Genomic DNA, 288358 nt, shown 5'->3' on the forward strand with positions numbered 1-288358 from the left:
TGGCAATGAATGCAGGAGATACATTTTGTGAATCAACAACATAATATTCAGCAGCTAGCGAAGCTTTAGAGTCACATAAACTGTAGTTATTGCACGGCACAGAGTATCCTGATTTTCCATTCTAGCTGGGAAGTAGATAATAGTCTGCAATATCCTAGTTTTTCAGTTCCTACCAAGAGAAAATGGAGAATGGAATTGGAATATGTGATAAGGAAGGGAAATAGAAGGAGCATACATCCTCCAAGTACTTTAGTATAGCCAAGCCAGACTACTGAATCAGTCTTACTCACCTTGACCTTTTGAAAATCTCACTAAAAGTGCCTGTTTTTCTATTATCTCCTGGATTCTTTCATATTCATTCTTTGCCAGCATTTTCTTCCTACCATCCTTAAGATGGGTCTATTCTAGTTGCATTTGATACCATGCACTTCTTTTTTTTTCCTTTTTTTTGCAGAAAAGAGCTTGCATATAATCAGGGTGAACTTCTAAACTCTGTATTTTTTTCCCCAGTGAACTCATTTTTATGGACCAGAATTTGAAATGCTGAAAACAGCTTTATGTTGGTTAGAGAAATGGCTTAAACAGTCTGCTTGGGAGGAAAAAAATCTATAATCATAGCTTGCTAAAACATGTAATACAATCCAAACATCTTTTTCAGCATGGAAAGGATGTTGAATCAATTTATCTGACCAATCTCAAACAATGAGCACTTTAATTCATGCCTTTCTAGCTTCTGTTCATTATTTCAGTTGGACATAATATTAGTCATTTCCTAGCCAGGGCTGTTAAAGAGAATTAACTGGGCACTATTCAGCAGCTGCTCCCTTTTGCCTCAATAACAGGTATAAATAATTCCGAGATTTATTTAGTTCTTGTCTTATTAGCATTCAAGAAAAAAATGAGAATGGCACTTTCTTTAAAATTAGTTGCTCCATTTCTACCTCTCCTCCAACACGGTGAGTACTATGTGCCAGCACTAATTTTACTGATGATGTTGGCTTATTTCAGAGGAAAGGAGTACAGGTGAAAACATCTTTTTATTTAATGGTTGGCAGATATATAGACAAATATAATTTTTCATGCAAGAATTGATTTTGCTTTCAATGTCCAACAAGCTAAAGATGGCGAACAAGAGGAGGAGTACCATATCATGTTTCCTGGATGGCAGGATGTTTATGGCTTCTATTACTCATAATATTAAGTCCTTTAAACCAAAAAGGCATTGGGTTTAATATGGGAATCTGGAGTTAATATGCTTGGGAAATCTCTGAAAACATTATGGTTTCCATCCCTGCCTTTTAACTCATGGACATCATACTGCCAAATAAAGCAGTAAAGCAGTTCCTCCTTTAAATTTCCTCTCTAGAGCTATGTACAGTGCCATACCAATTATTGTAGCATCATAAATATCATTAGGAGGAAAAGCTTGAGCTGTCTCTCTTGAATTTTTATTTGAGCTCTTGATTACATCATTTGCCTGACACTCCGTTTTCGCTGAACACATTATGAACTTCTCCAGGGATAAGAAAATGTGTTATTTAAGTAAGCACAAAATGCTCTGGTAAATCAAAACATTTGAATGAGCTTGCTGTTGGGAAGAGAAGCCTATTTTCTTTTTCTTTTAGTATGAAACAATTTTTTGTTCTGAAAGTAATTGTAATACAAATGGCCTTCCCCAAAGTCTAGGCTGAATTTGATATCCATTGCCTTATAGCAGGGATGGCTAGCATTTTTGGTGCCGAGTGCCCAAAGCGCAGGCCTGCAACCTCAAAATGCAATGTGACCACACACACCCATGCAGGTGCCCTACCCTGTGTATGCTGCATGTTCCCCGTGTCTGCACCCCCCCCCCCCGCACCCTATTTTGGCTTCCAGGTTGGGGCAGGAGGCTTTCCAAGCCCAAAACAGGGCATGTGGGGGGCATGAGCACAAACCCCTCAAATGCAATGTGGATGCCCTTGAATATGTGCCCTATCCCCGCACATGTGTGCCAGAGACCTGGGTGGCACATGCACGCTATAGCTGGGCTGAGGCAATGGCTGGTATGCCCGCAGAGAGGGCTCTATGTGCCACTGGTGGCATGTGTGCCATAGATTTGCCATCACGGTCTTATAGTATACTATAAGATACTTCAAGAGTGAAATATTAGGTCCATGTGAAGGTCCAATTAAACTGATTTATTGCTAATAATTCCTATGCATAGGAATCTTCTGAACTACCAGTTAGCACCTGCTTGGAGTTAGATAAGGATCAACAGAATTTAAGGGAGGTTGGACTTAGTTTGTTTGTGACTATATAGAGATTCTAGGCTGATCCCTCTTTTAACTCTGCCCCCAGGTTCTGCCACTTCTTACACATACAAACTTTTTGCAAACCTACTTGTCATAAACAAGTGCACATTATTTTAAAATAATTTTAAAAAATATTGAATTGGTCTGAAATACAAACCTTAGCATTTACAGCCAACCAGAAAATATTGTTTGTATTTTATAGTATAATGTATATTACATTGTATAATGTAACCTCATACTATTTTACATTGATTGCCAGGTATCTAAAACCAATATAATATAGATGTAATGAGGCAAACAGAAATATGGTTATAATCTTCTCTTGCAGATTGGATAAGCTTTGCACCGCCCACAGCTGACCCAAGAAATCTGGCTGTTTGAAGCAAAGGTGACAGTCTTGTTATCAGGGTTCCAAATAGCATCCAAAAGTAAATCAGAGTCTGAGGCAAAGGATTCCTAAAAGTTCCAATTTATTTAGAGAGCCATGTTGGCACATCTGGGAAAACCAGGATCTGAAAGCTTTCAGGTTTTTCCATCCAATTGAAAGTTCAAGATCCTGCCCCTACATCCACAAGTCCATCACATGGTCCAATCTTCCACTGCCACACTGGCAGCTTCCACCCATCCAGATCTGGTCAGGTGCAGAGACAAAGGATGACCTTGGCTTTCTAGATAGAATGTTGTTATGGCTACATGTCACCCAACCCTGTATAATCCCCTCTCCCATTTTCCCACAACAGAAAAATGCATAGTAGAATAATAGAAAGTGTGATAAGCCAGAAGTCCAAAAGAAAAGATGGCTTGCAAAGATGACACTTGTCACAACTAACATACAGAAAATATCTACATTTGCAATTTACTCTTACCTCCCCTGTGATTATAGTTCTTTACTGCTCTCTAGGACAGAGTTAGAGAACATAGAACAAGCCCCATAGCTTGTATTCTTTACTCATTAACATTTGGTACTTGACAGTGGTGGGATTCAGCCAGTTCACACCACTTCGGGAGAACCGGTTGTTAATTTTCTGTGCAGTTTGGTGAACTGGTTGTTGGAAGAAATCATTAGAGCAGAGAACCGGTTGTTAAATTATTTGAATCCCACTAGTGGTACTTGAGTCATCTGTTTTGGTCTATGTTATTTTTAAAATAATAATTTTATTAAAGTGTACAATAAAAAAATAAAAGACTAATGTAAACTAAGAAAATATAAAAAGTGAAGAAAAAGAGAAGAGTGATGAGATGGAAAAGCTAAAATTAACAAACAAAACAAAACAAAAATAAGATTAAAAGATATAAAAAATGATTTCCCCTTCCTCCAGGCAAGTATAAACAACTTCAATCACTTAGCACTTTCTCTAATACTTCACTAAAAATATTCTTCCCAAATCTCGCCCTTTATCAATAATCAAATTATAAAAACTCATCATTCAGGCCTAACCAGCAAAAGTCTATTAAGAGCTATAAGAAATAGAAATAAATGTTTTGACCTTAATCATATAAATCCATTTTGTATTCCAATTTATCACTTTCTCTAAGAAATAAATCAAAAGAAATATCTTCTTATTTATACAAAGTTCATTAAAGCCTTATTATTCAGTCATGAGCAAAAATAAATTCTATTAATAGATATCACGAACCAAAACATATGTCCTTTAAGCCTGCTTATATGAATTTACTTTATATTCTTTCCGTTTTACAAAGCTTGATCTTTAATCCCATCAAATAATGTTCCACAAGTTGACTTCTTATCATTTTTTCTTTGCCTCTTTTTGGGGACAGCTTTAATAGTTTAACATGTCCCTTTTGCAAATTCAAAATAATAAAGCTTTTCCAATCATTTTTCTGATTCATATAGTATTTGTATACCCTATTTAATTATTAAGATATCGGTTGGTTTCAAGTGTAAATTCATTGTGGCAATCTTTAAAAGTTAATATTTCTCCCTTTAATTCTTAAATTTACAGCAAACTTTAGACTTAATTTAACCTTTCAACTAGGGTAGAAGTAAACTCACACAGTGTGATAAAACTTGCCCTTTTGAAGATTATTAACAACCAGAAAATTATTCTTAACAACTTCCTAAATTAAGAGAGGAAGTTGACAAATCCAGTGTCTGTTTGAAGACACCAAATCACAGTTAGGCAAGTTGATATTCCCCTGGCTTCCACAGCTCTCAAACCTGCTGGAGATCACTATTTCAGATCTCTTTGCAAGGAGTCTCTGTGTGGAGCAAATCTGTGGGTAATCCAGTCCTCTCCTTGATCTGAAGAAGAGTTCCAAGGAATCAATCCATTCATTGCCCCGTGGCCATCAGCCTCGCTTTCATGGAGCCTTCTTCATCCCACAAGTCCAATACTGTTGCTTTAGCCTATGTCATGACCGCAGATACACAAACATTAGGGTCAGATGGAGAGATCTTGTTAAAGTTTTGGGGCATGCAGTTGAGGTCCTCCTATGCTGATTGGAAACTATGGAATCTATAAATGTTATTTCATTCTTTCTGTTTCCAAGAAAGGCTCTTTAGCTAAGCTTTTTCTTTTGAACCTGATTTTAATAATAACTTCAGTTGCTTTTATGGAAGTTTGAGTGTTCATGTTTTCATTTTTTATTATCTGCCATCTTGAGTAACTTAAGGATAGGAAGGAAGGATACAACTAATATATTCCATGCCTACATAAATAACTGTTTAAAATAACATTTATTTCCTGGGAAAGTGCAGAACACATCAGTTCTAACTTCACACTCCTAGTGATGTAGAAGCAAAAGCTTATATGGGTACATCTTTCTTAACGTACTTCAAGAACATGAGATTTAATGTTGACATGTGCTATTTGCAGCTCTATAGGTTTGAGATTTGTAATTCAATCATTTAGTGGAAAACATCCACACCTTTTCATGGGTAGATTAATACTCTTTCATGGAAGAGAGAGAGAAAGCAGGAGAGATGCAAAGGAGATGCTAAAGAACACTTTCCAGACTTTACTACATGCATGGCTAGATGCTATCAGGGAAACATTCATTATTACTTGCAACTGGAGTTTAAGACATATATACCTTTTAGGCTGGTTCAAAGATAAGGGAGATTAAGTATAATCAAAGCTGAAATGCCATCTGAAAGCAAGCAGCCACTATAAGTTAAAGAACAATTTTTCCCCTGCAAAGGCTACTTGTAATGGATGATTGTGTTAGGAGCCACAGAGTTGTCTCCAGTTAACTCTAATTTATTGTTGCAATCGCTCATGTACTTCAATAGCCTAAAGAGCATTTCCCACAGATCAGTTAATAAGATGCAGCCCAGAGAAAGGCCCACAAATCTGTTTGTTATAGCCTATTTTAGGGAAGCTTTGCTTACAAAGACATGATGCCGAAGTCAGGGAAAGGCACCTGAAGGGGAGGGTATCCAGATCCAAGAAGAATACAAGCAGATAATAGTGCAATAGAGATACTCCATTTAGAGATAGTAGAAACATCTGGATATTTTTAATAAACAGACAAATAAATCAATAAAAGCAAACAAGATGAGAGGATTTCATAAAATAACCTGGGAATCATTACAAACTAACATGAGAGCACTTTCTGACTGTGTAAAAAAAAGCACACATTTCAAGGTAAAGATCTTGACAAAAATTCAGTGCCTTAGTGGCATGACACATTTGATAGATACTCAGCCCATAAACACACACACACAAACACATGCACGCACGCACACATCTATTACTCATTGACTCCAGTCCAGTAATTTTTATTTGGAAAATAATACAGTGGTTTTTTTTTTTTAATTGCAGGAAGTGAGCGACTCTTGTTGGAAGATACTGGTGTGTTCTGACCTTCTCCCTTTCACCCCTTTGTTGATAAAGATGCTAATGTAATAGGCAGTATTCTAAATCCTAAAGACAATCTATCAAGGCTATATTTATTTATTTATTTTTATTTGTATATTTATTTGTCAACAAGTACAATGAAAACACATGAAAAAATGGCACAAATAAATGGATCTAAATAAGCAAAACATAGCCATAAACACATAAAAAGAGTACATATAGCAATAGCAATAGCAGTTAGACTTATATACTGCTTCATAGGGCTTTCAGCCCTCTCTAAGCGGTTTACAGAGTCAGCATATCGCCCCCAAAGTCTGGGTCCTCATTTTACCCACCTCGGAAGGATGGAAGGCTGAGTCAACCTTGAGCCGGTGAGATTAGAACCGCCAAACTGCAGATAACAGTCAGCTGAAGTGGCCTGCAGTACTGCACTCTAACCACTGCGCCCATATAAATGGGACAGTAGGACAGGGATGGTAGGCACGCTGGTATATATATGTCCACTCCTTCACATTCTCCTTCTCCATATTGTTTTTGCTTTTTGTGATTGCTTACTCAGTTTGGTGATCTTGTCTAGGGTTTGGAAAATGTATACCCCTGCCTCCTCAGGGTCCGTCCATATGGATATTTCTGAGTCTCAGAATTTGCATGAGCGATTCAAACATAAGCACAGACCATATGATTGGGACAATAATGTGTGTCTCCAATCATTAGTCAAAGTGTCTGCCAATTCTTGTGCTATCTCTTGATTGGGGAGCTGCTCCTCTTGAAAAGCGGTCCACAAGTTGGGTATCTTTTTGGACTCACAGCTTCTGATGGATGGCCAAATGGAGGCTTGGCCAGAAAAGCTTTTGCCCAGATTTGCCTTGTGTACCAATTGCATCCCTACCAGGACATTCCGGACATTGCAATAGTAAGTTATGCTCTCATCAATACTAGTTTGGACTACAGCAGTGTGATCTACTTAGGGCTGTCGCTGATGACCATCAAAAAGCTGCAGTGGGAAAATGCAGTGGTTACTTGTTTCATTGGTACTCACCACTTTGATCATATAACATTGATGGTGCAAACCCTGCACTGGCTTCCGATAAACGTCTGATGTACTGTGTAATCCAAAGAGGTTGTTGGGACATCTAAAGTTCTACATGGCTTAACTCCTAGGTATTTTCAGGGATGCCTCTTTGAAACAGAATCAACACACCCAAATTTCTCTTTCTGGAATAAGATACTAGCAATTCCCTGTTATTCATCTCCCTAAACTGAGGAGGGCCAGGGTGTGTGGCCCAGAAATACTGTTTTTCAATAGCTGCACCTGTTCTCTGTAACTGCGTCACACTCTGATTGTTTTATAGAAGGCTGAAGAAACTTGGAAAGTTGACTTCTGGAGGAAGAAATGACAGACCCAAGATGGCTTTGTGAAAAGTGGACTGATTGATTAAAACTTTGGTCTTAGAAGGTTATGAATGAACTAAAGGTCAAAATATTTGAAATGAGATTTTAAAATTAGTTATAAAGAATCCTTCCCATGGGAAAATCCTATTATTTTGATATTTTTTAAAAAATAAGATTTTAAAAAATTGGATACTGGGGGGAATTAATGATTACAAGTAAAGGAGAGAAACACAAAAACTCAACTTACAATTACAGAATGAAGCAAAAATTCTAACATTAGATATATAGAAAAGTATGTTTGAAAAATGGACATTCTTAGTAGAGTCAGCAGAGATATTTTACTATATTCTTATTTTTTCTTTTCCATTTCTTTTCCTGTTTTTCCCTATTCTTTCCTTTTCCCCTTTTTTCACTTTCTATTCTTTCTTTTTATGCTTCTATCTTTTTTTAGTTTGCATTAGATTGTACTGTTGTGATTATAATCTTTGATAACATTATATCATGTTTCTGTTTTTGTATTTTTTGCCCTTATTTCTGCTGATTCTCTGCACCAAAATAATGTGAAATAAAATAAAACCATATGTAGTTGAAAATTAAAACAGAAGTGATGTCTTTACATTGTAAGAGCAGTCAGGCAATTTACAAGCAGATAGTACTAGCAAAAGAATGTAGAAATGATATTTTATGCTCTCAAAATAATTTAAGTATCTTTCTTTTGTAACTTGTATTTTCCAATTGATTCTGATGTTCATTCTGATTTAGTACCATTGCAGAGAATCATTTCTGCACATTGTCCCTATATAAAGAAAATATACTGTATATTTACTGTATTGAAAACATTGCTAAAGTAAGAATGAAGAACATTGCGGATGTTGCTAACTACAACTTTTTGGGATTGATCAAGTTCATACCTTCCCATCCCAGCTTTAAAATAAACAGGTCTCCCTTCCTTCCTTCTTTCTTTCTTTCTTTCTTTCTTTCTTTCTTTCTACTTATAAAATTGATTTAGCTGCCCATCTTCCCTTAAGGGTGGCTTTATAGTAACTGTATAAAACCTAATGATATAAATAATGTAAAAAATCCAAATAATTTGAGATGTTGCAGTGTAATTGTAATTCAGATGCTTGGCTACCGGTTCACATTTATGACAGTGACAGCATCCTGTGATCACAGGATCACCATTTGTGACCTTCACAGCTGGCTTCCATCAAGCAAAGTCAGGGAGAAGCCAGCAGGAAGTCACACCTTGCAATCCTGTGATGTCATGCTTCACCCTCCATATGCATTTAAGGGTATATATACCCTATATATAGCCTTCTCCATTTTCTGCTGAATTCCCTAGCTTTACCAACTATTTGCTTCTAAGTGTTATATTTTGAAGATTTTCTTTTACAAATATAAAAATTGAAGACCATCAATGAAAATACGGGTTAAAAGAGTTCGGGACATGTGCTCTTAAATTGGAAGTTCTGAGACAATTTCTTGAATATAATTATAAAAGATAAATGTTCCTTTTGCATATATGTGCTAGTTGTTCCTGACTCTAGGGGGTAGTGCTCATCTCCATTGCAAAGCCGAAGAGCCAGCGTTGTCTGAAGATTTCTCCATGGTCATGTGGCCGGCATGACTAAATGCCAAAGGTAAACAGAATGCTGTTACCTTCCCACCAAATGTGGTCCCTATTTTTCTACTTGCATTTTTATATGCTTTCAAACTGCTAGGTTGGCAGAAGCTTGGACAAGTAACAGGAGCTCACTCCATTATGCGCGCTAGGGATCCAAACTGCCGACCTTTCTGATCAACAAGCTCAGCTTCTTAGCCACCGAGCCACTACCGCATCCCTATATCCCATATGCATAGAAGTATATTTAGCTCAAAAAAAGAAAAGGCATCTATCATTATAGGTTTCAGGTGGTTTTATGTATAGGCAGAAATTTGTACTGAATTGCTTTTGTGACTGCAACTTCCGAAGTGGGTTAATAGTTGTTTTGACAGGAAAGGATGCATGTTTTTATTTGCATCTTCCCTGACATCCTGCAACATTGGTTTCAAGGTGTTGGGCAGAACACTCAGATGAAGTTAAAGTGATTAAAAAAAAGTCCTATATCAAAACATTTGACCAAAAAGGTAATCTTAAAGACCATCTGTATTAGGAATTCCAGACCTTTTCTTTCCTTCGAGAAACACTGATTTAATCTTCAGAGCCCCTTGGTTTCCTATGGCAAATACTGGGCTAGATGCAACAGCTTGTGATTTCGCACCACAAACACTATTTTAAATGGTAGAGCCTTGTGATTTCATACCATAAATACTAATTTAGCTCACAGAGGCTTGTGATTTCACGAGTGCAGCTTCGGTGGCAGAGATTTGTAATTTCTTACCAGAAATGCCAACATTGGTCATGGAGGCTTTTGATTACGCACAATAAACACAGATTTAAATTGCAGAGACTTGTGGGGCCGTACCAGAATCATTGGTTTAAATCATACAAACTTTGGGTTTTACTCAGTCTGCGCTAGGTTAGTGGCAGAAGACTGTGATCTCATACCAGAGGTATTAATTTCACTCAGAGGCATCTGTCATCAGACCTCGTAAGAAGCAGCTTTGGTGGAGATGGGAGAGTTCATACAAGAACTCCTGATCTAAATGGCAGAGTTGTTGTTACTGTGGATGTTACAGCTGGAGTGTCTGAGGCTTATGATTTTGTAATACTGTATATACTCGAGTATAAGCCTAGTTTTTCAGCCCACTTTTTGGGCTGAAAAAAGCCGCCTCGGCTTATACTCAAGTCAGTGAAAAATTTGCCCGAAATGGAGGAGAAAAAGGGGAGGGGCCATGCCGCTGGGTGACACTCGTGAATGGCCCAGTGCCCCTGTGAGTTTCCCCTCCCTCTGTGTCAGTTTGCCGCGCAGCGCGCACCGCACCATCCCCCCTCCTCACGTTCTAATGTAATGCAGGGCTGTCTTACGATTCCCCTTCCTCCCCCTCCTGCCGCTCTGCAACGATGTCCCACCTCCTCCTTGTTATGGCAAGCAGCCACATAGCGATGTCCCACCTCCTCTGGTACAGTGATCCAATGATAGGAATCACTGTGCCATGTGTCATAGGAGGCGGGACATCGCTCCCGCGGCTGCACGGGACATCATCATCACAGCGGGACATCAGCATCATGAGGTGAGTGAAGTATTTCATTGAATACACCGCTAGTTTACTGTTTTTCTTTGAAATAAATATTCAAAAACATTATTGGTATCTATTTTTATTTTTGAAATTTACCGGTAGCTGCTGCATTTCCCACCCTAGGCTTATACTCGAGTCAATAACTTTTCCAGTTTTTTGTGGTAAAATTAGGTGCCTCGGCTTATATTCGGGTCGGCCTATACTCGAGTATATACGGTAAGCATTCATCTCTAAGTGGCAGGAACTTTTAATTTTGAAACAGAGGGATCACGGCAAGGGTGAAATTCAGGAGGTTCTGACAGGTTCTGGAGAACCAGTAGTGGAAATTTTGAGTAATTCGGAGAACCGGCAAATACCACCTCTGGCTGGCCCCCGAGTGGGTTGGGGATGGAGATTTTGCAGTATCCTTCCCCTGCCACGCCCACCAAGCCACAACCACTGAACCAGTAGTAAAAAAAATTGAATTTCCCCACTAGATTATGGTAATGTCCACGGTTGCACAATCAAAACTGTGCCCATTTTGTAACATGTGGTGCATGTATAATTTATGTAAAATGGTGTGTGGCTTTAACTATGCAGTCACAGCTTTTGTTTTGATATTTTTCACACACACACATACACAAACACACACTACCCCATAGTCACCTTTGATTTTCAAAGACTTTTTCAGGCCCAATTACTTCTGGTAGCAGGGACAAAAGGAAGGCACCAAAACGTACCCAATAAGCTATTCATAATTTCATTCTGGAGAAAGGATAACAAATAAAAATAGTAACTTGTGTGTGACAAGGAATGAATGGAATGTTATATAAAAGCCTTTCCCCCCCAGAGTGTTCTCTTTTTCAAAAGTTGAAATATAGTGCATTTTATATTGCATTTGACTGTTCTTTGGGTGGTACTGGAGACATACGTCTCCAGTGAACTTTGTATAAACTGAAGTTTTCAGACTGTGTACAGAGGCAGCCGTTTGCAATCCTTGGAACCTGTTACTCTTATTGATTGATATCAGAATGTTCTTAGTGTGCTGACATTTATTTAATTATTGGTGTCCCTGCATTGACAAATGAAACTACAATTGCATAATAGCAGCCTTAACAAATGCCCTGAGCCTCTGCACATGTGCAATATGCCATTGGGATGAGACAATGCTTTAATTTGGAGAGCATCATTCATAAGGTGTCATCCTGAGACACACACACACAAAATAACATTGCCTAATGATATTGGTGTCAGTTCCCATATAGAAAAGTTTAATTTTGCTAGCATTGTTTCTGCTATGAACAGGGTGCTTATATGTTTAGACATGTTTCTAGGCATCCACATGTTCGAATCTTGTAGACATGCTTCTCTAACTCTGCTCTCTATTAAAGACTCACTCCTCCCTAAATCAAATGCCTCTAATTATCTGGTACATTCAGTAGATGTGTTGTCTTAAAGCAAATACTTTTGTTCCCGGCGTCTCCTGTGAAGATGACTTGAGAGGTCATAGTTAGAGACCTGGAGATGTCTTGCCAGCCCAAATAGGCATTTGGAGGAACAAATGAAGAAATACAGTAGATCACCTTCATTTACAGCATCTTTTCAAGAGACAGACATCTCAGGGATTTTAGCTCTTTTTATAACACTGTTTTACGAAACATAACTTTTTACTCTCGGCTGTTAAAATCTCTTCCACCAATCAATAGTCATAGTTTAGTAACTCTGTGGCTTAGCAAAGAATTTCTGGAAAAACACACACACACACACACACACACACACACACACACACACATATATGCATGCTGGGCCGGGCGAGGCTGGTTGGGGGAGACGGCACCGGGGCTGTCGGCCTCGTGGAAGTTGTTGAGCATCTCCTCAGAGGAGTTGCGCTCCTGCTCTACCAAGTTGGTGGCCCAGGAGCGTGAGACCTCCGGGATCTCGGAGGAGGAGAAGTCCTCGGTGTGCCACCTCATGGGGCACCCAGGGTCGCCTCAGGCCCACTGCACCTTAGGCTGACACCGCCGCTGACATCCTGTCGGAGTCACCTTGGCGAGGCCATAGCTGGCTCGCTGTGAGGGGGGCGGAGAGTGCGCGTGGCCGGCCAGGCTGAGGAGACGGTCCACCTCTGCCTCCTCTGGAGCTCTGCTGGGCTGGTTAGGGGTAGGCAGGCTTAAGGGCAGGGGGAGGTGGCTGAGGGATGGTGTAGGTGGCGCCCCGCCGCAGACAGTAAAGGCCTGGCAGGAGGGGAGGGGAGAGAGGGGAGGGGGAGGCCGAAGGGCTTCAGCTCCCCTTGGCAGAAATGGCCGAAGCTCGTCAGAGGAGGGGCGCAAAGGGGAAAGGGTGCGGCCGAAGCCCAGTCACAGATATAAAGGGACCGTCGGGACAAAGCTGGAGAGAGGCCAAACTGTTCCGAATATACTATACTCACTAAATGAATGCTATGGTAAATGACACAGCTCAGTTCCAATGCAATGTCACACAAAATAATTAAATCAAAATGAAAATAAATCAAAATCTACAAAAATTCAATATAACAATACAACTGGAAACATTGAAATGGAATCATGAAATATTTAGTATAGTGTGTGTTGCTTTTACGTCCACCAGATGCCGCTGGAAACATTGAAATGAGCATAGAGCATAGAGCATAGAACATAGATCATAGAGCATAGAGCATAGAGCAATAGCACTTAGACTTATATACCACTTCACAGTGCTTTTACAGCCCTCTCTAAGCAGTTTACAGAGTCAGCATATTGCCCGCAACAATCTGGGTCCACATTTTATTGATCTCAGAAGGATGGATAGTTGAGTCAACCTTGAGCCTGGAGAGATTCGATCTGCCAAATTACAGTCAGCTGGCAGTCAGCAGAAGTAGCCTGCAGTACTGCATTCTAACCACTGTACCACCGCAGCTCTTATGTAGATTAACAAAGGGGCTGCAATGGCTCAGCAGGTAAGGAGGCTGAGATTGTCAATTGGAAAACTGACAGCCTGGGTTTGAATCCCGAGGAACAGGAGCAAGCTCCTGCTCTTCCCCCAGATTCTGCTCACTGACAAGTTTGAAAGCATACAAATATGAGTAAATAAATAGGTACTACTTCAAGAATGCCCTCTCAGCACATTTGCATCTCACATACTGTGCTTTTCTATTGATGAGGCTTTAGGGCATGGGTGGGCAACTATAGCCCCTTTATGACCTGTGGACTTCAACTGATTCAGAAATTCTGATTTCTTGTCATGGTAGGTCGAAGGGCCATGGATGCCATCCCGGCTTTAGGCTAAAATCCATTGGTATAAATGGTGGTAGCTTATTGCAAAATGGGCTTGTTTTTGATGGGCTCTGAGAATTGGGAAGGAGAGGGTCAGCTTGAAATTCTTCCATCATGACAAGAAGACTTTCAAAAAGCCTCCATCAATATCACTGGCCCGCTGCAGCCTTGAGGGAACATGATGAGTGATTTTTCAAGGAGGAATTAACAATGTTGAAGTTGAAAAGTAAGTTCTTGTTTTTCCAGTAGCTGTACCGTTCAAAAAATGCCTCTAGGCAGTGATGGGCTTTTGAAATAGCCTCCACTGAGCACAATGGAGACTATTTTGCAGTTTTGTAGAGGCAGGAAGTTCTTATTATCTTCAGCTGCTAACTGGGACATACATTTTTCTCTTTCCCATATGAATAGAGGAGGGTGGAATTGCATGGGAAAGGGCTAAAGACTTGGAAAAAATGAAGTTGGTGGGTTTGGAAACTTGGGGGAAGGGTCTGTCCCTCAGTGGAGGGAAGATATTTTTCAAATTTCTTGTGGACTAGATGGAAATTTTCAATGGACCATTTTAGGCCTGCAATTCCTAAGAATATCTTACTGTCTCCCACTGAAGATGACAGGAACCAATGAGAGGGAACAAGAAAGACAGAGTGAGGGAGAGAGAGAGAGGGAGAGAGATGATTGAGTGAAATCACCATTATATTCCCTGGGCCTATCTGGACTTATTCTTAAGACTTATTTGTATTAAGTTAAGTAGCATCTGGAATAGTGTGCCTATTATTTGTGATTGCAGTTTCTGACTTTTCGTTTTGCAGTCTTTTAATTCCCCATTAATTAATTTATGGCTTCTCAGTTTGCAGTTCTTGACTTCATAATTTGTACTTCAAAAATTGTGATGTGGTGGCTTATTAATTAGCAAATTAACCTTTGCAGTGTGGATTTGAAATACTGAAATAAATTGCTATCTAATATGTGATACATAGCTGGTCATGAACTACAAAATGTCAATTAAATTATTAAAGTATGACTTCATGACTCACCAGTAGTAATGTGGCCCTGAGTGCTGTTTTATTCCTCTTATAATATGACTGAATGATGAGATAAAATAGGCATAATGTTTAAATAGTTATGGATGTACTAAGTGCATCTACCAGGTGCGGAATATTAAAAGAAAATGTGCCAGGTTACAATATCTGCAGACAGTGGCAGAATAAGGCTCACTGGTGCCCTAAGCAGTGACAAACCTTGGTGCTCCCCTCCTTTGTACATACTAGACAAACCTTCATTGGTTTTTTTTTTTTCTTTCTCAATTTTGTGGTACCCCCTTTGGGCCTGGTGCCCTAAGCACATGCCTAGTCTGCTTAATGGTTAATACACCACTGTCTGCAGGAATAAGGAACTGTTAGGACTGCTTCATTCAGTTACTACATTACTAAAACTTTGTCTCCCTATACAGTTATACTAATTTCTGCAATTTCTCACGTGTCTCTCTCCTTGCAAAGCTTGTGTAAAACCTCAGGATGGGACATTTCTGAATTGGAGCTTTTTCGGATGAAGTTTTTGACTTGATTGTAATCTTATGAAGTAGTAGATTCTGCCCACTCCCTGGTTGCTTACACTTTCTGATATGACAAAGCCACAGCAAAGGACTTTTCTCATGATTCACTCTTGGAAATGACTGGAATGGAACCGAATAAAAGGCAGGATGGTTGCAGACCGAGGAGGAGATGGTTGTGTGATAAAAGGCATGACACTCAAACACATCTCTCAGCCAACTCATAACCGAGGTGAATGCCAAGGCGCTGCACCCCACCCACGAACATTTCTCAGCAACATTCTTCTACTCTGAAAAAACAAATGACTTACAAATTAATGTTAAGTCATGGTACAATGAGACTGCTTAAAGTGTGTGATTATATTCATATCAAAGGCAGGCAACCTGGTGCCTTCTAGCTGCTCTAGACTTTTGGAGCCAAAGTCCAAAAGATCTCAAGAGTTCCTGAATTTCCCTTGACGGACGGACACACACACACACGCACGCACACACACATATTTTGAACTACTAAATCGAGGTTGCAAAACTATGGATAACCACTAAGTGAGGGAGGAGATTTAGATTACTCTTTGCTGCCCTCTAGTGATCATCTGGATTTCTGTTGCCCAGAATTGGTATACCCCTTGGTGTTTGGGGGGGGGGGGTGGAGTGGGGGAGGGGAGGGGAGAATGCTTTGAGTCAGCCTTCACTCCTGGCAACTCTCTGAACTGGTCCATGCAGTTTTCTTGGCAAGATTTCACAAGTGGTTTGCCATTGTCTACTTCCTAAGTCTGAGAAGGCAGGCCCAAGGTCACCCAGCTGGCTTTGTGCCTAATGAAGAATTAAATTCCCAGTCTCCCAGATTCTAGCCTAGTACCTTAACCACTATGCCAAACTGGCTCACTTCTGTGTCTAATGGTACCCTAGGGGTTAATGAAACCAAAAGGTTCTTTCTTCCAGCTCACTAGTCTTCCAAATGAGTCTCCTCTGATCTACCCCTAATTGGGACTTTGGTCTGTCAAAATAAACTTCTAAGGTTACCCAAGTATTAGATGAGCAAGGGACTGTTAAGAAAACACGGCAGACACATGGTGGGCAGGAATCGTCAAGTCGTTCAAGGAATAAGAAGCCTCTCCTTCGATTCCTATACTTTAGGTTGCCTCTGCTTGAAATAAGTAACCCTTTGGAATGTGTAATGAAGTCCTGGAGGCAAACACTCCTCTTATAGTTAGGCGATGAAGGGAGTTGTCTCCTCATAGGCAGCATTTGAACATTGGTAGGGTTTGCATTAATGGGAAGAAAAAAAAGGCTTTGCTGTGGGAGTATTACTGCTGTTGCCAAAAGTACTAATTACTCAGATATACAAGAGTTAGGAATCCACACCCTCAATTATTGTATTGCATGAAGTAACTGCTTACTTTGTGTGTCTCGACTTGCCAAAGCCCAGTTGTGGGACACTGTAATTAGGATCAGTTGGCAAATAACAATGCAGGAAGCTTTCAGCAAGACAGGGCTTTGCTGCTTCCAGGCTTGCTTGTTTCATGCCTTCCCAACAGTTCTCAGGTTAATGACTTACATTAAAAGTATATGACAGCTGGCTGAAAATGAGACTTTGACACCTGAGAGATCTTCCCCCAAATCCTCGGCTGAGCGCTAAAATGACAGAAATCGAATTTTATAGGGTGGCTTGGAGAGAACGAGAATCCCAGTTCAACTCACATTTAAGCTCTAAACTATTTTATGCTCCTGTTTCTGTTTCTGTTTCAGAGCTGCCATTTCAAGGCTGCAGAAAGGTTAGCGTGGGCTAGGTGTACATTAGAAATCCCTAGGTCGTTTATTTTATTTTATTTTTTGCAACAGCTATTTCAAATTCTGGAATCAATTTATCAGAAAGCCACTGAGTCAGTGACTCTGGAATTCTCCATATGCTTCTCAGGGGAGCATTTAGATCAGGGGTGTCCAACCTTGGTAACTTTAAGACTGGTGGACTTCAACTTCCAGAACTCTCCAGCCAGCACGCTTTCTGAAAGTTGAAATCCACCAGTCTTAAAGTTATCAAGGTTGGACAACCCTGATGTTAATGTTATTCATAATCTGGGATCACAGAATGCAATGTAACCAGAGGTGGTATTCTGCCAGTTCAGACCGGTTCACCCGAATTGGTAGCCGAAATCGTAGGTGGGCCTGCCCACCTGCCCCTGCTCTATGCCGTCCCATTTAGGCACTTTTTTTAACCAAGGCGCATGTGCGGAAGGCTGAGCGTGCACACTCACATTTGGGAACCAGTATGGAAGATAAGTGAATACCATCTCTGAATGTAACCATGCTCATTCCATTGCAAAATTCAAACAATGTTTATCTTGTGGGACCTCAAAGTTGTGCCTTTTCAGGAGCAGTGCCTGCCATATGGAATAGCATTTTTCAACTATTTGGATGGCCCTAACCTTTCTCAAGGCACTGAAGATCTGACTGCTTTCTCTCTAGGCAGGTGGGTCATGGCTAAATAAGCTCTATTGTTGTGGGTGTGCTTTTGTCCCCACCTGTGAGCGACATCACGGTTTATTCTTGGATGCCAGAGTTATACATTGCAGTGGTGATAGTGGTGGAGGGTTCCACATTTTTAATTCTTTTACACTGTCCAAACTTACTTGTGTGAGAGAAGCAGGTCTACCAACCTTTTCAATAAATAAAACAAGTAAACTTCTTGGTTACCTTAACCTTTAGATTGCAAATATTGTTGGAACCCATCTGAATTCAGCAAGAATTGACGAGGTATCAGCAATGTCTCTGCCCAGTGACTCATTCCATGCAAATCAAGACACAGACACAGAGTCTGCCTAGTAAACCTAGTTTACCCATAAAGAAAGAAGATTAAATGCTGGATTGGGTCACTGGGCTTCCAGGATACTTATCCCAATTTCTAGCTATATCAAGATCCACTACAATGTGGTCTTCATTTGAGAAGACTAAGCATTTTTTTCTTATAGGTGGAGGCTTTTCTCCAATGCTATTCCATGTTTCATCAGTTTCAATTGATGGTACCCAGCCCCAAAACTCCCATGATTGCATGGTGGGTACAAGTAAAATTGATCAATCACCATTTCCCCCCCTCTCATCAATAAAGGACTTTTAGAAAAAGTTGAGATGTCTTTTCATAGCTCAGTTCTTCCTACTCCCAGCTTTTGAAAACCAATTGCTTGACAGCAAGTTAAATTACAGGTAGAATTTTCAAAAGCTTTTTGGCCTGGACTATTTTTTAAAATTTGTTCCTATCTATTGATATTTCAGCAATTGACAGTCATTAAAAGTTAGTCAAATGATAAGTTTTCTTTGTATTTTGGCCCCATCTATTATGCTAAAGTGCAGTCTTTTGCATGCCACTGAAAAGCCACTGTGGCACTCAATGGGCAGAAACCAATGGCTACGGAATCTTATTGAAACTAGCCTGCCAATCTTACAACTCCATTGGAATGGTGTTGTATGTAGCTGAGTTTTTAGTCTTTACCTAACAGCATGGGTGTGCATGAACAAACTGTTGATCTCAAAAGGAGGCATCCACGGAGTCAAAAGTCAAAAGGGCAGCCACAACAGTGTGCTTGAAAGCCCCCCCCCTTTTTTTTCCCTACAAGCATTGTATGTGTGGTGTGTTTTAAAGAGTGGGCCTTTGATTGTACAGCCAGGATCATCATGTAGAATTGTTTGACCCTCTCCTTCCTTCTGACTTCTTACTAGAAATCAGATTAATTTCAAGTGTTCAACAAGCAATCATTTCAAAGCCCTGGCAAAATGTTATATGTTCCAATTGCTTGCAGAGAAAGAGAGAAGAGGGAATGAAAGAGAGGAAGATGTAAAAAAAAAGGGATGGATTTGTGTACTGGTAGTTCCCTACATCTTTGGTTCCACCACAAAACCGCGATGCCCTTATCCGCGCTGACATAAGTGCGGAGGCAAATCCGCGGCGTCTGAAGCGCTAAGAAAAAAACGACCCTACCGCCGCGACAACAGCGCGGTGACAGAAGGGCGTTCTACATGCTTCGTTCTTTGCCTCCAAAGGTAGCCCTCCTCCTCCAGCTGACAGCGGCAGCGGGCACGGGGCAAAGCGGGCTGCCCAGCAGCAGCAGCCCGCGGGAGGGTCCAGCTCAGCCGCGGGGGGCAGCAGGAAGCGGAGGAGGACGCGGCAGCGGCGGCGGCTGAGGCTCTCCCGGGCCGGCGAAGCGGGCTTGCCCGGCGGAGGCAGGCTGCCCTCTTCTTCCTCAACAACATCTCCTTGGACGGGCGGCCTCCGCCGCCGGCGCCTCCCCCGGAGGAAGAGGCAGGGCGGGCGGCGGCGGCTGAGGCTCTCCCGGGGCCGGCGAAGCGGGCTTGCCCGGTGGCTGTGGCCGCCCATCCAAGGAGATGTTGTTGAGGAAGAAGAGGGCGGCCTGCCTGCCGGGCAAGCCCGCTTCGCCGGCCCCGGGAGAGCCTCAGCCGCTGCCGCTGCTGCATCCTCTTCCGCCGCCAGCATCGGCGGCCCTGCTCGGGCCCCCCGCGGGCTTCCTGCTGCCCCCCGCGGCTAAGCTGGACCCTTCCCGCGGGCTGCTGCTGCTGGGCAGCCCGCTTTGCCCCATGCCTGCTGCCGCTGTCAGCTGGAGGAGGAGGGCTACCTTTGGAGGCAAAGAACGAAGCATGTAGAATGCCCTTCTGTCACCGTGCTGTTGTCCCCGCGGTGATGACGCACGATGATGACGTCGCGACTTTAGTGACGCGATTTAATCTCCGCTATTTTGCGTAGCGCGGTTTTGTCGTGCCACGACATCTTTAACTCAGACCTGCCTGTCCCATTGCTATCATATGACCACAAAAAGATTGGAATTCAACTTTCAATGGAGGAAAAATTGGCCACTGATGTTATACATTAGTAGAATAAAAGTTTAAAAGAATGACTCTGCCCTATACTCTATCTAGTTTGTCCCCCAGCCATTTAGAAAGCTGTTTTTCAGGTGAACATGAATTTCAGGGCCTTCCAGTGGTTGGAGACTTATCTTGATTCTTTACAAGTTAGTTGGACTGAAATTATACCCAGCAGTAATCACTATGTATAAAGTTATTTACATCTGCTGAACAAGAAATGTTGGAATATTTTCATGAAGCTTATTAGGGTCAAAAGCTGTGGTACATTAAAGTCTTACCCTGATAAAAATGCCAAGTAACCCTAAATTTTAAAACAATGTCACCAGGACAAAAAACTTAATCATGTTTGATTTTATTCTAAAGGCAACATTTAGTTTCTTGTCATTCCGGACTGCTTCCTAGAATTCATAAAATAAAGTATGAAATAATTACCAGGAAGTGTTGATTTGGTGGGAAAGTAGATCAACAGTGCTATTTAATCGTTTGTACACTTCCCATGAAGTACTAAAACAGTTCTTGTTTTCTACCCAGAGCGTGTGGCTCTGGCGCTGGCTTGTATGCACACTACATGAGCTGTACAGGGTTACAATGTTCTCTTTGTTCGGATTCTGTTGTGAGGCTGCAAGCACACTGATTCAGACAACAGAAGTACCTTCACAATGAGCTGGAGACACTCTTTTTGGGCTGTATTGATTTTTGAGGCACAAATCAAGAGACAGACTTTAGAGGTAGCATTTGCTAGCTGACCTGGGTTACTGCCCACAGCTTGCGATACATTTTATTTTTCCACTACCCTTTTTCCTGTATTGTCAACCTGCACGAGGACACTGAAGTAGCAATCTGGGCAGCATATAGATCTGTTTACCAGGCAGCATACAAAGCTCAGGTTATTTTAGAAAAGAAGAATGTCTATTGAACAGCATGAAATGTTTTTCAGATGAAAGTGGGAACGGGTTACTTGATCACAAGGAGATATTAAGCATATTAATGTTGTTTTAATGTTGTTTTCCAATTTGGGGGCAAGGTGTGTCATGCCAATCATTGCAGCGATTGGCATGACACATCTTGTCCCCAAATTGGAAAACAACATTAATGCAGCTTATTTCGTCATACAGTGTGATGAGTTTCAGAAGTCATCTTGGCTAGAAAATCTAGGAATTGCAGTCCAACGTATGTGGAAGATGCTAAATTGGGAAAAGTTGTGACTGGTATCCTGATACACAATATTGATTTTCTCTTTGAAAGTAACCATTTCAGGTTATAAGCAAAATAATGAGATTTAGGGGTAATGCTCTGATTAAAACAGCAGGATTCTTGTGTGAGGAGTGAACTACAAAGTAGTGTTCTGGCTTACATTTATTAAATTTCTGGGTGGATGAGTTTGATTTCTCTCTTTGCAGCCTTTAGTAGACACAATGTGGAAAATGTTCATGCTTAACCTCAAGCTTTCCCATCCACCCCCCCCCCCCCATATTTAAAGGGTAGATTGCCACTCATCAGTGGTAACTCCCTTGCCACATCACTACTCAATGGCACCATGCTTGCATGCCACATAACTCGGGCAACACAGTACAGCTATGGCTTGACCCAACACAAAATAAACCTCTCAGTGGGCAAGTGATTTTCTTCCTCATATTAGCAAATGTCAGGCTTTGAAAGAGGGGCTTCTGCCTGTTCTACAACTCAAAAGATAGGAAGAAAAGAGGCAGAGAGAATAAATAAAATAATAAGCAAAACAACTTCCCCCCTCAAGATGATCAAACCGGATTCACATCCACCTTTGTTTGCGTCCTAGCAAGCCTTAGTTAGCTGCCAAGGTCCCTTTATAACGCTGCAATGATTCCAAACGCCCCCCCAGCCGCGCAAGCCAGCTTCCTTTCCAGCTGGTTGGTGTATATAAGAAGCAAAAGTGCCAGCTTTCCCGCGGGGAGCGATTCGCAGAAACCCGAGGGGGTTAAACCGAAGAGCCCCGGTCTTCTTTTCTGTCTCTTTCACTTCCCTTTTGACGAGGCAAGCTAAAAGGCATCTCGGACTCGGCCCGTTTTGGACAATCTCCGAGTAAAGGGCAGCCCAGGTCTCCACGTTGGCGGGGGAACGAAGCAAAGGCTTCCCGATCCGAATCCATCCCGCCGAAGCTTTTCCCATCCCGGAGGAAGCCCAGCCTCTCTCTTTTTACCCCATGTTCGCTTGCGCCTCTTTCTGTCTACACACTCCATGTTAGCTTGCGCCTCTCTCTTTACCCCAGGTTAGCTTGGCGCCTCTCTTTATCCCATGTTAGCTTGCGCCGCTTTCTCTCCACACACTCCCCATGTTAGGTTGAGCCTCTCTCTCTCCACCCCCCTCCATGTTAGCTTGCCGCCCCGATGGACGGAGGTCACAGGCGCGGAGTATAAATTAGCTCCGGATAAAATCCTTCCATTCGCCCGGCTTTCCTCCCCCCCCCCTCACCCCATTCGGCCGGCTCTCCCTTTCAGTGCCAGGCGTCTTTGTGCCCAATTAACAAGCAGCTCTTTTATAACCTGGGGAAATCCTGCCTTTCCTCCCTAAATGGGAGAAAATGAAAAGATCCCAATCTCTCCCTCCGAGTCTAAGCCCCCCTCTCTCCCCCTTCTCCCTCCCCACAACCTCCTCCCGCTCTCCCCGAGAGTCTAGCCCCCCTCTCCCCCCCCCGCTCTCACTCGGCGGAGCGCTTCAGTCCCGTTCACATGAAAATTATGCCAGCTCCAGTGGCGCGTAAAATTGATGTGAACTGAAAGAAGAAGCGGGATCGGCGCGATCTTCCATCTCTCTCTCTCTCTCCCTTTCTCGTCTCAACAGGGGGTTCGGCACGTTACACAAGGCCGAACTTGTCTCTTTAAGGAGACATTGGCCCCTAATTAGTCCGCATTCCTCCCGGTGTGGGTGATACAGCGGCGGTGAGTGGCACTGGCTGGGGGTGGGACGCAGCAAGGTTCAATGGAGGCCTTCTCCTCCTCTCCTCCTCCAGCCACACACCTCCCTCATCGCGCCACCACCCAGCAGACAAGCGGCAGCAGCGGCGGCGGCAGCAGCAACAGCCGTCCCACGTTACTTTGATTGACAGCTGAACAAATGTTTCCCCTGTTCGAACGCCGGCGCAATCGAACGTCAGCAATCTCAAAGCTCCACCTCGGGCAGAGGGAAGAAGGGAGGGTTGGAGGAGGGCCCCTTCAAACAGATTCTTCGGATTGGCCACCGCTCAGGACGCGTCACTTCCCCACGTGGGGAGGTCGGCGAGACTCGTCTCTCCTCCCCCCTCTCCCCCCGCGCCGTCGAGCCGTAAGCCCATTTGTCAGAGGCGAAATGATGGGCATTAATACAGAACGGCGATTAATGAGTGGCCGCCGCTGATTGGTCGTTGTTGACGCCCTCTGTGGGAGGAGCGGTTGGGGGGAACTAGACAGGAGGCTAAAAAGGTTTTGTGCATCCTGACGGGAATGGTAGTTTTTTATTGGCGTATGTCGCCGGTGTCAGTGCGAACGAATGCTTGGAAGGAGACTACGTGTCCCAGGATGCTCTGCGACAGTCTCGTCTTCCGATTGTTGTGAATATGTATCAGAATGTTAATGATTCGCTGCTGCTAAATTTGGTCAAAGGAGTCACCTCGCCAGAGCGTGTTGTTAGAGCTGGTCAGAGCGGTGGGTTTGGGCTGCTGTTGCGGTTTCGCGTTATATTGTTGCGATTTGCCAGAGTTGGAAAGGAAAAGGAGAGGATTTTTTTTAAAAAAAGGGAAAATAAAAACTCGTTTGATCAAGACCGTGTTTCTTCATTTTTAATTTTTAATTTTTTTTTTACAAAAGGGGAGGGAGAACCAGAACCATTTAAAGGGGAAGGAAGAAGGAAAAAAAAAACCACAACAAAAGGTTATTGCACGTAGCTATTTGAGGACGCGCATAATTGCTAGGGAGAAAAGACGGGAATAACAAGCGATTCTTTTTCATCTCGGGAGTTCTGAAAGAGGAGGTTGGTTGTTTTTTCTTCTCCTCCTCCTCCTCCTCCCTTACCGCGCTCCTCTCTCCTTCGTTGCGAAGGGCCAAGCAACTAAGATCGATAAAAGTTTTCAAACGGAAGAGGCGGCTGCGAGAGGGATCTTGGCGAGAGGATCCGATCTGGTATGAACGGAGTTGTCCTTTGCTTTTCCTTTGCTTGCCGTTTAGGGGGACGGAGAGAGGGGCAGCCGCAGTGAAGGCAAGAGCCGACCCGGGAATCGAAAGCGAGCCGAGGGAGCTGGCGCCGCCGGGAGCCGCCAGCAAGAAGCCTTCCGAAAGCCGAGAGCTCACCGCGGAAGCGGTCCGCGCGCGGGGCGAGAGGAGCGCCGAGGCCCTGGGCGTGGGAGCGCAGCAACCGGGAGAATCGACCGGGGCCTCACCGGCGATCATGCAAGCCGGGCAGTGACAGCCTCTGTGGAATGTTGTTCGGCTTCCCTTTCGCCGGGGAGAGAACCGCCGCCACTTCCACCTCCACCTCTTGTGTCTTCTTCTTCTCCTTCTTCACGCGTGTCCGCGGGGTGGAAGAGCCCGGGCAGAGCCGGAGGCGCTCTCCCAAGCGCCAGTGTCGGGCAGCTCCGTCTCCCTCCTCCATCTCCTTTGCATTGTTGCCGTTCAAATCAATGAACCGAGTTTCCCGGCTGGCCCAGAGCACCCACTAAATCGGTTTGGATGATTCGCGATCTGAGCAAGATGTACCCTCAAAGCAGACACCCGGTGAGTAGCGGCGAGGCAGGGCGAAAGGGGGGGGGTGGGGGGGTGAAGGAGCCCCCCCCCCGGTGGCGACTGATGGCTCCCGTGGGGAGACGACACCCACCCACCCCCACCCGCGAAAGTCTTGTTTACGAAATGGGAGGGGCGGAACCGGGAGCTGGCGGCGGGGGACCGGCGAGAGAAAACAGATTAGGGACGATCCGCAAGAATAAAGAACAAATCTCTTTCCTCCACCACCCCCTCCGCCTCCCCGTTTGCCTCCTGCTTTGAGACCGCAAACGAGGGGAAGGGGGGGGGGAAGCGACGGGGAGGGAGAGTTGGGTGAAACAATTGAGTTGTAGCCATTTTCTTATTGTTGTCTTTTTGGCTTTCCAGGCTTACGCGATGTCAGGGAATTATGTTTACATTACTTCCGTCTTGCTAGCCTTTGCAAAGCTTCAGAGGCGATCTGGAGTTGGGAGCGCGGAGCTTGCTTAAATTTGAATTCGGTTTCTGTTTCTGGGTGCGCTGTCCATTTTTTGCCCTTTGCCCTTCCCGTTCCCTCCTCCTCCTCCTCCTCCTCCTTTTTATCCTGATTAATAACCCCCTCCCCCCAGGGGCAACTGTTGTCTACTTTCACCTTACTCAGCTTTGTGATTGTGGGTGCTTTTGTTGGCACTGGAAAGATGAGCAATCAAAGGCAAGGCGCTCCCTCAATTAGAGAGGCTTACTTGAGGTGTGGACAAGACTTAGACTTTGTGCTTGTGTAGGGCAAGGGCAGCTCTTGTGATGAGGAAAGGGAGGGGAAAACATGTGTGTGTATGTGCGTGCACACACCTTTCCCAAAGTGAGTTTTAATCGCTTTTTCCCATCGGTGGCGGGTGAGGTGACTTCACTGGGTGTGTTGATAATGTGTTATGTGCACACCAGCAGGCTGGCTTAAACACAGGAGTAATTAAAATATTTTATATTCTGATGACCGCTTCTAGGCACCGCATCAGCCTGCTCAACCCTTCAAATTCACCATTTCTGAATCCTGTGATCGGATTAAGGAGGAGTTTCAGTTTTTACAGGCTCAGTACCACAGGTAATTAAATTGTGTTTACTTTCTCTGATCTTGCAACTTGTTTCCAGTTCGGCTTTCTTGCATCCTGTTTCCCCCTAAAATTCATGGACGTGTATGGGAGTGTTCTTTACACAAATTGTACACCTATCAGTATGAAGAAAAGAAGGTAGCTTTTTCAGTCTAAAGACTTTTGTAGCCTTGAAGGCTGTTCTTTTCAGTCTTGCTTGGGATGCATCTCTCCCCTTTTAAAATTGTTCTTTTCAAAAGGTAACAGCCCCACCAGAAAAAAAGACCTTCTCCTACTTTCTGAGGTCTTAGCTTTTATCAACCTGTTTTATCTTGTTGTCACAGACTGACTTAAACTGCGTCCTCTCTTAGCATAACAAGGTTCCCAAATATGACAAGTGTGCTTTTAAACATGGTCCCGAATATATTTGAAAACCCTTTATCCAGAGCACTTTACATGTCTCCCTGAATTTACCCAAACAGAAGAAATCTTTTTTTCCTCCCTGAAGCTTAGCCTTGGCAGATCTGTTACCAACCTATAAATAAAAGAGCTCTTATGAGTTCAACAAAGCACGATCAGAGAAGCTGTTTCAGAAATGGGAGCTTTGGAAAGGAGGAGACTAACATTTCCCACCACCTGCTCCTCAAGTTAGGATTGCAAAGGGGGAAAGAAAAAAAGGAGTGTGCTTTTTGCCCCCCCCCCCTTTTCTCCTGGTTGCATTTTGGTTTAAATATTGTTTGGGTGGTGCATTTGTTATTGCTCATTTTCTTCATTGGTGATGTGACAGTGGATGGTATCAAGTGCTGATTAATTAGACCTGGAGCTGGAGTGTTTGCTCATTATCCTTGGGGGGGGAGAGACTTTATACTTATTTTTTTTTTACAAGCAAGATCCCCCACCCCGTGTGGTTTGGTTTATTATTTTTTCTTAAGTGGGAAGAGTGCAAGAAAGGGTTTATTGCTCACAAGATGTCGCTTGTGGATGCTGTTGTGCTGCTTTCTTTGAAAACTGAAAACCTTTCAACTCTTTTTGTCTTCGAGTGGTTTAAGTTACATTGTCTGTTTGAGGGCAAGCAAGATCACACGGAAAAACCAGTTTAGTGGTCTTTTTGAAAGATATTTTTACAGTAGCACACAATGTTACGCTTTGGACACAATCAGCTTTCTCAGTTTTGGTGTTTAAATATTTTTTGCCCTCTCTTCCCCCCCCCCCCCCTGCCACCCTGAAGATGATTTGTTTTGCTCTTTTTCCACTCTCCTCCCAAATACCTTGTCCATTTGCTTCAAAAAGTTTTCTTATATCTTGTCTGAGAAAAGACCAGTGTAATTGTCAACAAAGGACACAAAAGGGATGTTCAAAATTTTTTTTTAAATAAAATTTATCAACGTTACATAGGTGACTTTCAGGGAATTATTATATATATATATATATATATATATATATATATATATATATATATATATATATATATATATATATATATATATATATATATATATATATATATGATATTTTAAAAGGGATGTTTTCTTATATATTCAGAGATGGTTGTCTTTTGTCTCTCTTTCTCCCTCTCCTCCCCCTCCCAACAGTTTAAAGCTAGAATGTGAAAAACTGGCCAGTGAAAAGACAGAGATGCAGCGACATTATGTCATGGTAAGCAGCATAACCAGTTTCAGAGTGTCTGTTTTATTAGTTTGGTCTTTGAACAGATCCAAATGTTCCAGTTGCTGCAGGCAGCTAGCTAGGATGCTGTCAAGAACGAAGGTGCCAGGATAAAAGGCTGGGTTTGAAACCCCTTTTTTGTATGCTTAATGTTGATAGTCCAGGTGTGAAATTTCCCTTTTATGGCTGCTCAGAGTCCTCTTGGACCTTTTTATGATCAAGCTTCTCTTGAAAGAGATAGATGCCCTCCATGGGTCCTGCAAGGCTGAGAGTCCTTTAAGATTGCACTCTGTATTTAAAGTGTACAGAATCATTGCACCCCTTTATCTATTGACTGATGGGAGTGATGTCTGCATTTTCATACAGTTTCAAAGGGAAAGCTGACAGGTTTATGCTATTCCCTTCCCTTGAGATGTGGAATAGTCCTTTATCTGTGTGTCAAAGGAAGAAATGTACATTAATAGACGTAAGGGAACCGTTTGCTCACATCTTAATCAGGTTTTCATTCTTAAACCTGTTGCTTATAAGCAGGCTTCATGTTTAATTGGAGATGTCAGCTATCAGAAGGTTGGAAAATATTTAGATACTGTTTTTATTTGCCGGCTTGTCCAAATTCCCTTTATCGGTAATTGGCAGATGATGGTGTTTCCATACCTAATTTTTCTGATAGATCCTGGTAACACCCAAAGAGCTGTTTTTTAAAAAAATCTGTTCCTCTGTAGTTAGATGGGAAAATAATTGCTTTTTTATGTGATGGAGTGACTCAGTTTTAAGGAGGACAGTAACCTTGAGAGATATGCTGCCTTCTAGCCAAAGCAAAGCTATCCATCAAAGCTTATATTCTGGCTTTCTCTTATCTAATGTGATTCGTACATATGGTGCTATCTGGCAAAATTGAGCAACCATTTGGTGCAAGAAAATACAATGATGTAATGCGGTAGCTTTGCCTGTGTGTTGGTTTCATAAACAATATAATATAATATAATATAGATGCAGCTATTCTATTTTTAAATATAAAATATAGGGCTTCTATTATTGCTTAATTTTAATGCATTTTAATGTCTGCTTTTTAGCATTTTCAACATTTTAGCATTTTTATACTGAAAATGTGTATATGTGGTTATCTAATACTTAATAATTGGATTTGCCCGCTTGCCAGTATTTAAGTGAATACTTTCCTTTTTTGGAAATTTGATCAGTGTAGAATTAAAATAGACAACAATTAGATGTGTTATGATAGGAAAGACGGAACATTTAACTTTTAGCACAATTCTTCAAAAGTCTACATGTTGGTCGCTATTGTGTCCTTGCCAATTCTAACATAAATCAATGTTCTTTTTTCCCCTTAGTATTACGAAATGTCGTATGGGTTGAATATAGAGATGCATAAACAGGTAGGCAAACTAGATTTTTGACTCTTGCCTTGTGGTTAAAAAAATTGCTTGTTGTGTTTTACTCAATTCTGCAAAATGTGATTGTTTCAGCAGACTGAGGGAGCCAGTTTTAATTATTTTATGAGACAAACCCTTCTAGCCATGCCTAAGAGAAACTGTTGTTTTATACTAACAGCTGTCTAACTAATGCCTTCTTTCAAGTATTTGTTGCTTGCAAAATCAGGATTGTAGCTTAAAGTTGTTTATTGTCAATTGCTGCCTTTTGATGCATATACCAACTCCCACCCTAAAGTAAATCTATCGTGAATGAGTAGTTGTCTTTATTTTAAGTGAAACTATATGTAAGTAGATAAGCTTATCAGGATACATAGATTAAAATGTTGCAAAAATGAATTGTTGCTTCTTCCTTTCTTCTTTCCTTCCATTCATTAATTTATTTACTCAATCAATCGTGCCTGAATCTGTCTCTTTTAGAACCAGATATTGTTCATGTAAATGATTCCATGCTGAAGTTTAGCATTGGGTTTCAGTCTAGCAGTTTGGCTAAGTTTAATAAGTTGTTAACTGATTAATAAGCATAGCCTCATTGATAAACAAAGGGAAAAATTTCCTGACATAGACCCAAATATTTTGATTAGTTTTACAATAAGAAATTTTTCAGTTTCTATATTACCATGATTTCATTTTAAAAGCATTCCTAAATAAAGTTACTTTTTAAAATCCTCCTAAAACAAAGTGTGGCAAGGGAAACATCAGATTTATTTGATCAGTAGGGAATTCTAAACTTGAGAACATTTAACTTGAAATTCTACTTGTGAGTTCATCCTATAATTGCACAATTTATGAGGATAGTGTAATTAGAAACTTGCTACACTGGCCAAAATATCAGTGTATTTCATAATGCGTTTTATTTCAAATCACTGTCTTGTGATATAATGAACTGTGTACTATCAATATTTAATTGTCTCTAGTTCAGTGTTGGAAATATGCACAGCTTTTGAAATTAATACTTAAGTCAACAAATGGGTACTGTAAGTGACAGTCAGGTGTATAACCTTTTATGAACCTTGTCTTTAACAAAGGGAAACTTTTTGCTGAAATTAATTCCAAGTTCAGCTTTTTATCCTTTTAATGCACTAGAATAAATTACTATAACTTGTATAAATAGGATGATCGCCAAAACTCATATGTATCATCCATGTATAGAGTTTCCCACAGGTGTTCCCAATCAGCCACCAGCCAGTTGTTCCACGTCTCATATTTACACCGAGTAGTTAAATAAGTGTACTGATACTTTCTTTAACATATATGTTAGAAATAAAAGGTTTGGTTGAAAAGTCACTGAGGATTCTGGAGGCAGGGTGGAAAAATAATAGCACTTTGTAACTTTTATTTCCAAAATCTTACTTTGTAAACAATCTGTATTAGGGGATTGAGAAACTTCTCCATTTTATACCTAAGATGGTTTTGATGGAGTGGGTTAAAATGAGGCTACCATTTCCTCCACTTACTCTCCTTTCTATAAGATTAGTGATATAAATGCTACATCTTCACAAAACATATCTTAATACTTTTTCCATCACATGCTATAGATGAATGGAATGCTTCATGGAAGGATATTTTTTTTAAAAAAAAAATCTTTGTCCTCCTCTCTCTGCTGTTCAACAAGAGGGATTGGTGATGTGGATTCAAATATGTTTTTCCATCCAAGCTTCGGCTGTAACATTCTTTTCCGACCCTTTTCATCTGATATTACAGAAATACTGAAGGCCGCCCTTTCAAAACCTTCAAACCTCCACCTTAAATCCTTCCATCTTGTTCTTCCTCTCCTGATCCCTCCCCACCCCCCTCCTCCACCTCCTACAACCCAGTTCAGACTGACTGATCTGCTTTGGGGATTATTTGTGGGTTTTGTTTTTCAATTCAATCACATAAAAAAAAATCCTGAGGGCAGTTTATCACATTATGGAATCCTTGCAGCTCGGCAAACCACCAACTTATTATATTTTCTTTCTCCGTGCCCCTCCTCCACCTCCCCACGCCCCAACACAAAGCCGAGAGACCTATCCATCTTTATTTGTTTTCCTAGGCAGATAGCCTTGGTTTCTTTCAGCTTCTTTTCCAGATGTAGTGGCTGGATGCCCTTGTAATGGAAAGCAGGCAATAATGCGTCTGAGTTGCCCTGCGGCATAATTGGGTCTAGTTCTCTAGATAAGGTTAGGCTTATTCGCTTATTGGATTTGCGTCTCAAAAGTGGGGCTCCCTGGAGTCCCTGGAAGTACCCTAGTAATTGGTGACCCTGATATTTGAAACCTTTGTGTGTGTTTTTTTTTTCTGTTGAGGCATCTGTTCTTCTTGGCTGCTCCCGGCCACAGAGTATTTATTTTTAGAGAAATTTTTCATTGGAACCGAAAATGATTGCTGTGCTGGTGTCAAATCTCTGTGATTTACCAGATTGATCAAAGGATAAATGCATAGAGCATTTTCTCTCTCTCTCTCTTCCCCCTCCCTCTCTCTCTCTCTCCCTCCTCCCTCTCTCTCTCTCTCTCTCTCTCTCTCCCCACATGGACTTCAGGGTGGGGTGAAAAGGATGTGGTATGGTTGCTTGCGTCCCCCATCTCTTTTGCTAGGCTGATCATCAGTCATCCCGTGTTGGTTTTGATAGAAGACTATTAAAGTGAAACCTATGGGGAATTTGTCATTCTGAAAGGAAAGCTAATGTAATTAGTACCAATTAAAGTACATTTAGTAAATTGGATTTAATCTTAATTAAGCCTGCATAATGTTGCCAATTTTTAACAATTATGTTTGAGAACATAATTAATTTAGATTTTGGTAACTGGGTAAATAGCATTAGACTGATAAAATGAGTTCTCTGAATTATTTTGGTCTTTTTAAAAATAATAACAATAATAATAGAAACTAACAACCTGGTGTGTGGTATAAAAGCCTAAGTGTTTAATTTGTGTTTAATTTTTGCTTTCCACAATGTCTGCTGATACCAGTAAGCTGCCCTAGAGGCATTTCAGGGTCTCAGATTGGGGCACGGGGTGGGGGAGGGAGGAGATAGCATGCTTTTGCTCCAGAATTGGGCAGAGAATGCCACTGTTTCTCCTTCTGACTGGATACTGTTGAAGCTATGAATATATTTATCTCTGTTGATAGTACCTTGAAAATTCTCTGGATCTCTCCCCTCCCCAATATTTTATGCCTTATGAATGTAAAAAGCAATGTGTAAATGTGGTTTTCCAGGATAGAAAGGTATAAAAAAATAAATGGTGTGGGATACGCTATAGATTTTTGCTACATTTTCTTCCTTTTTTCTTCTTACATGTCTGAATTCCTTTGGCTCATCATTCTTCCCCCCTCAATTTCTGAGCTTTGCATAATGGTGCTTACCCCAAAAGGGAATAATGTGTGATGGGCATGCATATATGTGTGCCATATATTATAGTTTTTTAAAAAAATCAGGATTTTGTTGCATAAATTTGAATGTTATTTTTGTTATGCTAAGTAGATTGTCATACTGCATAAAAATATTCTAAATCAGAGTTTGTGGGTTATTCCCTTATAATGAGAATCAGCACTTGGCTACAGATAAGACACTTGCAAATAGGACTGGTGGGAAGTCAGTTAAATTCATTAGACTTGAAGGAAATCTCAAACAAATCTCTTTCCCTTTATTTTGTCTTTGAAGAAATCAGAACTTGAAGCTAGGCATATTTTGAAAAAATCGTTTCGAAGGGAATTTCAATCCATTCTTTGCTCCTTTCCCCCCCTTTTGCTCCAATCTATGTAAATTTTCTTCCAGGTCTTAGGCAACAACCTTTGGAGTGCTACTAAAATATTAATTAGGCTGAAATGAAAGGGCTCTGGCCGGCTGATAGGATATCATAATCGTAGCTGCCGTAGTTGATGGTAAATGATGATAAATGGCATTAGGAACCTTTTAGCAAACTGTAATAACTACACAGAGGGAAGTGGTATGGATTTGCATTATATCTGATACCCTCTGGTACCAAGTGGATTGCCAATACTGCTTGTTTAGCATTTTCTAAGGGCAATAGGATATTGATTTCTGACTTACAAGGAACAGCTCTATTTTCACCATTGAAAAGTATTGCGGGTTGTTAAGACGAAATAGACTTGAGGAGGCCTGACTGCTGCCCATCATGGAGCGAATAAAGCAAAACTGCCAAAGCATGGCGGTGCAGTGAGATGGGGCCCTCAGCAATTTGTTGCTATTAATTTACCATGCTCGACAGCAAATCAATCGGCATCTACTTCATCTGCTGGAGAAAATGCTGTCCAGGGCAGATAAAAGGCCCCGGCAGTAGTACAGGGAATAGGCTGGATTGGCCGAGCGGAGGCGGCAGTTAATGTGTAAATAAGTGAAATCAAGGCTGCTGTTGCTGCAGAGGAAGCTGTTTTTAATTAGGTTGGGGGCTTTTATATGGAGCTATTTAAGAAAAGAGCAGAGTAGAGCTGTGGAGGGTTGAGGTGGGGGGGAGAGAGGAGATTTATTGCTGACGGCAGTTAATATATGGTTTGTATGACAACCTAGCCTTGAGTCCACTTACTGCTTGGGCTTGGGTGAATTATTGCATCCAAGACTTAGATGGGAATCCATTTGTTTAATTTAGAACCAACCAACCCCTCTTATTCAGCCCTGAAGTTATAGGAGGCTGGTTATTGAGAGCAGCTAGTACACAGGTAGTCCTTGACTTACAACTATTTGCTTTACTGACTGTCTGAAATTACAACAGCACTTGAAAAAAATGACTTATGAGCAGTTTTCACATGAATGTTCCCTCCCCACAGTCAGGTGATCAAACTCCAGGTGCTTGGCAACTGGCATGTATTTATGATTGTTGCACTGGCCTGGGGTCATGTGATCATTTGTAAACTTCCCAGTCAGTTTACGAAAGCAGTGTCGATAGTAGAAGCCAGATTTGCTTAATGACCACATGGTTCACTTAACAATGGCAGTGATTTCCTTAACAATTATGGCTCGTTAAGATCGGAAAATGGAGCAAAGCTCACTTAACAACTGCCTTGCTTAGCGATGGAAATTTAAGGCTCAATTGTGGTTGTAGGTGAAGAGTTACCTATATTCTGTGGGATATCTAAGAAAGACTGATAAAAGGTTAGCAAGGTTGGGTGAATGCAGGACCTCTGTAAGGGCTCATCCCCTGATCCATCCAGTGTGGGTCTAGGACAACTTGGCATGGAGAGCTTATCACAGCCAGCTCACTGCCGCTAGCTTGCCACTGCCAAGTTATCTTGGTCAACTCACTACCACCAAGTCGCCACAGGACAACTCCACATGGCCACTTTGCCATGAAGATAATTTGCTGCAGATGAACAAGGGAACAGGTGGGCAGAGCACAGAGTGCTGGTGGCAGCTGGGGGTTCCCATTTTCACACTCCTGCTGCCGCCCCTGCTGCCAAACTTTGAAGAGACTGGGGACGGTGGCAGTGGTGGTTGGCAGGGCAAATGGTGGGGATGTGATTGCCACCACATACTGTACCCAGCCTCTTTGGCCTGGAATTTGGTGCAATGGAAGCAGCGGCAGCATCAGGGTGTGTGAAAATGGGATGCTCCCGGTTGCTGCTGCTTCACCACTGTCCATCCCGCCTACTGCCACCATCCCTAGCTTCTTTGACCTGAAGCTTCGCAGCAAGAGGTATATGTGTGTGAAATAGTAATGCTTTTCTCTTACCTTCGCTACCGGTTCGCAGCTGGGAGAGCGCATGCATGCTCATTTCGCTCGTGCGTGGTGCTTTTGCACTTTTGCGCATGCGCAGAGCATCTGTGATGACATCTGGGCGGTTGGGCGGAGACTCCCTCCGCTGCCGCTACCGGTTCACCTGAACTGGGGTGAACCAGCAGAATACCACCTCTGGTGTGAACATGGGAAGCCCATCTGGTTAGTCAACTGTTCAGCATTCCCTCCATGGTGGATTGTCTGCATGGCGAGTTGGCCATGTGGAGTTGTCCTGCAGCAACTCGACAGTGATGAGTTGGCAGAGGTGTCTTGGTGGCGGCAAGCGGGAAGCAGTGAATGGGTGATGCCGAGCTGTCCATGCTGAGTTGTCCCATTCCACCCAGAGTAGCCCACTGCTATTTTTCAGTCGATTTGGCATACCTGCTAGTCCAGTGGTCTCCAAACCTTGCAATTTTAAAACTTGTGGACTTCAACTTCCAGAATTCCTCAGTCAAGTTCGGAGACCCCCATCTTAGTCCATCATGGAAAATGCTTGCTTATTTTCTCCCCCGCTTTCCCTACCAAATTAATAGGAATGCCTGGGGCTACTTCCTTGTCTGTGAGTACATTGTGAAAGGTGCTTTATATGCTAGCAACTGTTCCAAGTCACTATTATTATTTGCTTACTTGTCACAGTACAGGTAGTCCTTGACTTACAAACAGAATTGAGCCCAAAATTTCTGTTACTAAGAAAGACAGTAGCTAAGCGAGTTTTGCTGCATCAGTAACACAGATGTTTAAAAAAAATCTGGTTTTGCTTCTTACAAGGCCACAAAAGGTGATTGCATGATCATGGGGCACTGTAACCATCATAATATGAGCCAGTTGACAAGCATTCAAATTTTTATCATGTGTCCATAGACATGCTGCAGCTGTCACGAGTGTGAAAAATGGTCATAAGTCATTTTTTTTTCCAGTGGCATTTTCACTTCGAAGAATCACTAAACAAAAGGTTGTAAGTGGAGAACTACCTGTAGAAATGACAACTTGCTCTCCATCCTAGAAATGCCACATATTGATCAATGTAATGAGTAATTTCTCTTATTGATAAGACTCTTTTTACATTTGTGCAAATTTTGTAAAGCCTACAAATAACTCCAGAAAGGAGGAGAGGCTTTTTTTTATGTGAAGAGATGATCACGGTGTGAAGGCTGCACTGTTGGTTGTAACTCAAGGGTTTAGAGGAGTGTTTCTCAATTTCTTCAGCAACTTTAAGATATATGGACTTCAACTCCCAGCATGCTGGCTGTGGAATTTTGGGAACTGAAGTCCATGCCTCTTAAAGGTTGAGAAATACTGCTGTAGAGAGCAGACACTCTTTTGTAAGCATTAATGTGTGCTTGCTTTCAAGAAGCTATTGTATCGGAAAGTTTCTGTTCCTCTATCTATTCTCATAAACATCTCAATGATCGCTGGAGATTAAAACAAGATCACTTTGTAATGTTCTGTTTATTTGACCGGCTATTTAGCCAGATGTTTTGGATTGTAAATGGGACTGTATGTGCGAGTAGAACTACAAAAAGTACATGTTCAGTATTGATTTCTGGTTGGAGATGTATTGTTTTCTATTTGAGAAGAAGCTGGAAAACCAGCTAAAATTACAGTGTTAAAATTTGCTCCCCATTTTTAAACTTTAAGAAAGATTTATTCAAGTTATAAGCAATGAGAGACGAGTACTGTAGGACTGTAAAGCAAAGAGGAAGTAGATTAGAAATGCAAAGGTAAACACCAATGACAAAACTTACTTATCTAATTGAAAAATATAAAGCAAGAGCTAATGAGCAAAAATGACATTCAGAATTTCCTCATTTAAGAAGATCTATCCTCCACCTTAAAATTGGTATGGTCAAACTGTATCTGACTTTGAACTCAGGCAGGTCTCCTATTGATTCAGCTTTTTTAAATAATAATAATATGGAAATATTAATGGCAGTGGAGCAATGGCATAAGCAAACTTGCAGACACCTACATAGGAGAGGAGGAAATTATTATTGGAGATTAGATCATCCAATCACTTCCAATCAAAGGTGTAGAATTTTAGATTAGATTTTTTAAATCTAATCAATAATTTTTAGGTATGCCTTCAGCATCCAAACAGTGTAAAAAGCAACCCTATGGAGTAATAACTCTTAGGAGAAGAATATTTCAACAATAGAGTTAGAGTTACTGCATACACATTCTTAAATATAAATTATTCAAATACTTTTTTTTTATGGGGAAGGAGCCTTTTAATTTCACTGCTGCCTCTCTGTCTCTCCCTTTTTAGCATGAGCCTCATTTTCCTGCTTCTAGAGAGAAGAACCATTTGAATAATTACATTTTCTTTTAATTGGGAAGAATGTTTATATAAGGTTACATTGTCCCACAGGGATGCATAGTGAAGAAGGTATCTAGTTTGCATAATTGGGGATGGGCTGTACTGCATGCATACATGCTGTTTGATCATAGGCTCCGTGATATATTTTTTTTCTTAGCATGGATTTCTGGCTGCCTTTTAAATGCATACAAATGTTGGCACTGCGTTATCTGTTGAGTGCTCATGATTGCTTTGTTTCTCAAACCAGAAACAACCTACGGTTGACATGCCCACATCTTTAAATACCAGTGCTACAATTCTACAGTGATATGCATAAGCAGCGTATAAACATGAAAGTATCTTATTATCTTTTCATGACAACCAATTAAAATGGGGGAGGCAACATTAGACCAATATTAATTTATCAATAGCAATTGTTATTTGCCATCTAAGAAATGGGAGTAATTCCAGTAGTGGCGTTTTCTATAGTAAATACTGCAAGTGGAAAAATAAGATTATGCACAGAGAGTGTTGCAGTTTGAATATACTTTTGCCAAATGCGGTTGTTTTATTCAGCGTTGGCTGATCTTAAGCATACAAGTTCCCACCACATTGTAGCTAAAAGTTCCACTTAACTCCCATCAAATAACTCGGGATGATTTGCGTTTGCATTTAGGGAATGATTTAAACGTTCCGTTTCCAGATGAAATAAATTGCCATGGATGAATTTGTTTGTTAGAAACCGAGTACACTTTTATGGAGCCTAAATGCACAGCTTGTTGCGGACAATCATTTAGCTATACAGCATTCAGAGGTAGTTTGGCTACTGGTTCTCCCAAACATGTAATCGATCGTGTTTGCAATTTCTTGCCGACTGCTAAGCAGAACCGGAATCAGTTGGACTCAGTGGTGGGATGCTTCATGCATGCGAGCGCACCTGACGTGTGCTCGGCGCTTATGCTCAGTTTTCACAAAACTTACCTTTCACTTTACTTCTGGGGAGTAACACAGCTGAGGTGTGGCAATCTGCTCTGCCGTGCCAATCAGCTGAGAGGATATAGGTAAGTAAAGCGGAGGGGCGGGCAGGTGGGTCCATCTTATCGTCGGAGTGAACCGGTTCTCTCCCCAGCTGATCGTTGGAGCTACCAGTCCGCCCGAGCCAGTCCAAGCCAGCTGAATCCCACCCCTGGTTGGACTGCTTCTAATTGAAAACATGCCTCAGCTTATGATAGCAAACCTATAATATATACTTAACTGAAGTGGGTAAACCCAAGACCGGTTGTCGGTATGTTATAGTGTAAATCAGCAGCCCCCAACCTTTCTGGGGACCTGTTCTGAGGAGAAAGGATAGGAAGGGGCATGATTTTGTGTGCTTCCTGTATCCCGTGGATGGGGCTTTGCTTGTTTGTGTGGCCCAGTTTCTGGCATGTCCACGGACCGGGGATTGCGGACCCCTGGCATAGACCTATTTATTTATATTGCAATCACAATGATACAAGAAGAAAGCTTCATGTGTCTGAAGTAGCACTGATGATGCCTGTGCAATGGATTAAAAGCAAGCTCCTTTCCCAACATACGTTGTATGTATGTTGTGCAACATTGGAGTGGAATCCAAAATTCATGACTACAAAAGTGATCTTTGGAAAAGCCTGTTATTTTTGTTTGGTAGGTTTCATATATTGTGCTCCCTTAACCATGAAAAAGTACATGTGTTCTCTGTGTGGTTCAGTTTAAAACAATTTACATAATAGATTTTGAACAGATATTTTATTATTCTGTCTCCTCCCACCTCTTCACATTTCCAAACTTGCGGGCTGGAACTCGTCAGCTTCAATGGAGTGAAACTGGAGCAGAACGATCAACTATGGTAGTAGTTTATGGGTTGCGGTGTAGCTTTCTCTTCCTTTCACAATCTCTGAACATTTTTGTTAATGGATAGATAAGATATTTTTTACATTTTAATTCAATGGGATAATTTGTTGTTTTTAAAATATCCGTGCAGCTGAAGAGGTTATTTGTAGCTTAGGTGTTGAACTGTGCTCTCTGAGTTTGATGGTTTTCTTGCAGACATTTCATTACCAAACTAGTTAACATTATTATTGTGGCAAGAGAGCAGTGCAGTAACAGCATCAGTGCTGCAAACCCCTCCCCTTCAAGCTCAGAAAGCACCAAGGATCCCACAAGTATTTGTATCCCTGAGACAGAGAAGGGGGGGGGAGGATGGAACAAGGGAGAGAAATTGAAAACATTTGGGCTTTTTATATAATGTTATGGATTAACTTGAGTAGATACCCCTCTAGTAACAGTGAAGACTTAGGCCTTTTCCTTACAGCCATGTCAATTCTTGAGATCAATTTGACGTGGGCTGTCCTGCAGGTTCTGTTTACATGCCTCATTACTAAAGCCAGATAGTGTTACTGCTCTTGTGTAGTTTAACCTAGTGTAGTTTCAGGGCATCAGTTAGTAGTTTCCCTGGCATCTTTGATGCTGCCATCTAAAGACCTTCTGGATTATTACAGATTGGATATGGTTATGGATATATGTATGTATGTATGTATGTATGTATGTATGTATGTATGTATGTATGTTTGTGTGTGTGTGTGTGTGTGTGTGTGTGTGTGTGTGTGTTCGTTCGTCCGTCCGTTCGTTCCAGCAAAACTCTGGAACGCCTCAAGCAATTGCAATCAAACTTGGAACACAGATGTCTTAGTCTCTGCAAAATTGCTGTAGAAGTAAGACACCTCTAACACTCCTCAGAGTGTGTGTTCGGTTAAGATACAGCTTGTTGTGCCTTAAAATGACTTCTACTATACTGCTGTAAAATGGCTTCTACTGTACAGCGCAGTTAAGTTTCCACGCTAATGGCTTCACAGTACTCCACAAGGGGACTCCCTCTGTTAAGGGAGAAAATCCATCATAGAAATTACATTTGGTCTGACATTTCCCCCCTATAAAGAAATATCTGGGCAAAGCCAGGTTATCAGTTAGTAGAAAATATATTTCCAATCTGCAGAAATCCTTCCATTCTCCACCATTCATTCAGAACAGAAGAAACGTCTTGGATGAGAAATTCCAGTTGCCTTTTGAAAAAGCAGCTTTGAATGTAGGGAATCAGAAAGTTCTGATTCCAACCTGCCGATAATCTCTATATTTCTGTATCTGTGAACTTATTTCAGAGAAATAGTGATCTTCTGGGAAATTGATAACCCTGCTAGACCACTATACCTAGGTCAGCTCCTCCAAATCCCTAACCCATATGTGTATATATGTGTAAATTGGTGCTGAGTTGGTCACTATTCCAGATTATCATTCTTTTAGATCAGTGTCAAATGGGTGGCCGGTGGGCCAGATGCAACACACACAGGCCATAGCCATCCCAGTTCTGCAAAGAGAAAAATGTCGCAAAACATCACGTGACAGCAACATGATGCCGCGAGTTTGATACCCGTGCTTTAAATGGTCTAGACGAGTGGCAAATATGGCAACTTTATCCAGCTCAGGACTTCTGGGAATTTAATTAGGTTGTAAATTTGCCATAGTTGCATGCCCCTGGTTTAGATTACCCACATGGGAAAAATTAGGGGTAGAAGTAGAAGACTAAGGGTGTTTCAAACTGCAATAACTAAGAATAATTCTAGGCCACTTTAACAGTGGATGGGGATGAGATGGCAGCTAAGTCATGAGGATGAGTGCAAATAGTTGTGGGCAAGCAGGATGTGAGAAAGCAAAGCAGGTTGTGGGAACTCTGGAGGCAAGCCAGTTGGCTGTCTAGCTCAAAAGGTAGCTGCTGAGAAAGATGGGAAAAAGCACTTCAAAGAGTCTCCAACTTAATTAACTCACTACAGTATAACTGAGGCTGGGAAGTTCCAATTATGGTTTTTAAGATTCTATATTTACTCCAGACTAGCATTAAAGAGGCCTGACAAAATTTCTGTTGTTCTTGCTCCCTTGGCCTTGATGGCTAGGTGAGGTTTGACGGGATGAATTGTTAAAATACTAGTTATCTCCAAACTGGCTATGGGTGTTGCAATGTACTGTAAGACCAATTTGGAGGGAGGGGTTGAGAGTTGCATTGGGTATAGGGGGTTACAGGACCTGTACTACCTCTGCTTTAATCTGGGTGAAGTCATCAAACGGGCCAACCTAGAAATGGGCACGAGGCTGACTATAAAATGAGGAATAGCCCGCTAAGTAAGCCTACTAGAGTCTTTTTGCGCTATCAGGCATAACTCTTAATTCAGTGGTTAAGACACTGAACTTGTTGATCAGAAAGGTCGGCAGTTTGGAAGTTCAAATTCTAGTGCCATGTAACGGAGTTAGCTCCCCTTACTTGTCCCAGCTTCTGCCAACCTAGCAGTTCGAAAGCATGTAAAAATGCAAGTAGAAAAAATAGGAACCACCTTTGGTGGGAAGGTAACAGTGTTCTGTGCCCCTTCGGTGTTTAGTCATGCTGGCCACATGATCATGGAGATGTCGGTGGAAAGCACTGGCTTTTCGGCTTTGAAACAGAGATGAGCACCATCCCCTGGAGCTGGGAAAGACTAGCACATATGTGCAAGGAGAACCTTTACCTTTTATTTCACTTGCATTCTAAGCCAGAGATGTAGAAGACTATTTGAGAAAAGTACAGAGAAGAAAACTGAATTTACTTTGCTCTTTCTATGTTTCTGCTGTGAAAACTACCAACCTCAGTTGCAACAAGACCAACGTGTGTCCTCTACCGAAGCTTAATAAAAGTATTTTGCTACTTGGAGGCAGTGTCGGGGTAACACTCTTGTAGTAGAGGGATTGTGGAATAGAAATAGATCTCTCTCCCCCCCCCCCCTTCTTCTCACACACACACACGGATGGGGGTGAGTTGAAAAGGAAGCGGAAGGAGGGGGAGAGAGATAGTAACAGTAGTACTTATTTGAGCAATTCACCAGCTTTAGAATGAAGGTCTGTACTGAAGATAGAAATGAAAGCATTGTGAACCACAATTGCTACCTATTGAAGGAAGGAAAGATTCAGCCAAGGTTGTGGGCCAGATTTGGGTTGTTTGTTTGTTTGTTTTGTGTGTGTATGTGTGTGTGTGTGTGTGTGTACTTGTTATACTGATAAAATGGGCAATAGAAGTTTGGCAGCCCTGTCTGGAGGCTGTGAGTTGTTCAGATTAATGAATTTTACCTTCTGCAACACCTTGGGTGCTCTTTCCTTCACAGTGGGGTGGGTAGAAGTCCAGCATACATAGTTTTTCTTAGCCTTGCACAGTAGTGATTACTCCCGTGTCCTGGCGCAGAATATAAATATTGAATAAGTGGTGCACTTGCTGAGTCTTTCACAGCTATAAATGGTACTTCTTTTGGTCAGGAGTTCATTGCCTTGTAAGATTGAAATTAACACCATTGATGTGTTGTGCTTTTAATCATCAGGTTAGTTAATGTTGTGATTTTTGGAATACAAGCAGTTTAGAGAAACCAAGCTAAAAGTCTGTAAAATCTAGTATTTTCCTTAAAATCATACTCTGTCCAAAATTTAAAAGCAAGTAAAATGAGTCTTGTTCATCTAATGCAGAATTCTATCTGATTAATTTCTTTCAAAGTAAGAAATCCTACTTTTCTGATTTAGATGAAATCAGATATAATGGCTGACTGGAGACTTTTGCATTTTGTTCAGGCAAAGGTACCAGGAGCTTAAATGTGCAGGCAAAAAGTCTCATTCATAGTTATTAAACAGAAATATGCAATGCAGCTATAGCTTTTGCCAGCAGTGAGAGAAAAATATCTTATGTGGTCTTAACTTGTTTTAATGTTGAATGGAACGGGCTCCTCACTTTATCCAAATGCGCGCAGTACATTAAAATGCACTGGGTACGCTACTTGTAAACAAATCTTTCTTTTGAATTACGCTTTGGGCTTTCAGGTGAGATTTATCTGTGCCTATCCATTGGTGGCATATCATTTATGAGGAAAATGGATTCCTCCTGCCACTTTGAGCTCTGCTCCAGAGGAAAGATTGCAGGCAGAAAAAAAGGAAGTCTCTACTCTACCCAGGCTATGTTGAATGTCACGTTTTAGGCTTTCTTGTTTTCCGGCTGACAACAGGAAAGAGATTTAGCATGCATAGTAGAATTCCAGCTCCTAGTTATTGTCCCCACTGAATGCATTAATCCTTTGAGGAACTCCTTTGGTAGACCAGCAAAACACCAGAGAATGCAGCAGTGTGTTATGGTTCAAAAAACATAGAAATTGCAACTGGATTTAGTAAGTGTGGAGAAAAGCACTTGGGGGAATGGCTTGGCAAGAACAGAGGATGTGATCGGGAAGAATATTGAAGCTTTGATGGTTGTGAATGAAAGGATAAAAATAACCTATCATTGAAATAACAAGGATGAGGGAGTCTCGGCTGATGTGAAAAGTAGGAGTGCTAAGTGATACCACTCAAGCTTAAAACAAGATCTTTGAAACAAACATTGGCAGAGATCTTTGATAAATTAGAGTTTTTATTCAAGTAAATGAATATTATGACTCTCTTGAGTGAAAAGCACTGTTTGCTTTATCCCTACAATTAAAATAGCATGTGTGGAACTTGTCTGCAATAAGTGAGTCTCTGCAGCAGACTGTTCCCTTACATGTAGCTACTTTAGATCACTGCATATTTGTATATATCTTTTATATTTAAGGTAAAGGTTCCCCTCGGACATATGTGCTAGTCGTTCCTGACTCTAGGGGGCGGTGCTCATCTCCATTTCAAAGCTGAAGAGCTGTCCAAAGATGTCTCCATGGTCATGTGGTTCGCATGACCAAACACTGAAGGCGCATGAAACGCTGTGGTGGTCCTTATTTTTCTACTTGCATTTTTACATGTTTTCAAACTGCTAGGTTGGGAGAAGCTGGGACAAGTAATGGGAGCTCACTCCATTATGTGCGAAGGGAACCTTTACCTTTGCCTATATAGTTTGTTTTAAAAAATGGTTTTTTGGTCCAGCTTCAAATGTTGCTCTCACAGACTAAACACTCAATGCAATATTTTCCACATCACCCAATATGCAGATAGTTAGGGAATTGATTTGGAGAGCACGATGGGAGGTCTAAAATTAGGAAATGGTTTTTCATTAGACAAAGGGATCACCCAACCGGCAACCTTAATCTAAGTGAGTTGAACTGTCGAACATGTTTGAGTGACATGCTATGCTTTCAACTAATAAGTGAGAAAGGACAAACACTACATTATATTTAACATAATTCAAACTTAAGTTTAATGGCAGTTAATTCATGTAACTATAATAACATCATTATTGCCCCAGAGTATGCTTTTTTTTGCTCTGTAATATTAAAGATTACAGTTCAGTGGCAACATTTGGGAGTCTCTGGAGGAGCTGCATCCTAGCTTTTGACAGGAAAAAATGCCTTTAAAACAGGATTAACAACTCGCGGCTCTGGAGCTGCATGTGGTTCTTTCATACCTTTTCTGCAGCTCCCTGTTGCTGGTTGGTAAAAGGAAAAAGGATGTCACACTAAAAGGAAACTCTATGGTAGGGGAACCAGACTTCTGGTCAGCTCCAGAATCGACTGGGAGGGCTTCCAGTTAGGAACTTTGTGGCTCTTTGAGTGTTTAAGGTTGCTGACCCTTGCTTTAGAACATTGAAGAACTCTTGACTACTTATTATGTAAACATAGGAGAAGATTGGAAAGGGTTGGGGATGGAGTTAAGCATGTCATCAATTTGGAAACATTGTGTTGCCACAAAGAGTTCAGGTCCAACCCCTCTTGAATTCCATTGACCCTTACAGTCTCTGGTGCCAACTTAGTATTGAACTTTAATTGACTAGGTTCTTTTGTGTAAGCTTGAGCAATAAATCCTTTTTGAATTGCAACTTTTGATGTATAGTCTTGATCCTTTGTGACTGACAGTAAGTGTTCTTGGGAATGTTGTATTCCTGCTTTCTCCAATTTGCTCTCTTCACAGATGTGTTAAATTTCAGATTTTTGGGCATTGATAATGTTAGATGAGGATTATGGGAGTCAGAAGTGCAGTGCATCTGATAGGCTGCTTGTTTGGAAAAGACAATTATAGTCATTATTCACTGCTTTTATGCTTCAGTGATATTCTTGATTAGAATAAGGAAAGGGGAAGAGAGAAAGGATTATAAACATATGCAAAAGGAAAAGATAGAGTGGAAAAGAATAAGAGTGATCAGATAGGAGGGCACTGGAAGAAGTGGGAGAGGGGAGACACTGTTTAGAGCAGGGGTGTCCAACCTTGGCAACTTTAAGACTGGTGGACTTCAACTCTCAGAATTCCCCAGCAAGCAATGAACCACCAGTCTTAAAGTTGCCAATGTTGGACCCCTTTGCTCTAGAGTGCACAGTAGATTTCCAAATGTTTGCATCCCATATATCATAGACCTAACCATGTTGACTGGAAATTCTAGGAGTTAACTCCTACATAACTCTAGGCGTTATCATGGAATCAGTTGATCAGAAATGTCTGAGCCAATGTCATTGGAATTCTCCCTATGGTTCTCAGGGAAACAGATCAATAATTTCCAACTCTGGCGAATTTAAGACTTGTGGATTTCAACTTCCAGAATTCCCTAGCTAGAATTTTGCCAAGGTTGGACACCCGTAGTGTAGAGGATATCCAAACTTTCCCTTATTGTTGTTTCATGAACAATATGAAATAAATTGCTAGTATCTCTTCTTTGTACATTACTCTGCTGTAAACTTTGCTTCCCTTTGACTAATTCTATGTTAATAAGTATCTGAGAATAGGATGGACTTGTTCCTGCATGAATGCAGGAGAAATTCTGTTTCTTCCTTTCCTCTTCTATTATGTGGGTTGTTTTGGCAAACTGGCCAATGCAGTTGTCCTGGCACAAAAGGTATCGTGCACATCAGGCACAAGTCAATCAAAGTCTACATTAAAGCCTTAGTCTGAGGAAACCTTGCAGAGAAAAGGAACAATGGGAAGAAATTACTTAATTAGTTTTCTCTACACGTCTCTGATTTCCCTGCAGTACCATTCACTCTGTATGACAGCCTTCCCATTTCACAGTACTTTCTTTGAAAGATGGCAATGTATTAGCATGTAAGACAACTAGATGGAAAGGGGAGAGAATCAACCACAGCAATAAACACTGTCTCCAGTTCTTGAAAGAGGGTAGAATGTTAAAAGAAAGTGTGTGCCAGACGCATACAAAGACAACTGTTTTTGAGAGAAGAAGCTAAGATTCCTTCCTTCCTTCCGTCCGTCCGTCTGTCCGTCTTCCCTCCCTCCCTCAAATGCAGTTTACTAGTGAAAGGATATATCTCTTTACATTTTGTCTTTTAGGGTGATTTATTATCGTCAATTTCTAAAGTTGTAAAGTTAATTGTATGCCTTTTAAATAACTGATTAATTATGTATATGTATAGAAACTGTTAAGAGCCAGTTTGATGTAACGATTAAAGCATCAGATTAGAAAATGGTCCTGGATTAGACATGAAACTAGCAGGGTGACTCTGGGTCTGTCACTCTTTACCAGTCCTAAAAACCCAAAGCCACTTAGTCTTGCCGGTGTTTAGCTGAGGCCTGCGGTTCTTCATCCAATACCCCAAAGCATCAGGATAAGATGGCCATGCCATTGCTTAATTTGCCAGGGGTAGAGATGTATAATTGAGTAACATCAGCATATCAATGATACCTCACCCTATGATGATGGATGAGTTGACCCAGAAGTCTCAGGTAGATGCTAAAAAGGAGAGGAGAAAGCACTGAATCCTGTGGCACCCCACATAGCAGGGCCTGAGGGTAGTACCTCTCCTCTCATCACTGACTGATTTAATCCTGAAGGAAGGCAATGAACAGGCACAATAACGTGCCACCTATCCTCGACCTCTGAGTTCATGCAGAAGGATACTATGGTCAGTGATATCGAAAGCCACTGAGAGGTCAAGTAGAGTAGCGGTCCCCAACCTTTGCGGGAACCGGGCAGCGTGAGCAGCGGGCTGGTACACATGCACAGCTCGACTCGCACGAGCAGCCTGATGGTGCACATGTATATGCACGCGCAGCTTGACTGCAAGTGTGTGTGCCAGCCTGCTGCTTGTGTGAGTTGAGCTGTGTGTGTGGGCTGGCCCTTGACCCAGTTTGAAATAGGCTACAGCCTGGTAGTTGGCTGCAGCCCAGGGTTTGGGGAACCCGATGTAAAGCAAGGATGGATGCAGTAACCCCATCCTCCCATGCCAGAGGCCATCCAGAAGTGCAGCCAATGTCCTTCTTCCTTTAGCTGGGTCTGAATTCTGATTCAAAAGGATTCAGTTAATCTGCTTCCTCCAAGATTTAGATTTAGATTTTATTAAGTTTGTATATCGCCCTATTCCCGAGAGACTTAGGGCGGCTAACAATAAAAAGGGAGGGGATACAATAAAATAAAATAAAAAACAGCAATTTAAAATTCTACAACAGCCATAACCTCGAATGGGGCTGGATAGTTCAGCAGCCCCAGGCCTGCCAGAACAGCCAGGTCTTAACTGCTTTGCGGAAGGCTGGGAGGGTAGTGAGGGTCCGGATCTCCATGGGGAGATCGTTCCAGAGGGCCGGAGCAGCCACAGAGAATGCCCTCCCCCGAGGAGTCGCCAGCCGACATTGGCTGGCAGATGGAATTCGGAGGAGGCCTAGTCTGTGGGATCTAATAGGTCTTTGGGAGATGACTGGCAGGAGGTGGTCTCTCAAGTACCCAGGTCCGATACCATGTAGGGCTTTAAAAGTAACGACTAGCACCTTGAAGCGTGTCCGGAGACCAATGGCAGCCAGTGCAGCTCGCGGAGGATAGGTGTGACGTGGGCATACCGAGGTGCACCCACAATCACTCGCGTGGCTGCATTCTGGACAAGCTGAAGTCTTCGAACACTCTTCAAGGGCAGCCCCATGTAGAGCGTGTTACAGTAGTCATTACAGTACAGTAGTCCAGTCTTGAGGTGACGATGGCATGAGTGACTATCCTATAAAGCCTCTGGAGCCTGGGTAGGACAAAAAGATACTTTGAAGTTCTTCTGTCATCTTCTCTACCATCTTTTCCCAAAATGGGAGATTGGAGATTAGATACTGGACAAAAATTGTTCATATAATTGGGTCCAGTGATGGCTTCTTGAGGAAGGGGAGAACTGCAGCCTTTTTGAGAAGCAAAGGAACAACCTGGTCGCACAGAGAAGATGCTATATATCCGGGATGGTCAACTTATGGCACGCGTGCCACAGGTGGCACATGGATCCGTTTGTCAGGGAAGCCTCCTGAAGGTCTCTGAAGGCTCCGGAGGACTAAAAATGGCACTACAAGCAAACTGGAAGTCTGTTCCCAAACTCCTGGTTTGCCCATAGGACCATTTTTTTGCACTCCAGAGGCTTCAGGGAAGCTCCAGAAGCCTCTAGAGGGCCTCCAGGAAGTCAGGGGGAGGGGCTGTTTGCACCCTTCACAGGCTCCTATAAAGCCTCTGGAGCCTGGGTAGGACAAAAAAGCATGCAAAAAATGGGGCGGGGGAGCGCTGGTCATGTGTGCATGTGTGCTGGGGTTGCACATTGCATTATGGGTGTGGCATGCCTGCGCATGACCCCCCTGTGCTCGCCCTGCTTTTGGCACGCAAGCCAAAAAGGTTTCCCCATCACTGCTATAGATGATACTCAATTGTACATCTCTACTCATCTCCAGAGCCCACTTGCCTAACACCATCCAGATAATTTCAACAAGCCAGGAGGAGCATGGATCCAAAAAGCAGTGACTATGCTCATTGTCTGAGACCTTGTCTGTTTCCTCAGGTCCAACAGGTTCAAACTATTCCCAGATAATCAGGCAAGACTCTTCTAAATATCTCCTCTGGCCCTGTGACAAAGTCAGAGTCCAACTGGGAACAAATCCAAATGACTTTATCCAACAGATGTTGGGCAAATCCCTTTGTACATCCCTGTAAGAAGATTTGTTCACCCGTCTTACCCAGGAGGACTCATGTTCCAAGTAGAAACCAAAGCTTCAGATGCAGAGGACCAACAGTGATAACTCCCCCCTCCCCCCAGCTCCCACTGAAACCACATGTTCTGTATACAGTGATTAAGGACAAAACTAGTAAGGAAAAATATTATTTGTTCCCAGTTTTAGGGATACACTAGGACTGTGTTGGTGAATCTTTTCGGGACTGAGTGCCGAAACGGGAGTGTGTGTGTGTATGTGTGCCAGAAACCAGAAGAGCAGCCACCCAGTGCGCATGCACGTGCCAGGAAGATGATCTTTTCAATTTTCAGCACGCGTATGCGCGGTGGCCACCTGGTTTTCTGGTTTCTGGTGCACTTGCACACATGGAAACCAGCTGGCCAATGCATATGTGTGTGCTGTAAATGGGAAGAGGAGCCACCCAGTGCACATGCACATGCCGGGAAGATGAACTTCTGGTTTCCGGTGCGCGCATGTGCACCAGGCAGCTGCTCTTCCAATTTCCTGTGCTGCTGCGCATGTGAAGACCAGCTGACCATGCCGGAACCCAGAAGAGCAGTGGGAGACATCTCGCCTGCCCACTCTGCATGCCACTTCCGGCATGCATGCCATAGGTTCACCATCACGGCGCTAGGATATTCATTGCACCTAAAGTAGGACTACAACCCTCTGTCTCCTGGTTCTAACGTAGTGCCTTTAGCCACTACATCAAACTGGCTCTCATATTAGGCTATAAATCTATATTAACATTAAAGTAAAGGTGTGCTGAGTCCAAAGTATTAAGGATTCTGTAATTATTCATTTGTTGAAATTAGGAGATATTCTACAGATCTAGATGAAATGCTTATTTGTAGAGTTACTGCTATGAATCCCTTTACACTGTGGTTCCCAAACTTTTTTTGGCTATCCTCCACCTTAGCATGTCTAAAATCCTGATGCCCCCCCCCCGCCCATGACACATAATTATTACTTTATTCAAAAAGTGAACTCTATTCACGTGGAGGGAGCCTAAAAGGACATTAACTAGGTTTAAACAAGGTTCGAATTGCCCCCATTAAAAATCAAATTGCACAAAATGTGGGGCGTGGGCCCCATGTTGGGAACCACTGCTTTACACCCTCATCCACAGCAGCAGAATGTAGGGTTGCTGTCTTCCATTAGCAGTATACAAAATTGGGTGACAACATTAATATGGGAAGAAGTTCAAAGAGTAGTGATGTTGCCAATCAAGCGTATGGAAATTGTAGGGCTCACAGGCCTACAGAAAGCTCCAGTTTTGCTCAGTGGCAGCAAAACCACAAAGATTATTTTTTAAAAAAATAAGAATATTAAGGAAGCAAAGATGTGGTTTTCTCTCGATATGTCTTGTCACCGGATGACTTATGGTTAGCTTTCACAAATCTGACCCGTGTTATTTTTTTTCTTCCTTCACATACCGCCATCTATTTTATCACCATCTAAGTACTTTAAAAGTACTTGTAATTTTTTTGCTATTCACTTCTAAATTATAATGGGAATGAGTTACTATATTGCTATGTCATCTGTTTCCAGACTGAAGACCTTATTCATTAATTTAAAGTATTTTTATATTACTTATACTTACATTACCAGATTATTGATTTCAGCAGCATGATAGGGCCTGTTCACCAAGAAATTAATGTGGCCAGGATAAAGAATATTTTATTTTAATTATATGTTACTAAATATGGCTAATATTACCTTCCCAATTATGGAATAATCCCCCCCTGTCCCATTACAAATCGTAAGTCTTCTGGTAAGATTTGATTGTGAAGGCACTGTATGTGGGACACAAAAGATCATGGGATCAGAAATATTACAACACTTATTTAAATAGGATTTGGAGGAGGAACAAATAGAAAATCAACGTTTTTACGCCTGACCTTTGTTTGAAAAAGGCATTTGGGGGGAACTTATTTGAGATTTTGTTTGGTGTAATTTGTAAAAGTGGGATTCACACATTTCTGCTGCAAAGATGTCAGTCTATCTTGTTCAGTGATAGCTGGAAACACGATCGGATTTGCACGTTCTTTGACACCAGTTCTCTGAATATCACTACTTGCCCTGAGCGAACGACTAAAGGAATCTGTCATCTCCTGCCTCAAGAGACTTAGAATGCTTTAGTAGTTATGGTGAATGGGTAGTGTGTTTGAAAACGAGAGGTTTGCTTGAGTCACTTTTGTCTGTGAACTTCACTGGGTAGTCTTACACAAGTGCCTGATTCTTGGGCAGCATTTTTAATAGGGTTCTGGGTGCATCTGGGTGCAAGAAATGAGAATAGTGGCTGAACGAACAAACTTTTCTAAAATGATTACACAGGCTTACAGGTTGTGTGATTCTCTCCACCTTCTCTTTTTTTGGGGAAAAAGAAACAAGTGTCCAAATCTCATCAATCAAATGCTGAAGGCTTTGAAATGAGGTGCAGTTTAATATATGTTACATTGAATAACTATGTAAACACACACACACACACACACACACACACACACACACTTTACAGTTCCCACGATTTCCTGTGGCTAATTGTGCCATAGTTCTCCATCTCTTCATAACTCGACTTTGTTTCAATCCAAGCTGTGCCTTATTTTCTCTGTATATTGTGAGCCTTAAATGGAAAACCCAATTGATTTAAACCTTAATTGTTATTTGGAAAGGGGAATTAAATTTCTCACACCTACAATTTCTCACACTTATAATATCTCTTACACCCAAAAGACCCTCCTTTAAAAAAAAAAAGGATGATGTGTGGTGGAATCTCCAGCCAGAATGGAGGAAGTGTTAAGAGGGAACTGAGTTTAGAGTCTTTGCACTGAAGCAAGCGGCCCAGGCCTGACCTACCCCAGAATCCCTGAAGCCTTATCTGATGTAAGGAAATGCAGTCAGTCTGGTGAGATTCTTGTTACAAGGTGACTAGAAATAAAGCATCTGTTTGGGACTACCCTGCTTCCCTGAAAATAAGACCTCCCCAGATAATAAGCCCAATCGGGCTTTTGAGTGCATGCGCTAAAATAAGCCCTCCCCCCAAAATAAGTCCTCCCTGAAAATATTTAAACGCATGCTGAGCCGATGCCTGCCATTTCCTCTGGTTGGTTGTTGTGCAAACAACATGAGGTGAGGCTGGAGTGGGGGGGGGGAAAGGGAGGCCAAAACATGCCCCATGCCCCCCACATGCCCTTACCTAACAGCCACTCCCATTCTTTAAGCTTTGAGAAACAAGGTAATATTTGAAAATGCCTCAGGCAGACAGATCCCTGGTTCATTAGGTTATCAGAAGAGAAGAGGTACAACACTACTATCAGGCTGGCAGGATTATGTTATTATGTTATCTCAAGAATGTATAGTTCTAATTTTGGGGGATATTGATTTGTTTGATTTGGCCTACTACCAGTAGTAGGGCTGCAACCAGTGGATACCATTAGAAAGTGGCTTCTCCTTTACCCTTTGCTCATTTCTTGCCAGTCTTTGGTTACAAGACAAACCATGGTTGGCTGTCACTGAGTTCAACACCAATCACTTTTGAAAAATATTCTGTTTATCAGTATATGTGTTTATATATATTAATCAATCATGAGATTTTTGGATAGTAGCATAAACTCTGCTCAAGTGCCTAAAATGTCAGACTAGATGAGGCATGCAGTTCTCCTGCCTCATTGTAGAGGGCACTTCTTAAGAGGCTTTTTTAAACAGGCAGTCCTTCACAGTGTGGCACCAGCTAGCTAGCCTAACCTCAGCACTCGCCTTTTCCCATTTACATTTTTTTCCTTTTCATGATTGACAGTGGTGAGGCTGTGCCTCCCCTGCCTCCCCTGACTGCACGTCACTGATTATGGATATTGAGTATGATGGACAGAGAGAATCCTGAGCATTAAATACTAGTAGAGAGATATCACCCCCATCATCTCTTCTGTAAAGAATTCAAAGATTCCTTTTCTTCTTCTGGTCTGTTTGAAAGATAGTTGAAAGCAGCTTCACCCACAATATGGCTTCCACAAATTGTTAAGAGGGGTAGAGTTTCATGTCTTTGCCTTTGTGAAGATGAACAGTGTTGGGTATATTTAACTCTGTCAAGTCTGGTCAGGGTGCATAAGAACAAGTATTGTATGCATTTGCCAATTCTTCTTGTAATAAAATCTAATTAGAGTATATTTCCAGATAATTTATAAGATACATATTTCACAGTCTACAAAGATGGCTTTATTGAGATATTATTACGTGGTATTTTCTTTAATTATTTTTTTGCACATTTTCCTCTCAAAGGTGTAAGTATAAGAAAGTGTTTGTGTGGTCTGTCTTTAAATGAATGGATTATGGCCAAATTCTACCCCCCCCCCCAACTTAGTTGTATCGTTTTCTTCTGAATAACAGGAGGATTACATCTTCAGTAGATTACTTTTCTCTGAATTGAAGTTGGATAGCACTTGTAGACTAGGGGATATAATACTTTGGTAATTATACTTAACACACTGGCAGGTTAGACATGCAGAGCAACTTACAAGCAACACAGTACCTTGTTGAGTGTCTAACCTTATCATTAGTATCTGAGATCATTTGGCTGCTGCAAGTGTTGTGATATATTGTGCTGCTCAGTTTCAGTCAAAAGCATTTGCTTTCGTAATTCCCTGTATTGTATGATGCAGGTTTAAACGCTTTGAATAGAATCTGGCCATTGACAGAACTATATACTGCAAATTCAAATTGAGATCACATAAGAATTGAAACTGAAGCACAAACCATAACAGCAACCTTGTACAGGGAGACCAAATTTTCAAACTATAGTCAACCTGATCATTTGCATAACATTTGTTTAAAGCTTTGCATATTCTACATTCATTTCATGAATTTCTGAATTTCATATTATTACTAACATGGCTATTTTTATCTGGCTTTGGATGTGCATACAGCTGTAAACATACAAATATATTTATAGGAGGCATGCTTTGGTATTTAACCAGCAGTGATTTGCTATATGGCAAATTTTTAAAATTATTATTATTATTATTATAGATTTGGGGACTAAAAGGAAAAATTTCCTTGAGCTCTAGCATACTTTTCATGGATGGAACAAGCCTATATGTTAATCACCATATCTAGAAATTCAAAAGTAATTAAAATTTGCTTTCAATTTTACTTGTAAAATAAACTACATTTATATTAATAAAGTACAGCAGGGAAGATAGTGCCAAAGAAAAACTGCTTTAAAATGCCAGTTTCCTAGCCTGCTGTCTTCCAAAATTGTTAGATCTTCAACTCCCAATATTCTCAGTTAACATCTGGAGGGCATCAGGAAACTGTTTTGAAGACAATTATTCTGACACATTTACTTGGAATATAATCCCCATATTCAGACCCACCAGGGTGCTTAGTTAATTTACCAACTGTGCATATTTGGATAGAGAGCTCTAATACCAATACTTTGGGAGGACAAGCCGCTTAGGTTCAAGTCTGTGTAAGCCAATATAATTGGGGTTTGGTAAAATTGCCCAAATAGTTAAAGGAAAAAGAGCTCAAGATTGTAGGAACAAAGGGAAATACGCTGCATGCAGATGGTTTCCAGAGAGGTATTAATGCTTCCAAAAACCTTCTGCCTAGTTATGTAGCTGATACAATATGGTACTGTAAAGAATTATATGCTAATAAAACATTATATGATATTTTAGGTTTTTTTTTGTAATAGTGAAACCAAACATCAATATAAACATTGATAGATCCAGTTTGGTCTAGTCTAGTACTTAAGACACCAGGCTAGAAACCAGGAAACTCAGTGGTGGGATTCAATTTTTTTTACTACTGGTTCTGTGGGCGTGACTTGATGGGCGTGGCAAGGGAAGGATACTGTAAAATCTCCATTCCCTCCCCCCTCCAGAGGAGGGTTAGTACAAAATCCCCATTTCCTCCCGATCTGCTGGGTCTCCGGAGGCAGAGAATAGATGGTGACAGGACCAGTCAGAGGTGGCATTTACCGGTTCTCCGAACTACTCAAAACTTTCGCTAGTGGTTTTTCAGAAGCTGGTCAGAAACTGCTGAATACCACTTCTGAGGAGACTGTGAGTTCTAGTCCTGCCATAACCATGAAAGCTGGCTAATGACCTTGGGCCAGACACTCATTCTCAGCCCAACCCACCTCAGTGGGTTGTTTTTGTGGGGATAATAGGATTTAAAAAGTTTAAAGCTATTTGTAAAAATAGTAAAGGTGGGATACAAACAAAGAAATAAAAAATATTGAAACCAGACCAATCGGTTGGTGAATTTGAGATGCATTTTGATTTTGGAAGCTGGCTGGCTTAACACCTGCAATAATGTGATGCCTCAACTAAATCTGTTTTTTTTTAAAAAAACAATAGTTTCATACTGAGTAATGTGACTATCACCCAACCTTCTGTGATTCCAGAGAAGGAAGTGGGCTGGGAGGGGAGGGTGGAGAGAGAGATATGTGAAGTCTTGGTGCAGGTCCATGTCCTTAAGTCTGTCAATCTCACAATGCCGAGAACAAAGGAGATAAAAAAGAAAGAAAGAAAGAAATCATTGTCCCCTTTCCAGTTGCTGCAGGTCCTGTAGCAAGAGCATTATCAACAACATCTCAGTCTCACTCTATGCTAAAGGGAAGAAATAAATTACTTGCACCCTCCCTCCTTCATGTTGCATTCATTTGTCTGACTGTCTGCAGAAAGAGCCCCACAGCAGATCCTGTTGGGATGGGCTGAAAACCCATCGGTCACCTTCCCTCTCAAAAGAGCAGCTGCAACTAGTACTTGAAGCCTAGGAGATGGGGTGAAGACGGTCTCTGTGCAACTCAGGAATCAGTTCAGCCTTAGCAGTGACAGAATCACTCCATCTCATCAAAAATAAACTACCAGTTTATCAGAACTTTCAAGTGCACCTCAGCCGAGCAGGAAATCAAATGGTTCAGCTGCCATAAAGAGACAATATAATGGAATAATTGAGGTTCAGGGCCAATTCTGGAGCAGCATATTTTACAGGTGGCTATTGCCTAAGGCAGGGGTCTCTTTAAACTTGGCAACTTTAAGAACTGTGGACTTCAACTCCCAGAATCCCTGGGCCTAAGATAAGGGATTAAAGACAAAGTCACTTTCTGTGAATAAGTGTGTTCAGAAAACACACTTGCGTGTTACTTAATACTTAAACATCTTAATACTTAAACATTCTTTCCTGAGCCATTCCTGAATATTGTCCGGAGAAAGAGAACCTACAGCCCTCTAGAAGTTGTTAAGCTACTAGTAAAATTGAATGGCTTGAGCAAAATAAGAAATATGTAGGAAGGCTGGGATTGAAATTTAACAACCAGAGGGTCACTTATTTACCAGGTGGTTTATCTACTCCTATACATATATTTATGGATCAGTAGAAACATAAAGGGACATGATGGTTTAGTGCTGAGCTTGAAAGGTTGGCAGTTTTGTGGTTCAAATCCCTAGACAACTCCCGTTACTTGTTCCAACTTCTGTCAACCTAGCAGTTCAAAAGCATGTAAAAATGCAAATAGAAAAGTAGGGAAGGTAACAGCGTCCCATGCTCCTTCGGTGTTTAGTCATGCAGGCCACATGACCACGGAGACGTTTTCAGACAGTTATGGTTCTTTGGCTTTGAAATGGAGATGAGCGCAACCCCCTAGAGTCGGGAACAACTAGCACATATGTGCAAGGGGAACCTTTACCTTTAGGAACATAAAATCCATCTGAATAAATTTGTTGTTTCTGTGATTGACAATTCCCAATTCATAAAATTGATAGAAAAATGGGTGGAGCATAGGCAACCTCAACTGTAGGTTCAATTACATTTGGCGCTATTGTAGTCTAGAGAAGTAATTAGAATACTGAAGTAGGATTGGGTTAGAATTGTGGAGAACCTAAATTCAAACCAAGCTTCCATTTGACTATGAATCTTACCAAAATGTGACTCAATCATTCTCTCCCAAACAAGTAGTTATTTTGAGAATAGACAATATACTTGTTAGTTCACTACCTTTAGCTAGCAGAGGGAGGGGAAAAAAAGGAATATAAATGCCATGACAGGCAGTTAGGTGTTGTAGGTAAGGGGCTAGACTAGGAATGGGAAGATGTGAGTTCTAGTTCTGCCTTAGATACAAAACTAGGTGACTTTCCATTACTCTTGGGCCGCAGGGAACATAGGAAGAAGGCAATAGGAAACCATTTCCAAAAATATTGCATGGACTTGTCATGCAGTTCCCAGGACTTGTTTTAACCCCCAAAAAGTATTTCAAAAATCAGGGGGGGGGGTCATCTTATACGTTGGGTATACAAAAAATCAAAACAAAAGAAAAAGCAACACCACCAAGCAAAAAGGCGCGCTCCCACCAGCGTAGACGGCGGCCTTTCAGTCGATAACCTCGGCGCTCCTCACCTGGGCACATGGATCGATGAGCGCTGGGATGGCTTAGTAAGGTCTGGCTGGATGTCTGGAGGAGGAAGGCACTGATCTCAAACTACGAAAGCCCAGCAGCGCGGAGGCCTTCAGCCAGCTCGCTGGTGCCTGAAAGTAGGGGGTCTTCTTATATGCCCAGGTGCCTTATACAGTGGAATATACGGTACTTTGTAATGGTGGGTGGAACCAAACCCCCTCACTCTGAATTCTTGTGAGGAATGTACATGCAATATGAATAAAGGTAGTGAGATAGATACAGGGGGCGATGGCTCAGCGGTTAAAGAGCCTGAATTCAAGACTCGAGCGCTGCACAACAAAATGAGCTCCTATTACTTGCACCAGATCCTGCCAACCTACCTGTTTGAAAGCATACAAATGCAAATAGATAAATAGGTTCCGCTACGATGGGAAGGTAACAGCATTCCATATGTCTTGGTGTATAGTCATGCTAGCCACATGACCTTGAAAGTCTCTGGCTCCCTTGATTAAGAAACGGGTGTGAACACAGCCCCCTAGAGGTGGACATGACTGGACAAGGGAAACTTACTTTAATTAAGCTACACACACGCATACCTGAATACATATATCTTTCTAGAAAACTTAAAAAAATAATATCATGGCTATGCTAATGCTGCTTTTCAAAAGTGATTTTGTGAAAAGATACTTTTTAAAATGCCCCCATCATTTGATTGTCAGTAAATAGTACTTTAAGAAAATGAAACCGTTTGTGTTCTCTGGTCATCACCAGAGTGTTTTTAATGCCTGTAAAATGCTTTTAACTGTTAAGAGAAAGAAGTCACAGACATGTCAGTATTTGTTAATGTTTCTGACAATGTATGGCAAGCCCGGCTATCCTTTTTAGGGTTTGGCATGAACAATCACCCTTTTATTGGGCCATTAATGCGCTTTCAGAACATTGTGCCATGTCCACAGGCCATAATTTAGCAGCTGTTTATCAGAAGCTTTCATAAAGCACTGAATAGTCTCCTTACATCCAGTGGCGCTCACATCAGCCTTTGAGAATCTGCCTGCTTCTAAATGGGAGATCTGTGCATTTAGTTGTTCAGAGATGTGTGTGACCCACATAACCTATAAATTTGATTGGAAGTTACAGCTCTGGCATAGGCTGATGGATAGCAGATTAGAACTCTGATTAACCATGTGATTCTCAGGCTGGCAATATATTGTCTAAACAAGATTCATCAGACGCAATCAGAATTTCAAGTGGTCAGATGAAATTCAAATGGGCTAGGCAGCTTCTTCCCCTCTACCCTTGCCAACCCCTTCCTTTTCTTCAGAGGGGATATTGTCTTTATATCCCCCTCCCACCCACCCCCAACCCCTCACCCCATTCCATTTCCATTGCTGAAAATACAACTTTGATGAATCTGCTCCTCGCCCTAAAGCTGTCTGTCTGTTGTTCATCAGAAAGCAGGTCGCAGTTCAGTGAGCAGAAGAAAAGATTTTAATAGAAGTTCTGCCAAGGGCTGTAATGCATCATTTTAGAGCCCTAATTACATTACAATGACAAATATCAATGGTGACAACAGCAATAACCTACATCCTTTAATGGCTGTGCTGAAAAAAAAAAAGGGAGTTTGGGCGCTGCGCCATTAGATTAGACTCGGTTTCAAAACAGAGGCCATTAGAAGTGTGTGTCCACAGTATTATTGGCCGATAACTGAAGTCCACTGGAAAGGCTTGTAAATAAATGCCTCTCTAAAGCATGGCCCCCTGGGACAAAAGGAGCAAAAATTAGATGACCATGGAATCAGCAGTGTTTCCGAGGCAACTTTAGCTTTCAAAGTGAAGAATTGCGTACTTAATTTTGTGAAATCCTGCTGCTCCCCCCCCATCTCTGCCTCGCTGTGCCCTTTCCACCCCCTCCACCAATGCCTCCTCCTGCCAATTAGGAAGGATCATAAAAACTCTATCGGCAAAGCCCTTGAATGAAGAAAAAGAGCATCTTAAGCAAAAGTCACTTCCTTGAAACAGGGTGCAGAACATAGGAGAACATTTTGCCCTAGCTTTTAAAAAGAAAATCAATGCAGATAAGTTTGTATGCGGTATTAAAGGCCAGCTTCTATCTTCAGGAAATCTTATTATAAATATTTAGCTCCAGAGGAAGGCTTGTTTTTCTCCTTCTCTCTCTGTTTTCTTAATTCTTTGTGCAAAATAAATTAAATTAAGTCATGCTGGATACTTCTATAGCTGTTGGAAGAGTCAGGCTTTAATGGTATATCCTGTAAAAACAGAACACATCGCCACTGTGTGTTATAGTATATGGTTCCCGACTTTTAATAGCTACTGGTACTGATAGAAAAATAGGAACACTCCCCCTTTCATATTAGAATTTCTTACAGTCTTAAGCCTTCCCTACTTTAATGCTAAACCGTAAATGTGCAGTCACAAATAAAGCTACATTTAGAATTATGATATAGGCTTGTGATGGCGAACCTATGGCACACATGTGCACGCGCTTCCCACCAACCAACTGGTTTTGGGGTTTCTGTCATGCATGCGGGGGTTGCACGCATGTGTGTGGGGATGAGGGGGGGGCAGAGGGAGCATGGAAGGTAAGACAACCACAGGAGTCACATATGCATGCACGGGGGTTGTGTGTGCATGAGTGGGGGTGGGGTGCATATGTGAGGGTTGTGTGCACAAGGGCGGGGGGGAACACAGGACTTCAACATCTAGAATTCCCCAGCCAGCATGGGAGTTGAAGTCCTCAAGTATTAAAAGTTGCCAATATTGGACACCCCTGCTGTAGAATGCCTAGTAGCCCCCCAGATGTTTTCATCCTATACCACAGGCCTAACTGTGTTGTCTGGAAATTCTAAGAGTTGTCGTTTTAACAGATCTTAAGGAAACATTGCTAAACCAGCGGTTCAGGATTTCCTTTGCGGCAATGTTTTTAGCAAAGGTCAGGAGAGGAAAAAATTAGAAATTAGAAGAGTGCAGTAAAGTAAAGGAGAGCAAAGAAGAGTTACATGGGCTTTTAATAGAAATAGAGGTCTCATAGAAAGGCATATGAGCATCTTGACTACCCCAGTTAAAAAGTTGTAGAGTCCTGTTTCAACTGTGAATGTTCAGTTTCTCTCTGCCCTGTTTGTTATGCTTCCTGTGGTCTGAACCTCAGTGCTGTTGACGCCTCTCAGGAGATCGCACGTGTGAGGGTGGTTGTTGAAGACACCTGTAGTTGCACACCCGTGCGTACAAACAGACTCAAAGGCAAGTGATTCCTAGGAGGAATTGCAAACTGACTAAAACAAATCAACCAGGCAGCCTAGGGGTCTCTCTCTCTCTCTCTGTGTGTGTGTGTGTGTGTGTGTGTGTGTGTGTGTGTCTGGCCATCTGCCAGCAAAGCAAGATGTAAAGCTGCCTTTTTTCCTCGCCCCATTGCTGCTTTTGTCTCTTTGTGCATCATAACTGAATGGATGGCTTGTGCTACCAACCACCACTAGTACTTCATCCTTGGATTCACTCTGGCCTTCGGCCTTTGGCTCTTTCCCAGCACTCATTGCCTTCCCTAAATGGTTCGTTATATGTTTTATTAAGTCCTTTAAAAATCAAAACAAGAAGACGTTCCACAAATCCAGGATGGGGCTTTCTTTAAAAAAAAAACAACATACAGGGACAATTGCAAACACACACAATCTGCATGATTTATGTAAAAATCCAAACCTTTATCGGTAACTGTGGGTTGATAGTTAGGCCTTGAAGCAAATATTCTTAAAATTTAAGAGGATTTGTCTGGAATTTCAGCTAGGTAATGTAGAGCTTAGAGCGTTGCCTTAGGTGTAGTAGACCGGGATTCAAATCTTGGATGCTAATCTTTTTTGATAGTAAGTTTGGTCTATTGCAGTGTTTTCCAACCATAACAACTTGAAGATGTTTGGACTTCAACTCCCAGAATCCCGCAGCAACCATTGGTCTAGTGGTTAAGGTACCACGCTAAAAAGTGGGAGACTGAGTTCTAGTGCCACCTTAGACATGAAAACCAGCTGGGTGACTTTGGGCCAGTCACTCTCTTTCAGCTCAATTCACCTCACAGGGTGGTTGTTGTGGGGAAAATAGGAAGAAGAAGCTGTGTGGAATAAGATTACCGCCTTGAGTTATTTGTAACAACAATAAAGGTGGAGTGTAAATAATCAAATAAATAAACATGCTACAAAGTCAGATTGTCATTATGGAAAATTACAATGGAGTGCAACATCTTCATTGCCAAACTGTGGTATGTTGCTATTCTGTTACTGTCTTTAATAGGAAATAACTACAGGTAATCCTCCATTTATAACCATAATAATTGAGACCGGAACCTCCATGACTAAGTAGTATAGTCATTATGTGAGTCTTGCTTTATTTTATGACCTTTTTGGTTGATCGTAAGTGAATCCAGTTTCCTTGATTGACTTAGCTTGACAGAAGCCACCTCTTGCAAATGGCAATTTCATGACTCCGGGGTACCACAATCATAGTAAATATATGCTGGTTGCCAAGTGCCCACAGTTTGATCCATGCCGCTATGGGGAAGTAGTGATAGTCATATATGTGAAAATCACTATGGGGAATAAGTGATTTCATAAGTTGCTTTTAGCCCTGTCATAATTTTAAACGGTGAATAAATGAATGGTTATAAATTGAGAACCCTCTGTATAAAAGAAAGGATTGAAGAACAGTTTCAAGAAGCCCGGTGACCAGAATAATCATTCTACCACTAATAATATCTTTGAACAGGTTCTGCAGATAGAACAAATGGTTTTTCTCATGCATGGAATGTTATATAATCCCACTGTCATTTTTTATAGGGTACTTATAATACAGTATCCGGGTATTTTAATTTCAGGTGTCTCTGTGTGTGTCCTCTTAGAGTATGATTTCTTCTTCGCAGTAAGGGAGAGATATCGTGAATTCTCCTTTTGTCCAAATCTCCTCTTACAATTATCTGGTTTAACAGGTGGCAGGTTATAGCAAGCTGTGGGTGAATACCTCAAACAACCCAATTATTTGCCATAGATGTTTATTTGATGGTTAAGATAAATCTCTGGCTTTGAGGAAAAGATTTAGATAGACTTCTGGGTGGCCAGCCCCAAGTCTTGTAAAAACAATGAGTCAACTGTTCTGTTTAATCACTGTTTAATCATGAGAACATTAAAATAAACCTTGGTTCTCACTTCATTTTCTAGCATTCTTTAGGTCTTTTATTGTTTGCTTTCATACATCAGAAAACATCAGAAAAACAGGAATAGCAAAAGTGCACACCTCATCACTAGACGTTGCATATGTAGCTCTTCAAATGTTTTACATTGGAGTATCCAACCTTGACAACTTTAAGATTTGTGGACTTCAACTCCCAGAATTCCCCAGCCAGTATGTAATTGCCCCATGGCTAGCTGGGGAATTCTGGGAGTTGAAGTCCACAAGTAATAAAATTGCTAAGGTTGGACACCCCTGTTTAAGATCCTTCTTAGTTGTTGCTCTTAAATTACATGGTGTTCTACGATGCAAAATGTGGCAGTGATGACTAAGTGTAATTGCACAGGGCAGGCAAGAGCAGCCTTTCCTCCCCTGACACATTTCCAGTGTATGTTCTGGTGAAATACTTTACTTTTCATTTCACCCCCTAGTAGGTACTATCATTGCATTTGTCTTCTTGACACTTTCACTTCATTCCACTTGTTCTTTCCATTTGTTCTCTTCACCTGATTTTCCAATTGTTTTTTTTATCTTATACTTATGTTTGTTTTCTTTTTGCAGGCAGGTTGCTGACTATTGATGTGAAAACCCTATCTCTTTAAGTAGATTTACTAATGGGTGTTAAGTTGTCTAGATACAGAGAATTTTATTTTCAAAAATGGAATGATATTCATACTACGTTCTGGCTCTATGGAAGATTTATGTTTTATACAGGAAATCAAAGAAGGTTGTACTAGTCTCTCTCTCCCTCTCCCTCTCCCTCTCCCTCTCCCTCTCTCTTCACCATATATTCTTTGAATTTCATGGGGAAACAGACCACTTCTTAAAATATTCTAGTTAGTACAACACTGAATTTTGTTCATGGGGCAGATGTTTGTACCATTTCAAAACTATCATCCAAACAAAATTCTTCCTAATCACTTATTGCGTAATAATATTTTAATGATATCTCATTTTATTTATTCAATTTTTTTTGTTGCCCATCCCTCCTCAAGGTTTTATGACAATTGGAGTAGAAGATGAGATTTAGTGGATGTAAATATTTTAGGAGCTCAATCTATGTACTACTTATTTTCTTAAATCTTTTCTTTCTTGGTGTCAGCTTACGTGCTTTCATGAAGTTCTTTTTAAGTCAAAAGAAATAATAGTGTTTTTCAAGAAGGATTGAGGACCAAGAGTAAGACTGCTGCTTATGATCACTCTTAACTTAGATATCTCCTATAATGCGCTGTATAGGATTGCTGTTGTAAGACCATTCAGAGATTGTAGCTGGTCCAGAATGCAGTGATGTAGGAAGTTGTGGCATGTCTATAATGCACATCACTGTTTCATGGGCTTCACTGGCTCCTAATTTGCTTCTGGATGCAATTAAAGATGCCAATCCTGTAAAACTCTTCATAGCATGGGGCTGGGTTATCTGTGGGATCATCCCTCCCTGATAGTTTCTACCCAGTTTCTAGGTTCAACAAATGAGGCATACTCCAGATCCCTTCAGTTAAAAAAATATCATCTTATGGGACCTTGGAAGTGTCTTTTGTGTTGCAGTGCCTGCCTGTTGGAACACCATAGTCCAGGAGATCAGTTTGGCCCCAACCCCGCTGGCATGTTGTAAAATGTTGAACATCTGGATATGCTGCAGGGCTTGGGAGTCAGAAGGTTAGATGGCCTGTTGAGAGGTTTTGTTAATTGTTTTGTTGGGGATTATCCTCAGTGACCATTGTAAATTTTTACTCTATGCTAATATTGTTTCAACATGTTTTTATCCTTCCAGAGTTAAAATTTACAAGATAGACAGGCTCATAAGTCAAATAAATAAATAATATGATTTAAATCTTTGTTTTATTTGGCCTACTAGCTGGATACCCATGTGCTACAAAACTATGTGATTGCGCTTGCTAAACTGACACAGCTTGAAAATTAATGAGTAGTTACAATTGGCCTGTTAATAATAATAATATAACAAATACTAATGATCTGATGGTCATTTCGAAAAATCTTTTCTTATCAAGCACCTAGAAGCCAAGAGAAACATACATACCAAATTTCAAGTTTATAGGCTTTACGGTTCTGGATATTTTGTGATGTTGCGTGAGTGGCATTTCACTTTATATATATAGGTTATAGTTTTGTTCTCTTATCATTTATATTAAAAACTGATGTTTAGTCTCAAACCATGGTAGAAATGATAGTTTGAGAGCAGTAGTATTGTTATTACAACTTAATCAATGATTTTTGTAACTCTTGCTTTTCATCAAGCAGAACATAATTCATAATTATTTATACATAAAATATGCTTAAGGACATCACATTCTTTTCACCCAAGGCACTATAAGCAGCTTCACTGGAGCTTGGGAACATTCCAGTTTCAGCAAGTTCTTGAGCCTTCAGGTAGTTATTTTTAGAAAAAGTTTTCATTTTTCAAGATTTTCATTCTCAAGTTAGCACTATAAAAATATTTTAATTTAAATAAGATCTATTGCTCTACTTATATTTGATTTCTGTGTATCTGAAGATTTTCTATATTTATTTGGAAATAGTTATAGTGCATTGCAGTCCTAATGGACCCTGAACAATGAACAACAATACTACCCTCTTTCTCGGGATTTTCTTCTGGAAGTACCCACTACTGTTAATAATTCACCTACTTCTCTCCAAGATCAAGATTACATCAATTCAACAACTTTAAAATTAATGTTATTTTACACTAAGAGAGTTGTTCCACTAGCAGTATAGCCACATTATTTTGTACCAGCTGAGGTTTCTGACTTGTTTTCAAGGGTCAGCCACATGTAGTGTGTATTAGGGTATGTAGTGGATGGTGTGAATAACCTTGAGGAAGAGGGTGGGGGAGAGAGGCAGTCAAGACAACAGTCAAGAAATCTGTATTCAAAGCAGGAATGTAATTTGAGAAATGTTTGAGACTTGGCTCTCTAGTTCTCTTTAGGATAAAGGCAGGGAAGGGGAAGGCACATTCAAACTTGCAAGATTGTGGTGCAGTGGTTAGAATGCAGCATTGCAGGCTACTTCTGTTGGCTGCTGGCTGCCTGCAATTTGGCAGGTCGAATCTCACAAATCTCAAGATTAACTCAGCCTTCCATCTTCCTGAGGTTGGTAAAATGACTCAGATTGTTGGGGGCAATATGCTGAGTCTGCAAACTGCTTAGAGAGGGTTGTAAAATCACAATGAAGTGGTATATAAGTCTTAAGTGCTATTGATATTCTGGTGCTATAATACGGTAATAAAAGTAGTTTTAGTATTTATAGCTTTGGTTTTCAAGTTTGGTCCTCACCGAAAAGCTGATATAGTAGCTCAACTTGATGATGATCAGTTGTGAGTTACCATCACCAGAGTTCACTGGTCCAGACTGAGTTATAAGTTGGAGACTGGCTGAATCTGGATGTCAACACCCCCGCTCCGACTTTTCTAGTTTCCCACTTGCTGTATGAGCAGGACTGAAGAATCCAGGAGGTCTTTCAAGTCATGAATTACCTCCTTTTTTGGGGGGTGGGGTGGGCAGCAATATGACCTCATCCTGAGTCATTGCTAGGGCCAATGTTATAGTATTTCTCCATTTGTTGCCCACAAACAGCAACTGCAACTTCATCAGGTTTATTTCAGCTTGCTTCAGCCCATTCAGTTCCTCTTAGCTTCCAGACATCAGTTAAAGATTTTGGCTAAGGGAAATTATGTAGAACTGGATGTCATCAACATGTTGATGAAAGTCATCCTGAACTGATGGTTGGCCTTTCTCAGCAGCTTCCTATACTTATTGAATATTTGGGTGGGGGATTGCCTCAAGGCCTTTCCCCCATGATCATTGATTACTCAATTTAAAAAAAAAAAACAATCCAGAAACATACCACCATTCATGATATCAAATGCCATGAAGAAGACTGATAGAACCAGAAGGGCAAATTCTTACAAAGTTTATCTAACTTGGTCTAGTGATTAAGGCACCCAACTAGAAACTGGGAGACTGTGAGTTCTAGTCCCACCTTAGCCATGAGAGCCAACTGGATAACTTTGGACCAGCCCTTCTCTCTCAGTCCAACTTCATAGGGTTGTTGTTCATAGGGTTGTTGTAGGGAAAATAAGAGAAGGAAAGTATGTTGAAAAGAGGACATAGATAATTTAAAAAGATATAAATGGAAGGACAAGGAAACCTGTTTAATTTTCTTGGTGTCTTCAATAAAAATTGCAGAAAAAACTAGCAACCCCTCCCAAAAAAAAAACTTAGCCTACTTCCATATGAAGTTGTTTTTCTAGCATCAGAAAGATTGATTATTTAATTGCAATAATTTCTTCACAAATCTTTATTTTTAAGAACATATGCCAATGATAATATAGAATGACCAACAACACTCTTTTCAAACTTCACCTTGGAAATCTATGTTGAGTCATGTGATCTACAGAGAACAGTGATCAATAGAGAACAGTGATCATGGATTGGAAGGAGATGGACTGAATCAGGAAATAAATTTAGTCTATTGATGGACAAGGGAAAAGGAGGAGATAATTTTCAAGGCCACAATACGGAAACATTTGAATGGCTTCTGTTGTGAAAAGAATCCATTTTATTTTTCTAAAAAATAAAATAAAGGCACTTAAAAAGTCAGACAATATTTGGTTTTAAGACTATGCCTTCTAATCCATAGCTGACGCAATTCAAATTACACAACTCCACCATCCACTTACTTCCTTTGAGGTCCATAAACCAGAAGAACCCCATATTGCAACATCAGATGCTTGCTCACCACAGCAGACTCTGCCTAATTGCTTAGTTGCATCCATCTTTCCTTCAAAGAGCCTTGGACATCTACTGTTATATAGGAGTTTGTGGATGCAGTAAACACAGGGAAGAATGAGTGTTTTGCCACTCTTAATGTTACCCCAAAGGCTCAGACGTGAACTCTTGCCAGTGCTCAGTCATGTCCATTTGTGCTTTTCTACTATCTTCTCTCCAAACATCTTTTCAGGCAGCTAACCAAGAAGCTGTTTGGGATGCAATTGGGGGAGAGAGAGAGTGCAAGCAAACACCACAGGAGCAGTGTCTGCTATTTAATTGTGCTGCTAGTATTCTTTGCTCTTCCACAATTTACACAAGCTTAATGGTGAAGTATGGAGGCTCTTTTGTCATGCACAAGCTTAGACCTAAGTTACCCTTGATTTCTTTGAACTTTACAATTCTCTAGTTTGTATGCACCCTTCAGCAGGAAATAAAATGCAAGGAACAGCAGCAGACCAAGATCAGCAATTAGGAAGTGAATAATGGTCAACTATAATCACTCGCTGCTCTGAGAGCTCCTTGCAAACAGCATGTGCCTGAGATTCAGTGCAGGGTAGAAAATTAATTTCCATCACTGAACCAGTCTGTCTACAAAGACTTCCTGAGACTTTAACGACACCCTAACAAGCTATTGTTCATACACTTTCCTTTTTCTTAAAATATTTTTTTCTAAAAAAAAACCCAAACCCAGATCATTTCTTTAAGCTTCATGTCACAGGGGTGAAAAATATATTTTTCTTCAAAATAATAAAAGATGGTCTAGATAACATTTCATATTTACATTACTCCCCTCTTAGTGAATAATACTCTAATTAAATAATATTCCATCTTCTTTTGATCTACTAATATATATTTGACCTAAATTTCCTCAAGCTGGAAATTGTTCCAATATTTCTTTAACATGTTCATATATTCTGATTTTTACAGGATTGAACATCTTTTCAATATGCTGCATATGATCAAAGGATAAAAAAATCTGTAGAGTATTCGAAACGGAAGGGGGAAAGAATATTATGATTAATGACAAACAATTTTGTGCCTCTGCTTCAGTTTGGAATATCTGACTCTGCAAACAAAGGCATAATTGCAGAACGGGCATATGTAAGAATTGGAGAACAAGATATGATCTGGAAATAACCTAATAGCAACAGTAAGGGAATAGAGCAAAGGGCCCAGAATTCACTACAACAACTGGCACAGTGTTACAAAGAGGTAAATTGTAGATTTAGTCTGAATTGCCCAAGTATGTAGTAAATGACTTGATCTCCTTCAGAAAGAAAGGATGTGGGGGAGGGGGGGATGATATACTAGAGCAAGACCTTTTAAATTAGGTCCATAGTAGAAGAGAGTTACACAGATTGCTTTCTGTTTTACTAGTACTGGATGCAGTTTTTTTTAAAAAAAAATGCCAGAATGAATTCTGTCAAAACATTTGGACTCTATTGTGTACACAAGCTTGCGTGCTGATAAACCACAGCCTTGATCAACAGGTGTACATTGGCCTACAGCACTCCGACCTAACCTACTTGAGTAAATAAAAACAAGGATGTTGAAGTCCCAAATTAAATAGCTCTGCAATGAACCTTGTATCACGGTCACTTCAGACAATTGTTGTGATATTTGCTTGATATTCCTGCTTTGGTTGGCTCATCAAGCACAGCTTCCTTTCACACAGGATTAAAATTTTATGCCATTGTAAACATACATGTACATATTGGCTACATACACTCAGTTGGCTATTGGCCAAGAGCCAGGATGCATAGGCATTTGGAGCAGTTAACATCACTCTGAAATCATGTAAACTGCCGTTCCTTGCTGATTTGTAAACAGTTTATATTCGGACAAAGGCCTCTTCCTACAGACTTCCCCTTCAGCCTTTATACAATTAAATCTATACATTTTAATGTTTATATTTCTTCAGTTTCTCTCAGTTTCTCTTTCACATGTACTCTGTTCAGTTGCCTTCATATTTCTTCTTATGAATATTATCTAACTTTTAAACACTTGAGGGCACAGACGCGTTTGACCGGTGAAAGTTACAATGACACTGAAAAACATGACAAATGACCATTTTTTTAAACTCTTGTAACCATTGCATCATCCCAGCAGTCATGTGACCAAAATTTGAATGCTTGGCCCCTGGTGTGTATTTATGACATTTGAATTGTCGCAGGCTGTTTGTAACCTTCCAAAGACAGACTCTGACAAAGTCTATGAGGAAAGGCAGATTTGATTAACAACCATGATTCACTTAACAATTGTAGCGATTCACTTAATGACTGTGGCAAAAAAGTCATAAAATGGCGCAAAACACTGCCTTGCTTAGCAACAGAAATTGTTGGCCTCAATTGTGATCCTAAGTCGAGAAATGCCTGGAGTTTCTTGATTTGAGCATCACCTGTCAGTAGGAAATATGGACTTTGATAATTAATAAGTTTTGTCCAAAATTAGAACTACAAAATAAAAAGAATGCTGTTGAATCATACTGAAAGCCTGTGAATCTATCCTTCTGTTTCTACAGTGCCTCACCAAACACCTATCAGCAGCAGAAGAAAAACCTCAAAAAAAAAATGCTGACAAGTGTATTTTCCCCGAAACTTATATTCAAAAGCAAAATGCCTCTGGTGCATCTTACTTACAATTCTTGTGAAGAACAGCAATTGGTAACCTTATTCGCCATGGACCTAGCTCATGTTAAAGCACATCTCAATGAAGGTCATTGCTTTATCTTCAGGCAGCAAGCTTCACCTTTGAACTATTCTAGATTGCCTCTCATTCATTGGATTATGAGAGAAAGGGAGAGTTGTGTATATGTGCGTTTAAAAAAAATAATCTTCCTCTGCTTTTTCTACACCATCCATCATTTTAGACCTTCCCTCAGCATGCTTCCAATTTAGAGCCAAATTCCAGAACAGTAGCTCCATTAGTCTATTGTATTATAAATACAAAGTATTTTGTTTCCCAAGGTTTCCTAGGTAAAAGCTTTCTTTTCAGTTAACAATGCATGCTGATGAAAGATATTCTCATATGTAAATGCAGACCCTCTTAACATTTCTTAGCATTAGATCCAGAGATTTGTAAGTCAAAATCCACACAGTGGGGTGCTCCTTTGCAATCCTTCTACTCCTAAAAAGGATTAACTAAAATGGTTAAAATGGGGCCACAATACGCTCTTTACATCTACTGTAAAGAGAGCATTGGATAGAAATTGTGAAAGATGCTATTCATGCAGGGAGACTGCATCGGAATCCACAAGTTGATTGCCTTATTAAAATATTTATAAAATGCCTTCCTACACAGCGGGACCATCACTGCTTTGTTTTCTCCAGCCTTTTCATCTGAAAGTAGTGGCCATAAGAAGTCCTATCATTACCCAGAAACCTCACTGATTCTCTTAAGCTACCAGATCCCATTATTACCTATAGTTTAGGTTCCTAATCCCATACTTAAGACCATTTTCTCAACCTCAGTAACTTTTAAGTAGTGTAGACTTCAGCTCCCAGAATGCCACACAGCCAGCATGGGAAACTTTAGCAGTTGAAGTTGCTAACTACTAGACCAAACTGGCTCTACACTGCTTTGAACCCCAGTTTCTGTGTCAGAAAGTGTCAGTCTAGGGCACACTGTTGTGGCATAGTTTGGTGCAAAGTGTTGGGTTTAGCAGCTAAATCCCTGCTGTCACAGGCAGTCACAGAGAACTGGAGTCCTTTTAAATTGGGAAGGGAAAATGGCAGTAGCAATGAACGAGAATGTTGAGTGAGAAAGTGCAGAAAGGGGCTGACAAAGAAGGTACTGAAGACCAATTTGAAGGGGAGATTGAATAATTGAGTAATGATTTTAATATTGTTTCTTTTGGGTTAACCAGGATTAAAGAAGAGAAGACCTAAGGAGAAAAATCAAGCAACTCTGTAAACAGAAGGATATATATATATATATATATATATATATATATATATATATATATATATATATATATATATATATATATATATATATATATATATATATATATATGGTTTTTTTAAAGAATGAAGTTCCCTCTCTCCAGTGCTTTTAGTTTTGCATTATAATACCCCCTTTTTAAGATTAGTCTTTGAAAATGTGCAAGATGAAGTCATGTATAGCATTAGAAACTAATTCCATACATTATCAAGTTTTAAACTAATAGGCAGCTATGCTGCTAGACTTTAATATGTTTTTAATGGTGCCATATAATAAAAAATTGGCTTGAGCAATCAGTTTTCTTTTTGGCAAGTGCATCATTGGTGGGATTTATTTCCAACTTCTAAAATATTTTTGTAGCAAGATAGCTGAAATCTTATTAAACCTTTAGCTGATGTCATAACTCATTGCCTCAATATGGATGTCTCTTTCTCATTGATTTTTTATATGTTTTTCCTCAGATTTTTTTATATTACACAACTGCTTAAATAAGATGCCACTTTTCTCCCCTCTTTCGCTAGCATTAAGTATCGTCCTAGCTTTGCTTTTACAATACTAATGCTTTCTTAAAGAAATAGAAAACCAAAGCTACAATCAGCTTACCTGAGAAGTCTGGCTGAACTCAGCAAAACTTTTGAATAGAAATGCAGGCATTTCACTGGGAATTACTGAAAATAAGCTCTGTTGTAATGGTAGGAATGAGGCTTACTTCTAATTAAAAACAAGTCAGGTTATTTTATATAGGGCACCTTATAAAACATTGCCTAGGAAAAAAAAGATTTTAAAAAATGCCAAATAGTGCACTTTCATATGCCAATATATAAATGACCCTTTCTGTTTTGTTAAAACAATACAATAATCTGTAATTCTCAAAAAAGGGGGAAAGCATATTCTCCATTACTGTACACATTACATTTTACACTTTTTGTACTGTACTTTATACTTTTCATAGTTCCATGTGTTTTTTTTAACTGGAGATTTATTGAGATAGCTACATTGATCTTAATATCAAAAATTCTCCCTTTTACTCTTTTTTTTTAACAATATGATGCTTTTTATTATGAAATGTTTTCATGTTTGTTTGTTTATGGTTGTTTTTTTAATTGTTTGCTGACCTTTGTAAGATGGGGATCCGGATAAATATGAGGAATGAATGAATGAATTTTATATACCAGTAAAGATTGCTTATTCAAGATTCAGAATTTTCTTAAGCAGGATATAAAACTGAATCATTCTACTTACGTAAATATTCCTTTAAAAGTCACAAAGAAAGAAAATGGAGTTGCTGGACATTGGTTACCTCTATCTCTCTCATCCTACTTCAGCAGAATTCCCATACCCTTTAATATATTTTTCTCAGAAAACCACCAGTTATTTGTGGAGTGTAAAGTATTGCTGAAATTTAGTCTGTTAAAAATGAGAGCAAACTCTTTTAAGGTAGTTCACATAAAATAAAAGGCGCCCTTTCACTTTGTAAACTTCCCTCTGTATTTGACTTAAATAACATGGGGAATTACCTGTAAAGGTATATTTTCACATTGTTTTCTACTTTTGGACAGTTTGCAATTACTTTTGGGGGCAGAATGCTCTTTCATGCAAAATCATGACCCAGATGATAGATGCACTTGTACTTGTGCAATTTTGATTTTCTCCTTTGGCTGCAACCCCTTGTTCTTTTTGGTGTGCAATCTTATGAAATCCTTTCCAATCAATTAAAAAAATAATACTGTACTAGTAAGTAACTTGACATTCTTGACAAGTATATAATAGATGGTACCTGGATATCTTGCTGAAAGCAATTGAGATTTACATTTTGAATTATACTGTATCTGTTTCTAGCCTTGCATGTTGAACTTCAGGGTACTTCTCTATTCAGTCCAATCTGAAAGACTTTTCTCAAGGGCAGCAATTCTCTTAAATAGATGAAGGTAATCTGATTCTTGGTTCTACTGAGAGTTTGTTGCTCTGTAGCAACATGTGTTTTTTAGAATGGTTATACTCGTGTTTCCCTGAAAATAAGACAGGATCTTATTTTCTTTTGACCCCCGAAATTTTTGCAGAGGTCTTATTATTTTTGAGTTGCAGGAGGCAGCAAGCTTGGTCACTTCATGGCTGCTGCTGTGTTGCAATATTTTCAGGGGAGGGCTTATTTTCAGGGGAGGGCTTATTTTAGCACATGCGCTCAAAAGCCCAATTGGGTTTATTGTCTGGGGAGGTCTTATTTACAGGAAAACAGGGTCGTGCAAGAAAATAAAATAGATTTAGTAGCGTTCATCTGCTAATAAAACTTCAAAAATCTTTTCATTCTTAGAATTATCTGAAATTAGTTTCTTATTTCTGACCGTTATCCTCCTCTCTTGTCATAAGTATTTAGGTGTAATATTAGTCCTCTCATTCAATCATTCATTCAATGACTGTTTGAACTTGTGATGGCCCAGAATGTGAGGCATCTATGACCAGACCTTAAAATTCTCTTGGTCACAGCACTTCGGTGACAACATGATAGCAATTTGGGTGTTTGAGTGGTTGCAGTGCCCCATGGTCACATGATCACTATTTGTGACCTTCCCTGTCAGTTTCTGTCATGTAAAGTTAATGGAGAAGCCAGCACAGAAAATCACAAGTCGATGTGGTATTTTCTTCCAGTCCTTTTATGTCCTGCCACATCATCTGTACCCTTTCTGCACTTGGATGTGGCCTTAACAAGCCCTCCCTGGCACCCCAAGTACCTGCACCAGTCCCCCAGAGCTCTTGGGGACAACCCCTCATCCCACACAACACTGTAGTGTTTCTTATCTGGGACTCTTACTACTACCTGATTAACCTACATATCTCGTGGTTTCAAAGGCAAACAAGAACTGGGATTTTCACTAAGCGATATGGTCATGTGACATCACAATCCCAAATGGTGTTGTAATCTGAGGACTATCTATATATGCTTATTTCCTTAATGGGCTGAATGGAGTTTTATTTTGCAATCCTATTTCTCTTATTGATCCCTTGTTTTTGAATCTATGATTTGTTGCTCCTGCAGTGATTTACCATCCTTGTAGTTGGTTCTTACCCGCAATGTTTTTGATAAAAATCTTCAGCCTACATCAGAGGTCTTCGAACTTTGCAACCTCAAACTTTGGGGACTTCAACTCTGGCTGGAGAATTATGGGAGCTGAAGTCTCCAAGTCTTAAAGTTTCCAAGTTTGGGGACCCTTGGCCTACATCAACATTTTTTAGTACAATTTTGGCTTACTTTCTTTTCTCAGGTTCTTTCTATAGACCATTTTATTTTTCAAATTCTTTTATTACTTTTGCAATTGTTAAGCCTTCTCATTTGGTTGATTCTTTGTACTTGTACCCCTTTGAACTTTGTTCATGTTTTTCTTAATGACAACTCTATATTGTCTTTCATTTGCCGTTTCTGTCATTTGAGTCTTTATTACTTTTCTTTGGTTTTTCCAAATAATCTCTGCCATCCTCAAAGCTTTGTTCTTCATTTATTTTTATCCAACTACCTGGAATGATTTCTTTATTTTGCCTCCTAAAATGATTACTTATGGCCTTAAACTTGATTTGATATATTTATATATATAGGGTGTATCTTTTAAGCAAATTGTTTTTCTGTCTTGAATTTGTGCACATTCACTGAGTTCTAATATTTTTTCTATTCTAAATCTCATTTAGTTCTGCTAAGTTTGTTTTGATTTTAAAACTGATTCTTGCGTGTAATCATTAGTTTTCTCTTCTGTGGTTTCTAAATTGAACATTTTTCCTCCACCATTTGAATTCTTTTTTATACAACTATTTTACCAAGGGAATATTTTATTTTATTTTTGCTTGGTATCAATTTTTTGAAGTAGTTGGTATTTTTCTCTCTCCACCAATCCTCAGCTACTTGTATTTATATTTATATATCTGTATATTAATTTTAATCATAGTTGTCCATATTGTTGTCTCTTGTACTTTTCGTAAATGTTTTCAGGTAACTGTAACTGGTGTCTTATGCTGTTGTAAAGGATTCACTCATAAATAATGTGTGTGTGTGTGTTTTCGCGCACACCTGTGTGTGTAGATGGTTCCTTAAAATATTGTATCTAGCATTTTGGGATTTTTATGTTATTGTCCAATGGAATAATGCAATTATATTATTTTCATCATTTATTTCTTTTCATTATTGGATTTATATCACACGTTTTAAAAAAATTAAGAGAGCTTTCATAGTTTCCTTCATCCCATTTTTATCCCACAAGACTACCTTGTGATATACGTTAGTCGAGAAAGAGCGCCTGGTGCAAAAACATCCAATAAGATATTATGGGAAAGGGTCAACTTGAACCTGAGTCACCACAGTGCCAGTCCAGAAATTTTCAGAACTATGTCTCACTGTGTCAGATTCTGCCTTGCTGTTGCTTCAGCTGCCATGAAACGGGGAGGGAGGGCTGGTATTTGGGAGGGGTTAATTGATGTGCTGGAGGAATCTTCTAGGATGTTCGAGATGCTCGGATGGCGCATGCGTGAGAGCTTCCCGCGTAGATTAACGGCCTCGACATTCCATCTTCGTGATGCCAGTTTGAAGTTATCTCACACCTGACACTTGAAGGACTTATGATTGGCCTGGAGCTATGATCCTAAGGGGTGGAGAATGGACTATTCTATATATCAATCGCTTTCGCGCCTAATTGAGTAGACTTTGCTTCGCAACTGCTTGCTTACCATTTATAATTAGTAAAAGTACTTTGGATTTCCAATCCATGGAGTCTCTTAGTCTTTCTTTCCTAATTATGTAATGGAGTGACGCTGACAAGAAGCAAAGTCTACTCAATTAGGCGCGAAAGCGATTGATATATAGAATAGTCCATTCTCCACCCCTTAGGATCCAGCCAGGGTGGAAAAATTGGGCCTCAAATTGCGCACTTTGAAAACCCCAATTGTGTTTTGCCAAATAGATGGATCTATTGCAGGGGGGGGGGGCGCCCATTTTTTTACGGAGCCTTTGGAGATGAAGATGGGTACCCATACTGAACTAATTTCCTTTGTGGTCGCACCTGGCATGGACAGGCCACTCATTTTGGGCATCCCGTGGCTCCGAAAGTGGAACCCTCACATAAATTGGCGGACAGGCCGCTTACGCGTTCGCTCCAAGGAGCCTCCAGTGGGGGAGGGCTCTCCGGACCAACCTATAACTGACATTCCTGAAGTGGCCGCTAGAGGGCAGGAGAGGATTGCAGGAGAGGAGAAAATTCCGAAAGAGTATTGGGATCTTAAGGAGGTCTTCAGCGAAAAATCTTCAGACAATCTGCCCCCCCCACAGGCCTACTGATTGCTCCATAGACATTTTACCCGGGGTTAAACTGCCTAAACCCCAAATTTACTCCATGTCACCCAGGGAAATGGAGGAAATGCGTTCTTTCATTGACAAAAATTTGAAACGTGGTTTCATTGAACCGGCTCGACCCAAAGTGGCTGCCCCTGTACTTTTTCGTGAAAAAAAAGATGGTTCTCTTCGTTTATGCTGTAATTTTAAAAACCTTAACGCTGTATCAACTCAGAATCTCTACCCACTCCCGTTGATGAAAGACTTGTTGGCACAGCTAGGGAAGGGCCGCATTTTTACTAAATTGGACCTCTGAGAAGCTTACTATAGAGTCCGCATAAAGGAAGGAGACGAATGGAAGACTGCTTTCAACTGCCCTCTTGGTTGCTTCCAGTTCCGGGTCATGCCTTTTGGCCTACAGGGGGCTCCTGCTGTTTTCATGCAACTTATTAATGAAATCTTGCACGATCATCTGTACAAAGGAGTTATCGTATATTTGGACGATATCCTTATCTATACTCGCACCTATGACCACCACGTCGCTCTGGTGCGCACTGTTTTGAAAAAACTCTGTGCCACTGACCTCTATGCCAAATTGTCTAAGTGTGAGTTTCACCAAACTAAAATTGACTATCTTGGATATCGCATCTTTACCGTTTGCATGGAGTGCCCGACCGTATTATCTCCGATCGTGGTGTCCAATTTACATCTAATTTTTGGAAAGAATTTCTCAAACGAATTGGCTCCGCCCAGGGCCTTAGCTCCGCCTACCATCCTCAGACTAATGGCGGCTGTGAACGTACAAATTCCGTTCTTGAGCAATATTTACGTTGTTTCATCAATTATCAACAACACGATTGGGTGGACTTGTTACCACATGCTGAGGTGGCCTACAACAACTCGGTTCACTCCAGCACGGGTTTCACCCCTTTTCGGGTCGTTTACGGTCAGGATTTTGTTCCTATTCCCGAATTGCCTAGTGACCAACCGCAAGTCCCTTCAATTGCGGACTGGAGTGAGCGTCTCAGTTGAATTTGGCCATTGACCCTCTCCACTTTGGATGCTGCACATAAAGCCCATAAGAAGCAAGCAGATAAAAAGCGCTCTCAGCCCTATGAATACCGGCCTGGAGATTTGGTATATTTGTCCACGAAATTCCTGCACACTACGCAGAAGTCAAAGAAATTGGGACCCAAATATGTTGGCCCTTTTCCTATTGTAAAGGTCATCAGTCCTGTTTCTGTTCGTTTACAATTGCCAAAACACCTCAACCGAATCCACCCGGTGTTCCACATTAACCTCATCAAACCTGTTCGGGTTTCCCACTTGCATCCCCCTGATGATCCTCCGCCTTGCTGTTGCTTCAGCTGCCATGAAACGGGGAGGGAGGGCTGGTATTTGGGAGGGGTTAATTGATGTGCTGGAGGAATCTTCTAGGATGTTCGAGATGCTCGGATGGCGCATGCGTGAGAGCTTCCCGCGTAGATTAACGGCCTCGACATTCCATCTTCATGATGCCTGTTTGAAGTTATCTCACACCTGACACTTGAAGGACTTATGATTGGCCTGGAGCTATGATCCTAAGGGGTGGAGAATGGACTATTCTATATATCAATCGCTTTCGCGCCTGAGTAGACTTTGCTTCACAACTGCTTGCTTACCATTTATAATTAGTAAAAGTACTTTGGATTTCCAATCCATGGAGTCTCTTAGTCTTTCTTTCCTAATTATGTAATGGAGTGACGCTGACACACTGTCTTCAATACAGATTGCCTTATGCTACAAATAGACTCAAAGAAATCAGTGACGTTTTGGTCATAACTTATTTTGTTTTTGTGATGGCAATGCCTCTACTGTTCTTGTTTCCCATAATGACCACCTCATCACTGTCTCCTCATATTTTCAAACTATATCTTTTCCAGATACGTTTTTTTCTTGTTTTTCCTTCTAGCTTTGTTATTTTTAAAATGTTATTACAACACCTGCTTTATATTTTGTATTAGGTGTACTTTTTTGGACAGTTTCCAAAATTACTTTCATCAGTAGAGCACATTATAGCACAGTTATCAAAACATGAGGCAGTTAAAGCATACAATGACTGTGGCCAGCTCTACACTCCAGACCTGACCTTCCAAAAATATAGGTCTTTGTCTCCAGACCACCCAAATTGCATGTCTGGCCTTTTAAGAGAATGCTACTACAGTTTGAAGAGAAAGAAATACCACCTGAGCAGTGCCTCAGTCTATCATGCCTGGATCAAGTATCAAGTGGTGCAATGAAGTTTGGTTTCTTATAGGTCCTGTAAGATTTCTAGGACTTACATGTCCATCTTGGTATCTAGTATCCTTTTTTTGAGATAGAGAGGGAGGCCGGTTGGGGTGGGGTTAAGACTGATAGTTATGTGGGTATCTTGTACCTTGCTATCATATGTCATTTCTAATACCATTGTAATCGTTGTATATTTTTATAATTTTCACTTGTCAAATTTATAAAAGTTGTATTAGTTTGAATTCTACACATGGGGGTCTGGAAAAAATTATTCCTGTGCTATCCTAGAAGTAAAAAGGTTCAATGGGCAGTTATAAGCTTCCTACCATTTGTGTGTGTGTGTGTGTGTATGTGTGTGTGTGTAATTGCCCTATTGTATATATAGCTCCACTAGAGAGGTGTAGCTAAGAGATCTCAGATGTGTTGGGAAGAGAAAAGAGGTTATACTGATAGTATAGAATGTAAAGTATAGAAGGAAAGTTCCTTAAATGAAGTCTAAAGGAAAATTAATAGGAGTTAGATTGCATCCAATTCTGGAAAAAATGTTTCAGGAAATTAAAAAAACAGGGTAAAGACATGTTCCATTTATATTAAAGGAAGGAAAATTCTATACAGGTACTATTTGACTTATGACCATAAATTAGGCCAAAAGTTAGCTAAGCTGTTGAGTGAACTTTGCCCCACTTTATGACCTTTCTTGTCAGAGTTGTTAAGTGAATCACTGCAGTTGTTAAGTTAATAACATGGTTGATAAGTGAATCTGACTTCCCCATTGACTTGCTGGTCAGAAGGTCACAAAAGGTGATCACATGATTCTGAGACAATGCTAGCGTCAAATATATGAACCAATTGCCAAGCCACACAATCTGAATTTTGATTGTATGACCACAGAAAATGCTGCAATGGTCATAAGTGTGAAAAATGGTCATAAGTCACTTTTTACAGGGCCATTGTAACTTTGAATTGTCACTAAGCAAATGATGGTAAGTTGAGGACTACCTGGTACCTGAAAATGTCTGTGATGCTGAGAAAAGCTACATAGAACTAGCTGATGCAGGATTCAGTATGGAATGTCAGAATGTTTTTGAATCTTTTGGAAATAAGTCTCATACCCATCATATTTAATATGTAAGAAAAGAGCAAAGGAAGGCCCTACACACATTTGACTTCAAAAGAGAAGACAATTGAAAGACGACGGATCTGTAAAAAATAACATTGAAAAGGGGAAGTAAGCACAGTCATATCTCTTCAGAATATTTGGAGTCACTTAAAAACATAGTGGCAGAAACTTAACTAGAATACATTCCACAGAGCAGAAAATAAACCACCAAGTTGAAACTCTCAGCTGTGTCGTAACATAAAGAAAGAAAATAACAGGAAAAAGAAACACTTTCAAGGGGACTCGAAGAGAGATTTTACTTAGATAAAAGAGATATAAAAAATGGTATACATTTGCACAGAAGACATTATAGACATGAAATAAGGGTTTCAAACATTGATGTTGAGGAATAAATTGTTGATAATATAATGTCTAAAAAAAACCAAATTACTCAAAAATTAGGTATAGAAGAGGGAGACAGAAAGCTGAACAATTCCAGAGATGAACAGCCATGAAATCTCAGAATTTTCTTTTTCAGAAAAAATTTAAAATATATTTTCCCCTTTTAAAATAGCAAGAAATTATGTCACAAAGCATGATCAGAATAATTCTGGAGTCTATAGAAAATAGATGGTTGATGGCCTTTGGTCTTTGGTTACTTACCCTAGCCCCTTGATGGCAAATGTATTGCATGCCTGCCAGAGGTGGCACACAGAGCCCTCTCTGTGGGCACATGTGCTGTCGCCAGCTGCTCTTCTGATTTCTGGCACACGCATGCATGCTGGCCAGCTGATCTTTGCGCGTGCGCGCTGGATCACCAGATACCCGAAGAGCAGCTCTCCGGTGCACATGTGCATGCAGGAAACCCATAGACCAGCTGGCCGGTGTTCACATACACACCAGTTAGCTGGTTTTTGGGTTTCCAGTGCATTTGCTGGTTTGGGCACTTGGTGCCAAAAAGGTTCGCCATCACTGCCCTAGCCATTTATTTATTGCTTTGATTTGTATGGCTGCCCATCTCGCCTGAGCAACTGCGCAACTCACAATTTGGATAATGAATCTCTGTTCTTGATCTAACAGTAAGGCCAAGCTTTCTATTCTGAGGTAGTAGAATCCCCTGAAGCTAGACTTGTTCCTACTTTTCAAGAGGTATGAAGTCAAGTACAATTAGACTCCTATGGGAACTGTAAATATCGGAAGAAACCTCAGCTACTGTTATTGTATACCAGTAGCAGGTAACTGGGTTTTTTTTTCTGCTAGAGAAAAGAAACACTTTCTCTCCCCCCTGCCCCCCCCCCCCAGTTGTTTAGACTCCAAGGATGTGTCTGGAAACAGAGTAATATGATCAGGGATGGGATCAAGTGTTTTCAGTCAGTTTTGTTTGATTAGGGGTTTCAAAGGGAGAAAGGGTTTATGAAGCCCTTTTGAAGGTTAAAATGCTCATGTGAAAAATCACTAAAATTTCTGCAGCTGGAAGTCAGCGGTTTTGCCACCAGCATTTAATGACACAGTCTGTGGGTGTTTGGGGGATTAGGAGCTTGCATGTGACCCATAAACTGCAGATTACCCACCCGTTCTGAACTGAACGGGGATTTTTATTGCAAATGTGGAAGATACCACATACCTCAAACCGCTGGTGGTTCTTTTTTCTCAAGCATGCAAGCTACTGTAGCTGCTATAGTGCAAACTGAAAAGTATGCCATTATAATATCTGGAGTCAGTCCAAAGAGCTGAGCTGTCTTTGTCCAAATCACCACTTTAAATGCACTTTCTTTTTATATTTTGACCACAATTATATGCTTGCAACTTGTTGCTCACTAACTTTTTCTTTCTCATCCATAGGCGGAAATTGTCAAGAGGCTGAATGCCATCTGTGCCCAGGTCATCCCGTTCTTATCCCAGGAGGTAAGGGTGATTGTTTACATGTGCTGACCTCAAATTATAGGGAATTGCTTTAACTAAAGAGGAGCCAAGGGCTACGGGGCAACACAAAGCTTGAAAGTCTTTACATTTCCCTTTCCTGTGGGTTTCACTCTTTGTCCGCCCCATTGGGTTAATATTAACTTGGTCATTCTGTGGACGCATGAAGCAATTTTTAAATTGTGATCTACCTTATTTGTGCCAGCAGCATCTCCGCCTTTAGTACTTAGCACAAAAGCAAAAGCAAGCAGGACTCGGGATTCAGTTTGTGACAGCAGCCAGCTGGGTGGCTCTGGAAGCTGCAGGCTGGACAAGAAAATTATAGGCAATCTTTTTACAGGAGTTGTTGACCTGGTGCCCTTCAGATGTTTTGGATTACAACTTCCACCAGCCCTCGTCAGCAATGCCAATGGTTTGGGATAGTAGGAGTTGCAATCTTAAAACATACCCTCTGCCTTCCCCCCCACCCTTGACAAGAATTAAGTGGAGCTATACTGATAAGCAAGACTGTATCAAGCTATATAGGAAAAAGCCACCGACAAAGCTGTCCTACTTGCATAGATCTAGTCTTTGTTCTCTTTCCTTTAAATCTGCCTTAGTTGCTAAAATCATAATATGAGAAGGCCAATTTTGACTTGTAAAACCAGTTGAGACAGCTGCATCCCATAGTGCTCCATCCTGCAGCAATGCCAGTTAGGTCCGGGCTACTTTATACAAATGTTTGCCTGTCATGCCAGTACATTGGTGCTCAAAAATATGAGCCTGTCAAGCTGGTATCTAATAGGAGATATTGAAAAATTGCTAGAAAGCTGTGATTTATGCAGCTTTCTTGGCAGAAAATATGATGCTCTAGGCAATAAGCAGATTAATACAGGTGTGTCCTTCTCTATTCACCTCCTCCCCAAAGCCCTCCCCTCTTCCCCTTCCACCCACAATTCTTCATATCAAGAAAAAGTTTTGCTTTGGGGAGGGGGAAAGAAGCAAGAGTAATTTTTTCGGGCCAGGAGTGCTGAATACTCAGTTTTGATGCTAAATGAAACTTCTTAGTGCACGTTTCTTGGAACTTAGTTTACTCATAATATCTATCCTGAGTCAGTATTTTTTATCTGTTTCCAATTAATAGAGCTTGAGTTTCTAGTAAAAAAGGCTAATAGTCCTCTGAATGAGTTTGTGTCTAGTTTGTAATGTGAAACATGCTAGTAGTTAAGAATACTAAACATTCTCTTCTAGATTTGTAGTTTCTTTACTTACATTGGTCATTGCAGCTTTTGAATGTTTCTCTTTGGAATTCTGAGGATATATCTCTGCCCATTTTTATGTAGTATCCCAATTTACAACCAGTTTTTCTTCCACGTATAAGCAACAGAGCAAACTCTGAAAATAGAGGTGGGCAGTATTTATTGATTTATCCACTAAAATTACAAATACACCTGCAGCAGTTGATCAACAATACAAAGTGCCTTCTTGTATTGCTTGATCTTATTGATTTCTTAAACAGGTATTTAAGGATAAATCTCTGCATCTTGGGAATCTCTTGGGTGCTAATTATATAAGCAATGCTGTGCTTCTCTCTCCCCCCCCTCAATTTTCGTACATCCTGTCACATACTTGCCCAATTGGGATAACGTGACTCTGAAATGGGCACATATGAGATTTTCTAATAGATTTTAGGTTGAATTCTAGAAGGAAAACATTAACTGAAGGGTTATATTAGTCTCTCCCCTCTGCTGTACACATAGGCATGTTCCCAGTACTGAGAACAAGGAATTCATACTGGAAACTAAACTAGAATATTCTCCTTTTCAGTGCTACCACCCTGCTCTCTCCTTTCACCATCAAACATCTGGTGTCCACAGGAAACATATTTTTAAATGGCAATAACCACAGACTTTCGTTTAAGCAATGTCTTCCTAGAATTGTGCTACTCATTGCTGAAATGTGTCAAATTCTCCCACTTCTCTTTCTAAAAAGGTTTTTAAAAATCATATCTACAAATGAACTCTACTTAGAGTGGAACACAGTTGAAAAATGCAAAATATTGAATCTCTAACATTGATTTCTTAGCTTATTAGTCCCTCTACTATTTCACAGCTCTACCTTGCATGGGTAAAGGTTTATTTAGTAATTTACCAGATTTGAACTGGAGGTGGAGTTGACAACTAGGCCAGCCACACACATCCAGGCTAAGTGTTCCCTTTATTAGGCTATGTTAGCGTTATTCTGTTGTAAATGAATGCAAACATATGGTCCATTTGAAGAGCATTTGGGCAGTATCTAGTTACAAGCTGTAATTAAAGAGAGAGAGCCAACAAATAATGGATGCTACCAGGCACAACACTGCCATGCAGAAGAGTGAAGAGATAGGTGGCATCTGACCATGATAGATAAAGACATGGCTTTTTTAATCTAAAAGATGCAGGAGCTGTTTTAAAACAATGGGCTTAGCTAGTGGCAAGGTGGCACTGGTATCATTATTTTGGCTCTGATCTTTGGTTGACACATTCATGGAATAGGATGAGGGGATATGGGATTCTTATAAAGGGGGAAATGGGGGTTGAAATGTGATATCTCATGAAATTTCCATATCTGTTTTTGTATTTCCATGAAGCCAAAATGTTAAGTCTGTGTTCTTCTTAAATTATATATTTGGGATTTTCTCTTAATGCGGAATAGATGTCTGAGAGATAATTTTTATGTACTTTTGGGTCAGAAACTCTTTGCTTTATTCCAAAATCCAAATTTCATAATGATTCTTTGTTATCCTTGTTAACTTGACAAATTAACCTCCCCAAGGATTATAGATGGCCATATAAATTTGATATAGATAAAAATATAAAATGATGTCTTGTGTACTTCATGCTTTTGAAACTTTTAATGATGACCTTTTGACATGTTTATCGTTTTATATCTTTGTTGTATGCCACCCAGAGTCAGTTCTTGTGAAATGGGTGGCTATATAAATTTTGTGTATATGTATATTTGTGTGCCTATGTATGTAGTTATCTATATCTAAATATAATATCACATGTTCATTTTGCTATGTGCTATAAAAATCAGTTGATAGTCCTGTTAGATGACAGACCAGAATGAAAAAAGTGGGAGTTCAGGCAAAGTTGAGAATTTAACAAAAGTTCAGAATCAGTATCTAAGGTTTTTTTAAAAAATTATTAGTATCAAATTTATTTGCCACTCATTTCATAGTTCAAAGTGACTCCAAGCATCTTATATCCAAATATTTAAACAATGTACACATATCAAAACAATTTTTAAATATAACAACAAATTTAAAACTACATTTATTAAAGCAAACTAAAAACATGGATTTGGAGTGGAAAGGTGAAGGACATTCTCTATTAGTGCACCAACCATCTCCAGCCAACAGCTTCTTCTTCAGGACCTCATGCCAGCTGGCATAGCCAGGTTTTAAGGCTTTTCCTGGAAATTAAAGAGTGGGGGTGGATCTTACCTCCTATGGCAGATATTCCAGAGGGCAGGGGTCTTCAAAAATTTCAGCAATGGGTTCTCTGCCTGGTTGCTGGGCGGGCATGGCCAAGGGGGGCATGGCCTGGTCAGCCTCCTGCACGGTGACTTGTTTGGTGGGGACATTTTCGCCTTCCCCAGGCTCTGGAGGCTTTCCTCAAACTTCTGGGAAGGCGGAAACTGCTTCCCCTGGGGTTCCGGAGGCTTCCGGGAGGCTCCTTTCCCCCCCTCCTCGAGCCTCCATGTATGCCCTGCACTTACCTCACATCCAAACAGGCCGCGTGGAGACTCCTGGGAGGGGAGGGATGGGTGGGGCCATCTAGGGGTGGGATTTGGAGGTTCTCTGAACCAGCCATAATGTTAGCTATGTGTTCTCCCTTAGGGACCATGGCAGACAAGTCTCTTTTCCTGGATTCCACTAGCTGATATTTCTTGGCCAATGGGATCTGCCAAGCATGCGTGGGGCATGTTTTCCATTGGCGAAAGATGGTTCCATTGATATCCTGGATATGTGCCCTAAAGAATTTACTACATACGTTTTTGGAAGGGGCACTTGTAAAGATTATGTTAGGTAGTTTTTACTTCCTATTGTCACTTTCAGCATTAATACAGGTACAAATGTTTACTTAGTGACTGTTTAAAGTTACAATGGCATTGAAAAAAGTGACTTATGACCAGGGGTGTGCTTCAAAAATTTTAGCAAGGGGTTCTCTGCCCAGTTGTTGTGTGTGGGTGCCATGGTGGGCATGGCCTAGTCGCCTCCTACACCACCAGGGAGGGGGCATTTTTGCCCCCCCGGGCTTTGAAGTCTTTCTTTGAGCCTCCAGGAGGGCAAAAACATCCTCCACAAGCACCGGAGGCCCTCTGGAGGCCAGAAATGGCGCTGTTTCTGGCTTTCCTGAACTTCCGGTAGGCCTGTTTTTCACCCTCCCAGAGCCTCCGCATGCACCCTGCACTTACCTGCATCCAAAACTGGCCGTATGGGGATGCCTGGGATGAGTTGGGCAGGGTGGGCAGGGCCAGCCAGGGGTGGGATTTTTGGGGAGGTCTCCAAAGTGATGTTTTGAGAAAGGTTACTACCCAGTGCATGCTCAAGATGGATCCCCTGTGCAGAAAATTACAGGTAGTCATGGACTTTTTTTTAACCATAATTGATCCTAGAATTATGGTCATAAATCAATAATTAAGTGGATCACCATGTAACCATGCTCAATTTTACTACCTTTTTTGCAGCAGTCGTTAAGCAAGCACTATGATTATTAAGTGAAACCATTTTCCCCAATGGATATTTTTGTGAGATTGTACAATGCTGCAAATGTCGGTAAATGTAAGCCATTTACCAGTGCCCAAAATGTGGGGGAGACCATCAGAACTTCAAAAAGTAGGTCATAAGCAGCTCTAGGGAGATCTGTCATTGTTAAGGGAGACCTACCAGTAGAAGCAGCTATCATAGGGATGAATTTATCACAGCTTTTCCTAACTGCTTTAAGGATTACTTCAAGTTAAGTTTCTGGTCAATAGGGTGGATATGTGCAAGTAGCTGTCTAAACTAAAATGGTTTCTATTATGTTCTTCCTGGATTTTCCCCATCTAGTTTGTAGTCCTGGGATTTCTCAGTGACCCCCCCCCCCCCGCCCCTGTGTATTTACTAGCCAGATTTTAGGTCTCTTAACAAGGTCATCCATTTGCTGCCATCTGCCATGATGATACTGGAACTGTAATCTCTCAGAAACCCCAACCAACTAAATGGGACTTGTAGGCATATCTACTCCACAAACAAACCAGAGAACGTTAGGTTAGAAAAGGGAAAATTTCTTCATCATTATCATGAATTTGTTTATTTGTTTGCATGTTTCTTAATTAAATGAATTGATGTCTTGATTGTGAGTGGTCTGTAGGGAGGGGAAGGAGAGAGGCAAATGATTAAATGTGTATAGTGGCATCATGCAGATGCGACATCGGGATTCAAGGAACCAATTGCAGGATTGGTATAATGATGCCACTGTGCACCAATGTCCATTGGCTCCATTGCTATTGATGCTGCTAGCTTCAATAGTGTTTAAGTAGCACATTTAATGGAATATTAAAGTTCCTCAGGGTGTTTGTTCCCTCCTCAATCTTAGAAGCATTGATGTTCCAGTATAGAAAGTATTAGATATCTTAGAAAGGAATGCAATGCTTAGAAATCCTTTTAAAAGGTTTTGTAAGAAATTGAAAAGGACAAAACAGCATGTGGTATGGTTTTGAAAAATGAAAGATTCTACAGCAAACAAGAAAATAAATGTTATGATATGGAATTTAACTGCTTACTGTTTTTACTTGAATTGTCAATAGATTTTCTGTGCTGAAGAGAGAACTATGAAAGGGTTTTTTTCACCAATATAAGAACAATGCTAACATTTGCTGGTTCAAATAAGTAAATGACATAACTTGTGTCTTTTATATGTTACAATATTTATTCTCAAATGTTAAATAATAAGAAAAATAATCATGCATATATTGGTTTCCTTTTTTCTTTTACTTTGGTGGAATTGCTATTTAACTCTGACAGATTCAATGGTATCATTTTCTCTGCTAGTTTGTTTGCATTTTTAATTAAAAGTTGAAGATTCCACTTTGGTCACTAAATTTTTGTAAGTTAACCTTATGCAATAGTCATATTCAATGGAACTCTTTCCAGATACAGTATTTTGGTGGGTAGCTTTTTATAAGTGAATATTTAAGAATGGAGACTTTAGGAAGAGAATTAACTCATTTGAGTACAAATAATATAAAAAGATGATAGGTCATGGCTATAAACAATCCATAGATGATAATTTTAAGGCTTGCACTATCTGTACATTACTGGATAATTTGTCCCTCTGAGGTATACAATATATAGTAAATTGGGCTTTGCAGTGCTTCTAATTGGTAGTCAATAAGCTGCTTAAAAGTGCACCAGAGCACACACTTAGCTGTCTCTGCAACTTCATCTTTGCCTAGCTTCTTTGTGCAAAGCCTGTGGTTGCCAATGATACAATCCCTGAAGGAGCTGCAGCAGTTTTGAAGAAGGGAAGGCAAGCTTTTGCACCTGAAATATCTTTTTGAGTTTTGAATCCAAATCACTGTGTAGCTTTTCTTGGCAAATGGAGTAAGGAGAAGCACATTCCAAAAATTCAAGTACAGAAGAATTATGAGATGGTATCTTAGGCTTCTTTGATGCTTTTGTCTTCTAAGGACTATTTTGGAAGAGATCAAAGTGCCTGCAAGCCTGGTCCTTCTTCTGGACAAGCTGGAGGAGAAGGGAGAGCTAGGGCAGAACTAATTGTTTCTACCAGGTGACTGCCTAGCCTCTGTTCATACACCATGAGTTCATCACTTGCTCATTGGAGAAGTTGTAGCTACCCAATTGACTCACAGTAAAAACCAGAAGAAAGGGTGTGTTCATATGTCATAGTGAGCCTAACTGAAATCACAATGGCTTAATATTCTCCATGAGCACTTTATGGACAAAAGATCTGAAAAAGTAATGTATCTTTTTCACTTGATGGGCTATTTTATTTGTGACTATCAGAATAGAAGCAGCTTAAAGAAATTGTTTTTGAAGCCTGTAGTTCAGAAGATGGAAGCATTATGGTCTGGTGAAAACACTCCCTGAGGTTTGGTTTTTCTTTTTTTCCCCTTTTTTTTAGTATAAAGTATAATTGCAAAGGATTTTAAAAGAGGCTGGAAATATTATCATTCATTTCTTTATTGTGCCTGTTGGAAAAATGAACAAAATGCTGTGACTGCATGCACTGATAATAGTGCCAGGTTAACTCGTTGCACTGCTTGTTAACTTTGTAAGAGATCAGTGGCTTGTTTGATGCAAGAGATCATCATCAAATTCACCAGGGGTTTCTTGCTAAGGTTGAACTCCTACTATGTGACTATTGTACAAACTATTTTCAGGGCAATTTAACCAGTAATCTGTAGAACCTTTCAAGAATATAAATGACGTTGAAGACAAATTAGTTATGACAGTGGACAGTTTGATCAGCTTCTTACATTTTATTATTTAGTACTTTATATTTTATTTTTCTACATTATGTTATTGTTCTAAAGTTGTTTTAATTTTGCACTTTAGAACCAAACTAAAAGTTAGGGTAAATACTTGGTTGTCCTACTGAATGGCAGTAGTTACTGAAAACAGTATTTCTTTCTTCAATTCTACCTTCTAGAGAGGGAGTGTTTGTGTTTAGATGCTGCTCTTGTTACCATTTTTGTCAGAGTGGTGCTATAGGTAGAGCAGGGTTATTAAACTTTGTAAATGTCTTCTTTGTGAGATCACATTAAAAACATGTAATGCCAGAAATAATGCAGAAGGAATAATAATTTTGCTGTTGCACCTGAGTTGGAATGATATAGTGTAAGTGTTGATTACATTTCATCCAGAACCATCTTTAAGATGATTTTCTTCTCTCTGGGGAGCCTCATTTGCTATGTTACCATTTAATTGCTTGCCACAAAGGAAACTGGTAGAAGCAGTTACTTTTTATTCATACTGATGCTATCACTTTCATGATTTCCCTTGCCATAATATGGGTGAAGAAAAAGAACAGAAAGATCATGATGTCATTAGCAGTAGATCTTCTAGGTCTGGACCAGGAGTGGGCCTCATGCTGGCTGGGGAATTCTGGGAGTTGAAGTTCACAGGTTGTAAAGGGGCCATTGTTGCCTACTTCTGATCTAAACGTGTGATGGTGAACCTATGGCACACATGCCACAGTTGGCACACAGAGCCCTCTCTATGGGCACACCAGCCATTGCCCCAGCCCAGTTCCACTGTGCATGTGCGCATGCCTCCCTCCAGCCATCTGGTCTTCAAGTTCCTGCTGTGCATATGGGGGGTGCTTGTATTGCATTTTTGAGGCCTGTGCAACACCCTTCCACCCCATTTTGGTTTTCAGGTGGGTGAAGGAGGCCTTCTAGGCCCAAAACGGGGTCCAAGGGGTTGCACATGCTTGCATGGGGGCACGGGGGTAGTCATTCCTGCATTGCATTATGGGTGTTTCGGCACATGACGACAAAAAGGTTAGCCATCACTGGTCTAGACCATACCTGTGAGGAAGGACCTAAAGTGATATTCCTAACATACTGCCTTCCAACTATAGGAATCTTCTATAAATCCCAAAATTCTTAGCCAAGGCATTTTCAACAACTATTCCAAGGGATATCTCTGAGACATAGTATTATTATTATTATTTTGGTGTATAGATATCATAGACTTGTTTTGAGAAACTATAGCCTAATACTTCATTCTGCCTCTTGTATATTGTATGAAATGATGTGTTTGTGTGTGTGTGTGTGTGTGTGTGTATTCCGTAGGATTGTTTGATTCATCCCATTCATTCATTCATTTATTCATTCATTTATTATATTTATATGCCGCCCTTTTCCCCCGAAGGGAACTCAGGGCGGCTGACAAATCAAATCTGGGAAGGGGGGGGGGGTACAGACAAAAAATAAAAACAAACATGACAAAACACAATTTAAAACACACAACAGTCATTCTTTAGCTTGTGAGATGTTTCTAAAGAATAAACAAATCAGTGTATGGCATATAGTTACAATAGCATGTTTAAGGGCCACTGGCAGGATGTCCTATCATGGTTTCCTGTTGTTTTTTCATCCTGCCTGGAGAAAGGACAGCTTTGCTGTTAAAGCTTTATTGTGAAAAGATAGATGTCTATGGAGATTCTCAGTCAGGCAGGTCACGGTCGTCCCAAAGGTGCTTTTTCAAAAAGCAACTAGACATTGTTTTTCTTTAAAGACGTTTTTGCTTCTGATCCAAGAAGCGGGCATGATGAATAAACAACAGGAAACCATGATAGGACACTATGAAAAAGCATGGTGAAAAGAGGGAGTTTCTATATTTACATTTGCAAGAGACCCATCTGAGATTGGATTTAAAATATTACATTAAATGTAACACAATAATACAGGATACATTTATTTGATGGATGTTTGAAAAGTGTTGAATGTACTATTTAATAGAGTCCAGAGACTGTTTCTCTTTTTGTCAACTTTTTGTAAACCTATATAATTGTGTTGGGAAAAGCGTAGTTATTTCCTATTAAGAATATGCCATGCTTTGTTAGGAAAATGTATTTTACTCCTCTTTTATCAAATCTTTTTAATTCAGATTTGAGGCACACAATACAAAGTAATAGCAAACTGACATCCTTTTTATTAGAGTATAAATTGGCTAAAATTTCTGAGATTGTCTCTTAGTTTTTTACATTTTGCATCTTCCTTTTATCTATTTTCCACTTCGTTTTTATCAATACAGTAATAATCAGGAATGTAAAATCTCCATTCTCTTTTTCAGAAATGTTGTTTTAGAAATTTATCAGCATATGGAAATCTTGAAGACTTTCAGAATATCTGGCCTGGTTTTCTTTGCCAAACATGGCTTCCAGTATGTTTGATGTCAATTTATGTGTGACTGAGAAATAACTGTCATAATTCTCTTCAGGATGCCCAGAATAGTAGATGAGTGTTACAGGCGTTCTGAAATTTTTTTTAAAGGCTAATATTTAGTTTGCAGATGAATATGTTGATACCAAAATATCCCTATACATTGTTGCATTATCTTCTTTTCCATATTGTTCTTTTTCACTTGGAGATGCTGCAGTTTCTACTCTGAGCAATTACCCTGATTGTAAAAATATTTTTGCAACTGTGTCCTAATGGTAAGTTTACTATGATTAGCTGGCCTATTATGGGCATAGTGTAGCATTAGCCTTTGGCCAATACTCAACATGAAATCTGAGAAATGCTTTATAAGGTAAAAGAAAAGCTCAACAATTTCATATCTTGTTGTTAGTATGGTATATTGCATATTTGTCATAGAAGTGATGTGAATATTATAGAATGAGAACTCTAGTCTTCCAGGAGTTATAATGCAGAGTAAGAAGGGCATACCCCACACATTAGCATTAATAAAGTGCAGATTTGACATAAATATTTATGAGAACTTATTTGTGGTGCATTTTTCCAGAGTCATTCTGTAATACAGCATTGGGCAGAAAGTAGGTTATGGTGTAATTGTGGCACTCTACATGATTTATTGTGGTCCAGTTTGTGCCTGATTTCTTGCAAAAGCTTGTAATCTCATTAGGTATTTATTTTAAAGGAAGGAGACTTAGACAACAATTTAATGTTGAATAATTATAGTTTATCAAGCTATTCAAAGCATTCTTATTTATATATTTAAAATATATTGGAAGATTGAGGAGAATTTAATAAGAACATGAGTTAGAACACTACTATGAAACTAAATAGTTCATGAATGAGAGTATGTATGTGTCTCTATAACTTGCAATATAGCAACATTACCAATAGATACAAATTAAATCTTTCCTGTTGGTATATAGGTAGAATGGATGATAATAAATTCCCTCTGCAAGTAACAAGTATCTTGATTTCATTCCTATCCATCTTCCTTAATTATGATATTATTATTTTTTTGGATCATTTGCATTTATGATAACAAAGAATTGGTGATTGGTGACAATTACGACGATTGCAGCTTCCCAGGAGTCATGTGATCAAAATTCAGGTGCTTGGCAACTGATTCGTATTTATGACTGTTACAGTGTCCTAGGGTCATGTGATCCCCTTTTGTGACTTTCTGAGAAGCAAAGTCAATGGAAAAGCCAGTTTCACTTAACAACCATGTCATTAACTTAACAACTACAGTGATTCACTTAACAGCTATGGCAAGAAACATATTAAAATGGTGTGATATTTGATTAGCAAATGTCTCACATAGCAACAGAAATTTTGGGCTCAGTTGTGGGTATAAGTCAAGGACTATCTGTATTTTGCTACTGTCTTGCCTATCAGTACTCTTAGGAAGGAAAGACTAACTTTGCTACGGCTTCATTCACTTTCTCAGCACAGTTAAACTTTTTCAGCAAAATGATTTTTTTTAAAGATAATCTGGCCAGTCTGTCAAAAGTTTGTGAAATGTTTTGTGATCGCCTCCCCCTTCTCTTGCCTATGGCACATTTTATAGGTGTTTTTCCCCTTATTTTCAGATTGAATCTTGAAACAGGCTCATATTAAATTAGTTTCTTTTCAGGTTGCAGACTCAAGAAAAAAATAATGCCTTCTCTCAATCTCTGATTCAGAATCAGAATTAATTTATGCAGGGCTACTTTTTTTCTAAACATACACATCCACATTCATTAAATTTATCTGTATATTTTATCATGTGATAGAATAAAGATGTTCTTTACTTTTCATGTGCTTATTAATACAATGTCTTTGATTTCTCTTTATCCAGTTCTTTATAATTGATTTCATGTCTCTTACTATATTTATAACCTGCTTTTCCTCCATATCCTCTAACTTACCCATTTCCCATCAGCATAAAATAAATCCCTTAGTTCCTAAATCTTTTCTTCTGCCACTATGTAGTATTAAGGTATTTTTTTTAAAAAAGAAATAAATGAATAAATTGGCTAACTCTTTGTGGAGTACTAGTGATATTTTTGGTTACATCTATTTTTCTAAATATTTAAAATTATTTTCAAAATATGTGCAAAGTCAGACGGATTCCAAAATGACTAAATTGCCTTGAAGACTAAACAAGTACTCAAAAATGCATACATTAATGCCTAGCAATAATTGCTTAAAGTGTAAGAATTGTGTACCTTTCTATTATTGCCCAAATACTGAAAGGAGACCTCAGATTTGGAAAGAGGATGCGATTAAACCTTCCTTATGCTTCTCAGCTTTTGGATTATCTGGGAATTAATGTAGTCCCAACCTATTAGCGTTGCCCTGAGTGGTGCTGATATATTGTGTCAGATGGAAGTTTCTGTTGTCTAATATACCAAACATTGATTAGAAGTAATCTTATTAGGCTAAGCTTTCCTAAACATATTAAGCCCTGTTTGAACTCCTATGCTATTATGAGCAGGAAAGTACTCCTTGGCTTCATCTCCACATAACCTCCCTCCCAATTCTCTGCAGAGATTGGTCCCTCATATTGTCTCTCAGATCTAGAACCCAGCATTCAATCTGAGCTCTGAGTTGTGTAGGGACTTAACATTTTATTGATGGACTTCTACAAGAAGGCTTTGACTTTTTATTTATATCCCACCTTTATTAGTTTTAGAAAGATGGAAAATTTATTTAATACTCTTTCCTCCTTCGATTTCCCACGCAACAATAACCAGTTGAGTTGATCTGAGCTGAGCTGAGAGATATTCACCAGTGGTGGGGTTCAATTTTTTTTACTACCAGTTCTGTGGGTGTGGCTTGGTGGGCATGGCAGGGGAAGGATACTGCAAAATCCCCATTTCCTCCCAATCAGCTGGGACTCGGGAGGAAGAGAATAGATGGAGGTGGGACAGTCAGAGGTGGTATTTACCGGTTCTCCAAACTACTCAAAAAATCCACTACCGGTTCTCCAGAACTGGTTGGACCTTCTGAATACCACCTTTGATACTGACCCAAGGACACCCAACCAGATTTCATGTCTAAGGAAGTACTAGAACTCACAATCTCCTCGTTTCCAGGAGGGGGCCTTAAACACTAGACCAAGCTGCAGGGGTAAAGTGCTACCGTTCGCGGTACTATAGGGACGATTGTTGTTGGTTCTGTGAACCAATAGTAAAGAAAAAAAGCTTCCGAGGATCGCGCGGCTCAGCTGTGAGCTGCATGATCATTGGAAGCTTTTTTCCCCACTTTTTAAAGCATTTTTTTCCTGCTTGTTTGGGCGATTAGACAGAAAAAAAAATGCTCTAAAAACTGAAAAAAAGGTTCCATGACAATCAGCTGCGCTGTCCGATCATGGGAATCTGTTTTTTTTTTAACTTTTTAAAGATTTTTCTTTCTACCTATTTGCCCAAACCGGTAAAAAAAAGTGCTTTAAAAAGTGGGGGGAGAGGTTCAGCTGTGCTGTGCGATCATGGGAACTTTTTTTTTTCACTTTTGAAAGCATTTTTTACTACTGGTTCAGGCGAATAGATAGTAAAAAATGCTATTTTTTTTTAAAGTTGGCCACACTTACCCAGTCACATGACCTCCCCTCCCACCAAGCCACACCCAAAGAACTGGTGGCAATTGTTTTTAAATTTCATCACTGCCACACTGTCTTATTTTCTAAGTGTGGACGTAACCAGTAGTAGGTGAGGACAAGCTAGGGAGGACAAGATGAAGGAATCAGCAATTACAGTATTTATAATAATAGGGATCATTTTGGGCACTATGATTACAGGGAATGCCTGGCCACCATCTTACAATAGCAAAATCAAATAATGCATTTCCATTTCCTTTGTTTTTATCTTCCAGCGATGGTGGTAAATATGTGTTAAAGAAACAAAGAAATGTTATGCAATAGCAAATATTTATATGAAGATTTTTGTTTGTATTAAACTAGTTGTTCTAATTTTCATAAGCTTAGAATTTCCAGAATCGGCAAGATGTCTTCAGCTTAAATGTGCCTGTCTTCTTACTATTTAACCTTCACTGGCAATTGGTTGCATTTGTTCATGCTTTATGGAATTCCATTCTGCATAAACACGTTCTGTATGCATGTAGTCTTACATCAGTTCTTTGAAATTGCATGTGATTAAATAGATCTTAATTTGTACCGGGAAGTTTTGTATTTTAATTATATTTTAAGCTCAACATGACTCAGAATAACTATGAACATTCATGGTGATGTCTTGGATATATTCATGTAATATTCTAGGCAACAGAAATGGCAATATATTCATTGCCTTTTTCAGGATGTTATCATCCCCCCCCCCCTTCCAATTTCCCAGTCTAGTTTACATTTCTGTTATTCCCTGGTCGTGTTCTGCCTAAATAGACTTAGGCCTAGATCAGTGATGGTTAACCTTTTTGTTGTTGGGTGCCAAAAATGCGACAGTGCAAGTGCAATAGTGCACGTGCTGGCACCCATAATGCAAAGGACACCCCCCCATGCACATGCATGCACAACATTCGCCCCATGCTCCCCCCCCATGCTCGCTACACTACTTGCCGCCAAGCTGAGTTTGGTATTTCATCCGGGGGGCTGGGGGAGGCCGTTTTTGCACTCCCTGGGCTCCAGGAAAGCCTCCGGAGCCTGGGGAGAGGGAAAAGCGGGCTGAACATAGCCCATTGAGCCTGTTTTTCACCCTCCACAGGCTCCCGAGACTTTCCTGAAGCCTGGGGAGGGTTAAAATAGCCTCTCCTAGCCCTCCGAAAATCAGCTGGCTCATGTGCCAACAGATACAACTCTGCTTGCCACCTCTGGCAGATGCGCCACAGGTTCGCCATCACGAGCCTAGATCAACTTTAGTTTAGCTTTAGACCCATCATTGTTTTCCTATTTCCTACTTTTTCTTTCTTTTTAACCTTATTTGGAAACAAAGAAAACAATACTTAATGAGGCATAATTGTATAAGCCTATTAATATATGCTTTTTTGTGGGGATTGTCCTCAAGAATTCTTTTGGATAAATATATTTCCTGTAAGGTAGTTACTTTTGATATACAGTGTAATGCTCCTGCAATAGATCTATTCTACTAATGCAATCTATTCTGGAATAATAGCATTTCATTGTTTTTCATTATTCAACCAGATTTCTCATTTGTCTGCTGTATCTATATTAATTTATTTGCAGAGACTCAATAATTATTGGTTTATAAGCTCTATCCATTGGCTTATTTGTACAAATAACTGTTACATGCTGTGTCTACTTATTGTTCATGCAAGTAGACTGCTTGAGGGCATTTATTTGTGTGAATGAATTAGCCGATATATTACTGAAGAATCTCTGTTTTGTTCTTTCGGCATTTGCATACAATACTCTTTTCTCCCTGATTTTGTTTGTTTAACTATTCCTTATCTGAAAAGAAATATTCCTATTTTTTAGCATTTACCAATTCCATATGAAGTACATTGGGTTTTCTAGCTGACCGAGATTAATCTTATTTTTTTCTGAACTCTGCCTTAATTTCTAACAATTTTCTCCAGTTTAGAATATGGAAATATAGAGGAGAAACTCTTATTTTATCATTTTAAATATGATGGAGAGAAATAGACTTGCCATGCACTGCATCTTAGGACACTGTATCTGGAAATTGTTTCTCATCCTTGGCAACTTCAAGATGCCTGCCGGCTGGAGAATTCTGGAAATTGAAGTCCATGCATCTTAAAGCTCCCAATGTATCTGGGAATACACTAGGAGCTTTAAGAAGTGTGGTCTTCAACTTCCAGAATTCCTGAGCCAACAGGCATCTTGAAATTGCCAAGGATGAGAAACATAGCCTTAGGACAGCAGTGGGCAACTATGGCCCCTTTAAGATCTATGAACTTCAACTTCCAAAATTTCTGAACCAGCATGGCTGGCTTAGGAATTCTGGGAGTTGAAGTCTACAGATCATAAAGAGGCCATAGTTGCCCACCTTTGCCTTAGGAGGTACTGGTCATGAAACATCCATTAGATTTAGAATTACATTTGCTTACTTTTGCGTCTTAAACGGCTTTTAGACAAGCATTGCCTTCTCTTGGAACATCTATAATTTTTTTTAGATAAGTTATATATCTTCAGTTTTATTTCTATATTTTGTATCTCTATTCCTTTCTATCTCCTTAGCTTGGAGCTGGGGACAGAAAGCGGAAGAGAACTATTTGCCACAGTGGTGGGATACGACCGGTATGCCCCGGTACAGGTGTACCGGTGCCTGCTGGGAGCACCAGGTACCATTCTGGTTTGGTGCTCAAGAGGGCCCACCCACCCACCTGTGCTCCTTACTTGTATTGTTCGGGGGCTTCCACTCATGGAGCATACGGCGCCTGCGCAATGCTCTGCTGAGCAGCTAGGGTGTCGCAGGGGCGTCGCAGAGCATCGCAGGCGGTAAGTACGCATGCGCGTGCTGCCCACGTGTGTGTGCGCGTGCTGCACGTGTTCATGTGGTGGATGCCCGGCCCTGTTGAACCGTACCGGTTGCAACGGAATCCAGAACCTACCACTGATTTGCCAGTAGGTGTTTGGAAGTCAGAATCTTTGTTAGGGTCTGAGGATGTCTACATCTTTTCCATTTATGGGCCTGTATTGAAATACAGTCAACTGTTAAACCAATTTCCCAGCTTTGACTAATGTGTAACTGGAGATTTGTTCCTCACAGTAAGATAAAAATAATAACAAAAACAATACACACAATTATTAAACTAAAAGGTGGAAATTAGAGACAAAAATAGTGCCAAGATTAGAAAGGAATACAAATACAAAGAGAAGATCTGAAGAAGAAAATGAGAGTAAATAAAATAAGACACCAAGAAAGAATAAAAATCGAAGGGACAGTCTTAAAAAAAAATAGAATGCTTTCCAACCAATCTACTATCATCACTACTAACAAAATGACAATTCATGGCAACAATGTGTAGGTCTTAATTTGCCATGTCACCCTGGCAGGAGTTTACATAGTATTTTGTCAGTCCTTTTTGTGGTTTTCTTATTTTATGCTTTTAACAATTTGTGTTTATACATAAAATTGACTAATTTGACAACTAAAAACATTACACACACACACACACACACACACACACACATATTACATTTTATAGTACAAGAATTGAAGTAGCTGATGTGGGGGGGAGTAAGTAAAGAGATCTAAGAAGTAATACATTATAATTAGAAACCTCAGAAAGCTGAATATGTAAAAATCAATACAATAGTGCAGAAATTAGATGCTGAATGAACAAGAAATAAATAGAAGCAGGACCTAAGATGTAGAAATACCTCATGAGAAAGAGAAGTGGTTCCTTCTGCCTCTTTGGCAAAGTAGGCAATCAACAACAGGCTCAGTATTTCTATTAAGATCTTGGAGGTAGTAAAGCTGTAGACTTTTGTAGTGCTTTGGTCTGATGGATAGATCCCTCACATATAAAGCAGTTCCTCATTCCTCATCTCAGCATGTCTGATAAGGATGCCATATGCCCAGTTGCTTCTTTTCTTAAAAGATTTAAACATTCTTACCCTTCTTTTCTTCTGGCGGTGATAGTAGGGCAAAACTGGAATTATCCTAGCATCTGGCTAGGATGGAAAAAAATGTTTCTTTTATATGTTTAGCTAGCACCCTCGTTCTTTTTGAAGCATCGTTCCCTAGATGAAAATAATTGGTTGTTCTGGTCTTATAAGGCTCTGAATCTGTTTTGTGAAATACTCTTCTTAGCTGTTGGATGAATATTGAGCATCAAATCACATTTTCTAACTGAACATATGGTCTTTCCAACTGATCCTTTCTGAAACAAACTCTGTATGTCTGTTATGGCTCTTAACCATAGTTGAGAGGAAACTGTAGTTCTTTCGTGGAACTAACATTATTTATCCCCAAAATTATCAAACTCCTTACAAAACTGTAGTTTCTGCAGTTCTTTGAAGGTAGAACTCATAAGAGTTAAAGCAACACAATATTTTATAATCCCACATCAATTCAATTTTAGATTACTTATTACTTTTTAATGCTAATTCCCAGATGGAGAAAGAGAGAATTTTGAGCATTTCATGTTCAAAACATTTTGAACATCTGAACATTTTATTTGGTTAGTAACTGTACACATTTCAGGGAAACATGTTTAAAATGGATATCTTAAGCTTTACGGAGACCAAAACAATTGAAAGATGAGCAAAAAAATCTATGTGTAAATTCCTGTGGCTGAGCTTCTTTAAAAAGTGTCCAATAGCTGTGTTTTGAGTTAGATTTACCGTTGTAATAATCTTAAATATAGAAAGCTTTACGTTCAGAATAATGTCAGTATGTTTAAGCTATGCTCTCTTGCTCTTCCACTTCTTTCTATTTTTCTTGCCTTTCAGTTGCTTTAGCTCTTGATTAATTCCTTTGTTGCATAAATAATAGAAAGTCTGGAACAAATTGAATAATATTAAAGCTAAAGAAGGAAATCTGAATAGCAGAGAATAAGACCGAATATTTGGGGGTTTTTTGGGGGGGGAGGGTTGTTTTCCTAATCATGAACTGGTGGTGAAGTTCTAACACACACCTTCCTTTCCAAACATATTGTTTTGTTCACAGTATTCTGTTGTCTTCAACCCAGGCAGCTGTTCTTGCAACCCAAGACAATTATTTTTGGAGTAAAGGATTGATTGCTGTTGCTTCTATTGAGTTAGCTGAGTTTTCTGTCTGGGAAGTAAAATGGATATTGAATTCCAGTTATAATCCCTTAATTTAGATAAAATAAACCTTCACTTTGACCTATCTGATTAGTCCACCTAGAATTCTTGCTGTTTAAGGCACATATTATTTCAAGCCTGCATGCAGTTTTTAGTTTATTTTTAGAGGAGGGAAAAAGAATTAGGAAAATCTATGCTTAATTCACTAGAAAGCAAATAATTTTATTCTGTTTCTGATCTTCATTTATAGCACCAGCAACAAGTGGTGCAGGCTGTGGAACGTGCCAAGCAAGTGACCATGGCAGAACTGAACGCAATCATTGGGGTATGTGGTCTTTCCATTTTAGTCTTTTAAAAATTAGCTCACATTCCTTTTTTTTTTTTTTTACCCAAACAATGTTTTTGTTGTTAGTCCTCCTAGATAATAGTAGTAATAATAATAATAACACATTGGAAACCATTAGACTTAATAATTTGGTTATATTGCACTGTTGCACTTGCAACAAATTGGCCTTTTGTTCAAACATAGCCTGGACAGTGGAGACTTCCTGACTTCCACTTTGCAATCAGGTCTGCCATTGTCCATGACTCACTTTCATTTCCCCAAGCTGCACTCTATAAATGAGTATAAATTCAGAAAATGATTATTAATTTGATATTGATCTGTAACATTGAGGTTGTTGGCTAGATGTATATCTGAAATAAGGTAACAAAGGTAACAAAGGCAACAGTAAAAATATTGGGTTTCTGTCTGGATGGTCTCTTGTGACGAGCCGATAGACAGAGATAGGAAGCAGTAGGCTTCCTCCCATATTTGGGCATACCAGGGGTTGTGACACTAAATACATACCTATTTCCCTGGCTCAGCTGATAAAGGAGGGGAACCTTGTGGCTTAGTGGTTAACACAACTGCCTAATATGTAATACAGCCCAGGTTCGAATCCCAGTAAGGGTAAGGCCAGCTGATGAGAGCTAAATAGCTTGAAATAGATCTATACTAGTCTCCCTTTATTTATGTATCAGCACAAATACAACACACACACACACACACACACACATATAATCTCCACTTTTATTTACCCGAGGTATCCACTTCCATGAGCAGTTTACAGCATCCGTTGTGATATCAATCTGGAATGTAGTAATGCGAACATGGAGAGGCATCCACAGTGGAAAATCATGTATAAGATAAGAGGATTTGCAGAAGCCTTGTGTCTCTCATGTTCTGCATTTAATCATCCATTTATTTTTCAAATTGTAATCTATTGCTCAAGCCAAAACTCTCAGGGTGGCTAACTGTAAAAATTCCATGTCAAAGCATGATAAATCGTTAATGCAAGACAACATCTCCTAAGAGGAACAAACTATCAGCTACAGCAAATGCATCTGTGTATTTTGGCCCTCAGATCAGACTGGTTTTTTTTTTCTTCGCCCGCACAAGTTGTTTATGGTTGTGGATGCCTTTGGTGAATGAAGAAAAAAGTCCAAAAATAACATCTGTGGAGGATCTTTAATGCATTTCAGACAAGGTTTCCCAAACATGTCATATTCTGTGTGTCTAACAGTTTTCACAAGGTGCATTAAACACACAGAGAGGAAGAATTAGAACATGGACCTTAGAAGAAGAGTTTGATGTGGCAAAAAAGCCCAGGGCAATGCTTCTAACCCATTAGGCTATAAATGGCTGGGCTGCCTTATCAGGGTATTGCAGGAAAACATATTGCAACTTTGAATTGTATTCTTTTATTTATCTAGAATCATACAATTAAGTACTTTAACTTATCCCCCATTACAATGAGGCCTTGATGGCCTCTTGTAATTTGGCATGATAGCAGTCTTTCTGTATAAGTGGGTTATATTGCAGTAAAGTAATTATATTTTGGACTGTGTAGTCATATCTAGTGAGCTTTAGATTGGAGGAGTGTGTGAGAGAGAGAGGGGGAAGGAGAGAGAGAGGGGGGAGGGCGCTTGCAAATTCAGCTACTTGCATTTGAAAATTACATCCAAATCACCGGCATTCCCGTGAAAGGGCCACATCTAATTTTATGCAACAGGTTGAAGGAATTGCACTCCTAAAATGACTGGAAAGTGAGATGTTTAAAGAGTAAAAAGGGTTTCTTGAATGACTGAAAATCTTAAAGCACCTATTTTGTTCCTTTAAATGTCTTCAGAGCCAAAAAGTGCAAATCAACAAAAAAAAGGCCAAACATCCATTATGGAGGTATTCTAGGGATCCCTAAAGAGGATCTTGAAAGACTATATGAGTCCTAGAGGTTGAAAAGACTTACACAGTATGTTCAATACAGCACAAAAAGCCATAGATCCCAGGGGGAAATCAGTTTGTACACGACATTGTTCAAACTGTAACCAGAACTTTAGCAACAGCTTGGGCATTTCATTGAAAATCATCAGTTTTCCTCTGAAGTAAGTGGTCTTCAGAACTGACATATCATGCACATTTGCCATTATATTTAGATTGACTTTTGATTGTTTAAGAACTGGCATGTTTAACTTTAGGATCAACTGGGATGAGATTTTTAATCTTATATATTAACTTTATTGTGAAATATTATTGTTCATATATGGCCAAAAAAGCTTCCTTCTCTATATGGAGCATGAGAAATAGTATTTAGTTAATACTAAATATTAAGTCCTTGCTTAATGGCCATTCATCTAGTAATTGTTCGAAATTATTGATGGTGCTGAAAAATATGACTTATGACCAGTTCTTATATTTATGATTGTTGCAACATCCTCATATGAATGTGTTTTGGATGCTTGGCAGCCATCACACATTTATAATGTTTCCCACAGTCATATGATTTCTATTTGCAGTCTTCCTAGCCAGCTTCTGATGAACAAAGTCAGTGAGAAAGTCAGCAGGAAGTCACAAGTCATGATCACATGATGTCTTGCTTAATGACTGCATGGTTCCCTTAACAACTGGGACAGCTGTAATATGTTCAACAGAGTGATCACATGATATTTCACTTAATAACCACTTTGTTTTGGGATGGACTTCCTGGTCCTAGTTAGGGTCATTAAGCAATGTTGAATACTCCTTTATGATTTTCTTAGGGTTTTTATTTTCATTATATTGTATGACTCACTAGTAACAAATTATTTAAAAAAAAACCTTATTTAGAAGAATTATAAAATACAGGTGGAGAAAAAGTCAATAATAGTCCATGATTGATGTCTGTAATTATTCAATTAGGGCTGGCTGTTTAAGTTAGTGTAATGAAGACCATAGCATTGTGCCTTTGTTTTTTCTCCCACTTGTAAGTGTCTTTTTCCTTTTCTATACAGAATGTACAGAAAAGTCACTCTTTTAGAAAATGCAGCATATCAAACACACTTTGAAATGCTAATTATTCCATTTACTTTCATTAAAATTCAAATTGTTGAGTGAAGATGTGGATAAGAGTTGGTGAATAATCAATCTGTTGTGAAGATATTCCTTCATTTATGCGTCTTACGTTTAACAAGAACATAGGAGTGCTCGATAATCATGGCCAACAGTACTGTGAAAGCAAGACTTGTTTTTCTTAATAAGCTGTTTGAAGGAGTTTTTCCTATCCTGACCACAAGAAAATATCAGCAATCAATTAAAAAATATAAACGAGGGGGAAAGTAACCTTTATGTCCTCTGAAGTGACCCTTAGAAAGAAGGGGGGAATCAGACAGAGTAGATTACATGGAATCATGAACAAGTTTTGCTGTATGTCTTTACATTCCAATAGGGAGACCAGAAGATGAATAATTTTCCAATTAGTTTTCATTATCTGATAAACTACCCCTATCCAAATATTAGTTGGATAAAGTAAATTGTTAAATGTCACTGTAATGTAATTCTTTTCAGGATAAGTTATGAAAGTGCAAGCTTAGCTTCACTCTACTTTTTAGGCATTAAAATAACTGGGCATTGTTTTTAATCTGGGAGTCTGTAGTGTATGATCTTGGGTGTATATAGCTTGGTATGTTTTGATGTGAAAATTATACTTTAGAATCCGTTACTATCTTCTCTAATCTTTTATATCTGTAAATCTATCTATTCTAGTGGATATCTCCAAAACTGATTTTAGAAATAGTGAGGTTTTAGATTATCTAACTAAGGGGTTCTTCCATAACCCATTGCCCTTCAAACTCCTCGCTGTTATCTGAAAAATCATGGTAGTTGAAATCCAGCATATCTACCGTGTTTTCCCTAAAATAAGACAGAGTCTTATTTTCTTTTGACCCCTGAAATTTTCAGGGAGGTTTTATTATTTTTGAGGCGCAGGAGGCAGCAACCGTGGTCACCTCATGGCTGTTGCTGTGTTGCAATATTTTCGGGGAGGGTAATTGGGCTCATTATTCAGGGAGGTCTTATTTTCAGGGGAACAGGGTACTCAGAATTGGAGAAAACTTTCTACTTAGCATGTATATTTAAACCAAGAAAAAAAGAGCCCTAAAGGATATCTAATTATGCTATGAATTTTCCTAAATATCTATAACCAATAATATTATATTTATACATTGCTTTGAGCGTATTTTCTTTATCCAGGAAAACAAGACGTAAAAGATATTAGAAGTGTGAGTAAATTTTTAAAAAGTGTAGTTCTATATAGTTAAAAGATACAGAGCTAATCAAGAATTTGTTTAAAGGAATTCAATCCTGTTTGAATGCTCATGCTATCGATCCTTCATAGTCTGATGTTAAAATTTCATGAAATTCAATGAAACACCTTGTTAACTTTACAATATTCTCCCTTCATTGATAAATGAAGCAAACCACTGATCCATGCTATTTAAATGCGGAATGCTAAAGTGAACTTGAAATATGGAGAGATGGGTTGTTCACTTGACAGTAAACTAGTTGTGTTTAATGGAATGAAACACTTATAATGACTTCTTTCTCAGGTTATGTTCTGTTGAAAATTACTGACAGATTGACACAAGTTAAATATTAGCTGTTCTTATTCTTTTTTTGGAGGGGAAGAAAAATGATTGGACGCTGGCTTTAAGATGAAGGCAACAATTATTGGTGAAAACATAGCAATTGTTATTACTGCAGAAGCTATTTTGCTCTATTGTCTGTAGAGTCATCTGGAATAGACCTCAACTTGAGGCAGTTTTCATGATCAGATTAGATGCTTAATCTTAGCATTCTTCTTTTGTTTCTTCACATTTTCAGAACAGCTTATATATAATTATTTGGTTTTGAGTTTTTCTTGATATAGAAAGATTATTTCTATTCACAAAACAAGTTGACCATGCAGGAGACTTGCTCAGGATAAATTTGGAAAGACTTTTTATTTTTAATTCACTCCAGTCCCATCGTTTCCTCCTTTCTGATGAGTTCCATAAATCCGGAGTAAATTTGTAGGGGCTATGGGGCAGTCTGAAAAGAGAACTATGGAAATTAATTAGACTTGTAATTATAATATTGCTGTAGATCCCATTATAGCATGTTAATTGATTGCAGTAAAACATTAGTAAAGTGTTACACTCATTAAAAGCAATGAGATCAGCTAGCCTTATCTGTATGATTATGGCGTAGGAATGGAAAGGTCACACACTATTGGAACAATACACATTATATAGTTTTAAATCAGTTTTTTTAAAAGAAAAATTAAATATTGTGGGCTAGTATATATGTGTGTTTATTGTTTTCCACAGAAATCTGGCTTGGGAACTGGCTGCACAAAGGTGCAATTTGTCAACCTAGGGTAGAAGATAAGCAGAAGACTGATGAGAATGAATAGGATTCCCTTTGTTATTGAAGGAAACAAATGCTTTCAAGTATTTTTTTTTTCAAATTTCTGCAAAGTATACCACATACAGACACACAAACACACAGACACACATAGACAGACACAAACAGATGCACACACTTTTACACGGTGCACTACACACACACACAAACACACATATAGGTGGTCCTCAAAATCCCCATATTTATAGGTAATCCTCAACTTACAACCATTTTTTTAGTGATTGTTCGAAGCTGAACTGGCACTGAAAAAAGTGACTATGACCAGTTTTCATATTTACCACCATTGCAGCATCCCCATGGTCGGTCATGAGATCAAAATTTGGACACTTGGCAGCTGGCAGGTATTTATCACGGTTGCTCTATCCTGGGGTCACGTAGTCACCTTTGGAATCTTCTGACAAACAAAGTCAATGAGCAAGCCAAATTCACTTAACAGCCATATGACTAACTTAACAACTACAGTGATTCAGTTAAAAACAGTGGCAAGAAAGGTCGTAAAATGGGATAAAACTGACTTAACAGCTGTTTTGCTCAGCAACAAAAATGTTGGGCTCAATTGGGGTTCTAAGTCAAGAACTATCTGTAAATATGGAGATTATTCTCCTTGGAGAGAGCAATCTAAATATGTAAAAGGTGTTTTCTTACTGAAGTTGCATCTTGCTTTCTTAATTTTGAGGCTGTAATGACTCCAGGAGGAAGGTATCAAAATATCTATTCCTTTTATTTATTCAACTAATTAAATCATGACTAAAGATGTGTGGGTTTGGTTTTTTTTTTTCATGTGGGTATATTTTCTAATTGGTCTTGATTCTTGGGAATTGCCCTGCAGTTTTCTTGGAAAGATTTCGGAAGTGGTTTGCTATTTATTGCCTGCTTGTTAGGGCAAGATCAGAATTCACAATACAGTCTATTCTAACTTGGTGCTTTACCCACTACACCAAAACTGCTCTCAAATCAGTTTTGAACTATTGAGAAAAATTAAAATTAGGGAGAATGTTTGCCTGATGAAAAATTGTAGCAGACTGATACAATTGTGTTTCTTCTCCAGCGAATTAAGCTGGAAGCAAGAAGCTGCAGTTCATATCCTCTATAAATATTAAAATTAACTCTTACAGCATTTGGCAAATTTATTATGATGATTTCTGAAATCATACATTATTACCCCAGTTACCTTGAATGGTGTTTGAATGTGTGATTTATTCAAAGGTTAAAAAAAGAAAATTAACAATAAATAATGAAATATGAAGTAAGGTACCTTTTTTTGCAGGAGGCGGGTCTTTGAGTTACTCTTGACTCTTGTCAATTGCCCAGACGGGTCTCTTTAGTTTTGGGTCATTTTTGGAAGTGGTTTACAACATGAGCTTTAATAGATGGTTGAAAGAGAAAGAGATATGGGAGATGACACTCTTATCTTTGGAGATTGTCACTCTGCCCTTTTCCCATCAATAATTACCCTCACAAAACAAAGACTGACTTTTCCCCCTTCAGGGTGGTTTCATTTCACAGGGTCCCCCCCCCCCCCCCGTCTTGTGGTGTAATTTTTTTTTATTGGTTTTATTCTTGTATTTTTATGGCTTTAAAAATATGTTAAAACAACAACACGGAACTGCCCAGATTGGGTGGGACTACAAATATTGTGTTATATATTCAGGGACAGAATATTCTAGTTGCCACTAGATTCAGTCAAAGCAGCAAAGTCTCCTAGATCAGCCATAACGCTATTTCTTAACGAGATCATTTATTTATTTATTTGGCAACATCAAAAGAGAGTCTGGGTGGCTTACATTTTAAAACAAAGCAATGATTTGTAATGTACAAAACACAATGGAAAGTATACAAAAGCAGTGAAATACCCACAATAGAAGAGTCATGTCAGGGTTCCAAGTAATACACCCATAGCAAACAGGACTCCAAGGCAGATAGTTTCCTCAAAGAATAGGGGTGTTTTTTTTTTGGACACATCATATTGGCACAAGCTGGTGAAAACTGACTGAATGTTACTGTGATTTTCACCTAATTAAAAATAAAAGTTTTCCCCTTTTTCCAAACAATCAGGCACATGGTCCTATCAAGGAACCATCTGGTTGCCTGGTAACTTTACTCCTCCTCTCCAGCCACCTGTGGGAATGTCCTTGGGGTTCCAGGAGAAAGTATTTTGTTTTGGCTACAAAACTCCAGCTATTTCTATTCCTCTCACCCTATCCCTCAGCTCCAGTGTGGCAACACTGAAGCTTCAATGGCTTCGGTCAGGTCAGCTTCATGGTTGACAAATGGATTATAAAATTAACTAAATTTGCAGAAATGGCAAAACTCACCAATTCGGTGAGAAAAAAAATGACAAAAATCATTTTGAAAGACCTATGGATTTTGGGGTTGAAAGAAGAAAATATTGAATTTATTATTTTGGGATTTGGAGACTAGAAAGGCATGAACTGGATGGGAAAAACTTTATGGTGATAATTATTTGATAGGGCGAACAGTGGGAGGCATAATTCTATTTTGTTTTTATCTCATTTCTTTTTGCATTCTTTTTTTTCTTTCTACCTTTTTCTTTCTTAATTTTTACTATACAGTGTTTTAAAATTATACACACATGTACAATATAAAATATTCAAATTTATTTCTTTACAAAACTTGATAATTCTTTACCACATTTGGTATCTATTGATTTTGATTTCCTCCTGTATGCATGCTACTGGTAACATGTACATGTAATTATATATATATGTCTGACATACAAATAGACACTTCCAGTTTTTACTATTTATATTACAGCCCACAAATGAAGACAAGTATTTCTGCACCTGTTTATCACTGAGAGAAACATAGCTAAAATGTAAGAACCAGGTATGCAGTGATGTTCCAAAAAATACAATTTAGCACCAGAAGTGCTGAACCTCAATTTTTAGCAGTGACACTTTAATGATAGGAAGCCTGCAAAATTATTTGCTATCAATTGTGAAGGCAATAACAAGCCTTGGTGGTTTTTCACACTCTCTGTATTAAGTGCTTTCAGAATGACAGCGTAAACTGTGTTAGAGAACTCCAAGGAAGTAAAACTGATTAAAATGTTCATGCTTGAATGGTGCTGATGGAATAGTTCATTTGGACTTTCTCTACCTCCTGCAGCTCAAGCTGAAATATTAAAATTCAGTGGATTTAAATCTCTCTCCCCTAAGCTCAGGGAAAAAAACATTACATTTTAATAGGTTTTAAACTCATAATTCACTGGTTTGGAGCAGTGCTATTAAATCTATTTAAATATTACTTGTATTACTAAGGAAATTATTTAAATGATTTTGCCTGTACTATTTCTGATTCTTATATGAATATGAAATATATACATAAACATATACATACACATATACATACACACATACACACACATACATAATATATACATACACACCCACCACGTATGAATGTATCATTTTAAAAAACATCATTCTGGCTAGGGTACTTTTTTTAAGTGTTTTGCTTTATGAATTTAAAATATAACAATTTGGAATATGTTTAAGAATTGCTAAAAACTTTATAATAATTCCCCTTCATATTGCACAATGATTAGCTGAAGGAATTTATATTTCTTTAGTTGTCAACATACCAGATTCATGCAAGAGAAAGCAATGACCCCCCTCCCCATTTTGTAAGGTTTTCTGCTTTTTTAACAAATAGCCATCGGTCATAGCTTTCACCAGGCTGGGTTAAGAGTGACAGTCAAACGGACAATACATTATCTTAGCTTGATAAATTTGAGCTTTGGGAGGGAATAGAAACCTTTGGATGGTCATGTGGGATAGATAAGTGCATAGACATTCTAATAAAAATTTAGCATCAGTGCATGCTATTATCCCCACGGTGCCATTGGTCCGTGGCTCATGCTGCTAAATGCTAATGCATTTTTGTACCGGTGCTTAACACAGGAAGGGATTTCTGTCTCTCTGTGTGAAAGGGTTGCCTTCTGCTTTTCAAATGAGTTTACTCTTTGGGTCTCTGGTCTGAAACAAAGGTTAAGAAATAAAGGCTAGGCTTTCGGTTGGCATAATTTGGCATAGCTCCATTGATTTCATTTGATTTCTCCCGGTTGAGAGTGTCTGCTCCTGAATCTGTACTAGGGCAGAGAATTTGATTGTGCCCGCTGATTCAGAACATTTTGATTTAATGTGGAAGGGAAGGAAGGGAACGCCACATTTTTTCCCCTCTCCTTCAAATATGGATGGTTAAACCTGACTCTGTTTAGTGAAGTCATTCTCACCAAATGTGTGTGGTTTTAGAGCTGCCACTTCTCCGAATCAGAGAAGATGTAGGGTAAATTAGTAATAGACTATGACCTCTGTGCAGTGATTACTTATTTTCCTAGCTTTTTATTGTTTCATCAAAGACTCTACTTATATTACACTGTGCTTGGAGCTTTAAAGCTGAACAATAAACTGGCCACCTGTTGTATACTGCACACAGATTGCTGTGATGGGAAGTTCGAAAAGAGGCTTGGCTTAATGAGGTACCTACTTCATGTTATTGTTGTTTTACATTGTAAGCAATGACAAAATATATCTTATTTAATCATAATACTATGCATGGAACAGGAATGATAACTTGGCTCAGATTTGCCTTGGGATTGGTTATTATGTGATTCGGTACCTATTTCTGTTAATTCTGTTTCTTTCTATGCAGCGTAAATCGGCTTAATACATTCTTAATGAATCCCATTTTTCTTCAGTGAGTTTTATTTATCCTCTGTTTCATTCGTATTAACTTGAAAGCAATGATTGTTGGGCAGTGAAGCCCTCTGAAACTGCTTCATTTGTGGTGACACTAATACAATGTACAGAGTGTACAGGTTCTCAGTAATTTAGTTCCTGGTCTTGTAGTATTGTCTGTGTGGATTAATATTATCCAGAACAGAGTTGTCCAACCTTAGTAACTTTGAGACTTGTAGACTTCAACTCCTGGAATTCCCCAGCCAATCATGCTTTTCAAATGAGTGAAATGCTGGCTGCAGAATTTTGGAAGGTGAAGTCTATAAGTCTTAAAATTACCAAGGTTAGACATCCTTGATCTAGTACATTTTTTACAAATGTACTTTTATTTTTCCACAGTTTGAATATGCTTTATTTTTCCTAGTGATTTGTATTTTAATCCTTATCTGATTTAATTTATATGTTTTATCTTGCTTTTGTTTTACATGTGAGTCATTGGGAAACTTGGTTATGGAAAGGAGTGCCTGTAGTTACATTTAAAAACCAAACAAACAAAGATATGCCTACTTTTATTGATTTTTTCACTTACCCTTTGCTTACTTTAAGCAAACTTTGCCAGTGAGTTTCTTTTCTCTCTATTGTATAAAAAGAAATAGAAGTAAAACCATCTGTTTTGGGGGATCTTTTTTCTCAAAAATTCAGTCCTACTGAAAAAAATAAGTAACATAAAAACTAAAAATGATCCATTTAGATTCATAAGGAAAGCAAACAATTGGGAAAAAAACTATTTAGCTCAATTACTTCAATAAACCCAAAGGGGTTCAGCACAATATTTTTTCCCCAGAACTTATCTTTCCAGATACAAGCTTTCATACATACATGCTCAATATTCAAGTTTTTGTTCCATGATGATCTTGTATTTGTTATCATTGGCTTTAAAACTGCAACATGTATTTCTTTATCATGATTTTTTCCCATTCCAGACTGAAATATTATTTTTTTAAATAATGCATAATAATTCCACTTTGAATGGAGAAGAAAGTTCGTAGGATAAGCATCACATGAAATTGTAGGGAGCCATAACAGCTCTCTGTGAATCCCCCCCCTTTTTTTGCAAGATTTGATTTATTAATACAAGGCTGGCGATGGGTTCCAACATCTTGTAGTCAGAGATTTGAAGTAAAGAGGTAATGTCAGCTTTGTTTGGGATAGTTTTAGGGGAACAGGAGAATTCTTGGCCAATTCTACATATAGTATGTAATACAAAAACTCAGATTATTTATCTATGACAAATTTTGGTAGTAAGATGAACTATGGCATTATAGCAACAGCAATAGCACTTAGACTTATATACTGCTTCACGGTGCTTTATAGTCCTCTCTAAGAGTTGGCATATTACCCCCAACAATCTGGCTCTTCATTTTACTGACTTCGGAAGGATGAAGGCTGAGTCAGCCTTCAGCTAGTGAGAATTGAACTGCTAGCATTCGGCAGAATTAGTCTGCAATACTGCATTCTAACCACTGTGTCAGCTTCTGCTTTGCTGCTGCTTCGGCTGCCATTGAAACGGGGAGGGGGGGCATGGTATTTGGGAGGGGATTACTAATTGTGCTGGAGGAAGATTCTGGAGTTTTGCTGCCTGTCGGACTGCGCATGAGGAGGAGGTTCCCGCCAAGGCCAACGGCACCGACATTCCATCTTGGTGATGCCTTTCGAAGTTATCTCACACCTGACACTTGGGAGAATTATGATTGGACTGCAACTGGGATGCCAAGGGGTGGGGAATGGGTTATTTTATATATCACTCGCTTTCGCGCCTAAATAATCAGTCTTCGCTTTGCTACGCTTCTGATCATTTATAATTAGTAAAAGTACACTTGATTTCTATCAATGGAGTCTTGTGGTTTTCTTTCCTAATTACTCAATGAAGGAGTGCTGACACACTGTGCCACCACAACTCTTTGACCAAACTAGTGATCAAATTATGTCCTTCCTAAAGTAAATGATTCACAGTTCCTAATGCCAGGCAGTACTAGCCTAATTATATTGTTTTTCTGTACTTCTCTAAAAACAATAATCACATTGATTGTGTCAAAGATAAGGGAACTGGATCGACTTTGTTCTCCTATATGTAAATCTCTGACAACTTTTAATTAAGTTCGTATTGGACAGAGGAGCCAGATGGCCCAAACAAATTTGCCAAGCTGTATCATAGATGAGAGAAAAATTAGTCATCCAACAACACATCTTCTTGGTTGAAGAAAACCCAATCAGGCATTTCTTAGTTTAACATGTGAGAAAAGGATAAAACAGTCCGACACAGATTTACATACTCCTTTATTTTCTATATGCTGACGTTGAGCATCTGCAGTGATGAACCTTTCCCATTCATATAGATTTTCCCATATAATTTTAAAAGTAGAAAGCTAAGGTTATAACTTCTGAAAAGTGAAAAGCAGCCCAGACTTGCAGTGTCAGTAGGAACTATATATTAAAACATTGCCTGGAGCAAGACTAAAGTATTGTTAGCTAAGTGTTCCCCCCCCCCCCCCACGAAACTCATGCACAGAAGTTGTCTTTGTGTTTTTCCATAGATAAAGTCTGTGTTGTGCAACTTGACTGTTGCATTGTGTTTGAGATTGGGATATGTACTTATCTAGAAATATTACCAGAAATAGTCATTTGATGATTTTTTTTTAATGCTACTGAGCTCTGCCAGGAATGATTTTGGGAAAGATGTGATAATTTACTTCTAATATCTGAAGGGGGCATTGCATTGGAGGCCATGACCTGTTCTCTGTCATGCCAAAGAGCAAGACATGAAATCATTTCTCACATTGCAAAAGACCAAATTCCGATTGAATGTTCAGAAATCTTTTTAATGATAAGAGCATATTGATAGTGGAACCAACTCCTTAACAAGGTAGTAGATTTCATCCAATACGGGTATCCCTTGATTTATGACTACAATTGAGCCCAACATTTTTATTGCTAAACGAGACAACTGTTGACTGAATTTTGCCCCATTTTGCAACCTTTCTTGCCCTGGTTGTTAAATGAATCAGTTGTTACGGTTTATGGTTGTAAAGTGAATCTGGATTCCCCATTGACTTTGCTTGTCAGAAGGTTGCTTAAATGTTAATCACCGGGACAGTGCAGATGTCATAACTATTAGTCAATTGCCAAGCATCTGAATTTTGATCACGTGACCATATGAAAAATGGCCATAAGTCACTTTTTTCAGAGCCGACATAACTTTGAACAGTCACTAAATGAAATGTTGTAAGTCGAGGACTACCTTTATATGCCATCAGAGATTAGACAGTCATGTGTTGGGGATGTCTTATATGGAAACCTCTCTGTACTGAGCTTTGGGGGAGTGTTGGAGTTTGTTGGTCTAAATATCCCCATTCAATTTGTGATTGTAAGAATGCATAATTTGTGCTGATAGGGTTTTGATTCAGTGTTCCAGAATTAAAGTGCATCTAGTGTTCTAGACTTACTTTGCCTTGCTGTTTCTATAACACACTTTCCAGGTTTCCTTATTATTCCGCCTTACCCATCTAATACTCATACTCCTCCCCTCCCTTTGTAGCTGTTTTCATATGCAGCGTGATTTGAATCACAATACCGTTGAGAATATTTTTAATTGGATGTTGCTCCTCTTTTTTTCCCAGCAGTGAGGAAAGGATGTACATACAGCATGTATGTGGGTTGAGATATGAAGTGAGGGTCTTTGCGAGATTAATTTGTCAGTTAACACTAAAGTGTCTTTGAGTTGGAAGAGGATGTTAGGACTGTTTGGATAATGGCAGTAAGCTTTCAGGGTCTGTAAGGGAAAAAGCACTAGATTACTCTGGCATGGTGCTGGCTGGAAAATATCCAGTAGAAACCTGAATACTTTCCAGGAAAATTGGCTTCTGAATGTGCTGACTCCAACTAGAGAACATTATCAGCTAATTTGTCCACAGGATATATGCACATTTTTTAAAAAATTCGCCAACTTTTTAGATACGGGCAGAAGGCATCCTCCAAACTTCCGTTATCAATATTTCAGATTTCACATTAGGAAATGACAGTGAAATCAATGTTAAAAACTTTTAAAGATTCTTTTCCCCTTCGTATGCTTTTCCTTCAAATATACCAAATGTCAGCCTGGTTTATTATTTCTAGATTTTTGTACCTAGGGATGGAATGAATTGCATGCCATGTACTGATACTTAGATATTTATGAATGCATTTAAGTTCTCTTGTCAAATATGAAAGTTGCACAGGGGGAAAATTGGACATATTTCTTTTAAAATACTTCAAAATATTTATTATTTATTGAAAACATAGTGTAACTGCTCATCTTATATTGAATTTTGGGTGTCTCCCAATCAACGAAAAAACAACAACAATGTAATTCATATATCTACTAAAAACATGAGCATTAAAAAACTGGCATGGAAGTTAAGCTTCCCAAATCCTTGTTAAAGCCTTTCATCCAATTCACCCTTTCCTATCACTTGGAGGTAAAGCCAGATCTTAAGTAGTTTCTGGAAGGCTAGGAGAATAGAGGGCTGCCAAACTTTAAGGGAAAGGGTATTTCGCAGAGCAGGGTCTGTCATGGAAAAGATACACTTCCTGGATCCCATAAGGTAGCAGTATTTAAGGGAAGGGGCTAGGAACATGCCCTCCTATCTGGCCCAATAGGATGAATTGATGCCTTTAGGGAGAGGTGGCCCCTGGCCTTGTGCCACATAGGGCATTATAGGCAAAACCAGCACCTTGAATTGTATCCATAGGGAAACTGGGAACTAGTGCAACTCACACAACAGAGATGTCATATGAGTAAACTTCATACCAGTGGTGGGATTCAAAATATTTTACTACCGGTTCTGTGGGCGTGGCTTGGTGGGTGTGGCAGAGGAAGGATACTGTAAATTCTCCATTCCCTCCCCACTCCAGTGAAATGTTACTGCAAAATCCCCATTTCCTCCCAATCAGCTGGAATTTTTGGAGGCAGATAACAGATGGGGGTGGGGCCAGTCAGAGGTGGTATTTACCGGTTCTCCAAACTACTCAAAATTTCCGCTACCGGTTCTCCACAACTGGTCAGAACCTGCTGAATACCACCTCTGCTTCACACACTGCCTCATTCTGGGCCAGTTGTAGCTCTCATGTATCTTCAAAGTTAGCCCCATGTAAACCATGTTGCAGTAATCCAACCTGGAATAGCCATCCAGGTTTTTTTTTATAAGATAAAATGTGCCATGCTTAATGTGCCCCTTGGTTTAAAGATATTACTTAAAACATTTGATTCCAGAAAATAAAGCCATAAATGATTGCCTTAATTATAAAGCATTTAATTATCTTGTTGAATGCATTTATTCTACAAGAATAACAGAGGGATGGGGGAGGAACAATTCAAATGTTGCTCATGATGATGATTATGATCAGTCCATCAAAATGGTACAGTGATGAATTCTGGGAAGAATAAAGTGAAATTCTTTAGTCAGTAAATGCGGAAAAACCGCCCTTGGGCTGCAATTAGGTGAAGGCTTGGAAAAGCCCAATATAATATTTATGCATTATTGACTAGAGCAGAGGAGAGTGGAATGTATTGTTTTGCATTGATAGTAGGACGGGCTGATTTAACGGAGCAGAAATGCTTGAATTAAATACTTAAATTCATATCTTTGAAATATTGGCCTGGTAATTCTGCGGGTGTTTTAAGATTTAATATTAATTTGAACAGATGCCCACTGTTGGCTAACTTTAGGAAATTTGGCTTGAATTTATTTCTTTGGCTAAAGCATACGTTTTCATTTAAACAAAAACTAAGCACTGATTAATCTTTCCCAAACTTTAGAATAATGTTGGTTTGACAGATTGTAAACCCAATTAGGAGGGGTTAAAAAATGAATTCGTGGGGAAAATTGGAAGAGTTTTGAAGCAAAGGAGTGGGTGTATTTTTTTAATGTATAGCAAGACAGTTGTTGGCCCGCCCTCTTTTGAAAACAGGAAGGAAGGAAGGAAGGAAGGAAAAGGAAGGAAGGAAGGAAGGAAGGAAGGAAGGAAGGAAGGAAGGAAGGAAGAAAGGAGAGACAGCAAAATGAGAGTTCTTTTGTTTAAATAGCATGATTTGGGAAAGCGAAAGCCGATTTTTAAAGTCATCTTACGAATTATTATAGGTGCAAGTATGAGGTGAAAAAGTTCCCTGTTCGGGGAGATTGAGTGTGACATAAACCCTCCCTCAACCCACTTTCCTTCCCTTCCTCCCACCTTCCTCTCCTTCAGCAGCGACATCAACAAACCATCTAGGCCACAATGGTTAGTACAGCAGAGAGCTTGAAGCAGCTTGGGCTGAGGTCAAGCACTCCAATTCTAACCTCTCAAGGGCTTTCTCTATGTGTTGCCAGTGTACTGGTAAAAATGACTTTAAACTCTTGTCAGCGCAGCTACTGGTGCATGCATCGCAGTCCCACTCAAATAAACCTGTCACAACACAGAGTCAGCAGCTAGAGAAGAGTACAAGGGCAGGCCTCTAGCTTTTCATTCGAGCATCACTAAACGTGCACAGAGTGCCCAATTATTTCAGCATTATTGAGCAAGCCTACAGGAGGACCCAAGCCTTGCTACATTAGATTTTCTTTAGTAATTTGCTCAAGTACCGCTGAGGACACTTAAAGGACTTTAAACGGTGGCTGCAACCAGTTTCCTTTTCTGGATTGTTAATTCAGGTTTCCTTTTTTTCAAATGAACTCTTGCTGCATGCTGGGTGGCTGCTTGGGGAGAACAGCTTAATGCTTGCTTTCTCAATTTTCAGCTTTCTTTTCCTTCGATAAATAAATAAATTAAAAGCAAAACCTAATGGCTGCCTTGATAGTCAACTTGTGCATTTTATTAGACTTTCAATGTCCTTACAAAACTGCTTCTGAAATAATAAGATTGAAGGAGTTTCACTTCAGATAGCAAGGTGTTATTTTCCTTTTGAATATATACCCCAAAAAATAATATCATAGAGTGAATAATGTTGCAGCGTCTTCTCCCTAATCTTGACTTGAGCCAGAGTTGTTGTTTAAGGCAGGCGTTGCATTAAGCTTTGGTTATAAGCATCCATTCGTTATTCTCATGTACACCTTGTTTCTGCCCCTTTTGTTTCTTCAAGGGTTTGAATAATTTGCAGCAAATCAGGATCATTGATTAGTTGACAGCCCTTGAAGACACCTGAGTCCAGGACCTGCACATAGTTAGCCACCCTGAAAGTTTCTCTTCCTTGGAACAAATGCAATAACTCTGTTTAATTTTTCACAGCAGCAGCAACTCCAGGCCCAACATTTATCACATGGACATGGCCTTCCAGTGCCTCTCACTCCACATCCTTCCGGATTGCAGCCACCCACCATTCCACCCATTGGCAGCAGTGCGGGCCTCCTAGCCTTGTCAAGTGCCCTTGGGGGGCAGTCTCACCTTCCAATCAAAGATGAAAAGAAGCATCACGATAGTGATCACCAAAGAGGTAAGATTTTTTTTTTAGGTTTCAGCTTTCAGAGAAAGTTGCTTCAGATGTTAAAAGGTACAAGGTCCTTGCCAAGTTCCTTGAGTTTTCTTTTTCACTCCCTACCCTTGTCTTTCCTTCTGCTGTAACTTTCTAGATCAATCCTGCTGTCGATCTGAGTTGGGAAGTAAGGGAGCTATAGTTCAAGCTAGGGGTGAAATTCAGCAGGTTCTGACAGGTTCTGGAGAACCGGTAGCGGAAATTTTGAGTAGTTCAGAGAACTAGCAAATACCACCACTGGCTGGCCCCAGGGTAGGGTTGGAATCCAGATTTTGCAATATCCTTCCCCTGGAGTGGGGTGGGAAGGGAGATTTTGCAGTATCCTTCCCCTGCCATGCCCACCAAGCCACGCCCACAGAACCGGTAATTAAAAAAAATGAATTTCACCACTGGTTCAAGCTAGCCAAAAGAATCCAGATTTGGAAAGGGCATTCTTTTAGTTCTCCATTTGTCTATTTTAGACTCTAGGTTTTGGGTCAGAGCCCTGCCTATTTAATGGGGAAAGATTAAGGATTCATTCTTGATTCTTCTGAAGCTTGGTTGGTCAGTAAGTGTAACTGAAGAGAAAGATCCATTCTTGCCTACAAATGTCCAACCTGTTTTAATAATGGGAGGTAATCAACTCTGTCACTTTTTGTTTGCAGTCTTTATTGAGAAGCCCTAATCTTATTCATTGAAGGGGGATTCTCTCTGACTTTGGATTCTTCTCTACAAATGTCCAGCCTGTTTTAAATAATAGGAGACAATCTTATCTCTGAGATCAAAACCATGTTTCCAACCTCGTACATGGCTCTCCAAAGAATCTTATGAGTCAAAGTGACTATCCCATGTCCCATTCAGCTTCATACAAAGTCTCTGTAAGCTGCTATGGCATCTTTTGAAACCGACTTCATTTTGCAAGGACCGATCTAGATCAGCCGTACTTGACCAATTCTTACTCTACTTCCACAGGAGAAAGTGGCCAATAATTACCAGTTATTATGTTCATGTGTGCAATAGGGTTAGTTAATATACAATAATAATGGATACAAAAAATTGTGAATTGTCTAAATGAAAAAGAAGGCATCTTTAGTTCCATGACAATGGAATAACGGAGGAGGAGAAAGATGCCAGGAAAATGTGATCATAAATCATACCAATGTATTTCAGTGTGTGTAATAAAATAACTGTAACATTTTTGGTGTTTTATAATACATAGGTCACAATTTGGAAATGTTGTGTTATTAAACATTAAAGATTGAGGATGCCTATGTGCTAAGAAATAAGGATCAAATGCAGAAATAAGCATGCAACTTGTTTACAATTATCTTTGAAAAAGATGCTCAATCCTATATAATTTTGTGCTACTGCTATAGCATCTTTCAAAGGCTCTTGATCGACCAGGTGTGGTTAATGGAATCAACTTTAAACATTGGTTGTGCACGCTTAATAATTAACTTTATAAAAAAAAGGCCACTTATCTTTTAACGGAGACTAAGGTTGTGGTATGTTTTTGGAGAGAGAAGAAATACACAGTCTGATATAAAATACCTTCTATCTCTGTCTCTTTCCTTCTCTCCTTTGCTCGTGTTGCTGCTGCTGTTCTGCCTGAAGACAGAGACTCCATAAAGGTAAGATTCTATTTCACAGATGGAAGGAGTGGGCTAAAAGAATTGCAGTGCATTTATTACAATTTGAACTAAAGCATAGGAAAAGTTATTATGGTAACTAGGTGGTGATATCCATATTGATTAGTCTTGGATAGACAATTTTAAAACACTATATAAAAGTGAAAATTCACTGCTGGACTCTGAGCTTGTTAGGTACCATGTCATCACAATAGAGGTGGGCATCACATAATGTTACAACTGGTTCGCCTAGCACCGGAAATGTGAGCCCGTGCATGGCTCCAAAAACATGGCAATATATGGCCAAAATATCACTAGGGTGGTTGGGTGGGCCCAGTTGGAACTACCCGTTTGCCCCAAACCAGCAGCCACCCACCATTGCATCAGAAGGGTTTTCCATTGTCAGTTGGCATGGAGATGCTGCTACTTTTTTATTTAAAGAATTTCTTTTTATTTTTGGTTAGACAAACAAACACAACACAGAAAAATAAAATAAAATCATCTTTCGTTACATATTATAGAAGTGTTTCGATTGGTTACAAATAACTTTCATGCATCTCTTCCACAATCATTGCTTATAATTCAAATCACATTATGTATTTTAAATAAAAAATCTTTATATATCTTACTATCAACATCCCACAATTCTCATTTGACTATAATTGTTTTAACGTCCTTTTGCATAAAATCATCCAAAATTGAAAAACACAACCACATAATGACATTTCATTAATTATTTCTAATATCAATAACATTACACCTTTATAACATGTTCTAAGTAAGAATTAATTATGATTGATAACAAAATTTCTAATCCTCTTTTCCAAGTAGCTGTTAACTATTTGTACCCCAATACCTTTTATTGAGCCAGTACATATATATATTGTTAAGTATATCCCTTGTCATTTCATTGTTATTATTATAATTGTTATTTATTAATAGAAATTCATTTGCTAATTATATAAGGTTTCCTCTCTTCAAACCAACACATGTGTGTACCTTGTTATCATTATCAATTATTTATTTAACATATCACTCTAAAGATTACTAAATTACTAATCACTAATCATATTGTAGAAATGTGTCGATTGGTTACAAATAACTTTCATGCATCTCTTCCACAGTCATTGCTTATAATTCAAATCACATTATGTATTTTAAATCAAAAATCTTTATATATCTTACTATCAACATACCACGCTTCTCATTTGACTGTGGTTGTTTTAACATCCTTTTGCATGAAATAGTCCAAAATTAAAAAAACACAAGCACATCGTAGCATTTCATTAATTATTTCTAATATCATCTAATAACATTACCCCTTTATAACATGTTCTAAGTAGAAATTATGTTTGTTAACAAGGTTTCTAATTCTCCTTTCCAAATCGCTGTTTACAATTTATATCCCAATTCCTTTTATTAAACCAGTTCATTTTATTTATTTATATATATATATATATATATATATATATATATATATATATATATATATATATATATATTTATATATTTATATATTTATATATATATATATATATATTTATATGTGTGTGTGTGTGTGTGTGTGTATATGTGTATATAAATGTATATATATGTATGTGTGTGTGTGTGTGTGTGTGTGTGTGTGTGTATATATATATATATATATATATATATATATATATATATATATATATGTATGTATGTATGTATGTATGTATGTATGTATATTTAGTGTCACAACCCCTGGTATGCCCCAATTATGGGAGGAAGCTAACTGCTTCCATTATCTGTCAATCGGCTCATCACAAGAGTCCATCACGACAAATATAACATGTATATGTATATGTATATGTGTATACCTGGCTGATAAGGAGTCGAGCCCTGTAGCTCAATGGTTAACACATCTGCCTTAGAGGCAATAGAGCACAGGTTCGATTCCCAGCAAGGGTATGGCTAGCTGATGAGAGCTAAATAGCTTGAAATAGATCTATACTAGTCTCCCTTTATTTATTTATCAGCATAAATATAACATATATATTTATCCCTTGTCATTTCATTCTTATTGTTATGTATATTAATTATAAACAAAAATTCATTCGCCAACCAACACATGTATGTACCTTGTTATCCATATCAATTAATTATTTATTTAACATAGCACTCTAGAAATTACTAAATTACTAATCACTAATTACTAAAATTAATTAATTTTTTATTATCAACTTTCATATATCAGCCTGCATCCTTCTAGTAATAATATAGTCTTATTTCTTTTGTCATTTGTGGAATTGATCTTCTATTTATTTCCTTAATAAAATTTTCGTGGACTTCTCTCTGCAGTTTGTTGTTTGTAGTATCACTTAAGTAATCTCAATGCCCTCCATCTGCTATTTTAATCAGCTTATCTTTGGTTGTCAATCTTGCTTCTGAGAAGTTCTCTCTCCTTAAATCCATCATTTTTCTCTTTTTACTTCTTCCATGCCTTGAAATCCGGGGTATAGTTCCTGTCGATCTAATTCCCTTTTCCATACTCCCCTTTTCCCACTTTCAACCACGTTCACTCCATTGGTAATCAGTTGTCTTGTCTTTATAATCATTTTCCCCTTCAATTTTTGGGACTCTGACCCCATCATTTTTTTGCTGCTATAAACTCTGTTTTTTCCATCTTCTTCTCAATTCTCTCTGTTATTTCTAATAAATTTTGAATTCCAGCCAAGATATTTTGCAAAGTTATTGTTTCTTTTGAATATTGTGCCATTTTGGCAAGCTGGTAGATACTGCCACTCTGGCTTTCAAGGCTTCTTATATTAAATTAGCTTAAACACAAGTTCATTTATGATCTTCAAAAAAGAAGATTCTGTTTCTTTTTCTCTCCCACTGCCAGTAAGACTCTCAAAGTGCACCTTAAAAACAATTTGTGCCCTTCTTTCTTATCACTTCTTATTACTTTCTATAAACAAGTTGCCAAGCCTCGAGATACAAAGTCAGTGAGATCAAAAGGAAAAGGGAACGTGCATTGTTTCAAAAACTCAAGCCTCCAGCCTCCAAGTGGCAGTATTGTTTCCCACTCTCTAATGTTATTTCAAATTTAAAAGAAACAAAGTTCTTAAATGGAATTAATAGCAAGTAATAAAAGTCCCTGTTGAAATAAAGAAGAAGATGTTAATCCATAGGTTAAAATATAAAACTAAAAAAATAGAAGAAAAACTGATCCGTTCTCTTTAAGAAAAAAAAAAGTTGCGAGCACTTCAATCCACAAAGTAAAATTACAAAGAAACAGAAACACACTATCCCAAGCAATCCAATATAGCAATCCAATTCAACCACTTATTTTCGTCTGATTTCGGATTTAATTTAACTTCAAAAAAGAAATTTTTGGGCAGTCTTTTCCAAAACAGTAAAGTTTCCTCACCAGATGGACACACTTTCTCTTTCTGCTTCCCTTCTGTTCTGGAGCTGTCCCAACTTCACCAGCCTGGGGCTGGACTTTTTGTCGTTGGCTTGAAGAACGTTTCTTGGATCGATCAGGGACTTTGCGATGTCCCTGAGATCAGCAAGACATATTCTTTATGTTCACCGTTTCTATAGGACGGTTTAGGTCCGTTTGGACCACCCAGCACAAAAGTATCGGCAACGGTCTCAAGCATCAAGACCGTACATCTGTATCGTCACGACGTTGGCTCCTCCTTGAGATGCTTCTACTTTTCTTCTGATCAGAAATCCTTTTCCCCTGGGAAAGGGCTCTAACACATCTACTGTGAAGAACCTCTATGAAAATGTATTGTTATCACTTGAGGAGAACATTTTCAAGTCCTTGTGCAGAGAGTGGAGAAAATCAATGCAGAAGAGCTGAGGTAGCACAGTGGTTAGAGTGCAGTACTGCAAGTTACTTCAGCTGACTGCTAACTGCAGCTCAGCAGTTCAAAAATCACCAGCTCAAGGTTGACTAAGCCTTCCATCCTTCTGAGATGGGTAAAATGAGGAGCCAGATTGTTGGGGGCAATAGGCTGACTCTGTAAACCACTTAGAGAGGGCTGTAAAAGCACTATCAACTGGGATATAAGTCTAAGTGCTATTGATATTGCTATCAGCAGCTGAAAGCAGGCTGGCTCTTGCAACTCTGGACCTCCCACACTTGCATTCCTTCCATTCATGAAAATCCCTCAAGACAATTGTAAATATTAATATAAGATACATTGCTGAACGATCTGTTGGTCAGTGAGTGAAATAAATATATATATTCTTGTTTGTTGGCTAATTTTTAAAAATACAATCTGCTGTTGTCAGAAACTTCCTGGGGAATAAAGCAGGAGAAGAAGATCCTTCTGGGAGATGTTTTGTGTTCCATGGCAGGAAAGATTCATATCAAAGTCTTCCTGTCTATCAATCTCCAAGGAGTTCTTATTTCTAGTGTATGTTTCCACAAGGGCTGAAATGGCAGAGAATAAATATATCATGGGCATGACTTTTATCTTTTAAATGGCTTAAGTCCCATACTATGAGCCCTATAATGCATATTTCAGTGGGGTTAGCATTGGCATCTGGAAGATTATTTATATTTCAACAGGCTGGTACAAAACACTGCCTTTCAGAATATTTAGTCAGAAATGCACCCTAGATCTGGCACTAATCTATTGCTAAGCAGGGACATCTCAGCTTGTATACGATGTAAAGCAAAATATTAAAGTCCTTTTAATCATTCTGAAGTCTGTGGGTTTTTAAAACAATGTTTCTGCCAACTAGTTTCAATAGCGACTAACATGAAAATATAAATACTAAGACAATTTCATTAATCAAAGAACAAAAAAGGCTGCAACAAATAAAATTCTGCCCAAAGCACAGTAAAATTACTTAAGCCAGAAAATAAATTAAAAATCTTTATTTTCTAAACAAAACCAACGAACCCGCCAACTCCTGTGGCATAAGGACATCAGAAAAAGCTTTGGCAGAGCATAAAATGAATTAATTTCATGCCATCAACATTTTATGCCATCAACGTTTGAGAGCAGACTGCACATCCAGAATGGATTCTACATTTCATTTTGGTTCTTTTGAAGGAGATCCATAGATGGGAAAAAGCCAATCTCGTCTCCATTGGTAACAGAACTCATATAGGTTATAGCATTTAAAGGCCAATACTACCTTTGTTTGTTTTAATATTTATATTCTGCCTATTCTGGGCAATGCTCAAGGCTGGCTGAAATAAATAAAAAATAAGAACAAAAAGGGCAAACAGCAGAGAACAGAAAGTCACGGCAATACTTCATGTATGGATGCAATGTCTCTTCTCTTGAGTTAATTATTTGGCATTTTTTGTAAGACAGCTATTATTTAATTTGGACATAATTAAGCTATGTATTGCAGTGACTAGGCCAATGTTCCAAAGAAGATACAATGTTGGCAAACAAACCTTTGATAATAAAGGTTTTTAGTTGCATAAAAATAATTGATGTTTAGATTGAGCAAGGAAAAAGTATGGGGAAAAGCATCGGGGGGGGGGGGACAGGGGGGAGGATGGAAGAAGAAAATGCTGGTTTCCATCATAAAAACAGCAAACGTTCCCTAGTCCTCATATTGTTTCTCATACTTCGCAGTCTGTATTTGTCAAGCACAAAGAATATTACATTAAGTTGCAGTTTATTATCAAGCTTATATACAGGAATCTAGTCAAATAAAGTTCAGTACTAACTTGGCACCAGATAAAGGTTAATGGAATTCAAGAGGGATTGTGTTTAGGCCATTTGTGGGACTGTGACATCTCTAGGCTGGTGGCTTATTTAACTCTGCCCCCGTCCACTCTTCTCCTAAAATATTACATTAAGAAATCCAGTTCTGCACGTTAGAACAGATATTAATCAGGTACCTATATTTATTGTATATACCTGATACAGGTAGTCCTCAACGTATGACCACAATGGGGCCCAACATTTCTGTTGTTAAGTGAAACATTTGTTAAATGAGTTTTGCCCCATTTTACGACCTGGCTTGACACAGTTGTTAAGTGAATCATTGCATTTGTTAATTTAGCAACATGGTTGTTAAATACTTCCCCATTGACTTTGCTGGTCAGAAGGTCGCAAAAGCTGATCACCTGATCCCAGGACACTACAACCGTATGAACCAGTTGTCAAGCATCAGAATTTTGATCATGTGACCATGGAGATGCTCCAATGGTCATAAGTGTGAAAAACGGTCATAAGTCATTTTTTCAGTGCTTTGAATGGTCACTAAGGGAACTGTTGTAAGTCAAAAACTACAGTACTTGTGCATAGTATAAATCACTGAAGTTGTGCTTTTGAGTTGATCATGGAATTATGAGTGTGTTTACAGATGAGGGAAATGGGTTTTTGTTAACAAGGTGAAGGGTAGAGAAATGAGATACCTAACAGCTGTTCTGTGGAGGCTTCATGGTTTCATAGTTTACCAGTTCTTGGTTTTTCTCTCTTTTTTTTTTAATATAATGACAAAGGTCTGAAGCTTGATCCTCAAATCAATCCTTTGCTGGTTTTGTTATGTTATAACAGAGTAGAATTGACCTTGTTCTTGTCAACTTCACAGTTAACCTCAGGGTTCCTAATAGCTACAAACTGATAGGAACTGTCAGTTTTAAATCCGCAACAATTTTCAGTATGTGTAGCAGTGGCAGATTAAAAAGAGGGAGAGGGCAGGAAGGGAAAGGAGGAAGGAGGGGGAGGGAAGGGAGAGGGGGGCGCCAACCTACAAATAAACCAGTTTCCCAGAGAACAAGGTCTAAAATGTCCTTCCAGATTGTGGAAAAAGAAACTTAACATGCCCTCACACAAACATGCAGGTAGTCCTTGAGTTATTGAGCCCAAAAATTATGTTGCTAAGTGAAACATTTGTTAAGTGAGTTTGCCCCATTTTATGATTATTTCTGCCACTATTGCTAAGTGAATCACTGCACTTGGTAAGTTAGTAACTTGATTGTTAAGTGAATCTGAGTTTGCTTGTCAAACGATTGCAAGAGGCGATCACATGTCCCCGTGACACAGCTACGGTTGACTTTTCTTGTCACAGTTCCGAATAGGCTGCGGCCCCTTCGTGGGCTGTGGTTCCAGGGTGGAGACCCCTGATGTAAAGAATACATCTTATCAACTGTCCCCTTCAGTGGTGACATGTGCTGAATGCATCCTGACTTTCCTTTGAGGTCTGATTGAGGTAGCAAGTCTGAAGACTTTCATTGTTGTGAAGTTTCACTCTTAGAACTCATCCCCTGTATGTATGGCCAGGTTGTCTGCTTTTTGAACTTTAGAAAGGTGTTGGATTAATGAATTAATGTGCTATTTACTGCTTTTGCTATGTTTTTGTTAATGTTTTATATTTGTTATGTGCCAAATTTATTTTCCTATGTATTAGGAGATTAAAGTCTGCTATTTTTTTCATTTGCTTCGGATGGGGGTGTATAAATACTTAATGAATTGCCTAATGAATGCTGAATACACTTTTCAGTTTTCTTAGAACGTGCAACCTTCTAATTCCAAATAATATTGTGTCTTTAATATAAACATTGACACCCCCTTCTTCCCCCAGTAAGGCATCTTGTGACTAATCAAGAAACTGCATCTTTCAGCCATTCATAATGGCTCTTCCATTTTTTCTGGTTACTCAGAAATGCCAAACCAGTAGTTGTCAGGCAACTACTAGGCAGCTAATCATATACAACTGAATAACTTCTTTTTATTGTACTTTTAAAGGGTACTCTTGACTTGCAACCATAATTGAGCCAAAGTTTTCTGTTGCTAAGTAAGACAGTTGTTAATTACATTTTGCCCCCATTTGATTTAACTTTCTTGCCAAAGTTATTAAATGAGACACTGCACTTGTTAAGTTTGTAACATGGTTGTTAAGTGATTCTGGCTTCCCCATGGACTTTGCTTGTCAGAAGGTTGCAAAAGGTGATCACATCTAGGACACTGCAACCATCATAAATACCTTCCAGTTGCCAAGTGTCCAAAGTTTGATCATGTGGCACACAAGGATGCTGCAGTGGTCAGAAGTGTGAAAAACAGTCAAGTCACTTTTTTCAGTGCCATTGTAACTTAATGTTGTCACTAAATGAATGGTTGCAAGTCAAGGATTACTGCTATTAGATCACAAGTGACTGTAACTATTTCCATGTGTTTTTCCATAGCAGGATGTGCAAGGCTCTTGGATTAAAATAGCAAACTTTGTACAGTAAATTCTTTAAAGGCTAAATATTATGAACTACTATGCTTGGCGGGTTATTTGTTTCATTTTTTTCCAGGGCAGGAGTACTGAGAATTTATGGTTACATATACTTTGAAATTAAACCTAAGAAAGGCATATTAATAAATTGCTGCGTGAATTGTGAGTGTGTATAAATTCTCTTGCTTGCTGGCCAGCAATGCTCAAAAAGTCAAGAAAGGGCAATGGAAATGAACCAATGAGGTGTGTCATTGTTTGGTAGATGAGACTAATTCACCTGTCATTATTTGGGTTCTTCCTTTCTAAACCATTAGGTGGGCATCCAGTGTGACAGCATACAAAGTACAACTCTTTTTCCACTGATTTATTAGACAATGAGAGCTATAAATAAATGTTTGTCTTGTACAGCCATCAAGTAGCAAAGTTGGATTGTCTCTGCATCTAGGGCTTGTTGCCAGCTTTGCAAGGTGAAATAGTTTGCTAATTTCTTTAAATGTTATCCATAATACCCAGAGTAGCAGTTAGTTTGCTTGTTCTATTGATCTGTTCTCTCTTAAGTGGCTCCTGGTTAAGAAAGCCTTTTTATGATTGTCTGCTATGTGACTTGAGATGGTTTTTATTGGCCAGAACGTGCCAGTTGCCAGCAGCTGGAGACTGTGTGCTTGTATGAAATAATTTATTCATGCAAGATAATGCTCCTTAACATTTAACAGGTAATGAACGTGACATAAATTTCCTGCTTGCTTTTAATTTTCCCTTTCCTCTTCTAATGTGCAAACAGGCAGCTCTGGTGCTCTAAATAATAAGTAATTTTTGGCCATCTGTCAAAAGGAAATTTCAATACAAATTTAAATTAATGGTGCCTGAAATTTTTTATAGCTTCTCTAAAAGCCTCTAATGTGCAGAAAATTCTGAATCTGCTGGTAGTAATTAGTGTACCATGTAATGAGGATGTGGGCAACATTATGCAGCCCCAGTGTAACATTTTGATATGGTAGCAAAAGTTTGATTTATACAAGGTTGTGGCTGGGTTTAATTGTGAGAGACGCTTTCAAGTGTTTTCTTCAAGATACAGATTATTAAGCAGGGCAGATTTTAGAACAGCTCATAAAATGTAAATTTAGGTGTTGCTGTAAGAGTGAAATAATTAAGGTAAGCGACTCACTGGTATGCAAAGGAGAGAAACCTGTCCAATTATATTTATGTTCTAATATTTTGGAAGAGTGCTATTGCCCTCATCACATGGTTGTCAACTTTGTCATTAATTCCTTCCCTTTTATGTTATTCTTACACTATTACTAAGTTCTACACACACACACACACACACACACACACACACACACACACCAATTCTCCCCCCAAAAAGAATTTGTGAAGTAGCAAAAGAACTAAATGCTTATTATTACATATTTCATTTATGAGTTGCTATGTAACTGAAACTATTTAGGCAATGTATGCAATGAAATTCATGAAGAGGTATCTTTAAGCTAGAATGCAAAATCTTAAAGAAAAGTAGGATGTTAATTATTCATCATAAAAATGGATAGACATTTTTTCTGAGCATTTTAAAAAGAAGGGTTAAAGATTTCCTAAATCTTAAATTGATATATATAGCATAGTTCAGATAAACTAGAATGATCCTTACATATCTTTTTTTTAAATTTTACTCACTGTAAATCTGAGTTTCTATCAGTTAAGTTAGCTGATGAAATGAGTAATATGAGTTTTAGAAAGCAATGGGACATAGTGAAATTTACTTCCAATGATTATGTAGAAAATAGTATGGCTCTTGGTCCTTGTGCATGAAATGTTCTTCATGCATTCAGCATGTACTGCTAGGCTGTTTTTGAAACCATGTCATTCCTTATTCTGTCCTTAGCACTTGTGAATTGACTATTACAAGAGCCAAGGTGGCGCAGTGGTTAAATGCAGCACTGCAGGCTACTGCTAGATCAGCAGGTCAGCGGTTCAAATCTCACCGGCTCAGGGTTGACTCAGCCTTCCATCCTTCCGAGGTGGCTAAAATGAGGACCCAGATTGTTGGGGGCAATATGCTGACTCTCTGTAAACCGCTTAGAGAGGCCTGAAAGGCCTATGAAGCGGTATATAAGTCTACTGCTATTGCTATTAAAGGAGAAACACTGGATTACTGAGGTCCAGTAAAGCCATGGGAAATAATATCCTTGCCTGTCCAATCACTAAACCTCTGATCCTTTTATTCTTCAAAAAACAATGTGATCTAAATATTGGCACTTGCCTATCTATGCTGTCCTTGATTACATAGATCCTCTCTCATGTGGATTAACATATACAGAATAGAATACAGAATAAAGAATTGAAAGGGACTTGGATGTCTTCTAGTCCAATCCCTGCTCACAAGCAAGAGACCCTGAACCATCCTGGACAAATGATTATCCAATCTCTCCATAAAAACCTCCAGTGATGGAATACCTATAACTTCTGGAGGCAAGCCAGTCCACTGATTAAGTGCTGTTAAGCCATTATGCAGTGATGAATATGCAGCTTGAAAGAGATCTATAGAGGGAATAAAGAATATTGGTGATGTGCGATTTGGAGGAAATTAGGGAGGTGTGTTTATGCTCACTAAACTGTCAAAAGCTTTTCCTGGGGGTGCATAAATATATATGTGTCAAGAAGGCCACCAGCAGGATGCAACACATTTTCTGCACTCAGCTTCTGCTTCCTTAAAGCTGTCTTAGTTCAAATACATATTTTTCCCATGACCCTACAGCCATTGTGAAACTTTCTAAAGAAGTCAACTACTAACTGCTGCAGGATGCTGAAGAAAGAGGGGCACTAGGGCTATCAGATTGCCTTGCCAAATAACTTTGGAAATATCTTTTTGCCATTGCTTAAATACTACATCAGTCATCATACCTGGCACAAGAAACCAGGAGCCAGGACAGAGTTTAAAATCACTGCAAATTTATTCCATGCAAACATATGCTAGAATTTGATCTACCAACAGTTAAGACAAATTGGTACCAGATAAGAGTCGATGGACTTCAAGGGGGCCGTTTGTCTTTGTCGTCAGGTTCCGCCTGGCATTGTCTAAATAATAATAAATTTCTAGCCTCAAAACTCACAATGGTTTTGAATATCTGAAAGGCCTTTTCTACAATAATAAGCTGCAAATATTTTGCTAGACAAGATTTTTTTATTCCATGCCATGCTACTGACCATTCACCATTAAATGGAAAATCTAATTAGATCCAATCCTGTCTTTGAAACCTCAATGGTTGTTTTGTATAGTGCAGGTTTGTATAAAATATTCAGCAGTATTAATGGAAGAGACGCCAGTTAAATTTGCATTTTCTAAACAAGTTGCAGTGTGACTCTGGTCAAATTATGAGGATTTGGCCACCAATGAACTTAGCTGCTGGCAGTAGAGGAAACACACTGCTGTCAGACCTATTGTATGAGTTAGTGGTGAAATCGTTGCATGCATAATTGGACAATGGGATTCTACAGTTGTAGCAGATATCGATGTGTATGTAGAGAGAACCGCCATGCATGTGACTAATATAGTACACCATGGTTGCAAGAACAAGAGGCTACTTGGATAAAGAAAAATTGTGGGGATCAAATCTATCTATGCTCCAATGAACTGCAGCAACCTTGATGGGTGAAGGGAAGATTTGCAAAGGTGGTCTCACAGCGCAAGAAATTCCTGATAGTGCAAAATATTATGGGAGATTTTTTAGCAAGGCACTTGGGGAGCAGCTGAAATCTATTCATCTACGAATGCTTTTTGTCTTATTTGTCTTTCAGACAGAAATAGGAAACTGTAGCCATATATTTTGTGAGGACTTGTAATGCTGTTGAGAGACTGAACAAGGTGACATAAAACAGTCTGGGCCTACTATAAATCTAAGCTATTTCTTGTGGTGCAGCTGAATGAAAATAGTGCCTTGAATTCTGTAGAGATGCACTAGTTTCCATAGCGGAGCAGAGGCGAAATACCATTTAACAATTTGAAATACAGATGTATTTGTTTTTAATTAAAAAAAGCTAAAATGGCACAACCCTGCTATTTTTCTTTGTACGGAGAAATAGTGGGAATTGACTCTGGTCTCACAGGACTTGTAGGGATTAGCTCCGTTGGTCCCCTGCTCAACATAGCTGAATCTCTTGAAATAGTAATTCTGATGATCAGATCAGAAAAACAAGAGTGCGGGAAAAATTGTGCTGTGTAATTAGAAGAGATTATTTTAAGAGCCCAGGAGTCTGGTGATTGTCTTGCTCTCTGTTTAGAAATATGGCAGATGGTCAGAAACCACAACGAAGAAGCCCACAATTTATCATGCAGGCTACTATTTACTCTAACTCAAAGGATGACATGAATTTAGGACTGAATTTCCAGGAGAATGTTTTGCATAGAGACTCAGGGTGAATTACCCTTTCATTTAGAAGGAAGTATTAGTTCTAATATTGGGAAAGGAGGGGCTGGTCCTTTTCTGCAAAATAATTAGGGTTTATTTTTATTTCAATTTATTCTGATCTCACAGTACAACATGTTATTTGGCATTAATTGATACCTGCCTTGGGGCATATAGACTGTGGGGAATGTTACAGGTGCTCTAATATCTGTAATGTAATTGTTTGTGAACCAGATGAATGAATATCTACGGGGTAAGCCAATTCTCTGATGATGAAACTTGAGTGGACTGATGATATGATTGGGTGAGACAAGCTAGCTTGTTCAGCATCACATCTACCAAGCACCGAAGTGTAGCAAATATTAATTAGCAAAGCTTTCGTTTTTTATATTAGTTTGTCTTAAATGACTAACACTGCATTTTTTTTCCAAAATGTATTTTCCTGTTGACAATGTCCTATGTATATGTATGCATACAAAGACATATATGCATGTATTTAAATTGTGATTTAATTTACAGTCTGGTTAGTTGACCTTTCTACCCCCACCTGTTTTGTGTTTTTTTTTACATGTGTTTCTTATGGTGTTTGTTGTATATTGATGCTGTTTTATGCATATTAAGTAAGCATGGAATGTTTATTTAAAGATAACAACATACAATCTAGAATGACTTATTTTACTATATACTTAGTCAATGAATTATTAAGAATCTGGATATTGGAGCCCAGAATGCAGATGATGTAGTTACCCAGAAGGCAAACATCTTAAAAGGCCTTAAGTTCCAATATTGAATATAATATGTTCACTAGTAACAAAATGTGATATTGGCTGTGAGGGACTGAAATGTGAGTAAATTTGTTTCTGGACTTCCAATACTTCCAACTGTTATTTTTTCATACATCATAGTAAACCACAGTATAATGTTTTGGTTTGGATTTTTATGTTGTGTGAATCTAGCCACTTTATTTTTTATGCTATAGTTTGTGGCCTAGGTTGATGCATGAACCTGGCTATTTTTGGCTTATTCATACACTATGATTAAGCAAACTATAGCTTATGTTGATGTATGAACCCAGCCTGAATGTGGATTCTCATTACTGAATGATCCTCTCCACAGAAAAGTAGTGAAGAGAACAGTAGGTCTAATGTGACTGACATAACTTTCCATTTGTGGGAAATCCTTATTGTGTAACGTAAGAATCAGTTAATCATGTGAATCCACATCTATATACTGAGCGGAATTAAAGTGAGCATAAGATGAGGCTTATTGAGTAAAACAGTTGTTTTAAAAATGGGTAAGCTGTTGCCAAGTTCAAATATTCTACCTCCGAATGTTTATTTCTAAGAAAAAATGGGAAAGAAACTATTGAACTGTGTCTTGAGATTACCCAAACTGTCATATAGTTTTACTATCACAATTAGCTTTTATGTTGTAATATTGAAAAGTGCTGTGTCTTATTCACACATAAAAAAGTTTATGAAAAGAGAATAGTTATATTCCAATGCAAATGCAGTAAAAATAATTTTTACTCTGGCCCAAGGAAATGGATGTTATTGTTTGGCAAATTTTAAAGTGGTTTCTTTTTTTCTCTTTCATTAATTTTATAATTAATTAATTATAAATAATTAATCTGTAAGTCTCTTTTGAGTCAATCAAGATTACTCATAATATTGTGGAAATGTCCAAGTAAATTTATTGGCAAATATTCAGAAGTTGTTGCCATTGTGTTTTCCTGTGCTTCAAGCAACCTGGACAGTTGCTTGGACTGTACTTACATCACAACTGATTATTGATCATTCTAGTTCAATATCATTGACAGTGATGCAAAACATCTCTCCAGAGTTTTAGGCAGGAATGTTTCCCATCTTTTCCTGGAGGGACTTACTTTGAATCTGGAAATTTGTACATATAAAGCATATTGAACCATAAGACCTTTGCCTTTAAAGACCTCTGCTGTTTACTTTCAGCACACTAATGTGCCATATTATGGGGAACTAAAAATTTATGGTGGCTGGTCTTATTTCTAAGAGTGAACAGGGACTTGCTCACTATCCATGATATTAAAATATTGCATTTTTATTAAAAGTGGGACCTGTGGCTGCTATTCATCAACATTACTATTTTGTACTGCTAGAAGAAAATATTCATAGCTCATGGTTGAACTTTGGGGTCCTTGGTGCTCTCTGAGCTTGGTGGTTTCCTTGCAGAAATTTCATTATCAAACGGGGTAACATCATCAGTTCTGATGATGTGTCCCAGTTTGGTAAAGAAACATCTGAACGAAAACTACTCTGCTCCAAAAGCACCAAGGACCACATTGTTATTTTGATTGTTCCTGCAGCAACAGCCACATTTAGTAAGGCCATGTCTTCTTCACCCATTTAATGAATGTTTCAATACAGTGAAAAGATATGCTTTCCCCCATATGGTAAATATCGGTTAAGATCACAGGAAGTAGAATTCTTTGTTTTGTGAATGGTAGATTCAGAAAAGACATTTTAACTTTTGCAATTCCAGAAAATCAACTGATCCCTAATTAATTCAACGTGCTTTAACAATAGTGGAGGAAAATAGTGGGCTCTAAATGTTCACCATTTGGAAAAAATCTGATAAGAAGGAATTAAATTATTTCCTCTTCAGTTTTTCATGCCTAATTCTTTTAATTAGGCTAAACAAACACATCTTGGGTGACCCATTGCTTCTGGCAATTTTTGAAGTACTATATTTTCCTAAGCAACATTTGGCCTTTTGAAGAACAAAATAAAAATGGAAATGCTAATGGATTTTTTTTTCCAGCCAACTAAAGGGAAGAAAATAAAAATGTCACCATGGTAACAAAGCTGCTTTCTAGATGGCTTCCTAAGATATGCCTGAACTAGAAGCAGATGTCTGATTTAAGAATCTTGCCTCCTTCAATGTAAACAAATAACTTCTAGGCAGGTGTTGGAAATAATATGGAAATCCTATTAAGGGGCCCAGAGTTCCTGTCAGTCAGGAAGCCCCGGTCACAAAAGAGCTGGTTGTTTGAAAAGAGGCAGAGTAAATTCTCATTAGGCTTTAGCTTTCCCAGGAAATGATTGTCTTTGCATGTTATTTCTCCTGTGAATCTATTGATCCATTCTGCTAGCCCTCTTTTCTCCCCTTTCCTCCCTCCCTCTCCTTTGGGGGGGATTAACACTTGATAGGGGCTGCTGCTCCAAGATTTGTGACATTTGTGATTTTAACCCTTAGCCTCTTCAAGGAAGATGGGAAAAGACCCTAACAAAACCTCTTTAGTCCTAAACCCTTGCTTGTCTGTTGAGTGTGAAAAAACAAATTAAAGGAGGGGGGAGGGAAGATTCTAGATAAAAGCCACTGCATTAGGGTATTGGTGGGGGAAGAGAGACCCTGTACACTTTTGAAACAACTGCTTAAAGTTCAATATCATCGATGCCAAATGTTTCTGGCAACTGGAGAGTTTGAAATCACTTGCAGGAGGACAGCTCAGATTAGATTAATTAAAAAAAAACAATTTAAATGAATAAAGGCTTCCCCCCCCCTTTTTTTTTTTTAAAAAAAAAAAAGGATTAGGAGCAATTCACCCCCATACAAATTTATTTTATCATGGACTTATCTAAATTTCTCTTTAGGAAATAATGTTGATGTATCTTAGATTTGGCAACTGACTCTCTTCCCCACCCTACTTATGAGTATGTTGACTGCTGTGTGTGTGTGTTTGTGCGTATGTGTGTGTGTGTGTGCGCGCACCATGGCTGTGCATAGCAATGTGCTTAATAATACTCTGAGGGTTAAATGTGGATAAACACAAAACAAGGCTCTGAAAAGCCTTGCTATTATCATGCAGCATTTCTTGGCCTATAGTCCCTGAGACGCACTTCATAAAGCCAATAAAGCACACACTGGTGGTCTCCTGTTGCCCTAGCAACGGGCCATAGGGCACAGTGTATGTGAAATGCATGAACATCTGTGAATTAATCTTTTTTAGTTTGTTCTTTTCTTGGCCCTGATTGGGCCATTCTGGCTTGCGCTTGTGACAATGCGCGAGGAGGGATAAACTGAAGAGTTCCCCTGGGCCCTGCCCTAAGTGGTTGGCAGAATGGAAAGTGAAGTGAGATTTATCCAGGCAGTGCTTTCAGTAGTTGAGGGATTTAGTCTGACAGCCCTCTCGGTGGGACGTTATTAGCTTACTTTCTTCCTGCATTGGGGAAATGAATAAAAAAAAAAATCTCTAGTAAATCTAGGCATGATGGGCTTGATTGGATGACCACGAAAGAATAATCGGAGGAGAAAATTGAAATAATCACTAGGGTGTATGCTATAGTCTACTAGACCTTAACACACACACACACACACACACACACACACACACACGGCTCTTATCGAGGGAGGGAGCGAGGGAGGGAGAGAGAGAAAAAAAACATATTCAGGAAAAAGGCCAGATGGAAACCTGGAAGACCAAGTGCTGCCCTTTGATTAGAGCGCATGTTGGCGTCTCTTCTCAGATCTTTTTAAATGTGAGAGCTGAAATGGTGGCGGTGGTGAGTATTGTTTGAGTATTGCTGGAGCTGGAGCGCAGCGCTTCATAATTGCAAAGCGGATCGACATCAGCCAGCAGTGAGCTGTTCAGATGAGCCTGCGCGTTTGTATGTAGTGCATCTTTCCAGGGCACCCCTTGGGCACACTACAACGTAGATCTTGTGTTCGGCTCCTAATGTCAATACCAGATGCTCACTTGTAAACTGCTTGGCTTACCCTTGTTGTTTTCCACTGTGTCGCTGAGAGGACTGTAGGGGGAACACTGCATACGTCATATAATCAGTTAATGCTGCATGCAGTCAGTATCTTAATGAAGTGAAATACAGCTTTAATCTGCTAATTGCATTAAGAGGGCAACAGATTGCTCTGTATTTCTCTTTCCTCTGAGCTATAAGCTTATCAAAGAATACCGTGTTTGAGCGATGCGTGTTGCATTGAGTCAGCCCTTAACTATTTATATCTAAATATCAACTGATGGAAATTTTACCTCTCGGCGGTCTGGATCTCCTGAGATGGAATATCTTTCTATGAATATTCTTTGTTTGGGGAATAAATAAAAGTGGAAATTGCCGCTGCAGTAGATGTTTATTCACATGTAAACTCAATGCTAGTTTAATTGGAAGATGAACTACTGTACTCAGTAGGGCTTCTTCTGTAGGAAATGTTACAAATTGCAAATTTTATTAGCCATCAAATTTCAATTATATGACAGGTATCCAAATACTACAGATTATTGAGTTAAGGATAAGGATAAATTGTCCTTAATAATTTTTTCTTTGGAATAATAATCTTTGGATCAGGGTTAAAAATTGGATATACATACATACATACATACATACATACATACATACATGCATAATGCATGCATACATACATACATACATACATACATACACACATACACACACACATACATACACCAACCACTTTTAATGATGGAAGAAAATATCCTGTACTTAGCAGACAATAATAGATGTGATAATTACTAATGTAAACTTATAATTACACCATCTGATGTAACTGTTGGCATTTTTATTTCATATTTTTGCTATAGTGAAACATGTTTGGGTGTGAATCAAATTAATAATTCATATTTGTTTAGAAAGACTTTGAGTGTGTGAGTCATTTTTAGCTTGTAAATTGATTTGTATTTTTATTTGCTGCACTAAATTGATTTTATTAAGAAGGATATCTTTTTTTTTTGTTGGTTGATGCTGCTATCATTACTGTCTTTGATTGATCTGCTTCTAGCAAATTAATTTTTTTAAACTATTGTTTCTCCTCTAGAACTTAAGCAGAAGTTGGGGTATACCTTTATTACATAAATAAATGGCTGGAATGCCATCTACTTTTGCTTTTATATTTCTACATTCTACTAGTTTTGCATTCACATTGCTAATAGATCTAAAACCCAACGGATAACAATAAAAACAGAAGATGAAGAGTAATCACATAATTAAAACAGTGCATTAAAGTGTGTGTGTGTGTGTGTGTGTGTGTGTGTGTGTGTGTGTGTAAAAGAGAAAGAGGGAAATATGTCAGGAGGATCAGCTGAGAGACAGATTAGGAATTTTTTCACAAACTCAAAATTGTTTATCAAAAAAGACACGAGAATGAATAGCAAGTGAGTCTCCTGGGAGGACATTTCAAAAGCAGAAGATATAGTCAACAAGATCTCCCCACTGATTGTCAGCTGACTGCCTTCAGAGAATAGAGAAATCCTCTTGCAATGGCCTTAGTACATGAGTGGTGCTGGTGGTGGGGAATGTTTACTTATCAATGCTTAACATACATAGAATATTCATCAGTATTTATGAGACATGATCTGTTTCACATATATTTTTCACATATTCATGTAATATTCTGTTTCACTTAACAGAGGCAATGTGTTTCAAGTACTCCATTAAAAACTTGGAGAGGTTTCTAGCTACCTCTGAGCCATGGAAAGCCTCAAGTAACTGTGAACCACTCACTGCCTCTCAGCCCAACCTAATTTGCAGGGTTGTTGTTGTTTTTTTAAAAATGATTTCATTGAAATTGTTAAAAAGCTAATGCAAACTAGTGTAGAATAAGGGAAGGAAGGAAGGAAGGAAGGAAGGAAGGAAGGAAGGAAGGAAGGAAGGAAGGAAGGAAGGAAATAGCCAGGGAAAAAGGAAATAGCCAAAAGTGCAGAACAAAGAAGTAAAAGAAAATATAAAGAAGTAGCTTCTGATTTCTTTATAACAGTTATAAATATAAGAATAAATTTACCTCTTACTCTAATGTTACAACATGACTCTCATTTTTTCTATAATCAATTTTTTTTCTAATCATCAAATCATAAGTCATGTTCCTTTTTTTCTGTTTCACGCAAAAACTCTAAAGGGTTTTTTATCTATCAGCAACAAACATAAATAATTTCTTTTTTTCTAATTGAAGAAGTCAATTTGACCATCTCAGCAAATTCTATCATGTTTATCATCCACCTCTCCATTGTGGGTAATGGCACATCTTTAAACCATATAAAAATCTTGCTGCAGTTATCATGTATAGAAAGCAAGTTCCATGATTTCCCCCCCACTGTTTCTCCATCAGTCCCCAAAGAAAAACCTGTGATTTTAATTGTATATTAATCTTTAACATCTTCTCCAGTAGCATATGTATTTCAACCCAATACTTTCTGGCTTTTTTACATGTCATCAAGCATGATGAAATGCCTCTTTTTGTTCTTTGCATTTCCAGCATAAATGTTCAATACCTTTATTCATTATAGACAATTTCTCCAATGGCATATAACTGTAATATATCATTTAGAATAACTCTCTTTAAGATTATAACACATTGTGTAACTTTCAGTCCTTTCAGCCACATATTCTCTCACTGTTTCATTTGTAGGTTCTGTTTCAAATTTCAGTAAAAGTTTATACATTTTAGCAACAACACATCCAACATTTGTACATAGTTTTGTTTCAAACTGAATCTTATATTGTTCAAAACCAAATGTTATTTTGTCTCCTTTAAATCTTTTTAATCATTGTATATAAGAAAATCATTGACAAGTATGTCCTTCTGGCATAAGATCTTTTCTTGTACTAGTTTACATTTTCCCTTGACAAAACTGTGCTATCTCATAATAAGTTAGCCATTTGTGCTTATTTATAATTTCTCATCTAGAGAACACTCTCGGGCTGAGAAAAACAAGTGTTTTGGGCACAATCTGACTTTATATCTATTCCATATTTTCAGTATGGCATGCTGACAAAATGATTTTTTAAATTTTGTCATATTATAAATATCCACGCCTCACAAAATCTCAAGTCATGCTCTCTTAGTTCTAAAAACCTTTTATTTCTATTTTTCAATACCATCCAATTGTTCATCCAAACTATACAGCAAGTTGTAAAACATAATTTCAAATCAGGTAAAGCCAATTCTCCTTTTTCTTGTATTGTACATCTTGTAACATCTTATATTTAACTCATGGTTTCCCCCCCTGCATACAATTTAGATATATCCTTCTGCCATTGTTTAAATGGTACACCAGTTGTCAAAACAGATATTGTCTGAAACAAAAAATACCATTCTATGTAAGACATTCATCTTAATCACAGAGATTCTCCCCAGCAATGGCAATTGTATTTTCTTGTATCTTTTTTAACTTCATTCCATGTGTGAGTTATTGCAAAATATTTTGAAATAAGATTCAATTCACATTTGTCATAATGATATCCAAGTATTTTTACCACCTTCTCAATCTTAAAACCTATTTTATTCAGCACTTCTTTTTGATGTTGTAATTTTGTGTTTTGTTAACAACTTTCTCTTCTGATTATTACTAAGATTAAAGACTGCTAATGTGCCAAAAATTTAATTTACCCATTAATATTTCAAACTCACTTAAAGCATCTTCCATAACCAGCATCAAGTCATCTATAAAAGCTCTTAACGAATAAGTCTTTTTTTTTTAATTCTTACTCTCATATGTCCCAGAGGTACTGTTCAAAATGTAACTGTACTTTCTGGTTTGTTTGTTTTTTCCTTGAAAAAGCTTTGCTTGTTATCTAAGAAATTTCTTGGATGAGAAGTGAAACAATTTCAAGGGAAAAAAAAACCCAAGAAAGTCCAGTTGCCTTTTGAACAGCACCTCTGGGACAATCATGATCTGGATGACTGAGAATCTCCATAGGCTTTTACTCCCAATCCTCTCATTTTATGACTCTGTTCAGTATTTCAACAACCAAAATAAATACAAGAGGAGACATTTAACAGCCATATCTTGTTCTTCTTTGCAGCTCATATGGTTTTGTTAGATCTCTATTAACAATAAGATATACTTTCTCTGAAGCTGAAATTATTTTACCATTTTAAAACATCCTCTCCACCTTTCACAGCTTCCAAAATGGCAGAAAAGTCCAGTTCAAATTATCAAAGGCCTTCTCTGCACCTAAAGAAGTCAAAACAGCTTGTTTTTCATTATATTATTCCAAATATTCTAAAACGTCTAACACAGTTGTAATATTGTCCTTTTAGGTAAGACCCCATATTGGCTCTCATGAATAAATTCTTGCAAAATTATTTTCAATCTATCACTTAGAATCATTATGAATTAATATTATTTTAGTTTAAATCTAGCAATGTATTTTCTGTTATATTTTCTCCCTCATGTACCACCACCCCTATTATTGTATCCAAGAAGTGTAATGTTGAAGTGGGGTGTGCAACTCTTTTATTGCTGAATTCAGAACATAATGGAAATATTGTGAAATTCCACTTCAGAACTGTCCAATTTTCAACAACTATCTGTCTTATGGGCATATATAAAATACCAGGTGTTGAAGACAAGCTAACATAAAGGTTTCCATGTTCATCAAAGCAAACAGTATGAACATAGAAAGAGAAGCACTATTTCATATTATATCTAGACAACACTTCTAATAATAACAGCCCAGAGCTAGAGTATATTTGTTCCCGAGAATTTTTTCTCATAAATACCTTTACTGCTTCATTGGCAATTTTACAATTCCTCCTTTTCATGTCTTCTCACTCCCCTTCATATTGTATGATTTTATCAACTCCTATCTTTCACCCTTGTTTCAGCCCACATTTTATTATACTCTCTAAGGTCCTGCTGTATATTAGTCTTAGTCTTAGCAGTCATACTTTTGGAAGATAAGGGAAGTGATCTCACTTAATTTCCAGAAATTAAGGCTATATATGACATTGTTAGAATCAATGTAAATACAATCTGAAAGCCGCTACCAAGCTTGAAGTTAGTGAATACCAAAGGAAGAGCTGAAAAGCAATAAAAGTAGAAACAACTTCAGGAAAGCATTATTCTCAGAAAACCATGTGGAATTCTTAGATGATTCAAAAATAATAACTTCATATCTCAAGAAAATGAAATATTTTGTCTGATACTTGTCTGACTATGACAATTGTTTAGTGTTGAAATATTGCATTTTATACAGTTTTATACATGTAATATACAGGTAAATTACACATTTTGAGTATAATGGAGCCTGCCCATAATAGTCCATATAGTTATGCATTATAGTATAGCCATTATGGTTGTGAGGTCATAATAGTCACACCAAAATGGTTTGGTCACATGACTATCCTGATTTTACAATCTTTTTTGTGGTGATCATTAAGTTAATGTGGCAGTCATAAAGCAAAAGCCATGGTCCTTAAGTGAACTCTACAGTTATTAAGTGAACTCATTGTTCACTACGACGCAAGTTTGCCAAACCCAGAAGTGCTAGTTTTTAGCAAAACCATCAAAATATGGTTAACTGATCCAGGGACACTGCAAATGACCATAAATGTGGACGTGTTTCCAAGTACCCAAAGTGTCCAGGAGGGGCGACTGTTGGAAATTTGATCCAGGCCATAAGTCCCCTTTTTTGTGTGCGTTGAAACTTCAAATGGTCTCTAAGGGACTCTTCATTAGTCGAGAACTACTAGTATGTTAAAAGTACTTTTATGTGACTGAAATTGAGCAATTAAGCAGATTTGAAGATTATTTGAAGTCTTGTAGCATAGTTGATCAGCACGCCACAATTTCTACTCTGGTGAAGGTTTTACATTTCTTTTATGGAAATGCTTAAGGATTAACTTACACTCTCCGATAAGTAAAAGTTAAGTTACCAGATAAGTAAAATATTGATGCTAATGAAAAAATCAGTATTTTTCTATGACTTTAATTCTAGTAACTCTCCACATTCTTTAAATCAACACCTGGGTCTTTCATAAATAGTACATCATACATTCTGTTGAAAGAATTCTTCTTTTTATATTTATTTTAACAGAATACAACAAAAATTAGCGTACCCTAAAAAGGGTAGCAAAAGTAATCAGAAAGTAGAAATAGATCTCCAATGAGTGATTGACATTTAGCCTTGAGGGGAAAAAAGAATAAGTGGTACACGATAACATTCTTTGTATATTTAAGAGTGTATCATAAAGCAGGTGGGTAGAACCTTTTTTATATTGTTCCAGAATACAATGAAATTAATTACAGTGGTCTTAAGTGATAGTGAAATAATTTGCAGAGAATATTAGGCAAAACATACCAACAATAAAATAAGTTTAACAGTAAAACCAATTAATGTTAAGTCCACTGGGTATATGTCCAGGAAGCTGGACAACCATTTTTTAAAAATTTTAAACCTTGATTTGAGCAGGCATTAGACTCAGTGGCCTAAGCTACTCATTTCAATTAAGCTCTTGGGCATAAAATTACTTTAATACTATAACAGCTCAGCAGTTTTACTGCCAATCATCCTGAATTAGAATAGTGATATTTTCCAGTTGAATCTAGATGTTAATGAGCATCAGTATTGTATACTGGTTAAGATGTTGGACTCTGCCACTTTGGCCAGCCACTTTCTTTCAGCCCAATTTTGTTGCAGAGTTGTTATTGTGCAGGAAAATAGTAGGAAGATTTTTTTGGTATATATTTTTTCTTTTGTGAAAGCTGGTCTCTCCACTATTTAGTCTATTCCCCCTCCTTCTTTTGGGGAAAAGAAATGAATGCATTTCTTAAGAAAGTGAAAAAGCTAATTGGGGTGAAAAAGAAAATATCAATAATAAAATGTATAGTTGACATAACATTTTAAATTCATTGTTTCATTGATTAAATAAATAATTTATGAAAGTAATAAATAAGAAATAGCTTTTAAAATGAGTAAGCAATGTTAAATTCTAAATTCCTTCTGATTATACGTGACTGGTAGTTACATCAAAATATTTATAAACAATACAATTGCTTCTGGTTACTTTCTTTACATTAAATATTTTCCTCCTTAAAACTACCTACCTTCAAAAATACCTGAATTTGCCTTGTTGTGTGACATGTGATATATATAGAGAAGCTATTATTGCTTAAATTTCTGTTCTGGATGTGTACTGTTAGTTTTGCCATTGCTGCAAAACTAACAGTACACATTAGGTTAGATTTCACAGTTAATCTTCCAAGTCTGATGTTATCAGCAAAGATCTCTTTTCCAATGCTGGACAAATTTTTTCCTTCTTTGTAAACTTCCTTGAGCTCTTAAGCAAAATGTCTATACTGTATATAAACCTATGAATAAATATCCCCTCCCCAATTGATGACTTTAAGAGACTTTTGATATCAAATTATTTATGCACTTACATATTGATTTTTTTAAAAGGGAACATATATGTGATGAAAATATTGGGAAATTGAAAAAAGTGCCATAATTTCATCACATGCAGTGCTTACTCTGTAATAAAATCTAAATCGTTGTGTAACATTTTGTAAGTTTATATATTTATCTATATTTATGTACTCTTAAGTAACATTAAGTTCAGTGGTACTTATTCTTAAGTAACTTGAATTGCAGGCATCTTGAATAGATTTTGGGTCATGAATTGGTTTGTGATTCCCTAAATTAAGATGGCTTTTAAAATTATTCCAACATTTAACCATAGGGCTGCAGAATTAAATACATTTTAGAAAATCCTAAATCCTGGATTATTTTAAATTTATGTATATGTGTTTTCCATTCTATGGTATTAAAAATATGTTTAGATGACTTGCTTATTTAATGCCATATCCAATGATGCTAGATTAGCTCAAATATTCAGTCAATTTATAGACTTCTCACAAATGTAGTCAACTGTCATGATAGGTGAGTTAATAGATAGATAGATAGATAGATGTAGTATGATAGATGATAGATAGATAGATATAGATAGATGATGATAGTAGATAGATAGTAATAGATAGATAGATAGATAGATATATAGATGATAGATAGATAGATAGATAGATAGATAGATGATAGATAGATAGATAGATAGATAGATAGATAGATAGATAGATAGCATTTATATCTTACTTCAGAAAAGGTGATGTTTAGAGCATGGATATCCAACTTTGGCAACTTTAAGTTGGCAGACTTCAACTCCAGAATTTCCCAGCCAGCTGAGTGGGGAATTCTGGGAGTTGAAGTTCTCCAGGCTTAAAGTTGCCAAGTTGGAGACCCCTGGTTTAGAGAATCCCCAGATATTCTCTCATCAAGGTTGCAACATTTTTACATCTTTTATTCAATTGTATGAAAGGAAGCAGTTATTTTATATATTTCTTTGGTATATTTTTAGATAATTTACTAAAATTAAAACAAGTCCTTGGAGAAATATGAAATTCACTTTATATGGGCCTTTTTCTTATTTTGTGTATGTGTTTGTGTGTTTTTTCAACCGCCAAAATTAGCTACCATAGTTATACTTTTATTAAAAGTATAGATCTAATCCTCAAGTAGTGAAATAGTTAAATGATGATATTTGTTCAACTATTCTGTTGATTATTATACCTGATTACTACACATGAGCACCATCTTATTAATATTTGCAATATACAGAGATGCTGTATGTTTGCCCAAGGCTCCCTGTTGATTAACCTCCAACTAATTTTGGCCATATAGAACTTAACAACAACAACAAAACCAATCATTATTAGCTTGTTAATTAATAGTTGACTTATTGTACCTTTTACCTTGTTTCTGTAATGGTGACTCAATGAGTAGTTTGGTTATTAGTCCAATCTCTAACCCATTTTTTTTAATAATGTCAACCAAATACTAGTCCAATACCTTATAATATACTTGACACAAGACATCATTTTATTGCCAGTACTACCTAATTTTCACCAGCAATTTCCTATTAAGTTTAGAAATTAAAGAATATTACATTCTTAATTATGCTCATTCTTTCTTCCTTTTATACTTTCTCACTCTACAATTAGCATGAGTATGGAGGAAGAACTAAGAGTATATCACCAACAGATTGCTGAAATGATATGATATTGAAATGTGATTTCTTTGTGATAAGATTCTCTATGTCATAGTATATTTTTGCCATGGCAAGCATTAGTCCTGAAAAATTCAAACTAACCAACCATAAATGGCAATTATCTGTTGTTACTCTTGCCTGGCACTTATGTTAGAGTTTTGCTGTAGATTTCATGACTTCAATTATTAAGCATTTTAATTTTGTGCTTCCCACCTCAAATGATGCTGCCCAATATAAAGCTAGGTTGCAGTACGAGGCATAATTACCGCTTTCCCTCTTTTAATAAAATGTTACACAATTTTTTTTATGTTAATATGACTTTATTTAGTGATTTGGGATGGATATTAATCTAATCCTTAACAAGGGAGAGAAGTGGAACAATTGGGACAGTGTTTCAATAATAGCCATAAATTGGCACATATGGAATGAATGCTGAATCATAATGCTGAATCTCCTCATATTTTTATTATAGATATGTTTGTTTAATCATTCATCTTCTGTTCTGAAGTTAACGTTGTCTTGTGTATTTCCTCAAACCATTATATGTAAATGACAGACTAGAGGTGTAATTTTATGAAATATTTATTTTGTGCATCATTATTTTACCGAAGGGGGGTGGTATTCTTTATATTCTGGAATGTGTGAGAATATTGGGCACAACCAGGGCACTTCCTTCCAATCCGTGAGTGGACAAAAAAAAACATCCTGGCATAAATCTTAATTCCCTCATTGCTTCCATAATCCCTCAGTATTAAGACTGACAAGTGGTGCCAACCTTACTGGTGTAATGCAGGACAAGTTAAGAAAAGTGATTGCTGGATTCCCCTGGCTGCATTTCCCTTTCTAGTGTGGGTCACCTACCACCAATCACTCTTCTTAATATGTGAAGATGGGTAAGTATAGATGAATGCTTAGGACAGTAGCCACTTGTCACCTCACCTGACTAACAGGTGACAGGTGAGGAGTTGTTCTGCATCTGCTATCTGTCAGACTACTTCCAAACACAGGTCTAGTGCTCTTTTAAATGAATGTTAGGCCCATGTCGGGAATAACCTGGCTGCAGAACACAGGTCCATATTAAGGCATTTGAGTACAACAGAAGGCAGCAATCAATAGCAAGCTGTGAGAGCTGGTCTTCACATGGATAGGATGCCTAATGGCTACTTTCAAAACAGTTTACAGATATAGTTTCAACAGAAGAGAAATTGTCCCTCTCCTTTTCACCAAAAAACCCCTTCCCAAATCCTGGCTGGCAGCACTTGGAAGCAGCCTGGGGAAGAAGAGGGAAAACAATAGCTTAATGCAATGTTAAGGTACTTCAACTTGGGCCTGGATACGATGAAGAAAACAATGAAGACAGTCGAATAAAATGCAGGGGTATTTTAATGTGGCGTTTAGGAAGATAAAACCTTTAAGTATTGATTAATACTTTTTTTCAGTACTGTCATTGTTATCAACATTCACATATTTGGCTTGACTGTGCAAAGTAGGTCACTATTTGAGGTGGTTCCTTTCTGAAAATCATCATCATCCCAGGGAAGTGAGATAGACATTGGCCTTGGTCTGTTCATTATGGAGTGCTACAAGTCTCATCACTTTCCCCTTACTACTAAGCATCTGTATAAAGCCATGAGGTGAGATCATTTGTTGGCAAAGGTGTTGTCAAAATGCTAATGATACCCAGGTATCCAGTTCTTCCCTCCTTGTCTGTAAGTGTGAAGGCCTTGATAGGAAGAAATAGACTCATGCTGAACTCCATGGAACAACTGAGGATTCAAAGCTTTCTGAATCAGAGATGTTCCATCTATACATCTGGTTGAGGTTGTGTTGCTTCATTACAGGCATTAGTTCACAACCAGGACTCATAGTTCCTGCTTTAGCAGCAGGTGAAGGCTGTAGCAGAGCAACCTTTGTACAGTAGCATGTGCTACTTTTGACCTTTCAAGGGTCAGGAAATGTTGATGTCCAGGTTACCTTACACTTTGCCTATTGCCATTTGCTCTATATTGGGCTGCCCTTGAAGTCAGCTGGAAGCTGAAACTGATTAGTGTGTGACTACCCTGAATTAAATTAAGTACATCTAAATTTGCCCATGTTAACATCCTTTTCTGGGAGCTGTATTAACTTTCATTAGCCTTTCTAGGTGCAATTGAAAGTGTTGGTTATTAATTTTAAATGTAAGGACTAGAATCTCCATGGTTGCTTGCTGTGGAATAAATCTGCCTGTCCAGTGAGATAATTGCCTTTGCTAGTAAATATTCCTTTTAGGATGTATGAGCATATATGCTTTCTATGCTTGCAGGCCTACTCAGAATATGCACTACTTCAGATTCACTTTACACAGATGCATGTATAGAGTATGGATATGAATGTAATTTTTCTTTGTAACTCTTTAAAGCAGCCATTTATATCATCAGGTAGCTTATCCAAAGGACATCTGTACAACCCCCAAAAAACGAAGCTGCTTTAAAAAGTTTTAGACAGGTGGCTTGTCTATGCTTTTACCAGAGGCCTGTTTTCGAATGGAATTTAGACAAAATACAGTGTGGATATAAATCTTTCCCCACCTTCACACATAACATGCTGTGTTGAAATAAATTGGAGGACATATTTTTTGTCATGGTAAAATGCAATTTAATAATGACAATTTCTATCCATGCCTTTTCCTCCATCGCATGGGAACACTTTTGTAGAGTCAGTGATTAAACGCATGCACTGTCTATTACACTGTTGTTTTTAGATTCCTTTCCATTTTCTCCTAATCTAATTATATCCTTGCCTTCTAAGTAGTGCTGGTAGGCTACCTTGTGAGGTTCCCAGCTGAGCAGAAGTTAGAACATTAAGGATCCACTACCTTACTCTTTCATCCAGTACTATTCAAACACAATGCTTCTTGCTAATCACCACCTCTGAATGTTAACACATAATGAGAGTGTCTCAGAGCGTTTTCTCATCAACTGTTGGAGTATAAATATCGTCAGAGATATAAGCAGCCAACCTCTGGTAGTTACCACAGTTACATATATACCAGAATCTCCTTTGTTTGTAATTGTACCCAACATATTTAGATATATTGTGTGTGTGTGTGTGTGTGTGTGTGTGTTTTATTTTTACTTGTGCTGATAAATAAATAAAGGGAGACTAGTATAAATCTATTTCAAGCTATTTAGCTCTCATCAGCTAGACCTTACTGGATTCAGTTAGCTTCCTCCCATTGGGGCATACCAGGAGTTTGACACTGTGTGTGTGTGTGTGTGTGTGGTGTGTGTGTGGTAAAATGCAGCAATAAGTTGGTCTTTTAAAATAAATAAATGAAGTTTACTTCTGTTCTCTGTGTTAGGATTTGCCTAATGCGCCTTCCGCTTAACAAATTGGACGCTGGTACTTCCTCTGAAATATTTGAGGAGCTGTCCTTTAAGCATTTATGTGACGAGCCTTGAATATTCATGCACGACAATGATTAGACAAGGCCTCATCTATCTGGCTGAATTATTCTGCATGTTTGCTGAAGCAGTAGAGCGGGAGAAGAGCATTTCCTCCTCCAGAGGGTTTTACAGTGGTAGTATTGACCCACCCCTGGTTATTGGGTTTCAGCCTTTTGTTGACATTGTTGTAAATGAAAGCGGCCTGGACAGGCCTTGAGCATCTGGGGTTGGATAATTGTGAGGATTTGCTGTGCGTTGCTGTTACCCCCCAGTGTTTTGTAGTGGTGTTTGCTTTGCCTTGTGTTGAACTGTTGACAAAAGCATTAGATACAAATGGGAACAAATAAATGGTGAGGTGCCAGGAGGGCCTGGCAGGCACGCCGGTTTTACAGACTGACTGAGATGAGAGCTGTCGGCACTTAGCTTGGATGGGAAAGTGCCGAAAAGTTCCTACGCTGTTTGTATTTCTCTCTCTCTCCTCTCTCCTCTTCCTCTCTCTCCTCTCTCTCTCTCTCTTCTCTCTCTCTCTCCCCTCCCCCTCTCCTCCCTCCCTCCCCCCCCCCCCTCCCTCCCCTCCCCCTCCCCCCCTCCCCTCCCTCTCTCTCCCTCTCTCCTCCCTCCCCCCTCCCCCTCCCCTCTCCCTCTCCTCCCCTCTCCCTCCCTTCCCTCCCTCCCCTCCCCTCCCTTTTCAATTGTTGTTAATACGTCAGAGTAAGTCTGCTTCTCCCCTTTCTCTGCTTGAGCATTTCTTTGTTTTTATTCTGGGTGGAGTTTCAGCTTTGCCCTTGGCTGTTAATGTGCGTGAATCTGGTACATGATACTGTAAGAGTTAAGAATAAAAAAAGAGGGGGAGTGGAAGAGACAGAGAGTTGAAAAGAATGGTAGGGTGGGGGGGGGTAGTTGTAGGATTAGACTATTGCCCATTGGAATGGTATAACCAGCAAAATTAAAGTCATTTACTGGAACGCTTTTAATTTGGTTTAAACAAATACTCTTTTGTATATTCAAATAGGGAATAGCTCAGCTGTTGTGAAGCCAGAAAATTAATGGTATTTTTAGTGAAATAGGGAAAAAAGCATGTCAACAACATTGCTGGGATGATAATGCTGGAATTTTTATTCATGAGAAATTATCAATTCAGTTTACTGGACAGCACAGTATGACTGTGAGTGACAGCTATCCTCCGCAAGACAGTTTCATTAGTGTTTTAAAAGGAGGATGAAATTTGAATTCCCCCCCCCCTTCTGTTCTGCTCTTTCTGATCTTCATAAAGTGAAAGGAGTCTATTACAGAATTTCTGACTGAGGAGAGTCATAATCTAGCAATGGGAAATTATTAGTGGATTTGATACCAAGAAAATGTGGCGTGTGAGAGAGGGAACAATTCTACAATATAAGGGATTGACCCCTTGAAGTTAGATTTGTTCTTTACATACAGTAGAATTGTGACAATGATTCACAGATTATAAGACATAGAATCATACTTCTTGATCAGTTTTTTTATGATATATATCTATCACTATCTCTATCTCTCTACCCCCTGTCTGTCTGTCTGTCTGTCTGTCTGTCTGTCTGTCTGTCTGTCTGTCTATCTATCTCTATCTATCTATCTATCTATCTATCTATCTATCTATCTATCTCTATCATCTATCTCTATCATCTATCATCTATCATCTATCTATCTGCCTTTTATAGGCCTGAGTTTTCTATTGTATGTTACCCAACTATCATTCAAGCAACATTTTTTTCTACAGCTGTATTTTTTTTAATCAGAAAAGACATAAAAATGCTCACAATAAGAAAATAGGTGAGCTTGGCTCACACATGTTGTAAACTGTTTAGTTTTAAACATACGGTATTTTTTCGGCATATAAGACACACCAGAGTATAAGATGCATCAAGATTTTGCAGAAGCAAATTTTTTAAAGAAGGTTTTGCACTCTGTAGATCTCCCCAAAACAACCCATTTTTCACGAAAATGGGCCTTGTGTTTTCCCCCCAAAAAAGGGCATGAATAGCCTTTAGGAGGCTTGTAGAGTGCTCCTGGAAGGTGCCCCCCCCAAATTGAGCAAAAAACAGCCCGTTTGCAAAAACGGGCCCATTTTTGGCAAAAAAAGGGGGGCATACATAGCCTTTAGGGGCTTATAGAGTGCTCCTGAGGGCTGAGGGGCCAAAATTGAGCAAAAAATACCCCTTTTTCACTCATTTCTGCCCTCCTCAGCCCCCAAGAGCATTCTGGAAGCCTCCTAAAAGCTATGCCCGGCCATTTTGGTGAAGGGGCAGGGTTTTGGGAGCCAAAAAATGCTGTATTCAGTGTATAAAACACCCAGATTTTCAGCCTCTTTTTTGAGGGAAAAAGGTGTGTTTTATACTCCGAAAAATATGGTACATGTTTGCATAAGCCACATGCATTCTACTAACATGGCTAAAAAACTATAGAGACTGGATTCATGAAACATACCAAATCAAAACAAAACAAATCACATTACAAAGTCAGTCATTGTCACCTTTCACCATGGATGGTAAATATGGCCAAGGGCTCCTAATCTAAAATGAGAACAGTCATAGAAGAAAGGAAATCTGCAACAAATTATTGTAGAGTGGAATATTCCAGGCCATTTTGCCAGAAAGTCATGTCTTCTTTGATGGCTCCCCCCCCCCAAAGGTAAAAGGAAAGGTTCCCCTCACACATATGTGCTAGTCTTTCCAAACTCTAGGGGGTGGTGCTTATCTCCGTTTCAAAGAGCCAGTGCTGTCCGAAGACATCTCCGTGGTCATGTGGCTGGCATGACTAAATGCCGAAGGCGCATGGAACGCTGTTACTTTCCCATCAAATGTGGTCCCCATTTTTCTACTTGCTTTACATGCTTTCGAACTGCTAGGTTGGCAGAAGCTATCCTACTCCTACTACCCCCTACTCCTCTTTTTATCTAGTTTTCAAGGGGGTCTTTTCATTTCTCCCCCCTCTTCCACTTACATTCCGTAATTGTTGAAGACATTAAGTCATCATAGGAATCTTCAGTATTTCTGCTCTTCCCCTGTAGACTTCCCTGGATTTTTGCACTTCCAGCTAATCCCAAGGGTCTGCTGAGCCTCCTAATCTTTCCTGTTTATGTGTGAGTGTGAGTGTGTGGGGCTGTGTGTACACATGTATGTATCGATATAGTGATAGAGTTTGTGCTGCTTAGTAGTCTTTTATAGAAAGGAAATGGTATTTCAGTGCAAGGACAACATTTTTGCTGCTTGAATATTTGAGGCCTTACTGGACAATTCAAAGTATGTTTGTGTTAATGTTTGGATAGAGGTATTACCTAAATGATGTGCTGGATAGTTTTAACTAGATGCAAATTTAGAAGCCTTTTCTGTGCATAGTAGTTACAAGTAAACTTTAAAATTTTAAAGCAAAGCAAACTGAACCACTTTATAATATAATAGTCATTTCCAACTCTCCCTTTAGAGCCAGCTGTGCATGAGCTATGGTATTCCTTCTTTGATTTATAGACTAGGCTCATATATTGTTTTAAGTCATGGTTGAACTCTGGTTTTATTGAATAACTGCAGTTGATTATGTTTATGTGATACAGGCTGACAAGGTTTACTTATTTTATTTATTCATTCACCCTCATTTGCATTTCATCCCATCTAGCACTTGTAGGACGCTTGCATTATAAAACTGTGTTATTAAAATAAAAACCATAAATAAAATAAAAGTATATCAACATGAAATAAACCAAACTCCCTATCAAAACAATTAGAAATATTCATATTGCTGGAAGACAGCAACAGATGGCAAATGCAAAGAACCTGAAGAAACTGGACCACCAGCTAGCTGCTATAAGAAAAACACAAACTACAAACAATGGCATGACAAAGCAACAATGGTACATAGGAATATCTTCGAGAAATCATTTGCCTGCAATCAAGAACTGATGGGACCACAGAATATACAAAGTAATAAAAAATGAAAAAAAAAGTGCTTTGGGACTTTAGAATTCAATTAGATAGGCACCTGTTCAGACCCTCCTCTGCATGGTGACTCAGGCTGACACAAGATTACTGCTAGACAATTTATTCACAGTAAATTAACACACCGACAAGACTTCCACAGATAAGAAATACACAGAGCTTCTCCAGCTTTAGTATAATAGTTGTGTCCTGCAAACAGCCTCCTCCCAAAGTCTCTTCTTATATAATCTCTTGGGAGGAGCCTAATCACAATCACCTGGCCCCAATTATCTTCTGTATCTGCGTAGTTGCTGTCGGCGCTTATCTGCCCATCTTTGCCTGGCATCTGGGACTAACTCCCTTAGCTCCTCCCTACTGCTCCAGGGCCTGACGTCAGGGACCAACTCCCTTTGGCTTTCACCGCTGCTCCATGCCTCAGGCGCCTCCTGGTAGCCAACCAGCCTCTCTGGTCCCTGCTCGGAGTCTGAACAATGTCCAGGGTCCTCCACATCTTCCAAAGCCAACTCATAGGGTCCCTCGCTATCGGAGTCTGTTTGCAGCTCCAACGGCTCCTGCTGGGCCACAACAGGCACCTATCATCTAACGCACCCATACCAGTGGTGGGGTTCAATTTTTTTTACTACCTGTTCTGTGGGCGTGTCATGGCTTGGGCGTGGCTTGGTGGCATGTCAGGGGAAAGAGACTTTAAAATCTCTATTCCCTCCCCACTCCAGGGGAAGGTTACTGCAAAATCCCCATTCCCTTGCGATCAACTGGGACTCATGAGACAGAGAATAGATGGGGGCGGGGCCAGTCAGAGGTGATATTTACTAGTTCTCCGAACTACTCAAAATTTTCGCTATCGGTTCTCTAGAACTGGTCAGAACCTGCTGAATACCACCTCTGCCCCAGACATAACAATAGTCAATATGAAAGACAAAAAATTCTGAATAGTGGACAAAGCAGAATCTGGAGACAGAGAAAAGAAGAAGTAGAGAAAATCACAAAATTCAAAGACCTGCAAATGGAAGTAGAATAACTGTGTCAAAAGAAAGCAAAAGTAGTGCCAATAATAATAGGCACCTTGGGCACAACCCCAAAACAACTAGAGTACCATTTGAACCCCATTGACACTGACAAATTTGCCATTAGTCAGTTGCAAAAAGCAGCTTTATTTAGAACAACTTACTTCCTGCAACACCATCAAACAACCACATCTGCCTATCCCAGGTAAATAGGGGGATAACAATAACAAACTCAGTCCAAGCATCTGGCTTATTGTATGGCAAACCATCAGTTATTAAATTGGTATGCCACTTGACTTCCACTGACTCGTAGCACATGATAATTAAAAAGTAGAATTTTGATTTTACGTTGTAAAAGTAATCACCTTTAAATTGTCCACTGGTTGTCTGGTAGGTCTTGTGAAGCATCCCAAACTAGGATACCTTCAGTTCACATTTGAAGTCTGATAACTAATGATGTAGTTTCCTAGACAACATTTATAAAATGTTAACTTTTGCAAAGATCTAAACCTACACCAAGAGACATTGTTATCTTTGTCCCTGCTGGGTTATTTGTATACTGGAGTAGCTTGTTTGGAAACATGCCTACACTCCTTAAAATGATATTGCCAGATTGCTACCGAAGCATATTTTTCTCCTTCTGTTTTTACAATTTCATTTCTAAACTATTTAAAATGAAGAACGCGAAGCTATATAGTATTCAAAAACCCTTCCAGATTATGGTTTTGTTTTTATTTTGTTGTATTCAAAATACCTATTCATTATGAGAATGTTAGGAATAAAGATAAGAAAAGCTCAGCTCCAGTGCTAGAGCTATAATACTAACACATTAAATCCCCTTTCCTTGAAAGTGATTGTAACAGTTGAATTGACCTTGCAAATTATAATTTAGGAATATATGCCAGAACACTGTTTTACTGGGATTACTATAATTCATTGTTAACAAAAGCAAAATGAAACATGAATTCTTTTATGGCATACTCATCAAAAGACATTTTCATGAATCTAAAGATAACTCTTTTGAATAGAACAAAAGGTTACATGTGTAATATCTAGCTATGACACTGTGACACTTACTGTGTTGATAAAATTTGGGTAGACAACAACACCTATTTTTCAGCTGTTCTTCTGTAAAGTAAAAAGTTTATTGGCCACTCAGTGCTCACATATTAGATTCAATCCTCTTTCCTTCTTTTTCATTTTAGCTGAATTTAGGATCTTGTGGTTGGGATAGTGATTATAATAAACCAAGCAATGTTTGAAAATTTTTAATATTTTCCTTTGTTCCAAATGTGGTAACTATTGGTTCTAATTTAGGTAATGGAGAATATTATGGCTAATCAAAAGTTTTCTGGTTTGATCACTCGTGCTACAGAAGGAGTAATTCTTACCCAATTTATTAAGGTGTGAGGTATGACTGTACAGATTGGGATAATGTATCTAATAATTTTTATCACTATTACCAAATTTTATTAAAAGTAGTAATATATGGATGTGCTTTCTTCTTTGCTTTACATCACCGTTTCTAAAACTATGTCAAAAGCCATCACTAAAGGCAGTTCTGTCACAATTTATTAGGACAATCTTTGATAAGCTCATGAAATGTTCAAAGCGTAAAAAGGTTGTACCCCATGATTATCTTAATGTCTTCAGAATTGCATTTGGAATAAATTATCTGCCTTTTCTCTGCAAAAACTTTGAAAATGGTTGTCTCACTAGAACAATAAAATATATTTCTACAGTTCTATAATTGCTACTGATACTAACTCAAGGGAACTGTTTTCTTTTTTAAAAAATGGTAGCATGGAATTTTCTTTGAAATCAGATAAAATAGCTATTAAGCAAGTGTTTAGAATGAGCCAATTATTTACATATTTAGTAGTGCTATAATAAATAATTACTCAGTTGGAGAATCTACTACAGTTAAAAGTACAGCATGTGAATGAACTCAAATTCTGTTAACTTATTTACAAGTTATTTTTAAAAGAGAATGCTAATAAAGTTCATAACTAAATATACTAGAGATGTTTAGAACAGATTCATTACAATGCTGGAGAAAATCACTAATTATAGAGTTCATGTTGTGCATTAAACTGTAATAAGATCTGTTTGATTTTAATTTAACAAATTAATTAAGGATTCTCAAACTCTGTATCATGATTCCTAATGCATTACAAATAACTTAGATGAGGGGTGTCACTATTTTTTTAAAGCTATGAAGCTTGCATAGGAAAGTGAGTGGCAAAGCCTATTGTGCATTTCATAGCACTCATGCTTTGACGAAGCAAAATGGCTTGCACACCCAAAGTAAAAACACTTAAAATTCACTATCACTTTGTGTGGGCAAGTCACCAGGGAGACTATCAAGCCATGCTTGGTTTTGATGGGAATTTTTCTTTAAAAAAATAAAATCCATGAAACTGAGAATTAGCACATATAAAATAAGAAATCACTTTTTTAAAAATATAAGAATACTTATTCTTAATTCTCTTAAAACCTCATATTTCATTAACAAGTAATGTTATTTGAAATGCAGTTTATTGTATATAGCTGTGATGGCGAACCTATGGCACGTGTGGCACATGTGGCATGTGGAACCATTTGTTAGGGCATACGAGGGGTTGCCCTGTCAGTTCCAGTGTGCAAGTGCGCGCTGGCCAGCTGACTTCGGCCTTCATTTTCAGCTGTTTTCGCCCTCCAGAGGCTTCCTGTTTCTGTTTGGGAACAGACTTCTGGTTGTGTTGGGCCATTTTTCTCCCCCCAGGGGCTTCAGGGAAGTCTCCTGCAGCCTTCAGAAGGCAAAAAAAAAAAAAAAAAACCCTACAGGAAAACCAGAAGTCTGTTCCCGAACTTCCGGTTGCTCGTAGGGCCATTTTTGTCCCTCCTGGTGCTTCAGGGAAGCCTCCTGAAGTCTCTGGAGGGTGGGGGAGGCCATTTTTGCCCTTCCCAGGCTCTTAGAAAGCCTCTGGAGCTGGGGAGGGCAAAAAACAGGTCCATTGCGAGCCAAAAGTGCGGGGGGGGGTCACGCACGAATGCGCATGGGGTCCACACATAGAATTATGGGTGTGGGCACACCCGTGCATGATCCCCCTGTACCCCCCCTTTGGTACACAATGGGGGAAAGGTTTGCCATCACTGGTATATAGCAAAGCTTATTTCTGGGGGGGTTGTCTTTTTAACCAGAGCAAGAGAAAGGAAATTTCATTTTCTGTAGCAATAACCACATTTTGAATGATCAGTCAAATAAGTTGCCATTAGCTACAGTCTTGGAACAAAATTCTTCCTACTGCTCACTCTCCAAAGTGAGTGAAAACAGAAGTTGTGTTTAGTCTATAGAGTATTAGCCTTGAAATATACATTGGCAATTCTTTCCATAATCCATGAGTCATTATTGTTCATCAATATCAGGGGAAAATACTACTACTACAGTGCATAGTATAGATCTGTGGGGTTCTGCAGGGGTAAATTTACCATTGCTTTGGCTCTCTTATCCTGGTTCCTGGAGGCTGTGAGGGTTAGGATGGGGAACAACAAAGTTCAAATGAACCCTGACAAGATTGTGTGGTGCTGGGTTTTGAAATACTCTGATTTTGGGATTATGCTATCTTTGATGTTGAGTGGGTTTACATACACAACATTCATTTTGAAATCTGCAGTTAAATTGTGGCTTGGCTCTCAATCACCGTTAAATTTCTGTTGACCTCCACATTTGGCTTATTTGCAGGATTCCAAGTTCAATCATTGGCATTACCAATTAAAAAGAAAGATAGCAGGTGATATGGGAAGACATTATTCATATCCTTGTTTCTAGATATTTTGGGTCAAGTATATAAGAATATAATCCTATATAACCAGATTCTACTGTCCCTACTTTATCTACCCCTTTCCCAGCAGCAGCCAACAAGTCATCCTAGGGAGTTCTTATTTATATTGAATTGGTTTGTGCATGTAAACTAGTGATGTCAGGCAACAATGACATCCTGTAACTTTTGAGATTATGAGAGACCTCCTTTGTGTCTAGACATGTTATTTCATTGAATCAGCTTTATACCACCACTATCTTGATCCCCAGCCTTTTTCTCGTTCTTGAAATTGTGTTTGTATCTGTTGCGTAGATTTATTAGCTTTTACCTATGCTGACTGTACACCAACTCCTCTGAAACTTGCGCAAAGACCTATGTGTGCAGAACTTGGCCATCCATGCAACCAGAAAGGAAAAGGAAGTGTGTATTAGGAAAGCACTATATATTGCAAAATACTTTCCTTTCATGGAAGACACCAGTGTGCTCATCCTGTGCAAGAAACAGGGCCAAAACTCTCCATACACACAGATATATGCAGATACAGACAGTCTTTGGTTAGCTACCATGACTGGGACTGGCAGCTCCTTCATTAAACAAAATGGTCACTAAGTAAAACCACATCTGGGCTTCAGCCTTTCTTTGCTTTACAGACCTGGGAAGGTGATAAATGGTGGTAAAGTTACTTTTTCATCACTATTGTAACTGTGAATAGTCACCAAATAAGGCAGTCACTAAAAACAAACCAACTGCCTGTGAAGACTGTGAGTCTGGGCATTTTGGCCTTTTATGTGCACCTAATGTAGCAAGTTCTTTATCACTGACAAATAGAGAAGGGGATTATTTTTGGGCAGGGAAAATTATTCCTATTTGTTTCATTCAGTAGAGATCCTTATTATTATCTTGTGTCGCTTTATTTCTATTATTTTTCCACCCCATGATGATGTTCCAATTACTCTTTTCCACCAGCTTTGCTGCTGAGGTCTTGGCTTCCCTTCACTGCGATATTTCAAGCATGGTTGATTACTTTTCCACCCTCCATTGACTTTCACATTTTTAGTACTGGAGTAACTGCACCTCAGCGACATTGCCTGTTTTCAGGTCCACAATTGTAGAGGAAACTGGCCTGTAAAAGGATTAACATTAAACATTCATCCTGGCATGACCCTAACTGCAGCTTTAAGCTGTCTTCTGTACACTTGTGCCCCAGGAGCAGCCAAAAAACCACAATCCATCCTGTTAGAATTGTGTTATACAATAAAGCTGGCATTCTTAGTTGTGAAAGTTAAACCATCTGTATGGGCTGTACAGGTGATCAAGACATAAGATAAATTTATTAAATAAATGGTTTCTTTTAAAAAGCAAACGCTCTTTGTAACTTCATGGCTGAATCAATTTAGTTTTCTTGGCGAGATTTTTCTTTCTATTTTGTTTATTTTCAACTTTAGCCCAAGTCCTACAATTCCTTGGAGATCTCCCATACAAATCTCTAAATGTCAGCTATCACACCTGAGCTCTTGAGGCCTTCTGAGGTTTCTCCCCTCCTCCATCCTATTATGCAATGCTGTTGCCACTTTGTTAGCAATTTGCCTTATGTGGTTTTTCTAAATAGAAGCAAACAAAAGGAAAATAAGACTTATTTCCCCCCAAAAAACTCATCAACTTTATTGAAGGGAAGATTCATATTCTTGTTATATAGGACTTTGTTCTCTGTTAATTAATTAATTTTACTTAATCAGCAATTAATGAAGTTAATTAGTGGGTAAAATGCCATATAAACATCAAATGCCACCTCTTAAAAAACAAAGTTTCTATTAAAAAGTAATGATCATGTCCTTGAATTACTAACATCAATCTAATTATCTGACAAAGCCAAGGAAAAAGGATCCAGGCATAGTGAGTTGTTTATGAATGAGAAGGGATATCACCAATGCCCAAGTGACTACAAATATATTTACACTCCAAAGGCCAAATTATTTTGTATGACGTTACTTCAGAGTAAATCAGAATCCGTCAGCAATGCATTTTGTTTTGGAAAACCTCCGCAGAAGTTCTGAAAATCAGCCACATAGCTTTCTTTGAAGGTCATTTTCCTGCTGCGAATACTTTCACTTTTTTATAGTTTCTTTTATACTTTGAACAGGGTTTACAACCACAATAATGCCATTCAGATAATTATGGTGTAATTGACCATTGAGCTGAGTATCCTTGGCTTTTACTAGGGTTTGTTTAATACCTCAGGATGGTCAATTATCTCACGATCCTGACTTTGTTGGGAATTATTGTTTTAATTATTGCACTCTAAATACATCATTGTCCCAGTGCTGTAAAGCTTCACAAGGGAATGATTACACTTTGCAGAGATTTTGAGTACCCAGCCTTATTGCATGGAAGACTCCCTGCCTCCCTTTAGTCATTATTTCTAGTACTAATTTCATTGCCTTACTTTTTCTTCTATGCCCACCTGAGGTCAACTGCCTGATGCTTTATCAAATGGCTGAACAGCATGGCTTGGCAAAAGCCGGTTGCTTAGTTTGTTCTTTGTTCAGCTGTATTGCTTTCCTCCCTCATTGCCCTTGGAGCCATGCATGTTAATGTAAGTAATCTTCAGCAGACATTGTGGGTTGAAGGGTAATAATAATTTTTGGCTTGTTCAAGTGATCTGAAGGACTAATTATTGCAAGCAGACAGGACATCGATGCTTGCCCTCATGCTGATGAGATATTTATGACTTTCTAAGAGAGGTTCTCTCAGCTTGTTAATGATCGGGAAAAATGAGCACAGTCATAATGGGACTTGTTACCATTAATGTGCTGATATCTAAAAGTATGCTAACAGACAGTGTACCAACTCTATTCATAGGTCCGTTAGTACCATCCCAGGGGTGAAATGCTACCGGTTCAGATCGGTTCTCCTAAACCGGTAGTAAGAAATGCTACTGGTTTGCCCAAACCGATAGTAAAAAAATGTTATTGGTTCAGGCAAACCGGTATTTCCGACAATCAGCTGGGATGCATGATTTATATTAGCTAGAATAATCAGATTTCCTACTTTCTAGCTAATCTAAAATGTGGGGCACAGCGGATTTCCCCCCCCCCTCACTGTTCTACTTACCTTTGCAGACTCAGAAGGCTTTAAAATGCTCCTTTTTTAGCACTGCACGGGCACACCTCAGGCATCCATGTGTGCGCTCGGTAGCAGACTCAACAAACCGGTAGCAGACTTCAGAGGATTTCACCGCTGTACCATCCTCTAGATCACATTTACATCCACCCTAATTGGTGGTATTACACTCTTGCTATGCTGGAGTGTGAACATTTCTAAATGAAGTAGTTCCTCTTATAATAGGCTTAACATATCATAGAAATCAAGTGCCTTAGCTAGAGACTGGATTGGCTATAAAGATACCATGTGGATGGAAATGTCATTTGTTTATTTTTTTAATTTACTATTAAACTTCTGTGCCACCCATCTCGCTGAGTTAACTCTAGGAGGCTTATACACGTAAGTCATTAAACAGTCCTGACATAGTTATTGCAACTATGATGATAATAAAAACACACTAAACACTTATCAAACTAGATAGAAAAAAAAACCCTCTAAATGTAGCTATTGGTACCTGTAATATTAGCTAATAACATACTGTAATGTCATGTATGCTTTGAAAAATATGTGTGTCTTTATCTTTGATTAAGATTTTCGGGTAATGAGCATGGAACAGTCATATAAGAAATTAAATCTCCATAAAGGATGAAGGAAGTAATTTGACTGTTAGATTGACCCAAGACCAATTGTTTTGTCCGATTGCCTTCGCTAGACCTATAGCAATTGCAAAAGTCCTATTGCCTTTGCTAGGCTTAATTGCAAGTTTGCTATGAAAACAAAATTAGGAAGATGATACGGGTGCTTCTTACAGGAAAGGTGAAATATAAAAATAGGGGGGGGGATGGGATTTGTATTCAAACCACAAGTCTGCTAGCAGTATACTACATGATCTTTGCTGATTCAATTCTTTTAATAATTTGTTTCCCACCAGCAGCATATAGAAAGCATTTTAAAATAACAATACAGGGATTTCTGTGTTTTCAAACAACAGAAAACAGTTCTTGTCATGGCAGTGTATTTAATTAATCATATTGCAATAATTAAAGGAATGTGAAAACTTCTTGGAGTGTTTAAGCTTAGCTTAAAGAAGTAAAAAATCATGTTGTATGTAGAAGCAAGTAATACTGTGTGCAAGTCCTACTATACCCTCAATGGTCAAAATCCAATTAATTTTAAAAATTATTTTTAAATTGGAAAACACATGTATTTGCAGGAATTCCAGCACACTATAAAAATCAGTAATTTTTCATTATAGTTCACCATAATATGTTTGCCCTAAAATAAATATATGACCTTTCTATAGTTGTGTAATTTCTTGTATTTGGAACATGATGTCTATACATTTTTTTTCCATATTTGAGTTTTCACTCACATGTTATTTAGAAAATAAGAATTTGCTACTTCAGGTTCATTCTTTGTATCAACCAGATCTGAAACCAGGCAATTTCATATTAAGTTACAATTGGGGGGATGTTATTCCCATATTTTTTTCAGAATTATAATATTGGAAGAGACAAGCAGATGACTGAAGTGGTTCGATAAATTGAATAATAGGAAATGGATTTGCTGTCCTGTTGTTCAGTCTACATCTAGCCTTACATTTTAATGGGTTTTTAAAAATATTTTTTTTACAACTGAAGCTTCCACTGTTGCTTTTAATCCAGGGACAAATTATGAAAGCTTGCTTGCAAAGTAAGGCAGTGTTTTTCTATTTCCATCATTTTACCTATTTAATATAAAGGCCAAATGCTTATTTATATGAAGAAGTGGCAGGTATATTTTCCATGTAACGTTTTTATGCTGGGGCAATTTGGATAAATTTGAGCATGATGCATGAAACATCACTCATAAAGTATATAGCATTAACTCTTTCACTCTTCATTTAAGTTTGAAAAGCAAAATTAGATTAGACTCATTACTAATTATAATAATCTTATAGAGAAAGTCAGTTTCGTCTAGTCCTTAAGGCACTAGTCTAGAATTGGGAAACTGTGAGTTCAAGTCCCGACGTAGCCATGAAAGCCAGCTGGGTGACTTTGGATCAGTTATTGTCTCTCAGCTCCATCCACCCACGTGACAGGGTTGTTGTTGAGAAAAACAGGAGGATGTAGGTGATATGTTTATCATCTTAAATTATTCATAAAAATAATAAAGACAGGATCAAAATAAATAAATTTACAAATTGAAGGTCCTTGTGAAATATGAATATATTTCCTATTTTAACAAATCTGACTATGAATTGATTCAGATCAGAACAGCAAACTGTGAGGAGCATTTTAATACATATAAATGTATTTGTTTTAATATACATAACAAGTTTTATATATATGTTATATATATAAAATATCATATATCATGTTAACAAACTCCTATTTACCATATAGTATATGAACCTTGTTCCATGGAATTCATAAAGCACACAGAGAGAGATGCATTTACAATCAAAATTTTGTAGACTTTCCAAAAAGAGACAACTGGCTATATTAAACTCCATTGTTCCTGACCTGCATGTTTATATATATTTTTGATTTCTTCCCCACTATTTTTTCCCAGGAAATCAAGGTAGTATTCATAATATTCCCTTCTATAACCTTTTTGTCTCTCACACTTACTTTTCACAGAAATATAGTGATGGTTTAAGGTTTAGACCTACCGTATTTTTCAGAGTATAAGACACACCTTTTTCCCTCAAAAAAGAGGCTGAAAATCTGGGTGTGTCTTATATACTGAATATAAATGCTGAATACAGCATTTTTTTGCCTCCTGAAACCCGCCCCCTTCACCAAAATGCATACCCTTTAAGAGGCTTGCAGAGTGCTCCTGCGGGCCGGGGAGGGCAGAAATGAGCGAAAAATGGACCGTTTTTTGCTCAATTTTGCCCCCCCTCCCAGCAGGAGCACTCTGCAAGCCTCCTAAAGGCTATGCATGCCCTTTTTTTTGCAAAAATCCGGGCCATTTTTGGGAGGTGCGCAGAGTGCAAAAACTTTTTTTTATTATTTGCCCCTTCAAAATCTTGGTGCATCTTATGCTCTGGTGTATCTTATACTCTGAAAAATGCGGTAATAAGTTTGGACTAGATCACACCAGCCTTAGTTCATTCTAAATAATACAAGTTACTGTAATTTATTTTGGGGTAACGTATAGTGCTGGCTGTGTCTAGAGGGTATCATTTTGGTGACTGAAGAGTGCCTTAACAACAAAGAAATCATAGGGTGGGCAGAAACAGATGCTTTGTTCACCCAATTCATGTCTGTTTCCAAATCTATACTGTCCAATAACGTTTTCCTCCTTACTATTTCTAATTTTGGCAATTCCAGTCTCTAATCACAAGCAGCACATCTTGCTTAGATATTCTGTCAATTTCAGGTTGAATTTAAGTAACTTTAAAAGATCTTTTTCTTCTGTATCAGTGGTCAGAGGAAAACCTTAGATAAGTGTTACACAAAAATGATCTTCTGACTGAAAGTGTTCACTTCCAGTCCATTTCAATTTACTGATGCCTAAAATGTCATTAATTCATTTCTCCTTCCGCTGTGTTGAACTTTCTCATATTCAGGCTTCTTACCTTTCAGTGTTCCCACTCTGTTTCTGTTTTTAACAACTTCAGATTTTTATTTCTCAAATACACATCAGCAACTAGAAGTTGCAAAGAGGTTAATTTGACCCTGTCATAAGCTTCATCAAAACATCCTTAATTCCTCTTCAGCAACATGTTGAACTCCATCTGACTTTGGGACCTGTAATCCAGCACCTTGACCCATAATCACAATTGAGCCCAAAATTTCTATTGATAAGCGAGACATTTGTTAAGTGAATTTGGCCCATTTTATGACCTTTCTTGCAACAGTTATTAAGTGAATCATTGCAGTTCTTAAATTAGTAACATGGTTGTTAAGTGAATTTGGTTTCCCCATTGACTTGCTTGTCAGAAGGTCACAAAAGGGGATCACATGATCCCGGAACACTTAGCCATCATAAATATGTGCCATTTGCTAAGCATCCAAATTTTAATCATGTGACCATGGAGATGCGGCAATTGTGATTAGTGTGATTCTGCAATTCCTGGAGAGGTGATGGCAAGAGCAACTTCTCCCTGAACCCTGATTTTGGTGACAATTAAATTAGTTAAAAATGTTTTTCCTGTGCTGCCAGAAGTGTAATTTCTAATGTTGGATTTTCCCCCTTACCAAAGGGACCTTGTGGAGTACTGTGAAGCCGTTACCATGGCAACTCCACTGTGCTATACAGTAGAAGTCATTTTAAGGCACAAGAGGCTGTATCTTAACAGAAAAACCACACACACACACACACACACACACACACACACACACACATATATATATATATATATATAATATATATATATATATATATATCCTATTTGATAGAATAACAACATTACTTTCACTATGGTACTAAATTGTGGCCTGACAAGTAGAATTAATGAATCTAGACCTAGTGTGGCTATCCTTCCTGTCAGTAATTGATGTCATTCAGGTTTCTTGATATAACTTCATGCCCATTGCATGAGAAATCAAGTGGCTGTCAGGCACAAAGAATCAAAACAATTTGTGCAAATTGCAGCATAAATGTATTTGCTCAACTAACCATCAGCACTAAACTGGTGCTAGATAAACAAGGGAATTCAAGGGGGCTGGACGAGGATCTCTGGGCTGGCTGACTGGCTGAGGAATTCTAGGAGTTAGTTCACAAGTCTTAAAGTTTCCAGTTTGGAGACCCCTGCTCTAAACTGATTATGTTTTACTCCACCTTTGCTCCACCCCCCGCCCCCAGCCCTACCACTCTTCTCCTACAGTCGCACCTATTTTTGTGCCATTTCTTAGAAAGCAAAAAGAAAAGAAAAAGGTAATGGTATAATTGTCATACTACTACTGTCAAAATTCAAATACATGCAATCTTCTTTTAGACACTCCCAGCCTGGCTTTCTGAACTCATCAGAAAGCTAATATGCTCATTTTAAAATGATTTTCTTTTTCTCAGAACTGCCTCTCTCTGCTTATTATACTCTAATATCAAGGTCAGGCTTCAGGTACCATAACAAGAGCACTTCTTGCAAATACATATTTGTCTACACATGTTCCAAATTGTTAAGCTACTGAGCAGCATAGATCGGCACAGTGTGCAGCTCATCCTTTAAACAGCTAATCATAATTAGCTACTTTATCACACTAGTAGGGTGTTCTAAATTATAATTTTATTAAGCACCACAATCAGAGATCACAACACTCTTTGTAGTAGTGAAGCTAACTAGATTGAGAAAAATATATCTATATTATTTTAGACTTATGAAAATAAATACTTGGGTTGAAATCAGAGTGGTAGTTTACTCTTGGCTCTTAAACCATCATTCTAATTGTCATTCCGTAATTAGTTTTCTCCTTTATTGCAGCCAATTACAAAGGGAAGAGAGAGATGAGTCATAGTGAATTGAATTCAAATTATAATCTGTCTTCTCTCCATTTGTACAATGAATATAAATGGAGCAAGGGTATTTTTAAGACATGCATAAGACAATTTGCATAAAGATGTGTAAAAAAGCTACAGATTTTAATAGCACTGGGATAGAGGGAACTGGCCCAGCTTCTAAATGTTTCTTCTTATAGATAAAAGCTTAAAACATCTTTCTATTGATCCCTTCTTTAATCAAACTCTATCAATATAATATTAAGAGATAACAAGGATGTGAGAAATAAAGCTATTATCTAGGAAGGTAAAATGGAATATACATAAATCATAGTTATTAAGAGGTATGCCAAAATTATTTGTTTCTGATGTAATTTTTATGGTCCAATCTATGTTTTTATTTACATACATTACTGGTGCAGCAAAGGACCAGACCACTTGGAAATCACTGTCAACTAATGCTAAAACATGAATCATAGGATATCAATGTATTCAGATCCACACTTTCTGTATGCATCTCATGTTTCTTTGTACAAAACAATACATTGTTAGTATTTCATTTTTGATACCTTTGCTGCAAAGTTTGAACAGGCATATATTGTTACATGAAGGAAATATAATCAAGGACTTGGAACACAAAAAGTTGCAAAAAATTGACTGCATCATTTTCTTCCACCAATCAATGTTAGTTATGTCCTTACTTTTAATTATTCAGAAAGGTTCACTAATAATTTAAAGTTAATTTTGGCTGAGTTAACAGATTGTGTTGCATTTCTACATTGGAGGATGTCTATCACGTACTGTTCTCTATTTTATGAAGTGCAGAGTGCAGAATAATGCAATTAAGTTAGAAGAAGGAACAGTTTCACCATGAAACCAATTTGTTTAGAGAGGAGAGGCGCACTGCTCACTAGAAGGTCATGGAAAAGGTAGATAGTCACCTCTCAGGAATGCTTTAATTTTGATTCCATTCCATCAAGTGAAGGATCTGAAATGGCATTTTGCAACTCAGTTACTCTCTGATTATTTGTTTTTCAGGAGTCGAAATGATAGTAGAACTGGTCCTTTTTTAAAAAAAAGTTCCAATTCTTTCTTTATCTCCTTCATACTTGCCCTGTATCCTACAGAAAATTTACTAATGCTAGTATGGTATTATTATGATATAGTTTGCTGGATAGTTTGTGTGTGTGCTTGTGTGTGTTTGTGGGCCTATAAGCATTACAGTGTGGGGTTTTGGCGGGGGGATTGTGTGTATGTATTGTGCAACATTCACATATCAGAAAAAATATTGTTTTTTTCTCAGATTTTGTATTGAAACCGAAACACAAACAGAAAAAAACCTGCACCAGCACATGGATCTGTTGGGGTAGAGGTTCCCCAGCTTTATCTTTCATGTAACAAAGTGAAAAGTGGCTACTTGAAAAGTAACTAGCATAGGTTTTTTTCCCCATTAACATCAGAAAAGTACTGTGCCTCCCTGAAAATAAGACCCAACCGGAAAATAAGTCCTACCATGATTTTAGGATGCTCATAATATAAGCCCTACCGCCAAAATAAGTCCCAGTTAAGATAACCAGCCAGACGGTCACAATTAGTACCGTATTTTCCCCAAAATAAGACCTAACCAGAAAATAAGCCCTAATGCATCTTTTGGAACAGAAAATATAAGATCTGGTCTTATTTCGGGAAAACACGGTATTAGGAATTGCATCCTCCGGGGAAACCGGTCTTGCTAGCTTATTGCAAAGGTAACATGGAAATGTTTCCTTTCAGAGATCTCTTCACAAGAAATGGTTCCACTTTGCCATGTTTTGTGCAGGTCTATTTTCAAGTAACGTAAGCATGCCGGCCTATTCCTTTCAATAAAAGTCAGTCTGCTCTGTTTGTAACTGCAACCTGATTCTGAAGCGATAGACTTTTGGTTGCTGCTGTGTTGATCCAGGAGCAGCTCATGGAGAGATCATTTATATCTGCTTGTTTTAGAAAGGCGTAGATGGCTCTGTCTATGCTGGCATAGCTTTTGTCCTCTCATTGGGATATGATATAAGCAAAACTGGGAAACTGTGCCATCCGTCATCTTTCCTTCTCTTGCCTTTCATTTTAGAGCTCATCTGTATCTCCATCAGCAAGTTTTAGAGCCTCTGAGAAGCACAGAAACTCAACAGATTACTCTTCTGAAAGTAAAAAACAGAAGACAGAAGAAAAAGAGATAGCAACTCGTTACGTGAGTGAAACCATGCACAGTATATTTCTCCCTATTGTTTGTCATTTTATATTGCCGATAAGGATGCACCAATTTCGCCCCAAAGAGTTTTAGGCTCTTCTGTACAGTCTCAAATGAATCTTCGTTTGTCTCCAAAAACCCTTCTCAGCTGAACTTAGGTCAGAAAAAAGAAAATTTAACAAGCTTGGCTTTCCTCCTCATGCCTTGAAAAATGGAAATGGCACCATCTCGCAGGACTCTCATTGACAAATATGCAAACTTTTCCTAAAGCTGTTGCATTCCTTTTATACACCTTACATTTATATTCTGTTTAAGTGAGCAATTAATTTAAATTAAAAAAAACTGATATTAAAAGTAACCCATAATTAACAGACTAAAATAAATGTGTATTTACTGATCTTCTAAATGTTGGGGTTAATTTTTATATATTTTTTAAACTGCCAAATGCATTTCTCAAGTAAACTGTTCTATGCAGTGATGCGCACCGCCAGCTGCTCTCTTTTGGGTTCCGGCGTGCATGTGTGCTCCCGAACCCAGAAGAGCAGTTGGCCGCCACCCTAAGGCCTGTTATTTCAGAGCTTGTAGCATTGGTCAGTTAGAAAGTTGATTAATACTGAAGTCTAAATTATATTCAGGCACATCTTCTTGTGCACATAATGCCCTAAAATGCCCTCCACATTATTGCTGGTGTAAGGAAATGAAAGGGGCCTATTAATTGAATGAGAAGTAGCGAAGACCAGCTGACCAGCACGCATGTGCACGGCGGAACCCAAAAGAGCCTACTGTGTGCCATAGGTTGCCATAGATTCACTATAGGTTCGCCATAGGAGTAATGCAGTAGGAAGTCCTCTCCCACACACCAGATAGACAAGCTTTTTTCTACCCAGAACGGTCTTTCTGCAGATACCAGCATTCAGAGAAGTTTGCGGTGGGAGAGGTGATCTCTCAGATAATCAAATTTTAAAGTGTTTAGCCAATACCAACACGTTTACATCTGCCAAGCAAGTAATTTTTTTGTTACAATATAAGCACTGACTGATTCCTTTTCTTTACTCATTTATCTGGTCAGATGCTGCATTTGCAACATCCAGTTGCAACTTCCAGAAACATAACATGCTAAATTAGAAAGGGAGAGATACTCATTGCCCGCTTAAAATTCCTGACGAGCCATCTGATGAGATTGGTGTTCCCAAGATCGTTTTTTGTAAACTCATCCAAATTTTGATTCATCCTCTAGTCTGTATTACTCCAGAAGCAATGATCGCATATTTAAAAATATAACTGTGGCTTGTTGTATTACAGCCCAAGAGCAGCTATATGAATTAAAAGGCCAACTGATGTTGTTACCCATTTTGCATTGCATTTCTAAAGCTTTTGCTATTGAATGAAAAATGTAGCTTTGACAAGCAACTGTTTTTGGGTGCTTAAATGTTTTCTTCTTCAATGCAGGATAGTGATGGTGAAAAAAGTGATGATAACTTGGTGGTTGATGTATCCAATGAGGTATGTGGAATTTTGCTTTGGGAGGCATAATTTATTGTATACATTCCTCAGGTAACATTGAGGATGCTTGGAAAATGGAGGAGTGCTACACTGCAGGTGGCTGATACACTAATAGCTACTTCACCCCCTGCACACCTTGTTCCCTCCCACCCCATCTTCTTACCATCTGTTAAACTTTTATTTCTACATATATTTGTTTACTGCTTTTAACTTGTAAGCTATCCAGACTCAACATGTGCTGAGATGGGTGGTAAATCAGTATAACAAATAAAACATAAAAATAGTTTTGCTTTGCTGTAGTAAAATGGTATCATTGTATTAATCCATATCTTGAGATGGAAGTATGATTTCTTTGTGAATAATGATTTATGCAGGCAGGAGAATATAGTACACCATTCACAAACTTCCCTATGGGATGCAGTCACAAATGGGCCATATGTTATTCACTGGAACAAGTAGGAGACCTTGATAATCATTACGCTTCTTTTTTTAGGATCCGTCATCTCCACGAGGAAGTCCAGCACATTCTCCAAGGGAGAACGGCTTGGACAAGGCTCGCCTACTCAAGAAAGATGCACCAATTAGCCCAGCCTCAATAGCATCTTCAAGCAGCACTCCTTCTTCCAAATCCAAAGAACTTAGCCTTGTAAGCGACTGTACAATCCAAATTCATCTTCATAACTGTGTGTGCACCGTTGGGTATCTAACTTGAGGTGGAAGATAATGAGATGTGTCGCAGTAGTACATCATAATATAACACTAAGTTCAATATATTTCTACCCAAAAAATATATTTTGCACCTCAGGATCTTTTGGAGTGATAGAAAGCATTTATTCAGCTAGCAGCTCTGAAAATAATGTATCTATCTTTTATTGTATTTTTTTTTCCTGTCAGGAAGCTTGCTATTCTGTGAATAAATAAGAGCACATAGGGGTTCTTTGAACCTTATTTTATTTTATTTTGCTATGACAATTTACAGTAATTTTAGCTTCCTGCTTGGTTGTGATTTGGTTCTTGGCTTTATTTATGTTACTTGGCTATATCTAGCTACAGTCATATTCTGCCTAAGAAATAATATGTCATTTACAATAGCCTTTCTTTTCTTGCACAAGTCACAATTCAGAGAAAGGCTGCTTGCAAACTGAGAACAGTACCGACTTCCTTTGATTGATATTCTGTGGGTGTATATGAACTTGCATGAGAGAGACTAGTTGTTTTTCTAGGATCTCGATCTCCCACAATTACCACACAACTAGTCTCTTCACCTGAGATTTTCACATGAATATATAAGACTGAGGCGTGCAATTTAGTGACACTTTTTAAAGGTCTTTGGAGGGCCACATGTAATTTTGGTGTTATAAAATTGTCACACACACCAACACAAATTTCAGGTAGCATTCAACTTTTTTTTGAAGTTGTAACACTCTTAATTATTAAAGGAACATCTCCAAGTCATATTTAACTCTAAATAACACGATGGATACCTCCCTGTTTTTCTGTAATTATGCAGAAATGTCTTGCTGTTGTCATCTTCTGGCATATACTTCAAATAATGCTTGTTGCATGAATTTCGGTAATCCAGCATTTTCAAACTTTACCCAATATATTTTTTGAATAATGAGTTAATAATAAAGAAAACTGGTTTGGTGTAGAGGTTAAGATACCAAGTTAGAAATTGAAAGAATGTAAGATCTAATTCTGCACTAGGCGCGAAGCCAGTTTGAGTGACTGTGGGCCAGCCACTCTTTCTCAGACCTAGGAAGGAGACAATAGTAAACTACTTCCAAAAACCTTGCCAAGAAAATGGCAAGGACTTGTCCAGGTAGTTGCCCCTGCCACCCCCTAAAAAGGAGTAAAGAGCTGAGGGTCTCAATCAGGAGATAAGCAACACAGTTGCAATTTCAGGAAATTAATAGGATAGACTTAGGCCAATCACTAAAATCCTTAACTTTTCTAAGATTAGACTATTTTTTCTTACAAATTCGAAAATACAAAGATGGATTCTTATTTAATGTAAAGAAAAAAATCAACTCTAATAAAAAGAGTTGACTATAAACATAGTGTATAATTAGGAATATTGTTAAACGTCTTCCTGCTGCACAATTTCAAGCAGAGGTTGGATATCCATCCAGCAGCGATGCCTTAATTTAACTGCTACATGGAGCTTAAAAGGTCTTCCAATTCTGTGATTCTATGTCTCATTTTATTCAGTTTTAGATAGGCTCTAGGTAAATATGCATAATCTGCGAAGCAAATATGCAAAGGAATTACAACAATCTAAAGAACTGAAGTAATCTAATACAGGAGTTTTAAAGGTATTGCTTGTTTGGTTATGTTGTATGGTTATAATACCATGTTCTAGTTTATAAAATAGGTAAAGGGAATTTTTCACATTCTGAGTATTTAGAAAAATCTGATGTCTGAATATTATTAGTTTCATATTACATGCTAACAGTAAAGAAGGCTGAATTCTCATATGCATAATGTGCCATTAATATTTTGCAGATTTAGATTCAAACAACCACTGCTATTTCTCAATACTGTCTCAGCTTCTATCGTGCAATTTGCTTGAACTCTATTGTTAGCACAAAGAACTGCAGGTTGGACTGCTATTGGATAATATTATCCTGCATCTTGTTAAATGAAATATTGTTCATTCTGTTCTATTCTTAAATGAAATATTATTCGTTAGTTCTGTTCTTTATTCTGTTCTTTAGGCAATCATTCAACTTGGCATGTTCTGGATGGCGAGTGGCAAGGAAATGTACGAAATATCAAAACTCTTTGGTTCAAATAATGCAGTGGTTTTATATTCATTACAATGGCCAAAGAAGTGCTACATCATACATATGTTCCTTGTTTTAATGCCTACTAAAAGTACACCAATGTAGATCTCAATAAAATCAACTCATGCAAGTTTTATTCACTGTGATTTTTTTGCATAAAATCTGCTTCTCTCCCTGTCAGAATGAGAAATCCACCACCCCTGTGTCTAAATCAAATACCCCAACTCCACGTACGGATGCTCCAACACCCGGAAGCAATTCTACACCTGGATTAAGGCCTGTTCCTGGAAAGCCACCAGGAGTTGATCCATTAGGTTAGTAAATGTAATTGGAGAGGAAAAGGATAGATTTGTCTGTCAAGTATATGCTGCTTGTTGCACGCACATAGTTGTAGAGTATTGAATGTAGACCTAGGGTCAGATCTTATGTCTTCCTTAGATTTGCTACCTCATGTTGGGCAAGTCTCATCTAGTTTTTCTGGTCTGACATTGTCCAAATGGGCTGATCTACAACTTCTGTAATCTGTAATCAGCCTGGCTAATTACCATTATGATTGGAGATTAATGATTTGTAATGCAAAACATATGGAGGGAATCGGATTGGAGAAGAGTGAAATACACCTAGACAGGGATATTTCTTACAAAATTGTTCAAAAACAGGATTAGTCTTTCTACTCCGCATCATAGGAGAAAGATTGTGTCTGAATAACTCAGTGTAAAAAACAATTTGCTATTTGCACTCAACATAGGAATTGTCTGTGGATATTTTTTTCTTCAAAAGGCAACTGCACTGTTTTTTATTTGAGGAAGAAGAAAACATTTTGCTTCTCACACAACTGATGAAGCTTCTTGGTTAAGAAGCAAAACATCTTCTTCTTCCTCAAATAAAAAACAGTCCAGTTTCATTTTGGGAGGGGGAGCACCTTTGAGTCTTTTGTTTATGAATATGGCATTTTGAACTCCAATACTGTTAGCAATATGCATGATTTCAGGGAAGAAAGCTAATAGAATGGGTGAAAGTCCTTAAAAAGGATCTATGTGTTTCAATAAAAAATTCAAGGGAAACAATAGGAATCAGTCTAGCTGCATTATTTTAGGGTGTGCTATCTGAAAATAAAACAAAACAATCTATACCCCAAGAAAATACCAGGTACTCAACAGCACAAAGGTGTCAGAAGGACTACTGAGAATGTATGTTAAGATTAGTGTTTTTCTTTGTTGAAAACTACAAAAGAAATGTTTAAAAAAGGGGAGTCAATTTTTTAAAAAGAAAAGAAAAGATTCAGTGTACCAACTACTCAATGTTAAAATACTAACAGATAATGAAAAAAAAAAATGTATCCCACCCAGCAGTGGCCAAAGGATGATAAGGATTTGGGACACCTCAGCTTAAAAAAGGGTTCAAACAAAGTTTAAAGAAGAGTAACAAAAAGGATCAAAAGCCTGAAAATTAAGTCTCTTACCATATTTTTCAGAGTATAAGATGCTCCTGAGTATAAGAAGCACAGTAGTCAGAACCGGTCCGACATGGCAGCAGCAGTGCTGGGCTGCATTTTTGGCCTCTGCGCCTTTGAATGCTCCGTTTCAGACCTGTTCAAGGCTGCGGGGATTGCCAAAGGACATTGTCGCCAATCACCGCCCAAAACACAACACACATAGGCCAAAAATGGGGCATCCGGAGGCCAAAAATGAGATGTGCTGAGGTGGTGATCAGCAGTGATGTGCTCTGGTAATCCCCGCAGCCTTGAATGGCTCTGAAATGAAGCGTTCGGAATGCGAGGTGCAGAAGCCAAAAAGGCAAAGCACAGCGAGGGGGATCTGTGACAATCCCTGCAGCCTGGAACAGCTCTAAAATGTGATGCGTAGAGACCGAAGGGTGGGGGCCGGCGAGTGGGCGGGACTACATTTGGTGTATTAGACGCATTCAATTTTTCACCCTCTCTTAAGGGGGAAAAGTGTGTCTAATACTCCGAAAAATAGAGTAATAAGAAAGGGAGCAAATGAGTATCTTCTGTTTTTAAAAAACAAAGCAGGAATATGTTGTCATTCTTTTCATTCCTAAAAGAATATTAAATTAAATAGCACCAGGTCTAATTGATGATGAAATTATAGTTTTTGGTTACAAGAAGACATATATCAGTCGAATGTAAGGTAATACTTTTTAACAGAAAAAGTAATTCAATAGGGGAAACAGTTGACTAGGGAGGTGAACTTCCTTCTTCTGCATGTGTAAAGACTAAATAGTACCCCTCAGGCAGGGATTTCTTCATTTGAATTCCTCCACTGAACTTAAATAGCTTCTTTCAGTTCCATAATCCTAGGTCCAATTCCTTCAATTTTATTTGGGACCTCTTCAATCATGCATAACTTAGGAGGAATCTCTTTGAGTAAATTTGCAAAAGAATTAAAGGTAAAAGTTCCCTGTCGTACATATGTACTAGTCGTTCCCAAGTACTGTCCGAAAAAGTCTCCGTGGTCACATGGCTGGCATGACTAAACGCCAAAGGGACACGGAACACTGTTACCTTCCCATCAAAGGTGGTCCCTATTTTTCTACTTGCATTTTTACATGCTTTCGAATTGCTAGGTTGGTAGAAGCTGGGACAAGCAACGGGAGCTCACTCCATTATACGGTGCTAGGGATTCAAACCAGCAAACTGCCGACCTTTCTGATTGACAAGTTCAGCGTCTTAGCCACTGAGCCACCGCGTCCCTCTGCAAAGGAATTATGACACTCTGTTTTAGCTCTCTAAAAACTGAGATAATCCAGTACAGAATCCTTGTGATGTTCAGGTTTTTTTTCCTTTTCTTACCCATCTGAATTTCCCTTTTCTCAGTCCAGCATTTTATACAATACAATACAATAGCAGAGTTGGAAGGGACCTTGGAGGTCTTCTAGTCCAACTCCCTGACTAGGCAGGAAACCCTATACCATTTCAGACAAATGGCTATCCAGCATCTTCTTAAAGACTTCCACTGTTGGGGCATTCACAACTTCCACTGATTAATTGTTCTAACTGTCAATTTTCTTATAATATGATTTGTAAATAGCCTTTCCTTTTCTCCCATTTCTTAACTTTTGTAGCTTCGGGATTAAGAACACCCATGGCAGTCCCATGCCCTTATCCTGCCCCATTTGGAATAGTACCTCATGCTGGAATGAATGGTGAACTGACCAGTCCTGGGGCCGCATATGCGGGTTTGCATAACATCTCTCCTCAGATGAGTGCAGCAGCCGCAGCTGCTGCTGCTGCAGCCGCCTATGGAAGATCCCCAGTGGTACGTTTCTTGCATATTGTACAATAGTAAAAGGTGATTATGCTGGGAGGATCTTGTTTTGAATAAGATGGTGGCTTATAAGGTATGAATCAGACCTCACTGTTAATCATTTGCTGTGGGAAAACTGAACTGTTCCTTGGGAAATGGGACCTACTTGGCATTATTTAAGATAATGGTGGCTGATAGTATTTTTTTTGTTAGAGATAATCTATACCAGTGGAGGACTCTGGACATTATATTGACTTAATTTCAATGACTGCAATTCAGAAGTATTTGTCTATTTCTCTACCGGCAGTACATTGTGATTTCATGAGTTACCACTTGTCAAATTTTGTGCTTATCTAGGGACTGATTAAGCAGGATGGGGGTGGCGGGAAAGTTGAACATTGCATTCTTTGTCCAGATTATGAAAGTTTTGAATAGAGGTGGTTCTCAATTTACAACCATTGATTTAGCAACTGTTCAAAGTTACAACGGCATTGAAAATAGTCACAATATGATGGGACCTCGAACCTATGACCATTGCAACATCTCCATGGTGATGTGATCAAAATTTGTGTGCTTGGCAATTGGTACGTCTTTACAAGGGTTGCAACGTCCCAGAGTCATGAGATCCCCATTTGTAACCTCCTCAGCTGACTGGTGACACAGGACCTTCCTCCCACTTGTGACACTTCCCATAGGGGCTCACCTGGTGCATCAGGTTTTCCAGGCATCAGATAAATGCTGTTCCATTTTTTTATTTTCCCAGACATCTATCGAACGGATAGAAATTTGAATTTCAGTTAATCTCTCCATGGCCGCTTTCTACTTCTGTTTACCATTTTCCTGACAATTGATCCTTTAAAGGATTTCCTTGCCACTATCTTCAGAGGCACTGTGTCTCTGAATATTATTTGATGAGGTGGAAAGTCTCTTTGAAGCAAATGAGTGGCTAGTTTTAGAAACAGGATGTTGAATTGTGGACCTTGGCACAGTCCAATATGGTTTTTAATCTTTGTAGAAGGCTCTCCATAGTAACGTTTGATGTAAGACTGAAAAAGCAGCATTCCAGCATTTCCCATTAATGCTTAAAACTTTCTTTGTTCTGTTTGTGGGAAAACTCCAGGTTGGTTTTGATCCACATCATCATATGCGAGTCCCAGGCATTCCTCCGAATCTGACAGGCATCCCAGGAGGAAAACCGTGAGTGTTAAACACACTAACTCAATCATATTATTAAGCTTTTGTTCCCTTTGCTTCCTCTCGATACTGAATTCCATGTGTGGCAGAGGGTGGTTAATCCTCCTTTTAATCTTAAAAGCCTATTTGGCAGTTTTTCCTGTAGGAGACTATATGCCAAGGGTATCAGATGCCGTGGATAAAAGAAGGGCATAGGGAAGGGGTTATGTTTCTGCAATGAGGCATGCTGGACTAAGGTAACTCTGCTTGGCACAGAAAGACACATTACAAAAGGCTCGGTGGAGTGCATGTCTTTAGTGTTCTGCCCCTCTGTTTTAAAAATACTTCCTTTGTGCACAAAAGAAGCCCTGCGATGAAATGCAGACTCTCTGGATTCCATAAACAACAATGTTGCACAAAAGAATACTGGTGTGTTCTGTTTAATTGAAAGTACCGAAAAATAATTATGATATCATAGAGCACAAATGGATCTTTGAGGAAATTGACTAAAAAGGCTGCTGACCTTCTGTAACTAGCTTGGCTATTAAGAGAAACAATTCTAGAAATAAGGTGTAGAGTTTTCGCCTACTTTACTTCTCAGCAAGAGAAAAGTACACAACAAATCCAGTATAATTGTTTGAGCTCTTCCTGTGAAGGCAAGCAGCAATTTAGGAGATTAAGGAGAATGACTTGCCCAGTTATATAATGCATGTGGGGTGATTGCATATAGAAAAGATCTACATATAGTTAATATATTTAGTTGACCTATCCTGAATGATACCATTCATGAACTATTAGAATTACCATGTTCAGTTGGTAACTTAGCACTTAGATCCTTTATAAGCAGAAGTTTGGCAGCCATGGGTGAATGGTTTAATCTCCTCAAATTTTTGCCTTTGTAGCTTAAGTCCTTTCAGATATTTTTCTATAATGTGATTACATTTTCAATCACTAAGTAGACTATATGATAGTATTTATTTATCTGAAAATAAAGAACAGGCAATGTAAAACCTTCCAGCTGTTTTGGACGGCAATTGATATTATCTCCAGCCAGTATGAGCAATGGTTGAAACTGATAAATGTTTTCATCCATAACTTCTATATAGCACTAAGTACCATTTCTTTGACATATTTTAATTAAGTTTACTTTCTTTTACTGCAAAAAAGAAGACAGGTTTTTGTTTCAAGGAAGAAATTTGTGAATTATCTTCGCTATCCTAGATTTCCATGTGGACATTGTATCTATTAACTATACATTTCCTTGCGTATGCTCTAGATCAGCGGTTCTCAACCTGTGGGTCGGGATCCCTTTGGGGGTCAAACAACCTTTTCACAGGGGTCTCCTAAGACCATAGGAAAATTGCAAAATTACAGTTATGAAGTAGCAATGAAAATAATTTTACGATTGGGGGTCACCACAACCTGAGGAACTGTATTAAAGGGTCGTGGCATTGGGAAGGTTGAGAACCATTGCTCTAGATCAACTTTAATAAACTTTATCTAAGGACTTCAACACATGATACCTTAAGCATAGCAATTTTAAGCACTGAAATGCTCTCTCCTTGGAAGAACATTTGCAGGAACTTGTTGATAAATTATTTGCTGGTGACATAACTGCCAGTCATACAGTGTCCTACTTCTGATGTAAAAAATACTATTTCCTGGACTGTATAGAATGCCCCAACCTGCCTTGTGTTCCGTTCAGAATAAAAATATATTTTCCACTCCCCAACAACCTAAAATATAACAGTATAACATTATGTATTTTACAAACTGTACATTAGCGTTAACCATGTTTATTAAGTTTTCAGTGGTCAGTAGATGAGTTATTAAAACAGGATTTCTCTCTGCTTAACCTAGAGCATATTCATTTCATGTAAGTGCTGATGGTCAGATGCAACCTGTACCTTTCCCTCCTGATGCCCTCATTGGGCCAGGAATTCCACGTCATGCTCGGCAGATTAACACCCTAAACCATGGGGAAGTGGTATGTGCAGTTACTATCAGCAACCCAACAAGGCACGTGTATACCGGTGGAAAAGGATGTGTCAAGGTCTGGGATATCAGTCATCCAGGAAACAAAAGTCCTGTCTCTCAGCTGGATTGTTTGGTGAGTAAAAATAGCAAGAAATCTTCAATTGTGGGGGGGGGGGGGTTTCCCATGAGAATAATAGCCTTGGAAGGATACGTGGCACATGTGTACATAATTCAATGGCTGTATATTGTAGGGATTGGATATAAGTGGCCAAGAATTATTAAGCTTTACTAGTTCCTTAATTCTTTAACCATTTCGTACCAACTATGGAATTTAATGAAAGCTAAAAGGACCGGTCCACTTTTTAATAGAAACATCATGCTTAAGAATGAGGTTATAGCTAAAGGTACATAATGTAATTAAATTGAAGAGTAGAAGGATCCTTTTTTATAAATGCAACCATATTCCTCATGCCATGTGCCTGTCTCCTAAAAGTCTTTCTTGCCAGTCCAAATTCGTCCTTTGGGACATATTTTTTAAAAGTTCATCAGGTTTGCCATTGGCTGAAACCAGTGTGACAGTAGGAGAGTTTAATAGAAACACCATTAAGCATAACCAGCTAAAGTAAGATTTTAATTCCATATTCTTCACTTTAAAGCTTGATTCACTGCATTTCAATAGGTTGGTACTTTTTAGAACACAAAGAAACAATTGCCCCTGTTATTTCTCATCTTCAAATAAGAAGCATTCAAATCCAAATGGCAGAATTCTGTTAGTACACTGAGGCAAAGTAAAACTCTCACAATAGATTTCCTTATTCCCCTATTTAATATTGTTGTTTTTACTGAAAACAGTACCAAATGAAAGTATGCTGAACTCTATGAGTAGATTATGAAAGATACAGGTCAGAGGTGAAATGCTACCAGTTCGGACTGGTTCACCCGAACCGGTAGTAAAAAATGCTACCTTCAGGTGAACCAGTATTTCCGACAATCAGCTGGGCTATGATCAGCTGTGATGCACGATTTATATTAGCTAGAAACGTCAGATTTCCTGCTAATTATAGCTAATCTAAATTGCATGGCACAGCAGATCCCCCTACCCCACTGTTCTACTTACCTTTGCAGACTTGGAAGGCTTCAAAATGTTCCTTTTTAGTGCTGTGTGGGCGTGCCTCAGGCGTGCATGTGTACGCTCGGTAGCAGACTCACCAAACTGGTAGCAAACTTCATAGGATTACACCGCTGGTACAGGTGGACCTTGTTATTAGCACTCTCATCCATGGTTTCATGTAGCTGCTAATTATAGACTAGGACCCATTATTCACACTAAACAATTTAATTTATCTTTGGTTTTTGACCTGCTGTTCTGATCTGTTTCTCATTTTGCATATGTGCAGAAATCTGCACCCGTCCTCCACCCCCACAATTCCCCAGTGATCTGCAGCATTCTTGTGTTATCTTCACCTTCCTGCATGTTATTTCCTCCACAGTGAAAATGAACAAATGCACAGCAGAGAATTGCGATGAAGTTAGGGGAAGATTTAGCTCAACATTTTGGGAGAGCAAAGGAAACTTTCTCAACTCCTGATGGATCTTAGCATTAAGTTCAAAAGCCAGAGAGAGAGAAAGAGAAATAAGGAAGGGAGGGAAGGAGGGAGGGAGGGAGGGAGGGGGAGGAGGAAGGAAAGAAGGAAGGAAGGAGGAAGGAAGGAAGGAAGGAAGGAGAAAGCTATTTCTCAGGGCTCTAGGACCAAATGTTTCTCCTCCCCATAGGTGTGGTGTTTTGTTATTTGAGGTTTCATGATCTGTAGATGTATGCTGAATGAAAACTCTGTGAAAAAGATCCTCGGTATTTTATCAGATCACCCTTGCTGGAGCATTCAGATTTTTGCAACTATTCAGTCGTGGGGACATATTTCACAAAGAGAACTTTTTGCTGAGAACGTGGCTGTAGCTTAAAGAAAAACAAAGCATTGTTTCATTATTATTTTTTAGCCCTGCATTCAAATAGTTCACGAGCTCATTAAAACCAAGAGGGAATACAGTAATTTTATAGATTTCTGTTTCATTTTATTATGCTTTTTTTTCCTTCCGAGTAATCTCTTGGTGGTGCTTTGTGTGTCTACAGAACAGAGATAACTACATCCGCTCCTGCAGATTACTCCCCGATGGCCGCACCCTGATCGTTGGTGGGGAAGCCAGCACGTTATCCATTTGGGATCTGGCAGCGCCCACTCCACGTATAAAAGCAGAGTTGACATCCTCGGCTCCTGCCTGCTATGCTCTAGCAATCAGTCCTGATTCCAAGGTGTGCTTCTCCTGCTGTAGCGATGGGAACATTGCAGTATGGGACCTACACAATCAGACCCTGGTCAGGTAGGTCAATCAAACCAGATTAAAAAGCGTTGGTAAAAGGAGCTGTTGCCATGTTATGAAGTTGCTTAATGTGCCTTACCTTTCAGAATCTTTCTCCCACCTTTGATGCTCCGTCTTTTAGACAGGGAAGAGTGACAGGGCCTGTTGTATGCCTTTTCGTTCCATCACGGAAGAAATTCATCAGCAAAGTGCTGTTTTCCCAACAGGAACCATTAGCCGCTCTTTCAACCTTAAGCTGAGCTTGAGTGAGTGTGTCTGTCTTTCTGCCTGCCTGTCAGCTGGCAGTGAAGAGCTAGATTTCTGATTCGTGCAGGACTTTATTGATTTTCCAAATTCATAGGATGCTTCAGGGCATCCACTAGAATGTCAATTATGTGTAGATGCGGTAGGGAGATTAAAAAAAACGGTGTCTCTGTAACTGGATAAAGAAGAACTAGATGGCAATAGAAAATATATGCTTGCAGATGGTAATAACCATGTAGATATGATTTTGGGATCCTGCCAAAGAGTGTCACTAGTATACCAGTCATTGTGTTTTTATTCTTTTTTTAAAAAAAATCCATCTTTGCCTTTGTTGTTTCTTCTTTGTCTCATTATGAGTCCTGGGGGCAGAGGGGGAGAAAAGAAATGTTATGTCTGAATTTAATTTGCTCCTGAGATCTGAGGGCAGGGCAGGTAGTAAACCTAATTAAATAGATAAGAGTATGAGTAGCCCCAGGCTGGGAATTCACAGAGATATATTGGTTTGCAGTTATCTCTAGTGGAAAGGAAAACTAAATGAAAACGAATAGCCTGTGCAGAATCTAAAGAATAATTCTCCGTGAAAACATGAGATGTCATCAGCTCATAACCAAATGGAGGATATTCTGTATTAAACCCACTTTGAAGTCCTGCTCAGACGTTCACAAAGCCTATCGAATCAACTGTGTGGAAGGAAAGCAGAGAGAAAAACACTTACTCCATCCATCTCCTCTTCTTTTCAAGCTTTCTGTCTTTGAGTAGCAAGATGCCCATTCTGTTTTAGGATCCTGGGTACCAGGCAATATTAAGTAGCCTCCATGGATGCTCTGTAAAACTAGTTGTGCCCTAGGCATGACGAGTGGCATGGATGGCAACAAATGTTTGAGTTAACTATTGGTCACATGCAGGATGTTCTTGTCTTATCAATGATTGAAGGTGCTTAAGAATCTTGGTTTGTTTGTTTTTTTAATGAAGAATTGTTTAAAATATCTTTTAAAAAAATCTTACAGTGGTAGAAGACATGGTCTTGGGTATATATTGAGCTGTTAAATATTTATTTGATTATATTCCTCAAAAATTGTAACTGGAACATGCTTTGAATTACCGTATTTTTTGGACTATAACATGCTCCGGACTATAAGACACACCTACCTAGTTGGTGGATATTGCTGCCACTGCCTGCTGCTTGGAACGGGCTGAAAATGGGGCACACAGAAGCCGAAAATGGGACGTGTGGAGGCCAAAGGGTGGGGGGCAGTGGGTTTCAGCAACATTCTCTCTATAAGATGCACAGACATTACCACCCACTTTTTTTTTGGGGGGGGGGAGTGTTTTATACATCCAAAAATACGGTACATAGATCTCTTCAGAAAAAACATTGCAATAAGAGGCATTTATTGAAACAATTAGCATTTTAAAAACTGGAAGTGAGGGCTTTTATGATACAGAACCCTTCTCCAAACATAACCTTTTATTTATTAATTTGTTTATTGCTTATATTTCTATGCGGCTCTATGCCAGACTTTAAAAAATGTGTTAATTTAGCACATTAGTTTAATTAACCTTATAATGTAATAAAACATATCCTTGCTAAGGCCCTTTAAAAATATCAAACCCCATTGCATTAATGCTTTTGAAAATATCCTTTCATTTGTAGTCTTAATCTATACAATAGTCCTTTACTTATTTGGGACCAGAATTCCATTTATTGAAGCACGCCTAATTTTACAATTTTTGCCATGGCTGTTAAATGAATCACTGCAGTTTTTAAGTAAATCGTATACTCTAGATGCAAATCTGACTTCCCCATGACTTTGTTTATCGGAAGTCAGATGGAAAGGTTACAAATAGGGAATCACATGACCCAGGGATGCTGCAACCTTTGTAAATACATGCTAGTTGCCAAGTGCCTGACATTTGATCATGTGACCATGGGGACAATCGTAAGGGCAAGGATTGGTTGTAAGTCACTCTTTTCAGTGCCTTTGTAACTTCAAATAGTTGCAAGAATTCAGAAGTGCTTCCAGCATTTTAAAATTCAGTGGATGTCCTTCTCCCCTTTAAGAAATCATTGATTTGCTTTCTCTGTTATTTGAGGGAGCTCTTTAAAATCGGCATGGGAGCTTTTGGTATGTTTTAGCAGAAGAAAGTGATTGTCTCCCAACTTTACATCTTTAGGCAATTCCAGGGCCACACAGATGGAGCCAGCTGCATTGACATTTCTAATGATGGCACTAAGCTCTGGACGGGAGGCTTGGACAATACTGTGAGATCCTGGGACCTGAGGGAAGGGAGGCAACTGCCAGCACGACTTCACATCCCAGGTATTCTTCTACAGAACCCATGACACATATGGAAGTCATTGCTCTCTTCAGTTTTGCTTTCTGCATTTTTTTTACTAGATTAGGCCATGAAAGGAAGTATTTTTAACATTGTAGATTTGGGGAGATAACAGTTCTTTCTTGATCCCCAAGAGGTTATTGAGTCTTATTCACAATCTGTCAGACTGAATGAGTCCTCTAGATCAGAGATGTCCAACCTTAGCAACATTAAGAATTATGGATTTCCACTCCCAGAATCAAGCCAGTCATGGTAACCGGGGAATTCTGGGGGAGAGGGGAGTACGTTTTATACATCCAAAAATATGGTACATAGGTCTCTTCAAAAAAAAATTGCAATAAGAGGCATTATTTATTGAAACAATTAGCATTTTAAAAACTGGAAGTGAGGGCTTTTATGATACAGAACACTTCTCCAAACTTAACCTTTTATTTATTAATTTGTTTATTGCTTATATTTCTATGCTGCTCTATGCCAGACTTTAAAAAATGTGTTAATTTAGCAGGTTAACCTTATAATGTAATAAAACACATATCCTTGCTAAGGCCCTTTAAAAATATCAAACCCATTGCATTAATGCTTTTGAAAATATCTTTTCGTTTGTAGTCTTAATCTATACAGATAGTCCTTTACTTATTTGGGACCCAAATTCCATTGTTAAGCTAGGCCAAGGTTGGACACCAATGCTCTAGATAATCATTATCCTTTCTGCAGAACGTACATCAAAATAATTTCTTTGAGAATATTACTCTAGTCTATCTGAGCAGTAGCATTTAATATTACCCAGCATTAATTGTGTTTTAGTTTTAGGAACTTATATAATGAGCTACTGCAATAGATCAATAGATCTTTTGAAAGAAACCTGTAAACATTTTTTCTTTTATTTTGGTTTTTATCTTTCAAATAAAAATAATTATGTCACTAGGTATGTAAGTCATAATAATCTGTGTGCATTTATAATTTCAGATCTTCTCGCTGGGCTATTGCCCTACTGGAGAATGGTTGGCAGTAGGAATGGAGAACAGCAATGTTGAAGTGTTGCATGTCACAAAACCAGACAAGTATCAGCTTCATCTTCACGAGAGTTGTGTGTTATCCCTTAAATTTGCCCATTGTGGTAAGTAAATGCTAGTAAATGCTAGTTTTATCATCTATTTGCTAAACATATTTCTAAAAGATACAGAAAAGGAAAAATAATGTTTAATTTTGCATGTGTGACTGAATATTTGGTGCAATGTATTGCTTTGACCAGAAGAAACACAAATGGATAGAGAGATAAAAAGTGGAGCTTTGCTGATGTAGAATTAATCAATTTCCTCTAATTATAATATAAAATGTGTTTTCAGGCAAGTGGTTTGTAAGCACTGGAAAGGATAATCTTCTGAATGCATGGAGAACACCTTATGGAGCCAGTATATTTCAGGTAAAAATCATTATCCAGTCCCTCTCCCTTCAGCCCCAAATCATGTAGATCCATGTCAACTTTAAGAACTATGGACTTCAACTCCCAGAATTCCCCAGCCAATCATCTTGGCTGGAGAATTCTGGGAGTTGAAGTCCAGAGGACATAAAATTGTCAGGGTTGGACACCCCCGATGTAGACCTAATGATCCAGCATAGAGCAGTTCAGGAAGAAGAAAGGGAGGAACATAATATGAATATTCTCTGGGCAAATCCCAGGGATGGACTGATATCATGAATTTTAAGTGCTTCATTTGATTTTAGCTTATGTCAGATAATTGCACATACTGTATAAACTCAGTCAGTGGTAGATTTTACAAAGCACATCCGTTGACCAAATCTGCTCTCAGTAGTGTTGCAGTATTCATCGTTTGAGAACATTATATACATTTTAAAGCCTTGCTGTTTTTTTAAGCCTTTCATTTTATGCTGAATCCATTTCCAGCCCCATTGCTGAAATTGCTATTAAAGAAGTAATAACGCTGGTTTTTCTTCCGCACCTATTACAAAGTGGAATCTTGTAGCAATCAGAAATTTTGTGGTAGGCATGCGTATCTGTAAACACGTCTACACACAAAACAACAGTATGATAACCAGGGATAAATGCTACAATATGAGAAATCCGTGCAATATTGAACAAAACAGTAGAAGCAATCAATGAAAGAGAAATAAGGCCTATGACTCACTAGGGAGAATTTAAAGGTGCTTTTGGTGGCTTTGGGTAGTATTCTGAAACCAAGTATGGAGATTTCAATCATTTGTCTCAGAAGCACATGTGGGCATGTTTCCCACTGTTTTCTTGATCCCAAAGATCTGTTTTCTTGATCCCAAGGATCTCGTTTTGCTACTCTGGAGTCTGGCCTTCCTGAGCCTTTCTTTCACCCCACTCGGTCTGCCTTTTGCATTTTTCATCATGCCACGCCTCTATTGGTTTGAGGCCTGTTTCCCACAATCAGGCAGCAAAACCACAATTGGCTGACAGGATCACTGAGGCCTAATTGTTCCCCTGCGAAGCCTGAATTCAAGCTAGGTTCCAAGTTTTTCCTCCACCGCATGGAGCGTCTGACTGATTTTTCAGCTAAAAGTAGGCTTTGAACTGTATTTAAGCAAACCAAACCATTCATTTTCTATCACAAACTGTGAACCACTGCCGGCTGCACTCACAAACTGAGCATCTGGCCTCCTGTGGCTGCTTTTAGACATCTTGGTTATCCATTGGTTATGAATACACATTAGGTCACTTCTGTTTTATTTAACTCTTCAAGGCTGCAAGAAGGAAATAATACGTGTAACAAGTGTGTTTTTGTTGATTTTAATCTCTAGAGAGAGTACATGTATGCCAAGTACAACCTTATTATTCTCTCAAGCCTGGAGAGTTAACTGCAATTAAGTTTGAAGATGCACAGACTGGAGAATAATACCAGACAGGAAGCAGAAATGTATAATTGAACCATCCTGTAACTTTTTATTTCTTAAAAGGAACTAATTTACTATTTCATCTGATTTATGCAGAGAATGGTTAACACATGCTTTTTTTTTCTTCTTGTTTTAGTCCAAAGAGTCATCTTCTGTACTTAGCTGTGATATCTCTGTGGATGACAAATACATTGTCACTGGCTCTGGGGACAAGAAGGCTACAGTCTATGAAGTTATTTATTAGAGACAATCTGAATGAAAACCGTACTCCTTCTAGTAGCACTTGCTGTATATTACTTTTATTTTTCTTGTTTCCCAATCTGAGGGATGAAAATGTTCAACACGGTTGTGGAATTTTCCCACTAGACTTGCTATTTAATAGCAAGCACTCATTAAGAACATATAAAACCAAATCTTCAGCTATCTACTTGGAAGAAGATGGAATAAGCATACTTAACAGGGAACTGACTCTTTTAATTATGTAACATAGCTGTAACGTATTTATTTTGTTAAAGAAATCTTTCTAACAAGGAACTGACTAAACAAAGTAATCGGCGTCTGCCTTGGATTTGAAGGTGCGTTGCGTTCTTGATGGCTTTACATTGTTGGGTTGTGTGTGACTGTTGGGAAGCAAAGGGAAAATATGTGTGTGCGCGTGCTTATTATTATGTATATCTGCATAATTATGCAGATATTATTTAAGCCAAGAGTCATGTAGTTTAAAAAGAATACAGTATTACAAATGGCAATGACCTAGTTCACATTAGCCTGTAGGATATGAAATATGAAACATGCTAGAGAAACAGGATCTTTCCTCCATTACTTATCTTGCCATCAGATACGGATGGTCATAATGTCTGCACAGGATACAGAAATTTCAGTAATGATAGGCCCACCTTCCAGACTATGAGTTGTCTAGAAATAACACTAATCTATTATTAAGTGTTGCTTGTATAAACCTTCTGAAAACCACAGGCATTTTCTGTAGTGCATTGCAATGAAATGAAAAGCATTCATTTTCTTATAAATAAAGTATGGCTGGTGAAGTCTACTAAGACAAACTGAGACATATTGAGAGGGATTTATTAAAAGAAGCATACTTCAAATCATAGTTGATAGTTTGTGTTATTTCTCCTAAGCTAGCTTCCTCAACTTCAGGCTATTCAGCTGTTTTGGATGTTAACAACTATCTCAACCAATACAGCCATAATCAAGAATGATTTTTTTATCTCCTTGAAGTTGCTCTAGAATAAAAGGAAAGGGGAAGCTTGTAAATCCAAGGCTTAGCCAGGTTTATTCCCAGAGCAGAGTCTTATGCAACTTGGACACTATCCAGTTGAGTTGGCTTTCAACTTCCCAAATTCCCAGCCATTGCTTTATGCTAAAATTTACACATCTGGAGGAAACCAGGTCAGGGAAGATTGCCATAATTACAATTACCAAACTGAAATTGAGGTTTATGTCTGAAAACAATAATGGACTACAAATCTATAAATTTGCTCAATCTATACTGCATTGTATTCTCTCTCTCTCTTGCAAAATATGTATCCATCAAAAACTAGAAGGGAGTGAAATCCTATTTTACCATGTTCTATAGCAGAGGTGTCAAACTGGCAGCCCACGTGTCGGATGCATCATGTGCAGGCCACGCGCATCCCAGCTCTGCAAATGGGAAAAATGTCACGAAATGTCACATGATTGTAACGTGACGTGACGTGGCGAGTTTGACACCCGTGTTCTATAACTTCTACTCATCTCCAAGTTTTATTTAATAAGACCACTTTCTTGTTATTTTAGCCTGAGTTGTCAGTCACTCATGTTTTCTTTGGTGGCTTGGTATCCTAACATATCTTACGATGTTTTACAAATAATTTAGGTAGTTCAGATAATATCAATTTCTGATTCAAATGAATATTTCCTTAAGCCCTGCTTAAAAATAATAATACTGTTTTGAGGATGTGCTCTGCATGAGGGAGCATGCGTGTTTTTGTGGACCCCATATTTTGAGCAAATTCAGTAAGTTCATATTTCTAAGGGAAAATTAAATACAAGAAATTGTGAAAATACATGCCAAAACCAACTATGCTCTTAACAAGTTATTTTAAGCAGCCATTTGACAGTGTTTTGTCAACCCCCTGCAGAGTATATAATGGCTAGACTTTGAGACATTTAAGTAGAGTGCTTTGGTCAGAATTTTTAATATCACTTTTATTTTGTATATTTCAGAGAGAAGTACAATAATGTGTCTCAAAGATCATCTTCATTCTTTCTGGATGTTTTTGCTACATTTCTTTGAAAGAAAGATACACGCCTTTGGGCAATTTTGCAGTTCTAAATATAACAGAAAAAAATATTTGATACATTCATTGGAGATGGCACTGAGAAGGGAATGGATTCCAACACGAATACAAACTATAAAAGTGAGGACCTCAGAGTTAGAATTTAGAAGAGCACTCATTCTGAAGTGCAGAACAAAATGGATTTTTCACTCGGAGAAGGACTTGCTTTATTTACCGCCAGTTCTATCCAAGTCTTAGTTGAACGTCTCTGAAATGGACGCAGGCTGAGCCATTGTGCCAGAAACCATGTGTTATCTTTTTATGTTGTTGTTGTTGCTGTTAAACTATGACCTGTGACATATTCCTTTTGAATGCTTTAAAAAAAACCTTTTAAGTCTGTGGATCTGCTGATGTACAGTGCCTTTGCTGCTATGGATCAAAATCAAAAGAACTGTGTAGATAAACCTTTATTGTGTAAGTAGAAAATTACTTAATTTCATACTAGAAATGGGTTAATGCTGCAAGTTAAAATGGACTGTTCATTGAAGTTCCAAATGTGGTAGCAAATAATAATATTAATAATAATGTGTTAAGTGCTCAGTGTTTGATGTCATTAACAGTTTCGTAATACTCTACAGTGTAGAAAGATTTGATACTAAACTGTGTCATTGTACATAGTTCTAATGCATTGTATTGACCACAAGTACTTCTATAATGGTAGGTTATTGTTTGTGCATTCAAACTTTTAAGCATTAAACATAAGTAACTTGTAAGAAAAGATTTTTTCTAGTTTTTCCTTCTTTTGTGTGACAGTACGAAACCAGCAAACAGATGTTATTGCTTTTTCAACTTACTCTAAGAACATATGATGCATATTAAAAGGTATTTCCCATTCCATAGTTTTTTCCCCTGAATGAATTTATTAAACAAAAACATTGTGTGATTATATGAAGTGAATTGTTTGCCAACTTTGTAGATGTTAGTGCCAGATACGGTTTCAGCATATGGTTTCCATTAATATATCTTTCTTCCTATATTACAGCTGTAGTCACTCGCTTTTCATATGGCAGTAAACCACAGTGTGTTTGTTTGTTAACTTGGGGTGGCATGTGAGCCATGCCATTCTGACTTGTTCAACAAATCCTTGTTGGGAGGGGGGACCTCTTAGTACCGATGGAAGATAATATTTGTATTTCAGGGTTGAACTGTTGGGTCCTTGCTGCTTGCAGGAAAACAACAAAGCTCAGAGAGCACCAAAGACCCCATAACACTCTTAGTTCTTTATTCAGCCTATAAAACACAAGATTGCTTCCAGGCATGAATGAGGTAGGTATATGCAATTATCTTACATCAGCTGAACAAACAAACAGCTTCTAAGAGTGTTGGAGACTCACATGGCAGCTTCCAGAAACTCCTTAAAGTAGCTGCAGCTTTTCCCAGGATCACATGACTGCCCTCCATGCTGTAACATAACCCCAAGAAAAGACATATTTTGGTGTAAGATTGCAAGAGCACTTAGACTTATGTACTGCCTCATAGTGCTCCCTAAGCGGGTTACAGAATCAGCATATAGCCCTCAACAATTTGGGTGCTTATTTTACCAAGAAGGATGAAGGCTGAGTCAACTGTGAGCCAGTCAGGATCGAACTCCTGGCAGTGAACAGAGTCAGCCTGCAATACTGCATTCTAACCACTTCACCACCACAATTCTATGTGTGACCCATGTGCCCATTTTTCTCTCTTCTTTTCGCAATTCAGCTACCTTTAAGCTACCTATCTATCCTAGTCTCACCCCCCCCAACATTCATTCATTTTTCATCCATCCATCCATTCATTTATTGATTCTGATGAAAGGGGGGAATATGAAAGAGACAGAATTTGTATGTGGGACAATGGTTGGTATATGTGAATTGGCTCGGATTATTTTTAAGCAAAATATTTTATGGACAATTTTATTCCCAAATTATTTACTACATTTTGTAATGCTATGGTTACATATACATTTATCAGGGAGGGTTATATTTCCAGTTCAGCAAAAACCACGGAATTATAGTCTTTATCTACAACTACAATTTTGAAAGCTCTTGATGTGTTAAGAGCATCCAACAGAAACTTTCCATTTGTTTTTTCATGACATTGCCAAAAGGCATTGCTAAACATAAATCTGACTTAGGTTTATGATATAAATACATTCTTGCACCTCGAATATTTTTTGGGTAATTTTATGAATAGATTAAAAAGCAGATCATATCCCAGTGTATATCATCCCTTAGAGATGCAAGACTATAACAGATGAGAAGTTTCAGAAGTGTGAGAGTCAACACAGCAATAAGACTCCAAGGCTGTTTTATCCCTTTAGGCCCTTCAAGGTTTGATTCATAAGGTGAGCCCTTCCTTCTGTTTATAGCTCTCACCTAGATTTTGAGGGTAAAGTATTGCCTCTCTTCATCTGGCAAAGGTTCAGTAATTTCAATGCTGTCAAAGTGGAACATTCAGTATAACATGATCATACAGTATACCCACGGATGGGCTTCAAGTATTGCAGCAATGAGTTCGCTGCCACATTGCTGGGTGGGCATGGCCATGGTGGGCGTGGCCTCCTCGGCCTCCTGCACTATGGTGGTGGTGGGTGTTTTTGCCCTCTCCAGGCTCTGGAGGCTTTCCTCGAGCCCCTGGGAGGGTGAAAACTGCTCCCCCGGGCTCGGGGCCCCTGGAGGCCGGAAACAAGCCTGTTTTTGGAGTTCCAGATCCTCCAGTAGGCCTGTTTTCCTCCCTCCCCAAACCTCCGCCTGGGCCTTGCACTTACCCGGCATGATAAACAGGCCATGTGGAGACTCCTGGGAGGGAAGGGTGGGCGTGAGCAGCCAGGGGTGGCATTTGGGGGTTACTGAACTGGGCAGAATCCTAGCTAGAGGATCGGCCGAACCCGTGCGAACCCCCAGCAGTCCATCCCTGCTATACTCCTACATTGGCTTCAATTGCACACTGAATGGAAAAAAAATAGCCACTGGGCGTTTAGGATTGCACTGATCAATTCTCAGTGAGATGAGATGTGTCGCTGTTCCCATCTCACCTTGCTGCTGATTTTACTGACGATAAGATGAAGTTAAAGTTTTCATTATGAAGTTATCTTTAAAAGTTGTCTTCTTCTCAGCATTTTCTGGTGTCATGCTTCCAAGTGGCTTTCTAAAGGTACAGTATAGGTAGTCCTCGACTTACAACATGTAGTGATTGTTCAACATTATGATGGCTCTGAACATAGTGACTTATGACCATTTTTCACACTTATGACTGTTGCTGCATCCCGATGGTCTCGTGATCAGAATAAAGATGCTTGGCAACCGACTATTTATGATAGTTGCAGTGTCCTGGGGTCATGTGATCACATTTGCAACCTTCTGAAAAGCAAAGTCGATGGGGAGTCCAGATCAACAACCATGTTACTAACTTAACAGCTGCACTGATTAACTAGCAACTGTTGCAAGAAAGGTCATAAAAGTGAGCTACAAAACTGACTTAACAACTCACTTAGCAACAGAAATTTTGGGTTCCATTGTGGTCGTAAATTGAGGACTATCTGTATATGCTACCACCACCACCCCGGGTGCCATTGGGCAGTTCTCATTTGCTTGGGTATTTTTATTTGAGGTATATTTATATCATATACAAGGTTTTGGGGGAAAATTAGCATGTAATCAAAATTGGAATTCTAACACAAATAAGTTGCAAGAAGATTAAGCTCTTTGGAATGGATGAAGAAGTTATAATCCTTATTTGTACAAAGGATTTGCACTAAGATTTTAAGGGGTTGGTGAAGAATCTGCTTATGTAATATAGTCTGGGGCAACAACAGAGCATTCACATGGCACAACAATGATTGATGCTTTCAGCTTCCCTTTTTCTACCATGGGCCCCCTTTATGTTTAACAGGAGAGATGAAGCATGAAAAAATAGGCTACAGAAGTTTCTCTTTCACAAGCTCTTAAATTATGTACCTGCCATATCTGCTTTTGAACCAAAAGTTTCTTAACCTAACCTTTGAGGCCGTGTTGGAGTACAGTCGTATCTCGCTTCATGGTCGTTTTCTTTCTTTTTTCTTTTAATGTCAAACCCAATAAGTGGTTTTTTTTACTTTTACCAAATGATTTTCTCTCCCGGTTACAAAGGAAACAGTATTATGGTGTCTTTTTCATGATTAAAAAAGGTATGGTCTGACATTTACAATTGTCCATAAAACTGCTCTTGACTGCAGTAAAGCATGTCTGCCATTCACTTGTTTTCTTATGGATTGAGTCAAGAACGTTTTCCCCAGTCCTTATAAACTATCTTTTTGTAGAGACCAAGAGGATTATCTTGCCAGTAAAGGCGAGTGTTTTCCAATTTCTCAAAATAGAATGTTAGACGGAAAAAAGAATCGCTCAGAATATGCTGTTGAACATTTTGAATAGCACCTTCTGAAAAATTGAAGCAAAATGTAAGATGCGGCCTTTTGGGGGCCAACGTATAACACAATATAATTACAGTGTTCCATTCTATATAAACAGTAGTCTATGAATTGTCATTCCCCCCTCCCCAAAAAGATATCCAATGGGCAATTTTTTTAAAACAAATGGGTTTTTTAATTGTTTGTTATATTTTAACTTTTTTTTTTATAAACGAAGTGTTGCTCGGGTTTTCCCCCTTAACATCTTCTCATATACATAGTTCATTTTACATCATCTTTTCATTTTCAATTTCAGCCACATTATTTTCTTAGTAGATAAACAATATCATTATTTGTCCCTCCAAGTTAATCAAATTCAAGGGCTTCGGGGGGAGGAGCCTGCCGCCGTCGGGAGCTCAACGAAGCTCCTGTCAGGATTCTGGTTCGTATATCTTATAAGATCTATAGATATCTCCCTTTCTGGCAGAAAGGGGCAGGGAGAAGGTCAGTCGTTAGGATCCTTTGTAATTCATAGCTTTTTTTTGCTGTGAATGGAGAAGAGGTTCAACATTAGCTGAGCCTTTACTCGGCCAGTTTTCCGCGCTGCCTTTTTTGCAGCCCTAGGCAGATTGCCCCCCCAGGACAAAGCTAAGCTATTTAAAAGTCAATCCGGGCGGGGACCATTCTGAGGAATTTCTTCTTATATCTAAAATACCAGCTTCAATTTCGCAAAAGGCTCCCTTTCTTTTTAGCTGCGTCACAAGATGGCGATCTTGTAGCTTTGTGTTTGATCTGACGTACTTAGTCAGCCCTACCCTCCTGAAGGCTTCTCCGTACTAATTGCTAAAGATTAACTGAGGGGAGCAGAGACTTTGATTTTTGGCTCGTTGATTGCTTGTCTTTTATTTTACTCTGGAATGGCCCAAATCTAAACAGAAGCGTCCTTAATAACATATCTCCAAAAACTGCTATGAAGCCGCTACCCTTGCCTCCTACACCCTCCACGGGAGATTTGTTAACACAAGAATTTCTTCTCAAAACGCTTAATGATTTCAGACAGGAAATTAATCAACTGATATCGGATTTATATGATCAATTTGATGCTAAAATTGCTCAGGCAAAGAAGGATATGATCGGAGTAATGACAGTCATGACAGATTATATTGCTGAAACGGAGGACAAATTGGAACTTTTGGAAGAAAACTAACCTTAATTTGATATCCAAAAAAACGTTAAACAGGAAATTGAAAATGCTCAAAACAACTTGTCATGATAAATTATAATAAGACTGCCTTTGCAATAAGAGTTAGAGGACTGTGTGAAAACCAACAGGAGAATTTGAAACAGATCTTCTTTGAGGCTTTCAGCCGCTTGGTGGGAAGTCGGGATTTAACTTGATTGGCAGATTCAAAGATTTACCGCCAGAATCGTGGGTAGCAAAACAGCGACAGCTTCGAGGGACATAATTATATACTTTACCACAAGGGAATCCAGAATGAGTAATACAGAGGCTTTACAGCAAGAGGTTGAGAATGGACAGGACTTGATTGTTTTTAAAGAGATACCATCTCAAATATTAAGAACAAGGAGAGAGTACGCCTTCTTAACCGAAGAACTCAGAAATTCTCAGATTCCATACAAATGGGAAGTCCCAGCTGGTATTACAGTTACATTTGGCAACCAAAACACCGCATTAATTCTGTCTGTGAAGCCCGAGAATTTTACTACGAGACCTGAAGGCGGGACTTCCTGATTCATCCGGACTGGAGAGAGACAAGGAGAAGGAGAAGACAAACAGCGAGACACGTGGCTACAAGGCGGAGGGTGTGCTTTCCTCTTCCGGAAGGGCAGAAGACTAAAGAATAAAGACTTAGCGATGTTCTTAAAGCTTTATGATTTCCGTCTGGGATAAAATGGAAAAGTTGATATCGATGATGAGACATGGAGATTGAAAGAAGCGTTGCTGATTGTGGACACATATTGTATATAGATTGTCTGAACTCTAACTCAAATTGCGCATGAATTATTTTCCTAGGCGAGGAGAGCGGAGATTGCGATCTTTTTGAGTTGTGGTCTGGGACGAACGGAGTTGGGAGGCGTGTGGGAGAGGGAAGGGTAGCGAAAGCTTAATTAGACTAGGGGCTAGAATGCAAGCTGATGTTTGTTTGAGTTGCTATTTCAATATAAGGTCAAGAAAGATTGGTCGGAGAGTCTTCGGGAAAGTGGAGTAAATATGGGAGGAGCAATGGATGCGGATAAAATTATATGTCGATATGGATAAAGGCAGGGTGGAAGGTAAAAATTTACATGTGGAGGTGGGTAAGGATAGAAAGGGAGGTGTTGGAAATGAAAATGAAAGAGTATGAGTTAATGGTTTTATAGAAAGGTTTGGATATTTGGATAAAAAAGAGATAAATTAAAGGTCTGAATAGATAGACAAAGCAATGAGACTTTAGTTGGGGAATCCTAATTGATCAACTTACCTGGCTCTAATACAGTTTGAAACCCTGCAAGTAGTAAAATAACCGAAATTGGAATGAGCTACATTGTTTAAGATTTACAGATAATGGGAAGCTGTGTTAACGTAGTAGGTTTATTGACCCTTCTTGTTTCTCCTTTCTTTTTGTGTGTGTGTGTGTGTTTTTTTTTATTTTTTAGTTTTTACTATTCTCTTTTTTTTTTTGGCTTTACTTTTATTTTATTTTTTTAATTTTAAAGTTAGCTGGCCTTATTATACTCAAATGCTTGTTAAAGAATTATGCCGGGTATGGGACCTGCGAAGCCGTAAGGGGGTTAGGGAGGGGGGATTATAGGGGGAGGGGGGAGGGTGGAATTACAGTTTCAATTCTTAGAACAATAAGAATTCACTTGTATACTGCGGCTTGTTTTTCTTTTTTCTTTTTTTCTTTTTTTCTTTTAACAAACTGAATTGTATGGATACACCAAAGCGAGGAGAAGAGGGAAAGAGGAGGGAGAGTAAAGAGGGAGTGAGAGGGAATGTAAGGAGGGTGAGATGGAGGGAGGGGGAGATGTCTGAGGGGGAAGGGAAGTAGAAGAGGGGAATGCTGGAGGGGTGAAATGAAAGTTGGAGGGGGAGAAGAGAGGGTGTATGGGGGAATGATGTTGGGTTTTTTTTTTCTCTTTTTTTTATGCACAGTATATAAGTGATTGTATAAAATGAAAATGAAATGAAATAAATAAAATGTATTTAAAAGCTAAAAAAAAAAAAAAAAAGTTAATCGAATTCAACATTTCATTTCCAACTATTATTCTATTTTACTATAGATAACATATATCCTCAGATTTAATTTTGTTTAGTAAACATTTCACTTAGTTCATTATCCACAATTAATAGTATTAATCTATTTCCCTCACATCATATTACTATATACTATTGGCAATGTTAGCATCTTTCATTTTATTCTGCTAGTAAATCCTTTTCCTTCTTTCCTCCTTTCCTAACCATTTCTCTTGGTCGCTCAGAAACTTCACTTCTTTCATATTCTCTTCTTTCGACCCCCAAAGGGCATTTTGTGTGGGTGGGCATATGAGTACCCAGGCAGTCCTTGACTTACAACCACAATTGAGTCCAAAACTTCCATTGCTAAGCAAGACAGTTAAGTGAGTTTTGCCCCATGTTTTAACCTTCCTTGCCACAGTTGTTAAGTGAATCACTGCATTTGTCAAGTTAGTAACACGGTTGTTACATGAATCTGGCTTCCTAATTTGAGTTTGTTTGTCCGAAGGCTGCAAAAGGTGATCACATGACCCCAGGACACTGCAACCGTCATAAATATGAGTCGGTGGCAAATGTCTGAATTTTGGTCACATGACCATGGAGAGGTTGCAAAATGAAAAACGATATGAAAAACGATCATGTCACTTTTTTCAGTGCCCTGTAACTTTGAACAGTCACTAAATAAATGGTTGTAAATTGAGGACTACCTGTACGTGTGTAGACTCAAAATTGCATCCGGGGAAAGAATTTGGCCAATGAAAAAAGTAGTTTTAAAGGATATACATTTTCTATTTTGGGAAATGAAACAAAATTCAAATTTTAACAAAAAGAGGAAGGCAATGGGGAGATGACATTTAAAGTATAATACTTTAAATGTGCCCTTTTGATGACAATCAGTAATTGCTAAAAGCATCTTGTGGCAACCATGCTGCTTGTCAAGAGTGTTATCTATGTAATTTTACCCAAGCTAAATTTTCTGAAGTAGGCCAAATTGCTACACTGGGTCTCCTTTCCGGGCAGGAAGTGGATAGCCTCTAAGCTCAGATACAAAGAAAAAGGCAACTTTATTTATTTCTGAAGATGAGTCCTTGTGGCAAAGTGCCTTTGTAATGCCTCTTTCTGTTCCCCAAATGAGGGGTTGCTTTAAAAAATTAGATGTCATGAAATCATTCAGAATCATTCTACTAATGGATAAAATGCTGATAGAGACACCTTTAGAATTAAGTTTCTCTCCTGTGGAGAGCAGGATTTGGTATAATTAAAATCAAAGCACGCTATAATTCTCATCCAATATAGACTTCCCGGGTAGCCTACCTTTGCATTTAGGTGATTGGAAGTGAAGTGGAAGATCTGTTAAGCTGACGGAGGAGTGGAAGGAAAGCAGAAGTGAGAAAAATGCCATTTTTTTCCTTTCTTAAACCTGTAAATACTGTTCCTAAATATGTATTGCTCATCTTGTGTGTAGCAGATGCAAGGGTGTAAGCTTATGTCTGAAAATTGCTCTATTTTTCAAAAGAGGTTATTAGCTACATGTCATTGAACTTCCAAGGCATCAGCATGTGATGGACTTGGGACAGACCTCATGAATAAAGTTGAAACTAATAATACAGCGCTCTTTATGTCAGCTGTCTTGGCTTGTGAAAAAAAGACCATTAACCATATCATGGTGATAATCATGATGGGTTAAAAAAATAAAAAAGAGTGAAACATCCAAGGAATCATTGATAAGTAGTATTTTATCTATCAACTTTTTAACCTTGAGAAGATAAAGGTGCTATAGGAGGAACTCTGTTAGAGCTGGGGGGGGCCTTCAAAAATTTAGCAAGGGGTTCTCTGTTGTTGTGGGTGGGTGTGGCCATGGTGGGCATGGCCTAGTTGGCCTCCTGAACCATGGCTGGGGGCATTTTTGCTCTCCCTGGGCTCCAGAAGCTTCCCTTGAGCCTCTGGGAGGGTGAAAACAGCCTCCCCAGGCTCCAGAGGCACTCCAGAGGCTCGTTTCTGGCCTTCCCAAACTTCCAGTAGGCCTGTTTTTCACCTTCCCCGAGCCTCCGTGTGGGTCCTGAACTTACCTCCATCCAAATTGGGCCGCGTGGGGACTTTTGGAAGGGGAGGGGTGGGCAGGGCCAGCCAGGAGTGGGGTTTGGGGGTTCTCTGAACTGCACAGAATCTTAGCTAGAGGTTCTCCTGAACCTCTGCGAACCCCCATCAGCCCACCCCTCGTTAGAGCTTATTTCAGCTCCAAGCCATAATTAACTTTTAGAAAGTGGCCACATGGAAATCATGTGAAAAATGGAAGATAAATGTAGATTCTTTCCCTCTTTGATAGAGCTATTGTCCTTTCAACTAAGCAAACTTGTAAAATATGCATTCCTAAATAAAACTTGAGATGAATTGGAATTATGTAGGGATTGTAACATTCCTTTTGGCTAGAACTCTTGTGTTCATGTTTTTCAAAGGGTGAGAGGGAATTTATTTATTTATTTTATTTATTTATCACAATGTCTATCCCTCAGAAAGAAGCAACTCTTACCTAGACAGAAGGGTGATTCTGATTTATACATATAAGGAAACTCAGTGAGCTCAAGTTATTGTGTAAAGCAGGGGTGACAAACTTTCATGTCACGTGACATATTGGGACTTTTCTCCCCTTTGCTAAACTGAGCATGGTCTTGGCCAGCACATGACGTATCCAGCCCGCGAGCCATGAGTTTGACAGCCCTGGTGTAAAGGATTGCCTGGGGAAATAACCAGGGGTGGGATTCTACCAGTTAAGACCATTTCGAGCAAACTGGTAGCTCCAACGATCAGCTTGGAGTGAACTGGTTTGCCCCGATGATCAGAACCCGCCCCACCCATGCTATTTTCCTACCGTTATCTTCTCACTGATTTGCGCGGCAGAGCAGATTGCCATGCAAATCAGCTGTGTTGCTCCTCTGAAGAAACCTAGAAGTGAAGATTTCTTCAAACTGTGCACGCGCAAATCACATGATCACCGAACCGGTTGTTAAACCGGGAGGATCCCACCACTAAAAACACATAGGTGGGGTTTGGTTAACAAGTCCTTGTTCCCAATTTAAAGTTTCCCTTGATTTCTCTTTCTTCTCCTCATGTTTTATCACTACAGATATAGCCCCCTGTTATGTGGAAGAAAAAAAAAGCAAACAATTGAAGGAAGGTCAGCAAGACTACCTTAAGCATGCATACTTCAGTTTTAGAATTAACCACGGAGAGTCTTCACAGCCTTCAAGAGTGATGAAAAGCGACAAGATTCTACTTACATTTGGAGGGAGCTTAGGGCAAGCATACTATCCTGCCCCTTTGCATCACCTTCCGTACAGAGAGAATAAAAAGCTATAGGAAAGAGCCTCTTCTGTGTCAAGAAACCTGGGAGTCTCAACTAAGTGGAGGATCTCTAACATCAGAAGATTTCTCCTCCAAGTCATCCTCTAGTTACGGAGCCTGATGTGAAGAGGGTAGGTAGGGCTTGTTCCTGCTTTCTCTGAACATGAGTAGAATCTCACACTTTCTTACAGAGTGTGAGGAAAGCTGGGAGTTAAACCAGAGTTCAAGAGGAGGACTTAAATTATGGGAAATGGCGAAAGACAGGAAGGAGAAAGTCTACTTAGCGCAACAGGGAAGCCACAATAAAGCACGGGACCTACCATAGCATTTGGCAGAGCAAATTAGTTGGGTGTCATGAAAGGGCAGCACATTGTTTTCTTAATGCTATTATTACTGTATTTTTAACACCAGGGAGGGAAGTGGTGCTTAGGAGATTTTCCTCCTCACCTGCCAAAATAATTTAACTGGCTTTGGTATTATTCAGCTTGACACAGAAGGAATGGCAGGAGGGAGCACCATTGGCTGCTGCATTCTGCCAAATAGAAGCAAAATTTATTGAGCCACCTTTGCATTTCTAATATGAAGGATTTTTTTTTAAAAAAAAAACCAGCATGTTTTTAAAAATGCAATTCTAAACCAGGAATTAAAAAGGTGCCATCAAGTGTGTGTGTGTGTGTGTGTGTGTGTGTGTGTGTGTGTGTGTGTATCAGAGGTGGACTGTTCCCGGTTTTACTACTGGTTCATTTTGTGTGTGCTGTATGGGCTTGCGCAGAACAATTTTACAGTGAACTGCGCATGCACGCGCAGTACTAAACAACATTCTGGCAATGGCAGTGGTGACCAGGGAACCGGTTCAGGGGCATAGCCAGCCTGGGTCGCTGCCGGTTCTGTGACCCAGGCCAAAACTACTACCGGTTCGGTTGAACTGGGCCGAACCGGGAGCAACCCATCTCTGGTGTGTATGTGTCTGCATCAGAGGTGGTTTTCTTTTGGTAAAGACTGGTTCACCCGAACCAATAGCGGAAATCGTGGGTGGCCCCACCTACCTGCCCCAGCTCTATGGCATCCCGTTTAGGCCCTTTTCTTGATGAAAGTGCATGCGCAGAAGGCTGTGCGCGCGCACAGAGGTGGGGCATGCAAATGTGCACGCATGCGCTCACATTTATGAACTGGTAGGGAAGGTAACTGAAGACCACCCTTGGTCTGCATGCATTCTAACAAATTTTCTTCCCCTAAATGTTGATGGCTATTCTGTTTGGAAGAAGTTTGGCCAAGATGTTTAAAACATTCACACAACCTCTTTTAGGCCTGGGGTGCTTATGTTCAACAGAAAAATAATCTTCCTGATCTTCTTTGCAGGGTTGTTGTTGCCAGTACATGAAGTCCTTCATACATGGAGAGTGGTATGAAAAAATTTAAAAAGCTAAGTGTTATTAAGTTGGCTGCGGTGAATTCAATAAAAATTTATGGTCAAGTAATTGTGCCTAGCATTGCAGTCTTAGTCACGGATGGCTGTCACTTGCATAATTTCATTAGAAATGTGAATTGCCAGGATTTGCTCTTTAGGCATTGCTGCTCTGGTTCACAAAGTTCACACTTGCCGCAAATACAAGGACAGAGAGCGTAAAAGCAAATTTATCATCGTGTCTTTTCTCCCATCCAGCCTGCATTCATCACTTAAAGTAATCAGTTTTGTTAGCTGTGGATTTCAGCTGATTGTGTGACTTTTTTGTAGTCCATTAAAATTCCAGCTCGGTGAATTAATTTAAGAATAGCCCTTGACTACAAACGGCCTGACATGGGAGATGTATGAACTAAGCAACGCTTTCCTTGTCATCTACAGCCACTCCAACTTCTGGCTGCCTTTTTATTTAATTTTTTGGTCCAGCTCTGCTTTTATATGTCTAGTTAAAAATCTGTTAGGATTTACTGCAGGCTTTGTTTATGCAAGGATTGGAGCTTTGGATGGTGTCAATTAGGCAAACGCAAGTGAAGGCTTCGGAGGTGAAACCAATGGATCAGGTTTGTCGGTGGGAAACCAGCTGTAGGATTAGCTGGGAAAGGAAACCACTGCGCTGCTCTGGCACTCACCGAGAGTGTCAAACAGCAGTCTGGAAAGAGCAACTCTTGATTTGTTTACATGAAAGCGAGTCGCGCTCTGCACCGCTGACAAATTGTGTGTGGCACATCACAACATTAAAGTTTACCATAAATCACTTAGTTCTTGCCAAGATGAAAGGAAAGTTTATCCTTTTGGTGCGCGTACACATGTGTCAGGGTGTGTGTAGCAGTCTCACCCATGACAGCCTGACGGCTTGTAACAGTTAAAGAGGCCGTCAAAGATCCCTTTCACATACACACACGTTCTGTTCGGTTTCTCTCCCGCGCAGCCCTAGGGAGGACTTATTAAAACACAGAATCCAGAAACAGAACGACAGAACGCCCCGGTTGTCACTCATAGCTTGGAGCTCAAACCATTCATTGCTTTATTAATAAACTGTAGCCCATCCTGGACCACAAACAACACTGCACTTTCTCTGGCATCAGGCAGTGGGTCTTTGCCTGCATACTGACCCCCACCCACCTTGCAGCCGATTCTCACAGGCAATAAGAAACACTGATGTTAATACTGGAACCAGATCCTGCAACTAACCAAATATCTCCGTTGCACGTCCATCTGCAGCAACTATCAATGGCCCCACTAAGTTCCCCCCATATTTAAATGCACTATCAAGCAGGGGTGGGTTCTGACCGGCTTTATTGCTGGTATGCTAGTGTGCAAATGCGCAATTCAATTCAAATTGTTCTGCACATGTGCAGAACTTTAAAAAAAGATGGTGATGCTGACGGCGGTGCCAAGAGAACTGGTTCAGGGGAATGGCAGGCCTGAGTCACTGCCGGTTCCAGTGACCAAAGCTGCTGTACCACTACCGGTTTGGCCAAACCAGGCCGAACTGGTAGGAACCCACCACTCAATGATGGGTAGGCGGTATGCCCCTGTACAGGCATACCGGAACCTGCCCGGAGCACCAAATACCATTCCGGTACAGAGGTGCAGAGGGCCCACCTGCCTGCCCGAGCTCCTTACCTGTCTTTTAAGTGTTCAGTGTTTAAGTGTTCAGTGCTTCGGTGCATGTGTAAGGCACATACAGCGCTGGCACGACATTCTGCTGAGCAGCTGGAGCATTGTGACGGCTTGTGGAGGCACTACGAATGTGCATACTGCACGTGTCCATGTAGACACCGCCGGGTCGGACGGGACGGGATCTGGAACCCACCACTGCCACCACTGATCAGAAGGGCACACAGGTAGTTAGTCTTTGACTTATGACCACAACTGAACCCAAGATTTATGTTGTTAAGTGAGAACATTTGTTAAGTGAGTTTTTCCCCATTTATGACCTTTCTTGCCTCCATTGTTAAGTGAATCACTGCAGTTGAAAAGTTAGTAACCTGGATTTTTTAAATGAAGGTGGCTTTCCCTTGACTTTGCTTGTCGAAAAGTCGCCAAAAAGGGGGATCATATGACCATGGACACAGCAACAGTCATCAGTATGAACCAATGCCAAACATCTGAATTTTGATCCCACGATCACAGGAACGCTGCAAAGGTCACTTTTTTTTGGTGCCCTTATAACTTTGAATGGTCACTAAATGAACTGTTGTAAGTTGAGGACTACCTGTATATACCCTCTGTTAAGCTCTCAGAGCAAAGGATGCAGATATCTATTTTATTTAGTTATTTGTTCAACGTTTATAGCTGCCCATTTCATATACTGGACTCTGGATACAAAGCTAAGCACACACACAGATAAGCAAAACATAGAACTATTCAAAACATAAAAACATAATCAGCAGTAGACCACCATTCATTTTCTTAAATTTACAACCACTTAGCAGACTCTCCACCAATGTCATCTGATCCCCAGGCCAGATAACACACTCATGTCTTTGAGCCAGAGGTGGTGTATTCAGCCGGTTCTCTCTGATCTGGGCGAATGGTAGCAGCGGCTGCAGGAGGCTTCGCCAACCTGCCCCAATGTAATGCGGGAGCTCTGTGCATGCACAGAAGGCTGCGCGCATGCGCAGATGAGGCACGTGCTAGCAAAGTGAGCACATGCCTGAGGCTTTTCACATTGTGAACCGGTTAGGGAAGGTAAGTGAATCCACCTCTGCTTTGAGCCAGGGGTGGGTTGCTGCCGGCGTTGCTACTGGTTTGCTTCACGCATGCTTGGCATGCGAAGAACATAAAAAAATTACTAAAAACATGCTGGCAACAGCAGCAGTGACTGGGGAATCTTTTCAGGGGCATAGCCAGCCTGGGTCACTGCCGGTTCTGCAACCAAGTCAAAATACCATTACCAGTTTGCTCAAACCAGTGAAAACCGGGAGCAACCAATCTCTGATTTGAGCCCTTCTGGAAAGTCAACAAAGTTGTGACAGTGTGACTTCAGGAGGAATGATGTTCTAGAGTGTGGGTGCCACAGCAGAAAAGGCTCCTCCCCTAAGTCCTATCAGATAGACTTTCTTATTGCTGGGATGTGCACCATGCCACTTCAGCCAGATCTGATGAGATCAGTAGAATCTTCAAATAATTGATTCATGCTATGTGGGGCTTTATAGAACATACCAGTACCTTGAATTGAACTCAGGAGCAAACGGATACCCCATTCAGCCCACCGAGCTGAGGAAATGCTGGCCTAGGAGTCCACATAACTACCCATCACATTTTATGCCAGCAAAGTTTATGGATGCTCTTCAAGGGCATATATACATAGCATATTGCAGTAATCTATGACCGTGATGTCAGTATCTGAGCATAAGGACTCCTGATCCAAGAATGGGCACAACTGGTACACACTTTGAAGCTATACAAAGGCCCTCTTAGCCACCTGTTCCTCAAGCAGGAGTGGTGACCCCCAAGGACCCCTTATATTATGTCCAACCCCCACATATGGGATTTACATGACTTCAAACCTCTGTTCCCCAAGTTGATGCACTGTAAGTAGTCATCTAAAGTGTGAAGATTGAGGTCAACTCCAGGTAGAGGGTTGGAACTCCTTAGAATAACATCTGGCTACCCATGTGTAAATATTCAAAGAAGCTTGAAACTGGTAAATGTAACTGAACTTAAATGTAACTGTAACTGAAAACATGAGATTAGAGGTGTCTGTGCATGTTTTTTCACTAATGCATGGGTGTCAAACTCACGGCATCACATTGCCATCATGTGACGTTTCATGATGTTTTTCCCCTTTGCAGAGCTGGGATGGGTATGGCCTATGCATGCACAGCTGGCCCACAGGCCACCAGTTTGACCCCCCTGCTCTAATGTGATATGTACCATCTCTGCAAATTCAATGTAAGACAAATGAGACACACTGTGTGCAAAAGAATTAATGGATACAAATTTGATATCAGGACTCAAGAGCAACGGATCAGAGCAAGACATTCTATAGTAGACATCAAAGTGAGGGTTTAGGAAAAATGAGGACTTTGATTCCCTCAATGAGTGAAGGGTTTTTCAACTGCCACACATCTCAGGCTATCTCAGAAGGACTCAACAAACACAATGGGATTTTGACACACTACAATTGTTCATGGATTAAGTGCTGTAATCAGTGTCTCATGTAACATTCTTCTATGTAACCAAACTGCCTTTCCTTCCTGTCTTCCCTTCACCTCACCTCACCTCATCTCACCTCAACCCAATCTAAATCCTAATTGGACTAGCCCACTGTTTCCTAACCACAACAACATCCAGGTTGTGGTCTTCAATGCCTAAAATTCTTATTAAGTCAGAATTCCATGCTGATTGTGGAATTCTGATATTTGAAGACCACAGGTGTGGAAATTGCAGTGGTTGGAAAAACTGGTCCAACCGTTTGATGCATCTGATGAAGTGAGCAGAGGCTCATGAAAGCTTATGTCTTTTAATCAAATTTGTGGCTGGAAAATGTGCTACCAAGTTCCTCTAGAAAACCGAGGTGGCGCAGTGGTTAGAGTGTAGTACTACAGGTTACTTCTGCTAACTGCAGTTTGGCAGTTCAAATGTCACCTGCTCAAGGTTGACTCAACCTTCCATCCTTACGAGGTCAGTAAAATGAGGGCCAGATTGTTGGGGGCAAGATGATGATTCTGTAAACCACTTAGAGAGGGCTGTAAAAGCACTATGAAGCGGTATATAAGTCTAAGTGCTATTGCTAATGATTTTTCTCCCACACGTATATCTATATAATTGTCCTTACAATTCAATCTCATTTTTCTTCAATGAAGCAGCAGCACCATATCCATAGCTTCATTGAGAGATTTTGAATCTCACTCTGACGCAGATCACATCTATGATCAAGGCAAGCAGGGAGCAGGAGGAGGAGGAGGAAGAAGAAGAAGAAGAAGAAGTTGTTTTGCAAAGTCCAGTGAAAGACAGCACCCCTTCCATCAAAGTGATACATTTGCCCAAAGCAAAGGTAGCCATTTTTTTCTTTCTTTCTTAAGCTTGGAAGATCCCCTTTTCCTGTTATGGAAATGGTAATCCTTGCATAAAAGCTCTATAGAGGCACTTCTGATGTAATAACTGCAGTAATAAACAATTCAGTCACATTTAATGCTTGATATCAAATATTCTTGTATGATATAGTAGATATATTTTAATCACATATAGTGTGGATACTTCAGTCAGGCTACTGCATACATGCACTCTGTCCCATACACACACACACCACACACACACCACACACACAAAATGCATATTTTCCAAACACAATATATTTAAACTTGAAAAAAAATCCTTATCTTCACTGCAACCACTGCCGTATTATCATAGTTTTTGCATTTGAAATGAATGGATTTGACTCTTGATAGTGCCACCTGCATACATTTTCCTGATTGCATGTTAATTCAGTTAAATATGCATACATGAAATGACAGTGACCAGCCATTTTGTTTGGATAGAAATAAGAGGAAAAGGAAAACTAAAAGCCTCCATTGCTTTCCTCTATAGGCAAATATGGCTCCTTATAACATGTGGACTTCAACTCCCAGAATTCCAGAGCCAGCTATTCATTCCTGAGTCAGGAATTCTGGAGAGTTGAAGTCACAACTTATAAAGGGGGCATAGTTGCCCAACACTGCCATACAGGAGGATAATATGTGGCATCTACTTACTTTTACCCTAAGGGGAACAACGATGAACCTTACAGCCAACTGTAAGAAACTATTTCTTCTATTTTATCTCCCTTTCTTGATAGCACTGGGGAAGTGTCAGACTTCTGGCCCTGGTTTGATTGTAAATCTCAGTTCTCTAGAAACTCAACCTTACATTCTGAAATTAGATAGCAGCAGTTTCACTGACTCATCTCTGATAAATTGTTTTTCTGAAAAACAAGAAGGAAGATACATCTCAGATCAGTTTACTGCAAAGCAGGAATAAAACCCTATATAGCACTCTGTCTGAAAGAATAAGTAAATGAGTGAATAAAGAATCTTTAACTTCTTAAGACACAGACAAACAGTTGAAAGATAGTATTCAGCAGAGATCTGAAGAATAACTTTAATCAAACTAAAAAGCATTTTGGAAACAAATTGGAATTAGTTGTTTGCCACACAATTCACAATGAAAATGATACAGATGTATATACTTTGGAATTCTTCAAAACTTGATAGACTTTCTCAAAAGAGAAAGCCAGACTGTATAGTTTGTTCTCTACATTTAAGTATCTGAAATGCAAATATTCCCACCTCTTCCATCAGCTGGATGAAGCCTGGTTAGATTGATTGCACAGTTGCTCTGATCAATGTAATATTTTGCTCTATTAAATATACTCTCTATTAAAATATTATATGGCATGTTGATATGCTCAGTGTGCCAGCTTTTTTCCTCATTCATCCTCTGAATGTTATCAACAGTGTGTCCTTCTTAATAATGGGAAATTGAAATTTAGAATATAGTTATTTGGACAAATGAACTGTGATATTATAGCTATGTATTCCCTGCTCTTTTAGACAAGAGGCAACATCTGCTTTTGTCTTTGCGGACTTGTCCAAATTGCTCTGACAGGGTTTTATTTTAAAAAAACTAACACAATTCTAGTAGGTCATGATATGGTTATATTAGCTCATGTTAAAATTAATTCACCAATTAGTAATATTTATTTCTGTTTACTGTATATACTCAAGTATAAGCCTAGTTTTTCAGCCCACTTTTTGGGCTGAAAAAAGACCGCCTCGGCTTATACTCGAGTCAGTGAAAAATTTGCCTGAAATGGAGGAGAAAAAGGGGCGGGGCCATGCCGCTGGGTGACGCTCGTGAAATGGCCCAGCGCCCCTGAGTTTCCCCTCCCTCTGTGTCAGTTTGCCGCGCAGCGTGCACCGCACCATCCCCCCTCCTCACGTTCTAATGTAATGCAGGGCTATCTTACGATTCCCCTTCCTCCCCCTCCTGCCGCCTATGCAATGATGTCCCACCTCCTCCTTGTTATGGCAAGCAGCCACATAGCGATGTCCCACCTCCTCTGGTACAGTGATCCAATGATAGGAATCACTGTGCCGTGTGTCATAGGAGGCGGGACTCATCATCACAGCGGGACATCAGCATCATGAGGTGAGTGAAGTATTTCATTGAATACACCGGTATGTGTGATAATAATTTGTTATGCAGAGCAAATTTTTACAATGGCTACTGTATATTTAATGGCACAGGCAGGCTGTATATGTTATTCAAGGGCAATGGCATTATTGGTATCTATTTTTATTTTTTGAAATTTATCGGTAGCTGCTGCATTTCCCACCCTAGGCTTATACTCGAGTCAATAACTTTTCCAGTTTTTTGTGTTAAAATTAGGTGCCTCGGCTATATTCGGGTCGGCCTATACTCGAGTATATACGGTATTATTTATTTTTTATATCACCATTTCAGGCACGATTTCCCATTCAGAGTGATTATGCAAGCTCTTATAAAATATAACCATAGAATATTATAATAAAAGTCCATTTCAGGACACATTGCCAGCCCTAAAGATGGAGCTATTGTGGTTACAGCATCACTTCCAATTAATAAAAATTGGTACCATAACAAAAAGGAGACTCACAGGTGTAATAGTAATAGCAATAGCAGTTAGACTTATATACCGCTTCATAGGGCTTTCAGCCCTCTCTAAGCGGTTTACAGAGTCAGCATATCGTCCCCACAGTCTGGGTCCTCATTTCACCCACCTTGGAAGGATGGAAGGCTGAGTCAGCCCTGAGCAGTGAGATTTGAACCGCCAAACTGCAGATAACAGTCAGCTGAAGTGGCATGCAGTACTGCACTCTAACTGCGCCCCCCCCCCCCGGCTCTCAGCTAATAATCACTGAAATTATCATCTGTTGAATGAATGAGTCAATTTCATTCAATCATGCAGCTACAGTGATTAAAATGTCCTGAGTACTAGGGCGTCCATACAGATTGTATTAGTCAAAAAATAAGATGGTGACTATGATGTTGGTTGCAGCCCCATTCTCTGTTATAAACATTGTAGAGGTAGCACATTAAAGAGAGAGAGGGGGGAGGGAGGGAGGAAGAGAGAGAGAGAGGGAGAGCAAGAGAGAGAGATGGGGCTTGCATCACACACTTGCAACTACTAACTTGATATTTTAACCAATTAACATGCCTACATATCACACTATAAATACCCACAATAAATATTTTCAAATGATCCCACTAAACAAATGTAAACACAGCCATAATGGCACAATGGTTAAAATGCAGTACTGCAGGCTATTTCTGCTGGCTGCCAGCTGCCAACAGTTTGATTCTCAGGCTCAAGGCTGACTCAGCCTTCTATCCTTCTGAGGATGATAAAATGAGGAGCCAAATTGTTGGGGGCAATATACTGAACTCTGGAAACTGCTTAGAGAGGGCTGTAAGCACTGTGAAGCAATATATAAGTCTAAGTGCTATTGCTATTTAAACATCTTGCTATTGCTATTAAAACAATAATAGAGTTTGGTACCCTTAGCCAATTGCTTCATTGTTGATCGCTGCCAATGATAATTTTCTCACAATGTTGGTGCTGAGTGATATTTAAAAACAACAGATAGAGCCAAGTAATGCGGATCCCACTACCAATATGCATTACAGCAAGCCTATTGCTGGGCAGGTAGGTGATCCTTCATGGAGGCATTCTGTCAAAAAAACTGGAGATATGAGCTGGCTCTGAATCTGGTCGTACTGGTTTGATTACATGTTGATTACATGGCTATAATTTGCAAATAATATTCTGGAAGGTGCAATGTATTTTTAATGAATAAAGGAGGAGCTGATCCACACCTTCCTACATTTCTGTCCTACCTTTACATATGTATGCACTTGCTTAGCTAAGCATGCAAGAAAAGACTGCTCTTCTTGCATGGTTAGTTCCCTAAACAAATAAACCACTGCTGTTCCAAGGATCACGACCTCTAAACAAGCATGTTTATAATTATGAAATATCTTTAGTTCAAAAAGAAAGTGTTATCTAACATGAGTTGTGAAGTTCTAGGTATCTCTCTGGCTACCATTCAGTTCACTAAATTCAATTCTGGACATAACTTACACTATCTGAATGAAATTAAGATTCACTTTAGGAACTGGGTTGGGATAACCTATACTCACAGTCTGTCTGTTTGTCTATCTCTATCTATTCATTCATCATCTATGTAGTGATGGCGAACATTTACATACCGAGTGCCCAAACTGCGCACATGCACATGCCCAAACTGAAAGATGCGTGTGCGAATGTGCCAGTGGTGGGTTCCGGATGCAAACTGGTACGGTGCAACGGGGCCAGGGCCCACCACATGAATACGGGCAGTGTGCGTATGCATACTTACCATCCATGACGCTCCAGCTGCTCGGCGGAGCATCCCGCAGGTGTAGTATGCTCCGTGCACGTGTGCGGAAGCCCCCAAAACTTCAAATATCAGTAAGGAGCGCGGGCGGGGCCCTCCAGAGCACCGTACCAGAATGGTACCTGGTGCTCCCAGCAGGCACTGGTACACTAGTACCGGGACGGACCAGTCGTAGCCCATCACTGGAATGTACGGACATGCATGCATATACGGACATATGTGCAGACATGCACATGGGCATGCATGCATATGCAGCAGAGATCCAAAGACCAGATGGCCGGTGGGAGGCGGGGCATCCCAACGCTGGCAGCACAACAAAAGGTGAGATCCTTTTTTTCCGTGAGCTTCTGTTTCGTTGTTTGCAAGGAAACCGAAGCTCCCAAAAGAAATGCCACGGAGATCTGACCTGGGGCAATGGTACTTGTGCCAGCAGAGAGGGCTCTGCGTGCCACTTCTGGCATGTGTGTCATAGGTTCGCCATCATGGGTCTATCATCTATCTGCTTCATGTGAAGAACAGTATTTGTACCCAAAGGTTTGTCTCCTCCTGAAGAGAGGGCTGAGTGTAACAAGATTTAGCACTTAGAAATCAATCCTATTCTGCTTGGTATCAGTGGTATCCTTTTACTTAGTATAGAGAGTAATGTTTTGATACCATTTAAGGTTTCACTACTACATTAAGATGTATGCAATTCCTAAACATTCATTCTCCAATTTATTAACCATTTAAACATTATTCTGGTGAATCTCAGGATATTATTGTCCAAATTTCACCCATTCTAGAGGAATGGGCAAAGTGTCACATTGTAGCTTGGCACACACTGTTCTATTCAAGCTATGCTATGCAAAGAGATATAAATTAAAATCCACCCCACAAGCCATACTTGGAGAAGACCTTCCAATATCCTTATTTGGCTAAGCAATGAATGCATTACTAAGCAATTTAATACAACACCCCTAATATTGCTGTTGGCCACTTGCCAAGGGCAGATCTGAAAAAGGGAGTGACAAAAGAAAGCTGTTACCACAAAACACAAAATACTAGCCTTGGAAAATATAAATCCTGCTTTGTGTAGAAACCCAATTAAACATTATCACAGATCTTGTCCTCTTCAATCCCATTCCTTTTCATCACTCTCTTGCGTTATGAGTATTGTCTTCCTCAATCACAGGTCCTCTATCAGTTGTGGTTTTGTGCAGTATCTTAGTTGTTCCCTTCTTGTAGCTTGTCTTTTTAGGTACACTGAGAACATATGCACCAAAGACAAATTCCTTGTGTGTCCAATCACACTTGGCCAATTAAGAATTCTATTCTATTCTATTCTTCTGCACAGACAATTCTGACATTATTATCTTGAGATCTTTTGGAAACACTTTCCCAGTTTAGGAATCACTGCTCCAAGTAGTCCTACTGCCACAGTGGCCTTGACTTTCCACATCGTCTCCAGTTCCTCTTTCAGGCTCTTTCAGTACTTGTCCAGCTTCTCATGCTCCTTCTTTCTGATGTTGCTCGCACTACTATATCTATCACCACTGCTGTCTTCTGTTCTTTGTCTGCTATTGATTAGCCAGAATCTGCTATCTGTCTGGATCTGAAAGTTTCATAGCATCTTAGCCCTATTATTCTCCACAACCCTCTCTGGAATCTTCAATCTGAACTTGGGAAGATCTTGCTTCACCCTGTGCAGACGTTCACTGCCAGTTACTTGGGTGTGCCATTCAGTGAATACAGTTCCTGCCTAAACCTCACATTCTACCACTTGCACAATTGTCACTCTGTGGTTTTCTTTGATCAATGCAAGTGGTCGGTGGGGCAATACTTTTCTCCCGCCATGCCCTCCAAAGGCTGGCCATGACAATCATGAAGAAGTTGTGCAAAATAAGAAACCAATGTGAGACTTGAAGTGAGTGGGTAATTCCATCTGATCCCAGTTGAGCAGCTCACTCAGAACAGGGTTAGTGTCATTGGGAGGCAATCTGGAGCTTAACCCAGGTTGACCTAGCAATATTTGCCACAAATGAATCAGAAGAGGAGCAAATCCAAGTTCAATTATTCTTATGGGAGAAAGAAAACAATCATAAAGTTCTGAACCAAACCCCCATAGATGCCAGATCTTGTTATTCATAGTTTAGTTATCTGTTGTTTCATGCTGGAACATAACCCTTGTGAATAACAAGAGCCACCTGTTAACCTTGTGCATCTTTTAAATTTTGATTTAATTTTAACTGTGTTTGTATCACCTTTAGAAAATGTTCCACATCTGCAAATCTGCCTGGCTCTAATGCTTGGAAGCCTTTGACAGGAGCCATAACTTTAGAAGAGCTAAGACAAAGAGGAGGATACCAGAATTTGTTTTAAAAGGGGATATTTCACATTGGAAGACTTGTCCAAGTGACCCCTTGACCTGTTCAAGGCTCTTGTGATTACATTAGCCACAATGTTAATCCCACCATTCTCCCAGCAATTTGTATAATTTTATTCTAAACACGGCAGAGCCAAGCTGGGGTAGGAAATGCATACAAGTGAACCACAAATGTCTGCAGATATGAAATTGGGTAGCAAGGAGATGTGCGCCGCGAACACTGCTCCTGATATCCCCACACACCCCAATATTCTGTACTGCAGTGCAGTCTGCACACTGAATATAAAAAGCTGCAAAGGTTTATAAACCTGGCTTGCTTATTGCGCTCTGCATAGTTGGTGGCTCTCCTGAATAAAAATTTCCAATTTGAGGCAAATTTCTGTTTTCTGTTTACCTGGAGGTCTAGCTGTTTCTCTCCTCCCTCTGTCAGCCATTTGCACCGAATTTGTATTCAAAGCAGAAAACATGATTTGGAGCACAATTAAACTTCCATATTATTCAGGTTGCAAGTAACTGCTTTATTTTTATTTTTCCTGTGGAAGAATAATTTTATACCAGGAGGCAAGGTCAGATGTAATATGCATCCTCATCAGGGGTGGGCTGCTGGGGTTTTGCACAGATTTGGCCAATCCTCTAACAAGGATTTTGCTCCGTTTGGTGAACCCCCAAATGCCACTCTTGGCTGGCTCCGCCCACCCCTCCCTGTCCCTCCCACCCCTCCCCTCCCTGAAGTCTCCACGTGGCCCATTCATCATGCAAGGTAAGTGCAGGACCTGGGCGGAGGCTCAGGGTGGGTGAAAAAATGGGCCTACTGGAGGTGCTGGAAATTGAGGAATGGGCCACTTTCAGTTTCTGGAGGGCCTCTGGAGCCTGGGGGGGAGCAGTTTTTGCCCTCCCAGAGGCTCCAGGAAAGCCTCCAGAGGGTGGATTTCACCCGGGGAGTGTGAAAAATCTCCCCCATGGTTCAGGAAGCCGACTAGGCCATACCCCCCATGGCCACGCCCCACCCAGCAACAGGGCAGTTGCTGGAACTTTTGAAGTCCACCTCTGACTCTCATGTATTCTCCAGATTACCTTCTGCTGAAATCCAGGTTGCAGCACAGCATTGCACACTAATAGTCCACACAAAGCTTGGCAGATTTCAGTAGCTGTTGGGAATATTGAAGGTGTGAAGGCAATATGCCTCCCGTGATCCTTCAACACTTGTAGATGACTTAAAAGTATGTGAAACTCTTTTGTTGATTATGCTTTCCTTCAGAAAACTCAAAGCATCTTACATCACTCTTTTCCTGTATTCTAATCTTATCTGCAAATAACTCAGTGATATGAGATGGCCGATCCAGCAAGAATTACAACTCTGGAAAGATGGATTTGCTACTAATTGAGTACTTAGACCAAGCGTGGCTGGCTGAACAGTTCTGGGAGTTGAAGTCCACTGGTCTTAAAAGTTGCCCAGATTGGACACCTCTGGTTTTGACCTTAACTTCTGTGAATTCCAGCAAGTTAGTTCAGAACAACTGGAAAGCACCCAGTGTCCTATCCCTAATTTATATAAACAATGTGAGGGAGCAGCTGAGCCTGCCTTGGGGAAAAATATAAACATGCTTATTTGTTGCCTCCACAGCAAAGTATTTAGATGTACACATTTAAATAATCTTCTGTGTATATCTAACAATGTGATATGGGAAGTAGTCCACATTTTTTTAAATCCTCCAGCTTCTATTTGGAGGGGCAAAGACCGAATCTGAATTTCTAGTGAATGAAAGCAAATTGATAACTTCAGGCAAGGTCAGAAGATTTTTGACCCATCCTTCTCTTATCTTAAATAAGCAAAATATGTGGAGCATGCAACATTTTATATCCAGTTTATTGGGTTTAGAGATAAGACAATGTCCTGGGAATAATCCAAGAAAGAGATTGCTGAAATCATTCCTGCTTCTTTCCTCCTCTTTGTCCTTTCTCTTATACTCTCAGACTTTTCAAATTAATTCCAATCTTTCATTATGGACAATAAATTTAGTTTGGCCTAAAAGAACAGCAAACCAATATGAAGTTATCATGCTATATGGGCACTCTGGTGCATCCAACTGCTGTCTCTGCAAGTATGGCTTTATAACACTTTAGACTGAAATAAAGCACCTTGAATTTCTTCCAGTAGAGACTAATAATACAGACTGCTGTTTTCTATAGCAAAAGTGCTGAGATTGCAGTACAAAAAGATGTAAATTATTTGGGAAAATGTGATATATATATATATATATATATATATATATATATATATGTATGTATGTATGTATGTATGTATGTATGTATGTATGTATGTATGTATGTATGCATGCATGCATGCATGCATGCATGAAAGCTTGAAATAGATCTATACTAGTCTCCCTTTATTTATTTATCAGCATAAATATAACATATATATATATATGTGTGTGTGTGTGTGTGTGTGTGTGTGTGTGTGTGTGTGTGTATAATACAGCACAGGTTCGAATCCCAGTAAGGGTATGGCTAGCTGATGAGAACTAAATAGCTTGAAATAGATCTATACTAGTCTCCCTTTATTTATTTATCAGCACAAATAAACACACACACACACACACACACACATATATCTATACATACATACATACATACATACATACATACATACTCGCACAAACACAAAGCCGAAAAGACTAGCCTGAAGATGGAGAGTGAGACCTCGCCGAAACGTCGCCAAGACAATCTCAATCTTACATGGGAAAAGACCCGAATACAACAAGACCAGCATACCTACATCCATTAAAATCTACAAAAACACACACACACACACACACATATATATATATACATACATACATACATACATACATACATACATACATACATACATACATACACTATACACTCCTGGAAGCACAAAGCCTGGTCGCCAAGACACCTCCAATTTACATGGGAGAAACCCGAAGAACCAAAGACATACATACATACATACATACATACATACATGTACATACATACATATACGTATACGTATACGTATACGTATACATATACATATACATATACATATACATATACATATACATATACATATACATATACATATACATATACATATACATATATATATATATATATATATATATATATATATATATATATACATGTGTGTATATATATCGTATTTTTCAGAGTATAAGACGCACCTTTTTCCCTAAAAAAAGAGGGTGAACATCAGGGTGCATCTTATACACTGAATACAGCATTTTTTGCCTCCCAAACCCCGCCCACTTTTCAAAAATGGCCGTCTATAGTCTTTAGGAGGCTTCCAGAGTTCTCCTTGGGGCTGGGGAGGGTAAAAATGAGCAAAACCAGGCCAATATTTGCTCATTTCTGCCCCCCATCCTCCAGCAGCACTCTATAATCCTCCTAAAGGCTATGCAATGCCTTTTTTTGACAAAAAACAAACCCATTTTTGTGAAAAACGGGCCGCTTTTGGGAGGTCTGCAGAGTGCAAAAACTTTTTTTAAAATATGCCTCTTCAAAATCTTGGTGCATGTTATGCTCCTAAAAATACGGGACACACACACACACACACACACACACACACACACACACACGTATCAGGATGCATTTCTCTCCCAGTTCCAGAAAATGTTGCAATGTATGCCCTGAATCAGAGGGAACCATGAGATGGAGAGCTGGCAGGGTAACCTACAAAAGGAAAGCAGATACTTAACCAAATCCTGAAATTGATGCTAGGAAGAAGTGATCAGGAGGCAGCATGTCTGCTTTGAGATGCTTTCTTCCCATTTCCTAGCTATCACTTATCATCATACCAGAGGGCATGAACTTCACACAATCTATTTCAACAACTTTCCTTTTACTATCTGGTGTTACCTGAGTACATGTAGATAGTTGCTACCATAGTACCGAGCTGTGAAAGAGAGTAAAGATACACCAGGACCACTTATTCAATTAATTAATGGTGCACTGTTGTACAGTCTGGGCCTTCTGGTAGGTCCATACTGGGCTGATTTCTAGTTTTGGAATTGCTGACCGACGAACGGTTCAAAGGCTACACACCAGGACTGCACATGCTTTGAAAAATATTTGGAAGGAGTGCTTGGGATATTCAAAAACAATAATACTTCTCTGTGCGATTCAGTAAAACATTCCATTATTTACAGACTTCCTTTGGAACATGGGGAGAAAGAAAATCTATGGTAGCTTTAATGAGCCAAATCTTTAAAGCTATAGATATATAAGGCAACTTTTATTTTTGCAACCTGAACTTTTTACATTATCTATAATTATTACAAGTCAGTTCTAAAACTTGTTATTAAATCTTCAGACTAAATGTTGTTTCTTTTTATATTTCAAGCAAAAAAACTAGAAGCAATATTGCAGTAGAAACAAGACCAAATCAAATCTCATTGTTTAAAACCATTTACAGTACATTGCCATCTTAAGGAAACCTATTTTCCCCTATACACATGCACACCCATGTGTGTGTGTGTCAGTGGTGGGTTTCAAAAATTGTTGGAACCTACTCTGTGGGTGTGGCCTCCTTTGTGGGAGTGGCTTGCCGCTCATGTGACCGGATATGAAATTATGAATTAGTACTTAGGTTGGTCCAAGTAGTTATTCAGAAACTCTGGCATTGAAGCATGCAAGTCTTAAAGCTGTCAAGTTACAAGATCCTTGCCAGTGGTGGGTTTCAAAAAATTTTGGAACCTCTTCTGTAGGTGTGGCCTGCTTTCTGGGTCCACTGGTGGAACCTCTTCTAGCCGGTTCGGTAGATTTGATGAATCGGTTCTACCGAATAGGTGCGAACTGGTAGGAACCCACCTCTGGTGTGTGTGTGTGTGTGTGTGTGTGTGTGTGTGTGTGTGTGTATTCTCTTATCTCTCTAAGGGGTTGGGGACCCCTGATCTACATTAACAAAAATCATTATACTCTTTCAGATTCTTTAGTGTTAAAGAGAAAATTCTTTTATATTCACTTTAAAACTCTAAACATTACTTAAGAAATTTTAGCTTTACAATTAAAGTCAATTAATTCTAATACATCCTTTTTAAACTTCCTTTTAACATATATTCTAACAAATTCACAGGAAGCCCCCCAAAAATGAATGTATCCTACAAATTAAGTGGAGAGATGGGTGTGGAGGATCTGAATAATTCTTGAAGCTTGCAAGTATTGATGGTACTATGTGAGTCTGATCCCATATATCAGTCTGAATCAGATTGAAAGGGATAAAAAAAATCTGTCTTCTATAGGACTATCTACAACTGATGCTCAATCATATCAACACATCTTCATTGGAAGGGAAGACCAGACAGGCATTGCCAAATATTAGGATAATATTTTTTCCCCTTGAGATGTAGTGCACCACCATCTCCTTCAGGGCAATTGATGTCATCTTCTATTCAAAAAAGAATGATCATCTCTCAGATCCAAACACACATTCATATACAAGTGTCTGAAGAAGTGAGGTAGAGCATGGCCCTGACCTGCAGTTGTGTAGAGTTGCATTACAGAGAATTCTATCCTTGTTCTTATTATCCAAAGCTAAAGTGAATCTCAGATGACTTAGCAAATTGTTGCCCAAGTCCACTCATTGGATTCTCTTCAAATCTATTCCACAACAAATACTGATTTTTAACAGGAAAATGTCTAGCAAATATGTCACAGCGATCCAAAGAGAGATATGAGAATTAGTTCTCACACAGTCGGTGAAAAACAACATGACAGCAAATCTGAAAATTGCAAAAACAAAGGACAGATGAAGACAAACCAGCCCACTCAAAGGAGGAGGCCAAGTAATCAGTTAGAAAGGGCAGAGAGGAAAATGAAATGCAAGGTTTGAACATGGCTTTCTATATATAAGGCTTATTATTGATTCCCAGCCGTTTCTGACATGCTTTAATTATGGCTTCTTATTTTCTTTCATAAATATTTTTTATCTGCGATTCCTGGATTTCTTGTAAGTTTGCCATCACGGTTTGTTTCTGCCAGAAGATAAAGCCTAACAACAGATCATCCCAAAGCTCTCTCTATCCAACAAGATACATATTAACATTTGCTGACCCAGTAATGGTTGAAAACTTCTTATTGTCACAATGTAGGCCTAAAGCTGATTTCATATAGTATCTGCATTTACTCCTACTAATTCCTCAGGCTGTAGGCACTGTTTTTAGTCTTTTATCTCTTAAGAGTTCCTCAGTCAATCAAGGAGTTTCTAGACTTGGTGAACAAACAGAAGCTAGTTAAGGACTATCACATCCAATGTCCTCAGTGTCTCTACATTCCAGAATTCACGGAGACATGTAGTTTGCCTCCCAGATCAATGGCAAAATCCATAAGGTGTCTGGTTCGACCAACCTAGTCATTGAACCAAAGGTATCATGCTACATGTTAACTAAGAATGGATGTAACTATGACAAAGAACTGATCACGATGTCCTTCACCTTCATATTACCATTCCAAGGTAAAATCTAGATCCATTGTGTTATCATCTCTATGAATTTGGCCTGTTAACCAAGGACCAGTCCATGGTTACAACAGAGGTCATAAATTTCTGATCCTTCCCATATCATAATCCTAGGACATAAAGATTGAAATGCCTCATTGTCAACATTTGAGAAAAATCATCAACATTGTGATGAGCTCTGAGCTTAGGAAATAATTTTATTGTGCTGCAGAGCATGAAGTACATCCTCAGAATCTCTGTTGGTCCTCACAGTCCAATGCAGGCAGTCACTTTCAGTCAGTTGTGAAACTGAACTCCCAGTCACAACCAAGGTTTCAAAGGATCATCTCCATCACCCTCCAGCTTTGGGCTTGCAAGATGAACTTCAAATCTAATGGACAAATCTCCGTTAAGGCAACATTACCATCCTCACTTAACCAGTACTTAGTTACACATAACAGATGTGCTTGTTCATTTGCTATAGGGCAAATTGATAGATTAGTGAGGCTTTAATACCATCAGCTATACAGCCTCCAGGACATAGAGAAAGCTGTTGGAGTGGAAGAGGGACCAACACCAAATTGCCAGTTTCTTTCCTGGAAAAGCTGATAAATACTTTTTGTCATATCTTCTCCTGTTTGTCAATGGGGAGAACACAGTGAAGAATCCTAGACTCGTTCACCATCAACCAATCATGCAGAATTCCTGCCAATGAATCACTAAAATTATTTGCTACCTTCTATCCGCTAACAAAATAATTCAGCTATCTGGTCAAAAGCCACTTCTGCCAGCCCACTCTCCATCTGAACAACCCACCCCCATATTAACTATACCCTCATATTAAAAACAAACTCATCCATCATCTGACTCCCATTATGATCCCAGGGTTAGGATGTATACTCATCCATGGCCCTCCTCTGCCTCTCATCAGCAGAGTGACAAACTTTGCCAACGAGACTTTATAAAAGAGGAGAACGCAAATTCAAAACCAAGTACATTTGGACTGTGTTGATTGAATGGATGACCTTCTACCATGAGGTCACCCCGTCATCTCTTGGTTTATAATTAGCTTAAGCTCAGCTAATAAAAGATCTAACTAATATTAGAAAGAATCTATCTTGCAATAGCTAAATTTAATAGTTATATTTTATACTCCACCTCCCAAAACTGGGGAAAATACAAATTACTACAGTATATCTTTAGTTCCTTTTCTTAATATGATCAATGGTACAACCAAATACTGCTTCTTTCCGTAACAAGGAACATGACCAAATTCCATGTTCTAGGCTGGCAAGGACATAGTTTTAACAGCTATCATATTTTCTTTATTCTCCTGCTTTTCTCTGGATTTCCTTAACTATTTAGTTGATGAATAGTTTTTGTTAACTGCAAAGCTTATATATTATTTTGTAAAACTCCAGCTATTAACTTTATATGGATTTGGATGCATGTCTCTCTTAATAATTCTCTTGGGGAGCATTACTGGATTATCATGACATTCTAAACTGGTCATAGCAAAATGCCCTATATGTGGTTTAAAAATAACATGGGTTCACTAATGCTCCGGAATGATGCTCTTAAACTTCCATTAGCTATCAACTCCACACTAGCAAGGAGAGTAAAGTTACAGTGAGATGTCAGACTGAACTAGCTGGGAATGTGGTATGCAATTTAGATGAAAGTGATTCTAATGCTTGCACTCTTTGCTTAAACCATCTGAAAGGAGCAGAGAAATGCTACCATCACTCTTAGAGAGAGATGCAGAATATTTGGTTTGTTCAAGACAGTGCCAGTAATAATCAGGATTGTAATTGATTGGGAAGCAAGACAGACAGACAGACAGACAGACAGACCATCAGGGATGTGGGGAGGGAAGAAGTTGTAACTTCTCTTTTAGGTCAGAAAGTTGGGAATGAGGCTAGTTTCTTCATTGCATGCAAAACATGCTAAGAGCATTGTGGATAAAATAAGATGAAAGAGATGAACTCAGGACTATGGGCAAAAGAAAACATATCTGAATAAGCTCTTTTTAATATGCACGGAGGCATGTAAAGTCTTTAAATGAGTCCAGTTATCCATTATGCAATGGTTAGAATGCAGCATTGCAGGCTAATTCTGCCCATTGCTAGCAGTTCGATTCTGACCGGTTCAAGGTTGTCTCAGCCTTCCATTCTTCCAACCTCAGTAAAATGAAGAGCCTGATTGTTGGGGGCAATATGCTGACTCTGTAAACTGCTTAGAGAGTGCTGTAAGCACTGTGAAGTGGTCTATAAGTGCTAATGCTATTGTATTAAAGACACAGTAAGAGATTAGATAGATCCTTATTAACCACCATTTTTATAATTTGACCAGCAAATGTAGATTTTATATATTTTTATTTTTCCTTTAATTTGGATAGCCCTCCAGTGGTCTAGCCACTGTACAGTACAACTGGCTATACTGTGAATATCTCACCTAGTGGGAAGGAAGAACAGGCGAGGCAAGGAAAGGAGATTTAAACCTTTTCCCCATCTTCCACTCATACTCATCCAAAGTAGACATTTTGAAATAGTTATACCAATTCACTCTTCTCTCGTTTTTCTTCTTCCTTCCTTCCTTCCCTACTCCCTCCCCCTTCCTTCCTTCCTTCCTTCCTTCCTTCCTTCCTTCCTTCCTTCCTTCCTTCCTTCCTTTCCTTCCTTCCTTCCTTTCCTTCCTTCCTTCCTTCCTTCCTTCCTTCTTTCTCCACATTGACTTCTTGTGCGATCTTTCATCTTTCCTTGTTGCATTAATAATTATACTTTTACTACCTCCTTCAAATTCCAACTAATCTGGACTCTTTGTCCTCTTGATTTCTCCTATGTATATTTAAATATCATGGTATATTATGACTTGGGAGCAGGTTACTTGAGGGACCGCCTTTTTAATGAGTCTCTGTCTAGCCAATTTGACCAAGCAGACATCCTATAAAGGATCATGCTGCACATCCTGTTAGCCAAAGAGGATTGGCTGATGGAGACTGGAAGACAGGCCTTTTCTGCAATAGGCCTGCAGCTCAGAAAGCAGCTCACCCTCCCCTCAGAAATTAAAATGGCCCCAACCTTGATAGCTTTTTCTAAGGCTCTAAAAACCTGACTGTGTCTCTGAGTGCCAATTGTGCTTAGGGCTCCATTTCCTGGCTTAATTTCCACCTGGCCAAGTATGTCACATGTTGTAGATATTTATTTTGGACTTTTTAATACTGTTTTCATTATTTTGAACTGTTTTTATTGCTTTACTTGTATATTTTTTGAATTGTAAGCTGTTCAGATTCATTGTTTGAGATGGACAGTTATAGAAATTGAATAAATAAATATTAAAAATTGCTTTCTTGATGTTCCAAGGATGTACCTTCAGTTTCCTGTCTCACTTACAAACAGAACTTTTGGGCTCAATTGTGGCCATAAGTCGAAGACTATCTATAACCACGGAGTTTACGTAGTTGTTGGTTATCTTCTGGCCAAATTCCATGTCCTCGTGGTTGAGACTGGGTGTGGAATTCTACCGGTTTGGACTAGTTTGAGTGAACCGGAACTGAGGTGGGTCCCTACTGGTTTAGCTGAACTGGTAGTGGTTTGCTGGCCTGGGTTGCTGGAACTGGCATTGACCCAGGTCTGCCATGCCTCTGAACCGGTTCCTTGGTCGGTGCGGTATTTTTTTCTCATTTTTAATGTTCTGTGCATGCGCAGACCTATTTATGGGCAACTGCCCATGTGCACAGAGTGTCTGTCTGGTCCGTGTGTGAGCAAAGTGAGCTCACACATACAAAATTGTTTGTGCACTGAACCGGCAGTAATGGCGGAAGCAACCCACCCCTGAATTGGTAGCTCCAAAGATCAGCTGGGAGCGAAATGGTTCACTCCCATGAGCAAGTGGGCCCACCCGCCCGCTCCTGCACTTTACCTAGCTTTATCTTCTCAGCTGAGTCGTGGGGCAGAGTGGATTGCCGCGCCTCAGCTGTTTTCCTTTCCAAGCAGCAATCGGAAAGGTAAGTATTCTTTAAACTGCGCTCAGCGAACTGATTGTTAAACTGGTTGGATCTCACCCCTGATTGTGACCAGGACTTTAGATTTTCCCATGACGCTATGTTAAGATGTGACCAGTTTGCATTCAGATGGCAGGATTATTCAAAGAAAAGAAAGGGGAACATGATAAACTTTCTTCAGACTTCCCTGGGCTAGAACCGCCAAAGGAGATTAAATGAGCAAACCCCTCAAAATCTTTCCTGGCTCTCAAAAGGGGAGAAAGAGAGTTCACACTCAACACGAAATCTATTTTTGTTTTCCCCCTGGGTCTATGCATCCAAATGCACTTTGCAAGACGTTTTACCTACCCTGAATTGCACTAGATCTGTTCTTCTTCAGCTTTCAAAAGTGTTTATGATTGTAAATAATAAGAATGAGAAATAGGGATGTGAAACAGATGTTATTTTCCCCTGCCAAACTGTCATTTGTTGCTGCAATCCAAGATCTCTCTTCTACAGGCAGAACAATGAGTCCAAATGAAAAAACTATAGGCTGCTTCTGGAAACAAAGGATTTGACACTGTGGTGGCAAAATGTCACACCTTGCGTCTTTGTACTGGCAAGTGCTGCATTTAATGCCCATCTATAGCTTCCTTTTATTTCAAACAGCATCTAATAAATTATAGATATTTGCAGCAAATATACAACCAGTTCAAGGAAACAAATGGAATGACAGTTGAATGGTGGGGTAATCCAGAATGCTTTGTCATTATAGTATATTTGTTGAGATATGAGTCTTATTTGCAACAGTTACAGTTATCTTGGTATATGATAGGACTATAAATTCAGAAATGAATTTTCCACAATGTTCAACCAGAAATTGTGCAGTATTGTATGCGAAGACATTTCAGTGGGAATGATTAGCCACAAGTCTAGTTGGAAAAGGGCATGCATCAGGTGTGAAAGATGAGGTCCATGCATGAAGGTCCAAGTAAACTAATTTATTGCTAATCATGCTTATGCACAGGTATCTTCTGAACTAATGGTGAGCATCTGCTTGGAGCTAGACAAGAGTCCATGGAGTTCAAAAAGGGTTGGACTTAGTCCGCTTGTGACTACATAGGGATTCTAGGCAAATCCCCCTAGATTCTGTCATTCCTTCTACAGCATACTCCCATGATCGCAAACCTATGGCTCACGTGCCAGAGGTTGCACCATCTCTAATGGCACGTGAGCTGTTACCCCAATTTAGCTTCTCTGCGCATGCACCTCTTGCTGGCCAGCTGGTATTTGGGTCTCTGCAGTGCATGCACGGAGGTGTGGGGCGTGCGGGGGGCTACACTTTCATGGGGCCACATGCATGGGGACACGTGCATGGGGCCACATGTGTGGGGGTGGGACACATGCATCGGGGGCATGTACGCATTGCATTTTTGGGGTTCGGCGCAGAAGTGCACATTTGCATGCACATGCACATGCTTTGGACACTTGGTCTGGAAATGGTTAGCCATCACTGGCGTACTCTATCTGCTCTCTTCAGGTTTTGAATGAAAGGGACAATATAAATGTAGGCAGTCAATAAATAATAAGTAAATGGTGTGATCAAATCTTTAATAGAATCCACATATCTGGGAGATTACTTTTCTTAGTCTTTTCATTTGCAAATCCTTTTCTCTAAAGCTGGCATGAGAGCCCCCAGAAGCGTGTTTTGGCTTTTTTTAAAAATAATTCTGCAGCTTTTTTTTTCAGTGTAAGGAATTTTGTTGTTTGTATTTGGAGACAATGACAAGATTCTGCAACAGTGGGAAACACCAGATCCATTTTGCACCAGATCCTTGGCCCCCAAGATCACACTGCCAAAATCGGGTGACTTAATATGAAACTTTCATGATATTTGTTTGTTTAATTTGTGTTTATTATGTTTCTTAAATTACCTGTTTTATTTTAAAGAACCATCACCTCCACTCCAAGGGTCTGAAATTTTGGCTTATTTAATTCAACCTCACAAGACATCCTGTAAATGATACTAGCTACTCCCAATTGCAAAAGGATCAGCTGCTCCATGTGGACGGAAACAAGGAAAGGATGGAGAATTTGTGCCTAGGAGTCATTACTGAAACATGGACTTTCATACTAAAACTTTGCTTACGTGACAGAGATTGCAGCTTCTGAGAGAGAGATTTGAAGGACCATAGATCCCGTCTTGAGCTGAGAAGAGGGACGATTAACATCTTGAAAAGCCAGAAGAGAGCTGGGAGGGACATGGGAAGTTTTCTAGTCCAACCCCCTCCTCAATCAGGGGATCCTGTATCATTTCAAACAAATGGCTGTCCAGTCTCTTCTTAAAAACCCCACAACTTCTGAAGACAAGCTCATTCCACTGTTATCTCAGTGATATCCTATACCAGTGATGGCTAACCTTTTTGTCGTCGCGTGCTGAAAGCATGTGGGCGCGACAGCATAAATGAACCTATGACCCCCCCCCACATGCCCCACCCCTTGTGTGTGCATGTGTGACCTCCTCTGCACTTCCCCGCCCCCCATGCATACACCTCTCCCCCTCACCCATTTTTGGCTTCCGGGTTGGTGCAGGAGGCCTTCCAGGCTCAAATTGTGGTGGGGGGAGTGAGGCCCCAAAATGCAATGTGAGCACCCCCCATGCATGCACCCCACCCCCTGTTCATACACGTACATTCTGCAGTGCATGTGTGGGGTGCATGCGGGGGGAACGCATGCACCCTGCACATGCACAGCAGAGACCCAAAGACCAGCTGGCTGGCAGGAGGTGCGGGTGCATGCACAGTGGAACTGGGCTGGGGTAATGGCTAGTGTGCCTGCAGAGAGGGCTCTGCGTGCCATCTGTGGCACATGTGCCAGAGGTTCACCATCACGGTCTTATAAAATTGACCCAACTTGGACTCAACATTATCTCCCCTGGCAGAGTTTCTCCAAGGTGAACGATTCTGTCTTTTGTTTATGAATCATTTTTAGTAGTAATGCCAGTTATCACCAGTGGTTTTGCATATTACACAGCTCTAACATTAAACAATGGATGCTATTCCATGTCTCTCAACCTAACATGCCTCCTTGTTTGCTTAGCAAAAATGAAATTATTCCCAAGTATGGCATCTCAAAAGAAATTATTATGATTATATTCCACCTTACTAGTTAACCCAAATATTTATTCCTGCATGCTGAATTTCACCCTGTGGTTCTTGAGACTCGTGAGCTTATATTTTTAATTGCCCTCCTTTACTCAGATTGCCCGTATTCGATTTAAATGATCAAATATGGAATTTTCCTTTCCCTGCATGCTTTCCCTTTCTTTGTTTTCTATAGATTTAAATGTGACATGAAACTGTGCAGCACATTTGTTATTCTTGAATGCTTGCTGAGAGCATTTTATAACCCAAGAGAATACACATAATTTTCTGCTTTAAAGTCATAAGAAGTTATTTGTCACTCAATCAAAATAAAAATGTCACTTCAGTATGGATTTGCCGAATTGACAGAGTTTTATTTTCCTGAGCAAAACAGACAAATCCCTATTCCTAGCTCAATAATATTTGCAGTTTTGCTAATTCTCCCCCCTCCCTAATCTTGCCAGGAAATGTCACTTAATGGAAGTTTTAAGACAGGCATATAGTACTAAGTTCACACCACGGAAGTGGCAAAATTAACATTATGATAGGTTTGAATCTTTTAATAATCTTTGATTTTTAAAAAATCTGATTAGTTTGTCTGCGAACAGAGAAGGAAAAAAAAAGTTCTTCCTTGGTTTTTTCAACAGATCTTGCCCCTCTGAGAGAAGATCTTTTTGAAGTTTGCTTTGTCAGTCACTGGGAAATGATTTGCATGCTGAAGGGATTGTTTCATGTGATCAAAATAGCCCATTGAATGTTGTTGTTTCCATTGATTTAATTAGACAGCAGATCTTTTTAGAAAGTGTTGGGGAAACAGCAGTAATTAAAACCACAAAGGTTATCAAATGTAAGTATCATATAAAGCTTTTATGAATGAATTTGTCAAAAGGATGAAATGGAGCCAGTGAAAGCTGGGTGCGTATGCAAAACTCGTCTCTGAACATGATATCCTCTGCAGCTGATGAAATAGGCTTTGATCCATGAAAGCATGTGATAATAAACTGATTAGGCTTTAAAGGTGGGGGGGGGGCAAGCTTCTTGTTTTTGCTGCAAGAGCTAACATGGCATTCTGCTGGGAAACATCCTCATTTCCTCTGCTGTGAAGACAGATTTCCCTCGGTTGGCATCAATCTGCTATCACACTATTCAGGTGCAAGAAATAAAATTAGGGGATGTTTGATGAGTTTGCATGTTTTAAGCCTGCATGCCGCCTGGCGTCACTTGCGTGAGATGGGTGGCAATATAAATTGTATACATTAATTTATTAATTAGATCCAAATCTGAAGAAAGTCTTAAGGGGAGGAGAGAGAAAGAGAGGACGGCTAAAGATTTTCCAGAAACAAAAATTGCTGTCTTTTGTTTGACAAGAGCTGAGGTTAGAATAAAGAATGAATGAAGAATGAAGGCTTAGAATTCAGAAGTTAATTAGGATATCACTATGGTGGTGAATATAACGAAAGGGTGGCTATCAATCCTTTGTTACTTATAAGCCGAAAGAAAGAAACTTTGGATTTAACCCTCTATTAGGTTTCTCTCTCTGAATGGATTCTTGAGCTCAGAAGAAATACTTTTGGTCATTTTGAAATCACTGTGATTCCATAAAAGGGTTGAAATATCCAGATCAAGTCTTGGTCTTTACTGTAACTATGTCGTATTTCAACAAGAATAAGAGGCAGTCTTGATGTATTATTTCTGCCCTGTTTGAAGATCTTCTAGATTCTATTTAACTAAATTTGAAATACTGCATCCAGTTCTGGTCACCATGATACAAAACTGATGGTGAAGCCATAGAAAGAATACAGAGAAGAGACACAAATATGCTAAGCTGGAGGCTAAACTATACAAAAAACTGTTGAGGGAATTGAGTCTGTCTCGTCTAAAGAGAAGACTCATAGGTGACATGATAGCTGTCTCCCAATACTTGACAGGCACAGAGATGAGGGCATTGATGTATTCTCCATAGCACTTGAGGGTAGGACCAGAAGCAATTTGTAGAAGTTCAATGGAGGGAGATCCAATCTGGAAATTAGGAGGAATTTCCAGATAATCAGAACTATTAATCAATGGAACAGTTTGCCTCCTGGAGTTGTGGATGCTTCATCATTGGAGATTTTCAAGAAAAGACTGGACAAACAATTGTCTGGAATGTTATAAAGACTAAGGAGAAATTTCCTGACAGCTAGAACAATTAATCAGTGGAACAACTTCCCTCCAGAAGTTGTGAATGCTCCAACACTGGAAGTTTTAAAGAAGATGTTGGATAACCATTTGTCTGAAGTGCTGTAGGGTTTCCTGCCTAAGCAGAGGGTTGGACTAAAGACCTCCAAGGTACTTTCCAACTCTATTATTCTATTCTATTCCTGCCTTGGGAAGTGGGTTGGAGGTTCTTTTCAGCCTGATGACTGTATAATTCTAAATAATATATATTTATCTTTTAAATATATTGCTTTTCAATATGAAAAGGTGGTGTGTTCTGTAGATATGTAGCATCCTATGTTTTGGAGGTTTTCAGCCCCATGAAGATGAGGGCTAGGTCTCCCAAGTGTTAGTTCCAGTCCAAGATTGGATCAAGCAGGAAGCAGGGTTTTGTAACATCTTTGCCTTTGATTGTGTGGTAATAATAGGATTAGAAAGATCAAGATAGGAATTAAGTTAAGGAGCTTGCCCAATCCATGGTTAGCAAACTCTGCCTGCTGCTCTTTAATTTTCCATCCCCAGTTTGTTGCAGGTTTTGTTTTCAGAAGGCCTGGTGCTGTACCATAGGGTATTGGTAGCCTGGCCCTTTAGCACAATGAACAATATTTGCCATATTGTGGGTATGAATTGTCCAGAGCTTAAAGACTCTCCCTGGTTAGGGAATTCTGGGTGGGGAATCCTGGGAGTTGAAGTCCACACATCTTCCAGGAACCAAAGTTGGGAACCACTATCATAGAGACTTCCTGAGACCAACTGTTTCTCTCCTTTCCCATTCCTTCAACATCTGGGAATTTCACACAATATTTTCCCTTAGGCTTTAGAGTTCAAAGTGAGACTCTTTAGAAGCTGCCGCCTGAAAAATTCCTCTTTGTGTCAGGTGGAAGAGCCTAACTTGTTTGTGTATTTCGCTAGGCAGTCTACATGTTTATTAGTGAGGCATATCTATCAACACATGCCCACATGTTACTTAGGGATCTAAAGCTGCTATCAGACTCCAGAAACTCATGTCTTTCCATTTTTAAGTTGCCTTTGCTGCACCACCTGCTTTCCTGCCCTTGTTGAAATATTTATTTTATTCCCTTTGTGCATCTGCATTTGTTCTGAATATGCGTGTGTGTCTGTCTCTCATTGTTTAAAATCCTTTTGGTGCTGAAAACCCCCGCGCCTTTTCTTGTCAATGTACTTTCTTTTAGCCTTCGGCTGTCAGCGTTCTTTCTGAAGCTCTTTGCTCTCGCAAGATCCTTTATTTCATTTGTGAAACCTGTCATTTTATAATGTCTACAGCTCTTCACGAGATGTGGCATCTCCCAGCTTCAGATCCATTAGCTGTTCTACTTTATTCCAGATGATTCCAAAGTGTTTTGCAAGTTCTCCACTTCACTGCACTTAATCAATGGAGACACTAAGCAATAGATGTAGTTGGTAGATATTAACACAAATTGAGTCGAAGCTGCTGGTTTCCCATTTCTCCAGGTAAGCTACTCATTATCCTGTGTGACTATATGCCAACTGATTTGAATGCATGAGAATAAACAGAGATAACTATTCATCACAAACTTTCCTGCCCATCTTTTCTGCTTATATTAAGGCATCTCATTAGGCAATTATTTTCTAGAAGGAAGAGATTTACAGGAATGTTATAGCAGCACCAGCCAAAATATAGTCATACTATTTAGTGTCGAAAATATTAGAAGGAAAAAAAATTGGAATGAGCTTCCTCTTACCTGTGTTCCCAAAATTTAACACAAAGTTGGCAAATCAGTCAAAAAAATATTTATTAGGAAAATGTGCAGTAACAAATGAAATACAGTATATATACACTAAGTATATATTACTTAGGGATGCGGTGGCTCAATGGCTAAGACACTGAGCTTGTTGATCAGAAAGGTCGGCAGTTCAGCAGTTTGAATCCCTAGCTCTGCTTAATGGAGTGAGCTCCCCTTGTTCCAGCTTCTGCCAGCCTAGCAGTTCGAAAGCACGTAAAAATTCAAGTAGAAAAATAGGAAACACCTTTGATGGAAAAGTAACAATATTCCGTGCACCTTCGGCATTTAGTCATGACCACGGAGATGTCTTCAGACAGTGCTGGCTCTTCAGCTTTGAAACAGAGATGAGCACCACCCCCTAGAGTCAGGAACGATTAGCAGATATGTGCAATGGGAACTTTTACCTTTACCTTATATATTACTTATAATCTGTGGAGGAGAATGTTAGTAGTTCAGATTTGAAATGAGGGCTCCTTGGTGCTCTTTGAGTTTGGTGGTTTGCTTACAGACATTTCATTAATTTGTGTATTGAAAGTTCTACAAGAAAACGATCAAGGACAGAGCGAATGGAGGGCTGCCCTTAACTTATTATCTGCTGTTATTTTTGTGACAATAACTCTGTTATTTATTAGTATTGTGGATATTAGATATATGTGATTAAAATAAAATGTGGCAACCAGAAGATATCCAGGGGAAGTCGACAGCATCAAAATAATAGGTGTGACCAGGCAATCATAGCCCCATCTCTTATTTAAGGGCTGTATCACACACACGGCAGGGGGTTGATCACCATTTGTACTCATGTACATTTTGTTACCAGTTCCTGGAGGGAGGGGGGTTTGCCTTTCTTATCCCAAATATCTTGTGTTCAAATGGAAACAAACAGTAAGCAAAAATATTAAATTACGATTTTTCATCTGTTCTGCTAAAACCAAATAGGTTTTCTTATGGGTTTATTTACCTTTAAAAAAAGAAGACACAAACAGGATTAGTTTTTGTTTAATAACAAAAGAAGAAGAAGCAAAGCACACATATTATCTGTTATGAAATGTGCACGGGGAGAAGGGATGGGATGGAATCTCAGCAGCACTATATAGAGAGGCCTAGAACAAGAGATTGTACAGTCCTGAGCTGGATAGCAGTGAGAGGAAGGGATTCAAGATAGTCACATTTAAGAACAGTGATGGCTAACCTTTTTGTTGTCATGTGTTGAAAGTGTGTGTGTGTGTGTGTGTGTGTGTGTGTGTGACAGCGTGCGTGCATGCACACACACACACACATACCTGCATCCATAATGCAATGCATGCAGGAAACCTTCCGTGTGCCCCATCTCCTGTGCATGCACAAATATCTTCTGCAGGCACCCCACCCCCCATGCAGGCATGGCCGAGATCTGAAAATCAGCTGGCTGGTGGGAGGTGTGTGTGTATGCGTGGTGGATGATGGCTCAGGTGCCTGCAGAGAGGGCTCTGCATGCCACCTGTGGCAATGCGTGCCATAGGTTCCTCAGCACAGTCCTGGAATCTGACTGGTTATATCAATTAGGTTAGAAGTTTATAACTGGTCTAGCAAGATTCTATCTAATAAGCAAATAAAGAATTGGACTCAATTGGTTTTCCCGATGTCAGCTTGGCGACTGGGGATAAAATTACTCTATTTTGAAAACATGGCAAAGTTGTTAGAGTTTTAAGAGATGATGTGCTCTTTCCTCTTTCATCACATTGTGCATTTTCCATCAAAGCTAGGCAATTGAGGAGTGCTAGAGTGGGTTGGAAAATGTATCACCAAAACTCATAGATATGAGAAGTTAATGCAATAGGAATGTAATTTGCATTAGCAGCTCCAAAACTGCTGTAAGTTGTAAATATGAGACACTGCAATGCTACGTTGGTTGTATGCTTCTATATATTCTTCTGAAAATGGGTAGAGCCATATTACCTGTTCAAAATGATAATGAACAGGTAAATATGCTAGCTTCTTGTAATGTTTTGTAAGCCTGGCTTCAAGTTGTATTACTTTAGCAGATGTGTTCTGAATTGTCAGTAGTTAACCTAGGTAGTCTTCATTTAGTGACTGGCTCATTTATCATCCATTCACACTTATGACCTTTGCAGATCTGTAAATAAAGAAAAGTTGAAGTATCGCTATGGTTTCACTTAGTGACTGCTTCAGTGAACAACCAAGTTGCCAGTTCCAATTGTAATCACTAAATCTGGAATTCCCATATTTTTTAATATATTGTAACTATTTTTTTTATAAGACAATCATTTCAGACAAACTAGATACTTGCAGGAAAGCTCAGTAGAAAATCATTGCTAATGCTCTTTCATTGGTCATCTCTACTGCTGAAATGAAGGCTGATGTCCTTTGATCACAAATATTCACCAATATTATTAACATGAGCCTTTCATTTATGGAAAAACATCTCTACATATAAGCACTTCCATGTAACCACTTTTATCAGAATTCCAATGGATGAACAAGAAACAATTAGCCTTCTTAGAGACTCATTGGATATGCTGTATTCTCCTCCTTCTCCTTTTGTTTATATTCACCAAAAGATTTTTAGTTGCAACAATTCCAACAGAACAACCAAAGAAGTCAATGTAGCTACAAAAAGTATCTTAAATTAAGAAAGTACATTCAGAAAGGAAATGGAAAGGAAGACTATCAACAGTTAGCTTGGAAATGTAACAATGGAAACAGGAATGTGAAAGCTTAAATTGAACTGAAATGATCAAAGGATGCGAAGACTAGGGAAAAAACAGGCTTTTTTAGTTGTGTTTACAAGAAAGGAAAAGGAAAGAATTTGTATGTCAGCTGCCTAATAAAGAAGACAAATGTTAACAGATAAAAAAGAAAAAATATTCCCATTTTATTTTATTTTTTACAATGAAAAGATTGTGAAGGCTAAGTTGAAGGGGCAGGAATGAAGCATGTGATTAACAGAATATGGTCAAAGAATGTCACTTCACTTGGAATGAATTTAAGTCTCCAGAATTAGATGAAATTCATCTTTGGATACTGAAAATTGTAAAGCATACCGTAAAGAAATCAATCTGCAAGCTTTTGAGAAGAATGCTCTAATTATGGTAGTCAGCATAAACTTGTCAAAAACAAATCTTGATAGACGGATCTGTTTTGTTTTGTTTTTAATCAGTTATCACCCTTAATGGGTGTAGCATACAAACATACCTTGACTTCAGTAAAAATATTTGACAGGGTATCCCAATACATGTTCATCAAAAACCTAGTTAAATATAATTTGATGTCTTGACAATTACATGTATACCGAGCTCGCTCAAAAATTGTACTCAGACAGTGCTCATCCAATTGGAGAGACATATTAAGTGAAGGGCCTTGAAGATCAGTCCAGGGTATTCTTAAATAGTTTCATTAATGATTTGGATGAAGCAGTGGAATGCATTATCAAATCTGCAAATGGTACAAAATTGGGTGGGATAGAAGGCAGAAATAAAGCAATGGGCTGGAAAAATGGATGGAAAATGCCTGAACTAAACTTAATAGAGAAACCTGGCCAATAAGAGTTGAACAGATCCCACCTTCAGAGTGCTTTGTCAATAACATCATCAACAAAACATCATAGATGGTAACCATGATGAAAATCACATTGGGAGAAGTCTAAGTGACCTATGCTATGAGCTAGAGATGAATTGAAGGGACTATTATGGGGACATGCCAGTTAAAAATAGCACCCGTTTTTTAGGCTTACCTTGAGAGGGATTTCAGAATGAACCCCTACTAATTTTGAAACAGGTTCAAAGAAGATCAACAGAGATGGTCAGGGAATTAGAAAATAAATCCTACTTTCTACTTTAAAGGTCCATAAAAACCTGAAAAAAAGATAACAGATAACACTACAAACATACCACATAGAAACAATTCCGTGCCAATCTCTCTCATTCCAGAATGCAGAACACAGGTTAGTGGGTTGGAATGACATTCTAATTGAACATGACAAAAACTTTCTTTAAAGCAAGAGCTCTTTTTATGGTGGAATCAATTACGGTACTCAAAAAAAGCTTGTGGGCTTTCTCTCATTGGATGTATTCAAGAGGAAGTTGAACAGGCGTCTCCCTGGGATGTCCTATTTTGGATTCCTGCACTAAGAAGGACATTGGGCCCTTTAGCTTAAATGGTGCCTTTTAACTCTGTGCATTGAAATGAAGCCCATGATTTCATCAGAAACCTCCCATGTAGGCTCTCCTAAAAGACTTTCAACCCTGAAATGTGAACACTGAACCATTTTAGGATTACAAGTAATCCTTGACTTAGGACCACAACTGAGGTCAACATTTCTGTTGTTAAGAGAAACATTTGTTAAGTGAGTTTTGGCCCACTTTATGACCTTTCTTGCCACAGTTGTTAAGTGAATGATTGCAGTTAGTTAAGTTAAGTAACATGGTTGTGAAGTGAAACTGGCTTTCCCATGGACTTTGCTTGCCAGAAGGTTACAAATGTTGATAACATCACTGCAGGATACTACAATTCATCATAAAGATGAGCCAGTTGCAAAGCATCTGAATTTTGATCATTTGACCACGGGGATGCTGCAACGATCATTAGTGCCAACACAGTCAAAAGTCACTTTTTTGAGAGCCATTGTAACATTGAACAGTCACTAAATGAACTTTAATGTAAGCTGAGACTACCTGTTTACAGATAGAAAAGCCTGGTGGGATTCAAATTTTTTTACTACCGGTTCTGTGGCTGTGGCTTGATGGCGTGGCATGGCTTAGTGGGCATGGCAGGGGAAGGATACTGTAAAATACCCATTCCTCCCAATCAGCTGGGATTCAGGAGGTAGAGAATATATGGGGCAGGGCCAGTCAGAGGTGGTATTTACCTCAAAATTTCCGCTACTGGTTCTCCAGAACTGGTGAGAACCTGCTTCATACCACCACTGCTTCATACCACCTCTGCTTCATAGCATAGCGGGTTTGGATGGAGAAATGGGATTAGAACAGGGAAACACTGATGATGAATTCTCCTTTCTTTATTATCTGCTCCAGTTGAAATGGTGAACTTTTGCTCCAGTTTAACATACAGACATCCACAGGGAGAGGCGAAAGTGACAAAATATAGGCTATTACACCATTATGCAAAACCTGCAACTTGCAACTCATGACACATGTCAGGACATACAATCAGTATGCAAAGGTGGGATTTGCATCATGACATCCCTGCTTTGTGTGTCATTTTGGCTTGATATTTGGTTGATTCATAGTCTGGAGGAGTCGACTTAACAATGCTTTATAGGGATAAGGAGGCACGCGGGCCTGATGAAAATTTAACTGGATTACAAATTCCATTAATACTGACCATTCTAAATGCAAGGGGAAAGCATAATTTGTGAGATGCTAAGAACGAGGAAGTCTTTTGGGAAATTGATCCTGAGTAAATGGATGACTCATTGAGCTAACACAGCAGACAAAACTGATGTTTTGGCCAGAGCGGGAGAAAATAAAAATATTTTGAGATAATCTCTTCCATCAATTTCTAAAGTTACTTATGGGAAAATTGCAGAGCTGTGTAACAAACTCTGAGCTCTTCCCCTCTTTGCCAGCCTTTGATTATCCTGGAGAGAAACTATTTTTTTTAGAATTTTTCATTTCCAGCTAAAATCGCTCAAAGGGAAGCTGAGCTATTGGGCAGCCAACTCTGAGCTTTTCCTGTCCTTGAAAGCTTTTGCTTATCCCAGGAAGTCTCTCTCTGAGCCAACTGAGGCTGAGTCTCCTTGAAAGACTGGATGTGAGCCCAGGCAGTGCAATGACAAAGCAGGCAGAAGCCTGCAGAGGGTCTCACCTAAAATCGAGTTGTAGTTGCAGCCTCTAGGAAGCTGCTATGCTTTCTAGGAGTTGATCTTAATAGCTCCAGTATAATGCCTCCTTAGACCACATATGCTGAGCTTTTGGGTATCCCTGGAGTAGCCTACTGAGTTGTGACATAGCCTGAAAGATTTTGTCAAGCTAAGCCCAAGAACGTCCCAAAGATGCTTTTTCCAAGAGGCAACTGTGTCAGAATATTCATGAACTGGAATAGGACATAGCAACAGGTCAGCCATTGGGGACTGGCTGGAATAGGACATGGAAACAAGGTTAGCCAATGTATAGGTATGGCAACTGGGTCAGCCAATGGGAACTATTTGGTGATTGAGAGCCATGCCAGATGGCTCAGAGCCTGGGCGTGGCTTACATATGTAGCTCTGAGTCTGTGCAAGAGAACAAGTATGGTTGGCTGCTGAATTGAAACCGAATACCATGTTCTCTCCTCTGCCTGTGAACCAGATGTTGATATTGTATATATTACTTCATGTGTTATTATGCATATAAAGAGAAGTTAATGAATCCTGCCGAATCAGTTATCTGTGTGTGCTTCTGGATTTGATTTCTGCAACAAACTCTAACAAACTGGGCTTTCTAGAGAAAGTCAACCATGACCTGGATGGCTGAGAACCTCCACAGACATTAAGCCCAAGAATGATGCAGACCAATTCGTCCAGGATTCAGTTCCTTATTTGCATACACACAACAGAATCTTTTCAGACTAAACCCTTACTACTCTCACCCTAACAGATATACCGTCAGTGATTCTGGAGAGTGTCTATCCTAACTCTCTTCCTCACAGTCCTGGGCTATGCTGCTTCTTGTCCCCGCCCTCCACTTTCTGGAATATACTCCTTCCTTCCTGGGAAACTTCTGCTTCAATATAGTCTATTGCAAAGTTATCTGTAAAGTAGTTGTGTATGGATCAGAAAAGAAGAGGAATATATCAATAGTTCCCTGAACTGCCCTCGCCTATGCTAAGGTGACCAAAGAAATCAAGACACCTGTTGAGCTGATCCAGTTAAAAGCACTGACAAGTAGCTATTGCAAGGGAACACCAACTTTAATTCTTTTCCTCCTATGAACTTTTGGAAGCCCAGTGTTTCACCAGTGCTTGAGAATCAGGTCTATAGACAGGAAGGAATATGCCCTCCCTCCCTCCCTCTCTCCTTTCCTTCCTTCCTCCCTCCCTTCCTTCCTTCCTTCCTTCCTTCCTTCCTTCCTTCCTATTCCCAGTATTATCCATCTTTATTTACAAGTTGACTTCTCAGTTTCCTTCTTCTTTGTTTACTCTAGGCGAGATTGGAATGAATGAATGAATGAATGAATGAACGAACAAACAAACAAACAAACAAACGAATGAATGAATGAACAGATCTGCCTTTTCAGTTACTTTTCCTTCCTCTCTCTGCACCCTTGACCTTCAAATTGAATTACTTCTTCTTCCTCATCCAACACCTTCTATAGGAATGGTTTGCACAGAACACATCACTCCTCCTAAAAATTTAATTTAATTTAATTTAATTAACCACATTTATATGCCGCCTAATCCTGAAGGACTCCGGGCGGCTTACAAAAATAAAGAGGAAAAAAAAGAAACATAACGAACACATAACAAAAGAAAACAGTTTAAAATAGCCACACCTCATACATTCATTCTAATCAGGGCTGGACCTCAACAGTGAGGTCAACAGCCCCAGGCTTACCGGAACAGCCAAGTTTTTACAGCTTTCCTGCTGGGTATGTATTGACCCATCATGAGTAGGCCCCCAAATTCTTCATTACTGTCTCACCAGACTGTTTAAATGTTCTTTTCTGGTTGAATGCAATTTCCCCAATGACGGCTACTTCATTGCCATTTCCCACTTTCTTTCCTTCTGCATATTTAATGGAAAACCCTAAACCAACACTTGGAAGCAATTACATATTCTTATTTCCCTCTAGCTTAACTTTCTTTTTGTAAGAAAATCTTTTTCTAGGATTTCCTTTCTTTTGTATTATTTCAATGTTTGGTTTCATTAGTAGCACTCTTTTATGGCTGCAGGTAGAAACCTCAGTAAACAGATTTCATTTGGGGGAAAAAAAACTTATTTAGCATGACTCCGGAGACTAGCTTCCTAATAAATTTCTTATACCCTGCAGTATTTTTAACAGTTAACACATTACCTTGCTTATACACGATCGATAAGAGACTTAATTTACATCCTGTAAAGGTGGGAAAAATGCCCCCAGTATTAATCTTTCTGGTCTAATGCTAATTGCCAGTGCATGTATTGTAGCAAAGTGTGTTAACACCAACACAGTTAAGGGCTTGGCAGCATTCCTGCAATATTTATTACTGTTCTTCATGATGTGAAAGTTTGTAATAAAAAATAATTTATAGAAATCTGAAGTTTGGCCCAATACTTTTGCAATATATATTCATGCTAATTTTAAGAAACAGTGTCTTTGGTATTAGTATTGGGAAGTATTGTTTTATATTCTGGAAGCAAAAAAAAAAATAGACTTGTTCATGAATGTTTTTGTTTTTACCCAGTATATCAGATGCTTAAACTGTTATACCCAAAATAAATGTTTTTAGTGTTGCTGATTAAAGGAGTAAAGAAGAACAGGAATTTTTAACACTGTCCACCCACATGGTTTATCCAAAACATATCCAAATTTTATTTATTTATCCACTTACATAGAAATCAGTGGTGGTTTTCTACTGGTTTGTACCTATTTGCTAGAACCGCTTGTTAACTTTCTAAGCAGTTCGGAGAACCCTTGTTGGAAGAAATCTCATTTTCCCCCCCACTTTACAGGGATAATCCTGTAAGGAAGCCAGACAGGAAGGGAACATTCTGGTGTTGCTTCTATTGCCCTGCTTACAGAAACTGCCTCTCCAGTTAACCCTTATTAAATTGTAACAGCTAGAGTAAAGCACCCATCAATGTGAGTGCCGTTGAGTTGGCCATGTCCATCCAGTCACATGACCACCGAGCCATGCCTACCCAGATGGTAGGCAGAGAACCAGTAGTTAAATTATTTGAATCCCACCACTGATAGAAACCTATGGCTTGTTCTACCCAAGTGGCAAAGTGTACATTACAAAAATACAGATCGTTCATGTCTTGACCAAAATTGAAAAAAGAAAAGGAACAAAATGTCAAAACTTTATATAGTTCAGTCATATATTGAAGACTTGATATCAGCCCTATTAAACATGGTTTTCGGGTCATTCTAAAACACACTTAGGTTTAACTGTTGAGTCTGTGGAATCCTTGTTGGTCTCTCTGCTTGCTGGTTTTCTTACAGACCCTTCATTACCATACTAGGTATCTGATGATGCAACATAGTTGATGTAATGAAACATTTGCAAGCAAACCACCAAGCATAGAGATCACTTAGGACCTCACAGTTCAAATCTGGGCTACAAATAATCTCTTTTACCAATGTTGGGCCTCTCCTTAAAGTCGATCTTCAAAGACCAAATGAAAGACCTGTGTCTAGAATGGAATAAAAATGAAAGGAGATTCCTTCAAACCAATGTCACAATTTGCATTGCACCTCCCTATGTACGTTGCAAAGATATTCATGCAATTACTAAATAGGTCACATCTCATGTTATCTATATTTGGAAAAGCATTCCTATATTCCCAGGATGGCGAACCCATGGCACACGTGCCACAGGTGGCACGAAAAGCCATTTGTCAGAGCACGCAAGGTGTTGCCCTGTCAGCTGGTCAGCACGCATACGTGCGCTGGCAAGCTGAGTTCAGCTTTTTTTAAAGCCATTTTTCGCCTTCCCCAGGCTCCAGAAGCTTTATAGGATCCTGGGGAGAGTGAAAAGAGCTTTCCCCCTGGAGGCCCTCTGGAGGCTTCAGGAGTTTCCCTGAAACCTCCGGAGCACAAAAAACCAGCCCTATGGGCAAACCGAAAGTTCAGGAACGGTCTTCCGGTTTGCTCGTTGGGTCAGTTTAATCCCTCCGGAGGCTTCAGGCACCATCAGGAGGCTTCCCTGAAGCCTCCGGAGGACTAAAAAGGACCCTACGAGCAAACCAGAAGTCACTTCCCATTTGCTCTGTCCTGTTTAGTCCTCCAGAGGCTTCAGGGAAGCCTCCTGAACGTCCCTGAAGCCTCCGGAGGGCGTCCGGGGAGGGGGGGGCGAGGGAGGCTCTTTTTGCTCTCCCCAGGCTCCTATAAAGTCTCTGGAGAGGGCGAAAAAAGCATGCAAAAATGGGGGGAGTGCACGCACACACACTGCGTGGGAGGGCACATGTTGCATTATGGGTGTGGCATGCCTGCGCATGACCCCCTGCGCTCCCCCCTTTTGGCACGCTAACCAAAAAAGGTTCGCCGTCATTGCTATATTCTATGGTTTTGGGATCATAACCAGTGACTTTTTATCATAGGAACATCACTTTTTTTAAGATCAAAAGCTTCATTTGAATCTTGTGGAATGTCTTCATCTAGACAAGGGAAAGTTGGACTAAACAAAGTAGAAAAAGGGCATGTTCAGGATAGAAATAACATATAGCATGGCATAGCATAGCATAGCATTTAGACTATATAAGTATATCTGCTTCACAGTGTTTTACAATCCTCTCTAAACCCTTTACAGAGTTCAGCCTGTTGCCCCCAACAATCTGGGTCCTCATTTTACCCACCTTGGAAGGATGGAAGGCTGAGTCAACCTTGAGCCTGGTGAGATTCAAACTGCCAAATTGCAGGCAGCTGGCAGACAACAGAGGTACCTTGCAGTGCTGCATTCTAACCACTGTGCCACTAAGGCTGCACCATCACAGCCCATGTATGTCTTAAACTCATTATCAAATCGAATTCTTATTACAGTCAAAGACTAACATAAGGATCTTCTTTTTCTCATGTTGGCCATGTTGAATTTAGGATATAAGATGCAAAGTTTCACCAAATCAAAAGATATAGGCTGCATAAACAGGAATAGAATGAAGATCATGTGAAGTGTTAATACCACTTTATAATGCCTTGGTAAGGCCACTCTTGAAATACTGCATCCCGTTTTGGTCACCAGGATGTAAAAAAATGTGGAAATTCTAGAAAGAGTGCAGAGAAGAGCAACAAAGATGATTAGGGGACTGGAAGCTAAAACATATGAAGAACAGTTGCAGTAACTGGGTATGTCTAGTCTGATTAAAAGCAGGACTAGGAGAGACATGATAGCAGTGTTCCAATATCTCCAGGGGTTGCCACAAAGAAAAGGGAAGGACCTGAGAGCAGGACAAGAAGCAATGGGTGGAAACTAATAAAGGAGAGAAGCAACCTAGAATGAAGGAGATATTTCCTGACAGTTAGAACAATTAATCAGTGGAACCACTTGCCTCCAGAAGTTGTGAATACCGCAACACTGGAAGTTTTAAAGAAGATATCGGAGAACCATTTGTCTGAAGTGGTGTAGGATTTCCTGCCTAAGCAGACGGTTGGATTAGAAGACCTCCAAGGTCCCTTTCAACTCTGTTATTCTGTAAGAATGTTGTTATGCACCTCCTGATCAGTAGTGGGTTTCAAAAAAATTGGAACCTCTTCTGTAGGTGTGGCCTGCTTTTCGGGTCCACTGGTGGAACCTTTTCTAACTGATTCAGTAGATTTGATGAACCGGTTCTACCGAATAGGTGCGAACTGGTAGGAACCCACCTCTGCTCCTGATCTAGATTCGCTTAGCTGTATCCACTGTGTTTGTATCTCCAGCTTTATGGGGTTTTCTCAATCTGTTCAAAATGTCTCAGATTGAGCTTTCTTTTATATCATGTCAATGGCAATTGTACAGTATATGAGAATCTTGATTTCCTCCAATGCTTAGAAAAAAGGATGCTCATGTTACATTTTGAGAAAAAATAAAGGTTTTCTCAGTATGCTAACCTCTTCCATCTGCATGCAACAATATCTACATAGAAAGAGGGGGTTATTATTAAATATGGTATTATTTAAATCTCACTAGATGGATAATTACCAGCAGAAGTAAATTAAGCAGAGACATTCTAGATCTAATGAATTATTGTGCACCCATTCTCTAGTTCATACACTTTCTGAAAAAGGTGTAAGAAGATACTGCAATTAGTTGACGTACTATAGCTTATTTAAAACCAGTGGCCATTATACAATAATTAGATATATTCTTCCATTGCCTAAAGTTTTCTCAGCATCAAGTAAATTGCCTCTTGAGTAATGCATACCATTGGTCACTACATAAATCAAGATATCAAAAAATTGTCTTTCTACCATATACAAGGCTAGTTTGTAAAGTATGAAATGTATTTTTATTTATTAAATCAAAACATTTTAGTTTTAAGATTGGAAATCTTCCATTCTCCTCCTCCTCCTCTTTCTTCTTCGTACAAAGAGTATAAGAGAAGTAGCAATTTTAGAGAGAGTTTTCTGGCTGAAATAACAAGGCCTATTCAGGTGTTCCATTGCACTTCCAGTTCTCTGAAAATGTCTTAAAGGTTTCCTTACTAGCAAGATTCACCACCCACCCACCCCCATTTTAACTTCAAACATATGGCAGCAGAATTGTTCCTTGGAAAGCTCAAAGCTGGATGACAAATGCTCCTTTCCCTTCTGGTGATTCATCCTCAGTGTTTTTTAAATAGCAAGACATTGATAATGTCTACCAATCTAAGCCAAGTCAAAGCTTCCTACTGTTTCTTCATTAATGGGTCTTTATAATGAATTGCCTTTTCCCATTGCATCAGTTGAAGAAAATCCAGATAAAGTAAGTTGTTAAAATTCAAAATGCAAGATTGTTACCATCACTGTGGCAACTAGATGTCTTTGCTGAATTGGTAGCTGCAATTGAACCCTCTTTGAAATATATTCAAATGCTCAGTTATTATGGGGATCAGCTAAAGTTCTTTATTCCAGATATACATCCTGGATTGAAAATGATTTAATTTATTGCATTAGCTATATAATTTATTCTTGGCAACCCAGATAGCAGTACAGAATGTGAAATATGTCAGATTTCTTCCTAGTTATTCTAATGTAATGAAAAGTTACGAGAATGATGCAGTTATACACAACAATAATTTTTGTATTATATAAAAAAATGCCAAATGGAATGTACATGAGGATCCAAAATCATTCACATTTATACCAGCTGTAGTAATAATTAGGAACGTTTGTAGAAATGTTGTACTTATAACATATAATTTTTTTTAAAAAAAAACAACCCTTCTAGCATTTTATCCTGCAAACCATTCATTTTTGGAAAGGCACTGTAAAAATATTTTCTGTTTTGAAGATTCTACAGAGGAATTACCGAGTCTGTCATCTGCACCTCTATAACTTTCTGGTTTGGTTCTGCAACATAACAAGACAGACACGGACTTCAGAAGATAATTAGAACTGCAGAAAAAACAATTACTACCAACTGCCTTCCATTGAGGACCTGTATACTGCATGAGTCAAAAAGAGGTGCGAGAAAATATTTACAGACCCCTAGCATCCTGGACATAAATGGTTTCAACTCCTACCCTCAAAACGACACTATAGGGCACTGCACACCAGAACAACTAGACACAAGGACGGTTTTTTCCTTAACGCTATCACTCTGCTAAACAAATATTTCTCTCAATACTGTCAAACACTGTTATTCACTAAGACTGCATTACTATTACTATTAGTCTTCTCATCGTTCCTATCACCCATATCCTCCCACTTATGACTGCAGGACTGTAACTTTGTTGATGGTATCATTAGAATTTATATTGATATTGATTGTTTCCTGATTGCTTATTTGTACCCTATGACTATCATTAAGTGTTGTACCTTATAATTCTTGATGAATGTATCTTGTCTTTTTATGTAGACTGAGAGCATAAGCACCAAAGACAAATTCCTTGTGTGTCCAATCACACTTGGCCAATAAAGAATTGAATTATATTCTATTATGTCTATTGGAAGGACAACAAATAGAAAACCTTCCATAGTGCCTTTTCAAGAAGAAAATGTGTTGTTTCCTTCAATTTCAAATATATGCATTTTTTTAAAATCCAGGTCCAATTTCATAGGCATAATCAGGGTTAGGGTTGTCTTCTAAAGTAATTTTAGGGGTTCAATCATTATGCTGAAGCTAGGAGGTGAGGGGTGGTTATTGCCTTTTATTGCTTTTTATATTGGGTTTTTATTGTTATAAGCTAAAAGTGACTCAAGCAGATATGTAAATTTTCTTAAATAAATAAACAAATAAACTCTGTCTATTCCCAGTCTTTTCTGGCTGAAGTTTTATAAAAGAGACACAAACATCCACAGCCAATCATTGTGAGGGATGTGAGTCACCTTTTCTCCACACAAGTTGTGGTGGGGAAAACAGAAGGCCGGGAATTAGGTAAGTATTGCCCCTTGAGCTGATTCAATCAATTTATTTTTGAAGAAAATAAATAAATAAATGCCTTGGTTGATCACAATGAAAATCTACTCTTTATGTACAGTACCTGTACTGTGATACCACACCTATATGGGGTCTGTATGATGCTCCACGGGCCATTTTTAATCATTCTAAAAAAAATGGGTAGGGTCAGGACAACATTGGAAAGCTCAGGACAAAACAATCTAAAATGTAAACCTTGATGCTTTTTTTAAATTTGAGATACTGTATATTTAATCTAAATTTAATTGAAATTCAATACTTCTAAAGTGTTGTGTCATGAAAGTCACCAGAATATTGCTGCCATTTTGTGGAAAGGATCTCAGGATAACATATTGGGGCTTCATATCACAGTTGCCTAACTCTAACAGTCCAATCTTTATGACATTTAAAAAGATCAACTTTAGAAAATGAAGGGTGAATTGAAGGATCCAAGAATACCACATATGTGATGCCTGAACAAACATTCTACATTTTGAACTTCCAATCAACCTATTTCTGTCAATCATTGACAAAGGACACAAATTGAAATTTGGAACTGCAAATCTCTTACTTAAATCACCATAACAATTTCTTAAATCATTTATACCAGGGGTGTCCAACCTTGGCTGCTTTAGCACTTGTGGATTTCAACTCCCAGAATTGCCCAGCCAGTAACTGCGATATGCAGCTCCCAAGAATGTTACCCCGAGATGCTTTTCTACAAAATAGCAGCAATATACTGGTGACTTTCATGCATGGCTGACTAGGGAATTCTGGGAGTTGAAGTCCACAAGTCTTAAAGTGGCGAAGGTGGGATACCTCTGCCCTACACCAAGAAGAAAAAGTAGAATAGCCCAAAAGAGGGGAACATAGGTGAGACACTTCCATTCTGCGGAAGAATGCTCCTTCTGTCTGATCTGCCTCAAAAACCTTTCCAAACATGACACTCCTCAAATATAATATACTTTGATGATAAACTAGATTAACTTTCCCCAGTGCAAGAGAAAGGCCACCTGTTGCCAAAATGTCCATGTTCTTGTTGGCTGTCTTGTAACTGTCATCACTTCAATGCAATCTGCACCTAACATGATGGAATATAATGAATATGTCAGGAGTTGGCCGTCAGCCATCCGAGTACATGAAAACTTGGCTTAGGTACAGTGTCAGCGTGGAGGCCTTGCCTATCATCTTGTGCAAAGGATTTCTGCACCACTTGATTTGTTTGCTCAGGGTTTGTTTTTCTTGGAGGGGAACACATTTACTGAATAGCTTTTTGACAGCCCATCCAAACATTTGCAGTTTGGGAAACCAGTGCTTCCTCTTGCAAGCCTCTTAACTAATGGGCGGTATGAAATGCCAGTGCTGCTGATTGCACGAGGTGTTTATTCTTGGTATATTACCATGGAAAGGTTTAAATGAGGCTTGAGTGTTTACCTAGGGTGGAATAATCCCATGATGTAAAATGACTCTTACCGATTCAGCGCTACCCTTTTAAATCAGGCAACTGTGCATTGGTTTTTATTCACAGGCAGTCCATTACTTATATTCATTTAGTGACTGTTCGCAGTTACAACGGCACTGAAAAAAGTGTCTCATGAGTATGGTGGCGCTGTGCTTAGAGTGCAGTATTGCAGGCTAATTCAGTTCACTGCCTGGAGTTCGATTCTGACCGGCTAAAGGTTGACTCAGCCTTCCATCCTTCCGAGGTCAGTAAAATGAAGACAGAGATTGTTGGGGGCAATATGCTGACTCTGTAAATCTCTTAGAGAGGGCTGTAAAGCACTGTGAAGCAGTATATAAGTCCAAGTGCTAGTGCTTTTGTTTTTCACACTTACAAACAGTGGTGGGATTCAAATACTTTAACAACTGGTTCTCTGCCCTAATGACCAGCTGGGTAGGTGTGGTTCTGTGGTCATGTGACTGGGTGGGCATGGCCAACTCAACATCACTCAGGTCGATGGGCTCAACTTAGCTGTTACAATGTAATAATGGTTAATCGGAGAGGCAGTTTCTGTAAGCAGGGCAATAAAGATTGGGTGGAAACAACCTAACCTTAGGCTGGATTAGCACTATAAAGTGGAAAAAAACAAAATGAGATTTCTTCCAACAACCGATTCTCTGAACTGCTTAGAAAGTTAACAACTGGTTCTCCCAAATAGGTTTGAACTGACTGAATCCCACCACTGCTTACAACCATTGCAGCCCATGGATCTCTGTAATCAAAATTTGTGTGCTTGGCAACTGGCATGTGTTTATGACAATTGCACTGTTCTGGGATCATGTGATCACCATTTATAACTTTCCCAGCTGGTTTCCGACAAGCAAAATTAACGGGAAAATCCAGATTCACTTAACAACTGCATAACTCACTTAACAACTGCCACAATTCACTTAACAACTGCGGCAGAAAAGGATGTAAAAGGGCTACAAAACCCCTTTAATAATGAACAATAAAACTTTTCTTAACAATGAAAAGTTTGAGCTCAATTGTGGTCATAAGTCCAAGACTACTTATACCAGTGATGGTGAACCTTTTTGGCATCGGGTGCTGAAAAGGGAGTGTGCACGCTCATCAGGGATGCTACCTGGAAGAGGAGCAGCCCACAGGGCATGTGCATGCCAAGAAATGAACTTTTGGTTTCTGGCATGTACATGCACGCTGGCCAATTGGTCTTCCAGTTTTTGGCACGCATGTGTGGCATGATGATCAGTTGGCATGTGCATGCTGGAAAATGGAAGACTTTCTCCAATATTGCATAAGGGAATGTTGACTCCTGTAATGGGACTGAGCTTTTTCTCCTTTCAGCTCCAATGTACCCCCAAAAGCCACTCTGGAGTTTAGTGGAACACTCTCAGGCAGCTTTAAATGGGTGCAGGCAAAAGATGGGGAATTTCAATCTGTACTAACTGTTTGATTTTCTCTATTGTTTAGTTTGCAATATTGCAGGATCCAACCTGAGTCGGTCACTGGGGACCACAGATTGGTTCTTCCAAGCTTTTAGACTTGTCCTGATGCTCATTCTCAGGGAACTTCTCAGTCTCTAGGACGTGTCCATTTATCCCCACACATTGATCAGACCCCATCTTGAGAATTGTACCTAGTTGTGGGTCTCATCCTCTAGGGCAGGGGTGTCCAAACTTGGGAACTTTAAGACTTGTGGACTTCAACTCCCAGAATTCCCCAGCCAGCATGTTCACTGTAAATTGTTCTGAGCATGCGCAGCACATGTTTGGAGCATGGATGGGTTGAGAACTGGTAGTAAAACTGGCAACAACCCACCCCTGGTCCAATCACACTTGGCCAATAAAGAATTCTTATTACCACCATAATTCCAGGCTCAATTATGTTCAGAAGTCAAGGACTACCTTGTAAATCTTAAAAGGAGTGAGTAAAGAAATTCTGTGTTTAATTCTGAATATAATTGCTTGGAGCAGGGAAGTGTTATGATAGCATATATTATTTTCATGCAATTTTACTGGGTTTCCCATGCACACAAAAATGTTAAAATGATTCTCCATTGTCTTTGAGTACAGGACCAGAATAGCATAATCTGTCCTTCTCTTCTTCATTGTCCTTCATGTTTGTTCTTATTGCGTAAGAAAGACAAAGAATCCCTCATACCAATATACGTGCCAGGGTGGATTTCAAATCCAACTCTAGCACATTTGGTTCTGATTAGGTTATAAAATCAGAGGAAAATAGTTCAAAGTGGTTGTTAATGAATTGGCCAGGATTAAGATTATCTTTCTGACAATCAGAAATAAAATTAAAACATAAGTAGTTTGCAAAATATTCCTTCGGGGAATATTTGCCACAGATGGGATCACAGAGACTTAGACATGAGTCTTATCTAAATCTAGCAGCAAAAGAGAAAGTATGAAGGCCGGGAAATTAATAATGGAATGAGCTGAGGTTAATTGGCTTGAGAAAGATGTTCTTGCTCGGATGGTAGATTATGGTAATAATTCCTTCCCTTGGGCAGAAGAGGCGGAAGTTATGAACATTGAGGAAACCAACTGTGACTGACTTGCAACCTCCATTAACATGCTGTAAAGATCATTCTAGAAGAAAGGAAGCAATGTTTGTGGAGTGTATATACTTACCTGGGAACAGTGGTGGGATTCAAATAATTTAACAATCAGTTCTCTGCCCTAATGACCAATTGGGTATCCATGGCTCGGTGGTCATGTGACTGGGTGGGTGTGGCCAACTCAATGTCACTCACGTCAATGGGTGCCTCGCATCAACTGTTACAATGTAATAAGGGTTAACCAGAGGCAGTTTCTGTAAGCAGGGCAATAAAGATTAGGCTAGAAACAACACCAGAATGTTTCCTTCCTGCCTTCCTTTACAGGGATCAGCCCTGTAAAGTAGAAAAAAACAAAAGGAGATTTCTTCCATCAACCGGTTCTCCGAACTGCTTAGAAAGTTAACAACCGGTTCTCCCGAATAGGTGCGAACTGGCTGAATCCCACCACTGACTGGGAAGCTGGTCTCTGAGTGTCATTCAAGCGCTGGTTATTTATAGATGTAGGTAGATTTGATTGACTTGGTAGAATTAAAATTGTGACTCAAGAGCACTTGGATTTTTCTGATATCCATGACACAAGATTCCTGACGCTATTCTGATTTCTTGGGATCTTTTCCATCTGATTGAGGTTAGATCTTGTAAAAAGTTTCCCCAGCCACACTAGAGCTGCTAATGACATAATGGTTCCCACGAGACAAAAGCATTACAGAAATGGTCCCCACGTTGGTTACTTTAGCCTTCCCTAGATATTACTGCTCAAGTGGTCATGCTTTTAGACATGCTTGTCATATTTAGTAAGGCTCTCGCAATGACAGATGACTCTATCAATGTCAATTTCTCTTGGTTTCAAATCTGAGAGTCATTTCATCCTCTTCTGCATCCATTACTTCTCACAAAAAATGAATGCATTTTTGTGCATTTAAAAAAAAAGTGTACAAATGTTTTAATGCAATGTTGCATAATGTATGCATTTTTGCAGTGCATTTTCATTGATATGATTTCTTTTGTGTGTTATTCTATGCTGCATGCATATATTTGCAAAGGCCTTTGGAAAGAATGACTAGTGCTCCTTTCTATTTTTCTCTGGATTCCTTCCTTCCTTCCTTCCTTCCTTCCTTCCTTCCTTCCTTCCTTCCTTCCTTCCTTCCTTCCTTCCTTCCTTCCTTCCTTCCTTTTTTTCTTTCTTTCTTTCCTTCTTTCTTTTTCTCTTCCTATTGTTTTTTTTTCTTTTCTGGTGTTTTTGAGCTTTCTGTATTGTTTTCTGTTTTTCAATTGACTGCTCTTTAGAAGGCCAGATCCTGAAGATGAAACTCAACTACTTTGGCCACCTAATGAGAAGAAAGGACTCACTGGAAAAGAGCCTAATGCTGGGAAAGATTAAGGGCAAAAGAAGAAGGAGATGACAGAGAATGAGGTAGCTGGATGGAGTCACTGAAGCAGTTGGTGTGAGCTTAAATGGACTCCAGAAGATGGCAGAGGACAATAAGGCCTAGAGGAATGTTGTCCATGGGGTTGCGATGAGTCAGGCATGACATCACAACTAACAACAGCAAAAACAAAGATGATAGAAGTAGGGAAGCATATACAATTAAGAAGTTGGTTGCACAGTCAGCCAAATGTTTAGATTGGAATTGGCATTTTTGTCTACCTACTTGCTAAGAATCTGAGAAGGGCAGATGTTGTTGCTTAATAATTTTAAAGATGTTGCAGGATGTAAGCTGCTCCAAGTAAAGCTGCCTCTTGAAATTGACTGATGGTGATTTTGTCAATGCTGATAGCATTCAAGTGGAACTCCAGATGTTTTGGGATTGCACCCAAGGCACCTATCACTATTGATACTATATTTGCTTTGTTTTGCTACAGTTGTTCTACTTCTATTTGCAGATCTTTATATTTTGTGATTTTCTCCAGTTCTTCTTCTGCAGCCTACAGGTACTTCAAGGGTTCACTATATAGATGTTTTTGTCTTTCTTATTTACAACTGTGAAGTCTGGGGTGTTATGTGGCAGGTGCTTGTCTGTTTGTGGTTAAATGCAGCACTGCAGGCTACTTCATCTGACTGCAGTTCTGCAGTTCGGCTGTTCAAATCTCACCAGCTCAGGGTTGACTCAGCCTTCCATCCTTCCGAGGTGGTAAAATGAGGACCCAGATTGTTGTTGGGGGCAATATGATGACTCTGTAAACCACTTAGAGAGGGCTGAAAGCCCTATGAAGCGGTATATAAGTCTAACTGCTATTGCTACTGCTAAAGCGGAGGTGTGTAGGAGGGGAGAAGCACATCCAGACCTGCAGGTCTGTTTACAGCAGGGGTGGGAAATTATGAATTTTTAATGACTTGTGGACTTCAACTTCTATGCCGGCTCTGGAATTCTGGGAGTTGAAGTCCACAAGTCATAAAGGGGCCATAGTTCCTCACTTCTACTTTATAGTAACCTCATAATACAAGTACTAGTATTACTCTAATAGTATTAGAGTTTGTGATGTTGGCTTCCTAGTCTGATCTACCTTGGAACTTTGTCATAAACAGAGATAGCTTGACAAGTCATATGTCAGTTGTTGGAGACAGGGTCTTCTTAAGGTGTTTCGCAGCCACTACCTCAGGCTGTTTTTGGTTCTGCACTTTTTGACCCTAGCTATAACCCCTTAGCTTTAAAGGAGACACTGCCAGCGTAGACTTGACCGTAACCATCTTGTTAATTGATTTTTAATTAATATCCCATGTTATTTCAGCCCCTAAATTGTCTTTTTTTCCCATGGGTTCATTTGAATAAAAGAGGATCTTTCTTATGTCAGATATTACCATCTGGGGAGACTCATTGTACATAATGACAATCTTTTAATATATTCTATTAGGTTTTAACAGTCTCCATATCAGTATCATAAAAAAGAAAATATAATGGCAGTCTATATATAATGTAGATCTTCTTTCACTCTATTGTTTTCTAGATTTAATATATACTATACAATTTAAAAAGAGAGAGTGAAGACAAATTTTCTTAGTTTTCATATGCCTCCGCATATAGGTTCTCTGATTCCACACATAAAAGGGAATATTTTGAGGGGTTTTTTAAAGTAGCCACTGAGAGTGTTAAATTAACAAGAAGCTGAAAGGAACTACTGCCTATATTACACTTAGACTCAAGAGTTTTGTATCCTGAGTGCCATGATCACTCTATCCCCATGATGGTGAATATATCGCACATGTGCCAGAGATGGCACGCAGAGCGCTTTCTACTGGCACACGCACCAACACCCCAGGTCAGATCTCCATCGCATTTCGTTCATTCGTGAGCTTGTTTCCCTGCAAACAACAAAACAGAAACTCACAAAAGAAAAAGATCTCACCTCTTGCTGTGCTGCCGGTGTTGCCCTGCCTCCTGCCAGCCAGCTGGTCTTCGGGTCTCTGCTGCTCATGTGTGCATATCCACGCATGCATGTGTGCATGTCCATGCATGCACACGTTTACACACATGCACACCTTTCAGTTTGGGGTTCACCACCACTGCTCTATCCCATTATCACAGATGTTTCACATTTATAAGCATTAAGAAAACCTGCTAGGTTGAGTTTTGAAGATTTAACTGAAGTTTCATTCACTTCCCTTTGTTCCACCCAACTTTTGAAACCCACAGATGGTACATATACTATTGGTTCAGAACTAACTACTAGCCCAGGGCCATTTTGAGACAAATATTGATTTTTGGTGACATGCTGATGCTTGAAGTAGTAATTGGGAGTAAAATTTAGAAGCAGGCGGGGCGATAAGGAAAAGGCCTTTTACAAAATTATTTAGATTGCACCAGTTAGATTAGGTAACATTCATTTAACTGAAATTTCATGCTTTACCCTTATTAATATTAAACTTTCTTACCAAACTATTGGAATGTCAGCAGCAGCACCAAGGAAAGTCCTCTGGATTTATCATTTTGGAAAAGCAACACAATGCATAAGCTCTGGTTTATGCCTTGGTTTAGACCAGGGGTCAGCAAACTGCGGCTCTGGAGCCACATGTGGCTCTTTCCTTCCTCTGCTGTGGCTTCATCACCAGTTGGTGCCCCAATTTTGAGAGGAGCTTCCGGTGGGGGTGGGGTGGGAGAGAGAAGCACAGTGTGCCAAGAGAAGACTCTATGGCAAGGGGAGGGTTTTCCAGTTGTCTCCACAATTTGATAGGGCTTTTGGTTATGATAGGTAGAAGAAAAAGTATGTTACGCTAGGAGGAGACTCTATGGTGGGGGAACTGAACTTCCGGTCAGCTACAGAATTGAAGAGGGGGCTTCCGGTTAGGACCTTTGTGGCTCCCAGTGTTTTCTTTTCTGTGGGAAACGGATCCAAATGGCTCTTTGAGTATTTCAGTTTGCCGACCCCTGGTTTAGACAGAACTGAATCTTAGACAATCTTGAGCAGGGGTGGGCAGCTATGGCTCCGTGACAGCCTGTGGACTTCAACTCCAAGCCTGTGGACTTCCACTCCAATTCTGGAAGTTGAAGTCCACAGGTGGTCAAGGGGCCATAGTAGTCCACTTGTGATCCTGAGGCTATCTCTATTTCAATTATGAACTTTTTTGTGGGGGAGGGAACTGAAGTTCAGAGCTGTCCATTTAGTGTCATCCCATCTAGAAGAGGGTAAGTAAATCTTCCCAAATGAACCATTATGTGACTGTAAAGTAGGAATCACCTTCAATAATGAATAGAGAGTAATAGTTACTGAGTCACTGCTGCTCTATGCAACTTGTTTTCCTGCTGTGTGATAAAGGCCTGAGACAAATGAATAAAATCTACCCATGGGTCTTTCTTTTTCTTTTCATATTTGTACTAGAAGAGGAGGGGGCATTTAAATATTAAACGTAACAAGGGATATCAGGTATCAGTGGAAATGTCAGTTCCACAAAAGCATTTGTATTCATTTATGAAACAAATGGAAAGTAATAATTCTTTGCACTTCTGTTAGGAATATAATTCTAACGGTTGGGTTGGCAATATATAAATCATATAGCAAAGCTATACCTGTTTTCTTTAACTCATACTGTAAAATGTGATTGGTTGCTGTTTTCCTCAATTGGCCATAAGAGGGAGCCAGAATGACTGTTAGCTCTCTGTTTCATTAGATGCTGGACTGATCTGATCTGAATGTTTTGGAAGCTGGAAGTGCCATGAGCTATTGTAAGTTTTGCAATTGTTAGCAAACTTTGTGTACCCGACTGATTATATGATAACTGGACTATGTTATTTGGATTATCCCTTAACTGAAAGACATTAATAGCAATAGCAATAGCAGTTAGACTTATATACCGCTTCATAGGGCTTTCAGCCCCCTCTAAGCGGTTTACAGAGTCAGCATATCGCCCCCACAGTCTGGGTCCTCATTTCACCCACCTCGGAAGGATGGAAGGCTGAGTCAATCTTGAGCCGGTGAGATTAGAACCGCTGAACTGCAGATAACAGTCAGCTGAAGTGGCCTGCAGTACTGCACCCTAACCACTGCGCCACCTGACTGATTGTCTTATCCGTGTATGACTTGGACTGTTTGATGGACTCTGATACCTCTATTTCCACGAAAGTAAAAACCTATTTAAACTGCAGTGTCTCTGTATGCTGGTTTGTGTGTTCTCCAACACAACTCTCACAATGCTTCGCTGAACGTACTCACTCTCCCAACGGGAGCTTACCTAACAACTTCCCTAGGAGTTTTATTAAAGGTTCCTGCTGTGCTTTGTAAGCATCCATTAATTAAGCCATGAAGTCTCCTGGAAGAAGGCAGTTTGCTACAGTCCTTTTAACAATCCAACCCAGCAATATGTAGCATAGGATTTGCAATATGTCTAATTTGACATAGTGCCTTTCAAAGGCGCATTAGAGCTGAACACTTAAATTGTTCCGTAGCTTTTCAAAATCTTATTCTTCAGGGTGCATATTTTCATTTCAGCTTTATACTGCTTTATTGAAGGAATAATGTGCAATTTCCCATTCACTAGAGGATTCATATTTTACCAGGAGCACTTTAAGGTTAAGTCGTGTTTTGGTATGTCTGCTAGTTACTGGGGGGCGGGGGGGGGAGTTGGATTTAATATGCATGGGTGTAGAACTGAGTGGCATGCTGGCTGCCACCCTCCCAAAAGCAGGAAGTATCTGACAAGACCAAGACAAAAAGTGTATTTTGATTCATTTCATTTCAGGTACACTGAATTTAATTTTATAAAGTTAATAGGGTCATTGCCCATGTATTCAAAACCTGTACAAAATTCACTGCCATATTTTGGAAGGGTTCTGGAGGACACAGTAAAGACTTTTTATGGTTGATTGCTACCCAGGGGCTCAGATGGTCCTCTGTCTATATCAAGGGTATCCAACTTTGGCAACTTTAAAACTCATAGACTCCACCTCCCAGAATTTCTTAGCCAGCCATGCTGGCTGGGGAATTCTGGGAGTTGAATTCCACAAGTCTTAAAATTGCCAAGGTTGGACATTCCTGATCTAGATTATGGATTATGGATGCATAATCTGCAATCCAACTGGTTTATGTAGCATCTTGGAAGTTTTTTGTAGAACCTCAGCCCCGGTTTATCTGATTATTATTTTTTAGTCTTATATGTTAAAACTAAGACTGCAAGACTGGGTAAGGCAGGAAATGATGAATGAAATAACCTTCTTCCTACTAAAGCTTCCACATCTTTAGTCATCAGTTTTACAGAGAATAAGGGAAAGAGCAGATGGAATTGAAGAAGAGTGTGCTTGGATCATATTTTGTCCCAACACTTGTCCCAACACCTTTAGCCACCAAAAGTAGTACACCCATGGTTAAAATGGATGTACAGAGGATTTAAGAAGGACTGAAATAGTTAAAGTATCTGTATTAAATATAGCATTTTCTATTTCTCTCTTGCTTCATGGAGTATGCAATGGGAGGGACAGCTGCTGCTGATACCTGATGGCATGGTTTTTATTAAACTTGTATGACATCAGTACTTTTTACAGAATTTGTATGGAACACATTCAGAGGTGGTATTCAGCCAGTTCTGACAGGTTCTGGAGAACCAGTAACGGGAATTTTGAGTAGTTCAGGGAACCGGAAAATAGGCTGACCGTGATTCTGCTGCCTCCCAGCTGATCTTCTTTTGTTGTCCTGAACAGGAAAATGGAGCTGGAAAGCAGTGAGGTGGGGAGGGAATGGGGATTTTGCAGTAACCTTCCCCTCCCATATCCACAAAGCCATGCCCAAAGAACCGGTAGTACATTTTTTTGAATCCCACTATTGAATACATTGTTACTACAACTTTTTCAGGGTGTCGGTGGAAGAAAGCCCTTTGGAAAAGGAACATAAAGATTCCAAGAATGCACATTCATCAGTTCCCTGGAGCAGTTCCATTAGACCAAAAGGGCCAAATATTAAACTTACTGACAAATGACAACTTTGTAATTATACACCAATTATTATTCAGACCTAATGAACCTCATGTGGTTTCCAGCGTAGTTGCCATAGTTAGTGGAATTAGGGCAAAACCACATTTTGGAGAACCATATGTGCTCAACCATCATTACTATATCAGCATACAAGTAGGTAACATCTGTAGACTATGGAGCAAATCTAAACGGCCCTCAACATTTGAGGAAATGCTTCAATGTGTTAGGCTGTGCCATTTTAATATAATTTCTATTTTTCATTTATGAGGATTTGGAAAACTCCCCTCCCTCACATGCACATAATATACAAAGGCTTCGATGAATAGCTCAGCTGAAAGGAAGCCAATACAAGCAGTCAAGAGTTGTTATGTAGGATTAATTTATCTGGTTCCCAGGAATCTCTTGCAATTTATCAGCTTGGTTTCAGTGCTTCAACAAAGAAGGTTGAGAAATCCCATTATGGACATTCTGGAAATAGCTACTTGACTAGGACAGTCAGTTCCATGACCCATGTCCAAATTGTTTCATTCGACACAAATTGCTTCCACATCTTTAGTAATCAATTTTGCAGAGGACAAAAGTTAAATGTACCCTAGATATCGGCAGCTTAATTCTTGTGTTGTCTAAAATGCATAACCACTTGTCTGCCTGCTTCAGCTGCTCAAGACTGCTTCATCAATCCACTTCCCACATTTTAAAATTATTCCTCTCTCGTGGCTGCCAAATCAGCTACATCATACTGGTTCTATAAATATGTCATCATTAGTAAATGTTCTGCAAAATTACTGTTATTTGAATTCTTAGGACAGCAAAACAATAGTGATTTCATGCACTAAATGACAACTCTGATGTTTATCTCTTTTGTTTTTTATTTGCTTTTCTGAACCATTATGACTTATTCTCAATTTTGTTTAGCTGCCCTTTGGAAAGAAAGGATCCTATTCTGCCTAACAGATCTGAGACTTCCCATTAAAATCTATAGAGTCCATCTATTTCATGACTGAGTTTTGTTCATTAAAGAAAGCATCAGCATCAATCAGTGTAGCTAGTTATTTCTGTAAAATCTAAAGAAAAGGAAATACAATATTTTAAAGCTGTGAACACATGAACAGAGCAAAATGCAACACCATCTCCATCTTGCATTATTTAGATCAGCGGTCCTCAATCTTTCTGACTCCAGGGACCAGTTTTGGGAAAAAAATGGTCTTCCACAGATCAGAGGAGGGGTGATTTCATTCACACAACTCAGATCCCACACATGCTCAGTCATCTGTTGCTTGCTTGGTCTGGTTCTCAATAGGCTATGAACTGGGACCATGGGGCCCCCAAGTTAGATTGTCCAAAAATTTGGAAGGTATTAGAACTCCCTGCTAAAAGTTGGGCTCTTCTAAATGTAAAGGTGCAAGGTAAAGGTTTCCCTCGCACATATGTGCTAATCATTCCCAACTCTAGGAGGCAGTGCTCATCTCCATTTCAAAGCCAAAGAGACAGCACTGTCCAAAGACGTCTCCGTGGTTATGTGGCCAGCATGACTAATTGCTGAAGGTGCATGGAACACTATTACCTTCCCACCAAAGGTGGTTCCTATTTTACTACTTGCATTTTAACATGCTTTCAAACTGCTAGATTGGCAGCAGCTGGGACAAGTAACAGGAGCTCATGCTAGGGATTCGAACCATCAAACAGATCGACAAGCTCGGTGACTTAGCCACTGAGTAACCATGTCCCTTTTTCCAAAATGTAAGGTGTGATGATATATGAGAATTGAGATTCCCCCTGACTTCAGGTTGGACTAAATACAAAAATAACTTCATGAACCTCACATGCAGTAATGTCTAAGATGGGAAATTCTACTTTTAAGGCAGTTTGCCAGACTGTTGTTCTTCTTCCTTTAAATAGTAAGAGGGCATTGATAGGTTACAGTACCAGGTCTCTATTTGTATTTTAAATCATTTAGCCATAAAAGAAAACTATTTTTGTGATTTTTTTCTTTAAAAAAAAAAGACAAGGATTTAAAAATGATAATCATTGTCAAGGTTGTAAACATATGGCTTGAGAGTCACGTCTTCCTGTGTGCAATACTGTAGCTATTAATTGTGGCCTACCAGCGGCCAGCAGAGCTGGCAGCAGATTCGGACAGTGAGGAGGTTGGGGGGGAACATGGGCCAGTCCTGGAGTCTGGGGAAGGCTCTGATGTGGGCTCTGTGTCAGAGGCAGAAAGGGGGCCAGAGCCATATGCCAGTTTTCAACTGCCTTCAGAGTCAGACATCAGTGAGGCAGACGAACAGCTGGAGCCTGCTCCCAGTGTGCGCATACACAGAGTTGCCAGATGAAGAAAACAGCTAAAGAACAGGGGTCAACTTGAGAGTAAGGCCACAGGTGGATGATGAATAGCCCCTCTCAGAGGAAATAAAAGAGGAGCAAAAGTGGAGTGGATTTTGCATGAGACAATTAGTTCACTTAATTGGCCTGTAACTCTCTGAGACTCCTCGCCACATTTTGCAGATATCGGCCTGGCGGTCTCCAAGTCAGATAAGGTCTGTGACTGTAAATCCTCCTTTGAAAGACTTTGCCAACAGTGGATGAGCAGAATTCACAATAAATTAATAAAATGGGTTTTTGTCAGGACAAGGAGTTTGCTTCATGCTCTTGGGAAGCCTAGGTCAGAACAATACTTGCAGGCATAGGCCAAAAGAATGTGATATATTATATTTAGGAAAAGGTTCACCATATGTTTACAGAAAAGAAAAGGAGTCACATTTTCATTTGTGGTTGGCAGTAAAAAAGGGCATCCACTGGGTCCACTAAATCCATCAAGGATGGCTGGATTTAGTTCGATAACTGTAGATGGATCATTGTCTTTTAAACAAAAACAAAAGAAAAATACTTTTATAAAATAAACAGAAACTAGAAATACTGTCACATTGCAAATTCAAATGTAAGAAGGTTTTTTCTGTCTTTAGGAACTTCTTCTCAGAGTGAACTAGGTACAGCACATGGCAATTAATTTGAAATACTGTACTTGATTTTTCAGTTTAATTTTGTTTAAGCAACATAGTTTTTGGCACCTCTTATGTTATGCACCAGGTAACAGAGTGAGCTCCTGTTACTTGTCCCAGCTTCTGCCAACCTAGCAGTTTGAAAGTATGTAAAAAATGCAAGTAGAAAAATAGGAGCCAGCTTTGGTGGGAAGGTAACAGTGTTCTATGCACCTTCAGTGTTTAGTCATGCTGGCCACATGACCACGGAGACATCTTCAGACAGTGCTGGCTCTTCATGCACTAAATGACAACTCTGATGTTTAGCTCTTTTGTTTTTTACTTGCTTTTCTGAACCATTATGACTTCCTTTCAATATTGTTTAGTTGCTCTTTGGAAAGAAAAGATCCTATTCTGCCTAATAGATCTGAGACTTCCCATTGAAATCTATAGAGTCCATCTACTTCATATTGTCTTTTGTTCATTAAAGAAAGAAAGCACCGGCATTAATCAGTGTAGTTATTTCTATAAAATCTAAAGAAAAGGAAATACTACATTTTAAAGCTGTGGCCACTTCAGCAATATGCAATACCATCTCCATCATGTATTATTTAGTAACAGCGTTCCATGCGTCTTCAGCATTTAGTCATGCTGGCCACATGACCATAGAGATGTCTTCGGACAGCGATGGCTCTTCATGCACTAAATGACAAAGCTGATGTTTATCTCTTTTTATCGCTTTATAAACAACTCTGATGTTAATCTCTTCGGCTTTCAAATGGAGATGAACACCTCCCCCTAGGGTCGGGAACGATTAGCACATATGTGTGAGGGGAACCTTTACCTTTATATATATAAAATAAGTGATAGATTTGTGAGAAAGAAACATTATGAGGAAATAATGAACTGATATATGATCTCCCTGCATGTCTATGTGAATTCTACTATCAGTTATCCTATGTGGAAATACAGTCTTAATTCCCCCCCCTTCCCAAGATTTACTGATGTCACATTACATTTAGGGAACCATGTGAATGGAAATACATAAAGTTGGGGATTGACTCTTCTTTTGGAGAGGATGACTTAAAGCCAATATAGGAATGTTTACATGAGGAATTCAGAAAACCTCTCAGCATCGTTTCCCTTAGATTCTTACCTTGGCATCCAGGGACAGTTCTCTCAAATGACCTGATGCCAACAAATCAATCACTGTCGAGTCTCAGCTGCTCATGATGTCCAACTTCTGCTATGAGGACCATTCAGGGCAGCGATGAAATAAGGTGAAGCAGAAATGTTTGGAATAACTCTATTTTCCATAGCCAGCCATGGCAGTATTAGCAAGTATTAAAAATGACCAGATGGAAGATAATCCCAAAGTGTCTGCATGGGAAACAAGATCCAAAATTAAATGTTCTTGTGTTGATCTTGGGAGGTCTGCTGAAAACTGCCTGTCTTGCGGCATCGATACCAGATGGTTAGAAAGTTCTTTAGAAATGATTCTAATTCATATTCATTTAATAGATAAATAAATAATTAAACAAATGGAAACTGCTCTATGTGAAATTATAATGGTTGGGATAGTGACAACTGCTACATGTTATATTCAATATCTCTAATTAGGCAGAGAGAATTAAAAACTGCCAAGCAGATGTTCTACGCATCACAGTTAATCTCTTATACCATACAAGTGTTTAATGTTCATTTTGTATTTATTAAGTCAACAAATCCCTTTCAAAAATTCAAATTAATTATTTAATTGTCCTCAGAACACGACACCAAAGCCAATTATTGATTTTTTATTGAATACATATTTTACCTTTCAGACCTAATAACTAATAAGGTTGTTTAAGATTGGATGTATAAACATTGAATCCCTAATTAAGCATTATGTTTAGCTCCACAGCAATGGGAATTGAGATACTAAAGCATCACTCCAAATAGTTTACAGCTTTTTAAAAGTGGATCTTTCCTCTAATCCTTAAAACTTCCCTATTTAAATTTATAGGTGAGCCTGTCTAATATTCTGGGGAATTTTCTGCTCATGGACCAATTCCAGAGAATTGCTGAGAGTAAAATCAAGATTCAATATATCCCACTTTGTCTTTTCTATCATTTTATACCCCAGATAGCAAGATAACTTTATGAAGGCAATTTATGTGCAGCATCATGTGTTGTATATATTAGCTGGGGAGCCCACGGCTTGTAAACCTCTATTTGAATAATCTCCACAAGCATTGAATCCTTGATAACGTTCTAAGAAATTTTTTCCTACTTCAGATTTAAGGCACATTTCCCCCTATTTTTTCTTAAATATGTATATAAATCAGGGCATTGTTTATTGTTTGTTGACCATTGTCCTAATTTTCTAGATTAAGTTTCCAGAAACAAAATATATGTGAGTTCACAGAACAAATTAAACTAAACAAATCACCTTATACAGATAGAATTTAACTTACGACCACAAGTGATTGGAAAATTTCCATTGCTAAGCAAGGCAGTTAAGCGAGTTTTGCCCCTTTTAACAATCTTTCTTACCACGGTTGTTAAGTGAATCACTCCAATTGTTAAGTGAATCCATCATTAAGTGAATTCTGGCTTCCCTTATTGAATTTGTTTATCAGAAATGGTAATCATATGACTCCAGGACAGTACAATCATCATAAATATATCCCAATTCAGTTGTCAAGCTTCTGAATTTTGATCATACAATGGGGATGCTGTAACAATTGTAAATGTGAAAAACAGTCACAAGTCATTTTTTCAGTGCTGTTGTAATTGCAAATAGTCACTAAATGAATGATTGTAAGTTGAGGATATACATGTATATTCTCCAGTATATATTATTGAAACAAGAGGGTTGCTGCTTATAATGATATTCTGCTTGTTAATTGGTTGGGTATTGGAAGAAAGAAATGTTCTGACACAGGCTTCCTGATGCAGTAAAAAGTACACTTAGTCCCCAAAACCCTCTTTTTATTTCAAAGGCTGTGAATTATATTCATTCACAGCCCGTAATGAGCCCCAAATAGTTATGAAGAGTCCTACAGTAGACTGCCAAAGTCTTTCGGGATAAGGGTGATAAGCACCCACCTTTATCTTCCTTGAAACGCTGTGAAAGACTTAATTGGCGATTAGCTTGGCAAGGCCACATGGAGCAAGGAGTCAAAATGGAGCTTCAGAACGTAAACTGACCAGCATGAACCAAGTTGCCTCCTGCAAAGGCTCATGTGCCTTTGCTCCTCCTTTATATCCTATGGGAGGGGCCAATCACCTCTAAGCTTTACTCTTGAGTCATCCCTTCTTTCTTAACTGTTCTTGCCTTCTGACAGCTCTGTGCATGCACACACTGGGAACAGGGGGAGCCTGTACTCTGCCTTGCTGGTGTCCAACTCTGGAGCATCCAGATGCAGCACAAAACACCCAGAGGGCCCTGGTCCCCTCTCTGCCTCCGACGCAGAGCTCTTGTCTGAACCTTCCCCAGACTTGAGGACCAGCCCATGTTCCTCCCCAACCTCCTTGCTGTCTAATTCTGCTTCCAACTCCGCAGGCTGCCAGCAGACCACAACAGAAAATAGTCATTCTTTTGGTGTGATCACTGCTGGTTTCCCATCTTTACTGATTTTAAGGGTTACCATTTGTGTCCAGTGATACTTTTTAAGTTTCTCTCTTTCATTCTGGTTCACCTTGTTTCTCTATAGTCCTCATAAGCTGCCTGTGCCTGTTCATTGGTATGCTCAGATTTGCCCTCTTAGCTGATCCTGGGAGTGTAGTATGAGTTTTCTACAGGCAGTTCTCAAGAAAGATATATAATGGGTAGTGAAATAGTTTTCCCCAAGGCCCTATTTATCTGCACATTATTTATCACTTGGAATGGATTATTAGGTGGGGAAAAGGTCTCTCTCTCTCCCTCCCTCCCTCCCTCCCTCCCTCCCTCCCTCCCTCTCTCCCTCTCCTTCTCCCTCTCCCTCCCCCTCTCCCTCTCCCTCTCTCCCTTCCTCCCTTCCTCCCCCCCTCCCCCCTCTCTCTCAAATACTATGGAATCTGCTCAAATTGAGAGAATTTACTAGCCTCTCTTCTCACTGGTTCATTCACGGGGAATTTCCTGTACTTTCAACTCAGTAATTTAGAAGCCTTTGGAAATTAAGGAAACAGCCCTCTAAGGAACTGATATCTTTTGTGTGAAGAATCTGTCTATAGACTTCACAAGTGTAATTTAAAACAAATTAAGTTTTTAATGTCTTCTGGGTCTGTTCACGATAGACACATTTCTTCAGTTTTAATCTATTTGAATTGTGAGCATATATGGGCAAGAAACAACATAGTTCCCTTTAAGGAGAACATTAATGTTTGCCTAAGCTGGCAGGAGTGAATCATTCATCATTTATAATCTCATGCTGTTTTCTTCCAAGGATGTTTTGTTGATCATAATATACTTGATTAGGCTGAGAACTATGGCTTTCCCTTCTATCTCATTCACCTCCTTCCAACACTGATTCTGTGGTTGCTTTTTTTTTAAAAGCATATCTACTAGTAACTAATACTGAATGAAGAAAATAGCAAGCATAAATCAGTATAAACCTCAAAGTCCCACCATGTCTACAATGCAAATAGCGGTTTCTGAATAATAATTTTGTTAAAAGTTATGATTAAAAAGATAAAAACTAATACAAAGAAAAGACAAAGGAAAAGGAAAAAATGGAAAGTGCAGAAATGAAAAAAAGAAAAAGAATAAGAAACATATAAAGAAGAAAGATGAAGGAAAAGTTATACTTGTTCATCCCAACAAGTATAACGTTTAGTAACTTACGTATCACTTCCTCTTAAAATAAAACAAATGATCTCTTAGCAATGAACAAATCCTTAAAGCCTTATTATTCAGTCTTGATCAGCAAACGCAAAAGATTATCAGATATTAAAACATACCCAGTTAAAACGATGAAATAAACCACATTTATATTCCTTCCTTTTATTTTAAACAGCCTTGATGTTTAGGCCCCTTCAAATAAGTTCCTAAAACTGGATTTCTTTTCATTTTGTTTTCATTGTTCCTTCTCATAACATTCTTTATTCTTTAACAAATGTTTTTTATAAATCCCTTATAGGAAAATTATCCAGGTTCGTCTCTTGATTTATTATTTGCATATCCATTTTAATTATCAACACATCAGATAGTTTCTTTTGTATGTCCAGGGTAGCATGTTTTTTCTTGTGGTATGTCATTTTTTAAATCAACTTTCATGTCAGTCTCAATATCATCAGGTAAATTTGTTCCTCTTTCATAACAATTTTGAAACATAATCTTTTCATAGAGGCAGATAATCTTAAAATTAACTTCTTACTCCATAGTTCAAAAATAATCTTCAGTATTTCCAACATTAAAATATTTTGCACTGACGATGTGCAATGGTTTTGAATGGTGATGAAACATTTGCAACCAAATTGCCAAGCATGGAGTCAGCCAATGAAAATATTTTTTCATTCTGCCTTAATAAGAAAAAGTAAATGTTCTTCTCCTTTAATTCATTCCTTTGGTTATCTTGGGTGTTCAACCTTTTGCATTTTCCCACTGGAAGGTTTTTTATAATTAATTCCAAAATCTTCTTTTAAATTCATTTGGACCCTTAGCCCATTTACAATTTTCAAAATCAAAGTTCTAATCAACGTTTTGCTATTTATTCCATAAGCTTTTTAAAAAGCCTTTAAACTTGTATTTAAAACTTGTTTGGCTAAGGATTGAAGGAGTTGCTGAGGCACTGACCTCAGTATGAGCAAAAAGATTACTATTCCCATATCTCCCAGAGCAATAAACTGCTAGAAACCATTATATTTAGGTCTCCTCATGAGAAGCACCTTTATGGAGTACTTGTGGGCAAACTGAAGTCTTATCCTTGTCCAGAGCAGAATTACAAAGAACCAATCTATTCACTGCTTCTTTATAATACTGTAGTTGTGGGTTCCACTTTTAGCACATCCATCTTCAGTTCTCTGTGTTTTCCCTGGAATTGCCAGATAGCTGCCAACAAGCCTATTGATGATAACCCAGTTGGATGGAACAAACTATGTTTCCTGGTCTATGAAATGCAGTCTACTCCTGCGTAGGGAAGGTTTATGGGATGCTCTACAGAATCCACCCGATGTAACTGCTTGGAATCCAGATAACGATGATGATGCCAAGAAGATAGCAGATTTTCAGCAATGCAACAAATGGACGTTGTGTATTATTGGTCTAACACTGAATGACCAACAATTAGTTCATATTCGTGGAGAAAATTCTGCTGCAAGATGGGAGAATTTGAAGAGAATTTATGTACATGACAGTGTAGGTGCACACATACATCTTACACATAAACTGTTTAGGGCACGTCTTCTGAATGATGGAGATATATTAGCTCATTTAAACTTTATGAAAAGGGTTTTCCAGGAGCTACATAAAAAAACCTATTTTTTCTCAGCTACATCAAGTTTATATCATATTGTCCTCACTGAATGAGAGTTATGATGTTTTTGTATCTTCTCTTGAAGTCCTAACCCGAAATGAACTAACAATGATTGACATAACTGCACGACTGTTGAAAGAATCAAGAAGAAGGATGGAGAGGGAACAACTGAGAGAGAAACCACCACAACATGAGGAGTCACATTCTACTACCTATACTGTTCGAAAATGTTATTCTTGTGGGGCTAAGGGACATATAGCTAGATTCTGTAAAAAGGCAAAACAACAGAATGCCGAAAGAGCTAGAAAAAATGCTAATGTCAACGTGGCTATGTCTACTTTGACTATGTCTAGCAATGCACCAGTAAACCATGATTTGTGGGTTGTCGATAGTGGAGCATCACAGTGCATTGCTAGAGATAGAAAAAGGTTTGTAAAAATGACCACGAGCAAGGAACATTTTTGGCAAATGGATGGAAGGTGAGGGCGTCTGGTGAAGGTAATGTATGTTGTTCATTCCTAAATGAGCAGTTACCAATGTTATTTGTACCTAACCTGAAATTCAACTTAGTATCAGTTATGGCTTTGGTTAACATTGGCTATGTGGTAACCTTTAGGGGAGATATCTGTATTATTGAAAGGGAGGGTAACAGGGTTACTGCTACTTTAAAAAAATAGTTTGTATGTTATACCGGATGGCCAGATGGCTAACACAGCTTATCATAATGTTAAATCCAATGACGAATGCATACATTTACTACATAGACACATGGGGCACATTAATTTCAAGATGCTGCAACAAACAGTTAAGTTGGCAGAAGGAGTAAAATTAAAACCATGCAGTAAATATTTAAACTGCAATGCTTGCAATCAGGAGAAAAGCAAAGTTACTCCAGCAAACAGACTGAATGGTTTTAAAATAAAGGAACCTCTGGAGGTTGTTTTTGCTGATATAATAGGACCTAAGAATCCCAGTTTGGGAGGTACCTGTTATGTTTTGAGTATCATGGATCATTATTCACGATATGATTTCTGTTACTTAATGAAAAACAAAACAGAAATGTTTCAGAATTTCTTTAATTGGCTGAGGTTTGTGGAAAGAAAGATGAAAGCCAAAAATTTTACTGTAGTTACTGATAATGGGATGGAGTTTACCAATTATATATTCCAAACAATGTTAAAAACAGCTGGAATCAAGCACAAATGTTCTGCTCCTTATATTCCACACATAACTCATTTGTAGAACGAAGGGGGCAAACATTACAGGCCATGGCTCAAACTATGATAGCTGATTCAGGTTTGCCGGAAACACTGTGAGGTGAAGCTATGATGTATAGTAACCATGTTTTAAATAATGTGGTGAATTCAACAATTGGTGAATTGCCATTCACTAGGTGACATGGCAGAAAACCAGATCTGAGTTACCTACATACATTCGGAGCCCCAGCATGGGTACATATACTATCACAAGTGAGACTGAAAGGGCAGAAAAGAGCTTGACAGTTATTTTTTGTAGGATATGAGGCTAACCATAGATCATTTAGGTTTTGGGAGAAGGGCACAGCTAAGATTTACTGTAGTGCTAGTGCTAGGTTTATAGAACACGTGGGTGGAATAATTTAGAAACAAATGATAATATAATTATTGACACCCAAGTAGTCCCTAATGATGAGGTAGGAAAACCAGTAATGAAAGAAATTAAGGAAGAAGTACAGTTGCAGGAAGAACAAGAGCAGGTTATACAGGAGAGTCCACCTGACAGGTATCAGGCATCTTTAGTATGTCAGGCAAATAAGGTTCCTGCTAATCATCAAGAATTAACTCTATATCCAACTGAGGAACAGAAAGCTTGGAAAGACCCAATGGAAAAGGAATTAAAATCATTGCAAAAGTTAGAGGTATATGAAAACATAAAGTTACCACCAGGTAAAGATTCCATTGGTTGTAAATGGATTTTCCAACTTAAAAATAGTGTAGATGGGACTGTAGCCCATAAAGCCAGGTTAGTTGCACAAGGCTTTGCTCAGTCAGCCAATGACTATGATGAGCACCTAGTTTAAAGGCTACAACGTTATGTGCAGCATTAGTGTGGGCAGCTAAGGATGAATATATAGTTAATCATTTAGATGTAGAGACAGCATATCTTCATGCACTGTTGCAACATACTATATATTTACAGAAGCCTGTGGAATTCAAAACTGATAGTAAAACTGATTGCTGGAGGTTGAAAAAGAGTCTGTATGGCTTGATATGAATGGAATCAATGTACAGTTAAAGAGTTAACTAAGAGTTTTTAAAGCTGGCATGGCTGATCCATGTTTGTTTAAGAAAGAAAGTGATGGTGTGATTTCATTGTTGCTATTGTTCACTGATGACATAGCATTAATAATTAAAACTGAGCAAGAAGCTATGAGGATTATAACACTGTTAAGGACACAGTTCAGTATAAAACATCTCGGTGAGATTAGGCAATATCTTGGTTTACAAATAAATAAAACCAGGGGAGGATGCAAAATCTCACAAACTGAGAGGATTAACCAGCTACTCAGGACGCTTAGGATGGAACTGTGTAAACCAGCTAAAACTCCAATGGGTCAGGAATTTAGCCATAATGATGTAAAAAGCCCTGTGTTTGATGAAGGTATTTATCAATCATTGTTTGGTAGCTTATCGTATCTGAGTAATTGGTCAAGGCCCGACATAGCATATAGTGTAAATCAATTAGCCAGGTTTAATGCTGAGCCTACTGAAAGACACTGGCAAGCTGCTAAGAGGATATTAAGATATCTTAAGCAAACGATGCATTATGCATTGTATTTAGAACCTAAGAATGAGCTGAGCTTAACTGCATATGCTGATGCAAGTTTTGCTACAGATGTGTCTACACAGAAATCAACATCAGGATTTGTTGTATTCCTGGGAAAAACACTAATTGGATGGTGGTCTATTAGACACAAACATTTAAGTCTATCAACTATGGAGGCTGAATTCTCATGTTTGTCATTATTATGTACAGATGTAGTTTGTTACAAACAACTCCTACTGGATATGGGAATTAATGTACAATAACCTATTGTTGTTTATGTAGACAATCAAGCAGCAATTCATATGACATCCAATCTTGCTGTAAAAACTAGGCCAAAACATACTGACTTGAGATATTTAAAAGTAAGACAAAGTGTTAGTAGTAAACTGATTACACTAGAGTATTGTATGTCTGAAGATAACATCACAGATCATTTTACTAAGGCCCAAGGTAATATAAAGCATAAACGTTGTTATGAGGAATACGTATTAAGATTGTAAGAATTATATATTGTCCTACCCAAAGGAGAGAATGTTAGGAATATAATCTAATAGTTGAGTTGGCAATATATAAATCATGTAACAATGCTGTACCTGTTTCTTTAAATCATACTGTAAAATGTGATTGGTTGATGTTTTCCTCAATCGGCCATAAGAGGGAGCCAGAATGACTATTAGCTCTGTGTTTGTTAGATGCTGGGCTGATCTGATCTGAGTGTTTTGGAAGCTGGCTGTTAGAAAGTGCTGTGAGCTATTGTAAGTTTCGCAACTGCTATAAAACTTTGAGTACCGGACTGTTTGTATGTTTATGGACTATGTTATTTAGATTATCCCTTAACTGAAAGACATTGATCCGTCTTATCCGTCTATGGCTTGGACTGTTTGATGGACTCTGATACCTCTATTTCCATGAAAGTAAAAGCCTACTTAAACTTCAGTGTCTCTGTATGCTGGTTTGTGTGTTCTCCAACAACACTCTCACAATGCTTCTCTGAACGTACTCACTCTCCCAACGGGGAGCTTACCTAACAGCTGTTGATGAGTTTGCCATGCTTACTGAACTGAACAACTATAATAGAGTTTCATTTACATTACTAGCTTTGGTTCCAACATAACTTGCTAATTTCTGAATATCAGATGGAATCAGTGGTTGAGAAGAAAGCTGCCTGCAAAGTAGGTAGGATGACACTCTTGATTACCCTCTCTGGATCCAGGTTTCAGACAACCATAACGGGTGTTTTGACAACCTCTCACCAGGTAATAGTACAGCAGCCCACCTAAGCCAATACTCTTTCCAATCTCACCTCCACCCCATCCCCTATCTAGCCTCATGGAACTTCTTGAAATATGAAGCCTACAGAGACTCTGAAACCTGAGATTGAAATGGTTATGAAGAGACATTTACTGGATGATTTTTTCCCCCTTGCCAGGCACAAATAAACACTCTCAATAGGGTGCTTACCACACAGTGTGTCAGCAGATATTATGCAGTCTGGTGCTGAGTGGATGTGTCAGCTGCCCATTAGACCACACTAAAATAGAATTGCCAGGAGCCTGAAGCATGAAGCATGATATTAGATAAAGTGATGAAATTTCACTCGATTAAAGAGCCAGGTCAAGGACAGTTACCTCAGGAAATTCTTTTTTTTCTCCCTTCAAATAGTTCTTGCACTTTGATGAATTTATCCCTTTTCTGCTTATTTCTTTATTATCATATTTCAAACTATCCGGGTGATGAATTTTATGGTCTCCAGCCTCTGACAGATTGAGAAGGCTGGAATCATCTGCCTTATTTATTTATTTGTGGGGGGGGGGGAAGAAGGAGGGGAAGGGTTACCCAAAGGCATCCAGAAGAAACTGACTCCAACACTGAGACCCCAGCCCTTGCATTTAATATGTTGGTTTGGTTTGTAAATGATGTGTGATAATAGCTGTTTTCTTTTCTTTTTATTTTTTTCATAGAAGAAAAGGGATTAGAGCAAGTTTGGCCTCTCAGCATTTTATTTAGTATAACTGAGAGTTAAGTTTAGTGCAGCTCCTAAAGGCACTAAATGCATATTCCTTTTGTTTTATGGAACAATACAACTATAAACTGTGGATTTGAAGAAGGGAATGTGGAGCCATGGTGGTACAGTGGTTAGAATGCATAATTACAAGCAAACTCTGCCCGTAGTCTAGAGTTTGATCTTGACAGGACTTGAGGTTGACTCAGCCTCTCATCCTTCTGAGGTCGGTAAAATGAGACCCAAATTGTTGGGGGAAATGTGCTGACATTATAAACCACACAGAAAGTGAGGTAAAAACACTATGAAGTGATATACAAGACTAAATGCTATTTCTATTTGTATTTCAGCCTTTGGAAGAAATCCTGTGAATTCACAAAATATTCTACTACTTGATCAGCTCTTACACTGATTGCTATTTCCCTCTTTTTTTTTCAATGGTACTTTAAGCCAGCAATTTGCAACTTGTGGACTTGAACTTCCAGAATTCTTCAGCCAGCTGTTCTATGCTGGTTGGGGAATTCTGAGAGTTGAAGTCCATAAGTCTTAAAGTTGCCAAGGTTGGAGACCCCAGGTCTAAGCATTAATGATAATTCCTGATGGTTCTGATTTTTTGTATACTCTATAGTAGTAGTAGTTATTACTCTAATAATAATATAGCATTGCCTTTCAAATATGAGGTTGAGTTGCCCAAATTTAAATTGAGATTTGGAAAAGAGCTGACGTGGTTCCCATCTTCAAAAAAGGAAAAAAAAATAGATCCAGGAAATTATAGACCTATCAGTCTGACCTCAATACCAAAGAAGATTCTGGAAAAGATAATCAAGCAATGAATTAGCAAACACCTAGAAGTAAACAAAGTAATAGTTAAAAGCCAACATGGGTTTGTCAAAAACAGATCATGCCAGACTAATCTTATTGCATTCTTTGACAAAGTGACAAAATTAGTGGACCAGAGGAATGCCGTTGATATAATTTACTTGGACTTCAGCAAGACATGTGATAAAGTAGACTATAACATACTACAAGATAAAGTAGAAAAATGTGGTTTAGACAGCATCACCACCAGATGGATTTGTAACTGGATGACCAACCACACTCAACATGTAGTCCTCAATGGAACTGCATCTACATGGAGGGAAGTATGCAGTGGAGTACCCCAAGGCTCTGTTTTAGGCCCAGTACCCTTCAACATCTTCATCAATGATTTGGATGAGGGAATAAATTGGGAACTCATCAAATTTGTAAATGACACCAAGATGGCAGGAATAGCCAACGCTCCAGAAGATAGGCTTAAGATACAGAATGATCTTGACAAACCTGAACATTGGGCACTATCTAACAAAATGAAATTCAATGGTGAAAAAAGTAAGGTTCTACATTTAGGCAAGAAAAACAAAAGGCACAGGTACAGTATAGGTGGTACCTTGCTCAACAGTAGTAACTGTGAGAAGGATCTTGGAATCCTAGTGGACAACCATTTAAATATGAGCCAAAAAAAGCCAACACAATTTTAGGCTGCAAAAACAGAGGGATAGAATCAAGATCACATGAAGTGTTAATACCACTTTATAATGCCTTGGTAAGGCCACACTTGGAATACTGCATTCAGTTTTGGTCGTCACGATGTAAAAAAGATGTGGAGACTCTAGAAAGAGTGCAGAGAAGAGCAACAAAGATGATTAGGGGACTGGAGGCTAAAAAATATGAGGAACAGTTGCAGGAACTGGGTATGTTTAGTTTAATGAGAAGAAGGACTAGGGGAGACATGATAGCAGTGTTCCAATATCTCAGGGGTTGCCACAAAGAAGAGGGAATCAAACTATTCTCCAAAGTACTTCAGGTCAGAACAAGAAGCAATTGGTAGAAACTAATCAAGGAGAGAAGCAACTTAGAACTGAGGAGAAATTTCCTGACAGTTAGAAAAATTAATCAGTGGAATAGCTTGCCTCCAGAAGTTGTGAATACCCCAACACTGGAAGTCTTTAAGGAGATGTTGGATAGCCATTTGCCTGAAATGGTATAGGGTTTCCTGCCTAGGCAGGGGGTTGGACTGGAAGACCTCCAAGGTCCCTTCGAACTCTGCTATTGTATTGTATTGTATTGTATTGAGATTGTTTTCAATCCAGGACAGCTCTTTCTTCTAACTAATTCTTCTCCCATAAATTACTATCATTTTCTTCTAATAATAGCCTTTCAATCTATTCTCTCTCTCTATATCCTTGAAGTGCGCAATAGTGATTGATTTCAGTCCAGAACCTAAAGAAATAAAAACACAGATTGCTTCTAATATGCCTGCACTGATTTAAGCTTTGGGCTTCAACTCACCTTTCTCACCAATACATGACATTTCCTCCCATGTCCCCAGTCAAAATTATCATTTGAGGCTTCTTTCCTACTAAATTGTTATGTTGAGTGGTTGTGGCATAAGGGGAATTTTTAGTGGTAGTATCACATGTGGAGGTTATCTTCCTTCCCAAAGATGCAGTGGTTGCCTGATATAATTCCTTCATGGAATCAGCCAAAGGCTGTTTTTTTAAAAAAGTTCCTTTAATTCTTTGAAGTGTGTTACACAGTATTAGTCATTGCCTCTCTCTTTTTCACTTGTTCTCTTTTCTGCGGCTGTGGTGCAGTGGTATTTTATTTTCTTCTTTGTATCGAAAGTGATTCCTCTTAATATGACAATTGTAGGTTTGAGACATTTTAATCATATTTTCTTTATTTATGTTCTATAAATACAGAAGGTGATTTTTTTTGTTTTCTTTGTGTGTGTGTTTCAATTCAATGTTAATTTTATTTGCCATTCCCTTGTTCTTAGGACTGAGAGAGATTGACTGGCATAAGGTCAAGCAGTTGGCTTTGCGCCTACAATGGGACTAGAATTCACAGTCTCGCAGTTTGTAGTGGTTAAGTTGGAACTGGTTCTCATGCAAAATATATTTACATATACAATATAACAAGCCAAGTATAGGAAAATTATTAGTGTGCTGTTTATAATCTGAGTGAATGTGCAGTGAAGTAGTGAGCTTTACAACCCAACAATGTCTAGATAGGTTGATGTCCAAACCCTGTTATCCCAGGTTTGGCTGGAAATTGTGGAATTATCAACTCATACTACTACAGAAATAAAATCGAATTTCCTCCTAAAAAGTACCAATCAATTTTTGACACAGGGAGTTGTTATCTTTGCAGAGAAGCTAAGAGGGAAGGAAATAGTAGATTCTGGCTGATACAACAGATTATATAATGGCTATGTTTCATATGAGCCTGACAAGATGTATTAAAGTTCCTTACATTTTGTTAACCATTTAGGATACTAACTCTTCTTCTTCTATATATATAAATCTCTCTCTCTCTCTCTCTCTCTCTCTCTCTCTCTCCCTCTCCCTCCCTCCTTCCCTCCCTCCCTCCCTCCCTCTCCCTCTCCCTCTCCCTCTCCCCCCTCTGTGTGTGTGTGTGTGAGAGAGAGAGAGTGAGTGAGTGAGTGTGAGTGTGTGTTCCAGCATAACTCTGGAACGCCTCAAGCAATTTCAACCAAACTTGGTACACAGATGACTTACTCTCTGGAAAAAAATATTGTAGGGATATTGTGACACCCCTAAAACCCCTTGGGGTGTGTGTGCTAGTAAGATACAGCCTGTTGTGCCTTAATTTGGCTTCTACTGTACTGCCGTAAAATGGCTTCTACTGTACAGCACAATGGAGTTGCCATGGTAACAGCATCACAGTACTCAACAAGGGAGCTTCCTCTGGTAAGGGGGAAATTTCAACATTAGAAATTATGTTTGGTCAGGACATTTCCCCCCTATAAGTAAATACCTGGGCAATGCCAGGTTATCAGCTAGTTGTGTTATAAAGGTTCCGTTATTTTAGGTATTATTATTTAGAATGAGATTTAAATTTATATAACTCATTAATTCACATTGAGATCTTATGCAACCAGAGACAAATTCCTTGTGTGTCCAATCACACTTGGTCAATAAAGAATATCCTATTTTAGATTTTAATGATATTGCCTTGTTTTATGTACTTATTGTGGTTACCCATAGTATGCTTAAAATGATCTGGAGACTTCTTCAATAAACTATTTACTTATTCAATATAGGGCATCAGGTTGGGCAGGATGAAACAGAACCTGAAACATTACAGGTAATTTAATTCCCAAGCAATTATAATTACCTAAGCAGTTGTGACCACAACTATTTTCAAGCCTAAATACTTTGATTCAGCATCAATAAAAACTAAATGGATATTCTCCTTGGCTTCTGGAAATGGCCTAGACCGCTGGCTGCAATATACAATTCTAATTTTAAATGGTGCAATATTTATTCTTTCTTACAGAAGAGATAAGGTTATGTTTTTTAACCACACGCATTATAGAATTACGGTACAGATTTTGCTTTGCCTACTTTAATAAATCACTAAAATAAGTCAGCCTATGAAATTAGGGAAAACTTTTGGTCAGGATATCTTTCCAGTTAGCTTCTATAAAAATTATCCATTTTTTTCTTCTATTTTCATTAATAAAGCTTTTCCCAATAAATCTCTCTCTGTTATTTTTAATGAGGCAAACGTCATGATACTTTTGGGCAAGGAATCTGCTGTGTCTAATTATGGACCAATTTCCTTGATAAATAAAGAGGTGGTGATGTGGGTATTTAACCAGATCATAGCCAGTTCAGTTTGGTTTTATATAGTTCATCAGGTTCCTGACAGTGTTAGATTTATAACTGCTGCACTTGCTTTAACTCAAAATAGTCAAGACCCATGGGATGCCTGAGTTGAACTCCTATTATTTTTGTGAAAGCAGATTTTGATTTCTTATGGGTTGAATTAAGTTTCCTAAATCATCAGTGAATACAGGTAGTCCTCGATTTATGACCACAATTGAGCCCAAACTTTCTGTTGCTGAGCCAGATATTTGTTGAGTTAATTTTGCCCCATTTTATGACAATTGTTAAGTGAATCACTGGGCTTGTTAAGTTAGTAACAAGTGAATCTGGCTTCCTCATTGACTTTGCTTGTCAGAAGGTTACAAAAGGTGCTCACATGACTTTGGAACAATGCAGCTGTCATAAACATGAGTCAGCTGCCAAGCATCCGAATTTTGATCATGGATGGGCTGCTGGGGGTTCGCGGGGGTTTGGAAGAACCTCTAGCTAAGATTCTGTGCAGTTCGGAGAACCCCCAAATCCTACATCTGGCTGGCCCTGGCCACCTCACCCCATCCCTCCCAGGGGTCCCCACTGGTATGTCCCCAGGGACCGTGGGTAGCCAACGAACTGAGGCGGAGACGGGAATAAAGGCTAACAAATTTTATTCCCTGACAAATACAGGCTAACATTCAGAATCGGCTTTAACCCAGGAAAATGCGCGCTGCTCGTTTGGACAGCTCCCTTTTTATACTGGAGCTGTCAAACGACCAGCCAATCAGGTATCGAGTTCTTCCTGCTTGAATTCTTTATTTCAACGCATGCTCAGAACGTGACACTCCTCCCCCCTAAGCCCGCGCATGCGTAGTCCTGTAAATACGCTGGCCGCCGCCTGATTCGGCCGGACATTCGAGGCCCTTCAGCGCCGCTTGGAAGATCTGGATGCCCTGCCGAGGACCCTTCTTCGCAGGATGGCGATCGCTCGGGTCGTCGACGAGCCAAGGACGGTGCCAGCCCACCAGGTAAGTCGTTGCTTCGGTCTGGGCTCCGGGCAGCCTGTTGGTCCGCTGCTCCCTCGCTTCTGGGCCCCGCGTCGTTTGTTTGAAGGTGTGGGTCTGCAGATGGCTGTAGCTCGGCTGGCGGCTGGTGTCTGCCCCGCAGCTGGTCGCAGTGGCGTCTCCAAGTTCTGCCGTCGTTGAGCCAGACCCTGTAGGAGCAGGGCCCGGTCTGGTCAACTACAATGCCTGGTAGCCACAAGGGATGCCCTCTGTAATTCCGGGCATACACTGCCTCCCCCTGGGCGAAAGAGCGGCTACCCCCACGGGAATCTAAGGGGCTTGGGGCGATGTAGGCTGGGTGGAGGCAGTCAAGGGTTGTACGTAACCGGCGACCCATGAGCAGTTCTGCGGGGCTGGTATTGGTTTCTGGAGAGGGCGTTGAATGGTGGGCCAGCAGGAAAGCGTCTATCCGCTGCTGCCAAGGAAGGTGGTCCATTTTAGCAAGGGCTTCTTTGACGGAGCGCACAGCACGCTCCGCCAAACCATTACTGGCCGGGTGGAAGGGAGATGTGAGCGCGTGTCTGATTCCTTGGGAAGCCAGAAATGCTTCAAATGTGGCGGACGTTAGCTGGGGTCCGTTATCGGATACCAGCACGTCAGGAAGGCCGTGAGTGGCAAAAAGGCGGCAGAGAGTAGCGACGAGTGCGTCGGCAGTAGTGGATGGCATGTGGACGACCTCAACCCACTTCGAGAAGGCGTCCACAGCAATGAAAAGCATGCGGCCCTGAATGGGGCCTGCGAAATCGACGTGCACCCGAGACCAGGGAGAGGAAGGTGGTTCCCAAGTGCGGGGCTCGGCTTTGGGAGGCAAGGCCTGAGCGCTTTGGCATCTTGTGCAGTCAGCGACATGGGCTGCTATGTCCTGGTCAAGCTTAGGCCACCATACATAACTACGGCCCAGGGCTTTCATCCGGACGATGCCGGGGTGGGCTTGATGTAGTTGCTGCAGGACGGTAGTCCTCAGTGAGGGCGGCACCACTACCCTGTGGCCCCAGAGCAGGCACCCGCGCTGAACGGACAGCTCAGCCAGGCGGGACTTGAATGGCAGGAAGGCAGGGTCTACCTGATCTTTTGGCCACCCTCGTCTAACCCAGTCTAGTACCCGGGAAATTACCTGATCCCTTGCGGACAACCGGGTGATGTCGGCGGCAGAAATTGGCAAATTGAGGTTGTCAATCAGGAACACTGGGGAGCCAGCAACTGGGTCTTCGGGGGCCTCCGGCAGTGGGCATCGGCTAAGAGCGTCGGCATGGGCAATCTGTTTTCCCGGGCGATGGTGCAACTGGTAGTCGTAGGATGCAAGGAAAACAAACCAACGAGTCATCCTTGGAGAGAGAACTTGTGGGGCAGGACGGTCACCGGCCAGCAACCCGAGGAGCGGTTTGTGGTCGGTGACAATTAAAAAGGGGCGGCCATACAAATAATGGTGGAAACGCCGGACTCCGGCTACAATGGCGAGAGCCTCCTTATCAATTTGGGCATAATTACGTTCGGAGGCAGACAGGGTTCGGGAAAAAAAGGCGATGGGCACCTCTGCCCCACTGGGTAGCTGATGGCAGAGTACAGCGCCTACCCCGTAGGGAGAGGCGTCGCAAGCTAGGACGAGGGGCAAGTGCTCGCTATACTGAATGAGCACATCATTGGAAATAAGGAGGTGTTTAACCGCCAGGAAGGCAGTGGCTTCCCGGCGGCCCCAAACCCAAGCCGCGCCTGAGTCCAGGAGGCGGTGAAGTGGCTCAGCTACAGACGCTTTATGCGGCAGGAACATAGCATAAAAATTTAGGAGGCCTAAAAAGGTCTGTAATTCAGCTCTATTGGTGGGTGCTGGGGCTTCCACAATAGCCTTGGTCTTGGCAGCCGTGGGGTGAATGCCGCGGCCATCAATGAGGAACCCTAGGAATTCTATCTGGGGCACTGCTATTTGGCATTTGTCTCGTTTCACTTTGAGGCCGACTTGCTGGAACTTGCGGAGAACCTCCCGCAAACGGGCCATGAGTTCCTCCAGAGAGGCTGCAGAGATGAGGACGTCGTCAAAATAAGGGACGACGCCTCGGAGTCCTTGGAGCAGCCTCTCCATCAAACTTTGAAATAGTCCAGGGGCGATGCTGACACCAAATTGTAGCCTGCGACACCGGAACGCGCCCCGGTGCATGATGATAGTCTGTGCTTCGGCAGCATCATCGTCCATGACCAATTGCTGATATTCCTGGGCGAGGTCGAGCTTTGCGAAGATGGAGCCCTCGCCCAAGGTGTGGAGAAGGTGTTGCACCACTGGCACCGGGTATGCGTTGGATGGCAATGCGCGGTTGATGGAGCAGCGGTAGTCTGCGCAGATTCTCACACTACCATCCGGTTTGATTGGCAACACGATGGGTGTCTCCCATCGTGCATGGTCCACTGGCTCCAGGACCCCTTGAGCCACGAGTTTATCTAGTTCCGTGTCTACTTTCGGCTTGAGTGCGATGGGCACTCGGCGTGGCTTCATCCGCACTGGTTGCACTGCGGGGTCGAGGTTGAAGGACACAGGCGTGTCGGTGTATCTGCCAAGGGTGCCATCAAATACGGCAGGGAACTCATTGACTAAGCAGTCTAAGGCTGAGGTGCCTACGTTGTGGATGCCGCTGATTTGAAGGCCGAGGGACTGGAACCAATCGAGGCCGAGAAGGCTGGGCAACCGGCCCTCGACTATGATGAGGGGCAGTCTGCCACTGAACCCCTTGAACTGCACCCTGACCTTGCGGGTTCCAATCACTGGGATCAGGTTGCCCTGATAGTCTCGTAATGTCAGGTTACAGTCTTGCAGTTGGCGCTTTGACAGCTGGGGCAAAAGTCGTTTAATCATGCTCCAAGATACAATGGACGTAGCGGAGCCGGTGTCCAGCTCCATTTCACAGGGCCTCCCTTCAATATTGACAGTCAGCTGGATCTTTTTCTGTACCTGGTGGCAGGCGAGGCCCTGATTTGCGTTCCGAAGTATGGCATGGCAGTCCATCCTGGGTTTCTTCGGACCTTCCGTTTGATTCCGCGGGTGACGGAACCGATCAGTTTGGAGCTCTGAGGAGGACATGGGCTGCGCGGCTCGGCACACCCAAGCGATGTGGCCCTTTCTGCCACACCGCTGGCAGAGGGCTTGCCTAAATCTGCACTCAGCTCTTTCGTGGTTGCCTCCGCAACCACCACATGCAGATTTAGGGTCACCCTTCCGCCGTGTTACGCTCTTTTTGTTCGCCTCATAAAGGCGGTTGATGTCCTCCTCTTGCCCTTCGGCGTCTGAATCATCGCTCTCCGTGTCTGGTAGACCGGTAGCTGTGCTGAACGTATTGGCGGACTGTGCGGTTGGAGTAGACCGGCTCTTCGCAATGGTAGCTAGGGATGCCGTGGACATTTCGGCAGCCCGAACTTCATCGAACACAGATTGGAATGAGAGGTCTGCTTTCGTTAGTAATCGCTTCTGAAGTTTGAGGTCTCTGAGGCCACACACCAGGCGGTCGAGGAGGGCCTCGTCGAGATCACGGAATTCGCAATGGAGGGCGGCTGATCTGAGTGCGGCGACATAGGCGCTGACGGACTCCCCCTCGGCTTGGCTGCGTTGATGGAACGCGTGTCGGCGAGCTATCTTAGATGGAGACGGAGCGTAATGGCTCATCAGCTTTGCCAGCAGGACAGGCCAGGGAACGGCCTTGATAGGTTCAGGGGCTGTGAGAGCCCTGGCGGTGTGGAAAACATCCGTGCCGCAGACTGACAGAAAAAACGCGCATTTCCTTTCATCGGTCAGCTCAGTTAAGTCGTGGGCGACTAGGAAGCACTCGAAACGAGCGGTGTATGACTTCCATGTTTCAGAGCCATAGTTGAATGGCGCGAAGTTTAACATGGCCATTCCTGTCAGTGAGGCGACGTCTCGTCGCAGCAAGATTAGATAGAAGCGCGGTTCTAGTGACTCAGCGAGTGACTTCAGCTAACTCGTGCCTCAGTTTGGCGCTCCCACCTTCGTCGCCAGTGGTATGTCCCCAGGGACCGTGGGTAGCCAACGAACTGAGGCGGAGATGGGAATAAAGGCTAACAAATTTTATTCCCTGACAAATACAGGCTAACATTCAGAACCGGCTTTAACCCAGGAAAATGCGTGCTGCTCGTTTGGACAGCTCCCTTTTTATACTGGAGCGGTCAAACGACCAGCCAATCAGGTATCGAGTTCTTCCCGCTTGAATTCTTTATTTCAACGCATGCTCAGAACGTGACACTCACCCAGTCCATTTTGGATGGAAGTAAGTGCAGGGCAGGCACAGAGACTTGTAGAGGGGAAAAAACGGGTCCACCGGAAGTTTGGGAAGGCTGGAAACAAGGCCATTTCTGGTCTCCAGAGGGCCTCTGGAGCCTGGGGAGGCTGTTTTCACCCTCCTGGAGGCTCAAGGAAAGCCTCCAGAGCCTGGGGAAGGCAAAATGCCCCCCTCACATGGTGCAGGAGACCGTCTATGCCATGCCAACCGTGGCCACACCCACCCAGCAACCAGGCAGAGACTCCCTTGCCAAAAATTTTGAAGCCCAGACCGATTATTATAGTTCACTTTTTATGAATGCATCTAGTTTCTTATGCTTTTTGTTGACAGACTTTTTTCAAACTTCTGTCCATTTTTGTTCATCTCTGTGGATTATAGAAATATGAATACATTCTACCTCAAGTACAATATGCGGTACAGAATAGTACCAGTAGTCCTCAAGTTACCACCAGAATTGGGATTAGAATTTCTGTCACAACTCATTATAATCGTAAGTTGAGTCATTAGATAACTGGACCCAATTTTACGATCACTTTATGGTTGTAAAGTGAATCTCTATTATTGTTAAGTGAATCACTAGGGTCGTTAAGCATATCCAGCTTCCCCAATTGACTTTTTTTGTTGGAAACACACTGTGGGAAGGTCACAAATTGCGATTATGTACAACAGCAGGGTCCTGCAACTGATTGTGAATGCAAGCTCATTCCACACACCCAAATTGCAATAATAAAATCATAGAGGCAGGTTATTGACTACTTGTGTTGAGGCTGTTGTAACTTTGATCTGTCATTAAATGAATGGCTGTAAATTGAGGACAAACCTACGGTGTATTCTGAGGAATTCTGTGTGATGCTCAATGAAATGGAAGTAATGCCCCATATAATCTAGAAATTTATGGTTCAATCATATAACATTTCATGCTTCCAGGCTGCAGAAACCCTTTCAGTGAGATTAGGTGGGCTGGAAAAGCTAGATGGGTTTGAAAATTTTGTTCAGCTTTAGGATTTAAAGATGAGAATAGAAACACTTTAGCAGAGAAAGCTTGGACATAAACACTTCTGTTTTTGATTTTTCCACACATTTTTGTATTTGACAGTATTTGAAAATTTATTTTTAGGCCGCCCTTTTCCCTGGGGGGACTCAGGGCGGCTTACAACTCAAAGGGAGGGGGATACAAACAATAACACATAAGGACAATACATAATTAAAAATAGAACACAACATTCATACCATTCGGGTGGGGGTGAGTTACATTCTTTAACCCCAGGCCTGACGGGATAGCCAGATTTTAAGGGCTGTGTGGAAGGTCTGGAGGGTGGTGAGGGTGCGAATCTCCATGGGGAGATCGTTCCAAAGGGTCGGAGCTACTACCGAGAAGGCTCTCCTCCGCGTAGTTGCCAGTCGACACTGACTGGCAGATGGAACTCGGAGGAGGCCTAATCTATGTGATCTAATGGGTCGCGAGGAGGTGATTGGCAGGAGGCGGTCTCTCAAATATCCAGATCCACTACCATGAAGGGCTTTATGGGTGGTAAGTAGCACCTTGAAGCGCACCCGGAGATCGACAGGTAGCCAGCGCAGCTCGCCGAGGATAGGTGTTATGTGGGTGTACCGAGGTGCACCCACGATCGCTCACGCGGCCACATTCTGGACTAGCTGAAGTCGCCGGATGCTCTTCAAGGGCAGCCCCATGTAGAGCACGTTGCAGTATTCCAGCCTAGAGGTCACAAGGGCACGAGTGACTGTTGTGAGAGCCTCCCGGTTCAGGTAGGGTCGCAACTGGTGCACCAGGCGAACCTGTGCAAATGCCCCCCTGGTCACAGCTGATAAATGATGGTCGAAGGTCAGCTGTGGGTCCAGGAGGACTCCCAGGTTGCGAACCCTGTCTGAGGGGTGTAATGTTTGACCCCCCAGCCTGAGAGATGGAACACTAACCAAGTTAGTGGGAGGGAAACACAACAGCCACTCGGTCTTATCCGGGTTGAGCACAAGCTTGTTAGCCCTCATCCAATCCCTAACAGCTTCAAGGCCTCGGTTCATCATGTCCACCGCTTCATTGAGTTGGCACGGGGCGGACAGATACAACTTCAAGCATAGCACATTTGGATGATATCTGAGAATGAGCTGATTAAGAAGTGAGCCAGGGTAGATGGTGAAGTGATGGCCACCAGGACGTTTGATTTCTTTTTTTATAGAAACCAAATCAACCTTCTCAAAGACAACAGAATCAGGACCTTCTTGATTTACCATATTAGTATAAGACACTCCGGACTATAAGATGCACCTAACTTTTTGGGAGAGGAAAACAAAAAATAATCTGGCTTTGCCTCCCAGCATCCATCTGATAGTCATCTGGCCCATTCAGTTCGGCCCATTTGCTGCCACCCGTTGGCTGCCAGCACGGTCCGTTCAGCATGGCCCATTTGCCACAGCCTGTTTGTTGCCACCCATTCGGCACAGCCCATTTGATGATGCCCATTTGCCACGACTTTTTCACTGCCGGCGCAGCCCATTCAGCTGCAGCCCAATTCACCACTGCCGATCCCTGCTGCCTGGAACTTGCCAAAAATGCGACACACAGAGGCCAAAAATGGGTTGTGCAGAGGCCAAAAATGCGACGCATGGAGGCCAAAAACAGCTGAAGGGTGGGGGACGATGGGTGGTACTTCAGCAAAATTTGGTGTATAAAATGCACCACAATTTTCACCCACTTTTTTTGGGGGGGGAGTACGTCTTATACTCTGAAAAGTACGGTATTCATATTGTCATTGTTTTCTATATTTTGCAGGTGCCTTTCAAGTCTGGGATAGTTGAAGTCGATCTCCACTGCAGCATACTTCCAACTGCAAACCGTGGGTGAAAATTATGAATTTGTTACTTTTCATCTGCGTGAGGTTATGATAAAAGCAACATAATCCTCCAGCAAACAGTTGACAGCACCATTTGAGAAAGATGGGTCATGCAAAACCTCTCTTTCCATCTACTCCTTGACCTGCATTCCTCAAAGCCTACCGTATCTGTCATCTAGCACGGAGCAAAGAACTTTTGTTTATATTCTCACTGTGCTTTACACTTGGTAGGGAAAAGATGCCTGCAGCTAAGTGCTCATCCTTCTTTCTCTTTGTTTTAATTGAGTTACTTCCTTCAATAACTTGGATCTTTTGCTTAATTTATTTGAACTTTCTAAAGCCCTTTATGGGGCTGTCAGAATCCTGCAATTCCATATGAAGGGGAAATCGACAACACGGGAACATGGCTGCCTCTTAATGCAATTAATGGCTTCTCCTGTCTTCCTTCTGCCCTCACCTTGTCCATAACAAAGGAAACTGGGTGTGTGTGTGTGTGATGGATGAGGGTGGCGGCATTTGTGATATAAACCTCAAACAGCTACGGTTCTGGCAGGTTATTGAAAATATGTTGAATTCAGGCCTTGAAGGATTACTGGATGTATATGTTTGGGTACACGATGCGATGTCTTTGAGTTGTAGCCTACCCAAACAAAAAAGCAGCAACTCACAATAGCTTGCATTTGCTATTATTCTCATGTTAATGAGTATGGCATTCTCGCATTATATCTCATAAGGCTTTGCAATTTTGCAAGGTTTCGATGATTTAAGATGTTATTTTATTGGCAAGAAGACCTCTTGGAGATGTGTCAAGCACTGCAGAAGGTTTTGCCAGCTCTCAGCCTTCACTGTTAGCTTCCTGAAAGCAGGCTATATTGAAGAATTAGTAGAGTCAAGCAAACTATAACTTGCCAGATTATTGAGCACAATTTATCTGGTTTAATCAGTTGAACTTTCATTATACAAGGGTATCTTCAGATTGAATCCCTAATTATACTGGGAAACAGGATGTGGCTGCTGCAAGAGAAATAATGTGGTACTTATTTGCCCAGAGCACAACATTTGCATGTTATAGGAAAGGAGTTGATCTGACAAAGAATTTTACACATCTCTGTCCACTGCTGGTGGGGGAGAGTGGGGGAGGGAGCGAGGGAGGGAGAGAGATTAACACAAATTCCTACTGCAATGTTATAGGTCCCACTGTATTTGCTGTGTAAGGCTTAAAGGAATTTTGAGTGATTAGGAACACTTTAAAAGTTTATTTTTGAAATGTTCCAAAAAAGCTTCAGGCTTACAAATAAGAATTGTTAAATCTATCTGTTTGTCTGTCTGTCTGTTTGTCTGTCTATCTATCTATCTGTCTGTCTATCATCTATCTATCTTAGTGGCACAGTGGTTAGAATGCAGTATTGCAGGCTACTTCTGCTGCCTGCCGGCTGCCTGCAGTTCAGCAGTTCAATTCTTACTGGCTCAAGGTTGACTCAGCCTTTCATCCTTCCAAGGTAGGTAAAATAGGGACCCAGATTGTTGAGGGCAACATACTGACTCTGTAAATGGCTTCATGAGGACTATAAAGCACTGTGAAGCAATATATAAGTCTAAGTGCTATTGCTGTTGCTATTATATCATCTCTTCTATCCATTCATCATTTATCTCTCTCGTCTGTCTGTGTGTCTGTGTCTGTGTCTGCGTCTGTCTGTGTCTGTGTGTGTCTGTCTGTCTGTCTGTCTATCTATCTATCTATCTATCTATCTATCTATCTATCTATCTATCTATCATCCATCTAACCATCCATCCATCATCAATCCATCATCCATTATCATCCATCTATCATCCATCCATCCATCCATCCATCCATCCATCCATCCATCCATCCATCCATCCATCCATCTATCTATCTATCTATCTATCTATCTATCTATCTATCTATCTATCTATCTATCTACCATCTTCTGGTATATAGATGGTGTGTAATTACCATTTACCCCTTTGCTCCTGTCCAATCCATGGTAATTCTGAAATGAAGGGAATTCAAACAGTTGACATATTCTGAATGTCAGGGGTAGAGATACATGTTTGAACGAAACCTACAAAAAGATCCTGCTCTACACTGCTGTATTTTTAAGCAAAATGGGCAGAAGTTTACAAGATGTCACAGAAGAATGCTGAAGTCCCTCGTAAGATCTGCATTCAAAGAGATTTAGATCTTGAAAGAACTCAGCTGAGAAAGCTGACATTTTCTCAGATTTGAGGAAAAGGGGATAGCCAACCAGAATCTAAAAGAACGCAGGATTTATATCTAAGTAAAAATACTTAAATAAGGGTTGTTGACTCTTATATAAAAACATTTTCCCTTAGATGTAAATCCCCATGCATTCAATGATATTTAACTCGATAGAACAATCTGTGTGAGAATTGCCTTTTTCTTTAAATGATGAAAGACACATTAAAACAGATTATTCCTATTTCAAATGCAAAGTACAGTCCTCGCAGGCTTATCTTTCGGCTTCTCAAGTGAAAATCGAATATTCAGAAAATTGTTGCTCTTGATGTCAATTTGAAACTTTTCCCATAAAGCTCCAAATGTGATGGAAAAGTAGTTATCAGTTGGGGGGAAAAAACCTCAACTCAGTCATGATTATTTTCATGATGAAGTCACAATACCATTCCACTCCTATTTGTTGTACGTAGGTACATGTCAAACTTGCATTTTGACATCATAGCATGTTTCATCATGTTGATTAAATCTTTCCTTGTTAGAGACACCACATCTGGCAATTAAAGAGAGCAACCTTCCTCCAGTGAACACTGTATCCTGATTGTTGCTTTGCCATAACTCTGTGACATATTGATTAAAAAGAAAATAAAGACAAACCATACAAATCAAGATTCATACCAATGGTCCTTTCCATGACCCTTGTTCTTTAGATTCTTAGCTTTAAAAAAAAAAGCACATTAGTCTCAGTCCCTTCTACATGTGAAGTAATTCTTCCACAATCATAATCTCAATTTAAATTGTGCTACTTTAATAGATGAAACAGGATAATAAACTCTGAAATGAACATTTATTACCTACATTTCCTTCTTCACATCATCATCACCATATGCATTTCTACCAATTATACAGAAGCTTCTTAAGGAAAAGGTTACCCTCACATATATGTGCTAGTCATTCCTGACTCTAGGGGGTGGTGCTCATCTCCATTTCTAAGCCAAAGAGCCAGCGCTGTCCGAAGATGTCTCCGTAGTCATGTGGCTGGCATGACTAAATGCCAGAGGTGCACAGAACACTGTTACCTTCCCACCAAAGGTGGTTTATTTTTTTTCTACTTGCATTTTTACATGCTTTTG

General features: G+C 39.4%; 2 protein-coding genes across 2 annotated transcripts; one reads left to right on the forward strand and one right to left on the reverse strand.

The window, feature by feature from the left end:
* Positions 1–23972: 23972 nt before the first annotated feature.
* On the forward strand, positions 23973–190692 carry TLE4 (TLE family member 4, transcriptional corepressor). The gene is given in 22 exon segments (XM_032213115.1): positions 23973–25071; positions 26037–26134; positions 27713–27776; positions 29135–29179; positions 82050–82112; positions 101015–101089; positions 118522–118726; positions 120359–120375; positions 169599–169718; positions 171168–171221; positions 171715–171867; positions 174189–174321; positions 177092–177285; positions 178394–178470; positions 180307–180556; positions 182552–182799; positions 185218–185340; positions 185342–185363; positions 186346–186496; positions 186726–186802; positions 188393–188831; positions 190483–190692. Coding segments are annotated over 21 exon segments (2322 nt in total). The 5' UTR covers positions 23973–25026; the 3' UTR covers positions 188501–188831; positions 190483–190692.
* An 86982-nt stretch (positions 190693–277674) lies between these two features.
* On the reverse strand, positions 277675–281761 carry LOC116506197 (uncharacterized protein K02A2.6-like). The gene is made up of 2 exons (XM_032213844.1): positions 278143–281761; positions 277675–278033 (listed from the first exon to the last, which is right to left on the reverse strand). Exons 1-2 carry the CDS (start codon positions 281759–281761, stop codon positions 277675–277677), a joined length of 3978 nt encoding a protein of 1325 aa, XP_032069735.1.
* Positions 281762–288358: the final 6597 nt, after the last annotated feature.

This window comes from Thamnophis elegans, chromosome 3 (genome assembly GCF_009769535.1).
Source record: "Thamnophis elegans isolate rThaEle1 chromosome 3, rThaEle1.pri, whole genome shotgun sequence".
In the NCBI taxonomy this organism is placed as follows: Eukaryota; Metazoa; Chordata; class Lepidosauria; order Squamata; family Colubridae; genus Thamnophis; species Thamnophis elegans.

Bases quoted from the DNA above. Each gene is read 5' to 3' on its own strand.
- LOC116506197 (XM_032213844.1), bottom strand. From the start codon at position 281,761: ATGGCCATGTTAAACTTCGCGCCATTCAACTATGGCTCTGAAACATGG. The intron at 278,034-278,142 runs GTAGCCGCTCTT...CTGCTCCTACAG, and splicing joins CCCCTTAGATTCCCGTGGGG to GGTCTGGCTCAACGACGGCA.